The 208,820-nt window shown below is 28.1% G+C and overlaps 6 protein-coding genes and 1 long non-coding RNA gene across 7 annotated transcripts; 4 read left to right on the top strand and 3 right to left on the bottom strand.

Annotated features, from left to right (window-relative positions):
- The first annotated feature begins 2,939 nt into the window (after positions 1-2,939).
- LOC132920926 (isocitrate dehydrogenase [NADP] cytoplasmic-like) lies at positions 2,940-7,545 on the top strand. Its single transcript, XM_060983668.1, has 11 exons — positions 2,940-3,320; positions 4,538-4,656; positions 4,737-4,881; positions 4,953-5,152; positions 6,012-6,146; positions 6,233-6,336; positions 6,396-6,553; positions 6,619-6,712; positions 6,778-6,888; positions 6,953-7,123; positions 7,347-7,545. The coding sequence occupies exons 1-11, from the start codon at positions 3,251-3,253 to the stop codon at positions 7,384-7,386; spliced, it is 1,347 nt and encodes a 448-aa protein (XP_060839651.1). The 5' UTR covers positions 2,940-3,250; the 3' UTR covers positions 7,387-7,545.
- A 33,719-nt stretch (positions 7,546-41,264) lies between these two features.
- LOC132919653 (rho GTPase-activating protein 7) lies at positions 41,265-147,002 on the top strand. The gene is given in 21 exon segments (XM_060981415.1): positions 41,265-41,598; positions 59,431-59,573; positions 71,320-71,410; positions 77,404-77,635; positions 78,097-78,350; positions 78,527-78,818; positions 80,157-80,518; positions 81,260-81,302; positions 132,981-133,052; positions 133,135-133,277; positions 136,003-136,443; positions 138,854-139,057; positions 139,129-139,216; positions 139,290-139,359; positions 139,622-139,848; positions 139,998-140,309; positions 141,008-141,432; positions 141,863-142,014; positions 142,760-143,000; positions 143,002-143,219; positions 144,404-147,002. Coding segments are annotated over 19 exon segments (3,963 nt in total). The 5' UTR covers positions 41,265-41,598; positions 59,431-59,573; positions 71,320-71,338; the 3' UTR covers positions 144,519-147,002.
- A 3,695-nt stretch (positions 147,003-150,697) lies between these two features.
- On the top strand, positions 150,698-159,961 carry LOC132920393 (proteasome adapter and scaffold protein ECM29). Its single transcript, XM_060982753.1, has 35 exons — positions 150,698-150,860; positions 150,944-151,014; positions 151,094-151,224; positions 151,289-151,402; positions 151,469-151,587; positions 151,651-151,900; positions 151,970-152,109; positions 152,187-152,373; positions 152,749-152,834; positions 153,163-153,361; positions 153,422-153,651; positions 153,716-153,869; positions 153,939-154,217; positions 154,274-154,529; positions 154,603-154,763; positions 154,826-154,927; positions 154,993-155,217; positions 155,401-155,515; positions 155,584-155,728; positions 155,798-155,903; positions 155,963-156,118; positions 156,198-156,329; positions 156,416-156,526; positions 156,587-156,693; positions 156,773-156,995; positions 157,243-157,402; positions 157,483-157,641; positions 157,711-157,833; positions 157,895-158,055; positions 158,124-158,287; positions 158,372-158,549; positions 158,632-158,737; positions 158,825-159,019; positions 159,121-159,192; positions 159,723-159,961. Exons 2-35 carry the CDS (start codon positions 150,984-150,986, stop codon positions 159,848-159,850), a joined length of 5,205 nt encoding a protein of 1,734 aa, XP_060838736.1. The 5' UTR covers positions 150,698-150,860; positions 150,944-150,983; the 3' UTR covers positions 159,851-159,961.
- Positions 159,962-160,078: 117 nt separating this feature from the next.
- LOC132923099 (nidogen) lies at positions 160,079-179,545 on the top strand. Its single transcript, XM_060986919.1, has 21 exons — positions 160,079-160,314; positions 164,221-164,714; positions 168,036-168,139; positions 168,438-168,572; positions 168,872-169,105; positions 170,425-170,628; positions 171,791-172,012; positions 173,351-173,450; positions 173,848-174,032; positions 175,212-175,293; positions 175,528-175,703; positions 176,001-176,177; positions 176,245-176,370; positions 177,138-177,386; positions 177,449-177,651; positions 177,731-177,893; positions 178,126-178,260; positions 178,361-178,646; positions 178,715-178,890; positions 179,101-179,209; positions 179,273-179,545. Exons 1-21 carry the CDS (start codon positions 160,117-160,119, stop codon positions 179,388-179,390), a joined length of 3,876 nt encoding a protein of 1,291 aa, XP_060842902.1. The 5' UTR covers positions 160,079-160,116; the 3' UTR covers positions 179,391-179,545.
- On the bottom strand, positions 177,914-182,988 carry LOC132923100 (5'-AMP-activated protein kinase subunit beta-1). Its single transcript, XM_060986920.1, has 7 exons — positions 182,474-182,988; positions 182,207-182,361; positions 180,718-180,811; positions 180,539-180,656; positions 179,759-179,871; positions 179,538-179,689; positions 177,914-178,235 (listed from the first exon to the last, which is right to left on the bottom strand). The coding sequence occupies exons 1-6, from the start codon at positions 182,639-182,641 to the stop codon at positions 179,543-179,545; spliced, it is 795 nt and encodes a 264-aa protein (XP_060842903.1). The 5' UTR covers positions 182,642-182,988; the 3' UTR covers positions 177,914-178,235; positions 179,538-179,542.
- Positions 182,989-186,863: 3,875 nt separating this feature from the next.
- Positions 186,864-193,876, bottom strand: LOC132923101 (uncharacterized). Its single transcript, XM_060986921.1, has 3 exons — positions 193,563-193,876; positions 189,467-189,978; positions 186,864-187,375 (listed from the first exon to the last, which is right to left on the bottom strand). Exons 1-3 carry the CDS (start codon positions 193,575-193,577, stop codon positions 187,222-187,224), a joined length of 681 nt encoding a protein of 226 aa, XP_060842904.1. The 5' UTR covers positions 193,578-193,876; the 3' UTR covers positions 186,864-187,221.
- A 4,047-nt stretch (positions 193,877-197,923) lies between these two features.
- Positions 197,924-198,294, bottom strand: LOC132920886 (uncharacterized). Its single transcript, XR_009660797.1, has 2 exons — positions 198,166-198,294; positions 197,924-198,086 (listed from the first exon to the last, which is right to left on the bottom strand). It is a non-coding gene; the product is annotated as an uncharacterized LOC132920886 (long non-coding RNA).
- Between the last annotated feature and the right edge of the window lie 10,526 nt (positions 198,295-208,820).

Below are 208,820 nucleotides of genomic sequence, written 5' to 3'. Positions count from 1 at the left end.
TTTGACGTTTAACTTTATCAACTTAAACGTTTCATTTTTTTTAGATACAACTTGAAATGTTTTCTTGATTTATTATGCGTTTTAATTTTTGTTCATCGAGCAATTTGCGCTGTTGCATAATATTGTGTCTTATAACTTTTAATGTTTGATTCGTGTTGTTCCTTTACGTGTGTTAAAGCACAATTTATGAACCACCGTAGTTTAAAAAAATCAATGTATAGCCTGATAGTCGTATGGCGTAACTATATAATATATAGGAATTAAGCACTATAAATAATTTTAACGTAATACAATGCTGGCTATATTAATCCGTAATATATTAGGTATTTAGGTAATATAATTATGTATAAAACGAATTATTTTAGGTTTTATAATCATAGCATAATTATAAAATAATAATGTCTAATAATAATTTGATTTTTTTTTATATTAATATAAAATCAAATACTATTACTGTATACTAAAACTAAGTATTAATTTTGTGATCAAATTCTTAAATACTTTTTTTAAGCGCACGAATACAGAATAACCGTGTATTTATGACGCGATATTATACATTTTATGGCATGTAAATCGCGTGACCATATTATTGAATACAATGTATTCGGTGTACACAATATTATATACCTAAGTAACTCATAAAATACTTGATTAAATTAGTCAAGAAAATTGGGTCTTTTTAAAAATATTAAGTTTAATTAACGAAAATGTTATTGAAATGTATAATATGTTTTTGACAGTATAATAATTATAAGTATATTATATAATACAACTACTATTATAGTATTATACCTATTGAGATATACAAATTCTATTAATACTATTTTGTTGAAAACAATGTAGTTATACATATAGTAGGTTCTATAGGTATACGTAGTTTTCAAGTATTATTTTTTAGTTTATTAATATAAAGCAATATACTGCTATATATGCTATACTGAATATTTTTATAAATTACATTTTTTTTCCAATAGGATCTTTATAAATATAATTGGTATGTAGACCGTCTTCTGCGTGTCACTCTATTAAGCTGTAATTACTACGATTGGCTGTACGCATTTATCTTGTAATGAACGTATGACTATTATTTTTATTGAAGAATTTGGTGTATGTTCATTGCTTAATAATTAATTTTCCATATTATTTTTAAATGTATTTTTCATCTTGTATAATATAATATATTATAAATTTGCTATACATTTCTTTTCTCAATAATGCTTAGGTAATTTGTATAATATATTTGAGTTTAAAATAAAATACTTGTTTATTATTAAAATAAAAATATAAATATTTTAACTTTACTATAACAAATGGCTGTTACGTTTACGTGTACTACCGATAAAATATTAAACTATGTATACATAATATAATATATACACTTATACATATACCTACTTTCGACTTTACACTCGGGACCTATTTACATCTTTCATAGAGGTATACAGTATATAATATATATATATACATAATATATATATAGGTATCAAAATACTAAATATATGTAATATAACACGCCATACGAAAAAATCGATTCTTAAACCAGAACAGCACAGGAACAAAAGAAATTTATAAGAAAATTTATATCTATGCAAATAAGATATAATTACGTTGTTTCGACATAAATATAGTTAATACCTCTATAGTAGGTATTATACATTTATACAAGTAGGTAACCTCGCTATAATTCATATACATTATTTAGATTTGGAATAATAGGTTAATAGGAGGTACATTTTATTCTGTAGCTTTCAACGCGCTAATTATGATAAAATAAAAATATTATTTTATCATTTCAAATGATAGGTATTTTATCATGGTGATAATATCATTATTTATTAAAAGGTCTTTAATTTTTGTAAATCTTAGCTAAGCATGAAATTTCTGCAGCCTTATTTTGTTGCTAAAACTTACGTACAAAGTTCAAACGATAGCAGAACGCAAGTACGAGTACATAGGCATTTCTGTATTATTTATATAATATTTTGTAACGCATCTTATAAACTACAAAAAGTGATTAATTTACATGCCATAGCCCATAGTGGCATAGTACATTTAAAGTTTTAATGATTTATAATGAAAAATATCATTGTTTCTATTTTGTATTTTGTATCTTTGTATAATAATGATCAAAATTAAAAATAGTTATCTTTTAGTAAATTGTTATGTTTACATATACACACGATAAACATAATAGTAATATACGTATATGTATTATATTTTTATTAGTTGCTACTACAACACTTTCTGATTGATATTAATGAGTAGAAGCTGTATAACAATTCCCAAGTACAATTACTTTTTGTACAACACAAAAAATATCTTTCAAGAAAAAGGCTAAACATAAATTTTCAAACCAATATATCATCCCCTAAAAATCATACAAGACGAGTAAGTCAGTAGTCACATTAAATATTCTAAAATACTCCTAAAATCTGTCGACTGTTTAAGAATTCTTCTTATAATATATTCGATATGTAGATTAAAATGTTAATTTAAAAACTTAAATATTTATAAATTGTGTATTTAACTTACTAGTTTTTTTTTATCGATTTCGTTGAAAATAGGATTTATTTATTTCGTTTACTTCTCCCTAGTTGGGTTTTTAATTTTATACTGTAGGTACCTTCGTCTGTACCTCCTTTTGGTTAACGATTAAAAGTTATCTAAGACTTATAACTTATGACGTATGATCACCCAATTGACAATTTTTATCGTTTAAATTTTTAACCACGATTACTTAATAATTATTATCTTTTTTTTTTCTACTAATGTAAATATTATACAAAATTATTTTTTCGAGACGAAAACGGCAATTTATTCATCGCTTCGACGAGTTTCACTCATGCCGCGTAGCCGCGTAGGTCACACTGGTCTTGTCTACCATGCGTTATCAGCCGCTCGGACGTCGGACCGAAACAATAACAATATTATCATGATAATTTAACTGTTGAGCGAACCGAAGGGCCGTAGATAATATTAGTAGTAGGTAAATAATAGAATAATATACAATATATTATAGACTTCGCTACTTTGGAGTAGGTATCGAGTTGTTGTTGTGGACGTCCGCCACGATCGCCGAAGCGCCGACACTCGAGACTCGGCAGTTCGACGTTCCACGTCCGCGATCAGCAGTCGTCAAATTCGTTCGTCTCGTACTCGTCGTTTGCCTTTCTGGTTCTAGTCATCCTAGACTAGAATTAAGAGCACCAACGTAGTTTCGTTGTGTCGTACAAATCGTCCGATCCTGATCATGGCGAAGAAATTACTGGGTTTGACCGCTGGACTCGCCAAGTCCACTGCCTTGGCTCGTAATCGCAATTGTAAGTCTACAACAAGGTGTCATATAACGTTTAAAATCGATTTCACTCGTTGTAACTCGTAGTTTATTATTTATTATTAAATTGCATTGTAATCGGTCTCACAAATTAACCAATTGATCACAAGTATAGGTTTGCCAAATGTATTTGTTTGGTTTATATTTCCAATGCATCCAATTTGTATTATAGCTATGGTGTTGAGGTTATTTTTACAAAAATATTGTTTTGCACATAATAATAAAGCAAGTTACAGATCAGTTACGCTGTTCAGTGGATGTATGAATTAAAGTAAAATCATACTTCTTGTTAGATATTCATTGTAATCTACTTATTACACTACCTTTACTAACATGAAACGTTTGATGTTATCCTTTATATAATATGATTTGCCGTTTACGTTGATAATTATAATAAAAAATATTTTTAAACTAAAACAAAAATTATCAGAATTTCACATTAATTATTTTTTTGAATATTTTGGATTTATAGGTTATAATATTATTATAAATACTATTTTAATTTATAGAATAAAGACAAATTATTATCAACTTCAATTAATTCACTTCAAAGATTAATTTAAAATAATTAATTTGTACATATAAATTTAACATTATTTTGGTGATGTATAGATTTTAAGAACGTTGTAAGTATTATAATGATAGTTTTAAGTTTAGAAAATAACTATTGTTTTGGTTATAAATCCCGGAAATTAATTTCTATGTAATATGTAAATGGTTATCAAAGTTACAAAGTGTACATTATTGCTTCACCAAGAGAAGAAAAAAAAATAGGTCACAAATTATTATTTTACTAATGATATAGATAATTAGTATTTATATACACTTGAATTGATCTAGCTTACATTATCTGTTAGTATAATCACATAATCACTGTAATAGTTAAGTTATAAGTAATATGTACTTTATATTCTACTATTTATTAATTATTAACTACTTAATAGCCAATAATAGTGCAGACAATTTTGAAAAATATTCATAGAAAAAAAAGTATTTCTCCAAAAAAAATAACAATAACTGATCATATGAAATTTATGTTTAAAAAGACAAAAATAATCAGAATTTGTATGTAACACGACAAATTAAAACAATGTATAGGTACTGTACAAAATACAAATCACGAAAGTACTACAAAATTAAAACCTTATAAATACAATTAATTAGTATGTACCTATATAATTTAATTTTCATATTATATTTTAGATGCCACAGCTTCAACAAGAATCTTGGCAAAAAATCCTATTGTTGAAATGGATGGTGATGAAATGACTAGAATTATGTGGGAAAAAATAAAAGAAACACTCATTTTTCCTTATATCAAAGTTTGTTTTACAATAATTATCATAAAGAATTTTTCTGTTTTTGGCTATATCAATTTTTTGTAATTCATTTTAACTCCTAGTTAGATTGTTTGTACTACGATCTTGGTCTACCCCATAGAGATGCAACTGATGATCAAGTAACTATAGATGCTGCAGAAGCTACATTAAAATATAATGTGGGCATTAAATGTGCAACAATTACACCGGACGAAGCTCGTGTTGAAGGTATAAAATTGCTTTATATTCTAATTACATTTGAGATTACTGTTAATTAATTAATTACTTGTATTTTATAGAATTTAAATTGAAAAAAATGTGGCTCAGTCCTAATGGTACAATACGTAATATTCTTGGTGGAACAGTGTTTAGAGAACCAATTATATGTAAATCTATTCCTAGGCTGGTCCCTGGTTGGACCAAACCTATTGTTATTGGCAGGCATGCACATGGTGATCAATACAAAGCTACTGATTACTTAGTTACTAGGCCTGGCCAAGTCAGTAATTACTAATTACTAATTTGAATTATTTGCTATCTTCTAATATACAATAAATGTTGTCTTATCCTAATAATAATAAACCAATTATAAAAGTATAGTATGTGGTCGGCAATACATTTTTTTAATTTTTATGATTTTACATGAAATTATTAATTAATAAAATAATACTATTATGGCTATAGATTTAAAAAGAAAAATGTAATTCATTTTTATTAATAACTTTAGATTCTGTAATTAAAAATATTCTTTACAAAAACATTTAAAAAAAGTTGATTATAATGTTAAATATTATACTTTATTTGTTTTAGTAACTTACTGTAATACACCACAAATGATTCTATTAGTTAAACTAATGTTATCTATAATTAGGCTTGCCATTCGTCCCGGTTTTAATGGCATGCCCCAGTGTCCTGGTCAATTAATAAGTTTGTCCCGTGTAATAGAAGCTGAGTGCTTTAGTATTATTTTATAACAAAATATAGAATAATGTTGTACAGCTGTACTATTTTATTATCTTATATTATGTTATTTTTAAAAAATGGGTTATACAATATTAAGTTTGGTAATTTCAAAATTTAGCCACTTTGTCTATATCATTGATTTTATAACATGAACACAGATATAAAAATAAAATGTGTATCATTAGAAGGTATAAAGATGAAATTTATAAATTGGTAATAATAAATGATACAATAATCATAATGATACAAATACAAACCATTGATAGACCACATGCTATACTCTTATTTTTAGATAATACATAAAACAGTAGCAGATTGTATATTGGTAGATAGCCAAATTAATTTTTGTAAGATACATAAATAATAATCATAATTATTTTCAATTTTGTATCTAGTTGGAATTAGTTTTTACTGATCACAAAGGGCAAGTAGAAAAGCTTAAAGTATTTGATTTTAAATCTACTGGTGTAGCGATGGCCATGTATAATTTGGATGATTCAATAGCATCATTTGCTCACTCCAGTTTTCAAGTTTGTTTAAATAAATTATACCTTTATTTTATCAATTATTTCATAATAATTATTCATTATTAGTATTATAAAATGTTTGTAAAAAGGTGGCTTTGTCAAAAAAATGGCCGCTTTATTTATCTACAAAAAATACTATCCTTAAAAAATATGATGGAAGATTCAAAGACATTTTTCAAGAGATTTTTGAAAAGTATGATACAACTTTTATTTTTGAATGATTGAACTATTATTTAACTATTTTATCTTTAGGAACTACAAGTCTCAATTTGAAGCAGCTAAGATTTGGTATGAACATCGGTTGATTGATGACATGGTTGCACAAGCATTAAAAGGAGATGGTGGTTTTGTATGGGCTTGTAAAAATTATGATGGAGACGTCATGTCCGATATTATTGCTCAGGGATATGGTTGGTGACAACAACACTCTTGATAATTTGATTTTAATTGATTTACTATCATAATTTATTTTTAGGCTCCTTGGGCCTTATGACATCAGTTCTCGTATGTCCTGATGGTAAGACATTAGAATCTGAAGCTGCTCATGGAACAGTCACCAGACATTACAGGTTAATATATATCTGTTGAATATGATTCAATATATGTATATTTACAAATATAATATTATTTTCAGACAACACCAACAAGGAAAACTAACATCAACAAATCCAATCGCTTCAATTTATGCTTGGACTCGTGGTCTTAAGCACAGGGCAATGCTTGATAACACTCCTGAACTTACCAAGTATATTTCTTAAGGATAAGTTTTCTTAACATAGCGATTAATACTATACTATTATATCATATAGATTTTGTGATACATTGGAAGAAGCTTGTGTAGGAAGTGTTGATGCCGGCCATATGACTAAAGATCTTGCAGCTTGTATACATGGCTTAAAAAATGTTAAAGAAGGAATGTACTTAAATACCAATGAGTATTTGGATAGTGTGAAAGAACATTTGGACATTAAATTGAAACCGTAAGGATAAAAAATAGACAGAAAATACAAGTTAATATTTATTTAATTATTACAATATATTTAGAGCATTCATTTAGAATTAAATTTAAAACATTGATATTGATAATACGTGCACCTTAAATAATTGCATTTGTTTGAAATTGAATATTTTTTATTTTAATAATAAATCATTACAATCTTCTAAAATTCACTTTTTAACCCCATGATTTGTTCCTGTATACAGGGATACAAAAAAACTGTTTGCATCAATTGGTGCAGTTTGACAAGTCTGACCTTTCGCTGCAATTACAATTTATCATTATTCTATTATACATACTTTTTATACTTAATTTATTATCTATTTGAATAAGATGACATTTATATTTTAATAATTGCACTTTTATGATCAAATTTGCACACAATAAATCAAAATTGATAATTCATATCTTATTTTATTTCCAACATTGCATTTGAATTTTTATATTATCTGTTATGATATATATTATATTGTGCTTTCCTATAACTAAACCATGCGTCATCACTTACATATTATTTTTATGGTATTTATAAACTACCTACATTTGTAAAAAACAAATTAATATATTGCAATATATAATGTATATCTTTATGTTTTATTATAAATATTTATTCACATTTAACAGCTAAAATTAGTGAAGTATATTATTGTAAAAGTAACTTTTTTTTGACCAAATAATACTTCTATTCTTTACTGATTACGCCAGATAATTTACACGAAACAATAGGCTCATTATTAGCAGATAGGGTTTAATAACACTTCAATAATTGTTTATTCTTTATTGCATTGTTACATTTTCTGATACAACCAATGAAATAAATGCTTTATATTTTTGGCATGTAATTCTAATATTAATCATTGTTATGTTAAAATTTGTATGCTGCTAAGTGCTAAATAACTCATTGTTGTTAGCGAAAATATTCTATTGAATTTGTATTTGTTACTATTATTAATAATAATTTTAGTAATTTATTTTAATGCTCAAAATTAATTCTTCTATAAGAAAGTATTGTCAGTATTTATAAATGATGCCTTGCTTGAATAATACAATATGTATTTTTTGTGTTTACAAACCTTTGTATTGCGTATATTCAAAGAACATTTTATTTTTTTATAAATATTGTATAAGTTTGCTGTCTTACAAACAGCATGTTATTGAATAATTTAATTCACAGAGATAGTCATTTTTATACCGTTGAAATGTATATGAATTTAATTCATTATAAATGTATTGTTTAGATTGTTATTTTATGAAATATATATATATATATTTATTTGTTAATAATTTACATTTATCTTATTTGCATATACTGTGACAAATTGTAAAGACATACAGATGCACACAGACCTATTAACTGTTATGCGTTAAGCAGTGTGAAACAAATTGGATTTATGTTTTAAGTGTAATTAAATACTATTAATGTTTATGAGTATCTCCTGAGAATTAATTAAACAAATAATAATAATTTTTACTTTATGTCTTTCAAATTAAATTATTTAATGTAGATATTAGATATAGAAAAATTATTCACATTAAAAAGTGAATTAAACATTATTGACTATCATGATCAGCATATAATATAATCTGCTTTTAAAAGTCATTCTTGTAATAATTTAAATTGGAATATAACAAATAATGTAAAAACTAGTAAAGGATATTTATGTGAAAATTTTGTGAACAAAATAATTATTGATTTGTGACTTACAGTCAAACGTTAGTAAGTTTATTTCTTAGACATTCATTAAACACTATCACTTATCAATTATCATGGGTGGCACATTGTTATGGCAATAATGGATTTGCATACACTTAATGTTCAATTACTTTTCTTACATTGACATAGCCAATTGCCAAAATATTTAAAAATCAAAAAATACCTTTAAATACAATATTACTGCATAAACTACATATTACAGACTCATAAATCTAAAGATTTAAAAAAAAAACTTAACATTTAAAAGTAATTAAAGTGATTACAAATTAAATATCTAATCCTGTTTTTGGTTGAACCTTTTAACATTTTAAAAACCTAACTTGAACAATGCACCCAAATATCTCGTAGTTTTAAATTACATGATTCACCACTATCATAATAGTATGTAAAATAATTTAACAATTAATTCCAATAATTCCAATTAAAAATACATTGGTTAACTTAATTTAATTAACTATTACTTATAAAAGTAATAATATTGAGATAATAAGACCTAACGGACATTTTTAAATTTTATAGCCTATCCATTTTTTATATTGTGTTAAAACAAAAGATTATTATAATTGGTATAAAGTACCAACGTTGAAATTTTAGAAATATTCATATTATAAAATAGTAATTAATATTAAATAATCAGACAGTTCATATGAACTGTATATTATATTTATCTAAAGTTTAAAACGTATAAGTTAACTGAGAATTGTATATTTGTGATAGGTGTCGTGATTTAAAATAATTTTAATATTTTAACTTATTTTATAGACAATCAAGTTAGGTGTAGTAAGGTTAGTATTTATGAAACTAATCCAAATAATCAAAATCGATTTTCCTAAAAAAATAAGTAAGCCGTGACTATCGTAGCATTCGTAGCTCAGTTCATATTTCGCCACTTGTCTTTTAATCAATATAATAGCTCAAAGTCAAGCGTCTATAAAATATAATACCTAATCACAGAACATATTTTTTTTTATACATGCTATTATAGAAATTAATAATATAGAAATGCAATGTCTTCTTCAAAAATGATTTAATCTACCGTATTACTGATATTATAATAAATATATAATATATACTAATATTACTAATATGGTCTGACAGGCAGCCTCCACTCAGAATCGTTTTTCGTACGTAATGATTAATCATTGAATTCAAAGTTAACACTTATATAACATTGACCCGCTCAATAATGAAGTATTGAGGTAGACCGAAAATCGACACCTATAAATAATACTGTGCATCAGACCGGTTACCTATACCACTTACCAGTACTTGCTGCCCACTTTCTTTACTATGTTCATCAATAGGTACTTTTAAATAGATACTTAAACTAAATTGAATTTTTCATATTATATCCATTCTCAGAAAAATATTTTACTTATGTCCTAGATAAATGAAATTCAAAATGCATAATATTATAATTTAAAATGTAAATAACTTTTAAAAAAAATAAATCGATAAGAAATATAATCATATTTTTGATTTCAAAAAATGTTATAATAGCGTCCGAAATGACGATCATCGACTGCACTGTCTGCATGCACTTGAAACGATCACCCTGTATATATTCATTATATTATAGTATTATACCTACGTATCCGCAGTGGCGGAGTCTATCGTGCATCAATCATACCGACGCGTAAACCTACTATATTATAATATTACATTAGGCATTGTATTATATTCTACAAAGCGCGTGTGTACGTAACACACGTGAACGATGTACCTACCTATACCAGCCATTACCTATACACAATACGAGTGTCTGTTTGACCGCATATGATAATACACAACACACAAGTGTTGTGCGCTTATAATGCGCGTACTTATAGAAATGCGTACCTATGTATATATATATAGGTTTACAGTGAATGCTGTCTGCATCAAGCACTGCTTGAATAGCAAATTTGCATTTTCGCGTGACACACATCGTGTCTTGTTCATATTATCGCCGATGTTCCATTACCTACCTATAACATAATAATATATTACCTAGATATGCAAGGCACTTATTATAATAGATAATATAATATAACCTATGTATAGATATCAGTGCACTTCAGTGGCGTGCCGATTATAACATGCATTATAAAATGTGTCTGCAGATATCGGACAACAAGGGCGAAAGTGAAAAAAGGTTTGTCTAATATTTACAATTTGGCGTATATTGGCGTATCAAATTTGTGGGATGTATATAGGTACCTAAATGGCCAACTGCAGTGGGTGGTGGGCAACGTCGAGTTATGGCCATTTGGCACTATAGGCGATTGCTTTTTTGAGCGCCAAATATTTTTTGTCCATTATATCAATCGAAGTATCATATTATACGTTTTTTTATTCTTTTTCTTTTTTTTTTTTTGTTGACTGTGTCAACTTAATCAATAAGAGTATATGTGATAGGTCGAAGCTATAGATGAGCTTTAGCATAGGTATCTGCGTGATGTATGTGCACATCGCGTGTTTGAAAATAAAGGCGAATTCGGTGTGTCGACAGCGACTCCGCGAAAAACTGGAGTATACCGGGCCGTTTATAAAATCATTGACTTTATTAGGCGCATATCTCCTGGAAAATGCGGTCTCGGTGACGGCGAGGCCGTACGGTAAACTAATTTGGATTTGGAAATATTTGAACTGCTTCGGCACGTTTCACTGTCAAAGTTTTTCGTCGGAATTGCGCTCCGGGGCATGTCGAATACATTATAATATTGTGGTGAACTGGTGAGGTCGGAGTATGCACTATAACCTGCAGGAGCTTTTAAAAAAACAACCGGCTCTTGAGTGGTTGGGTGGAGACGGATCAAGTTCGGTGTATATATTAATCGTTGCATACAACAGTTTGAACAGTTATAGTCATAGGTAGTGGCGTAGTGCGTATAATACACTTAGTATTAATGTATTATGATGAAAGTATAAAATAAATATTTCCCTATGGCCGTATACTGTCAAAATCACTCACCACTTTTTTACGGTTGGTGTTTTTTTCGTCGAGGTTTACGGTTTACCTACGAACGGAAAATAAAATCATAATATGCGGAATACGAAGCGCAGCCGTTATAATAATAATAATGATAATAATAATGTTATCATTGCGGTTGAACGACCCCCCGGGCCATTGTCGTCACTCGTCAATAATGGGAAAATATCAAAGCTCTCTACATCGGCCTATCGCCATTTATACAATACACATATATCTAATAGGTACGTATTATAACATAAACACGCAACACTAGAGCACGAGTGCACGACGCAAACGTGACGTGCGATGACGGCGCACGTCGCCATGATGTCTATATAATATCATATTCTCACGTCATTGGTCCTATAACGAGCATAAAAGTATTCATTATTAGGTGCATATTATTATTATATATATAACAATATAATTATTATAAGGTACTTCCACATCGGCGCGTACACGCGTACACGCGTACACCTGTACATATATACAGTATAATAATATTAGGTATAGGTACATACTACATATACCTACGAGGTAGTACTCGCCTACCTGTCTAAATGGCTAAATGGTAAATTCTTAAGACTATATAGTAAGACTGGTAGGAGCACTTATGATATTTTTGAGTAATGTGTTGATTAGTATAGAGTTAAGAGTATGATGAGTATATGCTTGCAGTTTGAGTAGAATATAGATTACTTTTAAATTATTTTTTTTCTACTTGTATACCTAGTTCTATAGCATTAAAAATAAAAGACACAAGCATACGTGGGCTCAAAAATTGAATCATAATAATATGTATTAAAAACGTAGAAATAAGCACAGTCATTTTTTAAAACATACATTTTTTGTATATTACACCTTTGAACGTCTCATAATAATTGAACAAATAAAACAACATGATGGTTTCAGGTTTATAATTTATAATTATATTATTTATATTATGGATTATGGATTCAATAGAGAATTAATTTTAACCTTTTCAGGAGTTTAAGTTATAGTCTATAGGTAGTTATTTTTTAAATTGTTTACGAGTGCATGTGAAAATAACCGTTTATCGAGTTGATTTTATTTTTTTCGTGAACGTAACAATTTAAAGGTAAATCTGTAATATTTTAAATTGTATATTATTAAATAACTTAGAACATTTAAAAAATTAAATGATCAGAATGTATGATGTACGATTGCCGATTTGTAAAACCGTGGGGGGGCATATATTAAATTACTACAGCTAGACTAGTCACCATAGATACTCGTCTAAGCCTAAACCAGTACCTGCCTACTTATATAGTCATATAGAAACGTAAGACTACTGTCTTCTGTTAACATTTGCGTTTATATTTGGCAAAGAATTCGTTCTGATGGTCATCGCGTGGTAATATTATTTAATATATGTATATTGGCCCATATCCATTGCGGAAAATCCGTATGTATTCAGTTTTAATTATGCATTAAGCTGTGTAAAATGCCAAAATGTTTCATAACATCAAATAGGTACTATGTATCGGGCGGTGATCGAAAATAAATAAAAGCATCAAAGAGTACGTAAGAGTTAATTTGAACGATACATTATTGGATTATATTTTTCATATCCGTCTTAGTGTGATATTCGTTATAAAAACTAGAAAGTAAAATAATATGATGTTTCTCCGTGTTGTTTGTTTATCCTGCACAGAATCGATTTATCGTGACATTTTTTTGAAGAAATGTCACTGTTATCATATTATCATCAACATGAAACCAATTAATATTATACAGGTATACGCAATAAGTACGTATATTATAATATTGTACATTAATCTTATATATTATTATTATACCTAATATACTATTTGACTTATAATGAGTAATGACTCGATAAATGACTGTGTAACAAATAATTATGTTCTTATAGAAGGAAAATTATTACGTACTTATAGATAAAAGTTGCGCCAGTCTTCGCGCGCGAGATTTAGGATATATTTTTGAACAATTTCTGGAGCTCAGATCAAAATAATTTTTATAGAAACGTCAGATTACTCATATTGAAAGTGTTGTGACTATTGGTAATAATATCATATTCATCCGAATTGCATATAGGTACCTACCTATATACATTAAATAGTATATTATATATGCACATAATATTATGTTTCCTGTACAGCACCTATTTACTTCCAATAAGGGGTTTGGCAAAATCTAACGAAACTAAATTCGTACAAATTGTAATTTCCGCCGTATGCAAATGCAAGTGCACGTATAATTATTGTCGTATATACATATACTATACAGCTACTAAATATTAACAACGAAAACAATACAGCGAGAATGCGATGTGGGTGGGCCGATGAAACGCGAATATACGTCAATTTGTCATGCCATCAGTCGGCCGTCACGGACGTTATATACGATATACCTACCTATATATCAGCTATTTTGCTTGACGCGTAAAATTATGTGTTAACGGTAAAGATTTGAATAACTATAATATGTACCGAGCCTGAATTCCACGCACAGGCACGACGTACAACTGTATCGTCGATAGACCTGTCATAAATCCGCGGCAACCGGGAAAACGATCGATAATCGTTTGTAATGAATCGTCTAATGATTCACGTGACCGGTTTAGGAGAATGTCAAACGAAATCGGAACGATGCAATGTGCCAGCAAAAACATTTCAGGATTGAGTGTTTAATGCTCGTGTTGCAGGTTGAAAGCCGATGCGCGTTTGTCATACACGCGTATTTTTGAATATTTATTAATATAAAAACTCGCGATTAGCATTTATCAATAGGTGCATGCAAATACACTGTATATAGTTGTAGGTTCACATTAAAAATATGTGAAAAAATATTGTCCATTATTATACACATTAATATTAATATACCTACATATATTAGGTATTTTAAAAACAAATAAAATTTTAATAAATATAATAATATATTTTACTTCGGGTTTTTTAACGAATAAAAATATGCGACGTAAAAAATAAATATTTTAGTTTAAAACGTGAAAAAATGTTGTTAAATATTGGATTTTATCTTGAATATAACATCACAGTTGAATTATTGACAATAATTACTATGACTAAAACATTTCAGTCAAGTACCTACTCAATACTTATTCATGTAGGTATTATGATTTATGATATATTATTTTAATATAATACCATGTCAACAATTTTTTAAATAAATATTATTATAATTTTAATACTATATATAATATATAATGCGCATATATGGATATTATCATGACGTCATGATTCCTACACGGCTACACAGCTATACAGTTAATACTGTGAAAACAAATAGGGAGCAAAGTTACAAATTACTAATTAATTATAAAAAATAATTGTATAGTAGCTATAATTAAATTTACAAAAGATCTGTTGTTTCAAAACAATTTTAATTTTATATAGCTATTAATTTTCCTTTGAGTATTAGCCAATTGATTAGATATATAGGTATGGGTACTTAAACAACTTATCAAATATCAACCTATCTTTAGAAATACCTATAGGTATGTAATTATCTTCATTAATTACTCATTGTACTTATCTATGGCTATATATTATGTAATTAATTATTAAATCTGTAGACATTATACATTAATTATAAGACCTATTTTATATTCAATAAATTAATTTAATACCTACCTATACATAATACATATGTATATTGTTTTTATCGTGTCACGTATAACATAGTACACAGAATACATAAAGAGCTAAAAAAAACTACGAGGATCGATTGAAAAAAAAAATGTAATTTAATCGTATTTTAAATATGCAGTTAGTGTCTAATTAATAAATGGTAAATATTAACTAATAATATAAATAATTATTGAATTACCTATATTACCAAATTAAATCACAAGTTTATTTATGGTTTTTATTTCGGCATAGAATATCAGATGATACTATAAATATAAATTATGTAATATTACATACTTATTTATTAATGGATCTCAAATTATAACATATATAGGTACCTATTTTTGCAATAACTTATTAGTATATTTGAACAAATTAAAAAGGAAAAAATATATAAATAGTAAGAAAAAAATTACATTTTTACATTTTTTGTTAGATTTGTGGAGAAAATCCATGAACTATTGAATTATTTCATAAATTATGGTTAATTTCAACGGGTTTTAGACTTTAGTATAGTATACTGTATTATTATGAAAAATCATGCACTCTTATGCGGTTCAAACCATTAAAGCACCTGCAAAATGACTTACTTACAAGTAACAAATTTAAGTTATTTAATTAAAAATTTAAGGAAACTATTATTATTTACAAAAAGAATTTAGTTTTAAATATTTGTAGAGCCAGTGCTTTACTGCTTTAGTGCGTTGCTTGTGTGACGTGATGTCCATTAAATAAATATAACTCCGTGCTATAACCACGGTAATACATTAATACCTATGTGTACAATAAAGTTTAGTATATTTAATTTATAAATATATATGTATTATGTATATAAAAAGTTTGGGATAGTGTGGTGGATTCTAGCTGCTGACGATATCCAAATAATTTAACAGCGCAGGTAACGGTCCCGATCTCGCCAGCCAATAGTTTCGGTGTGACGCAAAATGTTAATTTGTTAATACCAAAATAGTGGTGAATTAGATGGATACAATATGGGTGCGAGGGAATACGGTATAGAAATTATTACTCATATAATTGGCTGTTTAAATGCTAGCTGTCGACCCTTTACGATAGAATTAAATAAACTATTCGGGTTCTATTGGTGTTAAAAGGATTATTTTGGCTAAGATCGTTGATACTTAAAAAGCCCGTTTTCAAAAGATGAACCACCTGAACCGACGATTAGCTCGGGAAATTCTTCATCGATTTTCGGTATTACCTATTTGTCAAAACGTTGAATTCAAATCAAATCCAAGTTTTTATTTAGTGGTATAATATACTCGTATTTTAATTGTGTTTAATATTTTAAATGCGAAAACTGGACATTTGTTGCAGTCAACCTATTTATATTATATTTTTCTCCTGACAAAATAATCATAATCTGACGATAAATAATTACAATATTTATATTTTATGATTTTTATGGGGTGAAAGGTTATTTTCAAAGGATATTTGTAGTATAGGTACAGATAAATCTAATACAAGTTCAATCTGTTCATATAACAAGTACCCATGTAATATTTTACTCGAATACAATCGACGACCGTTACCTATGTAATATAAATATACTAAACCGTACGCTGACTAAATATTAACCAAAGAAAACTATAAAATATAAATCGTACGACGTGTAGATGACGCATGTGGTCGACAAGCCGTTGATCAACGAATATACACAGCCAATGGAAGTGTTTTTGTTCACACGGACTTGGTATAAGGCTATAATGTATCCGCAGATTCCACTGACTAAAAAAAAAAAAAATCTTAACGCCCGTGTGAACTGTCCAAACTATCTGCGGTTTATACGTGCATTGTGATTTGTGTTTATATTATTATTACAACTGTACACCATATGGATGCAAGCAGATACTGCGCAGCACATCACAATTCACAGACAGCTCGTCACTCGAGTCCCCTTTACATGACATTATTACAACAATATACTATGTATTATAATAGTACCCACTACACAAAGTATTATATTCAAAACTTCAGGATAGTTTTGACTTTTACTCGTTCTAAGCGCAGCCACACTAATTGGTGGGCGAAAGAGCTGGTAAAAACGAGCAAGTGCTCTACAAAAGCCACTACACACTCGAGGGGTGCCCATTTAAAAGATAAATGATATTTATTGTTATAAGTAGGGCTCGGAAGTTATAGCAGCTAAAAAAGGTTTATAATTTTTAAGTGAGTGAGCCGAACTATATTTTGAATTATTTATAATGATAATATATAAATTGCGAGATAGGTACTCGTATAAAGTTGTTATTGCTTCTGCAAAATATCCGTCGCCGCAATGCAACAATTAATATATTTTTATATACCGTCCAGACCGTTCAACATTTTTTTTGTATACATACTTTGAATTTGGTAGAAGTTTAAATTATATTGTATGTGAAATTAAATGTCGAATTTCTACTTTCATTGAATATTAGTATGGCACTCATCAGGACCAAAAAGAACGTTGTCGACTACAAAACGATTCCACGGACTAATATAAAAAAAATATTTTCAAAACCATTTTTTTTTTTTTTTTTCGTATGGCGTATGTATTCAAAACCATTATAATACTTTATGACAAAATGAATGTTTGCCTTTAAAAGAACCACTTTAGCGCTATATAATATTAATTGTTTAGTAAAATTGTAACGTTTGTTTACAGACAATGTAATTATCGGGAGTGAATAAAAAAAAAAAAAAACTTTCAATCAATATCAAATATTAATATAACAAGTATTCATGATGTCAATTGGTCATGAATAGATTTTATTTTTATAGTTCATCATCGACGGTGTTCATTGACTGGGATAAACTTGAATATTAGCGAAACGTGGGTGTAATTCATAAACAAACACTACTAATAATTATAATTTATAATGAAAGGAAAATAAGTGTATGGAAATATCAAATACTTCTTAAATTTAGTGAAATTGTTGTTTTTTCTTCATTATAAGACTGTTGTGTATTATATATTTCAATTAAATATAATAATTAATAATGATAAAATATCAATATATCATTATTAATTAATATTTATAATGATTTATTACGCAAAAATGCTTAACATTTAAGTTAAACAGTTGTTATTCAATTATACATTTATAGGTATCTACCGGTTTGAAGTAAATTAATAAGTATATTTAATTTTATATTAACGATTAACGTACACAATCATAATATTATTAACACATAGTTTTCAGCAATCAATAGTAGTGTATTGTACATATATTATAATATATAGGTAGTGTGAATTTATACTATAGACTACAGAGTATCTTATATTCTAAATTCTTACTTTATTAGTTTTCAATTTAATATCATCGTAAATCGTAAATTCGCGATACACATAAACAGGGTTATAAATTTATGATTTTCGTAAGAAAGAAAAAAATCATACATTGTAATCAAGTTTTCAACTATCGTTTTTATATTCTATTGAGTATTGACTATAATAATATAGTGTTTACTGTGAAAACATTATAATATGAACGGATAAGTTGTTATAATAATATGACATTCGTTTACAATGGGTATTCTTTATGCCTTTCTGTTTTTATTTTTTCGTTTTTGTTTTTTTTTTGGCATGTTACATCAGTCCAACGGCGACGGTTGTTTATTCATTGAAATCGACTAACAAATTAAATTCTATTAACCATACGAAAACATTGCATACAATTAATACAATGTCGGATGCATGTATACAGAGACTGTTATATGTTTAAACAATCGTTTTACAAACTAATCTATTTTACACTGCAATAGCATATAGGCATATGTATTAATCGAATATCAATTAGGTTTAATTAAATACTGATTATATTAAATTTAAAATATGCATTGATATTTTGTTTCCTCATTATGATATTATACATGTTTAATAATATATTTTATAACTAGATTTTTACTATAGGATCAATGGATAGGTATTCCAACTAGTAACTTAAACTATATTGTAGTAACTATTATTTTACATTAATTTTAAAAATGTTTCAATTACTAATTTTTTATTGTTTCTATTATTCTATTTATATTTGTTTTCCATTTTAAACCCGTGTGCGTGTGCCACATGAAAAATGTACGTTCAGCAGAACCGATCTTTCGAAGTTAGTTTTAATATTTGAGAGAATTGATACATTATTAAACTTAAAGTCAAAAGCATTATTTGTGTTTGTTCGTTGGTATTTTTATATTTAAATTGTTTTGCGTTTTTTGATATAATTTTTAAATTGTAATATTTTACTTACCTTCTCATAACTTGCATAAACATTAAAATATCGTAAAAAAGCCAACGATAAAAAAACAGCAATGTTACTAAATTTTAAGTTTGGTTATAGGTACGTCAACTCACTATTTAATATTAAATCTAACAACACATAAGATTGTTTCTGCTGAATGTAAATTGGCCATTTCATGCATTGGACAGAGACAGAATAAGACATATTCTCCGTTAATATCCTCTTAATAAACCCGATTTTACTCATCAGATAATAATTCTTATATGATATAAATATATATAAATGTATATAGGTATATGTTTCTTAACAACCCGCTCAGTTCTTACCAGACAATCTATATGTTCCGGTAAAAATATTATAATCAAATAATCGAGGAAAAATAATTCACAACACTACACGTTTACACGAAACAATATTATTAGATACAAGACAATTTTAATGTGAAATAAATTATCAAAATAATTGTGTATGACGTTTTAATGGTTAAAAATAATGTAAGTTGTGTTGCATGTTGTGCACGCCTACTGACAGGACGGAAAATAAATCCAGTTCAACATAATATTATTAATAAATTAATGAATTTATCCGTTCGAAGCATTCTGCTGCGTGTTAGAAATCTCAACTCGCTGTCCAATGTATATTAAACAGTAAACCAGTATATAATATATAATATGCATATAATAGTGGTAGTGTATGTAATAATAATACCTACCTACCGTCTATTTATGCATTATATAATACGCGCTACACACAGACTACAGCTGATATAGATTGTGATTCACGAAGCGAAGGCGAACCAGCGGCGATTCTAATTTCTGAAAACGCGGAGTTTAGTTATAGATTTTTATTGTGTTCATACTTTACGGGCTGTGTACGGAATACCTATTATTCTATTATTATGGCCATATCCCATTGTGTCCGTCGTGACTTTCGCCGCCACCACGATTATCACCGCAGCAACAGTTGGTTGTTCATAAATAAATTGTTTAACGATATATCTATTCGTTTACACATTCAACGCTCTTTCTTGGACGGATATGGTCGACTTTCATTGGTTCGTCGACACGAAATTAACTCGAATAATACTATTATTTTGGACGACGTCTGCCATAGTTTACCTGTAGCCTATCAATATAATATTATTACAATATTTCACAGACTAAACGCGGCGTTTAACTATTTGATATATTACAATTACACGTTGTTTTTGTACATATAGTTGTATGTGGGGACGTGATTACCGTTCTGTAGTAAGGTCGTTTCGGACACATTCATTATTTGATTGGTTAATACATAACACTGCAATTAATTATTGGTTATGAATCACATTTCATAAGTTACTGCACATAGTTACTTATCATTTATACGAACCAGGAAGTAAATATGATCGCCGGGTATATAATTTTAATCGCCGATTATTTGCTTTATTCATATATACGTAAACACTCAATAAATATTTTTTTCAATTCTAAAATAAAGTTAAAAAAATTACATTTTAATTTTATACTGAAAATAATGCAGTGGTTATACGAACTGACAAAAATAAAAAGTTTATTTACGGATTTCACTTTAATGTAATATAGCCAGCAACAGAGATAACAATAATTTATGAAATGTGTACATGGGCACCTCCTATACTTTAATACCCATTGATTATTATATCCGTTTGTTCGATACAACTTGTATATAAGTCGTCTTTTCCATAAACGAAGTGGTAAAAAATAAATTTGTTTTATAAAATTGTGATCGGTATCGTTTTCTAATCTGCTAGTTTCCAAGAAATTCATTCTAGGATCTTATAAAAATCGATAGAAAGTCGATTAATTGGTGCTCATTGATAGATCTTACTACTGTTATTGTTGCAAACTTTCTGAGTTTACCTTATATGGGTTCAAACAAAATCATCACTTTGGGTTTGCAAATACAAATATATATATAATCACATTACATTATATATTAGCTTGCTGATCGTAAATCAAAATGTGTAATAAAATAAAACGTATATGTATAATATGTACTTACTTAAATAGTTTTGTTTAAATACATTTTATTAGAATAACTTTAAAAGCTAAGAGAAAAAAAATATTATATAATATAATTTATAAACATTTTATTAAAAATTACTAAAGTAATAAGTAGGTACAACAATTTTAAAATGTATAAAATACCAATAATTGGTTTAAAAAAAATGTTAATGTTTTATTATATAGATTTATCTATACCTTTATTGACGTTTAATATTATAATCTACCTATATTAAAACAAAAAAAAATGTAATATAATATTATGTGCATTAATGTTGCTTACGAACTATGCGCTTGATACAGTTAGAACTATAATTAAATATTGTATATTTTTTATAAAAACTATAATTAGTTACATAATTTTTAAAATATTAAACCGAGCGAGATGAAAAGACAACTATTAGCGACTAGGTTATAGGGACTATGTCTATAATCTATGAGTATATATTTATTTTAATAACCACTTTTAAAGGTAGGTAGTATAAGTTTACATTTTATATTATCTATATTAAACAAATTGATTTTTGATTTATTAAAATAGCATAGGTACCTAATTAAATGTATTGTATTACATGTTTTAATATATCTTTTACGAAGACCTTTAATTTATATAATTGTATTAGAAGATGTTTAAACAGTTTTTAAAAATTATAAGTTTTTAAATAACTTTACATTTAACCTTCATAGGCACATATTAAGTGTCTGATTTTTAGTAAGTGAATAAATTCTATTTTAAACATACAGTATTATAGGTAGTTAATTTATTTGATCTTAGAATGAAAATAAGAACAACAATATACTCGCTTTAATGTACGTGTTGTATAGATTGCAGAACTTGTGTAAATAATACATTAGTAAAAATTATATAGGTACTGATTTTATCCAGTTTTTTAAATTAATAATTTATGTTCAATAGTCAATACAATGGGTTTAAAATAGTTAAAAAATTTATACATTTTTAAAAGAGTCTACGCCATTATTGCTTAAACTATACACAAACTCCCAGATAATATCATTACATGAAATTCTATTATACTCGTAATATTAATTTTTTATACAATTATGTTATTGTGGAAAATAAAAATTTATAATAATATACATTATTTAATATTAAGTTTTAGATCTATTGGTCCAATTAAAACTGGAAGTCATTAAAAAGTTAATAGAAACTCTAATTAGAAGTCAATGCCCTACAGATTAGACTACCGGGTAATAATATAATATTTTTATGAACTATGATTTACGATTTACCTACACCTAATGCGTATAGAGACATTGCTATTGTTAGTAGTATAATATATAGTGTTATATTAATATTATAATCTGTTATCGCGGTGTTACATTTTTATAATACAAAATATTACTATTGTATAAGAAAAATGTATTTTTAAATCACTCTTTTAAATTTTTCATTCATATCAATAAAATGAAATTAAAAGAAAATAAACGTTCAAAGGTTATTAGGCGAGGCAATATTTATCTGAATCGTATATTCATTATTCATTTTATGAAAAATAGTATTAGTAAATATTACAAGTTAATAAATGTTGTGATTTTAAAATTGATATGAGTATAAGCTAATAAATGATTGTAACAAAATAACGGTAATAATACATTTATAATATTATACATATATTTATATTTGGTAAATAATTTTAACTATCTAATTAAACTAACCAAATAGCAAGAATGCAAGATGCTTTACTTTTTCCAATTAGTACAAAATGCTTTGTGAAAATTGTGTTTAAGTAATGTAAGTATACCTGTTACACATGTTGGTGTTATATTATATATATTTGAATATTTAAATAATTAATTACATTTTTTTTTACATAAACGTAAAAGTATAAAAGTAATATAGAAAAAATGTATACTTTAACTTCGATTATTAATTCTTATAAGTACTATAAGTAATATTATAAATCTGAATTAAATACAAATTAATAATAAACATGTTTTGTTTTTAGCAAAAAGTAATTTATATACTTATCATAAAAAGAACTTAAATCGAAACGATAAATATTTCAACGATTTCGATATTACACTATCTTGCAGGTAAATAACACTAGTTTTATAGGTATGTATAATTTCACCTATATAGGTATATCATTTAATTTGACGTGCTAATTACTGATATAGTTAACTTTTTAACTTTAAATTTTTAATAAACTTGGCGAGTTATCAAACGTATATTGTAAAGAAGCATTTTATTCTTTCATTTATTTGTGATTATATCTGTGTACATATGTTTACACTATATAACATCCATTATTAGACATTGTAGTGTCCATGAATCCATTTATAGGTACCTATACTAAGAAAAATTGCTCAAACATAGTACTTCACACGTTTATAAATTATATTTGGCAGTTTTGACTTTTGTTAGAATCTATTTTTACAATGAAATCATTTCCTATTACTTTATATAAATTATAAAAAAGCTTTTTCTCTCCAAACAAAATATTCCTCTAATTATATTGTAATAATAATTTATAAATAGTAGATACCTTGATAGATTATACGCTGTTTCTATGTAACAGCGTAAATAAATATTGTAATTTGTATTAAATCGATGGTGTTCAGTGTTTAGTGCATTTTTTTTATAAGTATCCAAAAATAATCTCTTCTGCAAAGTATCAACTTTGTTCAATTTATGATGTGTGGGACGGACGGACGAAACTACATAAAAATTTTACTCTTTTCATTCGAAAAAAGAGTGTAAATACTAATGCTGTCTACGCAAACACAAAATATCGTAATAAAAAACACATATGCACACACAATCAATGTAGATACACAGTACCATTAAAAATCTATAAACGTAATCATTTTATAACGTTGATAAATATTCCGATTTTATGAAAGTCTTATTTATATTCAAAAAAATCATTCCAAACGTATTATTATATATTATAAGCGGTACTCGTACTTGACACAATAATATAATATAATATATTTAAAAAATGTTAAGCCTATATATAAATTACATAAATTAGTTAACAATAAACGATGGCTAAACTTTAAGAAAACTGAAAATTGAAGATTATTATTATTATATTATGTGTATAATATTTATATTACTTTAGTAGATACTACCTACTTATATTTTGATTATATGATTTATAACAAATATCATGTACATAAACATTAGCGTTACTTAAAGTATACTTTGGAATTTAACTCATAATAATTTCTGCGAACAGATGCCAGTTTAATTTAACTTTTATAATGGGACAAGTTTAAACTTAATTTCCTGACTGAAAAGTGCAGTTTATAAACATTAATAAACGTGGACGGTAATCAGTGTTGAAAATTCGTATGTAAATTGTATCCTTTTATTTTTGAGTGTATATTATATTATAATATATGTATATGTATATGTGTGTGCGTATTTACTTCCTCTTTTAGTCTTTTGTATATTTAGAAATAATCTTCTTAATAATGTATGAACTATATTTTTAAAATATAAAATTTAACAATGAGTACGGAATTATATTAAAAATTATTATCTCTGTTTCAATATTATCAATAATAAATATAAATAAATTGTTTAAATTAACCTAGGTATAAATTTATTTTCACTAATACACACTACTAAATTAGATAAGATTTTGAACTAATACGGCTATTTTGCATTTAAAAAACAAATATTATTGTAGGTAATATATATTATAAATTATAATATATTGTACGGTATGATTTGTACCTATAGTATATTATGTTGAATTTAAAATTTAAAGTAGGTAATGAACAATATAATAAATGTATACATTTTTTGAAGAATGATGTTTGAACACTTTAATCACTACGTTTTTCCACTTAATACGAATTTAAAATTTATTTTGACATTAGGTTAATCTAATCATTTTATAAATAATATAATGAATTTTAAATACGTATAATATAAAGAATTAATATAGTATTAAGTTAGTTTAAAACTTTGTTTGAAAGTTTATAAAGCCCACGCGTTTTCATTACTGGCTATTAATGAGTCTTAAAATAAATGATTTAAAATAACGGATTTTAAATGAATTAAAAATACGTATATAATATGAAATTTTAAGTCTGGAATCGCATAAAAAATAATACGATAATATTGTAATATTATGATTTACGAAATTAACCTTTATTCCTTTATTATTTTCTCTGTAGCTATCATTTATAATTATATATTTCTCGTCGAAAAGGGATATTATGTTCAAAGTTCCATCGCGGAAAAGCATATACAGACTTCCGAGTTCCAACTAACTGCTGTGAAAACGTCAACGACTCGTCAACTACTTCCGGGTCCGGATCTGAACAGTGAACGTTGAAGTATTGTCATATAAATTGGTGGTAACGTCTTTACCTTTTTATACTTACACACAAGTTACAGATACAATTTTACACATCCAAACGGTCGTCAATATACAATGTGAACCCGGAACTGAGAATCTGTTCTCAGACGTGACTTCACTGCAAGACAATTATCCGTGTAAACGATAAAATATTTCTACATTTACCATATACTTGTAGGTGACCATACTTAGCACCTTATACTTCAAGAAATGGGTTTATCCGAAACTTGTGAGAATGAGTATCTACAAGATACTCGCTATACTAAACAATGCAATGCAATGCATTACATTTTTTCTTTTTAAATAATTATTGGTCTTTGCAATTCTTTAAAAATATCATAGCACTACTCGTACTTAGCAGTAGACACATTATAATGGATAAAGTTGTTCTCAAAAATTAAAATCATTGGTTTTCAAAATTATTTTGGCTGAAATGTGAAACGAATTTTTATAATTTTTTTATTTGTAACTATATTTGAGTATTGTCGTACGATGTTTGGATTTTTATACTTACCATAACACCATATTAAATAAACCTCATGAATATACGAGTACCTATATATACCTATTATATAAATGTTTTCCTCTCCCGCTCGAAAAGCGAAAACCTGTATAGTTTGTTCTATAATACATAGTTAGGTACCTATTTTATCGTTTACTGGACTTGCTGCAGCACAGCTATGTATACCTATATACAAATTTATAATAAGTAATAACTACGCATAGTACGGCATTGGCGGTACGACGCAGGACGCACAGATGAGGACCGTCGGCCAATTACTATTGTTAGCCGTACGTCTAGGCGGTGAAACAATAGTCGAATAGCTATGCGTTATAATATAATATTACGAATGTGATTTCGATTTTTTTTTCTTCTATTTTAAGCCGACTTATTAGTGAAGCTTCCCATTCATTTGTATTAATATTATTTCTATTATTGTTGTTATTTGTTGTCGTATTATTATTATCGTTATTATTACTATTATTATTATTATTATTATAATGTAAGAAATACATTTCGGTTTCGTCGCCGTACATACGACGTACTTGTACACATGCCGACAAAGAGATGTACCTCTGTGTGCTGAACTTGAACTCCTTTCAATTATATAATATAGTAACCCTGTGAACAGTACGATCTCTGTATAGTCTGTATGCTATCTTGACTATACGTCAGCTATATCGTATATAATGTGTAAAAAAAAAACGGTCACCATATTATAGTGGGTCTATCATGTCACATTAACGTGAACGATGAATATTATATGGATATAATAAAATATATAACACATACAATATTCGTAACGCGGTTCGTGGGTGGACGAAAAAACAAATAACATATCATATTATAATAATACTCTTGACGATAATAACCGTAAAAATACTATAAACAATACAATATTTTATATACAGACGAAAAACTATTTATGTGTGTTTAATAATAATACGCGAAACGGCTGATAAATATTCGAAAAAAAAGTTTGTTATATAGTAAACTATTTCACGTTTTAAAAAGATCCGTGGTTAGATATTATTATAAAAACAATATAAGCATTATAAGTTCTTTATTGTTATTTATCTACCAATATGGTATATGCTACAATTATTTTAATAATAATTATTAATTTCTATCAATATGATATGTGTTTTTAGTTCTTCTTGCAATACAACATATTGAAAAATTCATTTGACTATATTTATATTTTATAACTAACTTGAAACAATATACCTACAACATTAAAAATATAATACTCTTCATACTTCTTCTTTTAGTATAGGTTCTCCAAAGAGTTGGATATAATTGATAGTGAATATTTTGTTATTTCCATTAATTGGTATAACAACCCTCTTATCGAGCCTACTATATAAAATCAACCTTATCGTCTAAGTTCGGCTACTAGAAAATTTGTCCTGTCTGCGCTACAATCCGGTAGTGCATTCTCTAGCATTCTTTTTTTTTTTATCATTGACTGATATGGTTAGTTTTCTAACTTTTTGAATATGCTTATAGTTTTTTCATTATCAAAAATTCACCAGGAGGCATGGTTGCTAAGAATCAGCACAACATCAAATGGTGTGGTATACTTTAGCTACTTGAAGAGCAGTTCTTGTCTCAATGATCCATGTCGTTTAAGTGCATTCTTGTTTTTTACTGTAGAAGTAGGGCTCATTTTAGCCCAAATATGGATGATGTAAAGTAGTTTGTTGTGTAACACTGTCATTGAAAATTGATTAAAAGCACCAATTAACGATGTTTTAAAATGAAAATTGTAAACATTCAAATAAACCAAACCAAAAAAAAAAAAATAATAATAAAAATAATAAATCAATATTTTAGTTCGAATTTCGAATCAACAAAATAAAGTCCCATAGCGATTTTAATAAATATTATATTTTTTCATATTTTTATTTTCATTTTCTTGAAAAAATATTATTTAAGTTATTCTAAAAATTTGATTCTATTTCGATATAAGTATACTTCTATTTTCATCAAATCCTTAAAGTTTTCAGATATTGAAGAAATTCAATATTGTTTGATTATACAACTATATTAGTTATTTAATATAGTTCTTACTGACAAACAAAGAGTTAACTTCCGTTAACACAGTTTAATGTCTCATCGAAATCCCATAAACTTATGAAATATGTAAACATGTTGGAATTTTGATCAGAAAACTGTATTATATCGACGTTGTTCAAAATAAATTAACTAAATATATGAATACTAATTAGTATAATTACAAACATTTTTCATAGTTTTTAATACACCTGTAATAACCCTGATATATTCGGTCCACATTTCTTTAAGATTGAATTTATACGTTACATTGTATGGTATAGAATTACACGGTGTGTAATGTACATATGATGAAGCTTTAAGAGATCCATTTGTATTCTAAATACATATAAACTTTATTTTTATTATCACGCAAAATCAGATAAGAAATCATCAATGGAAATATATATAATATCATTGCACAGGGCAACCTTCCTTGAGTTTCCTGGTAAAAAAAAATAATTATTATAATAATGAAACAACATGAAAGTAAAATTAAAAAATAAAAACATCATTTAATATCTACTATACCAGTCCTATAGTCAAGGATAAACAATTTATACACACATACTAAACGCACAAGAATGAAATGTTTAATAGGTAAGGTATAGTACCTACACTTATAGTTTCCTCCAGTCTAAAATGCTCGCAGCAAAATCACTATAAAATATTATAATACGATTCACATTAATTAATGCTGCAACGAAACGCGGAAAGGGTTACGTTGAAAATAAATTCAACGTGCCTGGTGTTTTAATTTGCCCATTAATTCTGTACTTAAGTAAATTAAATTTTTTAATACTAGTGCTTAGTGGTGATCATTTTAATGACATTTTTACTTTCTACAAAAATATAGTATAATATAGATATATAAACGTACGCACACACACACACACACACACACACACACACATATATACCTACATACATAGGTCACATATTAACATTGATTACGTTTGTAATTTTGTCATATATTCTAGACACACACTATTATTTAGTTAAGATTAATATTAATTTTGATTTAGATACTGATTTCGGTGAGAATTGTTGTACTTTGAGGAATTCTATAATGTACACATTATGTAAGTATGTCGAAACATTAGTTACCGTTAACGGCTATAACTATTTACTACTGTTGAAATTTCTTTTAAAAATCTTTAATTTAGAAATAGTATCAAATCAAGCATTCAAGCCAAAGCCAATATAGTTTATAAGATTAATAATATATTGATCCTACCTCGTATACAATTAAAAACATATAGATTAAAGTAACGCTTTTGTAATTTTTGATCTGTATTAATTTAGATATTGGAAGCTATAAAAAAAGTAACGTTTCGGATTCACGAACAATTATAGTATGTACATAATAATATAAATAATATGGAGCTAGGTGAATTGGGTCCGCGATAATTTGGGTCCGTTTTGAAAGCGGTAAGTTGAGTCCCGGGTATGAAAAGGTAATAGGTAAGTTGGGTCCCGGCTATAAATCATTGCGCCAATGATGTCTAAAATATTAAAAACTTAAAACTTTAATATTTCATATTTATATAATATACTTTTGAATAATTCTGTTACAATACTACGTCATATTTCATACAGGGGTACACCGCCTGGACATCAATTAATTCTACTTTGATGTTTATGTGTGTATAGACAGGTATTCTTATCGCGGATTTTATTACACTGGCCGTAGCCACTTTTATCCAAAAATGAGATACCGAAATGTCGTATCTTTGATTAAATCTAATTAAGATATATATACGAGTATACGAAATACGAGCGTATACAAGTGTTAGTATTATTCGTCTATCTTTTTTTGTATTAGTTAGTAGTTATCATCGATTTTTATGATGATTACATACAGATATACGTACGATATCTGGGATATTTCATTATATATTTAGTAGCCTGCTGAACGTCAACTTGTGACTATATCGTGTCTTACAGCTATACAGTTACACAATTTTACAGTTATTGTTTTTTTTATACATTTTAAAAATGGAAATAATGGCTAGCGAAAAAAACAAAACTGTTATTATAAAATATGGTCATAAGTTTAGGTTTCACAAAATGTTGAAAAATGAAGTACAGAGATGGACCTGCTGTAAAAGTACATGTAAGTGTTTTTTTAAAACTTATAATGGTGTTGATACTGAGATTTTTAATGATCACAATCACAATAAACCTAGCGAACAAGACATCAACCGGCAAAAATTAAATAATAATCTCAAGAGAAAAGCGGTAGAAGAGATATCGGTGTTGCCATCGAAACTTATTTGCAGAGAGTTAAAAAACTGTGATATAAATAGTTTATCTTTAAATGATACTTCTTTAATAAAAAGAAATATAAGAAATGCACGTTTATCTGTTCATCCCAACATACCAAAAAACATAACAGAAACGCATACTGCTATGAATGAAATGACATTAGTTACTAATAAAAATGAATCATTTTTATTAGTTAATGATTTCAATAATGGTATAATTGGGTTTTCAACAAAAAGTAATTTAGAAGTGTTATGCGAAATTAGTACAATACTTGTCGATGGCACTTTTAGAAGTTGTCCAAAATATTTTTACCAATTTTTTACCATTCACGGCCTTGTTGGCGAATCATATATTCCACTAGTATTTTTTTTATTACCTAATAAAGAAACAGAAACATACGTACGTTTATTTGAACATACTGTAAATAGTTGTGCACAATATCAATTAATATTTTCTCCTGATGTAGTATTTATAGACTTTGAGATTGCTATACATACGGCTGCAAAGCTTGTTTGGCCTAAAATCAATATAAAAGGATGTCGTTTTCATTTAGGACAAAATTGGTGGAAAAAAATTCAAACTCTTGGTTTAGTAAACACATACAACTCTTTAAACACAGAAAAAAGCGATTTTTTTAAATGTTTTTTTGGTTTGCCATTTTTAAGACCTGAAGAAGTTGGCGAATGTTTTGCACAAGATTTAATGGCAATACAACCAAATGACAAACAAATAAAAACATTTTGCGATTATGTACTAGATAACTACATTTCACCTGATGCTACATTTCCCCCATATATTTGGTCTGAATTTGCAGCCACCACTGTGCGTACAACAAATAGTTGTGAATCCTATCATGCTGTACTAAACCGAAGATTTTATAGTCCCCATCCTAATATTTTCAATTTTGTGGACGAACTATTACAAATACAGTCTGAGACACATATTAAACTACGAAGTACAATACAAAAAAAGAAAATCACGCTCGGTAAAGAAAAATACTTAAGAGAACAAATGATGAAATATACTAATAATATAATAACTCGATTAGAATTTGTTAAATGTTTATCATTTAAGTTTTTACCTAAAGCATAATATGTATTTTATATCATATATTGTAAAATTTGACGTACTATAATATTTAGTGTATTAACATTTTTTCCCGAGACACAATTTTTTAATTATTTATACCATATATTGTAAAATTTTACATACTTTTATTATTTAGCTTATTAACATTTTTAAATTAATCATTTACACTATTATTTATTTAGAACATAATATTATAAAAACCACATATATTTTAATAATTTATATTTTTTTTATCCGGGACTCAACTTACCTACAACCTTTTTTTATCTGGGACTCAACTTACCTACAACCTTTTATTTTCCGGGACCCAATTTACCGAGATAAGGTCATTTGGGACCCAATTTACCAATCCCGAATAATATAATGTAATGAAAATTAAAATAATACAAACGTTTTATTAAGTATAATTGTTATTTATATATAGTTCTATCACCTTTAAAATTAGGTTAGGTTACATATTACTTACAGGTAGTCGTATAAAAACAGAAATTATAGCCTATACGATTTATAAATTCAAAACAACACACTCATTGTTTTTACTTAGTAATATTATATTAAAATAGGTGTAAGTACAATGTGCAACTTATGTATATCGTATATGCTATATACACTATACATGAAAGTTAAAGCGCGTAACCTTTAGTATAGCTGGTGGGTAGTTCATATTCAATGATAATAATTTTATTATATTATATATGAGAATAAATTGATTTATTATATGAACAATTTAAACTCGATATTATGAATATAACAAAAATAAAAAAGTTGTATCTTTATCTATTTTTAATATAGGGTATGTGCATATAATTCATATAATAATGTTTACTATAATTTATTATGATTGATTTTAATTTAGCAAAACAATAAAATAAATTAAAATTAGTTTTTATTTAAAAAGTTAAATTTATTTAAACAAAATTGATCATTTTATTTTATGTCCAAACTTCAAGTTTAATGTTGGGTTCGGTAATCTTTTACTAAACTATAGGTAAATATAATAAAGTTTAAAATATATATACTCCATTGTACTATAATTGTAGGGTGACCAGAGATGTTTCTGAAAAAAAGGAAGACATTTCTACTAATAATTGTCCAATAGTACGATACATAAATGTTTACATATTTTAGAGGTATTCCAAAATTCCCGCTAGTAACATCCATAAAACGAGAACTTTTAGGTACCCTAGATTCAATTGATAAAAAATAAAATAATTAAATGTACGTAAATATATTGAAAGTAATTATCTACCTTAACCACGAATAATATGAAAATCAATAAAACGTATTTTATAATATTATTATTTTAATTATGTACTTATACCTATATAGACGGCCAATTTATCAATTAATCATTCGGTTAATTTTTTAAAAAACAGAAATATGGTTACACATAATTTCCATACAAATGAGTACACTTTTATTTTAATATAATGATATTATGTACTAATAGGAAATCTATAGATCAGTGAAACCAGTTTAGAGTTTAATAGGGTAAGATTTATTTTAAAAAAACTGCATTATCTAAATGTATCAAATTCTATCTTGTGCCTTATAAGTTATAATTGACTTTAACCGATGCAGCGGAATACAAATTACATTGACAAAAGCGGATGCGAATGTCACGTTACTCGATATCTATGGACTCTATTTTATGAATGTATATGCTAAACTGTGAGGTCATTGTTTATAATCAATTTTATTTATACTGAATGGCTGAATAGTAGGTGACATCATTGTCTTATGCTCGTATATGCCTATATATACATGTAACTACTATAGAATATCAGTTATACTTATATAATTAGTTTACTTATTTATATTTCTATGGGGTATATTTATTTTATCATGTAAAATATAAATTTATTGTTAATAGTAGTTATACCTTATAAATATTTAATAACCTAACCCGGTTAGAAATTTATAATATTTTATTAAATATAGGCTCGTAATTTTTCGAGCTATAATTGCCAGATATATTAAATTGTGTGTTAAATATTAAGTTTCTAATGTTTCTATGCATTTAAATATAAATATAAATAATTGTAATATATTTATTGATTAATTTACTCGAACCAAAGACATTTTATTCTACACCTTAAATTTTTTAAATTTTTATCGTTGGAGTCATTTTATGGATGATGAGTACTGACACGATGTCTGTGACGTCATTGTTCTCCACCTATAATAATTATACTGTAATATTACACATTAAAATAATATGTTGTCGTAAAACCATAATATTCTGGTTATAAGTTTTATTATTCATGCCAGATTAGCACATGCAGATGCCAGATATATATTTACAATAGGTAACATAATAATTTACTTACCAATATTATAGTTATATTGTATTCTATAACAATTAACAACCTACGAGGCGACGATAATATAAATGTTTTGGTTGTTATTTTATATATAACATTATTAAAATTCATTGAATAAAAATGAAAATAATTATTATTTCTTTTTACTGAGAACGGAGAACCAGTGGACATATATAAAATACCTACCTATAACCTAACCTATCTAATACCTGCCTAGCTACTGTCTACATTATAAGTTTCTATATCGTCATTCGTTCTGTAATGAAACCTTCGGTCTTATTCATAAATCATAATACTATATTTCGTAATAAAAGTTGACTGTACTATATTTTCTTACATTTCTCAGCTTACCCGTTTGAAATCTGATGTTTAGTGCATTCATACGATACCTAAACGCAGTATATTTTTACAATAAAATCTACTCTTGTTCATGAGAATATATTTTAGCATACGATATCTTCTAAATACCGAGAGTAATAATAATATCGCAATCCTACAGCAAACTCGATCAAGTATAAAAACAAATTGAATAATAATATGTCATGACGCACATAGGTTAAGATTATCTAACGCATAAGTATTCGATACACATTGTCATCATATTTCCTATTTAACTGTGAGAAATAATAATTAAAATAATAATTATTACATCGTACCGAAATTTTAGTGTTTAACAGTGTATTTACGACAGATGCATACTTTTTTAGTGTGCTATGTAAACCACGATAATAACTGGATTATCTGTATTGGAATTGCAATAACATAGCTATAAAAAAACCCGTGTTATCGGTCTGTAGGTAAGTCCTTGGTATTCAAACCGACGCCCACTCCATACTCAGGGTTTCATTATAATATTATAGTATATACTTTATGTGTACACTTAACAGCAATGTTATTAAAGGGTATTAAAATAATTTTGCAACAAAAATTAAATATTGTTTTCTGTTATGGCGTTATCATCAGCTTATGTATAAATTGTGTATGTATAGGTAATGAATATAATATTGGTGTACCTAATAGGAATTTATTTGTAAACATGTGTTAGATATTTGTCTTTCTGATTCAGACTCTTCTAAAATGTAATTGTTATACTTAAAAATTAATCAACCATCAACCAACTCATTAATATTTATACATTTTTAATATGTATAGTGTATACAAATAGTTAAGTCCTCTTAAAATTAACCTAATCTTCAGTTATACAAAAAAGATGGTATTTTGACTTAAGTGGTCAGACAAAACTGTAGGACATGGGTTGAACAAATTTTAATTTTGATTTATTAACTGCAAGTTTACTATATTTTCGTCAAAGAAATTTTAAATATATTTTTTCAGCTGAAATTTCAACTAACGAATATAATATGGTATTTTTATATTGTGTTAATAGTTGTATTATATAACATATAAACAGCTAAAAATTACTTCGATAAAAACGCATAGTAAACTTGTAAATGAATCAAAATCTGTTTTAAAAATTTAAATTATTCCAACCTATATGTCCTATTGTTTTATCGAGTGATGATTAAATTATATTTTATGATACATCATTTTGAGTGGCTTGAAAATGACCGTAATAATATACTCATTGATACCCATGTGCCTGATGTATATATGTCTACGCGTACGGAGTTGCACTGATGTCTGATATAAATTCATGCATATGAACGATAAAATTTCCCGATCAGACACACACACCAATGTTTATTTAGGTACTTGTCACACATTAACAAGTTATCGTATTTTGTATTACTTATCAATTTGCTTATATTTTTCTCCATTTAAAGCCGATTCCTTTAATTTAAAACGTTTATACCAAAAATGTACGAGTAATATCACAAGTATAATAATTGTCTATAGACTATTATTTTATAATACGCATCGTGTGTGAATGTGTTATTGTATTTGTGTAAGCTGTAAGTAGGCGACCATGTACCATGAATGTTCTTGAATGCAAATGTGGCTTTATTTCATACCGTCGTCAATATACGCCTCCCGCATTCTGCGCGTATTCCAGATACCGGTCTCGCGCGTTAGATGTTGGTATTTTATCTAACAACCATCCCGCATAAAAAAAAACACATATTTATCAACGATGGATGTTTCACTTTATTCTACAACTTCATAACATGAATACAAATTGTATCGTGTGAATTCTCAGATCGGGATATTCAGCATAAATCGGTATTTGGTGAACCCACAGTTCACGAGATAAGACGGCAAATTAATGTGTAAATGTGTAATTATAAACTATAATAATATACACAATATAGATCTATTGAGTTAAAAATATGATTAATATGCATTAAAAGTAAATATTAAATAATTCAATAATTGACGATTATGTTAATATGCATATTTGTGTATAACGGTTGTCGCGTATATTATAATGATTGTTAATTTATCGAGTCTTAACTTGTCAACAATGGTCAATGACAACACCACCAACTTTTATATATTTTGATAAAATACTATATAGTTTTATCGGTTTATATATTTTGAACAATGTTACTGCTCAAAAAAATTTGAATTAATTTAAATTTAAAATGAAATTTCAAATAATTTTCAGTGTACAAAACCTAAATGTACCTATACTTTTAAAAATATTTTTTTTTTTATAGACATTATTACATTAAATTTCATTATTTTATAAATAGTATATAAATATTAATTACCTACATAATACATATTTGTACTATTTATTTGTTTATAACTATACCTTGGTATGGTTCTGGCCCCTAGTATCAACTAGTATTATGATAATATGGTACGCAATACGCATGTATACTTGTATAGTGTATACATAATATACTGCATAATATATAGAATATAGATATCTAATTTTCATTCATAAAATGTTACCTACTGCATTTTTAAAATGTAGGTCTATGATGATAACAAGCTAATGTCTTCACTGAAATAGAAAAACGTGATCATAATAAACTATAGCTGGTACAATATGTTTAAGTTAATTCATGAAATAATACATACTTTGTACTCATATTGCACTACCTATTCCATGAATAGGTACATAGGTATATGACTATATGAGTCATATGAACATTTTAAAGTGTTTTGTTAAGTCTCTTACTTAACTTATTATTGTTTTTTCTTAAAAACTTATATACATAATAATATTACTAAGATGCAAAATAATAATTTAATATTTTAATAGTTACGTATTATTAATTTATTATCAATACAATATACAAAGTATAGTTTGATTGACGATAAATTATTTAAATAAATTTAAAATTCACTATTTTACTATTAAAAATAAATTATAATGAATTAAACGGTAGTAAGATAAATACCTAATATAAACAAATAGCATTTTTAAAACATTAATTATTATTATATTATAATTTAATATAAAAATAATTATTAAGTTACAAATCATAATAGTAAGAATGATAAAAATGATCTGTTGCATAATGCATTAAAATATATTATTATTGAACATACGAGTAAAATAAATTTTTAAAGATAATTTATTTTCGTTTTTATTTTTAGTTATGCTAATAATTACTAAAAAATAATTGTTTCAAAAAAGAACCGAAAGAGATTTGTTTTGATCAAATGAGATTTTTTAAAATGAGACATTTTAAAAAGATATATTTTTTATTTAATTTATTATTGGATAGATATTATTTACGTTATAACACTTTTAACGTTTAAAAAAATATATCTACTATGGTAAAACCTGGAATTATTACCTGCGATGTTAGCAATAATCTTTTAGTGTTTTACGACTGTTTTTTGTACGGTAAGCATTTCTTTCATAATGTCACACCGATATTATTGTCATGTTAAATATAGTTTAATAGTTATATTATACCATACCTGACATTATATATACTATATATAATACTAAGAACAGTGTACAGTATCAGTATACGCATAGGTTTATTTCATTCAGCATCCATATTGACCATATACATGTATAATAATATGTCAATAGATAAATTCAAGTTAAATAATATCGAAAAAAATTAAAATTAAAAATATCAAATATTAAAAATTGATATATACCTTATTATACTAAATATTGTACAAATCTAAATCAGCAAATTTGTTTTGATTGAATATTTGTCGAGCGAAATAGTGCTACTACGAATAGGTGTACCTATTGACTATATTGCAGTACCTATTGCAGTACAAACATACCTTTTCTGTGTGATCTCAATCCTTTAAAATATTTTTTAAGCATAAGACCTTTAGATGGTTTTTTGCATAACCTCAACTTGGAGAGTATTTAGGATATACAAACAAATACTGGATTCAATTACATGCAGCCGTTTTTGAATTGATATTTGAGATGCAACTATAGTAATGTATAGTGGTTATTCGAATAGTTGTTATTGTTTAAAAAGCCAAAAGGTAATAACTAATAAGTGTAGTAAATTGTGATCAGGAAGATTTCACTTGAATAAAAAATAAAAAGGAATAAAGTTTTCAATGGCAGTAATGTATGAAGCTCCGCTATAGGTTTTACTCAAAAAATGATTGATTGAATGATAATTGACTTTAGTGTTGGCATACGATTGTTCCTCATGCCTAACCAAATTTAATTACAATAGTATATTCTATTTTCATTTTATTTTTGACGTATCAATCTTCAGCTCATTATTTAATTTTTTTTTCAACAGTACAAGTCATATGATATATCATGTTAATATGTTATGTATATGTATAGGTATATGTTTTATTTATTTTTTAAAGTCGTATGTTGCAGGATTAACAGATTTGATTAAGATTAATTTTCTCTTTCTTGAGTTAGACAGCCAGGAATCGACTGAAAAATATCTTATTACTTTAGAATAATATTTTATGAGTATAAATATACTTAAGATATCTACGTATAGAATCTACAAAATAAAAAAAAATACCATATATAATAATAATTTTTAACTAATTTTCAGTAATATGGATTTAAGATATTTCCATTTAAGCTGCAGATATCTTTGATTACAGTTATACAGGAAATAATATTTAGAACTATCTGATTGACCATTTACACATCTTTAAGAAAAAATACGTAAATATAGATTAAGTGTTAGATAATTTTAATTAATATAACATATATTATTATGTTATGTTTTTAAACTATTAATTTATCTGATACGTGAAGCTGCATTGGCTTCGTTAAGTCTAGAATACATCTTTTATTCTGTTATTATCTAATTAAATGAATGAAACACTGACCTTTAATCCATGTAATCATTTATTGAGCATGATGAATCATATTATAATCTCAATAGTTTGTCTATTTCACTTTTAAATGTTTCTTTTAACTCTGAATAGTAAATAGTTATACGCCCAAAATAAATGTACCTAACCACCTACACTATTGTAAAATTTTAGCATAAAATATATATGCTATGAAGTTAAACTGTGTAACTATAGTATGTGTATGATAAAAACTGTATTTACATTTAAGGTATACCACGGTGGCGTTATTAATGATATATAATATTATTGCTTTCAGTCTTTTAGGATAATTGTGCGGAACATTAACTAAACAGTAAATTTTAATAAAGTAGGTATTTAAGTGTCGAAATTTGAATAATTTTATTATTACTGAGCGAGTAATCAATAAAATAGCTTAAGTACAATTTTTTGGTATTATATAAACATTTTCTCGAATATTTAAAATTTTTTTTATTGATTTAACTCTGAGTTGTATATATATATATATATATATATATATATATCTGTCACCAATCAACATATTTTTTTTTGCTTAAAGGAATAAACAGTTTATTAAAAAAAAAAAATGTTTATTGTTAATCAAGGAGATATTGGAATTAAATTCTGGATTTTATTTATCTATCAATAGTTAAGTTTATTATTATTGGCACTTTCAAAAACATATAATAAAAAACAAAGTTACCATTCATTATTACATATTAATATTATTTTTTTGTCTAACCTAACCTGTGGGATAAAAGTAGGTTCTATGTTATGGTTTAAGCGAAAATTATTATTTTACAAACATTGTTGAGGTTATATAACTGATATGTTGTATTTAAAACAAACCACTCTTTTATAGGTATATACGGTTTTCTTTAAAATTCAGTTATAATATTAACTTAAAATAAACATGATAAAACAATATTGTGAATTGACAATGCAAATTTCTATAGGTATTTGTAAGTATTTTTAAAAATATTTGAATACGGGACATTTCAAAAGATTTTAAGTATTTTTCATATATTTAGGAATGTGTACTTGTGTGTGCTCAAATACATTTGTTTATTCACATTACGTTTATTGCTTTATTGACTATATTTTTGTCGTATAGTACCACAGTACTTTATACTCAGCCACTCAGGTAAACATAATAAATGCACTCGTTTTACAGATTTCCACGGAGCTACAGTGTAACCCTTAAAATTCCTAGAACATACCCAAACAATACGTTTCGATTTCTAAGAAGAGCACGACAAAATACTAAGTATTTCAAACCCATTCGTTTAAATATATACATTTTATGATTAACCAGTAATCGTTATTATTATTACGAAAATCGATTTAAATAACATCATCGTCTTTAGACATTACTCGAGTATACACTGACTGGATAACACGCCAAACCTAATTTAAATGTTTAAACGTTGCATTGTACCTACCATTTGTACCTAAAATAACCTAATTTACATTACAAATTTGTAAACGAAATATATACAAGATTTTGGATTCGAATGATTCGATAGAAAAATTTACTGTACCGCGATGACAAAATAATGTATCGATATTCGATATCAATATTGGTAACAATTAATAGGCATAACGCGATAGATTTAAACCGCCGCGTCTCCGCAGCGATGGAGCCAGAGATCGCGCCAATTTTTCTTGGCCTCTATGCCGCCTCAGATACCACACCACTGTTGTGGTATAATGAAGTGGGGATATCACCGGTGAGCGTCGTGTGCGCGCGTGTGTGCACACACGTATAGGTACTAACTGCAGACCGCGACCACGAGACTGGTTTCCCACTCATCCGGCTGTTGGTATACCGAACGCGCGCGCGTTAGTTGTTCGTTGTGCGTGCGGCTCGAAGTGTATAATACGGATCGTAGTGATCGTTTTTTTTTTTTTACCATAATATTTGGGTTTACGACTATATTATACAAACTTTGTTGTGTACCGTGATTGACACTGTTGTTGTGTGTAATTTTTTTTCGATCACAAAATATGTTCGTTTAAATATTTTTCTTCGCGTGTGACGTGCGAAACTTACGTATGTAGCAGATTTCCGCGAGACTCGTCTACCCATATACATAAAATGATACATCTACAAACAGCAGTCGGATGATACGATAACGGTAAGTCAACAATATAATACTATCAGGTATTCGGAAATGAATATTATCAACCCTTTAATTTGTCGTGCGGATCGGCCCGCATAGTATTTTCTTTGTGATTCTTCTAGAAAACAAAAAAAATGTTACTTGTTACTAGACAACCCGTAGCATCGTTCGAATTCAATTAAGAATACTTTATATAACTTAAATTAAAATAAATTATATTATGTAACTATAACATTAAGTAGCTATAGATAGTCAGCTGTGATACGTGTTTGGGGTTAAAATAATCATCTAAAAAGGATAAGTCACAATTCATCTATGTATTATGGCTACATATAACGTTGTAATTTCATGTGTAGTATGTAAATTTTGGTTTAACACACTAGTTTGGTACATGAACAATATGTATAATATTTATAAACAACACACACACACATATATATATATATATTGTAATTTAAGAAAAATTAAATTTATAATCTGCCAATGTTCGCATATATTAGATGCACTATTTTTTTATTGTAATTATAATACTTTATCCCAATGTCCTCGTCGTCGAATAATAAAATGGATTATTGGACATGTCCCGACTGTTTATGTGCATACCGCACATATCGTTCTATATTCCGTCTTCCCACTACTGGGTTTATAATTTTCTTCTACCACGCATTTTATGTGTTTTATCCAAGTACGACGGAAATAGTAAGGAACTTACAAATTATTTGTAAAAATATTATGTTTTTTTATTATTTTTTAAAAATTTTTATTCGAAAAAAAGAATTTCAAGTTTAAGACATCATAAAAAAAGACGAAATCCTGCCGTAATAATATTATATTAATACACTTTCAAGATATTATTCACTGTGTGCAGTGTTTAGTGTTTATAAACTAAGCACCGTGTATACATATAGTTTTATTTTACGTCGTGGTTTTTTGAGGATGTTAAAAACTGGATTATAAGATTTATAATTAATGAATGAGATTTTGTCCTGAACATTCTCAAGTCATTTACATAATAAATCATTTTGTTGTTTGGTTTCACCGTATTTTTAAGAAACGCAGTCTTCAGAAAAAATATTAAATAAATACATTTTATTTATTTTATGAAATTTAATTATAAAAGAAGTTGTAATATATAATATATTATATGTATATACGACTATACGAGATGTCTTAAAACTATCTCCTTTTTACTATAATACACAACATGTTTTAAAGTTAAATATTTGTTTATTAATTTAATGATACCTGTTAAGTTTTAATTTCTATAAGAAAATTTTTTAATTAGTTCTTCCTTTTTTATTTTAGAATAGAAAATATTGTTTAATGTTGATGTTTAACTCTACAGTCTTTCAAATTGCGTGTCATAAAATTGATAAGAATTCAGGAACACATAAGAACTCACTGTTTCAGTATACATTTATCTCGTTAAATTTTTAAAGTTATTTTATTTATTTATTATGATCAAATATTAAATTAAATATTTACCCACATTTTGAAGGAGTAAAAAAATAAAATAGTGTTATAACTCTATAGTTAGGTACCTGGTAAATACCTAAGATATTTCCATACCCGTGGGATGTATAGTATTATTTACTCACGATACGTCACTAAGCATAAAATACAATATTGCCGTTTCACCCCTGCAGTGTGGTCCAATCACAACAGTGACCTAACCGACGCGTGACTGTTTCATTTCTTTTCTTCTTTCTTTTGGTGGTATATTTTGGCGTTTCTCTTTGTTCTCATTCAAATATGCCAAACACATGGCCCATATTATGTCTTCTCTTGTCTACTGCCCGCTGTGTCCTACCCCGATTTTTCTCACGTCTCAAATTATCTTCAGTCTGAATAAAATAAATCGTGTACTGCTGTAGCTATTATAATATTACGGAGAGTTTTAAGCTGAGTTGTGTTTATATTTTAAGTCTTAAGAAAATTTAAAATATTACAGCCTTTAGTATTTTATTCTCTGTATAAATTTAGGATAAACATAATTTAAAATAATGAATACATGTTGCGTGACATCATGTATGTTGAAATTTCTATATTTAATTAAATGTATAGATATTATTCGTTTAACCCGATTATTATTCTAATAATCGACGTATATTGACGTATTTCCTAATGGGGAAAATTGTATACAAAAATATTTTTTTGGAAACATTATGTTTATTTATGTCTTATGTGCAACATAAAAAAATAACAATCTTGTTGACATTTTATATTTTTATTGACTATCTTTTTTTATTTCTTAGAATTTTTTTAGGTCACCAATTTTCAGTTGTCTTATTGGTTTTTTAATTAGACGTCGTCGTTCCCTCGTATGTTGTCTCCGTCTTACTAATATACTTCATAATAAATTTGCATTCAGCAAAATCCATTTTATGCTGTTAGTGTTAGTATTGAAGTCAATTTGTCTATTATCAAACTTCAGGTAAGAATATTATTTAAGGCATCACGCGGAGGCTTTTATTGATTTTTTAATTTTTTAAATGAATTATAGCTGTGTAAAATATTATAATTTTAAAATTCTCATTACTCATTTCAAATAAAAAATATCAATAAAACTCTACGCGATGGTCTAGATAATATTCTGATCTTTAAGTTTGGTAATAGGTAAATCAACTCTAATATTAAAACTAATAACATAAAATAGATTGCTATGTTCTACGTCAGTAAGACGAAGGCTGCACATATGGGTATGATGTTTTCTTAAAATGTTTACATATACCTAATTAAAACTGCAAGTTATTAATAATATACATTTATTATTTATAAATAACTGATTAATTAAAAATGCATTTAAAAATATTTAACATATTATACTGTGTAGTGTATAATATATCGATTTATATGTATATTTTTAACGAAACCTTTAAAACACTGAAATATGGTTATTATAATCAAAAATTATGTATATCTATCTATTAAATGCCAGAATAATTAAAAAATCATAAATGTTTAAAGAGGAAATAAATTTATTGAATGTTGTCTTTTTCTAGTATCATATTATAAGTACAAAACTTCCAAATCTTGTTTCATATTTTAATTTTAATAGTATTTGACTTTATGTCATAATGTGTGGCTTATTATCTCTTTGAAGTTTTTGCATCTTATACCTGTATACTTAAAAAGTTTTCTTTAGCTTTTATATCTTATAGAATGATGTATATTTATTATGTAAAAAAATAGCTTATACTAGTAAGATGGAAATTAAGTTTAAAGTACATGCGTAATTAAATAAGTGTTAACTTTGGGTATAATTTATACTCTTTATATGTATCATTTGAAATCGACATGCATTATACTCCCAAACTATATATATGTCTGGGGTGATTATCAACTCTCCCAATTTTAATGACCTGTAAGCTCTCTCTGGACTACTTAAGTACTATCTGAAGGGTATACATATGTAAAATCTCTCAAGCCTGTAATAACTTCATTTGTATATTATAATTTAATGTTTATAATAATATAAACGTACAAATTAAAAAAGAGTCAATAAGTATAATATATAGTTAGTCAGTTAGGTAATAATAAAAATAATAATAGTATAAATCAATTTCTTTAGCTTTGAGTAATAATTTAAGTTGAGATAAGTAATTATATATAAACAAATAAGAATTAGATTAAAAAATATAAATTTTATTTTTATATTTATAATACAAATAAAAAAATTATAAAAAATTAAAATCTTAGTGTCTATTTTATAAATTTTTTTTTTTTTTGGTTATTTGTTATTTTGAATTTTAATTTTATTGGGACTGAGTATTTCTATAGTCGGGGAACTCATCGCATATAAGTATTAAGTACTGACTTCTAATAATAGTGTGGATTATTGATATTAAATTTAAAAAATAATAGTTATCATCATATTTATTGAATACAAAAAACAAATTGGTTAAAACTACACTTTTTGACATTTATTTAACACTTTTCTAAATGTCATCGTCATTTTTTCTTTACATATCAAGAAACTGTTGTTTAAAAATCGAAAATGAAACTCCCAAAAACGTATTTACAGGAGAAAATAAATGCATCATAAAAGCATTTCATGCCTTACATCAATGAAAATAATCTAATATTAATACAATACTGCACGTTTACAGCAAGGTAAGTATTTTTCATGAAGATTTTGAGGGTGCCTTCAATATTTTTGTAAAAAAATCAACTAATAAAAATATAAGACAGCTATAAAAATATGAAATTTTGACTAAATTGTTATGTTTTACATTATAGTACAACTGTTAACATGTTTTTGTGTTGGGTAACTTGCTATCAATGACAGAATCTTTTTTTCCCTGTTTTTTTTTTTTGTGTTCATTATTCTTATTAATATATATATTATTCATTTGTTTACATATATTCTACCTATTGTGAATGTAAGATACTACAGTAGTACAGTGTACACTATGTAAATTTAAAAAAATAAGTTTTAAATTTAAAAAATATATATATTTCTCTAATAACCGAAAATGGACAAAATCTTCAAGAGAGCTTCAGTTCCCCAATAATATGTTTATATATATATATATACAGCATAATAACCCTGCGGGAGAAAGTTTGGAAATATATATTAACCACGTTTTTTAAGATATATAATAGTAATTCACTTTTGTTTTGTTTAAGTCTTTGAAGGGATCGTTAAGGTTTTGGAGAACCAAATGAGAATATTTGCATCACTGCTAAATAACTTATTATGATATTGTATGTAATATGTGTCAAATATCGAACATTTTTTATAATAGTATATGTATAATACCATAGATAATATTTTCCTTTTAGGTATTGTGATATACATTATGTACGAGTATATATTTTAGTTTTATAGAAAGAAATTTTACTCTACTTCGTTATGCATAAAAAAGATACAGCGATAATCTTGATTGAAATTCTTCTAAAATATAAATATATTTTATATACATAAATACTAGGAATATGATGGTTGTGTACTATATTTGCCTGATTTAAAAATTACATAGGTACTTACTGATTAAGATTAATCATTAAATAATACTTATATATAGTTATATCACTTATCTATTATAGGCACTATTTTTTTGTGAGACATATAACTATATAAGGTGACAACATTTTAGTATTTTACATTTTTACCATTACAAATAGTATTAACTCTTATGTAATAAATATATATTTTTTATATATATACTGGTAGCTATCGATGTCAATATGACTATACGCGATAAAATGTGGAATAAACTTTTAAACTGGCTGAACCAGCTATAGTAGGTACGCCGCATAATATTGGCAATACATACATATTATTTTATATTTATGGCACATTTAAAAGTCTCCTATATATATTAAGTGTTAACGCATTAATTTCAAGCAACAGGATTTGATTTTATTTTTGCTTTTATAATCGTATAGGAAATTCTGTTTTTTTCTTGATTACGGATTCGCGTCTATAAAATATAAGCCATTACCTACCTCGAGCGCTTCAGAAACGGAAGTCGGAAAGCAGGGAAACTGTGTTGTGGTTGTGTACTTATGTAGGTACATAATTATAAGCAGTATAGTCTTTGAACCACCAGGTAATAATGTAATTTCTATCCAAACCATGATGTACTATACCTATAAATTATAATAAGAACTCGGTTAGTTTCGTTTCCTGTTGTCGTTTTTAGAAATAGGGTTATGCGCTTAATATTATGTATATATCGTATATTATACAAAATACAAATTACAATCACCGAAAATAATATTATACAGCGGCACAATACGCTTCGCGTTGGCCCGGTGTCGGACACGTGCGCGCGTGCGTATAGCATAATAATACTATTATATAGAAGGAAGAGAAAGATAAAAGAGTAGCGGAGAGCCGAGAGGAGAGTTGATGGAAGAGAAATGAACGAGGAAATACACGTGCCCGTCGTCTGTTGTGTTGATCGGCGGTAATAGTGACGGCGGCGACATTGTCGGCGAGTGGGAGTCAGCCGGCCGGCAGATGTGTCTAAAGAATATTATTTAGGTACGCTATAAAAAAGAAAAAGTCCCGCCAAAATATTAATGTTTGTGTAACACTGGTGGTGGTGAGTTGGTCGTGGTAGTGGTGGTACGTCAGATAAAACGTTTTTAATGATTATTTAATTTTTCGAACCCGGTCGACCGTGAAATCGAGTCTTTTTTGAAAAAAAATATGTCTTGAACGACGAACTATATACATTATAAAATATGTATTGTAGCATTATACGTATCTTGTGCCATATCTCATATATGATTGTTAGTTGATTTAATTAAAAATTAAAATGTTGTAATTAATTTTTACTTTTGTTTTATCACGATTGTTGTATTACGATTGTTGATTGTTGTTATAATTTAAATATTTATTTACCTATCAAAATACTGCGATGAAATTATATTAATATTAGGAAATCATAATTAGTAAGTATAATTTCTAAACGGTAAACTAACCTACAATGAGAATTTAATTTATATATTTTTTATACTAAAAATTGTACAAATCATGCAATTTAAAAATGTACATACATTTAATCTGCTACTACTATCCTATATATTCAATTCCTCAAATTTAAATTAAAATGAATAACCTGTTTTTTATGAATCTGAGTGAAATGTTACATTAATTTATATAAAAATAACGTATAGTAGGTATTTGTATTTGTATTTTTTTTTGAGCAGTATTGATTAAAATTGTATTATGTTTTTAATTAATCGACTTTATAGACTCGTTTAGCGGTGGTTTCACTTAGATTAATGCAATAAAACAATGGCCTGTATATCAGAGGCGTTGTTTAGGAGGTAACATACGGGATACCATCAATATTCAAAAAATGCCAACTGGCCGACTAAATCAATTTATTATATACACTATACAGTATACAGGATTTAACTCAGCTTTTGTGATATTTAACATATGATATTTTTTATAGTTTTTTCAAACGAGAATTGAATTCTTTTTATTTTACGTTTCAATTTCCGTTTTCATATAGAATGTATAATTAAAGCCGGCTTTACAATTAAACTCGTATAATTAATGTTTAATGTATGTTATGTAATGAAAGTGATGATTACTTCTTTACTAGACAGTCTGCCGCTGTACTGTAAACCTATAAAGATACAGTATCAATAAAGTAATGATAAATGATAAATGATATACACACTTGCTAATTATATACCTTTACCAAAATGCGTGTAAACAGACCGACGTTCATTTTATGTTCTATCGCACTCTAAAATGTGTATTTATTTATATGTTATAGACATTTAGTTTAATTAAAAATCGTCATACATCATACATCATATGGTAAATGATTTTTTTAACAGTATTTTTAAAATTCTACTCATTTCATAACATTGTCATATAAATGCAATAAATTCTAATTTCTAAACAACGGTTGTAAAGGAATATGGGAATATGAAACTGTATATTCTTACAAGTAACCATGAGTAATTTTATTATAGTTAATTTTTTGCATCTTATTTTGATGACCATCACTTAATGTATAATCTTTGGAAAACGGGCGTCACGTTTTGTCAGGCTACAGTTCATCAAGATTCGTTTTGCCAAAGCACATTATTATAAAATATATATCCTTCGCAAACATAAAACAATGTTGTGAAAACTGTTAGTTATAGATTAGTTTACGATGATTTTTGATTGAATTGTATTTTATTGCGTTGATATCTATGGAGTATCTGATCTGTATCGTTCATATCCCAGTGTGAATATTATTTTTATTATCGTGTGCATTTGACATTTGTGCAGTCCGAGTGTGACGAAATTTTGTGGAAACGAATTTTGAACAAGCCTCACTATCATCTCTATTCTTAATCCTGACGAAATGTCCCAGGTGGCTCATAAGGATAGATCGTAGGTAGCACACCAATCAGCTATATTGTACGCAGATTTTCTGCTATGCTAGGAATATCTACAATTCCAAACGCTTCTATATAATCTATGACACTTATTTATTATACTATTGTAGCCAACAATGGTATTTGAGGTATAATTAGGCTTTTTGTGAAGTCGGCTGGTTGAAAGATTAAATCGCCATGAATAAATACATAGAACATTTTAGTATTTCGATAACGGTACACGTATGATATACATAATTAAATAATGTATGATAGAAAAGTACCGAATACAAATTGAGATATTCTTCGTATAAGTGTTTCTTATACATTTTAATACCATACTTGTAAAATAATTTTGACGTTTGTGTCTTGCATTCTTGCTGTATTTTAATATTAATAACTAATAAGGATAACTTATAGAATATATTTAATATTTATATTTATATTTTATTCATCATATATAATTTTATAAAAACGATAATTTTTCCATATAAAATAATTGTAAAGGATTTTTTGTTTATTTCTATAACTAGTCTAAACGTGCTTTACCTATTGTTGTGTGTAGACGTGTGATTGGTATTGTTGAGTTTCTTTAGTCGTTAAATATGTATAAAAAAACTATTTAAATAAATCGTAAAATTGTTAGATTATGGAATAATAATGCGATTTCACGAGAATGAAATATAAACACTGATAAACAATATTAAAGTTAAATGTTATTACGTCATTTCTTCAATCAATACAATATCATCACTCATCTATATATAAATAACTGATCTATTTGAAATATAATATGAACATCAGAACATCCAATATACGTTATTTCAATTAGTTCATTGCAGGCATGTAACCTCATATTCATAATAATAAGTTATTATATTTATAAGTTATTAATAACACTGTATCAAAACTAAATATACTAACAAATACTGTGTATTTGTTGTATATTGGTACATGTATATTTTGATATATTTTGTATTATCATGCGCAACGTTTGACAACTCTCATTTGTTATAAATTCAAAGAAACATAGGTTAAATCTAGTTTTTATTTTATTTATATTTACGTTTATTAAGACTTTATCTATAGTCTACAGTTTGTTCAAATCGAAAAAACTCTCGAATGCTGGATTACCAAATTGATCTAAATATGAAAATTCCGAAAAGTTTTTACCATAAAATTGGAACTTCTAATCACCAATTTCCCATATTTTCCATTTGTAAGTTGAAAGTCGAATACAACACGCCATTCGGGAATGTTTTATTATTGGTATCCAGTGGGCGTAAAGCTAAATGTTGAAGTAATTGTGTAAAGATGAAGAAACTGTCAAGAGATCCTAAATCTGTACACATTTTTAAAAAAAAACTATAAGCAATGACGGTGAATATTGTTTTTGGTTAGGAAACTATTTGCGTTATGCGTTTAATGGCTGGTGGTCCATAGCCGCCTATTGAATCCGATTACGATTATGGAAATCAGATGCGTTGAATAAAACCAGTTCGGTATAATATAATATGTTTACTTCCATGAAATATTATTGGAATTTATTTGATATCTGTATACCACCCTAAGTAACCATCACTCGGACATTACGACGGACTTCTATTTGGACGGTATATATTGAGAAATGTCGTTTTAAATAATAATGGGTGTGGTGAACTACTACTTCAAGATACAAAAAAATCATTATAACTATTATAAAAATTCTTTTTCACTTGAGGTAAAGTTGATTTGTGTTTTTTTATCGGGTAATGACGAAGCTCAAATAAAACAATAATATCATATTATATCTTTAAAGTTTAAAAACTCATAAGTTTATATGCATTCTACATAATCCTTTATTAATACTTATATTGCTATATATTGAGAGGTTGTTTGTAAATTTAATTTACTATTTACTGTTACCATTGATTTTAGAATATTTTAGTATATTCTATAATCAATGCTATTACCATTTACCAATATATTTAAATAAATATATGTATATACAATATATTACTTTATTTTTACTAACGCTTTATTTGTGGAAATGTATGTCGAATTTATTTTATACCTATTAAATAATTACTCGTTTCCTTTTACGATATTATATAGCAATAAAAGTTTTAAATAGGTAGTTAGTTATTTTTATGGCGTAAGTATAATATTATATTATAAATATAGCTTTAAAATTATATATGTTCAGCTATACAATAATATACCATATACGCATTAAAATTTAGATTTATCCAGTCGATTGTAAGTTTAAATAATATATATGAACTATAAGTTTAATAGGTACACGATATTATAATAGGTGTACCTTTTGTGTGGTGTCATAAATAGTTTTAACAAACGGTTTAGTTCAAAAACATAAAATTAAATGCAGCCAATGCAGGTACAAATATCAATACCCATTAAAATACATCGTTTAAGTATAAATAACGCAGTAAAGCACACAAATATATTATAAGACGTTTAATATTTTGTTCCGTTTTAAATTTTTACGGTAGGTTTATGAATAAAATTTACTATTAAACACATCGTATAAGTGTGCGGTGTTATTAATTTTAGTAGTAGTTTTGAATAGATAAGATAATTAGTGATTACTGATTACCTATATATAATAAAAACATGTTCTTAACCACTGCAGCAGTAGCCTGTTGGCACTCTTGGCTCAAGGTGATTTAATAACTATAATTTACACAGCTAATATAGATTTTAAATAAAATTTCACAAGTATACAAAATATATCTATATCAAATTAATTAAAATATATTGATTTTATTTATTTATTTTTATTCTTCAGTAGTGAAACTTTTGAATCGTGTATACATATTATAATAAGTACATGTTGGCCCTTGGTAGTTGGTACACATACAACTGTACATTAACCTACATGAAGGTATATCACTATATTAGTTAAAGTTATCTGCACTCTGCAGTCTGTTACATAAAAATATTCCCAATTATTTTACGACATTAAAGTATACTTTTTTTTCTTACTAAATGAACTGTGATAGCGGTTTCATGTGTCGGTATCGGTTTAAGGTGTCATGACCTCTTAACCAAAAACCATATTATTATAAATATATATATATATTTTTTTTTTTTTGGTAACAAGAATTCCAACGTATGAAATGTGAGATGGTTTGCAACTCACAATAAAAGCTACAATTTATCTGCCCATTAATCATGAGTCCGAGAAATAAGGATTGAAAAAAGAGCATATATATGTAACTGTCATACGGACTAGAAGTTATATTGTTTTCGTTTGGCGGAAGGTGTGGCTGTTCTTTTATTGTATTGAAAAGGTGAAAAAGAAGTATGCATCCAGCTAGATAAAACGTGACCAAGCGATTTGCAACACTTATGCAATTATTGTATAGGCACCATGTCATTATAGACCGACTTATTATATATTTTTTATATAATATATAAAACACGTAGGTATATAGTGTATATAAATACGTCGTGAATATAGTCTGAACGGTCGTCGGATGTCGCATTTTCCTTTGAAATAAAAATTATAAATAAAACGAGTTTACGCCGATCGAAGCATTCGTGTTATACACATAATAATAATAATATATAGTTAACAAATTGGGTCCATTTATGTGTATTACTGAAGCAGCAGTGTATAGATACTGATACCGCGATTGTTAAATGCGGTTATGCACAAATAATTTGTCTTATTATTTGTACTTATGTATAAAATATATAAGTACGTTACATAGTAAAAAAAAAAATTGGGATTTATTATTATTAGATATAGTATTATAGGTGCAATACATAATATATTTTGTACAATTTTTATAATAAATTATACTTGTATTATGGTTATAAATATATATTGTATTGTTGCTTTAAATGTTTAATCTTATTTTTATAATAAAGCTATATATATATACAAAAAAAAATTGTCCCCAGTATTCGGTTTGTTGTTCTGAGAAAATATTGTTTACCTATACATGTGCGTATTGTTAGGTATGCTCTTTAAGACGATATCACACATCGTGTATGGAATTTAATGAGCGTTTCGGAAGCGTTTACAATGTAAATTGTTGTCCCCGGACCCCGCAGTGCATTTTTTTGCACTGTTCATGTAGGTCTATATACAATGATATATTATATTTATTATACGTATTATAGAATATAGGTAGTATAAACCAGTGGCAGTGGTTTTTGGGTAGTTCTGTACGCTCTCGTCATAATATGTATATTGTATATGCGGCAAACACGTATTCGACGCGTGTCACAAATATCATAACTACTTGTATATTTTATATAATATTCGAAAGAAGCACTCGCACGGAAGAATACAATAGCGTATAAAATGTATAGGTCTGTCGTTTGTGTATACTTCTTAATGTTATATGTCTGTATAGGGTATTTTTGGTCTACCGCTATTGATAATATCGTCAGACGCGTTCTCGAAACGCATTATTGACGGATATTGTATATTGTATTTATATAAGTATGAGCACACCAAATCCGATTAACTTACCTACCCACTATAAAAATACAGAAAAGTCCACTGTTGTAGTCCTGTTGCGGCGTTGGTAGTATCTTAGGTATATTACTATGGTTTATAATCATTTATTATAAATACTAGTATTTAGTAGTTAATCAATACTATGATACGACTATACGAGTATTTATATTATTGCATTCGCACCTTAGAACGGAAGCGTGCTAAAAAAAGCTATGTTCATATATAATATATAATACATAGATACACCGGTATAGTAGTGTAACCAAAATTTTTTTTGGGGTGGCTTGAACAAAATATAAAAAATTAAATTAGATTTTGTGTGGTTTTTATTATGATTATACATAGTATATTTTTTTACTTTTTTTACGAGGTCTTACAGTTATAGTACACAGTTAAATATTTAAATATTTATCCTTTTTAAAACTACAAATGTATATATTTATTTTTAGTTTTAATGTTTTGGAAAGGTTATCTATCTAAAATATTGTTCTTTAATTCTTTGCTCATTCTACTGAAGGTATTAAATAAATAATAAAATACTAATATAAATCACAATACTACAATAACAGTTGTTCAGCGATCGGTGTAATTACTATAGAGTACAGACTACATTACTATATAGACTGACTCCATTAATATTTCAACACGGACGATATTATTATGAAAAACGCTTTCGAAATTCGAAAATACACTAAGGCATTTAATCTAAACAGACTACGGAGAACAGATTTTATATGCAAATGATTCTATTCGGTACATTCTTAAATAGTCAACAATACACACTAATTAAATTATTATTTGTATTTTTTTTTGTAATTATTATGTTTATTTAAAAATTTTCGGTAGAGTGGGGGGCGGGAGTTACAACCACTCAGGATATACCTATGTAGATTGGGGTAAATTCGTAATGTCACTTTACAATATATTATTCAAAAATCGTATTATAACTGTATAAGTTACGTAAACACAAATTTTATAATCTTTGAAAATACAATACTATATAATCATATTATAGTTTAGTCTTAAATTTTCGAGTTCAATCTCATCTCACTTAACTAGTGACTACATAATATCACAGTGTATAAACTTTATAAGTGTTATGTCTTATAAGATATGATACACATGCTAGACTATATGAAGACTGTATTATAAGATAAAAACTTATTACATTTTATTTTGACCGAATTTTGAATTAAAAATAAAATATTTTATCTTTTAAATTATAATATAATGCTAATAATGGTTCATGTTTTATTAAATTTATTGCTATAATATATTATACATTTAAGGAAAAATAATTATTTTTCATATTAAATACTGTAGTTGTTAAAGTAATTAGAAGTTACCGCTAAAAACGAATTCTTATTTAGCATAAATGCATTCATATAAGTTCATGACATTGACAAGAATAGCTATAATATTATGGCGATTTATAGGTAGGTTCTTTAAATACCTTGAAGTTATTTTCAGACGAACGATTAATTTATTAACATTAAAATTTAATATCTAATAAATATATATTAAACTACTAACAGTATATACATATTTAACGAAAGTGTCATGTGTGTATATAGGTAGTTTGCAGTAAAATAATAATTTTTTCTTTCATATTCAATTATTATTATTTTTATTATTGTATAATGTTATACACTGTATAATGATACCAAAAGATTTTTTTCCAAAATAAATTTGTAGATTTTTCGGAAAATTGATGAATTTTTGATTTTACTAAGAGTAAGTAATATACTCATGAGTTATAACATTTAGTTTCTTTTGAAAAATTATATTTCTATTTAAATATTCATCTAAAATAATATTTATCATAATCATGTATTTAATTAAGCTACTGTAAACTTGTAATTTGACGTCACGAATTACTATGACGACAATATTATCATAGCTGATATTTAATTGTGGATTATATGGGTAATATTATACACGATATAAACATGTATAATTTCTTAAACGGCCTTGAATAATGTATCATCTGTACGATCATCTGTCGACATTAACGAATATTCTTCAGTTTCTCTAAGCCTATAAAATAAGAAAACGCAGTCGTGCAGAATCTTTGAGACCAATAGTCTCGTGTTTTTCTCGTTTATTGTTTTTGTGGGAGAGATAATGGAGGAAATAATGCTAGAGCGACTAAAAATAAAAATCACTAAGTATAGTATAATATGTGTAAACGATGTTGTACCATTGTCGATTACATTTTAACGTCTGAAATGTAGAAGACCTTGACACCTTGTACTGTAATGATAATAATTGTAGTTGTTCAAAGCAAAATAAAGTCGCAACTCGTAAGGAACATAAACAAAGGACTAAAGGATAAAATATTAGTGATTTTTTTAACTTAAAACACTATTATACATTATAGGTAATAGATTAATTTTTATTTAAAAATCTGAAAAATCATTCTTGTGAAATCGTATAAGACATAAGTTATTCTCTAAAATGTAAGTAATAATATTTGAAATTCTGTTTTTCAAGAAGAAGGCAAATCAACTGAGGAAATAAAATTTGAAAAAAAGACTTTTCTTAGTAAATAGAAATAGTATTATATTATAATGTTTAGTCTTTAGACACAATAGGTACTGCAGTGGTGTAGATGCGTGACAAATAAAAATTTATTAGTAGAGGGAGGGCATCTTAATATACAAACGTATATGACGAATTATTATGAAAAGTACATGGGAACCAAAATGGTATAATTATAAATAATTAACAAAGAATGCTTGCGGTGGAGTGGACCAAAAGTTCATTGACCATTGACAATATTCATCATATAGAACTCACGCGACTGTATAGCTGCGGCGATGACAACGCGATCTCATGCATTATTATTGTTGTTTTACGACTTCTGTATATATATATATATATATATATAATATTTTTACACATATATATATAACACATAAAGATAGAACATCGTATGATAATTTATGTATAGTATAGGTTGTAGATATATATATTTATTATATATATTATATATATATAATATACACAGTATAATGTACTTGACAATCGTGTTGGAGCGCATTATCATACTGCATGCCACGTGACAACTCTCTGCAGATGAGATGTTAAAAATATATTTTTTGTAGTTTCGTTGACCGTTTATTATTTATTTTTAAATTTTTAAATTTTTTTATTTTAGTTATAGCTAACTATGTCTTAAACACTAATGGCTGAGAATTGTCTATAATTTTGAATTAAAATCGCTTTTGGAAGGAGGTATTTGTAGATGTATGATCATGATAAATCTTTTAGAATATACATATTTTCTTAGACTTGATACGGTATAATTCACTTATAAGTATATCAGTGTAGGTAATACAATGGTGTGAAACCAGGATTTTTTTAAAGTGAAGGGTCCAAAAATATAATTATTTTCAAGTAGCAAGCAAATTGAAATATTATTTTATTGTTTGATTAATGTAAATATTGTAATCAGAACAACATCATAAAAGCTTTACTTAGTACTAAATCAGATAAATTATTCAATTTTGTTAAACATTTTTATTATTTTAGAAATATAAACATGGTTCAAGAGAGGAGAGTCGGGAACCGGGCCCACACTCCCCTGGTTGTGCCACTTAGGCAATATATAAAATAGTTAGATATTAGCCAATTAAATATTAAAAATGTTTAAATTAAAATGTATTTATATTTTTAAAATGTTATACGTCAAAACATTAAACATATTATCGTGTTTACTTTTTTAATAATTCTGTATACACTTATTGGTAACTTACCAATGGTAAGTGTATTAATCGAAAACAATTATGAAATACATTTATACATTGTTTATAAATTAATATGCTTGGTTGTCTCATTCAGATGTGGAACAAACCTCTATCTACACGTATGCTGTGGTGATTTTACTATTCATATGATATGATTTATCATAGATTATAATGTCAGTAGTATTACATATATTTTCATCACAAAATTGATCTGTAGGTACTCCAATGTACCGTCAGAAAATAATTACAATATTTATACCTTACTACAGTATTACAGTATTCAACCACGAGGTTAAAAATTATTTTATAGAAATGATTATGTATATTGTTAAATTGTATGTTTAAAATATTGATATTATAATTGTATATTGTAAATTTATATTTACATAATGGACCATAATGGAATCAATCATAACGCATACGAGTCCGCGTTAAGTGCAGAGACATTTTATGTCTTTTTTTATGGCAACCGTGGTATCCATGGCAATTACGTAACGCTTTTCGTGGACACTTTTTCGTGACGGTTTTTTATTTTAATGTGCCAAAGCAAAGACATAAAATGTCAAAAATTATACTCTGAATTGAATTTTATTGACAACTTTTTGTTATGTTCAACTCTCTATAGTTTATCACTTATCATAGGAAAATTTATTTAGTTTTAATAATTCCGTCTTATATACATTAAGTATAATAAAGTGAACTAACGATGTTTTTAAACATAAATAATTATATAACCGCTATACAAACTTAAACATGAAGACAAAATAATAAATTTAAATACTGACTGTTTTTAATTGATTTAATAAAATAAAAATAATATTCATATGTTATTACCTAATCGTGTTAGGTACTATTAAAGAAATTTATTATGTATAAGGTTTAACTTATTGTAATACAAATTAATAATGAATATAAAGTATAAAAGAGTATTTTATTTACTAGAGTTGAAGAGTAGTGGTACATATTTTACTTTATTTATTTTGTATTTTTTATAAAATTATTATAGTTTATAACTAATTAGCATAACAAAATAATGTCGATTCAAACAATTTAAAAATTGTTTATATAATTCAAATTTTGTAATAAGAAACAAATTGTTGATGAATATTAAACTATGTTTAGTGTTTACACTAAAATATTTAAAATACTTCTACATTTTTTATCGATTTTTATAAATTATCAATTACATAAATATAAATCTATTTTTATCAAAACTCAAATTGATCGTGATGGATATCATCAGAATAATTTATGTAATTATTACTGTGTTAATATTAAAACAGTGCGTGCTTACTACAGGTTGTTCTAATAATACAGAAAGACAAACAAATTATTTCGTTAAAAACTTATAAAAATCCGCAAATGAATAGTAAATTATATCTACTTATTAGTTCTTGATTCATAATACAATAACGAAGCGCTAAATGATATGAACTATATATTTCAATGAACAAGCTAGTAATATTACTACAATAATGACATAACATCATTTTTTGGATATTTTTAAAGATTTGTATAAATATAGCTGATGACTGTTGTTATTTGTTTTTATAATGTAAACATAAATTATGGAAAATAAATTAATAATTTTCTGTAATCATAGGCCATAGCACGCACTGCACGCGTATCTCTTATAATTATTTGATTAGAATATAAGTATTCTTTGTAAACGAATGTAAATACTCGAAATCAACATAACATTTGTAAATTGTCAATTGTAAGCAGTAATATCTACCTTGAATAAAATAATGAATACAAGTGTATTAATAAATATATATTTTTTAGTGCGAATATCATTGACGTTATCGGAATGCTATTACGGTCGGCAGGTTTGCAAAATCGTTTGAATTTGGATGATAAATCGAGGAGCACAAAACGAATAGCATATTAATAATTTAACTATAGTTATTAAAATTGTGAATATTTTGGTAAGTGTTTAATATATTATTATTTTTACTTTCTTTTATTTTCCCCAATTTTACCCTAACTTAGTTCATTAAAGTTAGGTATATACTATGGTGATATAATAATTATTAATAAATATTAGATAGTTATACAAGATTAGATGACTTTTGAAGTTTAATGAATTATATCGATATGTAATTTTATATTATGAGTGGAACAGCGTCGGGTTACCTTAAAGGTAAACTAATCAGGTGATTGGAGCGGCAAGTTTGGCGCACTTAAAAAATAAAAAATAAAATATATTTATAATATTATATTATAATTTAAGACGGCGGCAAATTTCCTGCTTGTAGGCGGCAAATCGTCTAATTCGCCACTGGTGTGGACTGCGTGTAGAATAAATCAATATTGAATCTTTTTATTTTTTTTTTAATAAATAAATATCCCGATGATAGATAGGAATTATAGTATTCAATAATATTATATATATTGAAAATATCTAAAAATGTATTATACTATTTCATTCGATAGTTTTTGGATATTTTTTGATATAAAAGGTAGGTACTTAATTTGTTATTATTAGCTTATTCGTCCTGTTTCTTTCATTTTTTCTTTACTTAATAATAAGCATTATATTGATAAAAATTATATCATATATTTCATAACTTACTGTTATGCAGATCGCAAAATTATGCATGTATACTGCAGTATAGAAAATCTTCTATTCATATCCTATTATATTACAAATAGTAAACAAAATCCTTTTGAGTTTAGAAATATTATAAATTAATATAATAATTTGAAACATTATTCATACATTCAAATAAATTATGTCAATTTTCAACGTATACATTTTTAGTGTGATTTATTCAATTTTTTTGTCAATGTATATTTTGTAATTTCTATGTTTTGTTTAAAACAATTTATTTCTTGCAGGTTGAAGATAAAAAATTACGTTAAAAATTATTATTTTTATTGTTACTTAAAGCTATATATAAACTAATTTACAGAAACATATTGTGTTATTTTTAGTAAAAGTACTACTTTATTATTTAAAAAATGTCTATTAAAACTTAATTTATTAACATAATGCTTATTTAAACCAAATACTGTAGCTATAATTTAAGTGCTTTTATATCCAAAGTTTTTCCTACCTAGTATAAATTAAACATTACTGTTATAACGTGAGGTACCAAATTATACATATTACAAATAATAGATTAGGCATAGATATTGATATTTTAAGCCTCAAACCAATTGAAACCATTAAGTAATTTATTAAACAATTAATTACTAAATAAATATATTGTATAGTTTTTAGTTATTTGCATAAATATTTGTCATTTACGTACACTTCATACGAAATAAGATTATTAATTTAATTTAATTATCAAATCATAGACAAATTTATATTAAGTGTGTTATTTGTATATTGTATATTATAAATTATAATATTTAACATTAAATACTTTTTAAATACTTTTATTTTAAGATATTATTATTTGCTAATTTTATTAGATTAGAACTGTTAACTTCTATAACCTTGTCTTGTTTCTAATTGAACGTTGAAAAATTTTTACTTATCTTATATTTTTAGCCAACTCAACAGTAATTATAAAATAATAGCATAATATTATAATAATATATAAGTACCTACTATACATATGCATATCCTGGATTATATTTTTAGGAAAAGGGTTAATATGATTTAAAAAAATTAAATTAATGTTATTTAACTTAAAAATAATCTATTTTTAAATACCTACTACTAATATATAAAAATGATCATTATCTTCGGTATTTAGTTTATAGATACAAACCTAATATTATATTATTTATTTTAATATTTTATCCTATTTTTGTCATTATACCTACTCCATTTATCTTTATAACTATTATAATAATGAACATTTATTTGATAAAGTTAGATTTTATATAATAAACAATTTAATTTATGTAAAACCTCAAAAATGCTTTGAACATGTTATAAATTAAAACCATTAATGGTATAATTCTGATTTATAGTTGAGTGAGTAAAAAATGCCAGGAGTGAGGGGTCATTAATTATTTTCATAGTTAATCTGTTATTAAGGGGTTTAATACTTAATAATTTAGGTACAATGCATCATGATAAACATCGAACCTTCTCATTTTGAATTTAAGCATACGTGTTTCGTAATAAGCAGAAATATGTCTTGCTTCGATGTAAATATTAAATTTCATAGTAAAAACACCAAACATGGTTTTTATTTAACGTATTTTAATTTGTTTTAAAATAAACTCATTCTACATTCGTGTGTCGTAATGATTTTTGTATACCACCTTTTAATGAAAATTAATATATGATATTACTTTTGTAGGCAGTTTATGTATGTTATGACATTTGAAAGTGTACACTTTAATCCCGAAGTTCCAATATACAATAGTCAATGAACGTGATTTTGTTCAGAATATTCGGTAATTCGGTTGGTGCTCTATATGGTTAAATAGTAAAATCAAGTGTGGATCCAGCATGTATTTATTTGGTCGGGGCACTTTATAGGAAAAATTATATAATATAGATATAGCCCCCCACCAAAAAAAACAATATGATAACAATTTATGTTTGTTAATAGGTATTATTTTTTTCCAACGGGGGTGGCATTTGACCCAGTGTCCCCCTGGATACACAGTAAAATTTACTAAATAATAATTTTATTAACTTTAATGAGCATCAAATTTATATATAACAGGGGTGGCCAAACCGCGGCTCTAATCATAGACTTTTGCGGCTTGCATCTTATCGTAACATGCTCGCGAGTCTCTTCTCGCTGGCCACCCCTGATATATAAGATATAACACAATAATACTGTAATTTATGAGGTATGTGGACTACCTGTGTACTCTCTGACATTTGCCTTGGAGGCTCAATAGTGAGTGCGGTTTATAACAACGAAGAAGATATAGGTTAGGTTAAAAAAGTACAATTATTATTTAATATTTAGGTATATCGTGATCTGCCTAAATTACATTAATGATTATTATATGCTATATAGGTACTTACAGTACTTTTGTACAGCCAGTAATTTTGCTTCAAGGCGTATTTATTTACCTATGCACCGAGTTGACATAAAAAATCCCTTTTGTTTTATTTCGCCGCATTCATCCATCCATCAATATTTCTCTACTGCCATACAGCTGTCTGATTTCCATTATCGTTTTACATAAATTAAAAATGAAAACAATATACCTTCTATGATATAATCATGCTGTGAAGATTTATATAATATTTAACGTTTAATTTTCAAAATATATAAATAGGCATACTTGGAAGGTTTTATTTTATACTTGCGTTTGTGATGTTTTATATATCACGAAGCTACACGTACATATTTGTTTAAAGAAATTATATAATATATTATTATAATTAAGCGTAATATTCAAAAAATGAAAAGAATTTCATTCATAATTTTATCAATTATTATTATATTACTTATGTTGTGTACTTCGAACTGGTATTTATATCAAACGCATGAGCAGGTACGTGTATGCAAACGATAGGAATAATATAGTCGTGTAAGTCATTAGTATAATTATTGTTCTAAAATTTATTGTTTGTCGAAATGCGATCGGGACCGCTTTCTACTGCTACATGTGTTTATCTGGAGTATAATATACCTAGGTAATTGTTTTAATTTTTGGATTCGTAATAACTTTTTATACTATTCGATGTACACACTGTTTTGAGTGGTTCGTTCCCGAGTTAGTGCATATGTTAGTTTTATTTTCTCGTGTGATTAATATGGCATGTTACGATAAAAAGTTGTTGCTGCATCAGGTAAATATATGTTCACCGAGTTATACATTTTTATTGTTATTATTATAACGTGATTTGTTATCAAATAATATTATTATTGTCACTTGGTAGTAAGCATATTTCGTAAACTTGGCATTTACAGTTTTATAAAATGTCATGAATTGTTTTCAATATTTAGCAAGTTTTTTTATGCATAAAATCTATATGGCATTGTAGTTATTCCTAAATTAATATTAAACAATTACGATCTTATATACATTGTAATATATTATTTTTTTATAATTTATCATTATTCAAAATATTTCTCCATGTTATGATGGCTACGTCAATATAGAAGACCTTTCCGAAAGGTTAATTTTTAGATGATATAACGAAAAATATTATTTCCCACGTGTTTTATATGTTCACACAAATACTATACTAAAAAATTAAACATACATCTTTGTTGTATATAACGTATATTTGTATACCTGTTGGTTATCTTTGACTTGATAAATCGTTTATCTTTTAAACAATATTATTAGTGAACGTTTCTTCCGATTGATATTTAGAGAACATAAATTATGATTAGTTTCGTATACACAGATAAGCCAAATTATTTTCTTTGAAAAATATTAATCGAATGTTAAATACAATGCACTGTAGATATACGATTTTTGTTAACTAAATAAGTTACATATTAAACTGGTTTTAAGTGAATATGTTTTTTTTTTAATATATATGATTAAATGATTTCAATAAGTATATAATAATATTATTGTAAATAAAATATCATTACATGATTGAAGTATATTTTTATTATAGTCTTAAATTATTTATAACAATCAAAATATAATTGGACGAAATAATAATTATTTTCGTTTAACTTTGTTTAAACACTTTTTTTTCTTAAAAAAATTGGTAAAATAATATGTTTTAGATACGGCATGCGCGGACCTGCATAGATTCATTCGTTATAAAGTATTAAAATATAATTTTATATAGATAGGTCGTAAGTAATACTAGTACCTACATATTTAAGCTATTCCTTGAACATAATAATTTATAATAATACAATGTCTATATAACATTAGTTATTTTTACGTTGTTTAATATATATTATAATAAGATCATGATTGCTGAAGACTACACAAATTCACAAGGCTCTTTATCTACTTAGAATAAATTGCAATTTTAAAGTATGTTGATGATTAATAATATCCAACGCGTGAAATCATTGGAACTACGTTTTTAAATTAAGTGCGTTCTACAAACACATTTCATGGAGCAAAGATCATATAGGTATATACTATATTCCCATTATTATTTTAACCCATTCCATGTTTCATATATTTTACGTCATAACAATATTATATTCACCTATTCTGTCGTTAAACTACCGATTCATTTGGTGTAAAGTCAATATATATGTATATAAATTGGGTAAAGTTATTCAAATTTTTCGTGTCTTCCATACATATGCGGCCATATTATATTGTACCTTTTACATTCTCTCGTTGTATTATTAATAGTCTTGGATTCCATTTCGTTTAACAAATGAATTGTAAATCCGACAATATTGTAGTAGGATTAAAGAAATGATGCATCGGGGGGTCGTTAATCGGGTATGATGCTTTTGAATGTCCATTGTTATGATGAGTTGTTATTAACATAACATAGAGGCAAATAAAGTATATAATAATGCATACATAAATATATATTTATAAAGGTATGTATGACGTAATACCGATCATCCACATGTCATCCATTATATCGAAGAAAAGTTATACAGTTTTTTTAATGGATTTTTTCGAGTATGTTAATTTTGTCCATTTAATATTTCTATTTGTTTGTGTTTTTTCTTTTGGAAAACCCTTTATAAATTTATTTTGTCTTAATGTTTTTATCGTTAGTGCAAATATTTCACAATATGGATTATACGTTTAACATAATGTAATGTATACATTTTTAATTCAAGTTTCAGTGATTTGAAAAAACAGTAATTTACGACATACTAATTGTAAGCAACCAAACAGCTTAAAATGCTGTTATTTGGATACAATGATTTTTTAATCGATTTAAAATATATTACAATAACAGTCAATACAAATGTTTGACACCCAATTTTTTCTATAGATATATATATTTTGGACTAATATTTATAAAATTATTCACGATTAGAGTTCGAAACATCTGATAATTCGAACACGATAAATTTGTTTAGAGGGGTTGAACCCTGGCTCTGTTTTATATAATATGCTTTATTATTATGAAAATGTGATTATATTGAAATTATCAAAATCATAATCATTATTAATATTTTAAATATTGGTACAACACTATATAATCATGATTTAAGATATTAATTGGTGTGTAAACTGTACAAGTACAGCCTAAAATGTAGATACAATTATAAAATCACTAACCAGTAACCACATTATATTTATTTGAATTAAGAGTTCAAAATGTTTATCTAAATTATTGCAAGCAAATTACTGACATGAAATAATAATCCAAGGCCTTAACGTAAATTAAAATTACTCACATTCTAAGTAACAACTAAAATTTGATTATTAATTAATATAATATTTTATTATTGTATAATCAATCAATTGTATAAATATGCCATTATTCAAAATAAATACATTAAAAGTAGGTACTATGAGTTTGCTAACATTATATTTTGTTTGAATTTGCTTCTCCTCCCCTCAAGCCACAGCTGATGTGTAGCATATTTACATATATGTATTAAACATAATATATTAAGCCTTATAAATAATATTCGTTGAAGTATTGAACAAGTATTCCCATAAATATTATTCAGAGGCAAATAATGTAATCGAAATTCATGAACAACTAGATCCATGTCACGTTTCAAAATTGATTCACTTGAGATCCACAATCCTTGAACTTGAGCAGTTTCTTACAAAAATATAAAATACTCGTTTTCGTAAAATTTTGGTGTCTAAATAAACACGGGGATCGTAATGTGTTGTTCCATTTGAACCTGTGTTGTGTGTAGATACTAGATAGCCTCGGGCCGTAGCAGCAGATAGACGAAAAAGATTTTGGGACAACGGCGCGTTGCTTCCACAGTGTTGCACTACCAGCGTATATAGCCTATATATTATATATAATTACCCTTGTAAACATGTAATGGAATAATTATTACCGTTGGCTAAAAGCATCATGCATTCATCCCATGTGAAGAAACATGCACATACCTATATGTATGTATAAATATATATATATACACACCTACGTAGTCCGTCGAGGGTTTATTTTTTTTTTTAAACGCCTCTCAACATTATGACCGAGAGCGAGTGTGCACACGTATTAAAAGAAATTAAATCATCTCGTCAGATTTGGAGTAGAAATCTGTTTTATACTCTATACTTAAATTATTATCACTTGACGCGTTGTCAGTTTGTTATTATTATTATTTTATAAAACACATAATTGTTATCATTATGTTTTAACCAATATTATTTTAATATACCTAATAGCTGGTACTGGCAATTATGTTTATATTATGTATACATTTGATAATAAAATAAAATCTGTTATTCTTTAAACCATTATAGTTATAAAATTAGCACTGGTGACAGATTGGAGATTAATAGAGAGGCGTATTCCGATAAAGCCGTTTCTATCACATATTTTCTGTCCGCTAGATTTCTTTTTTTTTTGCCAGTTCCGGTATAGAAGCTGGAAATTTTTATAAATTCAGTAACAATGAGTAGTATATAGAAGATCAGTAAAAATAAACTCTACAAGATCTCTATTTACCATGTAAAAACGAAGACGTATTAAACAATAATTTAATATGAAATATTTTTACTTGGCAATAATATGTTTCTGTTAAAGACAGTTATAATAAAAATTGGTGAACCTTCTGAATCCATAATGCTTGTATTCAGTAATAATATTTTTTACTGTCTACTATTACTTATAAAACTGTTTTGTTTAACTAACCTAATTTCTTTATTAAACTTCAAAACAGACAAAACAGTTATTATAAAATTATTAGTGAAAAATGGTAAATTTATTCAAACGTAATTAAAATTGCCAATAATAAAAATTTTAGTTTATCTTTTTATGTAGTCAAAAATATTACGTTCTGATAATAACGATAACATTATACATTTAACACTAAGAAATAGTCATTAAAAAAATATTTGATAGATAATATTTCTATAGAGTTGTCCAATTTCGATTATCATTTAAATGTTTAAAACATAATTAGTATGAAAGGTACCCTAGATGTATATTAGAATGAACAGCGAAAAAAATATATTTCTATGTACTGTATGATTTTCGATATTATTGTACTACCTATATAGATACTTACGCCATGTATTATTCAATTTATCTGGTTCTCATGAACCCGGTTAATGTATGTCGGTAATTCGACAACCGAATAAACGGACGACAATGAAAAGTATTTCCGTGCCTCGTAGAGCGAAGATTTATCCACGGGGCATTCGAAACAAAAAAAAAGAATGTTTTTCTCTCGTCTTCATTGTAATGTAAATAATAATTTTAATAATAAAAATGGTTTCATATTTTCTGCTGTATTCTAATCTTGTAATATCTAAACAATACTGTGAGGATGAAAAATAACAGTTTAATTATACATAGAAAGAGCCGTCCTGAAAGCGTGCATCTATTATTGTAACCTTCTGCTAGAACACCTGGCAAAGGATTACAATATATGTGAACCGGGAGTAAAAAAAAAAAGTGTTGCGTTTTCATTCTTTTTTATAAACTCTATATGAATTGGAATATTGTCAAGCCATTATATGTAATATATTTAAACGTATAATATCAGACTACATTTTAAAGTAATAGAAACGTAAAAATATCATTTAAAATTTAAAAGGAATAATACCGGTCTTTTTTTCGTTATGTACAAATGTAATGTCTCTCAATTTAAGTTCAATACTTTAAAAATGTTACTTATGTGTGTTATGGCTACATTATATATGATTTCATTATAAGCGTTGTTTTATGTTTTATTATTATTGTATCTTAGGTATAATTGAACTAATAACTCTCGATTATAATTATTAACATTTTTCCAGCATAATAAATTTAATATTTTATTGAGTTTTACATTAAATTAACGAAATGTATTTTTTTTTTTTTTTTATGTGGATTTCATCTCTATTTTTGTTCATCATGGACAATGGACATTATATGTATGTACACAATACAATATTGAAACGAATATAAAAAACAGTTATTGCTGCCTATTTCACTCTTGGAAAACTATCAGTAGTCATACACATTTAAAATTTGCATATAGATATGTAATATATAATATGCATAAATGTTAACGTGTCGTGTTTTGAATACAAATTATTTATTAAGAAATTTGCAGAGTTTAAATTTTTAACATATTTTTAGTCTTATGCGTCTTATAAAATATATACTTATTTTAACACAGATTAAGGTTGGATTTGTCTTTATTTGAAAAATGCTATCTTGGTACATAAAAAAAACTATTTCATCGTAATAATCAAAATTTCTTACATACAATATTATAATGAGTAATGTTCATGTAATAAAATGTTCTCCGTCATAAACTAAATCTTAATTGTTATATAAACTGCATATTATTCTACTATAATTATATTATTTTCTTCTTTTTTCTTTTTCTTTTTCTTTTTCTTTACTGTTTTTATTTATGTTATATATATATATAAGGTTATAGGTAATTTTATCGGTAAACCTTTATTATTAAAAAAACAAAATGTATTAAAGCAAATTATATATTTTATTTTTTACTTTTTTGAATGACAAAATACCTTTTTTATTTCATATTCCAAAACACAATATTTTCCTGAGAAATTTCATATATACAAATCGAATGTTGAGCGAATATTTATTAATTACCTATTTACTATAGTTAACTATAAGTATTTAAAGTTTAAATGAGCTGAGTGATGTGGAACAGTACTACAGACGTAGCTGTATGTACTTCACAAAATGATTGCTACTATGCAATTGTGTCTGCTCGTCTAAACTTGAATATTTGTAAGTTATAACTAATTAACAACTCATTCAAAATTCAATTTTTATGAAATAAAATATATCTAGATTAGATTTCCACTTAAAAAACTGACACTTGCGTATTTTAAGAAGATAATAGTAAATTATTTCTGTGGATAAAAAAATATGCAATTTAGAATTGATTTTTTGTCGTTTTAAAGCAGGCCCGGTTGTAATGGTTGTATACAAACAATTTAAACAATATAATTAAACAACTAAAAAAATATTATGGATGATGATTTTAGTTATCGATTTTTCATATATATTAATAATATAGCCTATATAAGTAAGTAGGTAAATAGAATATAAATGCAATTGGTCGACTCAATTGCCACGATTTTTATGTATGTTTGCGAAACAAATTATTTATGATCAAAATACCTTTATGAAATATTTTGGCTTAATGACAATGCTTTGTTGTTGCGTGCCATCAGAAAACATAGACATTATTAATATATCGTTTATTACTCAAACGTCACGAGCTTGTAACAACTATAATAGCTGCAGTGTACAATTACATTGTATAAGCATAAACATATTATTAATTGTCTAATATAATATTTACCCGTAACCCAAATAAATAAATGCGATGAGTTAAATAAAAACTATACATTTTGTACTCTTTCAATAAATTGTTTGACAATAACTTTTGTATTTATAATACACTATATCTACTATATAGTATATTACTCTTAAACGCCTATGCACATGTGTCAAAATTATTTCCAGAATACAAGTATCACAATAAACTATTTAAAACTTCATCGTTATTTTACATAGTTTTTACGGGTCTATCGACTTGACTCATATATGTGACTAATTATTCTGAATAAACGTCAAATAATTAAATTAGAATGGCGGTCGTTCATCGAAACTATTCTTACCAGTTACCTCTATATATATGCTACGCATCACAATGCTTGTATTATTATAATACTCTATTCTATTGTAATACTTATACATTGCGGTAGACAGTTATAATGTTTTTTAGCCATACGTCATTATATTAATTATTCATGGGTTATAACTAAAAAACCACTGTTATTATGATTATTTAATTTTAGTGAAGTTATTATTCATACCATTTTCAATGTTAATATTTTCTCATTAGTCATTACATTTTTTTTTTAAATCCCATAGACGATACGAGCAACGGATTTACAGCCACTATCTTTGAAATAGTTGATATTAGTAATCATATTTGTAAACGACGAGGAATAAATGACATTTTAACAAAAAAAGCATTCTAACATAAATGTTTTGTATAATTTTTTTTTTTTTGATTTAATTTTTACAATTTATTGGAACAATTAAAAGACACAAATACAAATAAATCAGTGTGAATTTTCGTAATAATATCTACGATTTATCCATATTAATCCAATATAATTTCTAATATTATACATAAGATAATAGAAATTACTGTAATAAATAAATTTGATTTTTTTTAAATTATTTATTGTGTAATATATATATATATATAGGTATATCACTTAATGAAAAGAGTTATTTATCAAAAATGTGGTAAAATAATTACCATATATTATACACTTACTAAAGAATGTAACTGCTTAATTTTTATTAAATTACTTAATACTTACCATATAAAGTTATATTATCATATTGATCATTGAAAATGTTTACATTTGATAGATATGTAGCAAGAGGTAATAGGGTGGTGTAAATAAATAAAAACTTTTACCTATTACAACTATGAAGCATTAATTCTGTGATATTTTTATTGGTATAATCAGTAAGCAGTACTGTCTATTATTTAATAGGTACCAAATAATGTTGTATAAATATTTACCGATTATAAAATATAAGTACTTTGACATTTTCATCTTGGCATTAATTTAAAATAAAATAAAACATTTTTTTTATTTAGTGTTGAAGAATCGTTATAATATTTTACTTATTGTATTGTGTGCATTTTACAGGACGTCAGATTTTGTTTAAATGGCTTCCGAAAAATTGACTGCACGATGTGATCCGTACCAGGAGATGGAAAACTATTTAGAAAAAGTGGCTGTAAGTTTGATTTAATGAAACCTTTTTATTTTAATTAATTTGTTATTAGGTATAAATAATTTATAATTTGGGACACATGTGTAGCAGTGGTGTACTAACCCCCCGCTTTTGGAGATAACCTCGCCTCCCCGAACATTTTCTGAAGAATTAGTTTCTTATGAGATCTATATTTTTGGTCATCCAAATTGTTTATTAAAAATTACCCCTCCCTCCATCACTAAAAAAAGAATATATGTTTATATTTAATTACAATTTTTCCTCGTGTTAAATAAGTTATTCCTATACCATTAAATGCTAATGTCACATATTATTCCATGCAGTGCTTCTTGATATTTTTCTTGTTTTTTATATACTGGAATAATGATGGGACTTCCACTGCAGTTCCCACTATCACCAAAACTACAAATATTGTAAGGGCCGTGGGGGGAGATACATAATGTACTCGACACTCGTATGTGTGCGTTTTACTCGTTAGTATTTTTTTAACGACAAACTGTAACCTATAAGAATGAAAGATTATAATTTGTAGTCATGTTTCTATGTTTCATTATGTTTCTAATTAAAATGTTTTGTTTTTCTGATTTTAAGTTCAATGTTAGTGATTCTAAACATATAAACACAAAATATAGTATATACGGAGTGATATTATACGTAGTTTTTTGGAATACCTAAACCTTTCCTTTTCAAAAATAACCTTGAAATACATACATATTATTCAGTATCACGTGTTATATGTGTAATGAGTATAGTGACACATGCGATATAAATGATTAGAATAATCGTGAATATGTAAAAATTATAAATATATTCAAATTAAATATAGCCTAGGTACATAATAAAATATATAGGTGTAATATTATAACATATTTATACGTGTGACTAACATAATAATGTAGAATTTAATGCATATATTGTAAAATATGTATTTGTAAGTGGTTGATGTTAATAATAAACTTTAAAAAAATATAAATACCTACTGTACTTTGAATTGAGTGGTGATAAAATGTATTTCCACATTGGATTTATAATTATGTATTTGATTATTTACAAATTTGTTTTTTTTTTTTGTTTTTTCACTTTATAATTTATAATAATATTCAAAAAGTGTTATGCAGAACGTATATAAATAACATACACATTTTACTTCAAATTAAAACTGTACAATTAATATAATTAATAGTTTTAGAGAAAATAGAAAAAAAGTATCTCTTAAAAATGTATTTAAGTATTCATATTTTATTGAAAAATACATGGATAAGTTAATCGGTGGATGATATAATAATTTATAATTTTTTTTAAATGCTACCATTCTTGTATTAATTTGTTTATTAAATTATTTTGAATTTAAAAATTAAGATTTCTTTAAAATAATTATCCTAATACTTTAGTTTAAAACAATTAAATACATTTTGTAATATTTTTATTATTCAACTAGAATCTCCTTTTAATAAAAAAAAATATATTGCAATTAAATATAAATGTATGTAAGTATAGTGGCCAACTGGGTATACACAAGGCGTTGCACATAAATAGTATTATTTAAAAAATATGTACATATTATTATCACGAATATATTTATAAATTTCAAAATAATTGAACATCAATAACTTAATAATTTAAAACCTAATACATTTTTATCAATTTATAACTTATTATATTATTGAATTGATATTGTCTAAATAAATAATAAATAACTATATAACAGCGAAATATTTTTAAAACGTTTTTTGACGAGTAACATAATACTTATAGGTTGTTAATAGATTATTGTGCCTAATGAATAATTTACATATTTTGGTTATCGAAAAAAATCTTCGTATGGTCTATGTTAGTACGTTTTATCATTTTTTTCATACGAGGTTTTCAATATTATTAATATATAAAACATGTAAAACCATCGTCGTATGTTGATGTAGCCGTTTTAAAATAATAAAATAATGTATTCTCGACTAAAACAATGTATTCTTGAGATATTTTGTTTATACTAATTCCGAATTCAACTTTTTTTTTGTTATTTACTCGGGTATATTTTATTAAAATCGTCTCGTGAAAAATAATATACAGGTATACAAATATATATATATAAATATATATTCCGCCTGTCTCAAGCAGATTAATGTTATTACTTAATATATGCTGTAAAAAAAACATCCAATCCCATTAGCCATTAGTTTAAACATATTGACATGTGGTTTAACCGCGTGATGTTAGTGAGAATCATTTTATAAACCATTTTTTAAATGTATTTAGTATTTGTTAATAATATATTATTATGTTATTATTAGTACTCCAAACATAATATAACACAACACCAAATTCGTTTTGAAGGATTGTTCTATTTTAAATTTGAATTTATGCTGTCACGTCGTTAAGTATAGATAATTTCAATATATTCTCTTTGCACTAATGAATATCAGCTTGTGTATTTACTTTTTGTTATTCTATTTGTTTAGTGAAAATGTGAAAATATTTATTTTGGAATAAGAATTTGTCAAAGGTTTTAAATAGTTTAATGCGTTTCGATTTTGGGCTAAATTTATTGAGAGTGAATTTGTAAGGCAAATAAATACCTACTTTTCTACTTAAATACAATATTATATTCTTAACTTTTTTACTTATTTATTAAAGCCGGTCGCCGGTGTTGTCATAGACATGATATAAAAACAATTATTACTATTAACTATTAATCGAAATTTTCGGTTCGCAGTAGCACTTCTATGCCGATTTTTTGTACGTAAAAGACACATAACAAAATATGTTTTTCAAATATATTTTAATGAATATTTAATAAAAATATCAAATTTTGGTTTCAATCACTTCCGGTATTAATAAAACCGAATGTATTTATTTATTTTACACCATATAATAATATATTATTACATAATATTTACAGATAGTTTATAGATAGCATGATAAATTTCTATTTGTTTATTTTGTATGTATTTTAAAGTTATTTTTAATATTCAGGTAATCGTGGGGGTCATTTATAAATCTTATATACATCTACTTATAACCGATAAATCGGTCGATCAGTGGATAAAATATTTAGGTCGTCGTCAGTATTGCTAGCGTTTATAAATTGTACTGATTTATAGATAAAAATTTAAAATATTTTTTAATTTTTACTTATTAGAAAATCTGTAGAAATTCGGTAAGAGATTTCAAAACATACGTATTTAAATTTGTATGAAATCACTCAAAAATAATGATTTTAAATGTTAATTTTTTATAATATTTCCTTAAAATTTTATTTTAAAAAGTAAAAATTAAGAATAACAGTGTCTATATCTAATTGAAATAAAAAAAAAGTATAAAAATAATGGGATGAATATCAAAAGTTTACTAAGGTAATAAATAACAAATTTAAATAATACATTTTCAGATTTCTTATCATATAGCCATTTTTGTTGAACCAAAATTATACTATGCTTTTTGTGAAAATATTACTCGTCGACTAAAAATTTATGACATTTGCGTGTATGATCAGAAACGAAGGTGAATTTTTTACACTTAATTTCTGACAAACTAATGAAACGAAATCTATTCTTCTTAATGTTTTCGTGTAAAATGAATTTTATTACTTATAACCAAGTCACCAAGGCGTCGATTTTGATGTATGATAAAGAAAAAATATTATCTAATTCAGTTCAATTGCCAATCAGTTATAGTTTAAAAATTATAATAACAAAAAAAACATATTCAGAGAAGCTAGTTAACAAATATACCACCTAATTCTACTCTTGTCAGTTGTCAAATAAATATTGATTACATATCTATGACATATTATAATCTCACACGTATCCAACACAATAATTTATAATCATAAAATCTTTAAAATAATACATCTATTGATTATTGTTTCATTGATATGATTGATTTAGGTGCGTTATTATATATGGTTATAAATTATGTATGCACTCAAAGTCCTTGAAAACATTGAAATACTAAGTATTTTAATGATATAATTGAACAAATAGTTAAGAAACATATAATAAAATAAATATCATATTATCAGATTTTTATTCAAGTTTATAGATATATATTGAATCATTATAGGTACGTATAGCTATAATAACAACATAATATAGGTTCATCATTTCGCGTTGACTGTTATAATTACTGATTCCTCAAAATTTCAAAATGTTTGCTATTGGTAGGTACTTAAATGATTTTTAAAATTTTCTTGAAAACTATTGGTAAACATAAATGCATAATAGTTTATACCCACATAAGTTTTAACGATGCATAATTTTTCTTAATTTTTGATAAAAATGTTATAATGAATAATGATTCACTTGTTAGTTGTCTGTATACTTTTAATATTATTTCTTTGTAGATTGTTATTATAATATTTGTAATTTACAATGGTACACTATATAAAACTTCATATTTGCACCATGGAAATATATAATTATAGATGGTTAATATTTCTAAATTTAAATTTAAAACAGACGATTTCACAATTTAAAACAAACTAAATGAAACTCGTTTTGCAATTAATAGAAATTGAAAACATGTAGGTATTTAATAGAGTGATGTTGTTGCTAATTACTTAGCAATAATACGTTTCCATATAATAAAATACAGATAGATAGTTGTTGGTAGGTAGTAGGTACATTGAAAACAATATATTTTATCTAAACTTAAATCAGTTAAATCTCAATTTGTAATTTAATTGTAAAGCATATAGTTTGTTTTATTGGTTGAACATGCTTGCGTTTTGTATACAGTTTTTAAACTTGATGAATAAACATATTTTTCTTTTATACAGTTTATTAATTTGAATGTATTTTGATATATTGAAAGTTAAATATTATTACACTCACAATCATAATATTATCTTGAGTTGTACCGCAATGTTTCATTTTATTTCATAGTAATATTAATAGGCACCTATACTTCATATATTATAGTTTATATTTTTATGATTTTAAAATCGAATACTTAATGTCCAAAAAGAAGAATCAATTAAAATTTGTGTTGAAGATTTATTTTACTATTAATCGGGATCATTTTCAAGCAAACTAATTTTTAAAAACCATTATAGTATCTTTTATTTATCATAAAGTGCACGTATTGTATGCCTCTTATTTTATACCGACCTATTGAAATTTTGTATTCCGATGACGGCATAATATTTATTATAAGTACGGTGTTGGTAGGATACAATATTTTCTAGTGTCTGTGTCTCTATTGGCGCGATGGCGGTCGAACTATGGTAGCCGAAATTGGGCGCTCGTGGGCTCGCCACGACGATTGAGGGTAAAAAAAAAGAATAAACAACTGGTAAATATGTCAATCGCGCGACCGCCACCATATGACGTTTGGCACAGACAAGGCCGGACTTATGCCCACTATAATGCTTGTATGTTGTTGGTACCTAGTACCTACTTCTACTGAACGCACGTAGGCCTCACTGTATAACCGGCATATATATATATACACACGCCAACTCTTACCGATATGGTCATACGACTTCCCACTGCGAAACGATAATAATATAATATATAGGACCGTGGCAGTAGTTACCAAACGCGCACGACAATATTGTACCGCACCACAATATAGATACCTATACTCATTACATGTGTGCATTATTGTTTGTAATGATTCGAAATTTACTTGTAGCTACCTATATTATATGTGTCACTATTTGCTATACTTACAAATTTTCTCGACCGTCTGACTTCAGCTGCATTCGTTAATGTTGTCACCCCTCGTTTCGGCCCGCGAACGGGACCAGCGAACTTACACTGCCCAGGCGTGACTGGTTTTGGGAACTCCTGAACATGTTGTCTCTGATTAGAATAATAATAGTAATAGTGATATGTCATATACGACTTGGAACCATATTTTAGACGACACTCGTGATTTAGCCGGCACACTCGTGTGTCTCATGTGTCTGCATTGTGAGTTTGTTGGTTATTTTGAGGAAATAATACAATATTTCATCTTACGTGTTACATATATAACTTAAACGTTTCGTACTATAGGAAGAACTTGATGAAGTCTTTAACCAATTATCGAAGAAATCAGCAGAGCCCCCCGGCAAGCTTGCGACGAACTGGCCGCCAGACCGCAGCAATGACGCCAATAAAGACGATCGTTTTAGCACAGAAAATGGCGACTACTTGACGGACAACTTAGGTGGTCGGTTTGATGACGTTATACTAGAATTGCAATTACCAGAACGGATTGTTTGCCAAGCATGTGCTGAAGGATTAGGTCAGTGTGCTTTTGAATAAATAATCGTTTTGTTATGTTATTTAGTACTTAAATATAACAACCTAATTTACGAGTACGCGATCAGACTTGAAGTAATCACTGACCAGATGGTTAAATAGCGATTACACCAAACGCGGATTAGTGTTTATTTTCATATATGGCTATATGTCGATTGAAAACCACTACACGTTATTTATTTTTTTGTGATCTTTTATTGATCAGTATAATGACACCTTAAAAAGATTTTGCAAGTATATATTATTATTATTACATAAATAACAGTATCGTTGAAATTACAAAATAATTCTGACGATATTTTGATAGGTATATAATAATATAATATAGGTCCTTGCCTAAAATCATAATTTGTTAATTTTGAACTTAATTGGTTTTATGTTTTTATTGAAACAATAAGTATTAGGTATTTATATAAACGTAAAATTAATATGTATATATTCTAGAAGAAAAAGTGTATTTCGGTGATAACTGTGGCAGTGGTGTTTTTTCTAACAACATGCGTTACCGCCTATCACCAACCAAACGAAAACGATGTCGTTCTCGATCTTTGGATCAAAGTAGTCTACAATTGCCAGACTGTTATGAAGACAAGTCAGCTGTACTGCTCAAAGTCAAGGTACTCAATACCACGCCACCTACACCCATTCGTCGGTCATCTCTTAACCGATTTCAAACTATCATCGCACAACAGAAACAGGTACTATTCACCTATATAGTATAAGGTATAATAGAGGTATTATGTAGATGTAAAGTGACTATAGTATCCTATACTCTTGTTAAACGAATTGTCTGGCTCACGAATACAATTTTTTATTTATACAATTTTATGACTGAATACATAATTTTACGATTTTTATAATACTGTTCCGACAGTTTGAACGACAAGACAGCGATGGAGGCCCGAACCTAGAAGTGGCCACGCAGACGTCACCAACTTGCAGTAGGTCTTCAAGCTTCACGTGGTTATCTGATCGTTCGGATACTGGTAATTGTTCGTCGGCCGAGGAGGCTGTGACACCATGTAGTTCAACCGACGATTCGGTGACCGACCATCATATCAGTTGTGGATCTTCGACCGAATCGTCCGTCACCCCTCCTGGACGGTCCGACGAACCGGAGTCCGGTATAGGAACTGCATCGCCTCCACACCACCGGTATTCAAAATGTAAGTATCATAAAGTTACCAAAAAATTACAGTATTATCGTATTATTAAACGTATACTTATATATGCTTTTTTGCTAATCAATAATACTATCTTGTTGAAAAAAATTTGTTCAATCCTATAAACATTGTACAACAATTGTCATTCGATAAAATTAATAAGTTCAAATTTGAATCATAGTGAAATATCGTTTCCTATCTGAAAGATTTTTTGATATACCTAATATCCTAATATCGTGTTTTCTTCTGTAGTGAACTCTCTAAAAAAATTTCATCAAGATAGCATTCATTTCATCAGACTTATTTTTCACATTAATTTGTTTTACTGCTTGTTGAACATTTATGTCGTATGTATCATGTATATTTATCATTCAAACGATTTTTATATTTGGATAAACACTATAAATAACACAAACCTAGTAGGTCAGCTGTGTTTTTCTGTGGTTGGCAATGTTTATATTTATTATTTTCCCGCCGTAGATTTTGTTATTCCAGAAGAAATTTGTGAATATTGAATACAACTACTTTTAGAAACTATTTCGATATCAAAATGTAGTTTTATTTTTATTTCGTAGACTAGAACTACTCATTGAGCATAATATGCGGGATTTCAATTATACATTCCAAAAATCAGATTTTTTTTAAAAGAGTTCAACATCTTAATGTTTATATCACTTTAATAGTTGTTAACTTACACAAAAATGTTTTCTATTTAATATAATACTTACACTTAGTTATACATAGAAATAGGTATAGGTACTACAGATTTTAATGCAAAAGGCTATATTTATATAAAATACATTAACTTTATTATTATGATAGGTAAATTAGATCATTTAAAACGGTGCGAAAAATATTTTAATGACGACTAACATATTATGTTGATCACTTTTATAAAGCACTTAAGACTTATTATTGTTTTCTATTTAAAAAAAATATAATATTAGGTAATACCTATAGTATTTATTACTTTATTGGGTATAACGCGGTACGGTACCTGTATAGCGATTACATCAGTTGTCCATACCATTTTGTTTTACATTTAAAAAACACATCTTAGGTCCTAGGTATTTGATATCTTATGTCCTTACGATAATATACCTATCGTTGATAATTATCATTGGTAAACAGTATCTACATAAAGAATTTCAGACGAGCTTAAGATGTCAACACACTCATAATCTACGATTATTTATCGACTTCTCTCTCTCTCTATATATATATATATATATATTAAATGGTCGTGTCGGGAATGTGGAATATGTGAATGATATAATATATATAATAAATAATAAGTTATATTAACATTATTAACGAGTGTTTTTTATTTGTCTCGTACAGCGGGAAACCAGAAATGTCGAAGGAAAGAGACGTGGGAAAGGTTGCAGAGACGACACGCCGACCGTCGTGCGACCATCAAACACATAGAACAACCGGTGTGGGTGCCTCCTGCAGCGGAAATAAGCGACCAAATTCACCGGCCAGCGACGCGACCGAATCGGTTACCTTTAACCAGTGAATCTGAATTTCCGGTAAAAAACATCTCTTACGAGTTGCCCAGTCCGACAGCCGTTTCACTAGACGGTAACGGTGAAGAAGTTACCTCTGAATTAGCAGGCGCTTGCAAAAGCTCGTCAGCTCCCCATCTCATCAAATCCACTCAGACACTGCCACGAAGGTCTAAATATACTGGCGGATCAAAGGTATTTTCGGAGGTTGTTTGCTCATGTTAGGGCATCGATTAAGAGGTTTCGTTTTTTTTTTACATAGACTGTCCACAATTATCAAGTAAAAAAATAAACCTTAATGATATCTGTAAATGTAGAACAATTAACTTGGTACCAAAGTCGGTTCCAAGACTTACATTTTGAACAGATAATAATATAGTTTTTTTTAAAATATAAAAATAAGAAAGAGGTTTTCGACGAATTCGATGAATTTTTTGCAATAATTCAACAAAAAATTGTGTTATGAAAATTGAAACCCGTTAATCGTTATAATAAAAATGTATATAAAATTGTTTATAAAAAAAAAAAACAATTACTTACCGAATAATAATGTAAAAATTTGTTTTTCTTCGATTATTGTGGGGTATATAATATCGTAGGTTTATAGTACTATAGTATTATTAATCTATGATAATATGTTAACTTGTATAATTGGTGGTCGATCATAACTTAAACTTAAATCTAATATGAATATGTGTTAAGACTCAAGACTGTAACAAATATTTACTTGTAAATTAAATCAAAAATGTTATATTGTAAATAATATGGCAATATAATAAAGTAATTGGGTACGAGTAGCCTTTTCTACTCGTTTACTAAAACCATCACTAATTGATAACTTTTATAATTGACGCCCGCGACATTAAAATAGAGAAAAATATGAAAAAATTGTTCAGTATACATTCTTAATATAAATCGTATTTGTTTGTTATTTAGGAATGGAAACATCCCAAATGTCATTCGGAACGATACTTAGAAGGTAAGCTTTTTTTTATTAGTATTATTCACTCTTTATATGTCAAACTTCAGCTATATATGGGTTACGCCTAGACGACGCAAAATCAAAATTTCTCGGCGGCTAGACGCCGCAATACGTTTATTATCGTGGTCTGTAGACGACTAAGGTTATACGTTGTAACGTGACGTTGACCGATTAGCAATATAATTTTTATAAGTAAATACCTGCCTATAATATTAACCACCGCGATAGTTATTATATGAGACGACACAGTAATAATAATGTTATTGTATTATTGCCGTCTAAGTATGTATATTTTATCAAGTTTCTTGTACGGTTATAGACCGGTGGAATTTAATTTCAATGCGCACGCATATTAAAGGTATAACACGTACACAAATATTATATCATACCAGTGCCTAGGTTTATATAAAATGTGGTATCTATATATTATGTGGTCTATTACCATAGACTCTATACAACGTACTAGTCTACATATTATTTAAGTATTTAAATTAAACAATATATTTTTTTCTTATATTATATTTATTTATTACCTATTAATTATTAAATGTCATTCATCGAATGCTGTCAATCGCGTAGTACTGACAATGATGACATTATTGTAGTACAATTTTTTGATATTTGATGACTATTTGTCATTTGGATTTTGGAATACATGTACCTATATGTAAATATAATAACAAATAGTATATTTTATGTAGATTACCAGAGATTTGACAAATTGATTATATGTACTAGCTAAATATAGGCCCGATAACCGATAGGTAGGTATAGGCATAACTAATAAACCCGATAATCAATATCGTTCACGTGACATATCGTTTATTTTTCAATAACAATAAAATAGTCTTATCAGAAATTTTAATAATTAAATATAAAATAAACCACATTATTTAGATCGTACTACATCTCTAATAAAAAATTTAAATGCAATGCTTATTGTTGAAAATTAATATAACAACAATCAAATAATTACTATTTTTCTAAAAGAAAAATAAACTAATAATAACAGTAAACATTGGATTGAAAAAAAAATAAGTAATAACATAATCAAATATGTAGATAATAAATATGGATAGTTTACGTAACACATTTTTAAATTCAAAAAAGGTTGGACAAACAATTGTATATGCTATTGTGCCTTTATGGTTTTCAAGAATATCAAGTCAAATAGGTATCAAGTTTAAAAAAAAAAATCGAAATTTTGATTTGAAATGAATTTTAATTATATTCGAGTAAAAATCAGTGTTTTGAGATGAATAAACATGGCTTTTGTAAACTATATAGGTCTGAACGTATATAAAGTATACCTACTAAACGTAGAGAACGCGCAATAATAAACTTTATGAATTTACTAAACTGTTGTACCTACAATGATTATTCGTAAGCTTTACATAATATGGTCACCGTATGGAAATGGATTCAATATTATACATTATAATGGTATAGACTGTTGTAGTATAATTTTAAATTTTTGATAAAAGTTATGTATTATAACTATATCCTCCACTGCAGTAATAAAATTTTAAACAAGAGATTGTACACATAATATAGTAGTGGCTTTAGTAAATTAAAAACAATCGATATACCTATAACCTGTACAATAATATTTCATTATACGTTTACGAATTTGTTTGAATAAGAGATTCCAAATGTCTGTGTTTACTCAACTGATGATTAGACGAACAAAGTATATATGCGCAAACGACCATGTACATATTATAATACCTACTATATTATACACAGATAATAATGGTATTCAGTAGCGTTTGGCGTTATCATCTATGCGTTGTATTTTTTTAGCGTTAATTGTCGCTATTACGGGACAGGCGCAAATTTTTATAGGTTTCATATACATTTATTTTTTTAAATTGTCACGTTGACTTTTAGAGATATAATCATACATATAGGTAATAGTATTTGGTATCCATTTGAGATAATCTGTTTATTAAATTCGACAACAAAATTAAAATTAGTCGTGACCGGGTAGCGGCGAGTAATTTTGTTTCCGTAGGATTCGGCGTGAACGCATTTTGAACCGTTGCTGCGGCGGCGACGGTGGGCGTTACGGCTGCGCGTACAGCGATAGGAGTCGCGGCGCGCTTGCTAGAGATAATAATGTAGAAACGTTTGAGCGACAACCGTCCGCGGACCACCTGCAACGGCACGGCGTGCCGGACGCGATCGAGTACCGAATGTTATGGCCGGCGCCGGCGATAAGTTCGGTTTCAAGTTTTTCCGTAGTGTAAGCGTCAAATTCGAGAAACAATGGAAAGTTGGCCGGTCGGAAACTTTTTGGAACAAAATGAGGGAGAAAAAAATTGCAGGTCAGTCACAGTTGAATTATCCCTACTGTTAGTATACCCTTACTCGATTTCCAATAAAAACAATCCACCCTCTTCCCCTCCTCCTTCACGCCCAAAATAGGAAATTATACTATTCTGTTTTTTTATCATCAACGATTTTGTACTTTATCATTGGCGTACATACAAGTTTATAATAATTACCTACAACGCCTGTAAACAATATTATACCATATAATTGAAGTCATTAATAGTATTTTTCATTTTCTTATGTATGTTACCACCAATGTATAAAACAGTAACCTATTGTTTATATTAATATATAGGTACTAAAAAATATGATTTAAATTACAAAATAATGAAGTTAAATATTAAAAATTTCCTCTTGTCATTATTTTTGGTTGAAAACTACAGAATAAGTCTAGAGAACCCAGTATCTAGTAAATTCAGTATTTAATTTTTTTTTATTTGTTTCATAAGCATAAAGTATAAAAAAAACTTGAGAAATTTTATCGAATTGTCGATACTTGAATATTATTATATGACGAGTATCATAATAAATATATAATTATTCTGCGCTGGACCGTACTCAGCCTTGTATACCACTCGACCACCGATTGTCCCCCATATATGCGGTAGATATATTAATATTATAATCAATTCGTTTTTCTTAGAAACGCGTGGATATTATATTAATCCGTTTGTATTATTATTATAATGCAAGTTCTCAAAGATTTATTTACTTGAATACATTTTACGTAATAGTACTATACGTGTTTAATCCGCACGCGGATGATAAAATGTCACAACCACGAATGCCGATCATTCTCAGACGACGGCAGTAAACAATAATTTATAAGTCTCCCATTTTAATACTATAATCAAACTCGATGACGCTTATTATTATTTTTCCTTTGCATTTATTTCAAATTATATTCGGCATATAATATTCCAGTGAGAAATTCAGCTTTAATAGACTTGTTAAAATGTAGAATTCTCTCTTGTCACCTCACGGGCTGTTGATTTTCTATCGCCTTGCAGTTAGCTGGTTACGATATATTATACTGAAATAACGGAATACTACAAACGTCAGCAAGCAATTCAGTCGTTTGAATTATAACTATATTATATATTATACTATATGGTAATAGCAATAAATTAATTTAAAATGTTTGTTTGTATATCAAACTTCTTTTTAAATTACCGATATATGGGTAAATAATATATGTATACTCCCGATTTTATATTAATTTCATGGATTATAGCATACGCAGTTATATGAAATTAATTTGTGTATGTTATTATATATAAATGTACACAATTTACATACGTACTTTGAAATATCATTTTGATAACTATCAATTATAATATCACTAATTTGATATAACTATTAATGATATTTTAAATATTAAAATCTGTTATATTTTTTAGTGGTTCGAATTTACGAATTGAAATAAATAAATTATTATTAAAATAAATTAAATGCTTTAAAGTAATGAATAAAATTCAAACTAGAACTCATAAAGGAAATTCCAATTTTATTAATTTACTTAAAATCAAAACTTGAATTATTTTGATCATGTAATAGTATATAAATAAAAATATTTACCTGTAGATATAAGGTATATAAGTACATTTAATAACAAATGTGTACTAACGTATACTTAAAATTTTGACAAACAATTATTATGAAATAATTTCTAATGAACAAAAATTCTGAGTAAATATTTTTATAACGTCAAAAAAATTTCAATATAATACAAAAAACACATATAACCTTTTTAGATTATATTTCTTAGTATGATACATTAGTTTTAGCTAGTTTATTTGTAAAAACTAGAAAAATAGACTTGATTTAAAGTAATAATTTGTGAACAATGTGAACTAGATTTTGTGATTTTATAACTATACTAATATACTTTTATTGCCATAGAATGTCTATGCGTATATAAAACTGTGTCACGAAAGCATTGAAAAATTACTCATGATTGTATTAACTACCATTACCATTAGAAAATAATAAAAATGAACTAGCATTTTCTTTTTGGATATAGGTATCATTATATTTTATATATTTTTTAAGATAGTAAAGTATGTGGAAATTAAAATCATATCGTTCAATACAATTCAAAATTGATAAAAAAAAATATATATAGGTATATAATTGTATAGGATATCAATTAACATAATTTAATGATAAAATTTAACAATATAAAATGTATATTCAATATTCATAATATATTAAAAGTATATAATAAAACAGTAAAATGAGAATCGAAATTATTTTTTTTTTTTTGTTGATTACAAAATTATTTATTTATTTACTTTTAGTTTAAAAATTTGATATTACTCTGTATATAAAATAGGACCTTTTCAATATAAATTTGTGGCACTATGAGTGATCATGATTCATCTAGCATAAACAATTTATTTTTAAGGTAAATTTAATAATATTGTTTATTTCTTTTTGCCTTTTGGGTCGGCGTCATTTAATTTCGCTGTCTGTATTTAACTTTCTCGCGTATCATATAATAACATCTATACAATATTCTACGATTGTGATTGTGAGTCATTGGTTGAGAAAAGATGAACAAACCCATTTCATATTTCATAAAATATCGAATATTAAGTTGATCATACCTATACCTATACCTATATCGATTTATTCTTTTTCTTTATCATAATAATAATTATAATTTTATCTTCGTCAAGACAGTTAATTATAATTAAAACTGTTTAAGCTATTTTGAACGAATTCAGAATGATATAATAATAATCTATACTATTATTGATTTACAAACTATGATTTTCATGTAGTTTTGATTCTACGATTAACTACGTAATACATATGGAATTGGTTATAACGCCAATAGATTGTATGATTGTATTTTATTTTTGAATTTAAAAAGTTACGTACCACGGTTAGAGTATAAACTAACTATTTATCATTATAATACATGTAGTCATCTTATCATTTCAGGTAGAAAACAATAGTATTATACCTGGGATAAAAATCTGCATCAAATTATATTGCGGCATTATTATAATAATAATAATAATAATAATAATAATAAATATAAATATGTAATAATATTAAACAAATTATTATCGTTTATTTGTGGCGAATGATTATCACCAAACTGATGCCTCTTTCCGAATAATATATGGACTACTAACCTGTCTAACCTGTCCGTTTTTGTTACTTATGTTTATTTTGTTTTTATGTGTTTTTAAAAATGGATTATGCTACATCGCAAATTGTCAATATCGACCACACGTGGGTTCGTTGTAGTTGTTGATTATTTTTTATCTCCCGCTCCGAAGTTTGATTTTACATTTTTTTCACTACAGTACGTGAAAAATATTAATAACGTAAATAAATTAGTCCATAACGTGTATTAAGGTGGAATAAATTAATCAAATATCGGATACTATGTAATATCCGCGTAAGAGTACTTATATAGTTATATATATATATATATAAGTACGTATTTCTAGGTATTAATAGGTGTTAACAATTTATCATAAAGAGTGCATTTATTTTGGTGTGAATCTTCTTCGCGAAATCAACGAATTTAAATCATTCATAAATTTACTGTCTAAGTGTTCATAGGTTTATTAAATAATTGGTAGATATCCGTACAATCGAATTAATTCATACACAAGAAGATAACGTTTTGCGTTACTTTATCTACATATTTTATTTTACATAAATTATATATATATATATATATATATACCTATAGGTACATAATATAATATATGGTACAGTAAAGACAATTCAATATTGTTAATTTTTCTAGTATCGTATTTGAATTAAATTTATCTCTTAGTTAAATTCCATAGTACATATTATTTTCGTACACATTATATTATAATTATTATCTGATACATATAATTTTAAATACCAAATCTTTACGTGACTCCAATAAAACCTGTTGCTTAAATATCGTATTCATAGTAGTTAGTAGCCGTATAGGTAATATACCTAATTATATGTGATATTGTTATGATCATATTACACAATAATAATTATAGTGATTATTGATATTAAATACTTTGTAGCACCATTTTTAAGACAGTTTTTATATAAAAGACTATAGCCATAAAAACGATTTTAATATTTGATATAATAATATTATATTGCTACTAAGTACAAAAAATGTTTATTTCAATCGATGTACACGGTTCATACATCGAACCGTTATTTGTCTGATTAATGAATCTATATTTTACAAGTTACCATAAATATTTCTCATTTCAAAGTATGCAATTCCACGTACTTAATATATTGTATATTTTATAAATTAACCAGAAGGAAATTTTGAATATTAAACTAAAAGTTTCACTTAATTCCCTTTGGGGATTTGGTCATCACTCTGCATGTTTATGTTACATATACAATATCTATATGTATACTCGGGCGCAATGTTTGTGCATATAATATTATTGTAGAGCTCATAAAATATTCATTAAAACAGTATTAATAAAATACTAATGATAAACACGATGTTGTCGTTTAATAAAGTTGTTTAAAGTAAATAATATAATATTATCATCATTAACAAAAAAGTCCAAACTATAGTTTGTATACACACCATATTATAATATAATATATTAAAACGATTTATCATTGTTCATTTTAATTTTAATTAAAAACAAAGCTTTTCAAGAAATTAATACAATTTAGTGGCATTTTCGGAAAAATACTCTCTAATATTAAAATTTAAAATTATATAGTGTTATACTTTATATTACGATTTATATTCTCTGCAGTATTATTGTCAATACCCAACGTTATATTTTCATTTTTAAAAATATTTTATAATAACACCTCCTTATGCAATATTGTGATAACCAATAAATGATGACGAAGTAGTAGACACTTAGTCATACTCACAGTATATAATATAACTGTGTTTTAAGGAAATGTTTCTAGAATTTGTCGTAATCCATTATATTTAAAATAATAATTATGTAACTAGGTATATAATAGCTACTGTATATAGTAGTTATAATAACATTATTGAGTATTATTTTTTAATTTTATTTAAATTTCTTTAGATTACGCTTTAATGTTAAAATACACATACAGTAATATAAACAAATTAATTGAAAGGCAAGAATCTCGTTTTGTTTATTATTCGAGCATTTAATAGAACCGATAAAACGACGAAGCTGCGATTTAGACATAAATTAATTAAACAAATAATGTATAGGTAGTGACTATATACTTTAAACTCGTAAATACAAATAGATACTTTGTACTATGTACGTACAGTATTGTGCTCTATCGCTACTACAAATAATATAATGTATTAATATTTTTTTCATTTATGTTAAAATGGTAAAATATATTTTTCAGATTATTATTTTACCTAATGTATCACCAATGGGTGGCTTTTTACTCATGTTACCTATATCTTTAATCTTACAGCATCACGACATTATTGAGCTAATTTGTACAGGTTGTATATTTCAAATAAAAAATAAATAAATAAGATAATGATTATAATTTACGGGCGCTAGTAAATTATTTTTTGAAATCCCATTTTTTGAGATAGATAAATAATATACTTAATTTTGTAATCTATCGAGAAATTCAAATATTATCTTACGTTTTATTAGAATTAGAAATAAACGTAGAATTACTGTGATATACTTGGGCACTTTGCTGATATAACTATACTATACGGTATACACTACAGAAAAATAGATGTGAATAATTATTTATATCACTCGTGGTCATTTGAATAATATTTCATTAATTGTCATAAAGTTTATCAGGTGTAGTACCTATAGATCTTATATGCATCATATAATATAATATTATATGTTATTCGTGCATGAGACTGGTTTTGGAATAAACATGATCATCTAAGTGAGTCATTTCGGATGATATATGCAAAAATAATAACACAACACTCATCATTGCTGCAGTATTTTTGTTTAACCTAATTTATTCAGATGCTTTTTACTCGTTTAAAAAACTAAATGATAATTTTGTGTAAAACGGCGTGTTTTGTTCGGTGTTCAAATAATTATTTTTGCAGTCTCTTTGGCGTCACTAAATGTATATTGTATATATATACATTGAACCAGCTCTAACCGTGCGAAAAACTTGATTCAGCGTGAGGCTTGTTTAAAAAAATGATCGGTGCTGTACAGTATTAATTACATGATATGTGAAATAAAACTAAAAGCATACACAGTATACACATCCGTGTACCACACTTAATTTTCCATCCTCGTATGATGTTAATGTATGATATTTCAGTTTATAATATTATTATCTCGAGGAATATACATGTAGTCAGTATAGAATATCAGCTAAAGCTAATCCGGCTAGATGCCATTAAACGTCATCCGATATCATGGACTTAAGACTTCGAAATAACCCAGCCCTCCTGTATGTAATAGAATTCGAATTGCATGGTATTATACTTGGATAGAATAAACGGCGTTTTTTTTTAATTCTTTGAAGACATTCGAGATTTGTGATTTCCTAATCGCATACAAATAATGTTTATCTCGAACGTATCCGTAATATAGGTTTTATACACAAAATGGATATACCAATGAAATAATAATTCGTTTTATCCGAGTACCCACTGCGGCGTGTTTTTATTTTTTTAATTGTCTCATCATATTCTCCATAAAATGTACATAATATAATAATTGTACTACAAAAGTGCTTAATATTTAATAGTACCTTCCTACTTACTGTTTACATTATTATTACAATTACAGCAATTATTATTAAAAAATCATAATGGCGCTATAATACAATAACATTGGATCGTGTTTATAATATGCTGTATGTGTATAGTATAAATATTCTGCATCACTCGAGACTCGAAACAATAACAAATAGATACCTACTGCAAAACCAACCGTGTTTATTATTATTCTTCATATATTATTCCATTATCCTTAATACCGTTTATTTAAAACATCATTTCTCAACAATTTCAAAATATTTAAATGCGCTCTACATTCGAATGTGCGATGGTCTATCTGGTATAATGATATAAATCTGACCATTCCATTCGAGAAACGATCGCAAACCACCCAGGACAATGCCACGACCCCCAGACGGTGGTATATAGGTATTTCCATTGTTTGATTATTATTATAAAATATTATAGTCGGGTTGGAAATGCCGAAAAATATTCTCCCGCACCAGGGAGTTGTAAAATAAAGGAGGGCTACGTTTGTCAACCTCGTACCTTCGGTTTATTATTGACCGGGTCCCCGCCACTATCGGCTATCGCTACATTATAGATATGTTACTGGCGCCACGTCCGGTCTTCGGGAGATCCACTGCTGTAGATACCAATCTGAGGACTAAAATAATAATAATAATATGGACCACAGCAGCAGGTATAGACTCAAGTATATTACTAGAGTCTAGAGGTATGATATGAGATATCCCATCCGATGACGCCTCGAATGACGTACGCGCAGTGTTTTTGTCTTCCACGCGACACTACAATAACGCCGCGTTTTTATACCTCACCGAGATCCATTATAATATAGGTTCAGGTTACGTCTTCGGCGCACGCAATAAAACATAAACATAATATATTTTACATGTTATAAATCGATCTGTAACGCGTTTCTTCTAACCGACTACCCAACAAATGTTATTGTTATGTATATATAGCTATTATTCCCCTTGTAAATTTTTTTTTTTTTTTTTTTAATATTATACCCATAGATGACAGATATATCGTATATTTACCCTAGAAACTAATCTAGAATATAATCGTTTACGCTAAAACCCCTACTGTATGTAACAAACACGTTGAAATTAGGTATAAATATAAAACTTATCGTGTGCAAAAATCTACTCAAGTGTCTCAAGTCAATTCAGACCAATTTCAGAGTTTAATCCGAAAATGCCGAATTTAAATAAAATCAAAATATTTCCCCCAGAATATAAATGAATAGCTCCTTCTTGTGTATTTAGATACATTTTATAATGCAACATTATTATTATTATTTAATGAGATTTTAATAGAAATAATTATATTTCAATTGTTATTTTAAGAGAAAAACAAGCACAGAAAACAAATTAATATTAATACGGGAAACGAATTTACCCATAATACATATAAATTTAAAATGTATAACAACAAACGAAAAAGCCAAATGATTTTATAAAATAAACTACTATCATTCTGTGTATTACTCTATAGCTTTCCATATACAAATCATCTAAGGTATCATCTCTCATTTGGTTTCTTTTACAAAATATAAATCTAAAATACCTATATATAGGAGGTATGGTCCTCCTGTAAGACTATTGAAAGGAAATGGATTCATATCTATTACAAGAATTAATGCATATTTTGTATTCTATAGTATATACCTAATATATAATAGGTTAAATTTAGAAAATGTTATAAATGGCTTCTCTCATAATATATTTTATACTTTTTGTTCTCAAATCATATTTTTGTTTAAATCTAGCCTACATTCGTTCGTATCGTGTCAATTATACAGATTTTATATTTCTAAAAAAAAAAAAATTTAAATCATTATAGTTTATAAGCCAGCATATTTTTGCGAAAATAATACAATAGTCAATAAATATAGTACAAAAATCTCTCGATGACTGATTACTATGCAATCTAAGGTTAAATTAAAAGAAAGAGTAAAATATTGCATTTTATACTATAGTTATATCAATTATAGTACATTATTTTATACTGTTATAAAACACTGAAACGAATTAAAAGTATTTGTCTCATACTGCCAAGTGCCAATACTATAATATAAATATATTTTATTATAGCATATTGGTATCGCGTATGAAAATCAATAATCATTTATATTCATATAATAATTATATTTATCGTTTATACGTTAAGCAATAACATTATTATATGAATTAATATAGAATACTACTCTATTATAAATGTATAACTATTTTGAAGCGAAATTTAGTTCATTCAGTGTTAATTAATTATGAGTGTATATATTTATGTATGATTATTGTATATAAATTATCGTTTATATTTTAAAAACGTGGAAAATGTCTTCCCCGGGGCGCAAAATATCTGAATCTGGCCTTGCCGCAATCAATTAACTAATATTATTATTGAACATCGAATATCATCGTATAATGATAAGTAATAACAGTAGATGTATAATAATAAATTATTAATAAAATCAATTTAATGCCTCAACATTGTCGATTATTATCTAGTTTTTTATTCAAGATTTTTTTATCGTCTCTCGAAACGCTTCCACGCTTGCTATTTTTTTGCCTGCCGTAATCGCTTCGGTTCGTAACTGCAAATGAGTGATTTTACCCCGAATGTGTTTTTTATGTGTTTTACATTGTGCCGCGTCGTCGCGGTGAACAATAAAATAATTATAATTATATAATTATATAACAATATAGTATTAACCGTTCGAAATGCAACGGTGCCGCGCACGTTTATATAAAAAGAAAAATATTGATGTCAGCCTGTTGCTCGTTTATTTTTAAAACTTGTCGTCTGCATATAATAAATAATAATATATATATATATATATTATACTTGTATTTATGTACAGGGTGGTCTATTCAACTCGCCTTATCTACATTAGTTTTTTCACTGTCGGATCATATCAATTTTTTTTATTTTGGACAAATTTTTCTATTAACCACTTTTATGATAATTATCAACTGACAACACTAAAAGTCTGTTAACCAATATGATTTTTGAAGTTATTTTAAAACGGTGATTTATTAAATAAACCCTCAAAAACTCTTTCTTAAAATATTGACGTTGAACAAATATTTTTTTTTCATTTTTGAGCATTTAAGTATAAATATTGGATAAGAAAAAAAATACCGTTGCTATGGTTGTTATATTTCTCAATTTATTTTCGAACAACTTTGAAAACTCATAAGTAAATTAAAATAAACATTTGTTCAACGTTACAATTTAAATTTTTATTCAGAAAAAAATTCTGCACCTACCAGCATAATAAGCAATTATAAACCAGTCAACAGTAACTTACCGTTAATTTTTCTAATTAGTATAGGTAAATTAGATTTTTTTTCAATACATATTGCTTATACAGTTATACCTACACATTATTCAAAGTACCTATATTGTAAATACTCTAGACGACTCAATGTTTTATAATGTGTAGAAGCTGCAGTTATCCAAATACAATTTTTTTTTTTTTGAAAATCGCAAAACATTGATCAATCAGACTTCGCTTATTGAATAAAGCACGTCAAGTGGATCACTCTGTATATATCATGTGTCACGTTCACTGCACAGTGAATACTACAATTATAACATGCGACCGCTGTCGTGGTTGTATAGTACGCGAAGTGTGCAACAAACGGGGACCGATTGGTCGTCGGGGTAGACAAAAAAATAATAATAATTATAATATACGCACGTGCCGAACTATGTTACAGGTAACCGGAGAGTATTTATATTAAATTATATTTATTACGGCTTCGTGTAACCATTATAATGTTTATGGGCAGATAGGTTATATATACATTATCGTCTTCGATGCATTACAATATTGTACATAGGTAGCAGGTGCCTTTAATATGTTTCTTTTTTTTAAAGTTTTTTGATTTAAATATATATATTAATTAATAATAATAAGTTCATATCGCCCACATCCTATTTCCATTCTAAATTACGAAGACAATCTTTATAATGCTTCGTTATTATAAAAGATTTAATAAGAACGAATTTTTGTTTTCATCGTTCCTAAAAATTTACCGATAGGTACACCATCAATGAGACGATGCAGACACGAGTATTCAATGTTAAAATGTATGTTTTTCTTGATAGAAAAATATTGGCGTTAATCAAAATTTGTATCAGTATCATAATATAATGCATCGTTATTATAAATATAGTATCGTTTACTTGTTTAATATAATGTTATACTCATCGAAATTCCAAAACAGTTACATGTATGACGTACGTTGGCGTTGTCGTTACACTCATAATACTATAATAGTAGCGGCTCCATAATATAATACTCCAGCAGAATCGGCATCAATATGTTAATAATATTTTGACGTTTATAAATAAAATTAATTGATTGCGAAAAAAAGTACTATTATTGCATCGTATTAAAATATAGTATTGTATAATATAACATAATATACCGAACAACAAAAATATTATTTATACCAATATTAAAGCAATTTTACAAAATCTGAACATTTTAGAAAAACATCATAAAATATGTTAGTTATACTTTAGTATACTGAATACGGAATAATAGTATAATGTAATATTATAACGTCCTCAGAGGGAATCATCAAAAATGTCCACCCACCTTTTATCCTTAATAATTCAATTATTCGAATTTTAATTTTTGTAATTTTTATTATGTTCTCGTACTTTGAGATCATATTTTCAGATACCTGGATTATTTTACTATTTTAAAAGTGACCCGTGTAACTTCATTGTATCACTACATAAGACGTATCTATTAACTAGAACTATTATCATTTTTATTTTAAATTGTTATAACTGTTATTACTTATTATTACTTATAAATAAATGATTTATTTTATAAATTAAAAGAACGCCCACCCGCTATATTGTCTCCGTTTTAAATTCATTCTACATAGTACATTTTCATTCGATAGAACACACTATGTGATGTTAGTTTTTATATTAATGATAATTAATTTATTATCAAAATTAAAGATTAGAACACTATTAGTATCATAGCGTTGTTTTTTCGATATTTTAATATTTTAGCTAGATATAAGTATTTTCAATTTATAATATTTTACATGCTCTTATCTTATTCAAAAATTAAAATAAAAAAAATCAACGCTACAATACTGATAATTTTCTAACCTTTAATTTTGATAATAGGTAAATTCTCTCTAATATTAAATTTAACAACACGCAAATACACAATGTGTTCTACTGAACGCAAATTTGCAATGTTGTATATATATAAGAAGGGGATAATATATGCGAGTGTGTCGTCCGTTTAACAATATTTATATGAACAATACAATTCTAGGATCCTAACCTAACCCAACTATCACTGTCCAGTTTACAATAAGTTTTCAACTGATTCATTGTTTTACCATAATTCTATCGAGTCAGATAACTATTATATTACATTCGATGCTTTACTTTTATTACGTAACAATATTATTATAACGCTTTTGAAAGAATATTTAACAGTGGATACAGAATTCAGTGATATGATGTATACTTAAACTCTGAGCTCTGAGTGTCAGTCGTAAAAGAAAAGGGTACGTATTTTTTCAGTCGTGTGAACAATGATTTTGAATGCGGTTTTCTCGTGTCTTTTTAAATAACCGTTTTACACTGGTGTACTATATACGCAATATGCATTGTTATTTACAATGGACAAGGGAACCCGTGCGTCCTCGCGACCTTGCCAAGGACCCGCACCCTCTGCCGCGTACATATCACAATATATATAATATAGTATATTATAAAAGGGGGTTGTTACACAATACAATATCATTCGGGACGCATTCCATTGCAACGACCGACAATCTGATCGACCGGTGTTCTCTTCCCGAAAATGCTCTGACTATATCAACTGAACGCAATCTCCGACAAATATGTGCAAGTACAGTATGTTATCAGTATCACATCCATAAGTGTATACTATGTTACCATACAAATACGTGAAGATCATCATATTCGATTTGTAAACGATAAGGTTGTGTAGGTGGATGAAAAGGGAAATAATTAAAATAATTTTAGTATTTATTATTATTCGATTTAGTAGGTATTCGTATTTAATATTTAAATGTACCTATACGCGACTATACCTATAATTTAAACACTCTTCGTCGTCGACAAACAAATATTATGAGCTGGTTATTATTATTATTATTGTTATTGTTATGACAAACAACAGTCATATAATTACTTCCGAATTGTGTAATTTTATTTATTTTGTCTATCGGGGGACGTTTTGTGAAATAAAATAATATAAATAATGTAATATTATCATTGCCCGATATCATGGTGCGCCTTAACTTGCAGTTTATTGCAATGTGCAGCAAATTGTATAATGTAATTCGAGAGTATATTTTATTATCAAATACGAATAGAAAGAAAAAAGCGTTTTTCTGTTTACATAACCTACATAATAAAATTGTATACCGTTAAAAGTGTATGAACTTCTTCGAAATCGGTCTCGCAGGTGTTAATCATTCAATAATCAGTATCTGCATCACTAAAGTCTGGAGACTATTATGATATAATATCGTGTAATAAAGAAATCCCGGTCGATTTATCTGAATTTATATTTCAAATAGATATATCTATTAATCTCGGTCCAGTTTGATAAAAAAAAAAAAATAATAATAATAATAATAATATTAACGTTCTAGGTAGGGTCGCATTCAAGCATATAATAAATATCAACTCGACTACAACGACAACGATAACGTTGGGGCAAAAAACTATTACGTTTATTATCATCCGGAATGAGCAGCGAGGAGATGTTTGAGCGGGGCGGCGGTATCGCGCTGGGTTCGTTATAGGACCGATTAAAGATTGCATTAAACAAACAAATCAGAGATAAACTTACGGACTATAGGGTTAGGCTAAAGATAAGACAGATCACAGACATAACGTGAACTACAAACGCGCTGTATATTTGTATACATATAATATACATGCGTTGACAAGACGCAGACAACCGACCAGCAAAACTATATGCTCCTACGTCTCTCCCTTCCATCCGCGGACCCGTGCGTGTGTACTGCTGTGTAGTGTGTATACATACACGCCGTGCAGACCTCCCACCGGTTAGTCAGAAGTGGAGGACTCGCAACACCGATTCGATTCGTTCGACGAACTTGTGCCAGTCCGTCGCCGATCGATGTCCGATCCACCGCATGTTACTGTTTTCGTTATAATGTACAGTATTTTCGTCAATAATATACTTATTACACAGCTGCAAGGTGTTTCGAGAATATAGTTATTTTATCTAATATTTATTGTATGATATATTTCACGGTCATCTTTGATCCGGATTTCGGGTAAGTCGTTATTGTTATGATAATATAATTATAATATTATATAGCTGACAATATATTATATTATCGTTTGTACGCAGTCTAGATGTATTTATCGCGGGTGAGGTTGGATTTGCTGTAGGCGGTATCTGGAAGATTTAAGTTTTTTCGTACCATAATATTATAAATTGCATTATATTGAAGGCTGCAGTATTTGCTTAATATTTGAAAGTCACACGTCTTGCTTAAACTTAGATAATATTCTAGCCATATGGTTACAAACAAATTAAATGGACTTTAAACACTATTATCGGATAACATGGTATCGTCTTAAATTTTTAATAATAATAATAGCAGGTATGCGTATTTAGAAAAAAATTATCACTGACATCATTCATTGTTGAGTCGAAGTTTAAATTCTATAACAAATTATTAGGAAATCGTAAGATTATGATTATGCACATGTGTGTATAAATGTACCTACGTTATTTTCAATATTTTAGAGGTAAATTATGTCATATTATGTTTATCTTAGTTTAACGTAAAAAAAAAAATTTGGTACGCTATCTATATAATATTATATTTAGTTACTATATGTGAATATTCTCCGATATGCAAAGCAATCAGACATCCATCTGGATCAGAAAAAAATAATTAATACTATTATGTATATTGCATATAACATCTTCACGATTTGTTTGATCCCTATATAGTTTACGTTAAGAAAAAACAAATATAAGCCAATGATCTTTTTATAGTTTTCGTTTGTACTTTATATTCATACAATAAAATAAAAAATATATTATATTTTTATTTAATATTTGTCACGAAGTGCAAGTGCGTGTAGTAATATAAATAAAAAAATAATAAACCATAAACAAAAAATATATACGTATACAGCAGATGATATTATATGCGTGCGTATATTACTAGATATACATAACCGGAAATGTTTTCATGGACCACAGCTCACACTTTCATGAATTTTTTTATTATTATTTTTATTTTTTTATAGATATAATTTATACGGATGTTTCATTTCCGCTTCGCGGAGTATATTAAACTTACGAAACAGAATTACACGAAACTCGCAATAATAATGGACGTACACACGAAAGTAGTTCAAAGAAATATTTCCGCCTGCGTTTGGTTTAATTAAAATTTCCACTTTGTCAAAAATTAGTTTTTGAAATACATCACTAAATCAATTAATTATTATTATTGCCTCAGTCATATATATATATATACTTTCGTGCATACATACATTACATAATATATATTATAATAGTATATATAGTATAGTACAGCGCAGCAGTCACATTTTCAAACAATTGTCTTGCAAACAATATAGAATATAATGTAATAATATATCGATTTCCGGACAACTACCGCACTGTCTTAGGCTCACGTGTTGCGCCGAGCTGTGCATGAAATGGTTGTTGTGCCGAGACAAAACGAAATGAAACGAGAAAAGATTTTAATAAAACCGCATTAGTGCATTATACGAACGTAATTGTGCGTGCGGAGAGGAAAGAGTAAAATAGTAATAACCAAAAAAACGTTTTATGCTCAAGGCGAGAGTACGCGAATAGTATTTATTTATTTATTTATTTTAATTTCGTTTATTCGTTTATATGTCGTTCTTCTGAGTGATATATTGGTTTTCGTATCCCCTCCATCTTCGTATAAACAAAACAGCTATAGTTCACGTTATGTGCGTGATTATATACATAAAATATGAATAAGTATGTCAGGCGTGTGTGTTAAAATCGGATATTACTTAAAACCAATAATTCAATTTCATTTTTCGTACGCTGAACCATTGACTAAATTATGTATTGTATATAGTATTAAAAATACATGATAGTGATTCTATTATCGTGATTTAGGCCATATAACCTGAGGAATAATATGTATTATTATTGTTTTTTAATTTCAAATAAAAAAACACTGATAAATGATAGTCATAGAAAAATATTAAAGAGTATATTAATACACTCTTAAAATTTAAAAATCCGTGTATATAAAATTATAACTACTATTATATTGCTTGAAATTTTATTCAGTATAGGTAAATTTTAAATAATAATATTATACTATTATATATAAATATATAATACTTATAATCAACTTGTCATAAAAATATACTATATGTATTGCGTACACTATATAGTACGACTATACAGATTGAAATTAAAAAGAATAACAATAATTACGATTGTAGATTTTTGATACACGATCGATATTTATAATTTGAATTATATATTATGTTATATAATTTACTACTAGCTTTATTTTCTTTTTTGTGGCATATAATTAGTGTAGGTATGCAGCACTATATTTTATTTCCTTTAAGGTATTGTCTGTATGGTTAATAATCAAAGGATAAAATTGTAATCAATAATGATCTTATTATCAATATTAATTTGTATCATTACAAACTACAACCGTGAGCCGGATAAATGTTTGCACATTTTTCACTTCATATTTTGTTGAAATGTTCTACGAATGGTCGACCATAATTCAGAATCTAGAAACTGGATCATTTATCGCCTCCCCCGACGGCCCGGCCGCATTTTTGTGTTGTTCGTTGCTATATCGTCCATCCATCATCATCTTCATTATCGTTATCATTGTTGAGCATAGTTGGTTCAGTTATCGTGTATGTATATATATATATATATATATACACACAATATATACATATTTAATCATAATATTTTGCAAATTGTTTACCTAATAATTCATAAAACAACTTATTAAGCATATTAAACAACGTATATAATAATATAATAGGTAGAAACAATTTATGCATGTTATTATACTTGTACCATTAATTGCGTTCACTGCTTCGTCACTAAAATCACAAATATATGATGCCTATACCGGTGTACGTGAATACTTGAAATGTAGTTGTCGGAACACGAAATTATAATATTACTATTGTAGTAGACTCCACTGCTGCTACTGCAGAATCGGTTTCGAAACTCGCACGAGGCTATCATCTCACAATATCTTTATAAACCACAATCCATCCCACACCGACACGGATAAATGCACTCATAATACAGGGAGTAATTAAAAACCCATGAAATAAACATGTTTTTATTTTATTTATATAATAATCATTATGCTTAATCGCGTAAATCAGCACAAAAATAATCGTAACGGATTTTTCATTCAGATGAACATCTCAGTAATATTATTATCATGACTAATAGGCGTTGGAAAAGGAAAAGAAAATCATCGATATCATGATGATTTTGAATAAGACACGACAATTCTGAATGATATAATAAAACTTTTATTACAAAATAGTTTCTTGAAAAACGTAGTTGATGCCAAAACCATTGCACTTAAATATATATATATATATAATAATAAAGTATAATACTACCTATTCACTTCATCGCATTCAGTCATGTCTAGGCGTAGTGCATAACACGTACCTTAATACTTAGTATGTATAATTATGTTTTAAGCTATTACAACACGCAACGAGTTTATTAATTTCGTTTTTAAACCAAGCTGTTCGTTCACGACGTATGATATAATATCATATCTAATCGATATAAATGATATAATATACAGACGAACAGACGAAAACTAACATAATATTATTATCGTTTATTTTTATATCAATAAAAGCTATCGATCATTTGAGATTCTTTTTACTCTTTTTAGAACTCTGCAATATTGTACATAGTGGTTCAGCGATTAAACAAACATTTTTCGGAGTTATAACCAAGTATTTATATATTATTTTGTATTCTAACACAGCGGCCAAGGGATTGATAACGGTTGACTTTACAATAACTGTTATATTTCACTCCTGCTGTTTCATTTGTATTATTGTTTGTTCGTGAAAATGAAATTAATCGTTTTTGAAGTGGAACCGCCTACCTATTTCTTTGCAAACGAAATCGATTTCGAATTTTGATTATTATTTGTATTTATGAGTTGGAAAAGTAGTGATCATTTTCATAACATCATATAGTGTCATATATAGTTATTTTTCAGTTGGCGACACATATATTACATTTTTAAATTCAATATTTATATGGAATATAAGTATTCAAACATTTTTGAAGAATTCGAAATTTTTTTTAATATACATTTATTATTTATACGATTTAACAGAAAAGAAAAAAAGAGCATGGTAAACGTATAATTTGTACTATGCAGTTACTCGTTTATATATATATATATGACCTACATAGTTTATTAGTCTAAAATGGAATAATCTACTTTAATGTAATTAATTTTGTTCTTAATCAAATTCGAAACGTTCTAATTGACATTACTAAAACTGTACACATCAGAACGCGACACGCGATACAAATACTATTCTCGTGTATGAAATAACTTTACGAAGGTGCATGATGGAACATAACCGTAGAAGATTTAAATGAGTAACGTTTGATGTAAGTACAATATACATATGCCATGAAAACTTAATTTTTTCTGACTGAATGGGTAGAATCAACTAGTATGATTTAATTGAAATCTAATAACGTCAAAATGAATTTATTCGAAAATCTTGTCTCCTTGGACTATATTGGTATGTATTGGAATTATTCAACGAGAAAACGGTTCGGTTATTGTTTTTGTTAACTGGCAATTTATTGTAGATTTCAAGTATACTTATAATAAACGGCCTTTATAGAAAATTGTTTCCCGTCTCAGACTTTCTGCGATACGACCGTCCCGTCCCCAAGACTAACGGTATATAATCAATAATCATATATATGTATAATACATGTATGATATGATAGCAACAAGTGTTTTTAATTTAATTTATTTAAATCATACAAATAATACTGCAAAGACTTGACGATGACTTCGGTGACGACTATAACTGGACTCGAAAAAGAGAAATTTGACGGAACGTATTATATCGCGTAGCGGAAACGCGTTATATATAGACATCTTCCGCTGCACTATTTGACTGGTCTTTTTACGATGAAGAAGGAACAAAATAATATTATAATCATGACGTGGGAACAAAATCGGCCCGTTGTGTGCATTGTTTGGCTAATTATTAAAATATTCCAATGTGCGTAAATTATAATTATAATAATATCATTGTTAAACAAACGACACGCGCCAACCGAATAAACATAGCATAAAGATTTCACCGATGTTAGCTCGTTGCAGACTTTTGATGCGCTTGTGTTACTCTCGTTTTTACTTTTTTGTGACGCAAGCGACTACGTTTCGATTTTGAAATAAAATCATAACGAAAAAAAAAAAAAAGCTATGTAGCCGTATATTATTCGTATAATAAACGTAGGCCGAAATATAATTCGGTGAATCCCACGGCGTCGTTGATAGGTTATTATAATATGCATTGGCGACTTGTACGTCCGTTGTACGTGGAGCTAAATAAATCCGTGCAATTAAAACGTCGTAGTATAATCAGTATAAAATACACGCGCTAATTGTCTCCTATTATGTCGTCGTCGTCGTGTTAGCCTTCGGATCAGACGCGTTTATAACCATAATATACTTACTTCGATCTCGGATCGGGACACCCGATTCACTACTATACACAAGACTACGTAGATACCTAATAAACGATAGTATTATAATACTATAATAATACTATAATACTATCGTTTATTGCGATTAGCCGTATGACGGTAAAGGTCTTGTAATTAATACTCCGTCGCGAGGTATGTACCTGTACCTATATGAATAAAATTCCACGTCGATGATCGAATGTCGTCTTTAACCAATATGCCTGTGTTGCCTATATTATATAATGTCGACAACATAGCTAATGCTATTATAATTAGTTTTTTAATAGCTAAGGATCTGTCCCGAGCGGTGGCGTATACAAAATAACATCGTAATAGACTGCCGGACGACGTAGATGTATGACGCGTATATCATTACCTTGTTCTATATATCTGATATTTATAATCAAAATTTATATAGGTTTACTCGTCATTTTCGATCCAACGCTAAAACCGATTCTGCATTCGAAACGTCCAATTGGAAAATGACCGAAGCGGATGTACGATATAAAAATATTATAATATTATTGTAACAATATGTTCCGAATTTCTTCAGTAATATGCAAATTATACGTTTAGGACACTCATTTTAATATAAATAATAATATGCAGACTTACAAGTCTTGTAAAATTTATCGGCAGGCCATGATCGATGGTTACGCATAAGTATATATGTGTATTATACCTATACATATAGTAATCGTGTATAAATTGTTAGTATAGTATTATCTTCTACGTCGATCACCTTGATTGATTTTTTGTTGTTGTAAACATCAAACATATAAAGAACTATAAAGAAACACTTCGTGTACTCGTATAATTATATTATAACGATTATTAACATTTTGTTTTTTGTAGCTACGTTTAAACAATTATTATTTCGTTTGAATTCGCGAGTATTGCCCAAAATATTACACGGGTAGGTATATATTATTATTATATGATGATGACGTATTTTTTTATATATTTAATTTAACTTTACTCTTATTCCGTTATTGTTTTTTCTCTGTCGAATTTCGAAATTAATGTCAAAGAATTTGAATAAAAACCTTTGTAACATTTCGAAATTAATTAAAAGTTTTTTTTCTTAGTAATTTGTGAAAGTAACGATGAATATCAACACGAGACAAAAAAACAGAACGTTTTTCGTTTTTTCATTGACCCCATAGAATTCGAGATATTAGTTCGGAAAAGTTATATAAATTGAACTCGCATTGCTATGTTATTATTTTATTATAATGATAATATTTATTATGTTTCATATCTCCTGCAGCTACTATATTATTTTGTATGTACAAAAAAGAATAATAATAATAATTCGTTTGCAGAACTCTGTATATTATTCTAAATCTTACTCAGATATTGACCCGTGAGACGTAATTTTCGTAATCGCGTTATTTTCTCCGTATGATATTATACATAATATTATATTATTCCTATATCTATAAGCGTAACGGGTGTTTCAATGTATCCTTAAGTGTGACTATATGTATACATAACTATTTATATTGTATTATTATTATACACTTTATGCCTACGATATACTTGACCCAACCTAAAAAAATATATATACATAATGATAATATCCACATCGAACCGATCGTTTAACAACACTGCGCGTAAAAATGTGTTACACGCGCTGTTTGTCTTTTGCCGCCCACGGTTTGGCGAGAAGCGATAAAAATACGATGTAATATAATAATAATAATAATAATGTGGTCCCATATATCGGTATAAACTGCGTTTTAAATGACTGTCTAAATGATTTATTCCAATAACGCATTTTCTGTTAGTTCGTATATGATCATATATGATCAGAAGTGTTGGGTATTGGGTAAAAAGACTTTAATCAACTGATGATTGAAATTTATAAAAACCTCTGTATTTTTAGACGATTGATACTTTTTAATAAGTATAATATACAATATTAAGTATTTTATAAATTCTATATAATTCTTATAATTTCTATAATTCGTAAACGCGTATATGATTGGTTACAAATTAAGATTATTTAATATTGAGGTAAGAATAAAAACAATTTTACTTTAAAAAGAATTTGAAAAACTAGTCCATGAAATTAATAGTATACTTTACAATTATAAAAATGCAATGGTTCTCTACGATTAATTTTAATTAGCTTTTTTTATTTTTATAAATTTACAATTATTATAAATATATCACGCGTATTACCATATAAACTTAAATTGTTAGATTGCCGGTTAATTGTAAGATGTTATTGTTCAATACAGGTGACATATATATCTATATATATATATGCAAAAACATCATGCATAATTATTATTATTAAATGTAGAATTTTTTATCAAGTTCGAGAAAAATCGTATACTTTCGCTCGCTATACGTATACATATTTTATATTCGTTATATTATTGGCACTTGGCAGAACACAAACCGACTAACCGCCGTCATCCACGTTTGTATAAATCATATGTATACATATGTATATTATTACTGCATCAGTCCCTCATCGCATGCAATCTGCACATTATATCATCGTCATCATAGTTATATCTATTTTATCGAATTAGCAGTCGGTCGTTGGTCAACGATTACAAAATAATATGCCCTGACTAATGTGGGCGCGTCTGCCCGTACGTTTTACTTTTCGCTCCCTATTCAGCCCGTAAGTCGTCCCGAAATAATCAGTCGCCTTTTTTTGGATGCGATTATTTTTGGATTAGTGTGTTGCGCCCGAGTTCGAAAATAGATTACTATACTAACCGGGAACTGTTAAACTTGCGTCGAACCATCCAAATCAACGCCACCGTCATTTGTTATCATATTATTGTATTAGCATTACAGAATAAATTTAATTTATTTCAACTTTTAGGTAATTACAATTTTAAAATTTAATTTTTTTTTGTGATATTTGTATTTTAATATATGACATGCTATATAGTAGCTATAGTAGTTATACATTGAAAATCAGTTATGACGCATACAACTTGAGTATAGTTTCGCCTAAGGTTATAAATTCGCTTGTAAAAACATAGTACTGATGCGGTAAAAATAATTCCTATCTTTTTCTATCGACTCGAAGTTCGTCGTTTACATATAATATGCTGCACCTATACGTATAGGTATTTATTAAGAATGACTAAACCACGTAACTAATATCCATCTCCCACCTGCAGTCCTATTACGATCTATAGACGGTATGTCTGTCTCCGTTCAGTTCCATATATCCATACTATTATTATATATTATATTAGAAAATAAATAATGTTAGGTATATATTCCAGTTAAATGCTAAGTATATAATTTGTAAAATATATTACTAGAAACAGCGAGTGCGTATAGAACATAGGCTACTTATACTTTCATTCCTAGGTAAAAAAAAAATGTATAATATTGATACAAGTTTCACAGGTGTTGGCGGTTTAATATAACAACATTAAACAGTGACGTAATCTGAATATTGCTGGTAATTGATATAATCATTGGGAAAAAACCGGATATACTGTATTATGTATATTATTATAATATCATCAAATCATAATATTATACTCATTATAATGGTAAATAATGTAAATTGATACAAAATATATGACTTTTGAGAGAGAGAGAGAGAAAGAGAGAGAGCACACAACACGTTTTTATTCTTCCGTTTCGTTCTATATCGTTTTTATAACATCCTCAGGCGTCTGTATTGGGAATAATGAACACATGAACTTCCGAACAACGTCAAGATAATACATACATATTATTATAATGGTTAAAGGTTAACATTCTAATTATTAAGGTATAACAAATACGTATCCGTATGCGTACAACTCGATACGTGCTTCGACCTGGAAAGTGCTGCACATCGGCCGACGGCCACGTCGTACTATATTGTTTTACTGGTTGTTAGATTTAATTCGTAAAGCTTTACTGATGACACTGATCACTTCGTAGCAGAACTCATGCTAACAACAATATAATATTATATTATATATATTATATAGGTTACGAGATAAACATGCCAGCAAACGACGAATCCTGTACTACAAAAACGATTAAAGACGTTCGCGATAAAACGTATAGAACATTGGACTAATGCGAATATAATAGTTCTAATAAGTAGTTTTGTAATTAACACGTTTCTAAGACTCTAAACAGCTACTGCAGTACAGTACTATAAATTATTGTGGAATATATTATTTATTACCTACGCTCAACGCAATCGTCGTATAGTAGTGACGTAATCGTTAAAATAATACAATTTATATATATATACCCGGAGTAATATAAGGTAGGTAATGTGTGTATACAATCGATTTATAAGTAGAACCAAAAATATTCGAAAATGATTTTGTTATAGATTTTTCACTCCGCGGTACTGTATATTATACATTTTTTGCGTACATAATAATAATTATTATATACGCGTTGCGCACCGTAGCTAGCGCACATTTTACCACTGTGGCCGTTTGGAGTTTTTATGAGATCTACAGTTGTTACTTGTTAGAATATTATTATAATGCCTAATCCTTTATGATATTTTGCCGTTCCCTTCGATTTAAAACAAACTATTTTATAACGTACGATAAATAATCTTTATTGTGCGCACGCGTACATACAGACACCACCAACGCTGTTGCAGCTGCAGGCGGTCGTATATAATGTATAATATAGTTATGCAAACGGTTCGAAAAACAATTCCTATATCTGAACTTTGAAAAGGGTGCAGTTCGCGGCGTATGCGCACGGTGTGTATGCAGCGTACCCAACGTATTAATATTATAATGTGATATCCATTATTGTCTGCGGAGGACAAACTCTCCGCTATGTTGATAAATTACTATCGTGATCTCCGTCGCGTTTTTGACACCTGTACATCAAACGCGATGCAAAAACTATGTATGGGCGCGGTAATGCGGGCTGTAACAAACTATCAACAGCAACTTTTGAAATACAATTCGACTGTTTTCTAATCTTAATTGGGGGGTAAACGACAATGCGTAATAAATAATAATATTATATTATTACCTATAAATCTTGAGTCATGACAATAAATTAATTAAAAAACTGTATTTTCAGTGTTACTGATTCGAGAGGTGGTTCTTAATCCTAGTTGCGGTATCTATACCAATATGACTAAATAAAGTACTATAAAAATAAATAAAATATACTAAAAATAATAAAAAAATGTCGATTTTATATAATTAATTGTTATTATTTGTTGCTTATTTAATGTTGAATTGAATTGATCTTTAAACCTTAAAGCAATACTATTTAGAATTATCATTGATATACAAAATAAATGCATGCCATTTATGGCTTACTATACAATCTTTATTTTGATTCCATAATAATTAGAAAATATTATTTATATATTATTCAAGTCCTAATTATTTATAATATGATGTGAGGTTCATCAATTATAATATATAACAACAAACATGTTGCAGCTAAATAGGTACCTACCAAAATCTTTTATGTACATAATACATAACATATATTGAACTTGAACGCCCGTAATCATATAAGTAGTCCCTATCACTATACCAGTATATATTATATTGGATAAACCTTGGGTGTATGGAATATATATATATATTTATTATTTATATACACACACTGCACGGACGACGTCATATTATTATACGAGTATACATATTATAGCAAATCCCGTGTGCTCCTGTCGGGTTACCTACGGTTCGCGACCCCCGGGAGAAACAATAAGACAATAATGAAATGATTGTGCGCACGACAAACAACGCCACGTACTTTATACTTATACAAACAATGGGCGATGTCGGGCAGGGCGAACCGTGGGTGTTAAAATGTCGTATGGCACATCTTTCCGTAATAAATTCAAGTGATTTATCTAATGCCTATTGTGCGTGCATATATATATGTATATATATTATATATAAATATATACATGCATATTATGACATAAACTCGAATGTGCGTGTGTAATATACATCCACTATACACTGGGGCACAACACTCCACAATGACCCACCCCCTCCCCTATCACACATCATTTCCACCACACTCGAAGTTTACAGTTATTACGTACATGTTATATTATTATGGGTATACAGTATACACTCAACAGTCGGCAATATTGTATCATACAAAAATAATAATATTATGTTTGGACCGTATTAGCAGTTTTGATATTATTGTAGGACTATAATATATATACATATATTATATATGTATATTATAGTATTTATAATATATGATCGGACATCACAAAGAGCCTTCCAAAAAAATCTATCGTATGAAGTGTACGTTTTTAAATTGAAATTGAAAAGGAAAATACACGACAAAAAATGCCCAATTTCGTTATTCACGCTCTGCTTGTTTATTTCCTTCTTGCGAAAAATACTGCAAACATCCTAGACACTCAATATAATATAATATATTAAATATAATTTAACCAACAAGTCACCATACGCAGGCATTTAAATGACATTTTAAAATATCTCACTAAAATTTAGGTGGTTCTAACCCCTGTATATGATAGCACACCATCGTTATAGTATTGTTGTGTATCTACGAAATCATAATATAGAAAAACAATTTCGGGCGGAGATAAGTACTGAGAAAAAAACCATACAAATACCAGAGAACTTTGACTGTATCCTTTAACTTTATGGACGTTACAAACTTATATTTTTTCAATATCACGCATTTATAAAAAATTATTCGAATTGTAAAAACATAAAAATAACTTTTTGGTATTAGTGATATCGAAAAATTAAAACAGTATTGTTTAGTCGAAATGTTATACTATTTTATGATGACAATTATGTTTATAATTACAAGATATAACTAGAATAGCCCGTGAGTAGTTCTTTTACTCCGCGAAACGGTTTTCAACAAACAACTTATGGACGTGTGGTGTTCTCTTTAAGGCTAATCGTGCACACATAGTATTAAAAATAAAAAATACTTCATATTATTATATATTATAGTCTTTGAGAGTTTTTTCTGCCATTTAAAGTTTTTTTTACGACATCAAATTATCTATGATGTTGGTTTATTTAGAAACCATTTCATTTATGATAAATTTGAAAAACTATTATTCTTAATTTTATCCAAGATTATGATCCATTTTTATTTCGTGTTGACATAATATAGTATTTTAAAAAAAAATTTTAATTTAAAAATTTACCGGCTTTAACAACTAATGTTATTAGCCAATATTATAAAATATAGTATTATTTATCTATATTCTATATAGGAGCCAATATAATAAAAATATTATAATATATAAAAAAATACCACCTTTATAATCAAATAAATATATTTTATGTTGTATTCATAACTTCGCGTTTTTATCGTATAGAGATTATTGGATGAGAAGGTATATTGTACCAAGTGCCAACGTGGTCTTTGAACTATAAGTTTGAAACACAAAGTTTTGTCAATTGACACGACCAAATTAAATTTAACAGTTGAATACTCGAGGAAATTAGATTTTCCCTGTTTTCGTGTAGGTATATTTAGTATATATATATATATTTATATATCTACCCTAAACAACCGGAAAACATGTCAATCGGAAGCTAGTGCGATAGACTTTGTAGGTACCTACATAAGACAGAGGTGACATTCAGTACGATTCTCGATAGTATGCATGTTAACAATAATGTTAACATAATATAATGTTATTAGCTACCTACATTTTGTAACACATTTAGCTAAACAATTATTTATTTCAAATAATGTTATAGTCGTTCAAAGTTTGTATAAATCGTAGATTCTATGTATTTTAAAAAGTTGAAATCAAATAAATTATATCACGTTTGCTATAATAAAATATTATATTGAGACACGCGTTACATTATAAGATTAAATAATTGAATTGTGGGGGTCGTCAACTGAAAGATGAACTAATTTAAAATGTTCATAATGGCATAAAATGATTATAAACAAGTTTGTGCGTAAATACAATTTTTAAATTAATCCAATTTGCTATTGGCGTAACCTGCAATGTCATTTCACTCGGACACGTCGCGTGGTATGGTTAGTATAGTATACGTACATATACATATATAATTTGCAAGGACGTTTATTCAACATTTATGAGCACAATTGATATGTATTATATTATTTTCTACACTTCTAATGCAATCTTACGAAACGGTTCATCGCATACTATTTTTGCATTCTTATGTCAACGACATGGACTAGATAGCCTCGCTAGCTAGGGCACAATTGAAGTTCTTTAAACAACAATGATGCATCGAAACAATAATTAATAATTATCATATATACTTTCGCTTCGAGACCGATACGATACTGGTATTATACACCGTTAAAAAAACTTGCGCAAAATGGAGAAAAACGAAGTTTTGAAAATTAATTTTCAGTAAATTTGTTTATAAAATTAAATTGTTTTGTGTTTTCTGAGACATTGCTTGACTCGATAAAACTTTAATACAGTCGGTACCCATTCATTTCGTTTATTCAAATACAAAGTTTGCAAGTTAGAGGAAGAAATATAAATGACAATTTTTTCAAAAAATTAAATCTGTTCATGTACATATATATTATACGACTATACATCAAATCTACGCCGATGAGTTATAGACATACAGAGACATCTAACTGCAATAATCGAAAAAATGTAAGTATAGATTGGGCCGATAGGAAATTATATAAATGGACTCAACTTGCAATAAATAAATAGTAATTATTCATATTGAATATTTCAAAAAGCCTAGCAGGTAACATATTTATATACCAAAAAGGAATCTGTAAATTATATTGTAATCATTATGCCCACGTCTCCGCGACAATAGACATATTATAACTCCATGTTAAGTAGATTTAATATACGATACGAAAATATTTAAGAATTAAAGTATATAATAAATATATTATATTATATTATATTACCTATTCGTTACATACGAAGACTCAATGTAATTCACTGACAGTATCCGATTTATCAGATTTGATTTTTTTCTCACTCATCGCCATCATTAACGTTCATTTATACCAACGATTCCGTTATGCAATTATTTATAGTTAGAAGCCGCCTTTTGTGATATTAATTGTAATATACGCGATATGCAAGACCGAAATTATAAATAATTTAAATAATTTTGTGCATTAGCTTATAAAACAAAAAATTCCTAATCAGAATGAAATTAACGTAGTGTGAATGCGTGCTCAGAAATCCAATATCGATATTGTGTATGTTATTATATTGTGCGGGCGATCAACGGTTAAGTTTTTTGTCGCGGAGAAAGTCGAATGATTGTAAATTATAATATTGTTTATTTTTTCGCGAATATCGTACCGTATTCGGGTTATCTCGGGCGGGCGCGTGTTATAATAACAACAGGTATTAGGTTTTTTTTATATTATACGCATGTGTATATATATATATTGTATACATTATACAGATAGCGCCGTGACGATAACGAATATCGAAAGGTCGGGACCCCGAGCTTTTGCGGTGGCAAACGGTTTTTCATGCGCTTATTCGGCCTTGGACCTATCGGGCACTTATTCCCACCCGCGGCGGGGTGACGGTGGAAAAAAAAGTAATTATTGTCAGAAAAAAACAAAGAGAAAAAGCAATTGTATACTCGGAATAACTAGGTCACATCACTCGGCGAGCGCCAGAACCGAAAATCATTCCCAGCTGCCGCGTACTGCGTGTCGCACACATAAGAGTAATAATGATGATAATAGTATATATATATAAATATGTATAGGTAACATAATATTATTATACCTATAACCTATCTATATCGATAGGCTGTATATATATATATATATATACAATCACGATAAATGTGGTTACAAATTTACAATATTAAAATATTATACCAGTGTTTATTGTCGAGTACCTACCTATAATAATAACAATAATGTTGATATTATATTATTCTATCACGTGCGTTCGTATATTCAGGACGGGCCAAGGATTTTCGATTTTGCCTCTCCGTTGCTGTCGTCAAACTCGTCTTTACACACACATATATATATATATATGGAGTTGCGTTCTAACTTGATATAATTATTATAACTAGGTTTAGAACTTTATTGTATTTTTTTTCTTAGCATCGTATAAATTATTGCGGTGTAAGTTTTAAATGTGTTTTGTGAATAGTACGGTTTAAGTTATATAGCTGTTAGTGCAATTTTTTGCGATTTTCGGTTTTTTTTCTTGGTTTATTTTGTATGCAATTGTACCGTAGGATTTTTGCCATAATATACTCAACTATATTTTCTGGAGACAACAAAACAATCCATTTCACTTTTGAAACATATCATAATGCGCCTTGTTTTATATACAAAACATTTATAACATCGAAGACCGCTAAATGGCAAACTATATGTTATAACTTATTATCGATACATTATTAGAAATAATAAACGAACTTGGTAAAGTTTTATTCATATCCATAATACTAGTAAAAGCTAATTTCTCGACAATTTCGATATTGAAATAAGAATAAAATAATCAAAATAATAAATCGCGTTAAATAAACATTTGCTATTAAATGCTATAATTTTTATTTTTATATTGGAATTTTGAAGTTATTTTATTGAATGATGTGTAAACAGTTTTATTCAATTTTTAGAGCAACAAAGTTCAAGTTCTATAATAATACTTATATAACATAACCGGTCGTGTACCTAATATTGCCCCGTGCATAGGTCATTCAATGCGCTTTTCGTTCAGGCGATTTAATATTGTAATATTAAACATAGTCGAAATCGTAATTGGTGTATTTTTTTGTGACGTTTTGATAGTTTCCCGGCGGCCATCGTTCGAATGTTTACTGGTCTCCGTTTTTATAATATTACGATATTATAATGCATCGAAGCCCACAGATTATGTATATATGTATTTGTAACTCGCGCATTCTCCGATGACTTGCTTTTTACGGGGTTTTCTTTTTTTAGTATTATAGCGGTTTGCTCGCGTGTTTATGGAAATTTACATCGTTATCGTATTAAATATACATTTCCGTATGGGTATACGCGTCGTTGAACAATGCGTTCCGAGAGCAAATATATTTACTGTATACTAGTATAATGTTACGAGCATTATTGTCATTATTGTAAATAGTTGAGAATAGTTCTCAAATCGTTTACGACAATTTTCGATTCTATCGCACCCACATATGTTATTATATATATTATTATATTATATTATACATTTATACCTATTACTTATATAATATTATCTTTGGTATTGTATTATGATTTACGTTATTTATTAGAATGCGAATGTTAAAAGTTAAAACTATACAAAATATCACGTTTGACTGTTTCTTCGGATTACCGAACTTTGTAAATGCACCCTACAATCAAAGTGAAAACGAACATTTTGTGTTTTCGTATATAATTGGTGCATATCTATGTTTTCATCCATCAACACGATTTTCGCTTTAGAAATCGGCAAATCGACTAGACGATGCTACACCATAATAATATTATATTATGTATGTATATAGGTATATTTGTTTTATTATACGCGTGAAGTGTAATTATAATATGTATATATGTATTTCAATTTACTGCAACAACAGTGAGGCGAAACTATATAATTCAGATTTGATTATCATCATCATCATCATCATTATTATTATTATTGGTGGTTTTTTTTTTTAATCGTTAATTTATTGTGTTTTCTCCATCCCAAGGTTTTTTAATCAGATGTATTTTAGCGTTTTTAGTTTCGTTCGGCTTAATTACGAAATCGTTGGAAGGATCATGGTCTTTCGGCCGTCAACGGGGGCCGATAATGACCGAGGTAAAGACAAAAACACCAATTATTATATTTTGTTTTGTTATCATCGGCGGGTACGTACACTCTATATATAATAGTCACTGTATATAATATTATGTATTATAAAGTCGGCATGATATCATTTATATTATACGGGATGGCCTTGCGCGGCTTGTGATACAGTAAAATATTATCAAAACATTTTATTGTTAAAATGTAATATAATATCAGACGTACTCACCCGTTGTACCTGAATCAATCGTTGAGTATTAAAATTACCTATGTAATAACTAATAATACTCCGTGTCTCCGTGCACATCAATTGAATGTAATATAAATCCATATTATTAAGTATGCTCAAACATCCCTTATAATAGACATCTGTGTACAGTAGCCCAATGGTTTCCAAACATATTTTCCCCATAGTGCATTATTTTAACTACTAAAGTCAAAAAAATAAAATTCATGGATATACATTCGATAACGTTTTGTATTTTTCAATCACTGAATCACAATAAGTTGTAGGTCCGGGAAAAGCAAACGCTGCATCGCTTATAAAACGAGTATTATAATTCACGATAAAATATTGAAATACATATTTCTATTAATTTTTTTCTAAAAAAATTCATGTCCAAAAATTTTTTAAATTTGTTTCAAAAATCGTTTTTAATATATTTTTATTATTATATACCTATGGGTATAAAAAAAATATCAAATTGTTCACGTGACACTTTTGAGAAACACTACAATTACGTATGTCCAGTGATATTTTTACTACAGCTAGGTGACAAAAATATGTATTTTATACTTTTATCGTATTAATAATAAACATTACTGTAGTATGTAGACTAAATATCAGTCACTCTTACACTATAACTGCTGTAATATACAGGTATAAGTCTAGAAATTTAAACACATAGAAAAAAAATATGACATATGGACATCTCACCCACCTGTCAATTTTTTTTCGAAGCTGCGGACAATAAGTGCTAAAGTGTCAAGTGCCCATCAGACGCTATGTTCATACGCCTCAGGTTTCTATATTTTATTTTTTATGACGTGATCTATACCGTGGCTGACATTATAGATTACATATTAATCTAATATAATTTTAATTAAAAATTGAAACACTTGTATATTTAGCGTGAATGAACACGACAATCATAATTCCGTAAAAATCATCTAAGAATATCACTCAAACAATAATAATATATACTCACTATCAAATTACTCACATACTATATCAACTGTTATAAAAGGTAGGTGCGATGTGTATACCATTAATAACAATTACCTACCTTGTGAGAGGCGTCATTTCGATTCTTATAACATATTAGATATAACACCGTCCCAATCAACGCCATGCTTATTTAATATTATACTGTTCGCAACTTACGCGACTTCAATTTTCTATAGACTTATAACACTTAAATTTTCACCGCGTAACGTTATCTTTTAGTAACGCAGACATTTTACACTTTCTCCGTCGGTGTATAATAACAACGCGTATAATATAATACAACCGCATTTCGTTTTCCTGGTGTATATTTTAAAATTTATCTTTTACACACAGCTGAGGCTGTATAGTGTATAGTAGTATTTTATGTATATGCCTGTCTCCAGGAAATTAGTTCTATTGTGCGCATCATACTCTGGCATAAATCCAAACGGGTGTGCCGTTGCTTTTTAATCTCATCCTTACACCAGTACTTTATATTATTGTTATTATTACACATTTTAACGCGTTCTAATAGTGTGACTTCCCCCCTCCCAGTCTAAATGAAATATTACTTTTATTTTTGGTTTTTGAATATTTCTCTTGTCAACGCGTATTACGCCTTATAACGTTTTATATTATTGTTATTTTTTAACTGTAATTTTTATCGTATGAAAACCATTTGTATCCGACATAATATTCATATTCAGTAATCGTATCATTAATAAGCAATCAGGATATATAGGAATTATAGGATACATAGGATGATTATATTGAGTTTAAGATACTTATAAACTATAACTAATTAACTATACGTTCAAAATTTGATTCTTATACACGGAAATTTTCAATCAAATATTTTCTTTTTTCTTAAAACATTAATACATTTTTAGAAAATGGCTGTTTAAAAGAATCACTTTGTTTACTTTATAAAATAGGTACATTGTATGCAGCGTGCATATTATATAGTTCATCATAATAGGACACAACTCCAAAACCTCTTATGATCTCTCTTAATGTCTTGTTTAGAGAGAATAAAACGAAGCTAAAATCATTATAAAATACTAATTTTTGTAAAGTTTCGATAGAATCATTTAACCCATGATCTATATATATAATACGGTTAATGTTATGAATAGTTTAATATGCATACAACTGATTTTTTATAATTCGCCGTTTCTGAGTTCATACACCATTTAAAATATAAACAAAATCATTATTTGAACAATCTAATTTTATACGATCTTAATTATTATAAAATTGTAATACATTTCATTGCAGTCGTCGCCCGTCGGTCTTAACACGACCGAAGTGTCGATCTCTTTCCATTTCGAGCATACTAACACACTAACATAAAAAAGGTTTGTTTTTTATTTTTGTCGACTCCGTATTATTTAAACACACGTTATGTACGTGAGAATTTGAATACATGACACCTGCTTCAAAAAAAAAGTAAAAACCGTCTGCGCGTTATTGTGTAACAACAATCGCGTCTAAATTATAAAAAACTACGTTACACAGGTGTGTGGGATCAAAAACCGAATATACTGGGTCTCATCTGATGTCGTTGATAAATTACTCCTTTGATTTTGTGTAATTTGTGGTTGTATATTATACCGTATAGCGATATAATATTATGTATACTGTATAAAGTATCATACAGGAGTGCAAGTAAAAAGAGACATGGTCAATAAATTCACGGCTTTTTATTAAGAACTCGTTGCATTTTTCTCATGACCATAAATATTGACACGTGGCGAAAAATAAATCGTTTACAAAATCAACTATGCGTCGCATATTGCTGCAGCAATGATCACAATTATTATAGTTCAACGCGCAACCAAAACCAATTACCGTCAACATTCGCAACAGAGTATTATCATTCTCTGGGCGTAATTTTTTATCATTTAATATGTTTCGCATATAAATCGCGGCCACAACAAAAAAATACAAAACATACGAATTGCGGTAACGAAGTCGATGATATCTGTACTATACACGTGACAGCGTGACCCGTCATATAATATTTTTATATAATCGTGTAACCTCCAATTGGGCGATCTGCAGCAGTATGGTTTTTTGATAACACGCAATGCTTCTCCGTAAACAAAAACATCGTACGAATAACGATGTTACTGTGTAGATTTTGTACTCATGGTAGTTGGTTTATACGATATAATAATACATTATTATATCTCATAAAGATCTAACACAGTATAAATACTAAATACCCTATTAATAATATAACCACTCAACATATTATCATTCAAGAATGTCCAGATTTTCAAGACATGAAATATTTTATCACTTTATTATTACAAAATACTTAAGAAAACACTCTCAAAGAAAACAATAGCGTAAAAATTTTGGATTTCGTTACAAAAATGTATATTATAAATAACCTAACAGAATTTTTTTTTAACTATGCAATTTCATATAAGTACCTAATGTATTTAATATATAGCTAAGCCTTAATTAGCTGTTTAAGTCTAATATTATTAAAAAAATTAATAATAATAATAAATAATAACTATTGGGGTGATTTGAAATTTCAAATTAAAAAACTATAAAAATAAGAACAAAATCTACACTACTGTGTATGTTTTATTCATCAAAATTAATAATTTTTTTAATAATACATTATAGGTAGTAACTATTACTATTACATTCATTTATAGATACCATACGTCATATATGATGCATCTCTTATTTTTTATTATATAAAATGTATAGGTACTTAGTAAAAACCTTTTAATGACAATTATACAATATTAAACCGATGAAATTTTTTTTGTTAGAACTCTCCCCCTCTCACCGTCATTATCAAACTTGTATCCGCAACAGTCGCAAAACATATATACGTGTAGGTGTATTTACTGCATACTACCTACTGCTGCAACGAACTGCAGCACTTATTATTATTCAATAGCTCTGATCGCAGCAGCAGCGGCGGCAGTATACCAGTAGCAATGTTTACAATAATATATTATATACTTACAGACAGACTTTGACTTAAAACGAAAAAATAATAAAACGTTTTTAAGCATTCCCATTGTTTATTGCCGTTATTAATCAGTCAAGTGGGTTAACCGACCGGTCGGCCGCCAATGTCACCGTACTGCCGCTCGGGTTCGCAATACATAATATTATCATGCCGCGTATAATGTACGTGACTCGCCTGTTTAATCGCTCGTCCATTATATTATATTACGCGAATTGATTTGTTTCTTCATTATAATAATACGGCAAAATCCTCATGTGTCGGCCGTTGCACTACACTGTAGCGCCGGACGATATTATAACGACAATATTACAATAATATTATTACATACAAGACATATTGTCATCGGGTTACGAATCCGCCTAGAAAATCGTAAATGCGTGTGTGGTAAAAAAACGGATAAAGAACGTAGCTTGCGCTCGTTTATTATTATTATTGTCGTCGTCGTCATCAGAGTGTCCGTGTAGGTATATAATACATCCCTCGAAGTATATAATACCTAGTAATATAGGCATATAATATTATTTAATTACATCGTACAGGATTAGGGGGCGTGTCCGTGTGTAAAATACAATGGATCTCTAACGTTAAAGAAAAAAATATTTGTGGGTGGTTTAGGAGACACAACGAAAGTTTTTTTAGGTCCATGGCTGCCGCCGCCGTTGATAGTAATTATCATTTTTCCAGCCAACGACTAATAATGTATATTAAAGAATAAAACCATCACCGGGCCCTAGTATATTATTGTACTTTCGAAGAACACGAATTTTAATTTTCATATTATACGTGTACTTATATGAATATATCTCCCCTAATATTATAGCACCTATAATTTATGCTATTCCGTGGTGCGTGATATAATATATTATTTTATTTTAAAAACAGACTGAAGTCCAAAATCAAAGTGATAATTACTAAACAAGATAAATTACAATAATATATCACTAAATATCAACTTATCAGAATGATAAAGCTGTGATAAAAAGAAAAAAATACCAAATCATAATAATTAGTGAGGAAAGTTTAATAAATAATTAGAAGAGAAAAAGTAACTTTGAACAGAACAGAGGATTTAGTGTGGTTATGAGAGAAGGCACGTGAAAGTTTTCTAAAGTCTATAATATGTAAGTCATCTCAAAACCTATGGGAATTTAGTAGTAAAACTGTACTACATAATGTACAGACGAATAGAATATCCAGCATCTTCTGTGGCGAAAACGTAAAAATCAAAACATGATCGTTATTGATATCGTACATATTATTCCGTTTATGTGTATAGTATACACTATATAGTACTATACAGTATACTGTATAATACTATAAATTCGTTCGTCTGTCGATGTTTACATATTTAAAATCTAGAAATCGTTTATTATACAATATAATTTATTTATTTATTTGCGAGTACCTACGTTAATGGAGTGGCAGCATCGTTCTACATACCATTTATTATAATATGATGGTAGCCAATATTCGCACACGTTTTCAGCCTTCCTTGCCAAAAACGCATACGCCGATAATATAATTACCGTATTTACTTGCAAAAATGACGTTCTGAAGATAAATTTCGATTAATATAATTAGCCGTATTTTTCAACTTTCCATTTTTCTCATCAATACCATATTTAAGTATACATAATATATTATATGGTTGCTTATTTATTTTTTTTGTTGTATTCATTTTATTATACACGTCATCATGACATTAACATATACATCCGTTCATAAGTAGGTATATATTATATAGGTATACGTCGATCACATCATTTTATTTTCACTTTCACTCCGAAATTCGCGTACATCAATTACAACGTTTCGGGGGGCGAGATTGATGTGTTTACATGTACGATACACAGATTAACTCGGTAGTACTTTGGTTATAGCTGTACCTATGGGGAGCTGGACGACGATAAAAATACTCCTAACGACTGAAAACATCGTTTTTAAATAAATGTAAGTGTAAATATGCTATTGGGTTTTTGTAAGAATAAATCAGAATACAAATATGACACCTCTACGATATATACTATTGTGTATGAGAATTTACTTGTAGTATTATCGCGGTGATGAAATATCGACATTATTGTTAGTGTTTATTTACTATTATACGTGCAGTCCGGATGTATAGCTTCCAAGTAATTATGAAATTCGAAAATGTTTACCCGCTCGAACTATCTACGACGTCATCGTTGAATTCGCACGCGTTTCCAGGTGTATATTCTTAGGTTTATATAAATACTTAAATTTTAAAAACATAAATATATTATATATAAAAAAATATATATAGTATACTGTTCTAGACATGAGATCAGAAACATGTATCTGTGGGTTGTCCCGGTTCAGATAGGTACCTACAACTGTATATTCCCCGCGGGGAGACCAAACACTATTCGGATTCCAGATCAGTGTCAAAAGATATTTAGGAGGCTATTGAAAATTTTAGAATACCGTATGTGCCCTCTAGTGTGCCTTCTTATCACGGGTGAAAGTTGTTTTTTTTTTTGTTTTCGAAGGGCCATTTGCAGTTTGTATTTGATATTTGGCTGTATCTATACTGGTTACAGCGTATAATGTAGAAATCCTTAAAAACAAAATGACGTGTTCTGCGACAGCTTGAGCTAGCTTGATTTTAGATGGAGACCATTTTGATCTAATCAGCATATTAGAATTTAAAAAAAAATCAATCTTGATAAAATCTTGGTAACACCTATGTGTATAATAATATATAGCTGGCGTGTAGATTTCTAACGTGTTTTGTATTAATTTATATAATTATTTATTCATTAGACAGACCGGCGTATTAGGTATATTATATGGCTATTATATTTTATGGATGTTTTGTTATTTTGAATAATATTTTTTCCATACCTTTGACCACAGAATATCGAAGTTAAAAATGCATATTAGGCATCACTTCACCCATACTAATATATTAATAATAATAATGTAAATATAAACTATACGCTAAATCTAAGAGTTAAGTTAGCTTATACCTTTGTGATTTAAAATTATACTTATTAGATATAAATGTATAATAATACGTTATACTGACCCATTTTGATATTTATTTTTACGCTTAATTGCGAAAACAATCGCTTAAGAAATAAAATAATATTGTGAAATACGTAGATTTTATTATGATTATCGAATTAAAAAAGTGCTTATCTTTAACGCAATATAAATACACCTATACAGTTTATACCATAATTACGTAGGTATGTATCTACGATTACTTTGTCGTCGAAATAAATCGTTTGACGATAATAATAATAATAATACGCTCGCCGGTCATCATCGCGGGTAAATATACTGAACAGTGTTTAACACCTACACGATTTTATACTGTAACACGCGTATACGAGTAGAATATTTTCCTTTTCATTTAACCGATGAATACAATTTTATTATTATTATTATGTTCTCGGGTGACGGATCCCATTATATTTACGGGGGCGACTATCAACAGACGCGGCTGTGAGTATGTACGTCATACACTCAGCTGATGTATTATAAATACTATTATAATATATACAGAGTGATTCACCAAGAATGCATACTAACATGATTTCTTATAATAATGAGTTTATTTAGATTTAAATTGTTGAAATTTTGAATTAACACAAGAACCATATTTTAAAATTGTTAAATTATCTTATACCTACAAGAGGTGCAGACTCCAATAAACAGTTTTTTTGGCTGATATCCCGGTAATAGGATTTTTTACCCCTCTCGTGTTAAAATATTAAGGGGAAGAAGTAAAAATAAATCACGTACCAATATTATTGTCAACGAAAGCGAAACGATACAGCACACTGGCCACACACTCAAGGTGGAAATTCAAATGACATGTTTTGATATAGTAGTGGCGTGGAAACACTTTATAACTCCTGATTACATATAGAGAAAATATTAAACCACGATCACTGTTTTTCTAGTGTTATTGAGTATAACAAAACGTTTATGGGATTTTTATGGGACGATTTCCATGATTTATATATACTTATGGAACCGCATTTGAAGTACGCGAGCTTATTATAACCACGGTAGTACTGCAGTTATGTGTGTAATTTAGGTATACATGTGTTTGCAATAAAATCAAATATGTTTTAAAATTTATTATTTATCACGAAATGCTATTTTTTTTAACGGGTACCCACATGTTTTTGAAAATGTATATAGATTATTATTTCAGAAACGTTTAAAAGTTAGAATAAGCGAAGTGGTATAACGCAAATATCAATATTTTACAAGTTATCCAATTTCATTTTCTCTATTATAATGTCTATATTAAATATATTATAAAATTATACACAAAGCACTTAATTTTTATTTTAACTTCATAAAAGTTTATACTAATATTCAAACTTGAAAACGAATAAATTACCATTGAAAAAAACCACTTAAAACACTACGATTGCGATTATAAAATATGGTAAACTTTTAGATTTTTTTTTAACATTATAATTCCTGTAGGTAGGTACCCTTTAAATCATCTGTAACGAAATATTTTTTTTTCCCAAATTACAAAAATCAATACATTATACATGTCGTGCGCGCATGTGACGCCTCATGTTTGTCAGTAACAAATGGACGGTTATTCAAAAGTAGTTAATTCATATAAACTAATGCTGTTAGCATACCAAACTAATTTTATTTTTGTCTGTATTCGTCATTCGCACATTGAACTTTGAACTGACAAACGAGTTGATTTGAACTCATAGCCCATTCCCCGGTCTGTATTGTAAAATATTACGTTACGTTCACACGCCGTAAAACGGTATTGATTTTCATATATTGCATGTTTTTTCCCCTTTTTCCGCGCTATCGACTTTTTTTGAACCCGCGACCAGAATACATCGCCGTCGCGGAAGTCTGCCCTGCCGGATAAAATTTTGTGCGTTCGGTAAATCGTATTTCGCTCCGATCGTTAAAAACAATAAAAAAAAATTTGTTTACAGGCTGTTTTTTTTTTTCATTGTGTATAGTTCAACTCGACCTACAGCGCGCTGCTTACTCACGCGTTATACTCGGGTGGAAATTTTTTTTCACATTAAATCCAAACGCGTTTATTCAATGTTCTCTGGAAATAAACGTTCTACCAATATACACATAAATATGTGGCGTCGTGTCGAATCATTTACTTTTTAGTTTTTATATTATATTCTCTCAAAATCTTACCGAGTACAACGGTCGAATTTCCGAGTTCATCAAACTATATATTATAATAACTCTTAATAATTATAACACATATCGCTTGCAGTGCAACACGACGATTGAATGACAATAAATTTTTATTACATCCACGTCATCACATACATTCATCATCCTTGGTAATCGTTATAAGTCATTACAAGTCATCTTGGTCGATGAGTGTATCCGATTTTTTTCTACATTTCGGACGATATACCTAACTATAAATAGGATTTACTGCGACTAATTTTAGTTTTTTGCAAACACAATTTTATTCGAATAAAAAGTATAGCTCTATTGCTGCTGTGCATCAAAGATTATACTTTTTTAGACCGAAAATTCTAAAACCGTTATTGCGACGAGGCCTGCAGCATGCAGTCACCGCGTTTTCTGTTTTGCGGGTTGTATGCAGGGAGGCGTACCTATATTTGCATAATGATTTATGATGTAATATGTTTATGTAGAATTATTTGTAAGACGCATAATATTATGTGTACAAAACGCCAACAGCGACGGCGGCGGTGCGATACACGGCGGCTCTCGAATCCGGACGTGTATCCGCGCTTATTTCCTGTCATGGCACGCCGTCGCCGCAAGCAACAGGTAAACGCGCTCAGTGCCTGACTAAACTCTTATTTTCAGTGAAGCGGTTATATTAATTTGTACAAACCCACCCACTGAGATGATTGTCAGGGATGAGACAATTTAATTAAAATTAAAATGAACAATGATGGTAAATAAAAATTGAAAATATTACAAGAATGTATGTTTTACCATCCACCACCATTATAAATAAATAACACAACTACTTCAAAATTTATCCCATGATCCCACCACTGAGTGCTTATATTAATAAATAAATAAAATTATCGTATACTCATGTACTCATGTAGCACTATGTAAATCAACCAGGCTTTGTCACGGATATTTGGTTAGGATTCGTACTGTTCGTGGATAGTGTGCCTGCTGTAAGTCAGGTATATTTTAATATAGACTTTAACGTTGATAACTTAAATCCAGTGCTGAATTTTGATAATAATTATTAATGTATTTTTTTTCAATTGTGTATTTATAATTGCGTATAGCAGACATGGATGTTGCATAATAACCGCGTATAATAATTACTACATTTTTTCGAGTTTTATACACGTTTAAGCGTTTAATATACAAGAGCTCGTGTTTCTGTCGACATGCGAGTAAAACGCGAAATTTTACAATACGGTGTAAGTTTATTTTTATGTTGAACTGTGGGTGAACGAACCATTTTATATTATATTATTATAGTATGATATACAATATTTAGCTGCTGAATCTGCTGGTTTAAATCCAGTTAATAATGTATACTTTAATATATACCTCTATGCGTTTATACCTAATAATACTAAATACATATGTATCAAAAAAATACAATAATAATTATTCATCATATCGACATTGAACATTTAAATAAAATTACGATCTATTATTATGCAATCACAATGTTATTGTCTCCTCGTATATATACGCTGCTGCAGTGTTGATTTATTCCGATTAAATAAACATAATTTACTGATGAATGATGATTTTTTTTATCTCGCAACTATCGTTGCCGCTGTTCTTATATCATATTGTCATACGGCTGCGGACTACAATTTATTAGTTAAATATATATATTAATATGTTATGTGCGCTTTCGAAGAATTTTTTTCTTGTCATATTTACAATTGAAGTAGACCACCGCAATAATGCACCGTCACCGACCATTGTCCGCTATAGTAGTCTTTGATCGCATTCGTTTCGCGAATTTCAATTACGGACACAAGCTCACTAAACCTATAACATAATAAGCATATAACTACATACAATTCTCGCCTTCACCGAATGACCGCATATTTCCTATTTAAACGGTTTATGGTTTTTGTCGGTTCGTTGGACCCACCGGATTCGAAATCGAATGCATATTATTATACACGAGACAAATGCTCGTTGGTAAACGTGCTCAATCCAGTTTTTGAAAATCTTTGACGGGAATATGTACTAGAAAACACACTAAACATGTTTTTTTTTTCGAAAAACTCGAAGAAAAAATGTATCCTGTTCCAACCTACAGCGCGCATTGTATAATGTATAGAATGATAATAATAAGTCGTCTGCACTCTATATCGTATACAATATTATATTATGTTAACTGCGCAGCTACCAGAATAATTGTTCGTTGTTCGTTGACCACCGCAATTAAGGAATAGAATAATAATAATAAAAAAAATACACACACACACACAAACAATTATAGCCTGTTATTTATTGATTCGTCTTAATTAACTCCGCTATTCGAAGAACGGACGATGATTTTTTTCCAATATTTTATTAATATAAACACAACAATTATAAGTCTTAACTATTTTAAATTACGGACGTGCGCGAGAAGACTTTTCTCCTAATTGACACGTTTATAATATGCGGTACCTACGTCATAAGTGTCGTTTGTTTTGTTTTTTCTCTCAGACGATATATCGCCGAAACTGTTTAAATAAAATTAAAACCAACCATATAACCTAACCGTTACCAATATAATATAATCATTAAAATTCGACCGTATTTAAATATTTATACCACCCACGTGTGACGAACCACCGCGGTGGTATTATTTTGTATATATTTGTTTAAACATATCTCAACATCAGTGATATTATAAATAATAAATATAGACTAACTATACAATAATTGAACGCCAGAAACTAAACTTAAACTGTCATCCTAGCATTATTTAATATTTTAATAATATTATTGTAATAAATACAATACAACACGCCACTTTCGGGTGCATTTTTAGTTGTTTCATTACAACACGTATCGTTTAATCGTTATATTATGTACCAAGCTGTAGTAGCTTATTATCATATTTATGATATTATACATAACGAGTATGATATGAAACATAATATATTATATAAGTACTGTACATTTAAGATATGATTGACTGTGATGGATACAGCATATTATGCATATACTTATAATTTATATAAACGATGTCGTGTGAATTATTATAGATTATTGGAGATAAAACGTGTTCGTCCGTAAGGCGTAATAATAATGACCGATATTGGAAATACAAATTACTGTTTTATATTGCACTTTCGTTTTTTTTTCGACACACTAGTTTTTCTCATACTAAATATTCAAATAAATTACCGTTTTGTATACCGGCGGAAGTTGAACAATCGACTTTTATCATGTGTCGATTACTATGTAACAGTACGGATACAAGATAATGATGTATGGTAATAATAATCGATTTTGTTAAACTATATTCTTGTATGTTTTCACTTTAAGAAAAGAAAAAAAACAATTTGTAAATTACCGTTGTTAAAACCAACAGTCCAGCTGTTACATAAATAATAAAAAATATAAGAGGTAAAAAGTTGATCAATAAATATAATATATAAATATATTTGAAGTGTAATTATGTAACATTTTGGTGATAGAATTTTATAAATTTACTATAATATATTTTTATAAATGTCTATATTTGTTGATAACCGCACATAATCAATTAACATTTTACTAAACGTCGATCTATGTGTGATCGAAATCATAAAGTTAATTTGTAAAAGTTATATTTTTGATTTTTGAGTAACTTTTACTATACAATTTTAAGTTTTGTGTAGTGTACCTTTATATATAGCGATGGTATGAATGTGTGATCGTTGACCATTGTGGTTTACGCAGAATCGTATCTGCAGAACAAAATTCAATTGTTATAATCTTTATTAAAAATTAGAAAAATCTCAAAAAATTCGGTGTTAAGTTTTATTGAAATCAATATACCACTTACTAATTCCTCTCGCCGCAAGTTGCGAGCTATAAATTACGCTCGCGGCTTGCAAGGTATGGTCGGAAGTATAATCCTCAAAAGGAGATTACTAGCGTTTTGCGTGCGAGTTAGGTTAGGCGCGCTGTTGTACTATGATGCACATTTCGACTGGGTATAAAAATTCAAACGTTTATACGATTTTGTACCAGAAAAATAGTTTGTCTGTCTTTTTGGACGAATTAATATAATATAATTATATCGACCTTGTGCTGCATCATCGTAGCCGATCGATGGCTTGTCATGCATTCGTGAAATTTATTCAGGTATGCCGTAACCCATAATATACCTAGCTAGTATACATAGACACCACTGTATACCATATCGTTGGTGCAGAAATTCGTTTAATATTAGGTATAAATACTATACGAAGTGCGTACCGAAAATGAATATATTCACCTACGCGCGTCCATACATATAATAATATAATATACGTCAACGATGAGTTCGTATTATATTGATATCAAACATGATTACCTATAGTATGTATGATGTATACGTGGTGTTTGTATGTAATATTATGTTGGATTTTGCGAGGACTTTCACCACGAGAGCAAATTACGAGAAGAATATAATAGTCCTCTGCGCGGGCCGCGGGTCTCCCAAACGGAAGACAAAACCCATCACAATGATATATCCGTCGGCGCACGTAGCGCGTGAGACAGTCAGACAAAGTCAACGCGTGTTATTGAAGATAAACGTATGTAATACTATAATGTATGAACTGTATTGTATATACTCGTATATAAGCAGTGTATACATATTAATATTGCGTGATGATCAATGACGGGCGCGTGAAATAATGAGCCGCGATAGCTGATATACAAGGAACTCATTATGTAATAATACGATCCAATGAAATCGTTAAAAAGCTGGTCTCCCTTCGTCGCCGAACCCGGCAAGCAAACAAAGTTAATAATAATAATTTGAAATAATAAATACAATTCTTAGTTTTCAGCGAGGTTTTTGTTTAAATAAATTATTAATTATTGAATACCATCGTCGGATATCGTGTATACCTAGTGGTAAACAGTACCTAACCTAAAAATATTTAGCCCCTTATCTCAAAAAAATAAATAAATCTTATGATTTAAATAAAATATAAAACTAGTTGCGCCATAAAGTATATAATAATTGGTTCTCAAACTTTTGAGGCTCTATGAGTAGGCCTCTTGTACTATAATTTAAGGGGGCGAGGGCACTATATTAATTAGCAAAATGTTCGTATTACGTATACGAAAAGCAAACTATTAAAAATGTTCACGCTTCTTCTGAAATGTCGTCATGCCTCCCCCTAGAGCGAGCAACCGCCAGATTGAGAACCTTTGATATAGTATATTATAATATTATGCAACATCAAGTCAAAAATATAATAATATCACCTTTGTCTTGGTTATTGGCGCGCGTAAATATCATTTTATTGTATTTTAATAATATATGTCGTGTACAAGGACGTGAAGCGCGATCAATAGGTTTACGAAATAAGAATTGAAAAAAATCCCTCACCGGACACAATACGTATACCTGTACACAATAAATATCATTATCTTTAGGTCAGTATACTTTATGCGACATATACTCGTACATAGAGCAAAACTATTACTCTATGGTGTCATATTTTATAGCCCCGAGGCGGCGTACGTAGAAATTTCCGCACCTACTGTCCGACAGACCGAAAGAATATTATGAAACCGGCCGGTGGTCTACCGCAGCCCGCGAATTTAGTTTCACCCGTCTCGTCTCTTCGTTAGTGTTCGTCGTTGGCCGTCGTGTCTCCATTGTCTCGTAAAAATGTAAAATTATTGTCTCATTATTGTCGTGATATAACATCGTATTATATTATTGTTTTTGTCATAAAATTTATTATACGTTTACGGTCGGTTACGATTATTGTACACGACTTACGATGAATGGAAAAAATTCATAGGATCACAAAGAAATGACAGGAAAAGAAGTTAAAGAACAAACGTATTCCATAACACAATTTATCAGATTTTCTCGTTGTACTTACAAATATGCAGAAGTCAAGAACGCTATTCGGATAGTATGGAAATGTCGATTTTTGATGTTTTTCTGTTCTCTCCAGTCAGTTGCGAAAATGTCGAAAATATTCAAACACAGAATATAATATTATGTTATGATATTATTGAAGTTTCTAGTTATGCCAATGTACCATTGCACCAATAAAGATTTAAACAATTTTCAAAAACGATTCTGACGGTATATTGAAAATGTCGAATAAAAATCCAGGAAATGGGTAACGTTATTGAAAATCAATAACAGGTAAATTATTTTTTTAAATTCACGAGAAAATAAAAACTTTTTATCTTGTCTTTTACTCTATAACTCAAATTGAAAATATTTCTTACTAGTGTTCTACGTATAACCTAACCTACATTATTATTATAATGTAATTTCAATATTTCAACAGTACACTTAGTTGACGTGATGACGTGGTGGCTGCTATTCGTTGTATGTTTTATCAAATGTAATTTTAGTGAATAATTACGATGCGAATACGGAATAGTTAATATATTTACATTAAGTATGATGTCAAAAACAATAAGTTTCAGTTTAACACTTAAACAGTATATTACATTTTGTAATTTTATAATGTTTATAATTATGTAGTGGGTCTTTATGAATACATTTTTTTTATTTAGAAATCATTAATTTTTAGCTTTTCATTCGTGAAATTTTAAAATCATTAATATCGTATTTTTATTAAAAAAAATCTGACGCTTATATGAGGTGGGCTATATCCCTACGGAATACGGAGAAACTGAAAATTCCCTGATAATAAATCAAGTAATTATTACACTCTAAATATTATGCCATTTTATAGCCTTCTTTTCTTGTCTATAGTACTTACGTCAAACCAAGAAATAATAAGCCCCGACAATAACAATGAAAATTCTGCGCGACGCAATTGAAATGACATAAGGTACCTATTTGTACAACAATATTATATTATTATGTCTAATATCATAATAATATATTATATTAATTCATGACCTACTATATTATACATATAGTATAATATACTATACTATACACATGATATTATTATGTCAAGTGGGCCGGTCGATTGTACCGTTCACAATCATGCGAATAAAATACGTTTCCGTTCACTGGTGTTGAACTGACACGCCACGACCCTCCTGAATCCATTACATATATTTGCATTGTTATGTGTTACCTTCATCACGAGTTTTTGATATTCAAACGAGATACGTAACTAATAAATTGATTTATACTTATTAAAAAATATTTTTCGCCCGAACACTTTAATATTAATTTATATTATACATTCATCGATTGCGACGGTTATTGCTACACAAAATTATTTTGCCCAGTTGCAAAAATCAAATTATCGCAGTAACTCAAAACAACATTAAAAACACGTCGTTTATTAGGAGTTCTATATAGGCAATATATTTAAACTAAATAATACTTTATGTATTTATAAACTAAATATAATAAAAATGTATTCATACCGTTATACCACTCGATTCCCAACGATAATTTAACGATGCGATATCGATTTTAAATTGGATTTAATGTTTTAATATACTTACTTTAGATACCACAAAAGACGAACAATTTGTTTCATTTATTTAACTGGAAAAGTCTAATTTACTGTTGCATAGGTTTTTATAAATGCATTACAATTTACATTTTGAAAGTCAAAATATGTTCTAATATTATAAATCTAAATATGTTAAAAGATGTTAGTACAATATTTAGGAGGCAAGGTGAGATATCTAAACCGGTTTTACAATCTGTTATTTGGTAATTAGGAATAATTAGTTAGAATGAAAATAGATTTTTTACCAGGAAAAACAGTCTATTACGAATCCTCTGTAGTCTATGTCAATATATCTCTCCTCGTGGTCATGTCACGCCACGGTTTATGCGATTTGTGCGTGTGAGCTAGTGACATTAATTTATAATGATTATTAGAACAATCAACAATACGCCGTGGACCGCGAATCTCGTGGAAAAAAATCTCAACTCTGAGCGGATCGAATCATATTATATTATTTTAATATATAGGTCACACCGCGTCAAAAATCTATCGACCTAGACGTAACACGGTTGTGCACATGGTTCTCAATACCTGTAGCGAGCGGTGTATCGATCCATAGATCATCGTCCTTGACAATCGACAATAGCGAACCGCGGTGGCATCTCTTTGCCGGCGTTCGGTTTCGGAAGCACATGACCCCGATTTATCGCATTTGTTGTGTTTACAACGTATAGTATTAAGTATACAATAATATTATAATACTTATATTATTTTATTATGGTATGCGTAGATCGATACACACAATATTATAATATTGCCGTATAATATACCGTTTTGTTATTATTATTATTATTATTATTATTATTAAAATTGTTATTATTTATTAATCGCATGTACACGAAATCGTTTCATGGCCATTGGCCATATAAACATATTTTCCCGAACTATGCGACAAACCCAGTCGATAAAAATGTCTACTTCACAACACGCTGTTTACACATTGCCTTGCACCCGCCCGATAATGTATAGTTATTTATTATGATTTATGATTAATGATTATTATTATTTAGTCGACGTATGAGAGTACTTTAACTTCGTGATCGCTTGTGCGCCGTTTGGTTTTTGATAATTATTATATAGGTATGCATTAAATATAACATAATATGCAGCAGCTGTATATTATATATCAATCGCCGCCGTCGAATTTGTTTTTTATCGTAATGAGGATTGTTATATTTTAGCTAATTTATATAATATTATTACATGTTTGATATCATTATCGTTTTATGAAATCACCTTCGAACCATATTAAAAAGTAGTTTCGTTGTTTTTTGTTACAGAAATAGAAGCAAAAGAAGCGTGTAAATGGCTAAGAGCCGCTGGATTTCCACAGTACGCGCAAATGTATGAAGGTGAATATTATTATTATGTAACAGTCGCGGTGGAAATTCGATTTTCCAAATTTTTCATGACGTTTTTTATTATTTTCACTAGATTTGCAATTTCCCATAGACGTGAACGGCGTGCAAAAGGACCATCCTTTTCTAGACCTAGACTCTTTGCAATCGTTGTTCAGAAGACTGCACGCCTTAAACCGTTGCGCAAACATGAAATTAGATTTTGCGCCAAAACACGCAGTGAGTATACTACCTTTACATTAGTTTTTTTTTTTGGTTTTATTAATCGGTTCGATTTATATTATCATTGTATACGAGTTTTGATCGATTAGAAATGCTCACGTAGTTGTTTTAATTAAAACTAACGCCATAACATTACATATTATGTCGAATGTGGAGATAAAACATGCGAAACGTGTTGTACTATTTATTTATAACAAAATGAAATGCATAAATAATCAAACACACAAGCTGCAGCTGTGTACGATCATATTCTAACACTACTACATATGGTAGAATAATATTGTTATGTTTATTTCAGTAACGATCCAGTCTCTAAAAAAATATAATTAAATTACATATATTTCGTCCTCGGTTAGTGCAAGTGCACAAGCCAATACTAAACCATACTCAGCCAATTCCAAGTAAGACCAACATCAACATCCTACAACTATCCATAAAATCGTTCATATCCTATACATCAGCCTTACCTGCGATATCCTCTTATTGACTATCGAATTGTGGTTCATCACTTAAAGTGGTCCAAAATATGGTATTTCTCACAATCACAGCTTCCCTGAGGTTTATCTCACAAAAACATTATGACAAAATTTCCATCGCCCTCAGACGTAAGAAAAAGCAAAACACTTTTTTACGTAAATCTACGTACTTTCCATTTACAACCACATATTACTTCGCAAATCTAAGAAAATGCTAACAAAAATAACTATAACCTTGAAGAAAATACACCATTCAGACTCATCTCAACTACTGCAGTAATTTATTAAAACCAATAAACTGAAACAGTTCGACATTGGGCTAACACTTATTAAGATCGTTGTCACTGATATACAATCAAAGCAATGAAGCTCAGCCCGTAGTCTTTGTACTCAGATACAATAATATTATCAAACGTATGTCCGTAATAATATATAATACCATTGATTAATGATTAAAATCAACAATAATACATACACTCAAGGCCGTAAATGAGAAAAAATTTTGGGAGAGGGGGTTGGGGGTGTCCAACATTTTTTAAAATATAAACACTGAAAATTATTATAGCCAATAAACTTTATTCACCATTAAAATGTTTCTACTTTTAAAAATGTTAGGGGAGGTCTGTACTGTTAATAAAGAAGTTAAGTCAGTTTGATTTTATTATTATTAAGTTGATGTTAATATTTTTTTTATCGTATTAAACGATAAGAGATTAAATAATAGGTTATCTATATATTTTATAGGGTTTTTGCACGACAAAAGAAGTATCTAGTATAGTGGGTCATCCTGCATAGATATTTAGAATATTTGCAAACACTATTAAAGTTTATTTATTTTTTTTACCTACAATCACGATATTTTAGGGGACATTTCTTATTTCTATCGTAGTATTCGTAATAAAATACTACCGCCCCGTTAAATTTTACAGCTAAGTCCTAGTGTCGATTTATGTGCAACATATTTTGGCACCATCACTATTATGTGTCGATTATAGTTGGTGCAGTGCCAATAAAAATAGTAAAAACCATTTTAATGTTGTATTTTGCGCCAAATTTGGTACAAACGTCACCATGTTTTCACATCAGTATACATTTCTAACTATTTCTTAACCTGAAGGCTGAAATCATTTATGTAATAATCGCTAATCGATATTTAACTAAAAAAAAAAGATACCTAAATGTCCTAAGCAGTACTTTATTATAGTTAATATACCTTATATATATGTGTGTGTATAAATATATATATATAGGTAAACTATATCTTTAATTTACACATATAACTCTATAAAAATACCCAGGCTGGATTAACTATCATGCTTAACTTAAGGCTTACTTAATCCACATGAATCATACTGACGGAAAAATACAGGGTCTTCGATTAAAATAACCAATTAGCTAATATATTATTATAAATATAAAGATATTGAGTATTTATTATTATCTTTTACAAATTTTACCGCGTACATTTGTATTTTTTCCAATAAAAACGTCTCAAAAACATAAACCCGCTAAGTCGAATCTATGTGTAATAGTTCTTTATTTTTTTTTTTATTAATTCATCCTCACCCCTCTTTGATGTATTGTTCACTTCGTTGAAGCTATATTTTATGATTTTAAATAATTTATTATTTTTTATTGACCATCACTATATTCAAATCTCTCGCTTATGTTTTTTTTAAATTATCATTATTCCTCTTCTGAAATTCAACTTATCTAAAATTCTTGCTCTCTACCTATCATAGCCAATATTATTTATTTTACAATAAATCAGTGACCGTCATTTTTTTTTTTTTTTTTTTGCTAAAACACTTTATAATAATATCATAATATAAAATACATATTAATTATTTAGCTAGGTTGGTAAAATAAAAAAAACATATAATTTAATATCTTTTTTTATTAACAAATTACTATACTGGAGGCCTTTAGACCTAAAATTCACCTGTACTATTAAACTCAGAGCTGCGCGAAAAGCCGTCAAAAACTATATACTCAGAGGTACCTATTTACTTACTTACTAACTTACTAATGTCGAATTACATGAATAACTTATTCATTAACTAATAACTTATACTTTAATCATGAGCCACTAAAGCATGTTTAAGGAACCATAATTAGCTCACTATTGATTCATTAAATCTAAAGCAACTATGTTTATGCAACCCGACGGCCGATACAACATCATTATCAAAATTTAATGATATCATTATTGTATTAAAGAACAGCAACGTGTCGTGTGTTCACAGGGCGATGACTCGGACTCCGAGGGGGAATGCGCGCTGAGTGAAAACTGGACGTTCCAGAGAGAGTCAAGGAGGTGGTCCCGAGTAGACGACATCGTCAACACGGCAATGATGCTGCAGCAGCAACTGCAACCGTCGTCGCCCGTCGAACACCATCTATCCGGAAACCAGCAGCAGCAAAACCACGACCTCCAACCATCGCAGCAGGGTTGTGGAGGCAAGTTTGGAAGTAACACGATGCCACAACTGCAATTGGCCGAGCAGCTGCAGACGGCGGCGGTAGCGGCCGATGCATCGGACGCGGCACTAATCTCACGATTCCGGCGGTCGGGTAGCGAGCGGATCAGAGATGGGGCAAAAGCCATCCTACGGCGAGTGGAGAGTCTGAAGACAAGACGTCGAAAACAGCGCAACCGCGACGGCGTAGTCATCGGTTCACCGCAGGTTTGTACAAAGTACTATAAATTATGTACATAAAATTGTAATATAATATACCTAACTTATACCAATATACACAATAAGGCGTGTAGTCAAAAGGGATCTTGTCAGATTTTGTGGTTTCGACAAAATATGATCCAGCCCCTTTTGACCACGCACTGAAAATATACTTACGAGCAGGCCCAGAATAATTACTGATGATATATTATTAACAGCTCTTGCAAACACAATAATAAGTCGTCTTGACGAATTTACAGTTTTGTAAATATTTCTTTAAAAAGACGGATTTATACTATTTTTACGATATTTTTATTATTTAATGATGTTTTCTTATTAGGTTATTAATTACTAATTAGGTATACATTTCATATATTTCCTTTTATCATAGTCTTTATAAATTTATCGTATTTGTGATGGTTTATTTTTGTTTTTGTATACACAGTCCAGCGACTTTGATTTTCTTTAATTATTCTCATGTAAACAGACAAAAACAAATTGACTAAGATAAAATGTATTTAGAAATCTATACACATTGCACCTAATGCACCTGATTTTAAATTTAAAAAAATATAGTTGTAGTGGACCTGTTATAATGACTTATATGTTAAATTTTACTATACTAAGCAACAATAATATTTTTAAATTTGGACGAGATGTTTGAAATGACAATATTGTTATGCTACGTGGCTTGTATACATTTTAAAAAATATTGTAGTAAAATTCCAATTTTAAATAATTATAATATAATATGATGAATACAAAACTATTATGACCCTTTTAGAATTAAAATTGTATTTATTTTATCTTTCGTGACATTTTACAGAAGAAGCCATTAAAAGAAAAAACATTTATGATGATTTTCATTAACAATTTAAACATTTGTTTTGATCGTATACCATGTTTCAAAACTCAATGGGAATAAGATAAATACATATGATATAAGAATACAACTATTATAGGATTTGTTTTATATATAGGTTCGTAAAATAACCAACATAAAATGTAAATAATATAATAAGGTTATCAAAAATAAAGTAGTAAATGGTTAAATATTAAGGTCGTAAAAAATGTTTAACCATAAATTATAATACGAATTTCTCCCAAATATTGTTCTCATGTACGCACAGCAGGATCTATATAAACAATATGACGGAAGAGCTGTATAGTAAAAGGTTACTGTTACACGAATATCCGTCAGGAAATTTAAAAAAATATATTCCAATGAGAATAATTATCATAATTGTGTACCTATAACTTACGAACCAAGTATGCACTGGAATTACAAAAACATTTATTACTTTAGTATTAAAATAAATTATTGTAACTTGTAACGTTTAGACTTTAGTACAATAATAACATACCTATAATATAATACACTCATTAAATAGTCATTTATTTATATCAATGTATTTGTTTAATTCCTCGTTGTTCGATTATTTCCAAAAACCAGATGTCCTTGAGCCCGAGATTTCTAATTTTAATGTATTGCCTCGTATTAATAAAATATCAACGCGTTAAATTATAACGAATGCAACTCGGCCATAAAAATAATATTATTAAATGCTTTAAACTCTTAATTACTTGAATAAGTTGAATACGATTTGTTACGAAAGCTTATATTTTGGTATTATGGTTTTTTTTAGGGGAAACGATATAGCTATTTTGAAATTCGATTATAAAAACCATAAAATACTTCGATGGCGGTATGTAACATGTAATTTGTAGTTTTGTGCCTACATTTATTTTTAGCGCAGTAAAAAATATTAACTTAAAAAATAATATAATAATTCACCGTTTATACGTATATTATGCCATTAATCATTACCTATGCCATAGATTCTTGCCAACTGATAGCAATACGACGACGGTACCTGCCTATGGGTTAATCTTGTTAAGAATCGAATATTTTTGTATAAATATTATTTAAATTGTATAATAGTTAACGTAATTTCTAAAAAATAGTGTGAATTCTCAAAAAAACTTGAATGTTAAAAATAAAAAATTGAATTTAAATAATCAATAATAATATAATACACAATAATTTCACTGGAGTAATATAAAAAAATATATACTATAAGCATGTCTATAATACATGTGCTTATCTATGAATAATATCTATGTGGAAATGTATTCTGTAGTTTGTTTTCTTTTAACCGCTACGTATCTCATACTGTCGATTAGGCTGATTTTTTTTTTATTATTAACTTACGCTTACATAATATTATTACTACTCATATAATATTCCTTATATTATAATATTTTAAAATTTTAAAATTTATATTTTAACCGTATATAAGGACTTTATTATAAATTATAATATTATTATTATATTTATATGATATCTCCGGTACTTTAATTTTAACAAAAGACTGCGTCTCAACGTGTTTTAATCTATCGATTTTCCTCTACTACACAGATCATAGACATGGCTTCGATGCAACAACGGATGAAGGAACTTAACTGTGTGGACGTGACACCGCCAGATTCGCCGATTACCGACGACCACATAAAGTCCAAACGGTTCTTGGCCAAACCCGAGTCGCTGGACTCGTTGGCATATTCCGATTCAGAACTGTCGTGGAGAAATGAGTACACAGATGCCAACAGCAATAACACCAAGGTAATAATTTCGATTGATTATTATACATATATACTGACGATTCTATCACGTCGATTTTTTTCTGTATATAGCCATTGTTGGATTTCATGGCCTTTGACGGGAGTAACGACTTTTCATCTCCCAATGGCAGTCAAGACAGCCGCACATACAAAAATAAATGTAATATCAGAATAAATCATAATTTATAAAGTTGTGCTTATTTCAATAACGTTTACGTTTATTATTTTTCTAGACAACGACAGCGTGGATTCGGTTTCTAGCGCAGTGCAAGACAGCGATCAAGAACTAACCACCAAATCAAAGTAAATATTATAATTAGATGTCGTGTTTATTTTATAATATAATATTATATATCATCACAATGTTTACACAAAGAGGGATCAACATCACTTTTTAGTTAAATATTCTGCACGTTGTGTCGGTTATATCGATATACATGACAAGTGTAATGTTTTAAAAAATTTTAATATCTAATTTCCCAAAAATAAAAATGTTACAATTTTTTTGACACATATATAATATATATATTTTTTTTAACGTCTTATAATGTTTTATAATTTACAGAGGGTCAGTTGTACGGTGGCATAGTTTTCAAAAGACCAAGAACCGACCGAATGCCGTGGCCGGACAAATGGTCGGGTCGCTCACGGTTGGTCAGCTGTTGGTGTTACGGAAGTTCGCTCTTCTCAAGCTGACCGCCATTATGGAACGGTATTGTCCGACACACAGAACGGGATGGAACTGGGAACTTCCCAAGTTTATGCGCAAAACCAAAATGCCCGATCCCAAAGGTACGTACATATACCATAAAAAGACGTTGGCGTATAACACACAATGAAACAAAACAAAATATTAAATTCTGTATGAAATTAATAAATTTTAATTTAAAGAAATATTTTTTTTTATTACTATTGTTATAATTATCTATTATTTGTTTTAGACAAAACAGTTTTTGGAGTTCCACTGATAGCCAATGTTCAAAAATACGGTTCCTCACTGCCACCGTTCGTCCAGTCTGCTTTTCAGTGGCTCGAAGACAACGCCCTTGACCACGTGGGGTTGTTCCGGAAGCCCGGCGTTAAATCCCGAATACAACGATTAAAGCAACTGGCTGAAGCCGATCCGGACGACCTGAAGTTCGAAAACCATCAGGCCTACGATGTGGCTGACATGGTGAAGCAATACTTCCGTGAGTTACCGGAGGCCTTGCTTACCAACAAACTCTCCGAGAGTTTCATCGCAATTTTTCAACGTGAGTACTATAATTAGTATACAGGATTATTTTTTATGCAACTCCATTCCATCGTCTACAATTTAGACTCTAAATTGTAAATACTTATAAAGTTAAAAATAATATGCTTATCCGAAATTTGATTTCTATAAATACTGGTCTAAATTATATTCAGCTTCGGAATAAAAAATAAAAAATGTATGTTGTCGTTGCAAAAGATTAAATGCTTAAATAAATAATGATGATAAAACTATTAATTTTTAATGAATTCAAATTAGATGAAAAACATTTTTAAATAGTTTAAAAAAAACGTATGCGTTTTACGTTTAAAAAAAATCAGTCCGTATAGTGTACACCTATTAAGTGCTAAGATTCGCGTAAGTATTTACTTGTATTGTTGTATATAATATTATGTCATTACTCATTACAATGCTCTTTATTCGTGACACTTTGAAATTAGACTAATTTCGTCCTATACAGAAAGTGTAATAATAGTACTTATATTATTCGTATTTAACTCGTGAGGGACTATGATAAACGAATCGAAAGCTCAGTTTTGATTCAGTACTCTATATTTAAGTACACCTAGGGATAACATTTTGAGGGGTGTCTTCAGACTTCCAAAAACCTGATACCTTTAAATAACCCGTAAGAGATTAACGTGCCTTTAATACTATTATACAAACTAAAGTGTGTACTCGCGTAATATGCCTAAACAGACGTTCCGGTGTACTTACAAAAGGAAGCGGTCCACTACACGGTGCTGCTGTTACCCGACGAACACCGCGAAGCCCTGTTCGCCCTGCTCGACTTCCTTTGCCAGGTGTCGTCCAGGAGCAACGTGAATCAGATGTCCGCCAGCAACCTGGCCGTCTGTCTGGCCCCGTCACTGTTCCACCTCGGCAACGGCAGCGCCTGGTCGTCGTCGCATCCGCACGGTGGATCCGCCGGCGGGTCGACGCCGTCCAGCCCGGTCACGTCGCACAACCGTTCGTCGTCCGTGTCGCCACGCCGGAACCACCATCAGTCGTCTGCAACCTCCGCCTCCGTCGTAGGTCTACCCGATTCTAAGCAGCTGGGACAGAACAAGGCGGCGCACGACTGCTTGCTGTTCCTCATCAAGCACTACCGTCAACTGTTCGCCGTACGTGTTGCACACTTTTTATCGTATATTAATACATACCTACTCATCACATGGCTGTTTGTTTATGCGTGATGAACACGCGACGGACCCGACTACATGTCTCTCCTCAATCGTCCTTTTTATAAAGGGATCGGGCATTCGTCTCAAATACCTACAACCTAAACTATAACCATAGTAACCGCATTTGGCCCAAAAAATCCCATTCCATCCACCATAAAGGTATAGCCGGTATAGGTGTTTATGTGTTTCGTGACCGACAAATTCCATACCTATAATAATAAATCTGTCATTTTTATTATAAACAGTAAACGAAATCGATATATAGCCCACACGTGTCGTATCAACGAAGACCTACCTCGTCGTCCTCTCGCATTTCGCGTTCGGTTAACTATTATTTATTAACCAGTTATGGTTTTCGTTCCCTAAACAGATGTCAGAGGACGTTATGAGCCAGTGTCACTTTAGCTATATGGACGAGAGCATACCAATAAGTCTAGAAGAGCTCGGTGCGGAAATGGGTCACGACTGGAGAGGATACTTGAACGCGTGTACGTCGGCGTTGCTTAAAGAAGCCAAAGACAAGTAAGCAAGAAATATATTCTTTATTCATAAATCTAATTGGTTGTCCATGATAATATATACATTTTAATAACCAAAATCGATATGCCAATAAAAAAAAAATATCTCTATAGTGACTTCTATACATAGATACGCAATCCTATAGTGTACACTCAAAAAGTTTATATTAACTTTTTCGAATTTTTCTTTTTACAATATAACACATGCAATTCTATCGTAATTTTTGTCAAACACTCAAACTAATAATATAAATTTTAAGTAATAATATATAATATGCTATAAACTATTTATTTGTTTAAAGTCTAAACTTCAAATTCTAATAAGTAATAAAACAAGGATTGTGAAAATATTGAAATCGCCACACATTTTTTTTTTTTTCAAAAATAATTTAAAAATTGTAATCAAATAAATATTATTTATTATAAGACTCGGTCACCTCTTCGCCGTTTTAAAAACATCAATAGAACCGATAATATCCCGCAAAACCTTTCGGGTGGCCATAATTTATAATGCATAGGCATATTATGATAATAAATAATTATGGTCACAATTAAAAAATTATATCATTTAAAATGTACACTGAAAACAGCCGACGTAAGTCATAAATAGTGTCATATGACGCGGTATTCAGTGACGGATTATTAAAGGGGCGGGGCTAAGGTGGTCTGGGATCCTTCAGAAAATGGGGCCTCCAAAATATATCGATAATTAAAATAATAATTAATGTACGCGGTCCGTGTGTTTTCAGGAACAGGGGATGGATAGCCGTGGGCAGTTTCGAGAACGTCGACATATCGTACAAGAAGGTCGGGGACGGACACCCATTGCGGCTGTGGCGGGTGTGCACGGAAGTGGAGGCGCCGCCAGCCGAAGTGCTCGCCCGGATACTGTGGGAGCGACACGTGTGGGACGCGGACCTGTTGTCGGCCAGGGTGGTGGCCAAAATGGACGCGCGCGCCGACCTGTACCAGTACGCGGACGCGGCAATGTCCCCCACACCCGGCCAAAGACTATTGCGTGGCCAGATCGTGGCGGACCGACCTGAACCGGGGAGGTTGCGCGGTCGTTGAAACGTCCGTCGAACACCCGGACGCCAAGCAGCCGGCGGCGGGCGCGGTCCGCGGCATCGTGCTCGCCTCCCGGTACCTGATCGAACCGTGCGGTTCGGGCCGGTCCCGGGTACTGCATTTGTCCCGAGTCGACACAAAGTGAGTGTGTTTTCGGTTAACGGTTTTTAAGAATCTCGATATTCTTGTGGGTACACCTACTCGTATTGATAGGAATAATTTAAATATAATCTGGTATCCACACCGATTGGGGGGGTTTTTTTTTTTTTTTTTTTTACATAATTTTGTCCGTTATATCGATAAAACTGAAAATATTATATTTAAATTCGCTATATTATGAGGTTTAATTGAAATCGAAAAATTAAAAAGTACATTATTATCTATTAAAATCAAATAATTGAGTAATTTGTTTTTTTCCATACGAGCTTCTTCTATACAACAAACCGAAGATAGACGCGTTTTCGTTAAAACAAATAAAATGGTCTGCAAAATATTTATTTGATCCATTATATTTTTAGAAAATGATCAACTGGAACTCAAATTTTAAGAGAAAAATGTAGGCAAATTGATATGACGCGTATTCCGGTAACTTGTCAGTGTTGTGTTTTATATACTAGTACACACAAATAGTGTTATTGTGTGTACATATTATGTTTTTTATTTTTAATCGCAACGTACATACCGCTATGTGATTTACAAGGTTGTATAAATTCGATGGTCTTAAATGTTTTCCTTATCAAATATTGTTACCTATGTCGCAGAACAGCTTAGATATTTACATATTTTATTCATTATGTATGAAACCATATTGATGTTGTCAGTATGAAAATATTCAAATGTCTTACATCAGTATTAAATATGTTAAAATGTTATCTATAAATATTTAAATAAGTAGTTATATTTTTTCCTAGTAGGTATGTCATTTTAAAATATTTATCATACAATATATTGCAGGTTTAGAACTACAATAGGTATAGTCTACCGACTGATTTTGTCTTAAGCTTATAACTAAAAAATGTACTAGGCAAAATAACGATAACATTTCTAATTTAAAATCAAAACTTTTTGATTATTTATGTATGTAGAAGAAGGAGGTAATTTTTTTTTTTAACCAATGACTTATTCCGAAAGTAAATTCTGTACACATAATACATACCACAACAATTTTTTTTTTTTTTTTTTTTGATTAAAAAACTATCGCTGTGTATAACATTGTTAATCGAATAATTAATTTTGAGACCGAGAGCCTTTCAAATGTATACTCAAATATTTACGTGAAACACAGATAAATAAAATAAAATAACGGCATCGTTAACATTTTTCAGGGGCAGGACGTGCGAGTGGTACAACAAGATATTCGGACACATCACTTCCAAATATTTGTCCGCGATACGAAAATCGTTCGAACACTCTGCTGACGGTCCCGAGAGCAAAGTATGATTCAGGCGCCGATTATTATTTTTGTTTTTTTTTTTATATTATTATTATTATTATTATTAATCGTTCTCTGGTAAACGATTTCCGCGTCGGCATCGACACAATATAATAATAATTTATATCTAATTTAATATTGTACATAATAAAGTGTTACCTATACGATCGGACGACGAGTATAGGCGCGTTCCACGCGTTTAAATATTATATATTTGTATGTATCAATAATTGTATTATTATATTAATATTATTTTTATCATTATTTTATTTTGAATGTTCTAACTATACACAATATAATATAAGCCAGACCGCGTTGTTACAAAACAGTAGACTGATCGGGGGTACGTAGTCGCGTACCCCTCCCCCCCGACCTCCTAGAAAACACAAAACTTGTATCGGTTTTTTTTTTGCAAATGAATCCGTAATTGTTATTATTATTACTATGAATAATTTTTTTGTTTACGAATAAAAACACTGAAGCAATGATACTATAATATAATCGATATAGTGTTATTATCGTAATATTATATATTATATAAATACTTAATTGATATCGTTCACGCGAGACATCCTAACTTGCGGTGTCTACATCATACAGCTGCAATACAGCAATCAAAACAGGGTATAGTTTTCGATTGTATTTTAAAAATTAATTCGCGTACCAATAAAAGTTCCTATGATGTTATGATTTGTATTGTACAACGACAATATTATTTTATTAATCACCAATAATCAGACGTCAGATAGACAATTCGATATACTTACCGCCATTTGACTTAGGTATTACTATTACACTCAGCAGTATATAATACAATCCAAAAACGATATAGAGAACACTGTTAAAAATGTTAAAACATAATGTCGACAACGGGACCATAATATATTGTTGATTTATATATATTAAGAGAAAAAACACATCACATTATAATATAATAGAAATTTTACTTAATTTTTAAGCGTTTAAAATATATAATTTACCGTTATTTTATTTCTTTGTATTATTATTATTGTGTATTGTGTCTGTTAATAGCTTTATTACGTAGAAAGTGCCTCTTATACCTTATTTTTGTAAAAAAAATCGCACATTTTATGTTTGAAATATTATTATGCGTTTTTAAACTTCTATAATATTTTACTTTTCGTCGTGAAATGCGTACTTTGTGTATAATATATTATTATTGTTCAGTGTTAGAATATAGTTACCTTATTATTATAAATGTAATTTTTTTTTGTGTTAAATTATGATTTAGAAGATACTATCAAATAAAAAATATTGTTCTATGTTCAATACAAAACGTTTATATTATGTTATTGCCCGATAAATTGCAGAACATCGCTATACTTATATTTTATATGTACAAATACAATAGTTATGTATAGATACATTGATCAAATATTGTTTATAATTTGTGAATATGCAGGGTGATCGATTTAACTTAACACATTTATAATGACTGGAATTTTAATTATATGAATGATATTCAGCAGAAAATAGTTAAAATAGGTTTTTAAATTTATTTACCAAGAGGACGCTATTACAACACTATACTCAGACAAACGAAAGTGCTCTAACTGCTCTAAGTGTCGCACTTGTGTTGATTTTACGTGTTTTTTTTTTTTATTATACATAGTCTTACGCGAACCAATATATGTCATAGAATTGTTGTAAAAACATTAAATTTTAGTTTACAGAGAACTTTATTTGTGCTTAAGAGTTTAAAAATGTTTGATACACTAAAACTACTTTCTGGTTTCTTAAGACGTATCTATTGAAAAATACTAAAATAATCTGAACGTTAAAAACACACGAAAAAAATTATTTGATCCAACAAAAAATTGGCACTTTTAAACGTGTATAATACTCTCCAATATTTTTCTATGACATAATATATATATGTTTTTGAGTTAGGTACAGATATTTTGATTTTTTTGATTGACTTTGACTCTAATCGATTTTGGGCAACGCTAATTATCACTTTGTAAGTACAAAATTTGACACCTGTAACGACACTATATGACTTAAAGCCTTAAGGTGGGAAAGTGGAATTTATGTTCGACGTTGACGCTTGACGACGACGATATTATTTCAAAACAAGATTAACTCTTAACGTAGCACGCTATACTCAATATTTATCTAATAACGCGGAAACCCCAAAAACATATAATATATGATTCATACATTTTACTTGGAGTAGAAAATATCGAGTAGCGTGCTACGTTTTTTAATCGTGACTTTTACAATATTCATTTGCCCAAAACATGTTATTGCGCCACAAATTACCGTTGATACGTGTAGCGTCCTTATTAATATTTTATGCGTATTAGTGTATTACGACGAATTATCATACATAATACATAAATTATTATTTATAGTAATTGTTATGTAATACCATATACCATATACCATATTATGTATCGTTATTTTAGTTTTTAACAAAAATTGTAAGACATATTTTATTCCTAAGAGAAAAATAAATTACTATATACTTATATGTATAGTAATATAAATTAACTATAAAATATCCTCATAAATGTATGTGATCATATTGCACAAAAAATATAAATTGCCCATTTAATTTTCAAAAGTTTGTTAAATGCTTAGTTAGTAGTCTAACTCATTACACTCTAAATTAGAGTCTGCAGTCCCTAATACACTCGTAATATACTCCTGCAGTCAAAAACTTAAGTTTAACGCTGACTAATGTGATACAGTTATGCAAGTATCTACATTCTATATAATAATATAAATGCATTTTTTTAAATGCTTTAATATAAAGGGCATTAGTTATATAAATTAACTATAATAATTTAAGATATAATTATATAATAATTTTATTCAATTCAATGAATATAATTGTTTATACTATGTATATATGAAAAGGTATACGATAGAAATGTTGAGAAAAATGTTATTGCTATTGTTGGCACTGCAGCGAATTCAACTACACAGTTTTTAATTGTTATTATTTTTAACTTTACATTTATATGACTTGGTGTTTATTTGGTTGAAATTATTTTATTTATTAAGTGATGATGATCTCAACGGAATGCAAATGTGGTAAGGTTGCCGGTTGCCGTGCTTCTAATCCCAGAAGAAATTCTTTCCTCCATTTCCCATATCTATAGATACTACCAATTCTACCATCATCGTACCTCCCAACTACACATACTATAGCCTGCCTCCCGCGAATCCCGCCGTAAAATGTCAGATATAATGGATATCTTTGTCACTAGGATTCCATACCCAATTACCCAAATATTTATATTATAATTTCATAAAAAGTATGATGGTAATAACTACATCACTACATGTTAATGTAAATAGCTACTGATTTGATTGTTAAAATGTGTAGAAAAAAATGTAAAATAAATTAAGTATTAAGCATTTAAGCTGGAGAAGTTCAGTCTCCTGCAGACGGACCTTGTACCTAAACATTTTCAAGCTTTTTTTATTCACAAACAAGGCTGTAGCCAGCAAAATATTTGGGGAGGGTTAGAGTATAAATATGTTATATTATGTAATAAAATATGAAATCTTCTTGAAATAGTTGAAATATTATTTCAAAAAAAAATTTCGGGGGGAGTGGTCTGAACCATAAAACCTTCCCCCTAGCTACGACCGTGTTCGCAAACAAAAGTTACATTATACACAAATCGAAAATAAAATAAAAGAAGTGCAAAATTTTAAATAAACAAAATATTTTGAGGGCCCCACTAAGTAGCCTAGCAGCCACAACTAATCCGACAAAAATATAGATATCAATATTAATATTTAGTGAAAATTCCTAGGACTTATTAAGTTTTAAATCATAACAATTAAACAATTTCGATTTTGTCAAAAACAGGTTTCGTGTAAGAAATCCATTTTTTTTATCAATTTTGTTTTTGTTTCTCCCGATTGGGTATTTTGAAGAGTATTAAAAAATTTTACTTTTACTCAACCCGGAGATCCTGTTCAAAAAAAGTACCAACTAGATAAACGTTCTAACTAAAAAATTCTCCAAGTTAAAGATCGAAATATTTTTTTTATACCTATGATAAAATGATTAAACAAATATACAAAAAAAAGCTTCACTCCGCTAATCAGGTGATTTTCATTTGTAAAAAATAAAATATAATCGCGAAATTCTTAACATCGTAAACGATAACAGGTATACGAAATATGCTTAAAGTAAAAGCATTTAAAAATTCCAAAAATCATAATTTGAATAAATTCACAATCAAAATCAATAATAACTAATAAGTAAAGTTAATAAAATTACATCATATTTTATATGTGCATGATATTTGTTATACAGTGTTAGGGATAAACAAGTTAAATAGGTAGTTAAAATTAAGTTGATCTTAACTTTTTTGTTGTTAATTTTTATTGATATTAACTGAATAAAATGAGTTACTTTCAATAAAATCAAATTGTCAAAGCTATATTTATAAATTATTAAATTAAAAATATAATACAATTATTATTGATATACCTATTGATGATACATTGATACATCAAAGAAAATAAAAACTTTTATTATTATATTTATTTATATATTAGAAAAAAATGAATTCAAGTGTTGATTTCCATATAAATCTTAACCAAGTTCAAAAATATGAATCACAGTTCACTTGCTATTTGACATGTTATTATTTAGGTATTATCAGCTGATTTATCATGCCGTTCGCCGCTCAAGGCATAGACATATAATATTATATGTCTATGGTTCAAGGTATATTTTATACGAGCGGATCTTAGATCATATGATCTAAGATCTAAGAAGCGGATCAAAACCATCCTGATCCATGCACATTATTATCAATTCTCCATTATCACTAAAACTTATTTTTCGGTTGATGCTCTTATCATTTTTGGACAACTGCCTCCTATCCATATCATAAAATAGTAAAAAAAAATCAAAAAAAAAACGTTATTGTTGTATTACCGTTTTTACTCTTTTATATAATTTTTAACGTTTTATTTTGCAATATGGATAAAAAAACAAATCAAAAGGGTAAAAACTGTTGCATATATGTAACAAAAATTTTGCTGAATATGATCATATATATTATAATAACTAATTTAATATTATCTTGTAAATATGATAGTTGTATTTTTGTAACATAACTATATATTATATATTAAATAATTTAATACTTTAATTATTCATTATTTAATATTTTTTTTAACAATTATTAACTTTTTATACATGTAATTATTTATTTCTTACAATAATTTTTAAATATGACTTGTAATATCACTATATAGCAGATTTACATTTAAATGATTTAATACTTTAATTATTTATTATTTAATATTTTTTTAACAATTATTAACTTTTTATACATGTAATTATTTATTTCTTACAATAATTTTTAAATATGATGACCTGTGCTAATTTAATGTATCATAGTTCAACTTTCTATTGTAATGTGAAATTATATATATTATCAGTAATAATTTGTTATTATTCTAGAATATTTTAGAGTATTAACTATAAAACAAAAAATAATTTACTTTTTATTTTACTATTTATATACCTTTACCATTTTTTTATCTTTCAATAAACAGGGCTCCGTTATTAATAAATAATATAGTATCTACTTACCGTTATATTTTTGAAATTAACTTAAACAAATTGTTGTACACAGGCCATGGCAGCCGACAGCCGTGAGCTGTAGCGCCTGTAGCTCTAGATAGTAGTTATTAATAAGCGCTAAACTGCTAATAATACTAATATTTAATAGACATTAGACAAAATCAATGGGTATCAGAAATTCATAATTCATAAATTACAAGAAACGAACCTGTGGGTAATACACATACACTGAGCAATAATAATAAATAATAATTGTTATTTTTAGAACCTATTATTACATTATTTAAAAAAAATATTACATAATTTATTATACAGTGTGTAAAGCAGTAAACGTTAAATAATCGCACAAGCACATTATTTTATTTTTACGTTGGTCACACTTAAAATGTCAAATTTACCGAAAAATATGTTATAGTGATAACCACGAATTAAAATATACTATATTACTATATATTTTAATTCGTGGTGATAACGGAGAATTGATAATAATGTGATTAACCATTTAGACTAGATGTTAGAAACATTATTTGAATTATACGTTTTTACTGAACTCGTTACCGCCATCACATTTATAGACAATGATAATGACAATTTGAAAATGAAAACATGAATAGTAATAATTTTAATAATAATAATATTAAGTAGTTACTATATAGTTAAGAGTTAGAACAAACTTAACTATCGTCTACTAAGTTCGGTAGTACTAACGATCTACCTATTGGCTATTAATTATTATGTTATATTTAACGTAAAATTAGTTGTACAGGTAAACTTTAATCAAAATATTATTAAAACATAACTATTTATTATGAATTATTAATTTGATACATGTATTTAATCGGTCATTAGTCATTACCTGTTGAACATATTTTTGAGTCAATTTATAATTATGTCTGAACCAAACATGAATGACGAATTAGGTAAGTACCTTATCTGTTTAGTTTATAAAACTGCATTTGTTTTCAATAATAAGTTATTTAAATGGATTTATGTATACAGTGCTCTTGGAGAGAGTATTCTTCCGGCTCGGTTCGGCTGATACAGACACTCAGCTCTCGGCTTGCATTGATAACTTTCTAGTACCAGTATTACAAAAGTTATCTTCTCCTCATGAATCTGTCAAAAACAAAGTATTTTAACAAATGTCAATGTAATTTTTATTGTCATTGTAATATTTATCATTTTCAATTCTAGGTGGTTGAATTATTAACTCACATTACAAGAGTAATAAAGCAAAGTCCAAGTATTTTACTTCCTGTTGATCAGTTAGTTACACTTTTGGCTACATCCACAAACAATTTTGTTTTGGCAAGTATCTTAGTATAACATACTTAATACATTGAGTTGTATAATTTATATGTTTGTATTTTTTAGAACTTTACTATGGTGTTTATTAGAACTAGCTTTGGCCGTATAGATAACAATAAAAAAGTTGAACTCATCCCATCTCTTATTAATTCTATAGCTAATAAGATGATTACTCACCAAGAAAGGTAACAAAGACATAATTTGAAAATATATAAATTTGTAATATAATTTTTAATTTTATTTTCTAGCATTTTATTTCTTATAATTGGAGCTCTTAATAAATCAAATTTTCAAATAGCAAGTAAGGGTGTAATAGTCATTCAACAACACTCAAAATTGAAAACTATATTACTCCAGTTAATGTTAGATGTGCTACTGATACCATATAAATTGAATTCTCCAAATGATGTGGCTGTTCCTGGATTTAATGTACAATCTTTAAATAAATTGAGGACCAACATACCTTTAATATTTACGGATGCTGATTACCACGAACAAGTAATATACAATTATATTTTCTTGTTTTTATTTAATTTTTAACATTTGAAAAACTTATAATAAGTATAGGTTAAATTAGGCATTTTGGGTTTAATATCAGCAAACATTTTTGAATCACAATCTGTATTAATACATACAGTAGTTGCGGCTGCTGATCAACGGTATTTGGTGGCAAATTCTGGTGAAAATGAACTAAGAAAAATTACTTGGTTGGTTAAAATTAAATTATTAAATGATAATTGAACATGAACGATTTATTTAATTTATAATATTTATGTAAAATTAGTGAGATTGACTGGAACAAATCATCTACTATGATGCCATTATATACATTATTTCTTGGTACTAGTTTAAACAAGCAAGAAGCAGCAAATAAAAAAGAACCCGCTTGTGTGCGATTAAGATTAAAGATATTGCCATGTTTATGTTTTAGCAAAAGCGAAGAATCGATCATTTGGCCACAATGCCTGCAAGTTAGTAGATAAAAAATAAATTATTGGTAGGGATTGGTATAAAACCAATCTGATCGGTTAATACTTAAAAAACAAATTTCCACATTAACAAACACATTATAAAACGATGCCAGTTTATCAAAATAATCTGGTTATACAAATTTTAAATGTCAATAATAATGTATCATTAATAGTTATATTTTTATTTTGTCTATATACCTTTTTTTATTTCAAATATTAAATAATGTCATCTTATTTTTAAAATCTAATTTTAAGCTATTCAATTTAATAAATGTTATTAATTGACCACTTTAGTTTAGATGTGATCACATTAATTATTAATAATAAACATTTTGTAATTATAGTTAAATAGTTTTAAATGCCTAATTTTTTTAGATTATTTTCGACTGTTGGAATGGACAAACAACTAATCACAGAATTAAAGCCTTGGCATTGCAATTTACACAAATCATCATACAACAGTAAGTTGTTTACTTGCAAAATAATATATTTAAATTTATAAAAAATTTATGATTAATTTGGTGTTAGTGATGGACACCATAAAACAACAAATAAATACAATCTAATAGTATATATTCACTTATTATCATAAACATTGAACAATGAATTATTGTAGTTTATGATCAAATAAATTTTCATGAAAAATAAAATATTAAAATTTCTAATAAACCAAATATATTATATTTGAATAGTTTGAATAGTCAAATATTTTAGTAATTACTTAATTGATAGTGATGAAATAGTTTAAAATCTATAACCATGTTTTTAAATATTATACTTTTTTTATAGAAAACCAGCTAAAACTCTGCTTCAAGCTACTCCGGTTTTATTAAATTCTGGTCTATTAAAAGTATTAAAAGCACCAGACCTTGATTCAAATGGAAAACAGATGACATTTACTTTAATTGGCTTACTGATTTCCAAAGTACCTATTTCAGTAAAACATGACTTAAGGCTAGTGGTTATATTTGTTGATGCTTTGCTAAGGGTATACAAATTATTTATAAAAGAAATAAATCATTTTTACTATTAATTACTATTCTTTCAGGAAACTAACCCTGATTTAAAAGGATCAATTCGGTCATGTTTAATTACTATGTGCAGTGCATTTAGTGATTCCGTTAGACTTCCTGAAATGTTGAATCTGATGGCTCATTATTGTAAAATGTCTGACAGCCTTTTAAAGCAAGTTACCACACATTATTTGTCTAACCTATTTCCTGCTGATGATGCTAGGTCAAGATTATTGTTGATTCTGTCACATTCATCTTCAATTGGGTATAAAAATACTATTGTTAAGTTTAAATGAATGATTCTAATAATAAAAAAATGTATATTTTAGTGATTCGGATTTGAAGAAGATATTATACAGTGTGGATGAAGCTGGTAATCTTGTTGGTAAAAATGACAAGGCATTGTTATTGCCTCGATTCCCAGATATGGTGATGACTGTGGTTGAAAGTAATCAACAGTATGACTCGTCTGTTTTATTAGATGTTAGTTTTCAAATTATAGATAATAATTTTGAATAAATATTAAATTATTTATTTTATTTTTCTATTTAGATAGCTGAATATCTCAACCATTGCTTAATATTTAGTGCTGGTCTACCAGTTACATACAACACTTTATATCATCCATCAGAACATACACCAGATATTTGTAAATATTTGTCAAAAGTTTATCAGTCCGATGCAAAAATTATCGATCATTACTTTAAACTCATGATGCAATTGTTAGAAATCAAACCAAGTGTAATACCCCTCAATAATTTATTAGCATGTGTTGCGGCATTACCGAACGAATTAAAAAATCAATACACCAAGGATTTAAATACAATTCAGGTAAATATTGATTTTCTTCTACAAAATCAATAAATTAATAAACAATAAAATTATAGAAATTATTTGTGTCGAGTAATGAAGATATGCGTCGAATAAGTGGAATACTGTATGGTATAATTCTGTCAGCTGTGGACAAAACAATCTCTGAAAAGCGCATTAAAGAATTAATTTCATCTTTAATGGATAAAAACCGAAGTAAATCGTTAGATTTATATGCTTCCTTGTATGCCCTGTCATCGCTTCAAGAGTATCAATATTACAATAATACAGTTTGTCCTCCATTGATAGGAGAAGATATATTTACTTTACTTGGTAAATAAATATAATATAATTATAGTTACATACATAATTTGAATATATTATATTATCATTTATCTTTTTTTAGTGACATTGCTCGATGATACAAGTCCTTTAATAGTTGGTGCTGCTTGTGATGTGATTGGTGCAATGGGAAGGCTGAATCCATTACCCATTGAAGAGTGTAAGAAATTATCTCTAACAAAAAAACTATTAAGCATTTCGTTTAATAGCTCAACACTTTCAAAGGTATAATTGAATTTAACATGATTCCATGATTAAAACAATTTTTTTAATTAATTGTCTTTCAGATTAGAAACAAAGCAATTAAATGCACAGGGTTAATTTGTGTTGGAGAAACCTCATCAAGAAGTAAAGATATTATTAAAGAATATTTAAATAACACCAAATATGTATGTATTTAATATTATTATTTTTTACTATTTTATTTCATTATTTTTGTATATTTAAATTACAGACAAAAGATATAGAAATCCATTTATCAATTGGTGACAGTATATCTTGTGCTATACTTGGACCTCGATCAAAAATGTCTCGAAACTTTTGGATGTATACTGAGGATGAATTTAAAAAAAAAATTATATCAGATTTATCAATTGATGAATGTGAAAAATTGGCCGATTACTTTTTAAACAATATATTAGAAAAAATTGAATCTGAAGATCATCCAAATTCAAAACAGGTAATTAAAATATAAATGATTATTATTTTGAAATATTTTTTTTACAAACTTAAATATTTTAAAAGTATTACTTGAATTTTAGATTTTTACAATAAGTTATTATTGATAGGCATAATTTATGTCAAATATTGATTGTTTAAATACAATAATTACTTTTTGCTAATATATTATTATTTTTTTTAGGCATGTTGTGTTTGGATGTTTAATGTTTTAGAAGAATGTAATATATTAACTTCAGTAACTCAAAAACTTACTCGTATTCAAACTGCATATGTTGCTCTCCTGGCAGAAAAGAATAGTATGTATTTATTATTTATTATTATTGAATATTAATAAATATATTTTTATACATTAATTGTTTTTTAGACTACATACGAGATATTGCATCTAAGGCTTTGATAAATATATACAAATATGAAGCTGATGATCGTAAAGAACCTATTTTAAAATTGCTTATAAAACAATTATCAGAATACATGGTGATTGGAAATAATGTAAAAGATAGTTCTGGGTAAGAGGATTAATAAAAAGTTAATTTGATTTAATATTTGTTATTTTTAAATTAAATTTTTATTTTTAGAGGTATTTTGTCAACATACAAAGAATTATGTTCATTAGTAATTGATCTGAATAGACCTAAATTACTATACAAATTTATACAGTTAGCAAACTATGACAAGAAAAAAGTTAGTATGATTGCAGTTTAACAATAAAATAATTTTAAATTTTATAATTTTTTTATAAGGAATCTAAATCAAAGTTGGAAATCGATGATCAACTTAATGAACAATTACCATTTATTATACCAAGACTTTATCGTTATCAGTATGATCCTATACCAGTTGTACAAACTTCAATGAGTGCTATTTGGAGTTATCTTGTTTCAGATACACGTTTCACGGTACATGCTATTTTACTTTATTTTAGTGTCTATTATCTGATTTCAGAGAATTTAAATATAAATAATTTGTTGCTTTTAGGTTGACAAATATCATAAAGAAATTTATACGGATTTAGTAAAAAACATAACCTGTCCTGACTGGAAAGTACGAATTTCTGTTTGTCAGGCCTTCCCTTCTTTTTTGCAATATACCGGGGATAAAATATTCAGGGTAAATATTACTTATCATTAGTATTCTATTATATAATAATAACTAACATTTAAACAATTTGAGTTATAATGATCTGTACATTACAGAAATGTTTGGAATTAACAATTGAAGCTTGGAAACAACTAATAAGAGTGATGGATGATATTCATGAAGGCACTAGAACTGCTGCCACATCTACTGCAAAAACATTATCTAAAGTATATATAAAAAAAAAACTTTTTTTTATCGATCTGTAAAAATGTGATATTTGTGTTTAGCTATGCGTGAATGAATGCACTTCTAATACCATACTGCTACAATTACTTTTGCCACTAATTTTAGAGAAAGGCCTTTATCATACAGAGTCAAGTATACGAGCAATTAGGTAAATACAGTTTTTTTAATAATTCTATCATTGTTGTTGCATATTATTATGTATTTATATATATATATTAAAATTTTAGTATGGATATGATATCTCAGTTGATTGTCAACTGTGGTGATAAATTAAAAGGAGACTTGGCAAAATTAATAATAGCACTTTTGAGAGGTGCAGATAAAGTGGAAACACCTACTATGAGTATGTTGAGTGTTATGTCTGGAGCTAACCCCAATACTCAAGAACTTATAGACTCTCAACGTGCTGCTTCAGCGAGAACACTGAGTTCAAGTGATGTATTATCAAAGGTAACTTAAAAAAATATGATTAATTTGTATTCAAAATTCTTTTGTTATTACCAAGGTTTGGATGTTATAACACTTATAACATTAAAAAAAAATGAATACACATAAATTAGTAAAACACAATTTTTTACAAGGAAAGTGTGAAACAAATTTATATTTTACTTTTGATGTTCTATGACTTACAAAAAAAAAAAAAATATGTAATTGTTAGAACTCCTGAACCCTGGTTCTAACTCATTTTAACTTTCAGAGCTTACTTTATATTGATGAGACAGTATTACAAGATTTAATACCACTCTTACAAGATCTTCTAACCACTAATATTGGATTACCTACTAAAGTAGCTACATCACATTTTATTAGTTTGTTGATCACCCAAAAGCAACTACAAATCAACTCAAAATTTTTAGGTGAAGAATATATTATATATTATAAATATAAATATTTCTATATTTGTATACAATTTTTTATTGTAAATTTTTTTTTTTAGAAAAAATTTTAAAATCCTTAATGAAAGGTATTACTGATCGCAACGCTACAATTAGAAAAAGCTATGCTTCTACTATAGCTGTAATCACTACAGTTGCAAAAGAGACTACTGTTAACAAGTTAATTCAATCATTGCGAGATGTGTACATCGAAAATGAAGGTAAATGTTAAAATTTGCTTTGTAGTTATTTATTATTAATGAAAATATAATTAAATAAATAATTTATAGATGAAAGTATCAGACAATCTGTTGGGTATGCACTAAAAGGTATAAGTCAATGTGAGAAACCTGATTTATACTTGGCTAATATTATTCCATTGGTATTCTTCGCTATCCACAAAAAAGAAACAAGTAATTTACATAAATATAATTCTCAATTGTTATTAGTTAACACAATTTTTTTGACTTTAAGATGATGGAACAGTTTTAATTGTGTCAAACCATGATATATGGAAAGAACTTTGGGAAGACAATGTGCACAATACGGAAGGTGTACTATTACGTTATTTAGATTCTGTCTATGAATTTTTGGGTATTGCAATCAAGTCCCCATCATGGGCAATGAAAGCACAAGTGAGATCACAGAAGAATAACTTATTTGTTTATTAACTTAATTATTTAATTTATATGTTATGTTGTAGGCAGCTAGATCGATTGGTGATGCAGCCAATAAACTCGGTCGACAATTAAATGAAGAACACCGTAATAAGTTTATAGAAACAATTAAAACTGGTTTGGCTGGCCGAACTTGGGATGGTAAAGAATTCTTATTAGAAGCCTTGTTACAATTAAACTTAAGTTCAAGGTAAAATAAAAATAATTTTATAAGTATTACCATTATTTTTAATGACTTTTTACTAATATTTTTTTTTTAACTTGAATGTTTCAGTGATTTAGCAGAAACACGTAAAAATGAAGAAATTGTAGAATTGGTTTTTAATGAATGTAAAAAAGAAAATGTTAACTATAGAATGGTAGCCTTAAAAACTCTTGGCGAGCTATTGGAAAAATTGAAAATTGATCGATTTGCTCAAACTTACCAATTAGTTATGCACATAATACAAAAAGTATAATGCTTTTTCATCATTAACTAATTATAATAAATAATAATAATAATAATGGCTTATAATCTAAATTTTATATTTATAGAGTACTGAAGATGATGATGATGATGATCAATCACAAAACTTAAAATTAAAAGAATCTTTATTCTCATTGGTTGGAAAAGCATGGCCTCAAACATTGACAACTCAAGGTATCAAATAAATCTAAAATGTTCTATAATAATTATCATAGATTGAAGTAAAAAATAAACAAACATTGATACATTATTTTTATATAGTTGAATTTGGAGAAACAGTTGCTGCTCAATGTGCAGATCATTTAAAAAATAATACTAGACAATTACAATTAGCTATTGTGGGTACACTCTTGAAGGTAATAGAACGATTGGCTTTTGCTCAGCTATATGCCAGTCACAAACAACAACTAAAATACATACTTAGTCATGTAAAAAGGGCTTTACACTTTTCATTTGGTAAGTTTAAAAATTAATTAATGGTAAATTAAATTGATCATAAATCATAATTTATAATTATTCAGTTTGATTATTTTACCCATTGAAATATTTAATTTCAGGTGTGCCTAAAAATATAAGTTTGAGAAAACTATCACTAGAAGTTTACATATTGGTGATAACAAACTTGAAAGGTAAGATAAATGTTTTGTACATTTTATAAATTTTAAATTTATCACTGCTTATGAAATTAAATACAATTATTAAATCAATAGTATTTATTGACCATTACTTTTATTTATTAAAATTATATAAAAAAAATCTTAAGTTATTTACATTGATTTATTTATAGTCTAAATATTAGTTTAAAATAATTTAAATTAAGATTATTTTTTTAGTTAGGTAAATGATGCGACATATTATAAGTTACAGCACATACTTCTTTGTGTTTGTGAATTATTGGTTTGATAGCTTTGTTACTAAGTAATTCCCAAAAATAAATATACTTAATGAATTATACTGTATAGAATATATCGTCCTATAATCTATATCTTTATTATACAATATAGACTTGTCTGTCATAATAAAATTAAGTTATTAGTGTTTTTAGTGTAATATGTACATTGTACAGGATGGATGATGTTAATGACCTAATCAATATTTAGGAAGTGATGACATCATAATATAGTTTTCTTTACTAAATAAATTATTGTAAATTGTTTAGATCTAAGAGCTACAGAAGAGCTGGAATCATTTATAAGCCTATACAATGAGTTTTCAATTAACTTTATCTCAGATGAATCGCCGGAGGTCAAACTTCTCTTACAGAAAATGAAAGAATCAATGGAATAGTGGTTATAGTGGTTCTGAATTATGAATTATAAAAATTAATATTTTTTATCACTATTGACCTTTGAAATTTTTTTATACATATATTAATATAATAATACTATTTTAATACTACTGATTGTTTTTTCTTTCCTGTGAATATATGAAATTTATCTGCTCGGACTATTGAACTCTAGTCTAAAACAGTATGAAAAATCTTAGAGATAACCTATACTACTATATTACGAATACTGTAACGACCATCATTCACTTTCAGTTTAACAAAAACCATGGAACGGTTCAGTAAATTATTACAGTTTTTCTTTTTAATCCTAGTCTTTGGGATAAATAGTTCTACACAATTAGTTTACCCTTATGGACCAACAACCGGTGATACACAGTTGCGAGTGGGATACGAGGTTGCTAGCCCAGGCATTCCGCTTAGTGTGCCTGTGAAGTTCTATAATGAGACTTACGACACCATTTTCGTAAGTTATAAAAACATCAGTTAAACATACTTATTACACCTATTTACTATTTATGAGATATTTTTCTATTCTAATAAATTAGTTAAGTCCAGAGCAAAATTAAAATCGGTTAATAACAAAAAAAAAAATGGAGCTTATGTGTTAATAAGATTCAAATTATTATAATCTATAGTCGTTCTGAGTGAAAATATAATGAAAATATTTTTTAATTTAATTTTAATATTTTTACATAAAAAAACAATATTATTACCTAGGTCCTAGATATACAAAATCATGTTACGGATAGTTGCAAAATACCAGTAACAAAAACAGTCTAAAATCGTTTAATTTATATTTTTAAGAAAGAAAGTATTCAGTTTTAATTTGAAATAACTATTTTCATCAAAAATTCTATAATAATTTATATTGATTTTATACGAAATTGTATCCTAATATGTTCATTAATGTAAACTTTAAAACTTGTGTGCTCACATACAGTTATAATGCTAGAATTTTGTTCAAGAATGATAGGTAAATGGTTTATAGGTAAGTAATTTGTTTTCAGAAATACAATTACATAACGATAACATTAATATGCTCAAAATTATATGGAACTGAATTAATCAATTGGTACAGCAAACTCTTTTAGTTATATCTTCTAATACTTAATAAATCAAAGAAAAGGTCAAACAGTCAAGAAACAAAAGATTACGTTTTCGGGAGTAAGTAATTACTAATTTATATATATTGTGTACCTACTTACCAATATATTAAATAGTGAAATCAATAATAAATTATCATGTTTGCTAAACTTTTAAAACTTTTCTATACATAATAAATAATAATATAATGATCTTCTAAATTTAAAACTAATTATGAAAAGTACGTAAAATAGGTTTCTACCTACGTAATTCACTAGTATTAGAATTTTTATCGATCACTTATTGTATACGTAAAACCAGTGGCGTAATTTGGGCAAAATATCAGGAGTTGCAAAAATTACTTAGGGTGTATATTTTGATTTATGCATAAAGACGACATAAAAGTTACAATCTAAAAATAGATTCATTTTTATTTCATTTAATAATTTATTGTAATGAATAGTAATCAGTTATATTATTTTCATTGTTAAAGTATTGAGGTAAAAATTGAAATAAAAATGTATATATTATGTAGAATGTAGATAGTTGATATAACAAAAGTCAAAAATACTAAATCGTATATAATTTGATCGACGACCTGAGCGTCCCGAGCGGTAAACATTAGACGAATTTGGCAGTATGGCAGTATATCAGCGTTTGTTTTGACTACGCCTGATTACTCTAGTAAAAGTAATCATAATTTATAAATAATTTTTATTTTCTAACATACATTTTTAAGAAAAAAAAACTTACTGAATTGATGTTTTTACTTCGAACAATTATAAATTATAATCTATTGTAGGTACAGCTAAATAATAATATTAACTATTAACAATACAGTACCGAACTGAATTTTCTTAAAATATACTTTTTCCCAGAGTTCGTTCTTTTTGGAAAAAAAAATACAGACAGCCAAATGAAAACTTTAAATGATTACTATAATTTGCAGAACACGGTATTTACTCGTTAGTTTATTTGCACTTGTTAAAATATAAAAATTATATTATATTAACTAGAATACTAGATCATACTATTATACTAATAAACTATTGGAGAAAATTATATTATGCAAGTGTAGACAGTGTAGTACTATTGAACGGTATTGATATAAATTAGTAATTACCTAGTCAATGGTGGCCAGTAGGTCTGGACCACGATTAAAGATATTTTTAATCGTGGTCTGGACAGTGGTAGAAGGTAGTTTTTACAAATGTAACAGTGGTATAGGTACCTACGTATGATTGTATGAATTATAAATAACTATCTTGTAAGTTGTAGACACGGACTAAGATATCTTGTCCGTGGTTGTAGATAAATAAAGACAAAGTGATAACGCAGTGCTGGATTTGGATTTAACTGTCCCATCTATATTTAAATTACAAATTACTCGACAATGTTAATATTTTTTTAACTAATTGTGCAAGGTCGTAACTAACCAAAAAAATGTGGTGGACGGGTGTAGATAACTTACAGCTGCCGACTCGTGCTATAAGGTACGCTCAAAAAATCGTAAATGAACATTTTGTATGAGTCGGTATATTTATAATAAACTAAAATGAATAATGTATGTTTATTCATACTTACTAATTAATTTTTTTTTCAAATTTGTTCGTTATTTAGCAGATATCTACGTATTTTAAATCCTTTGTCAATACATCTGTTCCTCTAATAGGCATGCACAGACTCGAAAAGTAGGTACCTAGTCCCCATACATTATTATAGGATCTCTATACTAAAACCACAGACTAGGTTAGGTTAGTCTGTGCTAAAACTATTAAACTTTTTTAAACTTAATGTGCTTCTACTGCTTTTAATATACATATAATAGAAAAATACAAATTACACACTACCACAGGTCATTTTCGATAGTGTTTTTGTGGAGGGTTAACATAAAAGTTAAAATATAATCAAAAAGGAAAAATAAATGAATATCTAATGTTATCAATAATATATGATCAGTAGGGCTGGGATTTGTATGTAAATACATATTTTTATTAAAACATGATAAATTAAGTATTGCAAATGATAAATTCATTTCACGTGATTTACAATAAGATAAAACATATTTGATTTTACATGTTTTTACATATTTCGTAAATTTTGACATTTTTGGTGGTTTAGTAGTATTTAGTATTATACATTTATACTTTGATAATAGTATATGGGAAATAAGTATTAGTTAAATATTAATAACTTGATTATAGTTTATCTTATTTGTTTCTGTTCGATAATCATACATTAATGATCTTAGATTATACTTTACATTCAACAATTATTAGATAAAAAAATATATATTTACGAATTTTCAACAGTGTCAGTACTTAAGTTCGCATGGCTGTGAAAATATAATTATATTTTATAGTTTTTAAATTAAATTGATTAGAAATTAAAAACAGTTAATTGGATATTATTCGAAAATTATTTAGAATTTTATTTTAATTTTACACGTTAATATAATTTAAAATTTTTCTTATTAGGTACATATTTTCTATTTTATAGTACATATTTTGGCCATTTTAACTACATATATATGTACATATTTATGGTTTTTTATTACATAATAATCCCAACCCTAATGTTCATGAGTAAAACATTAAACAATATTAGTTTCTCAGTAAACGATTACAAATTACAATAACTCATATCTAACAGTTTTTAATATAATATTATATCATAATCACTACACGTCTATATACCACAGACTTTCAACAATATATAGTGCACACAGTGAATTATCCTAATTTTTCAAATTCGCTTTAAAAATATTATCTAAAATTGATGTCGGTAATTAAGGCAATTATTAATACACATGGGCAAATTGATTGAGACGTTGGGCACTTGGTAAATAAATCGTCTCATCACAGGGCGTACCTCAACACACACTCCCCTTTTTTTCTCCTTTACCAAAAACAAGGAACGGGTGGGAACTGTTTACCACAATTCTGCAATCCGGTCCCGCATCGTTTATTCACCGAACTTTAAAACATACCTATGCATTATGCATACATAGATGGGGACCTCTAACAACCCTGGAAAGCTGGTCTTCGGTCCACAGAATTAACCAAAATTAATCTACCAGTTAACCTAACGCGCTCTGCATAACCTCTTTCTACCCGAGTATTGTCTCCGCTATCCTGCCAAACACCAGCCTATGGTCGCCCTCTAGCTATAGCTATTTAAATTAAAACGCCAATTCTCTAGAACTTTAGTATACTCCTGGCGTGCAATTGATATTTTTACCTATTAATTTTTAACACGCCTATAATGATTACAATATCGTATATAGGTGAACAGCAATGGGCTGGTGTCGTTCAACAACGAGATGCCGACGTTCTTCAACGTGCCGTTCCCGCTCGACTACCCGGCGCTGGCCGCGTTCTATGCCAACGTGGACCTCCGGGGCAGCGGACAGGTGTACTACCGGGAAGACCGGGACCCGCGGACTCTAGCCCACGCCGACGCACAGGTGTCCCGGTTCTATCCACGGTACCAGGGCCGGTTCGCCGCCGTGTCTGTGTTCGTGGCTACGTGGCACCGGGTGGGCTACTACAAGAAGAACGCCGACCGGACCAACACGTTCCAGGTGGCCGTGGCCACGGACGGCCACGAGACGTTCGTTCAGTTCGTGTACCCGTCGCCCATCCAGTGGGTGCAGTCGTTCGGCGGGATGTCCGAGGTCGGGCTACCGGACGCCAAGGCCCAGGCCGGGTTCAGCGCCGCCGACGGGCGCATACACGTGCTCCGAGGATCGGGAAGCGATCAGATACACAATTTGGACAGGTAAGTCCTCTGACGTGATAAGTTATAATACGCAATACACATAATATAGGTACCTGATCGTCATTTATCCCTCTTATTATAATATACAATATTCCGGGCTAATATAGTAATATGGTAATTTGACTTTGATTTAAATGTCAACGGGAATAAAAAAAAAACAAATAAAGTAGGTACTTGCGTCAATATATTAATATATATTATAACTTATGATACATATTATAGTAAGTATCTATATAGGTATAGGTTAAAAATGAATTTATAAGTAAAAAAGGCAAAAAGGAAAAAAAAATATATCCATCGTTTTAAATATTAAATGACACACATTCATTTTTATATAAAAATGATTTGTCTATTATTATTATTAAAAAAAAAGTTTTTGCCTTCATATCCGAATACTAATTATAAAATATAAACTTATAAACTATAATGGTTACAATAAATGGGTTGATTAAAATTGAATGTATTGCACTTTTATAATATGCCAATATAATATCCAATGTTTTTATTACTTTTTATTTCCTCTTTATCTGTATCGTTTTGGCGCTTATACCTATCAACCACTAGAAATATCACAATATATGCGTAAGTGGTACCTACCCGCGGTAGACGGCTCCACTGGGGTAAATCAATCATTCATCATCGCTGAGTTATTAGAGTAGATATTTGTGTTTTTCGAAAATAACAATACTTTTGTGCTAAACTATATAGCTGCCTCACTGCCTGCAGCTGGTATGGGTATTATTTAGATAGGTATTATAAATTAAAAACGATATGTATGCAATATACGTTTTCGATGAAGTAAAAAATGTAACTTTTTCAACATTTTTAAACTTACTTGTTTTTTTCAATACTGCCACGTTTTTAATTGTATAACCTTAAATAGAAATATTTATGAAGTCTTTTAAATTATTAATGATGAGCGTTTAAAATTCAGACTAGCTGGAGTAGTGTGATGCAGGACTATAAATTTGGCATGGCCCCTCATCACTTCACAACGCTCATCTATAAACTCTTACTATACTTATCTAAACAAAAACCTATTATCGCTTTAACTACCTCTCCCAATTGTTTTATGCCAACTCACTCGTTGTTAATATACATTTTAAGTAGGTATTTTTCATAGTAGTTCTCATAGTAACCAATATATACAGTATTATAATAGTATTAGCTGTAGCAGTTATGGACAGTAACATACTACGTATGTATATCTACGTTGTTAACAATTTACTCATGCTATTATAATATTATAATAACTCGTTAGTCGTTATACCCTAACGACTTTACTCATTAAATTCATTTTTGTATTTTAAAATGTATCTTTCATGAGATCCAGTATAGATATACTAGATAGTGTAGATCTATACACGATGAGTACTAATACACGTTCATGTAATACGTGACACGTGTATGTACCTATATAGGCGTTTATTATAATAAACATTTAAATAAGTAATTAGTCAAATCTGCTTGTACTCCATTGGTATTTCGCTGAATCTTAAACTCACCATCGCCGGCATAAAATCTATAATCTATAACTTCTATATCGTAATAACGCTCAGATTATATAATATCAATGTAAAAAATACAAAAATATTCAAAACAATAATGTCATACTCAGTTCATAGTATACTAAATAAACACATAAATTTCCTGTGGACGAAATACAATACAATTTCAGTATTATATTAGTATACCTATTATCTTTACCGATATTAAAAAATTGTTTAGATGTATTGTTTATCATATATAATTAGTATTTCAAGTATTTGCCCTTAATGTTATTAATCATCGACTTATTATATTATAATAGTTATATCCGTCCATAATGATGAGTCGATGAGTGATATTTATGAAATCTTATGAATGAATTACGAGATTGAACCAAGTCAATATTTTTTCTATTTTAAATTTAAACTTGTTGTTGAAAGTATTCCTTTTTAATTTTTAACTTTATTTTAAGTTATAACTGAAGGTTTTTAATGTTGACTTAATCGTTGGTTGATTAATTATTATTAACTATTATTTAATCAATTACTTAAGTTAACTAACTTTAATTGGTTTTATTCATTAACTTATCCACTTAAGATATTTAGTTTTTGTACATAGTTGTATATATACCTATAATTATTGTTATAGTTATTATACCTCGTTATATGAATATTAAAAAACTCTTCAGTTATCTAAATAACTTCTCAACATTTATGACGTTTGATTATATTGTTACATTTTTTTTTTTGCTCTCGTCAACAAATTAACGATTCTAAATTATATTACTGCAGCGTATTTTAATTTAAATAAATATTTGTTAAAGAGTGTAATCTCGTTAGGATGTAACTAATTAGTCGAAACTTATTAGAAATGTTAAATTATAAACTAAAATAATGTTATCATTATTTCATTACAATAATTTCGTATTCATATACCATATAGTTTATATCTATCTAATATTATACTATGGTCTAGGAATAATATAAATACCTATGTAATACACTCGTGTTTTAAATTAAATACAAGAAAAGTTTATTTATGTAGCAAATGTGAAAACGTCTATAATTAACAATAGTCAACCGCTGATAAATAAATATCTATAGTTCACAAAGTTCACTTTTTATTTATTATATTTTTAGTTTATATTTCAAGCCATATTAAAGGTTGCGTAAACTGTTGATATTTTACCATTATAAAAGTATTTTTTTTATTTATACAACAGTCAGTTTCTCTAAAAATCGTATACAATCGTATTATTAGGTAAAGAAAAATGTATACCAATATCAGATTTTATTATATGTTTTATTTATTACCTAATAAAGTAATAACATTATTAACTGCAATGGGTATAATTTTAGTACTATAATGATAAAGAAAATGTCTAACACCAAAAATATTTAAAACATCAATAGACAATAGGCAATATATACTGGGAAGTATGGTTAATATTATGTTATTAAATATTAAAATATGTAAATCTTTGTCTATATCGGCACTACATACAATTATTAACCAGCATATTTATAATTAAAAACTATAAAAGAATATTACGTTTACGTGTTACAGTACAATGCATTCGTAAGAATATTGGATAATGATAAATGTTGTCTTGAACGAGTATACCTATTGGCTATTACACATTCAGTATACCTTATAATATAGATATTAATAGTGTTATAAGCAATATAAGCCACCATCGGCAGTAAATCTTTTCAAAATAATAATTATTAGCTCATTGTACATAGTATATCTATAATTATATTTATATAATATTATATTATTACATATACATATTGTTATTGTGTACGACTGATTGTTCTTGTTTTTGCACAGATGGAGTAACACGGATGCGCCGGGTGTTTGGTTGTATCGTGTGGGCAACATCGGAACGAATGAAAACGTGGAACCACCCGAATTTCCCGGAAGCGTCCGACCAGGTACTTTATTATTATATACCTACCTATAGATATCGTTTTGGTCAAACAAACTATAAATTATGTATGGATATTTATAAATTATTTCTCAATTTTATACGATGTCTTGTTGACGTAATAAAATATTGTTACCTATTTCCGGAATCGTCAGACGAAAATATTTTTTTGGGAGTGATTGGAAATGGGAATTATATTAGAGGAGGCCAAGCACCCAAAGCCCACCCTCACGCTCTTCTATTGTCTATGACTGCGTTGCTATCTGATACAGTGATTATTACAATATATTTTTATTATGTTCCAGACGAAGGTTTGACTTGCGCAATAGCCGGAGCTTTGTGTCACAACCAAGCATCATGCGTAGATTACGAACAAGGAGATATGTGCTGTATATGCAAGCAAGGGTACTTTGGCAATGGTGTAACTTGTATCAAAGAAAGTAAGTTGACTTTAACCTAATTATAAAAATCATTAAAATATATTATACCTAGCTATGATCTAGATATAATGTATATAATATTATAATATTTTTCCTTGATGAAGAATACTCGTAAATACTTTTAAACATTTATCTATAGAAAAATTTCATTTGAAACATTAAATAATATCCATGAAGGACTTTGAACTATCATAAACGTATTAAAAATAATAAATACCATTTAAGAGCATTTTATTCGTATATAAATAAATGAAAAAATTTCAATTATAATATTGTGTTTTTTTATGCATCGCGCGCAGATGTACCAGTCCGCGTCAGTGGAAAAGTCAGCATAGACGTCAACGGGATCGCAATGCCGGAGTCAGATTTACAGGCTTACGTCGCAACGATGGACGGTCGCGTGTACATGGCCATCTCGGACGTGCCCACCAACTTGGGTTTCGAGTTGCAATACTTGTCCGTGTTCCCATCAGTAGTCGCGTGGCTTTTTTCGTTACACTCGGAAAACGCGTACAACGGATACCAGTTGACAGGTCCGTGCGATTAAACCGTATATTATTATTAATTATTATACTAGGTATATGTTGACATATTGTGTCATATTAATTATTATATTTGGACAAAAAAAACAAAAAATTAAAATTAAAGTGTATGTCGTCAAATTATGTTATAATGTGTACCTACTACTATAATATTTTGCAATTTTGAAAATTTTTTTTTATATTATTCAAAGATTAAAAACTTGGTTAAAATTAAACCTTAAACGGAATGCCGGATAGGTAGTTTTTATATGTAATATTGTATATTAGTTGCTACTTTAAACATAATGTATTTTCGTAGGTATAATAATATAATATATTATCGATAATTATGTTAATTAGCACTGTCAATAGTGAAATTACCTACCGGTTTTATGTAGGAAATTTAAATTATTTCCCGGTCACCTATAGATTATAACCTTGAGAATACTTAAAAAACGTAGAAAATGGTACTATATAGCACAGGCGCGGTGTTTAGGGGAGGCATAGCGACTATAGCCTCCCACTATAGACCAGACCAGTGTTTCCCAGCTTATTTTACTCGCAGAACCTTTGCAGGAGCTTGAACGTTTTGTGGAACCCCCGTATAATTGTTGACCATTCTATGTTAACCATAATTCAAATCAAAAATATTAATTTATTTATATTTTCCCAAATTTCTCACGGAACCTTTGGCACTGGCTGACCGCTGACGAAACCCTTTAGGTTCCGCGGAACACCAGTTGAGAAACACTGGTATAGACATCATAAGCTGCCTATAAATAATAATTTTTTTCACAAATGTATAATATAGAAGTTGAATTACAGAGTGAAATTTAGACCAAAAACATATTGCCCCCCTCCCAGAACACAACTCAAATCCGCTACTAATATAGCAACGGGATGATAAACGCTAATAAGGGAAAAAATTTGTTCACCTATACAAATTAAATATAATACACCTACAGTTAAATTATCATTGAAATTTATTTTGAAATGCAAATAATTATGGCTTTTTTAGTTACATATGTTATTATCAGCACGACATACGCTTTTTATCATAGCATATTATATATAACATATTAATACATATTACAGAAATCCCCGTTATTCAGAAATACTATCTAAACCCAATACTTCTCGAACAGTTCTCTCATTTTATTGGACTTTTTTTAAATTAATTTAAGTTCAATAATGTTTATTTACATGTATTCAGTTCCGTTTATGCGTTTAACACCCACTATTAAATATTAGTGCCTAATTATAAATTATACGTTGTATTAAAATTACATAAAATATGTGATATATATTATTACGTGTATGTCAATGTATAGGAGGAGTGGTAAACTACACTTCTGAAGTGACTTTTCCGGGAACTGAACACAGAATAACCATTCATCAACGGTTTTTCGGACTTAATTCGTTCGATCAATTGATAATGGACGCCACCGTACAGGGAACAACGCCTCAAGTCCCATTGCCCCATACCAGATTCACATTGCCCAACGACAATCATCAGCAGTATACGATCGCAAACGGTGAGTGAATTAAAATTTTAATATTATATATAGTCTGCGTTGCTCTGTGTAGTTTTAGGTTAATGTACGCTTCGCGATTTACAGTGATCGTAAACAATCAATTTTATAATATTTAGCAAAATAGATACTGTGGTATCAGTGTATATCACCCCATATAGAGTGACATAAAATTAAACCTACTATACCCTACAGTATACCCTCTAGCTAATGACATTCTCTAAAATAATTTAGAACGACACAGTTAACTCGTGAGTTGTACAACGGTATACGCTTGTGGATTTCTACGTTCGTTCCTAATCGGCTAGAATGAATCAAAGATTACTTGTACCTATTGGCACTATTCAGTTTTATTAAAACTTCATTGACACATATAGTACCTATCCGTATATCCTGATGCTGTTCCCACCAAGAGTAAGAACGTAAGAATGACTGAAATAAAACTATCATACTCAGGTTTATGTTTAATGGTCGGAAACACTTTTATTCAGGTGCAAAACAAACATAAAATTTATACTAATTTTTAAAACACAGCCCGTATCTACTACGATTGTCGCTTTACATGGGCGCGACCGTCGTGCCTATGTTTTCGTCGAATCACTTATTAGCAACAACAGGACTCGGTGTCTGCGAGTGCGACGATGTTATAAAGCAAAATTTGTTGTTGCCAGTGTAAACAGTCGGCACATTCCGCTTCACTGGCCTAACCTATTAAAATATTCTCACCTATTTTTCATATACATTAAATAATAATAATTATTACTTTATAAGTGTCCAAGCTAAATAGTTATATACTGAAAGTTTCTTTAAATAAAAAATAATAATAATAATAATTGTATTATATTTACAATAACTGTCTACAGTATACCACAATACCAAAGTTAAATGTATGAGTTTTACGAGTTTAAAAAGAGTTTGAAGAAATTTTTTATTAAAATCGTATAATAAATAAAATTATAAAAAATAAAATATAAATAAACAATATTTCGACGAAAATTTATGTTTATTATTAGGGATGAACAAGATTTAGATTGAGTCAACACTCAAAGTGCGTTGAAATCTCAGATCTTATAATTAATAATAATTATACTGTACATAATGTTTGAATATCTATATGATTAGATAAATGGCAGCTTATAATATTCTCATTTTAAAATTTTAACAGGTCGTATGCACTCGTATTACACGTACAGATACAAACAAGAAGGGTCAGATTTCGAACAGCAAGTGACCGTGGCACAAAAATTCGAATTTTCTCAACCATGTAACAAGGCAGCCAAAGGATTTACGTCGTTCATGTTACAGAGTTCCAAAGCTTTCGCCTACTACGAAGAAAAAGTAAAAATTTTGAGACTGGTCAGCACAAACAACATATTTTTGCCGTTCGGTACGTACTAAACTACTAAATAAATATTCAGTTTATTTTCAACTTCAAATAATTGTTGGCATTATCCACTTAGCTAAAAGACTTAAAACAGGGGCGTCATTTGGGGTATTGCAGGATATGCTTATGCATACCTAAAATTTATCAAGATCCAATTTGGCCTGACTATATTTTTCTGCGCTGAGCGAAAATTATATTTTATGGTGTTTAAAATTTCAATTTTATATCTTAATTCTTAAATTGATATAAATAAAATTTAATCATGACTATATTATATATAACAATGTGCACATTTCATGAGATAAGCTATGAGCGAGAACGTAATCTAATCGTATATAATGTATACATCGTAATATTCGTAATATATTTATATAATAAATTATTTTTTAATATTTTAATTTTGTATGCGGCCCTCAATGAAAAACTGAAAAAAATTATGGTCCGTGTAGATAAAAAGGTTGCCGATCCTTGTATTTGACTATACCAGTAGTTTTCAACCTGTGCGTCGCGGCTCCCAGGGGCGTCGTTGGTTATTATTAAAGGAGCCGCGTCCGTAGTATAAACTAATAATAAAATTGTAAACAATATGTTTTTATTATTATCATTATTCGTGTGGGAGCCGTATATTTGATTCCAAAATCAAAAGCAGCCATGATGGACCCAAAAAGGTTGAAAACCACTGGACTATACAAATGCTGACTATTACGTTACTATTATGTATCTTCATACGGAATAATGTTTTTTTTATTTTTCATACCGTCTATAAAATATAAATAATTCAATTTAAAATAAAATAATGTAGATAGGTATTAACCTGAGATTATTAGGTATATATACAATAATAATATTATATTAAATCATTATATTGATCTTATTAAATTTTTGAGCATAGCGAGAAAATTTTTTTTTGTAATAACTATATTACGAGTATATTATAATATATTGGCCTGCTTTGTTGTTAGCATACCTTTTAAAAAGTTGAAATGACGCCCCTGACTTAAAAACTAAAAGTATATATATATTTAGTTGAAATTTATAGTCATACGTGATACGCCATTACAACAATAATATAGCTTTAATAACGGGTTAGTAAACTATTGAATAGAGTAGAATATTCTCTGCTCAAGAATGATAGAAACTCAGTCCCTCTGTCCCTTAACTCTTTCGATTAAATCTCCTGTATAGCCCGGTATAGATACTACTTAGTACTTAAGCCACGATTATAATAACGATGTCTAGTGGGGATAAATACCTACATTAGCGACAACTGACAAGTCATTATAATATTATTTAATTTATTGTTGTACGCGTAATACACGAAATACTCGTATGGATACATAGAAGATACGCAGGACCCTTGCAGCGACGGACATGTAAAATGTGTTGCGAACAGCACGTGTGTCAGGGAGGGCAGTACTTTCAGATGCGAATGCAATCTAGGGTATGTATAAATACAATATTATTTAGCTCATACCTACTTATAATATTATTACCAACTATATTTGTAACGACAATGAACTTATAGTGTCCTAATAGTACCTATACGACTAGATTTGCAATTTAAAATAATGAAATATATATTATTATATACTACACTAACTACAGCTGCAGAATAAATCTATGATATTCGTATTATAATCTTATCTTACAATATGTTTTGATTTATATAGTATTCGAAATACATTTTTTTGCTTGATTCAATTACATTATAAAATTACACTGTTTTGGAAAATTGTGATTTCTTAAGCTCCGTAACAGAATTTGTTTATAAAAATTAAATCGCTGTAGAATGTGCTATTTTTAATTGTTATGTGTGTACTTACACTAATACTCCACAGATTCCATTCGTTGTATGGTACCGAGTCCGGGTGTGTAGATATCAACGAGTGTCAAGATAGGATCGATCGATGTGATCCGAATGCCATGTGCGTTAACGAAGTGGGTACCTATAGCTGTCAGTGTAAACTGGGATTTGAAGGAAATGGTTATTATTGCGGAGCAATTACTGAGGCTCCGAATACAGGTAAATATCATTGCATTTTATTTTTAAAGGATTCGATAGTCGATACTGACCGTTTTTAAGGAGTTTTACGTAGGAAATTTGTTAAGAGATTAGATATAGGTGTATACTGTGTAGTGCGTAGGACGAAAGGTATATATAATAATGTGCGTAGGAAGTGATCATTAGTGTATATAAGATATAATTATATTAACTACTGTACTCTGTATGTAGTGTAAAGAAATGTAGGAGTGCTTATCAATAAAAAATATTTAATATTAAGAGGATGTCAATTGTCAGCGCACTACTAATTGTTTTCTCTCTCTGAACTACGCGTAACATCGCACATTTCTAACATCAGCATAACCGATCTAGTGTAGTCGTGTAATTACTAATTACTGATTAGCTTTAACAAAAAGTGAATTGACCTATAAGTTATCAAACTTAAAGTTAAGAATATTATTTGTACTCAAACGTTGGTGTTTTTTCTTATTTAGTATATTTTGATTATTTTGCGAATAATGAGAGTATAAAATATTTTCAATTATACACATCTTGCTTGAAAATCGAAACATCGGAAAAAACCAACATGTGTAAGATATACTGATAAAAGATGATGTCCTCAACTTTAAATTTGATTTCACGTCAATTTACTTTTATATTAAATCAAACTATACAGGATCGGACTTCCTAAACACAAATTTGTTATATTGCACGCAAGTCAGTAGTAGAAAAAAATATAATGCTCTGACAGCTTATATTCTCTTAATTTTTTTTTAAAGTATCTTTTGCCAGTTAAATCAACTACCTATTTGTCAGATAAAATTACTGAAAACAGATTTTAATTTATTACAAAGTTTACTTAAAAATGAGTTATCTAACTATAACCATCTTTTTTATTAACATTTTAAAATTCTTAAAATTTAAAAACTTAAAAATTATACATTGAATGGTTTGAGTTCTATTTAAAAAAAAAAAAGTTTTAAATTTTATTTATTATATTTTTAAATTTATTAGTTTTCATAAGTTCTATCCGATTAGATTACTAAGATAGTTTGTTCAACCAGCATAAGATAACAGTACAACAAAACCAGAATGAAATAAAAATATTTATCACCGCGACGCCCTGAAAAGGGGTTATAACTTATAATGTTATATTTAAAAATGTATGTACGTTAACGTTGAAATTTGTTTATTTTTTAGAACCAACATCGAGGGCTTATAACATCGAGAACAGTGTTTGTGATGTGCCTAATAATATCAGCACTTGTTCCTGTATTCAAGGGTAAATTAGTCGTTTATTTATTAGAAACTAATAACGTTACAAACTATTTATTACGTTTTTAAAAATAAGTCGTAATAATGTACTCAAATTATTTTTAAAAAAAACTTTTATTTAACTAAGCAGATTTATATATACATTAGGTATATTTTAATTTTTAGCCTCGTTTTTAGCTTTAGGTTTCCTTGGATTAAATAGTACATATTATTATTATATTTGATATTTTGTCGACTTTAGTTATGAAATACGATTGCTGTCGAGCGACTCCACCGATTTCGAGTGCGTAGACGTCAACGAATGCAGTATACCAGAAGTCTGTCACAGGGATAGTTATTGCACGAATTATCCGGGCACTTACGCATGTTCTTGCAACGCGGGTTTCATAGGCGATGGACTTAGGTGTTTACCATTACGTAAGTTAATTCGAAGTGATTCGTTTGTAGTGTTGTATACACATTTTTCAATTGAATTTCGTATTTTTGAAAAAGAAACAGTATTTTTTTGACATTGACAGGGCACAACATTTTAATTGTTTTCAGTATCTTATTCACAAAACTCTTAAAACAATTTAAAACTTTATAAATATAACTTATATAACTGATTGTTTTCCAAAAGCATAAAATTGTAGGTACTATAAAACTATGATAAGCACCTATAATACAGCAATGATTGGATGCTTTATATAATTTATAATAACATATTGTTTATAGCCCCTAGATGCCGGTTGGAAGGACATAGATACGTAGGTCAGGGATGTCCCGTGGAGAAAACTTGCATCAGGGATTTGTGTCAATGTCCATCATCGTACGTTGACGTCGGACAATATTGTGCGCCCTATGACGATGTTTCTACTACAGAACCGGAGATCACCGTAACAGAATCATCAAGTGAGTCTCGGTCTAACAATGGATGTTGTTAATTAATTATGTTATTAATGCTTAAAATATTTTGTAGTTTCGTGTGCCGAGATCAACACGTGTCACGCTCATGCCCAGTGTAACTTTATAAACTCTCAGCAACGACACAAGTGTCAATGCAATCCGGGCTATGAAGGAGATGGATATGAATGTTCGTTAATGGGTAAGAAAACAAATAATAAATTGCGTTTCCTATTGATTTTTAAAAATGTTTAAATAAATAATATATAAGTAGTAAATAATAGGAAAGATACAATTTAATTATATACTTAATTAACGTAATACGTTTTAAAAATGAAATTTTGATGTAAAATTGGTTATGTTTAACTCTTTGACTTAAAGGAATGAAAGACTGTTTCATAATATATACTAACTTATTAAAACATAATATTGTGTGATTAAGTATATTAGAATAGGTATTTGCCTAAGTATATAAAAACTACAGCTTCATAAAACATATAGATGTAAGTAATGATAATCTTTTTTTTAAACAGCAATTTTTGTAGTGACTTAATGAAGGACTTTTCAAAACCATGGTTTTATTAATTTTCTTACTAAATTTTTTTTTTTACATACATGAATGTTGTGTGACCACAGGGGCATCCTTAGAGGGGATGATTGGGGCAGTTGCCTCTCCTATGTCCTTTTTTCATTCAAATTTTTATAATTTATATCACTCACCTATAGTGCATATATATTATATAATTTATGAAATTCTCCCCCCTCCTCTATATAAAAGGGTTTAGCCCTGAACCATTTAGGGATGCTATTGTATGTCCATGACCAAAACCATTAAGCCAGCACCGCAGACCCCAACAAGTGTTGCAGGCCACAGTTTAAGAACTGCTGAATGCTGATATAAATAGTTTATAATTTAAAACATAACATATTATACTTTGTGAACTTAACTTGCTATTAAAATTGTTTTAGAATTATCGTGTTCAAAGTCAAACATCTGTGATGCACATGCTAGCTGTCAGATAGTTGAAGGTCATTCAATATGTGTATGTAACAGTGGATACGAAGGAGATGGTATAATATGTACACCAACAGGTGAATGTGTATCAGACTCAAATTGTGGTCCGAATGAAATGTGTATGTATAACGAAACAAGTTACATATATAGCTGCAAGTGTTTAGAAGGTTATCAAAAGCTTGACAACAAATGCCAAAGATCACGTAAGACAAAAAAATGTTATTTATAATAAATCAAAGTAATGTAAGATTTTTAACAATTTCAGGCTGTTCATATGAATGTCACAAATATGCCAATTGTGTACAAGGAGAAAGAAATAATTATGTATGTCGTTGTAATAATGGATATACAGGTAATGGTGTTACACAGTGTGAACGGGTAATCGAAACTGGCTGCACAGAGAATTCGTGTCCAGCAAATACTGAATGTAACAATGTAGGAAATACTTTTAAATGTTCATGTGCCCAGGTAACAAATAAATAAGCTATTTACTTAACACAAAAAATGAAATAAACAATTTCTTAATCTAATCTTTTATTTTTTGAAGGGATACACAGAAAATTGGTATGGTTCTGAGTTATCGTGCACAGAGACCTGTGTAGTTAACACCAGCATTTGCCATCCATCGGCTCAGTGTGTGACTGATACGTCAGGACATTATGTTTGTCAATGTAGACAAGGATACATAGGAAATGGTTATTATTGCAAAGGTTAGACAAATATTTAAAAATTATATATAAACATAATTAACATTTATTTAAATTACAATAGTTTGTTTATAAAACATCAATTTATAGCATCTATAAAACAAAATATTAAATATTTACATAGAATTTATGTATCAAAAAAATAAATAAATATTTTTTTTGTAGCCAAGTGGTTAGCAAATCACTTCTGCTCAGACTTATTTTACCCTTATACTTAAGTATCATTTGTTTTAAGAAAATAAAAAAACGACAAAAGAAGACATTTACTTACTTGTAAATCAAGGGATGGCAACATTGCATATTCCAACAGTTCCAAACAAAACAAGAGGAGATTATCCAATTCATCTGCAATTTGATAAAATTGCCATTGGTAAGCATTCAAAATAACATAATTATGATGTATAAGTATTAAAAATTGAATATTACTCTCAATGCCTGGTCATTAATAATAAATTAATTTTTATTTCAAGGTTTAGCGGTTGATTGTTTAGAAGAGCAGATGTATTGGAGTTACATAGCAGACCGGACAATTAAGTCATCTAAACTGAATGGTTCAAATGTGCAAGAATCTATTACCACAGAAGCTACATCAACTGAAGGATTAACTATTGACTGGATTAATAGAATGATTTATTGGACAGATTCAGGTTTGAAACGAATAATGGCTGCAGATTTATCTAATAAGACCCATGTGACAATAATAGCAAACTCTTCACTCAGTAATCCCCGAGGAATTGCAGTTCATCCAAACAGAAGGTAGTATAATAATTAATGTAAAAATAAAATAATTTAATAAATTAATTTACATTTATATTTATGGCTAGAAAATTGTTTTGGTCGGACTGGAATAGAATTAGTCCTAAAATTGAATGGTCTGATTTGGATGGTAGCCAAAGGGAAGTTTTTGTTCAAGGACCTAATGTAAAATTACCAAACTCTATAGCTATAGATTGGTATACAGATGAAGTCTGTTGGGCAGATGCAGGTTTAAAAAGTATAGGTAATTATAATTGTACACTATATTTTACAAAAAAAAAAAAATATATCTTTTTAATTATATTGTCAAAAATTGATACTAAGAAATGTATTATTTGTTTTGTTATCTAATATTATAAATAATATATATATATATTAATTTATTAATTAAGACTTTAAGTAATGTACATTATTATTAAATAAGTTTTAATTCTTTTTCATTTTTATATTCTAGAATGTATTGGAATAGAAAGTCGATTACAACGAACTGCTGTTGCTAATTGCAGTTATCCATTTGGACTAGCTATAACTCGAGACAATTTTTATTGGACTGATTGGATATCGTATGTGTTCTCATATTTTAAAAGTTTAATGAAATATAAAATAATGATATATTTTTATTCTAGAGGGAAAATTGAATTCACTGGAAGAAATGAAAAAGTGAAAAGAGAAAGTCTACCTGTACCTCTGCATGGTAATGGCAAATTGTACGGAATTGCAGCAGTTACTGGAAAATGTCCCTAATATTTAAGACTGAATAAAAGTAATTCATAAAAATTTGTTTAAAAAAGTTCAATGGAAACAATAAACCACGTATGTTAGCAGACCTTTAGTCTAATGTGTTTTGTACTAATAATAATTGTATTGATAGTAAAATAATAAAACATATACCATGTTCAGATTGGTTTGTACAGCAGAGTAGTAACATATTTTTTACGATATCTGTGTGTTGCACTCAACACCATGACTCCATCCTTAATCGAAAGAGCATACAAATGGTTGAGCATCACATGGTTTGGTTCTGGTAAAAGTGTTGGTTCACACTAAAACAACATTTTTTATTTAAAAAAAAAATTTATTATTTTGTAAGAGTAAAATAATAAAATAATTACCGAAACTGGAGTGTCTTTGTTAAGTATCACTTGAAGAAGATGTGGTGGTAAAATTGGTGGTCCAGAAACTTTCTGCCAAGGAACCGACGAAGGAATATCTTGAGAAAACCCACCTGAGTGTAAAAAATTATATTAAAAAAGTGGTATAGATAAGTTAAAATGATAGATATTCATATAAATGTATCAAACCTTTTATATTTTTTTATTTAATAATAACAAAAATAAAGATTTAATGAACTAGTAACTATTAGATTTCTTAAATAATATAGTTGAATTTTTTAAGTGTCAATATAAATTACAGACCAGACGTTAATTAAAACCCATAAATATTGTAATGATATATAACCTTGAATTAATTTGTTTAATTTTAATCAACAGAATTAAAAAAAAAATATTAATTAATAATTACATACTTTTTCAAGATAAATTTTTCTCAAATAGTCAATTATTTATCAATTAGATTATGGTGTAATCCTTATTAAAAGGTTTGGTTTTTGAAGAAATTTCCACAAAGGTACAAATTATTTAAAATTCTCAATCAATTTATGAACAATATGAACATTGGGTAGTAACTTTTACACTGGGCTAATAGTATTTTCTAAATTAAAATGTTAATAATTTTTTTTTTTGCAAATTCAATAATTTATACAAAAATATTAAATTTGTCAACATATTTTTTAAAGTACTAATTGGTCTTGATTTTTAATAAATTGACATATTATAGTATAGATATTTAAGAACTTAAAAGTTTTCAGTTTATAAAATAAATGTGTTGATTACTTTTTTCAATGCCATTTTCATCGATTGAATCAACATCCAATGCTTGAAAAACTTCAAAGTCTGTTTTCTTAACTACCACTTTGTTATTTGTTATACCTGGATCACCTTCAATCATGCTCTATAAATAAAAATCAGGTAATTAACGGATTTTTTTCAAAATACTACAGATATAAACTTACAACTTTAGTATCACATTGCCAATTGCCATCAACACAAAATTTATAATGGTGTTCACCTTCTGGCAAGTCAATTATAGTTACAAAATCGTTGTGACTGGAATCAGAAATAAAGTTGATAGTATATTATTTATATATTTTTTAAAATAAAAATAAATTTGAATCACATGTATAATGTTAATGTATTTAATTAAAAATTAGATATAATTCTAAAAACTATTAAAATATGTATTTGCTCTTAAGTAGTGGTTCTTAAACTGTGGTCCCAAGAGTCTATAGCACTGTAGACTTTTCTGCTATAGTGCTGTTGTTTAAATTAAGAATTAAAGAAAGTTAAGAAACTGCATGGAAAACATAAAATCCAAATTACGATCAAAGGTTTTGAGGAGCCAGATGATAAAAAACTGATGTTTATAATGCAACACAGTCCTTTACATTAAATAGCCATTTTTCTTAACTTATAAAAATAGTGATGGAACTTTAGTTTAACAATTTCAATTTTTTTTCTCAAATTAAATTTAAACTTGAATTTTATTCAAACTTAAACATTTAAAAATTTAACCATAATAAATTTAAAAATATAATAGTTGTAGAACAGTGTAAATACTTAAAAAAAGGAAAAATAAGTTATAATTAATCTATTCTGTTACTTGAACATTTCTAACTTAATTATGCTAAAACTATATGAGATTTTCAAATTCAAGTTTAAAATGTTCTCATAAGTTAGATGTGATTAGGGGTTTAAACTTTTGAGGAGATCAAGAACCTATTCCTATTCAATAACCAACAATAAAAACGAAAAGGCAGTTTAATGTAAAATAATAATATTACGAGTTTAAATTTGGTCAAAGTAATGATTTTTGTTTAACACAGCATATATATATATATGTATGAAAACATTTAAAATTAAATAGAATAATGTATGATTTAATTCTATGGGTAATTTAGTGTTCTTTATAAAACTATAGGTTATACATTTTATACAGAAAATTAAAATTATATGTTAAAAATATTGATATTAAAATGTTAACTATATACCTACCCAGGTTAATTTTCAAAATGCAATTGATGTCAATAAAAGATGTCACATCATCATGTGTTGTATCTATGTCTTACAGCCGAGTAACATAAAAATTTGCTTTCAGCAGAACCAATTTTATTTTTTTTAGCATTAATGTTAGTTATTTGTTATGCTGTTATATTTTAAATGTCCTCTTATTACAGTATTTCGTATTACAGTTATGTCAACGATTTGGAAATTAGGAATAATGAATGTTATATATGACCCATACTCGTGAAAAGTCAATGAATATATCAACAGTAATAACATCAAGTATACTGTAAACATCAAATATATTGATCCGATGTTTGTCTACTCAAACCTTACTTTCCCTTCTTAATGATCAATGGTAACTACCTACAGTGAACAAAATTTAAGTTTATGATTTGTTATACACATAAGTATGGTTGTATTAAACGATATAAGAATTACCTTTGAACCATTGGTATAGGTTTCCATTCAGAGAATGTGCCACTGATGAACACTTGTTTGCCACCACCTTCCCATCTGAACACGGTCGGTAACATTTTATTTTCGGTGTCACTTTCCGACATTGAATGCGGGATGCCGTCAGTGAACTCATCGTCCTTGTGGAACGAGAACATTAAATCAAATTAAACAATAGGCAGATAAAAGGGAAATAAATAACATTCAAAGTACACAACTGATGTGCCTATCAAATAACTGTTGTTGACATACATTTGGTTTAGACGAACTCTGTGGGAACAGCGCATTAGTGTCGTGTAGCCCAATGGAATCCGAAGTCTTATCAAACACAAACGCTTGACTTTGCACTTCCTTTGTTGGCGAGGAAGGAACGATCAGACCTGCCGACTTGTGTCGCTGACTGCCACTGGTGTTGCCCATAACCGTACACGATCGGTCACAACTGTCTACGGTCAAACGGAATGAATATTTTTTTACGACTTGCCGCTATTCGTTATTATCTTGACTCCCGAGGCTTTAGAACGCGATTGTAGTTCGACGCGACGACAGTTCGACGCTTACACGGAATAATCGTTTTTTTTTTTTTAATTAATTGTACGTTTTAATTTGTTGTTTGCGCATCGTCGTTATCGCCCGGTCCATCGAAAGCGATCATTAACAATTAGAATACTGTGCGAGTCAACGAACGGTAAAAAATGAACACGAAAACAAAAACATTTATATAAAATTAAAACACAATACTGTAAAAAAAAAAAAAATAAAACAAGAGAAATGTTCGTCTTACACTCTTGTCTCTTATCAACACCACGGCGCCATCATCCTAAGGTCGTTGGTGATTACGGCACACAGTGATTACTGATTACTGATTGGGTACGTTGTGTACGGTTTTTTTTATTCTGCGTAACAACTAATATCAATAATAAGACAAGTTTCGTCGTCACGTTTCCGGTAAAATGTATCCTCCGGCCACCCGAATCTGTCTGACGGGCGGCAGAGTTGTCAGTACCTACCTACTCACTAACTCACTACTCAATGCTTTGTGCTTATAGATTACTTATCTATGCTTTATTACGGGTTGGATTTACGTATTTATTATAGTTATTTTAATGTGTTTTAAATAACTTTTTTTCTGCATATTTTAGCTATACAATATTGGATTTTTTTTTTAATACAACAAAATTTGAAAATAAATAATCATATTATTAAATTATTTCATTTTGATTTTCCTACTTATATAACATGGTAATGTCAAGGCAATTTTTATGACGGAATCGTGTATTCGTGTTACATTCGGGTAAAATTAAAAAAAGTTTTGTATGACAAAAAAAAAATTATGTATATTGTGTGGAATCGCGTCGCACCACTCTAGCCCGCCAACTAAATTTGACTTTCCTTTAATAGGTTTCGACGAATTGAAACTTTCTATATTTTGCGGTTGTACCTATAAATAGATCACAAGCCGCATAGAAAAAATATTATTTAAATCATAAAGTGTCGACTTATGAAGAGAATATTTGTATGTTTAGTTAGTTATAGATATGTTGCTGACTAGTAGCAAGCAGATAGTAATCTATAAATATTAAATATACAAGTATTAACTATCTAATCAAATATTTATATTATTTTTTATTAAATATTACAATAAATTATATTTGAATACTCATATAATATAATCATACAACATAATAAAATCATAATTGTCGACTTATTGCTGACTATTAAGTTAAAAAGACAAATTTGCCGACTAAAATGACTAATGAACCCGGTATCTTAGGGGTGTAACACCCCTCCCCCCAACCCCACGCCACCCATTAAATTCGGCCCTGGCAAGAGAACTTAGAAAGCAAAAATACAAAAGTCAATAAAATTTACTATTGACATTTATAGTTCAATACTAGATAAGAATATTTATATCTAAGTTTTACAATAAACATTTTATTGATTTTATAAATATAATAAAATAAAATACAGAAAAATCCTAACATTTTATATTTTTTATAAAGTAATTTTAAATGTTGCACGGACCAGCTAAATAAATGGTACGTGGGGCTGTCAGTTGCTCATCTCTGATAAAAATTATTAAGTCCTCGTTGCGTTTAATTTGTATCCAGAATAAAATAAAATAAATACATTACCTACGTAAAATATTTAAGACAATTATTAACTCTGCAGTTAATCCATTATGAACTGGATTACTTAACTATCTATTTTACTAATACAATCGAAATTGTTAGTGAAGACTGAAGTGTATATTTCGGCGATTATTTGGTCAATCAACCAATTTTATAAAATACACGTTCCGCGAGAACAGAAGCGCTACACGCTGGAACGCTTCAATTTTTGATTTGAATGTATTTTTGTATTGACTTCTTTGTTAACTTCCTGTATTATTATATAAAATATAGCCATACGACGTATGCAATTTTAGTTACCTACCCATAGTAGCGACTCGCGTAGTCGCGTTACAAATAATTTATTATGATCATCAATTTGACCTTTGACAATAATTGCTATCAGTCTATTCTATCACAATAATAATATTTTAGCAGTAAAATTAATTCGAATAACTTATTTTATTAGATTTCGCCTACTGTATAATCTTTCGTTTATTTGATTATTAAATATCTCGATTGCTAATTATATATAATCATATTATTTTCCCATCATCAGCAATCACTAAGACATCGTCACATTTTAAGAAAACTCAAAATGACATCATCGATCGAAATTTAAATCCTAAAAAAATAACCCCATAATAAAGAAATATCTAACAAATTTAATATTCTCGAACTTTTAATGTCAGTATTTTATATTTTTATGTTAATTGGAATCCATTTTATCATAATTATTATTATTAAATAGTATAACCATTAAAATTTAAATATTAATATTAAACGAATTTCATAATATTTTTAGTGAGATAGTATAACCTAATAATAAATGTCAATAATACATTAATACATATAAATATATAATAAATAAACAATATACACATATTTACAATATTTTTCTTAAATTGAAAGATATTTTTTTTTAAATATGTGTCCACTTCAATAAGTTTAATTTAATTTGAGTTTAACCATTAAATATTAATATAAAGTTTTAATTTTTTTTTTACGTTTTCGATTTGGAACATTTTGTTTACACTCCTATATGATGTATTGCAGAGCAAGTTTAATTTTAATTTTATTGATTAATATCCATTTAGATGGGTGTTTTGTGTTTATCTACAACTAAATAACAAATTCGATTGATACACGACTCTTAAACATTACTTATACGATGGAAGAAATATCACTGAAATATATCGAACGGTTAAACTTAAAAAACATCTTGTTAGTTAATTTCACTCATCGATTCATTCACGTAGGTTTCATAAAAATATAAATAACTCCTCGACACCAAGAGGTATGTTTTATTTTAAATATAGTAAAATAATTATGATTAATTATCATATTAAAATATTTTTTTTATAAATTTGTTTAAAATACGATAGTGAGACGGTGACCTTATACGTACCGCAGTGGTCCGAAAGTGTACAGGATACATCATATACATTTATATCTTATTAATTCATTTATCATGTATATAGTATATTGTATATGCAAATATATGCAATACATGCTTTATATTTTTAAATTTTTAGATTATCAGTTACTTTTGGAATACTTTGATTTTGAATCATTTTTTTTTTTTATTGATTTCTCTTTGCGAAGTTCTATAAAAATATTTCTTAAAAGACCCGTTATACAGCTTCTGAAAATAACTGGGCAGCCGTAGATTTTCATAATTTAGCTTGTTTTAATTTGATTTTTAATTTTTGTGATACGAATTTCATTTCGACACAGGAAATGATGATAATCAATTTGAATTTCTTATTGTTTGTCCAAAGAAGTTTTTAAAATACATGGACATTTATAGTTTTTTTTTTCGCAGCATTTTCTTCGTATGAAACACATTTTGCGTACAACAAACATGTGCCCTTTAAATGATAGCTTTTCTTTGCCCTTCTGCCTCACAAAAATATAGTGAGTAAAAATATACTATTCACTATTTACTATTTAGACAAAATTATATAAGAAACGACTACGTTCTACGAAAGCATACCCCTACCACTACAACACCACAGTATACAGCACATAACAAAACAAGACAGTCTTTATTTCAGTGGTGACCGGGAGGGGTGTAATACCTCCCTCTTTTTATAAATAAAAAAAAGTATTGATTTAAAATTAATTTATAATTACTTAATAGTAAAATTACTGACTGTCCAGAAATTTTAAATTTAATACCTAAAAACGTTTCTCAAGTCTTTTCTTATCCTATATTTTATATACACACTAAGAATTATAGTGGAAAAACGTTGGTTATTTGCCTGCTGAAATTATGTAACAAAAATACAAAATTCACATTTAACATTATAAAACTACATGAAATACCACGATTGAATATTCTCATACATACCTGTTGATTTAGGTATAAGGTATAACTATAAATAATAAAACTGTAAGATTAAGTAAAAGTACTAATTAAGTAAGTAGGTGGGTATACCGTATACAGAATTCAATATATATTTTAATAATGTGATTTGTGACTTATAATTTATATAGTTATATATGTGCAATGTGCAACATTAACATAGTTTATAGATAGTAATGTATGCTTTATTTAAATATTGGTAAAAGGTTAATAATAATAAAATATGCAAATGTTTCAGTTATTGTGTCTTGAGGTGTTGTTAGCTATAAAACTCAACAATTGTCATAATTAATGTCTATGTTATATTAAAAATATATTTGTATAATAATTTATTATTTTATATTTTGAGAAAATATGATCAAGTAAGTACAGAATAAATAAATGATACAAAGATACAATAAAGGAACAATATTTTACTACATAAAAATAAACTTAAATAATATAATTTAAATTACCAATTTGTGGTTGATATGCGTTTTAAATAAGTCATATAAGTTTAATCGGAAATTAATAATTATAATTTAATCTTCATTTATGGGTAATATATATTTATTAGATTTATCTATATCCCCAATTAGAGGATCGGCAATTACAAACACTCCATCCGATTCAGAAGCACTTTCAGACATTGGATATCCATCAAATTCAACTGTTGAACCCCTAGCGTGGTTGACCCTGCAAAAAAAATTCGTATCATAATAATTTTAAAATACAAAGTTCAATGAAGTGTAGTATTACAATATGACATTAGTTATGAGTTATAACTTATGAATATGATAAATTAAAATAATAAAAAATAAATTTCATATTTGGGCGAGTAATTTAAATTACTAAGAATTTTTTTATTTCTAAAAACACAAAAAAAAATAAAAATAAATTTATTTTGTCATCATATGACAGGAAAAAGCCAATTATAAACAATAAGTAAAAATTGCGTATATTATATATAATGAGAGTAGAAATAAAATGACATAAAATAGAATAATATGAAGTACAAAATAATACAATTTAATTATTAAAAATGTGTGAAACAGAGACAATTGATAGTAGATAATAAATATGCAATATCTAACCAAGATAACGAAAGCTCTAAAGAAATATGAAAAGTAAAATATTAATAAGTATCTATAAAAATTAAAAACAACATGTAAACTAGTGAAGGTTAAAATTATGTCATTGAGTTATAACCCCAATCTATTCTAGGTACAGATTTAGTCTAGGTACCACATAATAGTCATAAATCATAATATATAACTAATGTAAACAATTATAGCGTATATAGGGCTGGATTTCCAATAAAATACCAATTTATATTTAAAATAAAGTATAATTAATTATTGGTAATAATTAATCTTTAAAAGTTATCAATATTGTTTTGTATAAAAGTATTATTATTGTTTCCATTTTTTAATAAGAAAAATAAACAATTGTACACATTTTTTTCATAATACCTTTGGTGAAAATAAGTAAAAATGTTATTAGAGTACAATAAGAAATTAATTTATAAATACGTCATAATATGTACTTAATTAGTTAATACAATAGTAAAAAAATAAATAAATAAATAGTAAAATTATTAATATTTCAACTTATTTTAAATTCTTTAGTAAATATTAAGTATACTTTTTATAATATTTAAATCATTGATTTCATAATTAAATATTCTCATTTATCTTTTATTAAGTCACTGGCTTAATACTTAGCATTTTTTTTTATATTTAGTGAGTTGTTAGGTACTGCATATCAAAATATAGTATTGAAATAATTCAAAAATATATATTATATTAAATAACTTTACTAGAGAGATTAAAATTTCTATAAGTTTTTTAAGTAAACACCTATTTAAATGTATAACATATTAATATGTAGAACGAAAATATCTAAATTCTAAACACAAATGTTACTTATTAGTTATTAGTTACCATATTATGCGTTGCACCGTTCGATCGTTAATAATTAATATGGGTTATAAAATGTAAGAACGCGTGGGATGGTGTAGATAATTACAAGCTTTTAACATGATGTTCATCCCTGTCAACAGGGCACAAGCAACAATTCAACAAGATACATTGGAATGCATTTCTCGATATCTCTTAGCGTATAAGTGTGAAAAATTCATAACACCCATAGACGAATAAACGTAGTATATAGACACAAGATCGGCGAGCAGTAAGTTCCGCGTAACCCGCTTTGGGTTGTATGTGCAGAGTGCACGTGCAGAGGCGTACTAAATAATATTGCACTGTATTCGGACACTTATATCCTATAATGCAAATCGTAATATTAATAATAATACAGAGATAGATAAACTTAATATGTGATGATGTCATGCGTATTATCCAACATTGTTATACGGGTCCCCCTCCGGAAATATCTGGATGCGCTATGCTAGTTTGGTGTACCATCATCGTCAGCGTGAATATACGTGAGTGGACAGACGTGTCGATGCTGCTGCTGTAGTAAATACACAAACGAGCAGGAGAGCCATATAATAGAGCCATAGAGGGTGACGTTTATGTGTTAACCTTAACCGTTTTTATAATTATTATTTTAAATATCGATTTCTATCATTCACGAATGTTTAATAATAATAGATTATATTATGTTAATACACGGGTACGTAGATATATAGGCATATAGCTGTTATTCTACAGTCATTGGTGTTATCATTATCGTATTACTGTATTCAACGTCGTGTTAGCATATTATTATGTTATTTATCCCACCGCGACGAACACCGTATTAGCAACGTTCCATAATGCGTACCAGTTTTTCACCACCGTAATCACTTGCTTGATTTTGACGTATAGTTTCTTCAAGTCGTTGGAAATCTTTTTGATGATTTCTTCCACGTTACCATCATCTTGCCTGCCCATTCGCGGCCCGTCGTCGTCGTCCCGGTTCATGTTCCTCCACGTCGAGGCGAACCAGTCGGACGACGCGGGATCCGTTTCGATGGCGTCAGTTGCGTCCGCAGCCGGCAGTTCCGTCGATTCGTCGGCTAGAACGTCGGTCGTCACCGCGTCCGTGGTCGTGACCAGCCGCGTGTACTCTTCGATCTCCTTCAGCAGCTCGCGGGTCTTTTCGGTGTCCGACGGATCGTACGACTTGGTCTTTGTCAACAGGCTGTACAGTTTCCAGTCCTCCTCGGCCGGTCCCACTTCATTGACGTCTAAACTCTCGTGGTCTGCCTTTTCGTCGGTGAACGAAGGCACAGCAGGCGCGGCCCGACAGTCGTGGGCCACTAATACGGCCGACGCTGCGAAGATCGTCAAACACTGCAAACACCATCGTATAATTATTATTACGAGCGAGTGTATAATAGAATAATACATTATTGTAAACCCCACCAATAAATACCCAACAATTCAACATTGTACATTGTACGTGCACGTATAGTGGTGCAAATAGTGAGAGGGTTTTTTTGAAAGAGGAATATAGTTAGGCACCCCCCCCCCCCCCCCCCAAAAAAAAAAAAAAAAAAATATGTAACTTATTACAAAGATTATTTTTATACTGAAAATGTAGAAAAATATTTCGTTATTTTTTCACAGAATTATATAAATGTAAACACTATTACACTAAATTACTATAATTTAATATACAAGTGCGTTTACGTATAATTATTAAATAATAATAATTTAAATTTTATGATTATACCATTGACGATAAAAAACTATACTTAATTTATAATTTGACATATTCCAGTGTTTAATTTAAAAATATTTATGTATATTTATAATATTATATGTATTCAATATCTAATAATTAATAAAATGTATCGAACGATTATGATTTTATGAATGTAAATATGGTATAGGACATAAATAAATAACAAGGTCACTTAAGCCTCCTTTCAAAACTGTTCATAATTGAGTTATTTGAGAAATTATTTGCATGATAAACTGCTGAAAGATACAACTTATTTTCAAGTATGACATCGTGAAATTTAATGAACTCAAAACCCCAAGATATTCATATTCTCGGCTACAATATAATATGAAATCGGAAATTTTAAATAATTGTTGTATACAATTAAAGTAAATTTCATATATTACTTATTAGAACTTCAACAAATTAATTTGTTTACAATAAAAATTACACGTGAAGAACTATATTATAATATTATGATGCATTGTAAAAATGTTTTTACCAAAAATAATAATTGTTTAAAAACATACCTATCCTTTATACTCAAAATAATCTGATGCGAATATTAGTTTAATTAACCTATTTGACGATTGGGAGACTGCAGTACCTACTTTCAATATAGGCCGAGGTATGAGAGGAGGTGCGGCAAGAAAATATGATTATTTGGTATTCAGGAAGCGAAATATTTACACGGAGCGTATAGCCGATAGGTATAATAGAGGAGCGATAAAATATGATTTTCGTTGCCTATATTCGATTCGATGTTTCTATAGCCTACAGTAATATATACTATAATACCTATCTATCCACTAAAAATAAAAACATTAAATAATAATTATAATTTAAAACTAATAGACTATATCAATAGTAAGCTGATATAACATTTAAACATTTTAAAATAAATCATTATTCACTACCACAAAATTAACTGGTGGAATATTTACGGTTGTATATTTTTAAAGTTTTATACGCCCTTGAAAGTTAAACAAAAGTATAAATTATATATTATTCTTATTTTTGTACACCTATAAGTACATCATGACTATACCTATTACCCGCACTTCGTAGGATATTATCTGTGATCCGTGTATTATGTACAAACAACAATATACATTAATATGCATTTAATAACACGGACATTAAATGTTTGATACTTATCGATTCATAATACGTCACGTTTAGAAATTGTAATTGTTTTATTTTTTTTATTATTTCTAATAATAATAATATATATATACATATTATATATTGGAAGGTGGATAGGTACTTGTTACAGTTTAAATTTGTACGATACATCAACACCTATAAAGCTTATAGAAATTAGACAACATATTATAATATACAACTAATAAAATGGTTCGATAGATTACATTTTAACTTAAATATGTACACTGTACAGGTATGAGTGTATGACCTCTGCAACTACAAGTAGCTGGTCTTAAACATATACAAATGTAAAATAAATTGTCAAACCTCGAAATGTTTGTGAATATGGAAAATGACCAGTTTTATTATTATTTTTATATTTTTTTTTTTAACTACAAAGTCCGACATATCGCTGTACGTGCTTTTTTCGGTGAAGGACGTCAACTTCGACTATAGATATAAGTGACTATATAGTAGCACTTATCTACTTAAATTGAAATTATATAATATAATTTATTTATAAACACGTATTATTAATTTTTAATTCTATTAGTGTAAATCGTAAAATTATTATATTTATTTATTAAAAACATAAGTACGCAATGATACGTTTTTTTAATTTATAATTTCACAAACATATTCTTAAATATTATAACATATCATTGACTAAGAATCAATCCCAGTAATCATCTTAGTGTGGGACAGCAATTATATTATATATTATGAATTCAATAATCAAACCAAAAATAATTCAACAAACTCATAAACCAATCAATAATGTCACTAATGTACTATACAGTCGTTTTAAGATAATGGTCATTTAATATAATTTGTTTTAATTAGTTTCAACGTTTAGCGGATTTATAAATATTATATATTTTTATCACAAATTATTTTCCCATACCGATTTTGAACTAGCTAGCATTTTTAAATCAAACCAAACTATATCAAATTCAAAGTTTGTATGACTATACCCGGCAATGCCCTTGTCTCCGTAAGTAGATTCCTTTCGACAAAAATCAAAAATGTAAAAACTTTTTATTAATAAATGTATCTTTGTATATAGAACATAACAGTACAGAATATAATAGAATCCAATGAATAAAAAATACAAAAGATATATGATAATATGAGTTAGTAAACCAGAAAATATTATAATGAATTATTAAATAATTTAATACATATAATTAAATTACAATAATGGACAATGGTATGGATGTACAAACTTTCATTAAGTTTTAAAATGTAACAATGTTTTATAACAATTAAAATGTTTGTTTTTAAATATTTAAATTTACTAAAATAATAATATGTTATTTAAAAAAACGAACTGTTGTTTTTTTATTCAGTTAAAATTGAAAAGAATGTATCTATATATTAAAAAAAATATAATAAAATATAAGTGTGCAACAGTTCAACATTTTTATTTTAACGGTTTTAGAAAAATCAAGTAAACGGATAATTTTCATATTCATATAAAAGAAAATATATTATAATACTTTATTAAACATAAACGATAAACGTGAATATTGTTATTTATTATATACTTGATGTTTATATGAATATTCAAAATAGTAAAATAATTTAGAAAACTATAATATATTAGGTACATATTATAAATAGGTATATTCCTTATTATTTCTTATAAGTTTCAAACTAAGTTATCTGAATTGAATGTCTATTAACGAGATAGCTAACAAGTATATTATTATTCTTAGTTGAGTTAAAGAGTTTTAGATCTTAATTATTTATCCAGATATGCAGTTTTTTCTTTTTAAATATTATAATTAGATAATTCTATATAATACTTAAAAATAATAAAACTAAGAACAAAACTAAATTAAAAAAGAAAATGTTACTTACCATTGAGAAATTATATAAACATTGAACATTATTGAACATTATATACAACTTACAAATTCATATTCCCTTAAAATGTACAGTTTGGTCATACCCGCATTATAATATGTAAAAATTATCGAGTAGGTACACAGCAAATCTACATTTTTATTATTCATTACGAGTTACATATCTGACTATCGTATTATTGTAACTATAGACTTACCATGGAAATCTTCATTTTTCTGTGTCAATATTATGTGTTCTGATGTCTGAATTTTTGAACGAACTGAACTGCAAGACGAACGTCTCACTTTGGTATAGGTACTAAACCTTATAAAAGGAGGACCTTGAACGGTTATCTATATTGGCGTAATGTTTTCGCACACTTATAAAAACGGATGCTCTCGATTAAATCACAACAAATCTTCTGAAAGAAAAAAATTATATAACATCGATTTGTCGCACATTACACGGTTTGGCTTTTCGGTGTCCAATGCAATGAATGGTGGTTGTGTGATGACTACAGACATTTTTCGTTACAATGAAACCTTGAAACGTAGGTAAACATTTTCCAGGCAAACTATAAGTGTACTTGGTTATCTTTCTCTCTCTTCGTATGACTCCTTAATATCCGATCTGGGTTTCAATGTCGTCTTGTTTTTTTTCAATATTTTACGATAACTATTTATATAATATTTATGAGTATTGAGTTAATACGTTATTATTATTCTTATTCTTATTTATTTATCATTATTATATTTTTCCAACTCTGACGTGGAATGGAAACAAATTATCAACAACATTGAGCAATACAAGCATATATAGATACTTCATTTGTATGGTAAAATTAATTAATGCAAATTGGTCAAACTGAAACGTTGATTGATTATAAATATAAATAACATATCAAATGATCTATTACAAATTACAATATATATTATATTTATAAATACGATTCCGCTTGGTTTTTAAAGCTTAAAAATATCCAGTTTTTTGTATATATTTTATAAATTATTATTTATAATGTTTACAAAACTTTCAGTCTAACATAAAAACTAAAATAATTATGAGAAGATTTAGGTAAATAGTATTTCGATACTTGACTAGAATTATATTTTATTGGTATAGTAGATTAGTTTCTAAATTAAAATTCTTGTCTATCTTTTTTATGAGAATGTTACTTTATTTATAATTATTAAAATATTTAAAATTAAAAAACATTTTTAAAAACATGTTTTCCCGACAAAAATAGTATTCCAGTCAATAATTGTCATGCTTATTAAACAATGACCTCATGCATTATACCGATTATTCATTTATTATATAATAGGTAAATTAGTCTTGTTATAATATTGATCATCTGTTGTTCACCCAATACTAATTTTGTTCTTGTTTATCATGAAACGATTTCATTATCAAGGCTATTGATGAACAGGAACAGCATTTAGAGGCAAACATATTTAAACACAAACTATATAGTATAAGACACAAGTAAGCAACTACATTTTTGCTCTTATAATTAACTGCAGTTATATTAATTATATATTATTATAGATACTACCTATATAGATATACATTAGACATAAACTCATAAATAATTACTAATTATGTAAGTTTCGAAAAACTTATTTATACGTATGTTAAATGCAAATCATTTAAGTCTTTTTTTAGGCATATACAACTATAAGTAGTGTAGAAAATAAAATGAAAACTTAAAAAAAAGAAGAATAAATAAAAACTAAAAGTATTTATATATTATAATTATATTACAGTCTGAAGTAATTAGGAGTAGGTAACATTTATTGTGATTAATATACAAGAAGGACTAGATAATATCTATTTCTAAATTTCTAATTGATTTTAGTATCTAATCGTAATCTAATCATAAATTAATAATTCGACAAATTTCAATTTTTTTTTTCGAATACCTATCAAAAATCAGATAATACAGATTATTAAATTATTTTAATATTTTTTATTTTTGCTCCTATATATTTTCCTTTTTAACCGTTTTTTACATTTGCTATTTCGGGAAATTGTTTACATTTTAAAGTATTATACATAATCAGAACATATACGGTTCCCAAAGTAAATAATATTTCAAGATTGATTTAAAAAATGGTGGACATTGAGCAAGTGGATACCGCTCTGGTTTTGCTGTACAATATAGATGTCGAGATGATCATGTAATGGATGTGTTTAATTTGATTTAAATGATTCGTACATTCTATACGAAAAGTCGAAAAACGATTCTGAGCAGAAACCGTCTGGCATATTTCACTAAGTATATTTTACGATATGTTTTTGATATAGCTATAAACAAATTTCCTAAAAAACAAAATCGATTATTTCTGATTAATTTTAAATTCTTACTAGTATGACACTGACAGTATATTTATATTAATTATTATTTAATAATAATTAACAATCTAGATGTATGAATTTTTTTATATTATAAAATAATTTTAGTCAATTTTAGATTCTGAGCGGAGCTGCATACATGGATGTATTATTTTTATAATGCTAAATGTGTTTTTCTGTCTGTTATCACTTTATCAGCTCATTACCTTTTAGGGCAGTAAAAATTCTGCGATTTTTATATTTTATTGAACTCAGCACATCCATTAATTAGTTACAGTAAACCACTAGACAATTATAGTGTACAACAGAGCGATACCTACTCAATTTTTTATCTATTTTTAAATATTTAGTCTACTCAGCATTTGGGTTTATAAAAATTATATTGCAACAAATCACATTAAATTTTATTTTTAATTTAAATTTCAAGAAGTTCCATCGCTGGATGGATTCATCGTTCAAGTCGTCAATCCCTCTTTATTTTATTTTATTTTTATTCTATTTCTACCTGTACAGCACTTATACTTGTTGTAAAAAATAATATATTTACAGATTGTATAATAAAACCAATTAAAAAAAAAAAATTTAATTTAATTACAATCAAATTTAAGTTATAATAATTAATGAGTATAATAAATTATGAAAGCAAAAATATAAAACTTAAACAATATTACGATATTAATATTATGTACATATAATACAGTAATTATTAGTAGATACATAATATTGTAATTTATTATACTATATTATTTTACCAATATTATAGAAAGGTATAGCATACAATATACATATTATAATATCTACATCATAATATTTTTATATAATGAAAAAGTTGTTTTTTAACTGCGTTGAAATATCTATTTTTAAACCTGCAAACACCATATTTGAAATGTCTAGGTATATAGATTTTTACATATAAACCGATAAATTAACTGATGTATACGTGAGTAATTGACGTGAGTCATGAATCACGTATCACGATAGACAATAGCTTTATGATTTTTGAATTCTATACACGTCTAAATTTACCTCCCAGTGTGATAGTGTAACAGTATGTAAGTAAACAAATAAATTACCTAACAATAAATACCAAATATTTATTATTAATAAAATATTAGGTACCTAAGTAATGCATTAGCCATTAGGTACGTAAATAATTAAGAGGACGTCATACCCGCACGTATTGTCTCGGTCTTATACGGGCGTAAGACATAGCAAATTTGCATTCAGCGAAATCAATTTTATACATAAATGATACTGTTCGCGACTCACACGGTCTATTTTATCTATACTATGATAAAAACACCTTTGCCAAAGCAAATTTGAATGATGAATTACAGCCTTGTAGTTTTATTAAGTATTTAGATGACTTATACGTATATATTTATTAAAAGACATCTTATAATATACTAAATTTAATTTATAAATATAAATTTATAATATACTTACTAATCTATGTAATATGTTGACATTATTATAAGCACTTTCCTCTGATAGTTAATACCAATAATTTTCAAACCAACTTTTTGTTTTTTTAATTAGTTATATAAATAAGTTATATAATAAGTACCCGAATCTTTATTATGAACATCGAACGAAAAATATTATTTCTTATCGAATAGTAAATATAATATTATAATAAACCAATTACTCTATTAGACTATTTCAGTATTACCTACCTATAGGGCTATAGGTGGCTAGGTATAGTTGTAAAAGTTTTTTTAATTTTTAATTATAGATGCTCAACAATACTTTTAAAATATTTAACAATACCAAAAAGGTGTGAAAATTAAAAATCATGAACACATCACTAACAGGATATATTTAATTTAAATTTAATTATAATTTTATATTATTACAGCTGATGTAAATCCTTATGCTGTTGAATACCCAGTGAGTTGAATACAACTACAAATTTTACTATTGCTTAAAGCTTAAACTTAATAAATATTTGTTAAAAAATATTAGAACGCAGTCTGCCGGGTACGCAGACCGACGCGGGTAGCGAATAGCAATCGGATTGCATTATTTTACAGAGACTACCAGCGTCAACTGTGCGAAGCCTTAAGTAATAACTAATAAGTAGGACTAGGGACTTCCACGAGTTTGTATGTTTTTCAAAAATCATTAAGAACATAGGTTAGAAAAATATAAATTTGTTTCATACCAATATGAGTATAGCTATGTTAATTATGTTTATATATAATTTTTAAATATTTGTCTAACCTTTGCAATAATAACCATTTCCTATGTATCCTTGTCTACATTGACAAACATAATGTCCTGACGTATCAGTCACACACTGAGCCGATGGATGGCAAATGCTGGTGTTAACTACACAGGTCTCTGTGCACGATAACTCAGAACCATACCAATTTTCTGTGTATCCCTTCAAAAAATAAAAGATAAGATTAAGAAATTGTTTATTTCATTTTTTGTGTTAAGTAAATAGCTTATTTATTTGTTACCTGGGCACATGAACATTTAAAAGTATTTCCTACATTGTTACATTCAGTATTTGCTGGACACGAATTCTCTGTGCAGCCAGTTTCGATTACCCGTTCACACTGTGTAACACCATTACCTGTATATCCATTGTTACACGATAATTCTAAAACAATTTTAGTAGCAAGTTAAGTTCACAAAATATAATATGTTATGTATTAAATTATAAACTATTTATATCATGGGCGGCGCGAGGGGGGTGCAAGGGGGTGCACTTACACCCCCCTTGCTTAACAAAAAATTTAATTAAATTAAAAAAATTGAATGGTATTGAAACTATTTTATTTTGCATAATTATCTACATTATATTATATTACGTATTTAACTATTATTATTATTATTATTATTACGCGTATATAATATATGCATTATTTAGAAATTAGCGTATACCTACTTGCACGATGTACCCCCCTGATAAAATTCCTGGCGGCGCCTATGATTTATATCAGCATTCTTTGCTGTCTTAATGGTTTTGGTCATGGACATACAATAGCATCCCTAAACGGTTTAGGGCTAAACCCTTTTATATAGGGGAGGGGAGAATTTCATAAATTATATAATATATATGCACTATAGGTAAGTGATATAAATTATAAAAATTTGAATGGAAAAAGGACATAGGAGAGGCAACTGCCCCAATCATCCCCTCTATAAGGATGCCCCTGTGGTCACAAAACATTCATGTATGTAAAAAAAAAGTTAGTAAGAAAATTAATAAAACCATGGTTTTGAAAAGTCCTTCATTAAGTCACTACAAAAATTGCTGTTTAAAAAAAAGATTATCATTACTTACATCTATATGTTTTATGAAGCTATAGTTTTTATATACTTAGGCAAATACCTATTCTAATATACTTAATCACACAATATTATGTTTTAATAAGTTAGCATATATTATGAAACAGTCTTTCATTCCTTTAAGTCAAAGAGTTAAACATAACCAATTTTACATCAAAATTTCATTTTTAAAACGTATTACGCTAATTAGGTAGATAATTAAATTGTATCTTTCCTATTATTTACTACTTATATATTATTCAATTAAACATTTTAAATTTCCATAAAATAATGGTTGTCAAGATTGTCCATTCCGGGTCTTTTCTTCCTCAGAACCAAGGTCCCTATTATTCTATGGAAGTTTAAAACCTGTTGGATTATATAATATACATAGGGTTACATTTTTAATATACTTAATAAATTAGTTATTTTCGCAATCGTATTTCATAACTATATACAATATTACATATAAAAACTACATATCCAGCATTCCTTTTAGGGTTTAATTTTAACCAAGTTTTTAAGCTTTGAATAATATAATAAAAATCTTCAAAATTACAAAATATTATAGTAGTAGGTACCCATTATAATATAATTTGACGACATACAAGTTAATTTTAATTTATTTTTTTTTTGTCCAAATATAATAATTAATATGACACAATATGTCAACATATACCTAGTATAATAATTAATAATAATATACGGTTTAATCGCACGGACCTGTCAACTGGTATCCGTTGTACGCGTTTTCCGAGTGTAACGAAAAAAGCCACGCGACTACTGATGGGAACACGGACAACTCGAAACCCAAGTTGGCGGGCACGTCCAAGATAGCCGCGTGTACATCGCCGTCCATCGTTGCGACGTAAGCCTGTAAATCTGACTCCGGCATTGCGATCCCGTTGATTGACGCAGGGGCGTCATTTCACATTTTTTCATGGGATGCAAAACCAATATTGAAAATCTAAAGTAATATCAGTCATATAACTCTAGAAATACACAATTTGTAGGTTTTTTAAAAAAAATATTCAAACTTATTTATATACTTAACTACTTTTTACTAAATAAACACTTCTTCTAATTGTAAAGATAATTTAGCGCTTTCATCAGCCAAACTATTACTTTTATTAGTTAACTCTTCTATATACTTAGAATTTTGAAAATATTTCAGTTAGAAAAAAGGATCGACACTGAATAATCTCTTTTATAATTACCGTAGAAGTGTATCATTATTAGTGTACATCAGCTGGGTGTTTGCAATCAATAGACAGTACCCCAAAGTATATGGTTATGAAAGTAATCAAAATCAATATAAACCTGAAAACAAGGAATTTCCTTCTGAAAATGTTCATAAAACTATGGAATTTAATAATAATGAACAGTTGGAAGAATTTGTACCTAAAAGTTTTGTGGCGTCTTTTGGTCACCAGGGGAGTTGCAGTGGAGCTATAGCTGTCTTAATTTCAAACGAAATATAGATAAAGCAGTTGAGTCTCCACGACCTTTAAATCCACTACCCAAACATCCTGATGAAATTTCACACTCAACTAATATCGAATATGAAAAAGAAAAAGAAAAGGAAAGTATAATATATTGAATAAACGAACAATCTGAAGTCGAATTAAGTTTCTTAGATTATCTTCAAAATTGGTTATTGTCGCCAACTATAATTTCGATTGATTTTATTCGGAAAATTGTTAGTGATAATACTAGTGAATACAATGGTTAGTAATAAATAATAGTTATTTATAATTATTTTAACTTTAAACTTAAAAATTCAAGTTAAGTACTGTTGTTTTGGTTTAAAGTTTTCATTTTTGATGATCTTTCAATATTTAAGATAATATTTACTTACATTTAATCTAATATTAGATATCATTATTAAAAAAAATACGATAATTGTTATAAAACACAATTCCTATGTACCTATATTAAACATAAAGGTACTTGCAATTAACACAAGATTATTCTATAAAGATTTATTGAAAATATTTATATGATAGCTTTATTAACGGCAAGATTCAATTTCAAAGCATATTTTTTTAATATAAGAAATATAAGTAGGATATTTAAGAATTTTTAAATTATCAAATATTTTCTACCCCAATAGTAGTGTGGTCCTCTAAACATTAATTTTTCTAAGGCGATCAGAAATCCCAATTTGTCACTGTAACCATAATATATTTATAAAAAGTCAATTAAGCAGTGTCAAACACTTTATATATTTATTAAGTATTAGGTAATTAGGTATATTTATAGATAATTTGTTTTTTATTTATAATATTATAATTTTGAGTTATTTCGCGCAATCATGTAAAAATTATCATGGTCTTTAGTAATAACTCAAGTACTAATTATAGACTATAGTAAGTTCATTATGTATATATCATATGCAGTAAAAATAGCCCACATTTTGTTTAGTTAAAATATCGCAATAAAACAACTGATTTATGATTTGTTTCATAAGGTTAATTTTTTTATTACCTACGTAACTTAGAATTTATTTTAATTTTTTTTGGAAAGAGGAAGGGCGGACAAATTATTTTGCCCCGGGGCGCGTGTACATTAAATGCGCCACTGGTCGAGGGATTTTTTCAATTTTAATTGTCTGAACGAGCGCAGCAAATAAGTGACCACTGACCACGTCGTGTGCATTTAAAAATACCATTAATTTCAATTGGCTATAATGATTTAGCCAAATTCTGACTTCTTTGTTGTTTTCAGCATACTTAAAAATATAGGTACGTTAAAACAAATAAAAATTGTAAAAAAATGGGTGTTAAGTAAGACAGAAAAGTTTCGTTCATGGTGAATCGGTGAAAAAGAGTTTTATACGAATGCGTAAGACACCGATTATTGCGCTAACTTAAAAACCATTTCAAACAAAGACTCCAAAATCACTTACCATTCACCAATGCACTGTCACACTCAGGAGTTAGACACTGTATAACTCAAATACAGGGTCGGAGCCGCACTTCACTGCCGGTGAACCGATGTCGAGTATCACTGTCGTGATGACGATTATTTTTATTATAATCATTGTCAACGCCGTTTGAGCGTTTCAAGTTATCTGAACAAATAAATAATTTTTGAAGACGATCGACTTGCTGTTATTTAACAATATCTTGACATGCACAATAATAAACTAAACAAAAACATATAGGTACTATACGTAACCGACGCGATATTGTACAATTAGGTATATGGTAATGTTTAACCGGCGTTTATTGACTCCCACTCTGTATATAAAATAATATTTCGTTATATATGCAAGTATACAACATTACAACGGTCTATTATTGCTCTTATAAAAAAACGTAATATATTATATTGTAGTAAAAATACTCTGGCTATCATCAACGCGTTGCTTATAAATAACCAGGTAAACAGTTGACCAAAGTATACTGCATAATTATTACGCAATGAACGCGCGTGTACTTCGGTAATTTAACACGACGAAACTGCTAGCTACAAAAATGTTTTCTGTCACCGCATTCTATTTTAATAAATAAAATTGCACTTTACACACCATCCTTTCCAGCAGATACAACGGTAGAATGTGACGAGGAGGAGAAAAAATGCAGCGTTAATGTGGTGGAACTATTCCCACAGATAGGAGTGCAGGCGTCCGGTCACCTGGAATATATTCGGTCGGCCGCACAGATAAACCGCATGTCCATCCATCATTTATTGCAAGACCTGGTGCGTGCCGCTATTTACCGGCGAGGTTTAGCAGACGGGTCACAGTCGTTGACGAAAAAATTACAGAAACGGGCAGCGTCAAAAACGGTGCAGAGTAGACGACCCAACATCGTGATGCCCGGGAAGGCAGCAGAGTCACCTTCGGAACTGGTGAAGCCGAAAACGGAAGCGCAACAGGCTCAAAACCGCAGAAAATTGCAAACATTTAAGGAGAAGAGGAAGGCCAGGGAGCCGTTGGTTAGCCAGCAATACCCATAGACAAGAATACTATGCCTATGAACCAAGGTGGATCCACCTTGGCAACACCCTTTAGTTGTTACTGTTTTTGGTGCGCCTATATAAGACGGTCTGTGACAGCTCCGTGTGTCCAGCCGTTGTACCTAGTTTTGTTTAACCAGCTGTTATATTGTTATATTGTAAAATACACTGTTTCGTGCTTTATACCTAAAACGTTATAATTCTTTCTACATTAGTTAATCCTGACATTGCAATTATTACTCTGAGTAATTGTCAATTGAACTTTTACTGGTGTGTGAAAGTGTGAACCCACTTTCATGGGTTTTCATGCTTCGCGCATCGTGCTAACCAACCGTTCATTAACACGATCACGTTTATATTCTGTCACGCGTACCCGTTTTTTACGCGGGAACATCGTCTTCTTCGACGTCGAACGAAAATCTCTCTCGCGAGTACCACACAATTTGTAAATCTCCGTATTTAAATTTCGCGTTGTTTTTTTTTGAATTATAATAAAATTGTTAATAACAAAATATAATACGTGGTTGTTGGTTGCAAGAAAGAAAGTAGCAGTGGCGGCTCGTAGTTAGGGGCGATGTGGCGATCGCCCCGCTTCTAAAATTATCATTTTTTACTAATTTATAAGTTTAATATCAATAATATCAAATTTCAAATTTATATTGTAGTATAATATTTTCAAAAATAAAAAGGGTGGGCAAATGGGTATCGCTCTGCTGTATAGTAGAGATAGAGAGTAGGTCGCTATATAATGGATGTGTTCAATTTGAATGCAATAACAATTAACAGGTATCATTGTATACGAAAAACGATTCTGAACGGAGATGATTATTGTCAGTCTAGGATATGTTATATTCAGTGGCGTATATAGAAATTATTTTCACTGTGCGCCAATTTACCACCAGCATGGTTGCATATACAACTGGAACATTTTTTAGGTGGCCGGGTAGTTTTAATTATGACATAAATAATACAAATAGAGGAAATTTAACTTATAAATACATATTTATTATTACATTATACATATAATAAATTCAGAAAAATACATAATAAAATGTTTTGATTGAATCTGAAATTTCACTATGGACCTAGGCTTAGGACCCCCTCTATATATGCCACTGGTATAACATATACGTATAGATTATACGTTTAATTTTAATACATGTATATTTGTAGCAAAATAACTTCGTTGTTATGTAATTGCCTAACATTAAAACAAATTTTATAAGTAAAGCGTATTAAAATCCCAGCCCTAGTAATTACTATGATTTCCGATATACAAGTAAAGGTAAGTATAGTCAAGTAGATACTAGTACCCAAGTGTAATACTGTAATAACAATAGACAATATAAGTACAGTGAAACCTCTACTAACGGACACCTCTCAATAGCGGACGTTTTTTGGGGAACGGGGACATTTTCACTACTTTTCAATAGAAAACCTCCGAATAGCGGACTCTCCAAATAACGGACATTATTTTAATAGAGTTTTTAAAATAATGGTAATTTCCTAATCTTTATTTGAAAATAATACGTATTCATATTCGTATGTATTCTCGTATTACTATTGAGATTGCACAGAGACGGTGTAATTATAAACAGACAAAGCTCGCCGATTTTTTCAAACAAAAATAATTTAAAAATACATGTACATAATTTTGATTGTAAAAATGTAATAATTTACAATAAATAATAAGTAATAACATCATACATACATAATTATACAAATAAATTTCAAAAATGTATCCCCTCTGAATAACGGACAACATTTTGGTGACCGAGAGTGTCCGCTATTCAGAGGTTTCACTGTATTATATTAGCAAGTGATCTATATTGACTATACGAGCACTTAATATTATTAGTTAAGTATATGTTGTGTTCACACTTAAAAACTTAGTGCTTACAGGCTCTGTAGTAGGTACAGGCGTTCCTATACAAAAACCGTGAATTATTGATGTCAACACTTCTTTATTCATACATTATTATACATAATACTATTAAGAGGACGTAGTACCCGCATGTGTTGTCGCAGTCTTCACACGTGCGACATAGCAAATTTTCGTTCACTATTTTCAATATTGTGCTTATAGTTTTGATATTAGAGTAAACTGACCTATTACCTATAAAATTTAAAAGTAAGATAATTATCCAGGGCCCCCATAGCCTTTTATTGATATTATTATTTTTAAGTACCTAAGTTATGGTCATTTTAAAATGTAGGTACTGTTTCAAAAAGACCATAACTTACTTAAAAATAATATCAATAAAAGGCTACGGGGCCCTGGATAAATTTTCTTATCTTTAAATTTTATACTAGGTCAGTTTACTCTTATGTTAAAACTAACAGCATAATATAGAAAATAGTGAACGAAAATTTGCTACGTCGCACATATTGTAGAAGACGGATACCACATATTATGCGGGTTCTATCTTTACCAAAATAGTTGTAGTCATCGTGTACTCTTATTACACAGCAATGGTTCCCAATCTTTTTAGTTATACGATCTGACGGACTATCAATTTTGTACAAAAAAAAACTTTGAGACCTATTTATTTAATATACAGATAAAAATTACAAATGTATAATTTTTACAGGAGTAGGGATAGTAAGGTAGGTAATATTGTTTTTTAAATTTATATTAAAAATGCCTTAAAAAAGTTAAATAGGCAAAATATTTACATTTCTTGTAAAATTCGTTAATTTATACTTAGTTTTTAGCGGTGTTATTATATTGCAGGGGTCACTAACTAATTTCTATGGAGGTCCGTTTTGAAACTAACTATACTGGCTGCGGTCCCTAACAGTTTTAATAATTTACACAATACACACGTTAGATAATAAATACATTTTTTTTTTTTACTTACTACTAAAAATGTTAGGAGTCTTCATCAAGTGGATAAAACAATTTTTTTGCTATGGTACGAAATTCACTCAAACTTTTTGAAGTATTGTTAAAACCGCTACTGAGTCCTGATGTCAACATAAGTCTATCACTGATTTAAACATTTACCATTTACTACAACAAAATAAATCTTCACATTTATCATTTTACTGCAGTTGTTTAGAAAAACTGTGCGTATAAGTTAGCATATTGCATAATAATTGATAATAAATTGCAAAAATAACTATAGGAATAGAGGGAATAGAATAGTTGAACAATTTGTCTAGTGGTTTATTATTAAGGTTTTATTAAATACTGAAATTATTTAAGAAAATACTGTTATTGACTACTCAATACTTTTAGTTAGGTTATACTTATCTTATTAATTTTTTTAATTAACCCAAAGCAGTGATTATTACTTATTAACTTTCAATCAGAAGTTATTTTTGATGTTTTTATTGGTTATTGAAATTTGAAATTAAAAAAGTTTAATATTGCTTTCAAGTTTCAATACATATCTTTAAATATATAATATTATAGGTATCAGTCACAAATTTTAGATTTCTGAATAGATGTGTTAAATTTGAATTCAATGATCATTGTTTATGAATAGCGATTTCTAAACAAAGACTAGATCAGTCTATGTTACTGTCATTACTGAGAAAATTTCTTGATATATTTTTAGATATTTCTATGAAAGTAATGAATTTTACTATTATAGTATTACTGCACGATGATTTAATTTTTCCTGAAAGTTTAAATAAATGGTCAATGGTATTAAGTTCATATAATGTAGAGGTATAGACATATCTTAAAATTAGTCTACATATTTTGAAAATGTCATTGCTATAATAAAATTTAAAATACATGTAATTATGTAAATATTTGTAAATTATACCAAGACAAGATAATTCATTGTCAAAATATATAATTTCAATATAATTTCATCCAAATTTGAATTTCAAATAACAATAAACATTGAACAATAACTGTATATATTTTACTTTCAGATTGTCAGTATGAAATACTTATGAAGAACCTTATATTAAATTTTCAAATCTAAGATGTAAAATTTAAATTTTATAAATTCTTTACTACAAATACTCATAGTTTGTAAATTTCCGTGATTTTGATGAATTTTGCAGAAAATTGAACAGCAAATTCATATAACAATTTAAAATATTTTAGTACAGGGACATTTAAGACCTTTTGATAAGAATAAGTTGTTTTAACTTCAATTTTTTCAACTATAGCAGAATAATACATTTATATTAATAGACAGAACTTTAATTTAAAATATTATAATAGATTATTAAGCTAGATGTGGAAACATTAAACGATTAAACAACTTGCAACTCATATCATAAATTAACAACATAGCAAATTTGTGTTAAGCAATTCCAATTTTTTATTGTTGATTTAATGTTAGAATAAATTAACGTATAGTTAAACTTAAGAGTAAGTATTTTTTTTTTTATAATTTTTAAAGTTTATATACTCAGTTTAAAAATTAAATATTATAAAAACCAGGGAGAAGATAGATAATTTTTTATTTAAAAAAAAAAAATAATAGATCAATTCACTTTAATATTTAAGCTAACAATATACAATTGAAATTATTGAGTGCGGTTATATACACGATAATCGTGCTATTTAGGTACTGAAAATATGTTTTGGTAATATGCATAAGACAGAGATAACACATGCGGATAGGATGTTTTCTTAAGTTAAATTATACCTAAATAAAATAAATATAAATTTAAATCATATTAAGACCAAATATATAAAATTTGAATCAAAACAATATTCCTTTCTATTTGAAATCAATAATAAAATGAGAAATAGTAGCAATCTGCAAAAAAAAAAAAAATAACATTAAACTTTCTTAATAGAAATATGAAACTATATCTTAAGTATTAATTAAAAATAACCAATTTTTCACATAATTTATTAATATTGGTAAATTTATTAGTTTTGGATGTTTTAAATATAAAATATTTAAATATTTAATTAATACATTATCTTATTATATATTTTATTGGTAAATTTTATGGCAAATAAAAGTAATAAGAATTATATTTGTATAGCACGCATGCTTTGAATTTCAAGTATACCTACCTATGTATACATCAATAATTTATCTTATTAAAATATATATATTTAATTATTTTTGAATATAGATTAAAAATTAAGATATCACTTCAATAATATATTTACTTATATTATGTTTGATCATAATATAATGATATTAAGGCTGGATATTATACATATAAATTTTAACAACTATTGAGTATATTACAGTGTTATTATCTACATAAGAATTAGTTTACAATCTTAACATATTTATTTAAAAATGTATTAGAATTTGAACTAATCCATAAGTGAATATATATTAAAGTATTAAACCATAAGTTAATACTATAACAAAATAATATAACAGGAACTAAATACTATTTATTATATTTATACTATTGAACTATAACATAATATATTCTTTTTTCATGACTTAGATACATATGAAAGTTATAAATTTTTTTTTGAAAAAACGATAAATTGTGTTAAAATACAAGAATTGATTATAAAAAAATGTAACAAAAAAAAATTCAAACCTCTAAATCTAATTTAACATTAATTAATGACAGAGGTGAGATTAAGTTAATTAGAAACTGGAATTCTTATATAATATAATGTTGTGTGTGTGTAAAATTTTATCGTTAATGGCTAATAGTTGTTATAATTATCTTATTCTATATTTTAAATTTAAAAAAGATACGATTGCTTAGGCACACATCATTACAATATTTATTTTAATTTAAACCAATGATTTAAAAATTCATAAAGATTTAATCAATTATTTGAAATATCAATACAGATTATTTATTTAATTCAATTTGACATAAGAATACTAAGTCTCAATGAGAAGACTAGTGTAGAAGCCTAGTGTTATTAAAAACAGCATAAAAAAAAAAGTACCTAATATACAACAATTATATTGTAACA

This window comes from Rhopalosiphum padi, chromosome 2 (genome assembly GCF_020882245.1).
Source record: "Rhopalosiphum padi isolate XX-2018 chromosome 2, ASM2088224v1, whole genome shotgun sequence".
Lineage (NCBI taxonomy): Eukaryota > Metazoa > Arthropoda > Insecta > Hemiptera > Aphididae > Rhopalosiphum > Rhopalosiphum padi.
The sequence above is the reverse complement of the archived record's forward strand: the minus strand, read 5'-3'. Positions and strand labels throughout refer to the sequence as shown.

Excerpts from the sequence above, each read along its gene's own strand:
- LOC132920926 (XM_060983668.1), top strand. The coding sequence starts at position 3,251 with ATGGCGAAGAAATTACTGGGTTTGACCGCTGGACTCGCCAAGTCCACT. Across the intron at positions 6,554-6,618 it reads TATTATTGCTCAGGGATATG|GCTCCTTGGGCCTTATGACA; the intron begins GTTGGTGACAAC and ends ATTTATTTTTAG. Across the intron at positions 6,889-6,952 it reads AACACTCCTGAACTTACCAA|ATTTTGTGATACATTGGAAG; the intron begins GTATATTTCTTA and ends TATATCATATAG.
- LOC132923100 (XM_060986920.1), bottom strand. The coding sequence starts at position 182,641 with ATGGGCAACACCAGTGGCAGTCAGCGACACAAGTCGGCAGGTCTGATC. Across the intron at positions 182,362-182,473 it reads AGAGTTCGTCTAAACCAAAT|GACGATGAGTTCACTGACGG; the intron begins GTATGTCAACAA and ends TCGTTCCACAAG. Across the intron at positions 179,690-179,758 it reads ACAAAGACACTCCAGTTTCG|TGTGAACCAACACTTTTACC; the intron begins GTAATTATTTTA and ends ATGTTGTTTTAG.
- LOC132923099 (XM_060986919.1), top strand. The coding sequence starts at position 160,117 with ATGGAACGGTTCAGTAAATTATTACAGTTTTTCTTTTTAATCCTAGTC. Across the intron at positions 169,106-170,424 it reads CAACGGATACCAGTTGACAG|GAGGAGTGGTAAACTACACT; the intron begins GTCCGTGCGATT and ends GTCAATGTATAG. Across the intron at positions 177,894-178,125 it reads AAATGGTTATTATTGCAAAG|AAAATAAAAAAACGACAAAA; the intron begins GTTAGACAAATA and ends ATTTGTTTTAAG.
- LOC132923101 (XM_060986921.1), bottom strand. Across the intron at positions 187,376-189,466 it reads ATTACGGTGGTGAAAAACTG|GGTCAACCACGCTAGGGGTT; the intron begins GTACGCATTATG and ends TTTTTTTTGCAG.
- LOC132920393 (XM_060982753.1), top strand. The coding sequence starts at position 150,984 with ATGTCTGAACCAAACATGAATGACGAATTAG. Across the intron at positions 152,835-153,162 it reads ACACAAATCATCATACAACA|AAAACCAGCTAAAACTCTGC; the intron begins GTAAGTTGTTTA and ends CTTTTTTTATAG. Across the intron at positions 154,928-154,992 it reads ATTTAAATAACACCAAATAT|ACAAAAGATATAGAAATCCA; the intron begins GTATGTATTTAA and ends TTTAAATTACAG.